The sequence below is a fragment of the Rhinolophus sinicus genome, linkage group LG02 (genome assembly GCF_036562045.2).
Source record: "Rhinolophus sinicus isolate RSC01 linkage group LG02, ASM3656204v1, whole genome shotgun sequence".
NCBI classification, from domain to species: Eukaryota; Metazoa; Chordata; class Mammalia; order Chiroptera; family Rhinolophidae; genus Rhinolophus; species Rhinolophus sinicus.
The window spans coordinates 149,107,783-149,338,813 of record NC_133752.1 but is presented as its reverse complement, the minus strand read 5'-3'; the positions used below and the strand labels follow the sequence as shown (position 1 = coordinate 149,338,813).

At 42.4% G+C, this 231,031-nt stretch overlaps 8 protein-coding genes, 3 long non-coding RNA genes and 3 pseudogenes across 43 annotated transcripts; 7 read left to right on the top strand and 7 right to left on the bottom strand.

Moving 5' to 3' along the window:
- Nucleotides 1-366: 366 nt before the first annotated feature.
- TMT1A (thiol methyltransferase 1A) lies at nucleotides 367-40,938 on the top strand. Of its 2 annotated transcripts, XM_019724568.2 has the most exons (4): nucleotides 696-1,232; nucleotides 26,259-26,360; nucleotides 31,127-31,261; nucleotides 40,859-40,938. In XM_019724568.2, exons 1-4 carry the CDS (start codon nucleotides 731-733, stop codon nucleotides 40,921-40,923), a joined length of 804 nt encoding a protein of 267 aa, XP_019580127.2. In that variant the 5' UTR covers nucleotides 696-730; the 3' UTR covers nucleotides 40,924-40,938. The 2 variants fall into 2 exon arrangements, with proteins under 2 accessions (XP_019580128.2, XP_019580127.2); XM_019724569.2 differs by lacking the exons at nucleotides 26,259-26,360; nucleotides 31,127-31,261; nucleotides 40,859-40,938 and adding an exon at nucleotides 3,963-5,910 and having other exon boundaries at nucleotides 367-1,228.
- Nucleotides 16,805-17,232, top strand: LOC109443699 (small ribosomal subunit protein eS27-like; annotated as a pseudogene). The gene has a single exon (XR_002136733.2). The product of XR_002136733.2 is annotated as a small ribosomal subunit protein eS27-like (transcript).
- Nucleotides 26,114-75,629, bottom strand: SLC11A2 (solute carrier family 11 member 2). Of its 11 annotated transcripts, none has more exons than XR_012493971.1 (19): nucleotides 75,252-75,629; nucleotides 63,938-63,991; nucleotides 62,347-62,495; nucleotides 61,669-61,794; nucleotides 61,112-61,231; nucleotides 59,582-59,688; nucleotides 58,966-59,036; nucleotides 58,790-58,857; nucleotides 57,417-57,572; nucleotides 56,597-56,755; nucleotides 55,732-55,818; nucleotides 54,903-55,022; nucleotides 54,602-54,751; nucleotides 53,988-54,061; nucleotides 53,230-53,383; nucleotides 51,535-51,588; nucleotides 45,812-45,976; nucleotides 26,930-27,031; nucleotides 26,114-26,372 (listed from the first exon to the last, which is right to left on the bottom strand). XR_012493971.1 is itself a non-coding variant. In XM_019724561.2 (17 exons), the coding sequence occupies exons 1-17, from the start codon at nucleotides 75,295-75,297 to the stop codon at nucleotides 45,899-45,901; spliced, it is 1,773 nt and encodes a 590-aa protein (XP_019580120.1). In that variant the 5' UTR covers nucleotides 75,298-75,629; the 3' UTR covers nucleotides 44,474-45,898. The 11 variants fall into 11 exon arrangements, 4 of the variants coding, with proteins under 4 accessions (XP_019580120.1, XP_074181787.1, XP_074181788.1 ...); XR_012493976.1 differs by lacking the exon at nucleotides 75,252-75,629 and adding exons at nucleotides 67,094-67,332; nucleotides 73,328-73,667 and having other exon boundaries at nucleotides 26,114-27,031; XR_012493970.1 differs by having other exon boundaries at nucleotides 26,114-27,031.
- On the top strand, nucleotides 74,113-77,110 carry LOC141570097 (uncharacterized). The gene is made up of 2 exons (XR_012493979.1): nucleotides 74,113-74,272; nucleotides 75,198-77,110. It is a non-coding gene; the product is annotated as an uncharacterized LOC141570097 (long non-coding RNA).
- Nucleotides 77,111-94,146: 17,036 nt separating this feature from the next.
- LETMD1 (LETM1 domain containing 1) lies at nucleotides 94,147-102,341 on the top strand. 6 transcript variants are annotated; one of them, XM_019724558.2, is made up of 9 exons: nucleotides 94,153-94,330; nucleotides 94,859-95,010; nucleotides 96,583-96,698; nucleotides 97,328-97,410; nucleotides 99,199-99,385; nucleotides 99,510-99,611; nucleotides 99,711-99,863; nucleotides 100,294-100,390; nucleotides 101,353-102,341. In XM_019724558.2, exons 1-9 carry the CDS (start codon nucleotides 94,212-94,214, stop codon nucleotides 101,421-101,423), a joined length of 1,080 nt encoding a protein of 359 aa, XP_019580117.2. In that variant the 5' UTR covers nucleotides 94,153-94,211; the 3' UTR covers nucleotides 101,424-102,341. The 6 variants fall into 6 exon arrangements, with proteins under 6 accessions (XP_074181798.1, XP_019580117.2, XP_019580118.2 ...); XM_019724559.2 differs by having other exon boundaries at nucleotides 94,160-94,330; nucleotides 94,840-95,010; XM_074325696.1 differs by lacking the exon at nucleotides 96,583-96,698 and having other exon boundaries at nucleotides 94,180-94,330; nucleotides 94,840-95,010.
- Nucleotides 102,342-103,018: 677 nt separating this feature from the next.
- On the bottom strand, nucleotides 103,019-118,181 carry CSRNP2 (cysteine and serine rich nuclear protein 2). Of its 5 annotated transcripts, none has more exons than XM_074325693.1 (6): nucleotides 117,817-118,162; nucleotides 113,032-113,267; nucleotides 111,681-111,940; nucleotides 108,422-108,718; nucleotides 106,871-106,927; nucleotides 103,019-106,439 (listed from the first exon to the last, which is right to left on the bottom strand). In XM_074325693.1, the coding sequence occupies exons 2-6, from the start codon at nucleotides 113,180-113,182 to the stop codon at nucleotides 105,516-105,518; spliced, it is 1,689 nt and encodes a 562-aa protein (XP_074181794.1). In that variant the 5' UTR covers nucleotides 113,183-113,267; nucleotides 117,817-118,162; the 3' UTR covers nucleotides 103,019-105,515. The 5 variants fall into 5 exon arrangements, with proteins under 5 accessions (XP_074181794.1, XP_074181791.1, XP_074181793.1 ...); XM_074325690.1 differs by having other exon boundaries at nucleotides 113,032-113,627; nucleotides 117,926-118,162; XM_074325692.1 differs by having other exon boundaries at nucleotides 117,926-118,162.
- Nucleotides 118,182-124,472: 6,291 nt separating this feature from the next.
- Nucleotides 124,473-163,285, bottom strand: TFCP2 (transcription factor CP2). Of its 3 annotated transcripts, none has more exons than XM_019724551.2 (15): nucleotides 162,498-163,285; nucleotides 142,426-142,577; nucleotides 140,606-140,682; nucleotides 139,618-139,723; nucleotides 136,341-136,447; nucleotides 135,198-135,350; nucleotides 134,320-134,430; nucleotides 133,895-133,983; nucleotides 132,210-132,258; nucleotides 131,707-131,800; nucleotides 130,481-130,571; nucleotides 128,487-128,611; nucleotides 127,919-128,061; nucleotides 126,358-126,409; nucleotides 124,473-125,958 (listed from the first exon to the last, which is right to left on the bottom strand). In XM_019724551.2, exons 1-15 carry the CDS (start codon nucleotides 162,617-162,619, stop codon nucleotides 125,921-125,923), a joined length of 1,509 nt encoding a protein of 502 aa, XP_019580110.1. In that variant the 5' UTR covers nucleotides 162,620-163,285; the 3' UTR covers nucleotides 124,473-125,920. The 3 variants fall into 3 exon arrangements, 2 of the variants coding, with proteins under 2 accessions (XP_019580110.1, XP_019580111.1); XM_019724552.2 differs by having other exon boundaries at nucleotides 124,473-125,955; XR_012493977.1 differs by lacking the exon at nucleotides 124,473-125,958 and having other exon boundaries at nucleotides 128,487-128,574.
- Nucleotides 163,286-167,977: 4,692 nt separating this feature from the next.
- Nucleotides 167,978-172,768, bottom strand: LOC109443671 (glutathione S-transferase P; annotated as a pseudogene).
- On the bottom strand, nucleotides 171,346-195,542 carry POU6F1 (POU class 6 homeobox 1). Of its 7 annotated transcripts, none has more exons than XM_074325675.1 (11): nucleotides 195,105-195,540; nucleotides 187,359-187,452; nucleotides 185,705-185,900; nucleotides 182,409-182,525; nucleotides 181,271-181,496; nucleotides 180,425-180,741; nucleotides 179,698-179,826; nucleotides 178,854-179,057; nucleotides 176,442-176,583; nucleotides 175,733-175,901; nucleotides 171,346-174,628 (listed from the first exon to the last, which is right to left on the bottom strand). In XM_074325675.1, exons 2-11 carry the CDS (start codon nucleotides 187,364-187,366, stop codon nucleotides 174,283-174,285), a joined length of 1,854 nt encoding a protein of 617 aa, XP_074181776.1. In that variant the 5' UTR covers nucleotides 187,367-187,452; nucleotides 195,105-195,540; the 3' UTR covers nucleotides 171,346-174,282. The 7 variants fall into 7 exon arrangements, with proteins under 7 accessions (XP_074181776.1, XP_074181773.1, XP_074181774.1 ...); XM_074325672.1 differs by having other exon boundaries at nucleotides 182,409-182,530; nucleotides 195,105-195,533; XM_074325673.1 differs by having other exon boundaries at nucleotides 180,425-180,738; nucleotides 182,409-182,530; nucleotides 195,105-195,533.
- LOC141570093 (uncharacterized) lies at nucleotides 174,708-176,519 on the top strand. Its single transcript, XR_012493966.1, has 3 exons — nucleotides 174,708-175,202; nucleotides 175,486-175,603; nucleotides 176,431-176,519. It is a non-coding gene; the product is annotated as an uncharacterized LOC141570093 (long non-coding RNA).
- On the top strand, nucleotides 188,849-189,577 carry LOC109443698 (swi5-dependent recombination DNA repair protein 1 homolog; annotated as a pseudogene).
- Nucleotides 195,543-206,327: 10,785 nt separating the features above from the next.
- Nucleotides 206,328-208,348, bottom strand: LOC141570094 (uncharacterized). Its single transcript, XR_012493967.1, has 2 exons — nucleotides 208,212-208,348; nucleotides 206,328-207,340 (listed from the first exon to the last, which is right to left on the bottom strand). It is a non-coding gene; the product is annotated as an uncharacterized LOC141570094 (long non-coding RNA).
- Nucleotides 208,349-208,366: 18 nt separating this feature from the next.
- On the top strand, nucleotides 208,367-212,644 carry DAZAP2 (DAZ associated protein 2). Of its 2 annotated transcripts, none has more exons than XM_074325682.1 (4): nucleotides 208,367-208,519; nucleotides 209,549-209,667; nucleotides 210,061-210,229; nucleotides 211,205-212,644. In XM_074325682.1, exons 1-4 carry the CDS (start codon nucleotides 208,507-208,509, stop codon nucleotides 211,525-211,527), a joined length of 624 nt encoding a protein of 207 aa, XP_074181783.1. In that variant the 5' UTR covers nucleotides 208,367-208,506; the 3' UTR covers nucleotides 211,528-212,644. The 2 variants fall into 2 exon arrangements, with proteins under 2 accessions (XP_074181783.1, XP_074181782.1); XM_074325681.1 differs by having other exon boundaries at nucleotides 210,061-210,306.
- A 952-nt stretch (nucleotides 212,645-213,596) lies between these two features.
- Nucleotides 213,597-229,760, bottom strand: SMAGP (small cell adhesion glycoprotein). 3 transcript variants are annotated; one of them, XM_074325683.1, is made up of 5 exons: nucleotides 229,210-229,760; nucleotides 229,001-229,137; nucleotides 228,152-228,223; nucleotides 215,043-215,120; nucleotides 213,597-214,343 (listed from the first exon to the last, which is right to left on the bottom strand). In XM_074325683.1, the coding sequence occupies exons 3-5, from the start codon at nucleotides 228,183-228,185 to the stop codon at nucleotides 214,165-214,167; spliced, it is 291 nt and encodes a 96-aa protein (XP_074181784.1). In that variant the 5' UTR covers nucleotides 228,186-228,223; nucleotides 229,001-229,137; nucleotides 229,210-229,760; the 3' UTR covers nucleotides 213,597-214,164. The 3 variants fall into 3 exon arrangements, with proteins under 3 accessions (XP_074181784.1, XP_019580108.1, XP_074181785.1); XM_019724549.2 differs by lacking the exon at nucleotides 229,001-229,137 and having other exon boundaries at nucleotides 229,210-229,759; XM_074325684.1 differs by lacking the exons at nucleotides 229,001-229,137; nucleotides 229,210-229,760 and adding an exon at nucleotides 217,053-217,154 and having other exon boundaries at nucleotides 228,152-228,169.
- Nucleotides 229,761-231,031: the final 1,271 nt, after the last annotated feature.

Sequence of the window (231,031 nt, the reverse complement as noted above, 5' to 3'; positions counted from 1 at the left end):
TATTCTATTTTTATCTAAATTAGCTGAATAAGGTAGTAATAGTTGTGCACAATTTTAAGTTGAAACTTGCCCTTTAAAAACGGACTGCCCAAAACAGTGACTTAAAAATAATTCTGCTGAGTAATGAAAGTTGAGCGTCTCAGCCCAGAATGCAAAAGGGGGTGGGGGGGATTATTAACTGTGGCAAAGTAGGCACATCCTTTCACTTTCCTTTTTAAAAAGTGGGGTGGGCGGGGGAGTGGGGGGACAAAAGGGGAATGGGAGGAGGGGACATTGTAATAAAGGGGACTTGGCAGCTCCTAGTCCGGTATAGTTTAACCACGCTCCACCCACGGATTGTTTTCTTTGTGGCGGTCATTGGAGGACCCCATACAGTGTAAGTGCTTGTAAAACTGCAGCTGGAAACTAGCAGTAGTCTCCAAACCCAGAGACAGAGGAGCAGAAATAGATTTAGAATAAAGGGATTGTAATCACCTTTCCTTCTAAGAAAAAGCTGGGAACCTTCTCATTTCGCTTCATGAAAACTAAACTATGAGTCAATGTTTGCCAAGTCTGTTAATGGGGTGAAACGGCCTTCTTGCTCAGGACTGAGCTCAGTGGCAGCTTTCTACTCCAGTACACCCAGTTCTGCGAAGCTGATTGGCCCTGGAGTGTGGCCAGAAGCCTGCCTCCTGCTTTTAAAGGAAGGAGTCAGGTCTCCAGACTGATCTGTTTTTTCGTTTTCTGGGTAATGGCGCTTACCATCTTTATCCTCCGGCTGGTGGTCTACATCCTGGCCTTTCCCATGTACCTGCTGAACTTTCTGGGTTTCTGGGGCTGGATATGTAAAAAATGTTTCCCCCACTTCTTGGTGAGATTCAGTGAGACGTACAATAAACAGATGGCAAGCCAGAAGCGGGAACTCTTCAGCAACCTGCAGGCGTTCCAGGGCCCCTCCGGAAAGCTCTCCCTGCTGGAGGTGGGCTGTGGCACCGGCACCAACTTCAAGTTCTATCCTCCTGGATGCAGGGTGACCTGTATTGACCCCAACCCCAACTTTGAGAAGTTCTTGATCAAGAGCCTTGCGGAGAACCGTCACCTGCAGTTTGAGCGCTTCTTGGTGGCTGCAGGGGAGAATATGCGCCCGGTGGCCAGTGGCTCCATGGATGTGGTGGTCTGTACCCTGGTGCTGTGCTCCGTGGAGAGTCAGGAGCAGATCCTGCGGGAGGTGTGCAGAGTGCTAAGGCCGGTGAGTGACGGGCATGAGGAGGACTGGTTAGTACGTAGCAACTACTATGACCAAGGGCAGTCCTCTCACTTTCAGGTGGATCAAACACTCTAACGTAAAAAGTAAAACTACTAGAGAAGACTTGAATTTTTAAAAATCTCAGAGTGGGAAAGAAGCTAGAAAGGGAAAAGTTGATAAATCTGAATTCATAAAATTTAAAAACTGCAGAGATATAAACGAAGTTCAAGTACAAGAACAAACTTGGAAAAAGTATTTGCCAGGGATGATAGACAAACGGTTAACTTCCTTCATATTAAAAAACATTACAAGTAAACAAAAATCTTATTGATTTTTTAAATCAATAAGAAAAACATGAGAAATATAGGCAAAGAGCAGGAACAGAAATGTAAATAAAAATAGCCAATTACCTGATAAAAATGCTCAGCCTTACAATTAAAGAACAAATTAAAGCAAGATACCATTTTTACCTATTATCAGACTTTTAAAGTCAATATGGTTTTGGGGTGGGTTTAGGAGACTGGATACCCTCAGACACACTGGAGGACGTGCCCTCTTTGGAGGGCAATTTCATAATATCAAAATTTAAGGTGCATGTATTCTTTCATCCAGTATGAATTTATTTGATAGCTGTACTGCACAAATGTGCAAAAAGGGTCGGCCTGGTGGCTCAGGCGGTTGGAGCTCTGTGCTCCTAACACCGAAGGCTACAGGTTCGATTCCCACATGGGCCAGTGCCAGATGGCTCAGTTGGTTAGAGCGCATCCTCTCAACCACAAGGTTGCTGGTTGACTACCCCAAGGGATGGTGGGCTGCACCCCCTGCAACTAACAACGGTGACTGGACCTGGAGCTGAGCTGCGCCCTCCACAACTAAGATTGAAAGGACAACAACTTGACTTGGAAAAAGTCCTGGAAGTACACACTGTTCCCCAATAAAGTCCTGTTGCCCTTCCCCAAATAAAAACAAACAAGCAAACAAAAACAACAAATGTGCAAAAAGTCGTCCATATGCAAGACACTCATTACAGTATTTGTAATGACACAAACTGGAAAAGTCCATCAACAGGAGGCCATTCAAGTAAATTGTTACAGAGTATAAAGGATTTCATATGGATTTCTGTTAATGGGAATAATAGACAAACTATTAGCAGTCGTTGCCTCTTGGGAATGTGACTGGATGTGGGGGAAGAATTACTTTTCATTTTATACCTTTCTGCATAGTTTGAAATTCTTAATACCTATATGTAATTTCACATATTATCTTTATTATTTTTTTAAAAACTAGTTTAAACTAACAATTGTCACCCCAATAAATTTAATAAAATAAAAAAAACTAGTTTAAAATAGTTTTGTTCTGGGGCCAGCCTGGTGGCTCAGGTGGTTAGAGCTCCGTGCTCCTAACTCTGAAGGCTGCCGGTTCGATTCCCACATGGGCCAGTGGGCTCTCAACCACAAGGTTGCCAGTTCAATTCCTCGACTCCCACAAGGGATGGTGGGCAGCGCCCCCTGCAACTAAAATTGAACACAGCACCTTGTGCTGAGCTGCCGCTGAGCTCCCGGATGGCTCAGTTGGTTGGAGCGCATCCTCTCAACCACAAGGTTGCCGGTTCAACTCCCGCAAGGGATGGTGGGCTGCGCCCCCTGCAACTAACAATGGCAACTGGACCCGGAGCTGAGCTGCGCCCTCCACAACAAAGACTGAAATGACAACAACTTAAAAGCTGAACAGAACCCTCCACAACTAAGATTGAAAGGACAACTTGACTTGGAGAAAAGTCCTGAAAGTGCACACTGTTCCCCAATAAAGTCCTGTTCCCCTTCCCCAATAAAATCTTTAAAAAACAACAACATAGTTTTGTTCTAAATATAGTTGAACATAAATAAAGCATGGGTACATTAACATTTGAATTTACGATTCAAGGAGAAAAGGATGTTCTGTAAATCCCCAGTTTTATTTTCTAATAGAGGAAGTTCCCCAGAAAGAAAAGGACGTGGAGTTAGGGTTTAGAGGCAATGATATAATTTTATCTTTGGCGCCAGGATAGGTCGACATTAAAGTCATAAATGAAAAAGGTCTGATTCTTATACCCAAATGCTGGCTTCCTGTGTCCTAAGCCTGGGCACTAACTAGACATGGTTAGTAGATGTTTTTGCTTATAGTGTTACTAAGCTCTTTTTACACTGTTCTGTATTTTCTAAATATTCTAAAATAAGCATATTGGTAAGGCAGTGTTGCCAGGCTCTGGAGCCTAACCACTGGGTTCAAGATCTGATTCTGACATTTACAAGCTGTGTAACCTTAGGCAAGTTGCTTATTTCTGTGTGTTTATTTTCATAGTTCCCTCATCGGTAAAAATAGCGATAATAATACCAAATCAAAGTATTGTGAGGATTAAGTGAGCTACCGTGTGATAGGCATTAAGGACATAGGATGCGGCACGCAGTAACTGCTTTAAGTTTTAACTATTAGCTATTCCTATGTATTCTTTTTATGATCAGAAAATAAAAGTGTTCATGATGGCTTTAGATTGGCAGCTCTGAATAAAAATTTGACAGACGATGAAACTATGGACCAAAACGATGTTTCAGTTAGTTTTAACTTATCCATGTCTTCTCATGAAGTTGGCCTCTGGGGCCACTGAACTCTGAAGCTTCAATCACTTTATAAATATGTTTTCCCAAAACTAAAATCCTTGAAATGTGGGTTTTTTGTGTGTGTTTTTTCTCTTTCTCAGGGAGGAGCTTTTTATTTCATGGAGCATGTCTCAGCTGAGCCTTCAACCTGGAATTACTTCTGGCAGCAGGTCCTGGATCCTATTTGGTACCTTCTGTTTGATGGGTGCAACCTGACCAGGGAGAGCTGGAAGCCGCTGGAGCGGGCCAGCTTCTCTCAGCTGAAACTAAAGCACCTACATGCTCCGCTGTCCTGGGCGCTCGTGCGGCCTCACATCTACGGATACGCTGTGAAATAGCGCGCGTGGGAAGTAGGGCTGAGTGAATGGCTCAGATAATTCAAGGCTTCAGCTGACACTTAAAATACTAATTGGGAGAAGAGAAACCCTTTTTTAGGTAAAGTGCAATTTTACCCCTAATAATGTACATTATACCCTATTTAACCATTTTCTACTGTCTCCCAGAGAATCAAAAACAAAACAAAACAGCTTTGAACTCTCCTTTAAAAGGAAATGGTGAGCTTTCATCATTGAAGTCTACCATTATTCCCAAATCTTAGTTTATTCAGTAACTTCAAAATGTTTCTGTCTTACTTAAATTGTTACCTAACAGATTTGAATTTCACCCCCTCTTTGAGGGCTTGGTGGAATAAGCAGTTAAATCACTCAAAAGAAGACTTTGAAAACGGAGAAGTGAAAAGATCTTAGTAATTCACAGACTGAATAAAGAAATACAACTAGCTGAAAATCCAAATTGCACAGATTTTTTTAAAAAAAGAAATCTGAATCTATTTGTTGTTCTTAGTGTCACTGGGCTGGCATTCAGAAGTAATATACCAGGATGCCACATCTGGTTCTGTCACCTGTCATGTCTTTTAATCCAGTATTCCACCAAAGCTTTTTTTCTGGGTCAGTCCAAAAGCAGCCCCAATATTTTATGTATATGAATTATTTTTTTCTTCAAAGTTTATTTTTCTGCATTCCAGTCTTCGTAAGATGAAGATTGTACTTGACAATTTAGTATATCCATGAAACTATCTGAGGCAGTTAAGGTTCTTGGGTTCATTTTCCCTATTATCAGCATATACTTTGCTGAATGCAGTAAATTGTAGGCAAGGAGAAGACCCCCTGTGATTAGAAAAACCTTATATAATTCGGTGCATTTTGTACGAGACTTTAGAAAAAAGGCAACCCAGTTTATACAATGGGAAGCCATTATTTTTCTAAAGGAACTCTTTGGAGACCCTTGAATAATATTTCTATATAGAAAATGACTGCTAGCACTATTTATATGTCACCAATTTGAGCTTCACATTCTTAATTCTAGTGACATTAATAGTTACCTTTCCACTTCAGCAAGTTGGGGATTGGGTTTACTATGTTCATTCAACAGGGAAAATTCTGAAACCAATGTGTAATTTTTCACTGAAAAGGTGAATCCAAATAAAATGAATAAAAATGACTAGCAGAAAGATTCCTACCCTGGAAAATTACTTTGACACAAGCCAAAATACAATCTATGTTCATAATTTCTAAAGAAAGTGGAGTTTGAAAATATCCTACTTTATTAAAAGTAATCTTTTCATATCCTTCATATTTTCATTGTATTGCACCGGCGACAACTATATCCTGGCTCCTTTTTGGACAAAACTCTTATAATTAATATTACTTTTTGTAATTGATATTATTAACAAGGCAACCTGTGAATCTATAAAGAAGGGGACAAGTATTTTCTTGGATTATTCTGATCAAATTTACACTCCCGTCCCAAGATGATTTCTTTTTTCCTTGTAACCATGTAAACTTCTATAAATCATCACAAATGCTTTGAAAACAAGTGTTGGGTTGATCAGTCAGAGGGTTTAAAAATAGGATTTTTCAGTAATAGTTTGCATGTGTTTTAATAAATTTAGTATATTTTCTGAGATGATTTTGTAAAGGGACTATTTTAAATATTAAATCAATCACATTCACACACATTCTAGAAACAAATAAATGATTTATATATTTACTGGCTTGGTTTCATTTTTCTTAATGTCTCAGAGGGCTTTCCTTAACTGTGGAAAGTTAAGGTTTTAGGTTGGTGCAAAAGTAATTGCATTTTTTGCAATTTTTTTAACCTTTTAAACAGCAATTACTTTTGCACCAACTTAATTGAACACACAGATTGTTCTTGCTACAGCCAGGTAACTATAAACACAGCTAGCAGGTTTTAGGAAAGGCAATTTTGGAAGCATCAGCCTGGGTTTTGAAAAGTTCAAGTCCAAAGACTGCATTTGTGAAATTCATAGAACAGAAGGAAAGAAAGCTATTCTAACTCTCCTGAACATAAGAATAGCTATTGTCACCCTGAGGTTAGGACACTTATCTAAGGCCTCATGAGCTATGGAACATGAATCTCCTCCCTCTGCAGTCTCTCCATAGGCACATTCTATCAATTCCCTCTTATCTAAGTGGTGTGGGAAATAGTCTCTTCACTTTCTATAGACAACACTGAGGTGTACAGAAATAAACTGAAGTTCTTACATTCCACAAGTTACGGAGTAAATTTTACAAGCCCTAATTCCCCAAACCACAAAACCTGGTTTGACCATAATTGCCTGATTATCTTCTCACCGCTTTCCTCCTCAGGCCCAGAAAACATACTTGTGATTGCTCCCAGAAGCCCAGGAAGTGACTCATGCCCCTGCAAAATGGAAAGAGAAAACAGGCAAAAACATGTCCAATGTCTTTTAGGTCCTGTGTTGGTTAAGATTCCTTTGATTGTAAGTGACAGAACTCCTAATCCATAAAAGACCAAAGCAGGAAAAGGACTTTACTGACTCCAATTAGTGAAAAGCACAGGGACAGAAAGCCTCAGGCAGAACTTGAGCAGGACTTAGTAACGTTATCAGGAGCCAGACAGTGCCTAGGGTTACGTCTGCCTTTCTCTGCCTTGTCAGGTGGTGAGGCTATGGACGTGGGGGCAGACTTCATGCTCCCAGGGCCCTACACAAATTGGAAAGATCAAGTTCACTTTTGCAAAAACTCCAACCACAGTTCTGAATTGCGTCTCACTTAGCTTTGATTGATGTGGCTGGATCACAAGCTCATCCCTGAAGCAATCATGTTTAGACAGGATGGATTATGCTGATTGGCTCATAGATTACAGTGTCCCCTCCCTGGGCCCAGCACACACAGATCAGTGCACTGATACAGACAGATGTAGATCAACCAGATGAAAACAGGAATGTGGGAATGATGCCAGGAAGTCATCCCACAAATGCCCAGTGTAAGTTCATCAGTGCTTTTTGATCAGACCTGTCTGCTCTGCTGTGGTAGATTACACAGCACCTTGCTTAGAACACGGGCTTTTCAGTAGGATTAACTACATGCAATGAGGGAATTAAAACACAAAAGGACACTGGCTTTGGCATTAAAGTGACCAGAGGTCCAAGTTCTCTGTCATTCATTGACTGTGTGACCCTGGGCAAGTGATTTCCCTAGTCTCGCTCATCTGTTAACAGGGATAATATCTACCTGAAGGGTTATTGTGAGGAGTTGAAGGGACGCACTTGGTGTTTAATAAATGTTGAACTTCATTCAACAAATATTTATTTTTTTATTTTTTACTGGGGAGCAGTGTGCTTCTCCAGGGCCCATCAGCTCCAAGTGTCAACAAATATTAGAGTCCTGAATAAGCTAGAGCTGGTCCCTGGTCTCACGGAGTTACCATCGTGATAAATGCTATCTAGGAGGGACAAGCGGGCACCAGGAGAATGGAATCTGACCTATCCAGAAGGAAGAGGATCAGGGGCTTCCTTGAGGAAATGACATCTGAGCTGAATTCCAGAAAGGGAATTTAGAGTATTTCAGCCTAATGGAACAGCTTGTGCCACAGACAAATGAAAGGAGGAAATACAGCATGTTCAAGGAACTGAAAGAAAGCAGGCAGGACTGGGCACCAAAGCCTGAAGGGAGGCTGCTATTGAGACAAGAGTTAGCATGTCCCTAGGTAGGCAGGGAGGTCCCTGATGGAATAAACAAAGACAGCCATATCCTAAAACTCCAGGTTTTGAAATCACTCCTTTGCTCCAGGACATAATGTAACAAGGCCTTGAGGTTAATCACAAAATTCCTTTTGGCCTGACAAATGGAGCAGATCTGGTAGATATGAGTGCAGTTACTTTGCTAAATTCTTTAGGATGGGCAAGCAGAACAAACCTGGTAGACTAATTTCATTAGAAGTCGCCAGTTCCCTTCTTCAAACAGCTCCCCTTCCCCAAGCAGGCAAGGGAAGGTATAAAAGTAAGAGCTTTTGCCTCAGTCACTGGCCACCCTCATTCGGGACCCCTCCTGCTCGGGAGCTCTGACTCTTTGCTTTCAATAAACCATCCTCTTTTTAAAACTCTTTGCCTCTCCTGGGTCCGTGTTTCCATTCTTTGGTCTCATGAGACACAATCCCGGCCCACACCCAGAAACTGCCGGCAGATCCAACATCATCTACATCATTTGGGGACTCACAGGAAAATATTCTTCCATCACTATCTCCCTCAGCTTCTTCCCAGTTTTGTTAAGATTCTAGGCCCATGAGCCCAACACGTTTTTTTTTAAATTTTTATTGGGGAATATTGGGGAACAGTGTGTTTTTCCAGGACTCATCAGCTCCATGTCAAGTTGCTGTTTTCTGTCTAATTGTGGAGGGCGCAGCTCATTGGTCCATGTGGGGATTGAACCTGCGACCTTGTGTTATGAGCACTGTGCTCTAACCATTGAGGAAACCGGTCCCCCACTTATTTTAATGACTAATTTTTTTTAAAAAATTAAAATTTCTTGTATTTGTATTATAAAACATTCTGTTTCTAAGTGTTCTATTTCTTCTGAATTCCTACATATTTCACACTTGAATAGAAACAAGCAAGCATTGCATAATAGTTCCTTTTATACTATCGAGCTTTTGGTCTTTCCCTTTGGTATTGCCTTGGAAAACACAGAACTAATAAACATAACTGAAATTCAATCCTTGTTTATCTGTTGAGACAACTGAGAGTGTTAATGAATCACGGTGGCAGACAATGTCAACAAAAGCAAAAAAGAAAACTGTTCAGTAAGTGTCACTTTATCTTAATATTGAAAACCAAAAACATTCAGGCCACATTACAGAAAAAGCAGAATTCCCTAAACCATGGACCCACCAGAGAATCGAGGGCAGAGGTCATGTTGACTGAGGACACAAGAAATGAACGTGGATTAAGGGAGGGAAGGCAGTCTTTGTGACAGGGAGTCCACTGTTTTCCCTTAATGCTGGCATTTTGGAATAAACCTGCTTTTCTTTTCGAAAAAGAAGGAAGGGAAAGAAAGGAGGGAGGGAGGGAGGGAGGGGGGAGGGAAGGAGGGGGGAGGGAGGGGGGAGGGAAGGAGGGAGGGAGAAAGAGAGAAAAAAAAGAGAAAGAGGACTGGCTAATATTCTCGATTTATAGTTAAAAACACAGCAATTTTTTTAATACCTTGCACATCAAGCAAGGTATTATTTTGTTTCTAAAGGAAACTATTTGGGAACCTATAGAGAATTACATGGAAACAAGGAAAATTACTGTTAAGACGGGATTGTAATGGTGGCTAAATCTTCTATTTTAAGATTTGGATTTCTGGTCTTTTCGAAAGCTTTCTTTTTCTTCGCTCCTTACTGACTGTGCTTCCTACACATTTACTATGCAGACCACTTTCAATGTTTCTATTTACTTTGGCCCAGTGTTGGCCCTGTGACTTGGGAGAGGTTTTGCATTTGTATGGGATCCACTCCTGACTCCAACTTAACTCTACATAACATAGGCAAAGGTTTCGAAAACCAGCTTAATTGCACCGTCCCCCACCCCAACCGATAAAGCTCAATAGAAAATTCCTCTACAGGCCGAAGAGATTAGAAAATACACCCTTAGGCCAGGAGCAGAAACCGCCTTAGGCCCAGAGAAACCACCCAAAAGTGCTGAATAGAAACCATCTTATCTTAGACGCCATCGTGCCCTGCTCACTGCTGGCTCCTGATGCATTGAACAGCCTGTTTACCTCCCCCTATAAAACTCCATACCCCTCTTACTCAGGGAGGTTATGGTCTTTTCTAACCTGATCTCCCACAGCTCAAACATGCCAAATAAATTCAAATAAACTACTTTTGGTCTTCCGCGACTCAGTCCTCTGGAAGTACCTAACAATTTGGTGGCCTGTACGGGGAGCCGCCTTGTCTACCCTTCTGTGGACGACTTAGGAAAGTCTTCCCTCTTTCACCCTCCAACTGGGTCAGATTTGCAGTCCAAGACTGAGCGCTAGGCCTGACCATGTCCCAGGGCCAGGCCCCTGGGTCAGCCATGGGCAAGGCAGGGACGCCTGCCCTGGTCTGCACCCTTCCCCTCCACTGAACCTGAGGAAACCAACAGCAGGATGCCCTGATGCTTTCGCTTGTTCTCCGGGTGATTAAGAGGGTCTAGACTTTACCTCCCTTATTCCCTCTATTCCTCTCCTTCATAACTATCGGCCCCCGCTCCTCCTCTTACCCCAGGGACTCCCATCTGGTGATTTTTTTTTGGAACCACAGTAACAGCGGACTTTACCCCGATTTAAAGGCTAAACGCCTTATTTCCTTTTCAGCTGTGGCCTGGCCACAATACAAGCTTGATAATGGCGAATCCTGGCCACTCACCAGAACTCTTGACCTTGATACTCTGCAGGATTTAGACAACCTCCTCTGCCAGCAGGGTAAATGGAGCGAGGTCCCCCACCTCCTGGCTTTCTATGAGCTGCGTGGGGACTTGTCCCTTTTCCCACCTAAGGGCGGACCATGCCGCTTGGGTTTAGCTTCAGACTCTTCTGTTCCCCCTGCTCTGGAGTCCTCACCCCCTAATTCGGATCCGGATCCTCTTGACCCCCCCTGATTTTTCTTGTCCTCCTCGACCTCCGTTAGTTCAAAACACCCACCCTATCAACCCGCTGCCTCCGAGTCTCCAGGGCTACTGCTTCCTCCTCAACATCCAATACTCCCTCTTCCTCCTCTGCTGCCCCACCTGCTCCCAACCTTTCTTCCCCTTCTCATACCCTATCTGGACAGCCTTACGTGCCCCCAGCCACCCAGATGCCTCTCAGGGAAGTGGCAGGCACTGAAGGTCCTGTTAGGGTCCATGTCCCTTTCTTGTTGACCGACCTGAGTCAGATTGAATCTAAACTAGGCTCCTTTTCTTCTGATCCCACTTGCTTTACTGAAGAATTTGAATACCTCACCCTTAGCTATGACCTTACTAGGCGGGACATCTATATTATTCTCTCTGCGTGTACTAACTCTGATGAAAAGGATCGTATCATTCAAAAAGTTAGGGAAATAGCAGACTCTATGCATCGGCAAAATAATAGCATCTATCCCCCTGGGGAGATGGCCGTTCCTACCCAGTATCCTAACTGGAATTACCAGATTCACTCCCAGCCCAATCCCAACCGCCTAAAGAGAGACCACATGGTTAATTGTCTCCTTCAGGGCATGAAGGCAGCCATTCAGAAAGCTGTGAATTATGAAAAAGTTAGGGAAATCTACCAGGACCACCATGAGAACCCAGTTGTTTTTCTCTCCTGCCTTTCAGAGGACCTACAAAGCTACACTAACATTAACCCTGAGTCCCCGGATGGCAGAGCCGTCTTACCCATGCATTTCATCTCCCAGTCGGCCCCTGATATTCGTAGGAAGCTTCAGAAACTAGAGAAAGGTCCTCACACCCCACAGGCAGATTTTTTAGAGCTGGCCTTTAAGGTCTTCAACAATAGAGACGAGGAGAGTAGACAGGCCCATACCCAGGCCTTACAGATGGTTGCCGCAGCAATTTCCCAGACTGTTAGGCCGGGCCAGCCCTAGAGGAAAGAACTGGGACCCCAGTCCTGTGCGCAGTCTAATCAACCAGGTGCCTGCTTTAAATGTGGCCTCCCGGGACACTGGAGCCGCTCTTGCCTTAACCCAAGGCCTCCTAATAAGCCTTGCCCCCTATGCGGCCGTGGTAGCCACTGGAAATCGGATTGTCCTCGAGCCCCTCAAGGCTCAGGAACATCTGCTTCCTGTCCCCAGCCAAACATCACGCCTGCCATGGTACCAGCAGATCAGAATAATCTTTCCCTCCTGGGGATCCTCAGCACCCATGGAGATGGAAGGGGCCTGGTCCCGTCACAGGCCTCCACCTCCACCATGTGCATGACGGAACCGCAGGTAACTCTCCTAGTTGCCGGTAAGGCCATCTCTTTCCTTCTGGACACGGGGGCCGCTTACTCGGCACTCCCTGAATCTCCAGGCAAGCTCTCTCCCTCTCTCGTCTCCATTGCGGGGTTCGATGGGATACCTTCTCACCCCATGGCTACCCACCCCTTATATGTTCCCTAGAGGCACATCCTTTTACTCGTTCCTTCCTCGTCCTCCCCCTCTACCCACTGCTATTTTAGGGAGGGACCTCCTCTCCAAATTTCATTCCATTGTTACTCTATATACCCCTTCTTTGGCTATCATTTTTCTTGGTTTACTAGTAGAATCACCCCCAGAGCCCACCCCTCCTTCCCCTTCTAACCCACCTGACACTGATCCCTCACTATGGGATACCTCTCAACCCATTACTGCCACTCACCACCCACCTCTTTTCTCACTCAGAGATCCCATACCACTCACTTTCCCCGCTAAAGCTCAATATCCTATTCCTGATAAAGCCTCCTTGGACTCAAATCTCTCATCTCTAAGTTCCTCCAGGTGAAGAGTCTCCATCCCACTTCTTCCCCTTACAATACTCCCATTCTCCCAGTCAAGAAGCTGGATGGGACACACTGCTTCGTTCAAGACCTTCGAATAATCAACAAGGCGGTTATTCCCCTCCACCCTGTAGTTCCCAATCCATATGCCCTCTTATCCCTCATACCTCCTGACACTCAATATTTTACTGTCCTTGCCTTTAATTAAGGAGGCTTTCTTTTCTATTCCTTTACACCCCAATTCCCAGGATCTATTTGCCTTTACCTGGACTGATCCTGATACCAACTTTTCTCAACAATTAACCTGGACAGTCCTCCCTCAGGCTTTAGGGACAGCCCTCATCTTTTTGGCCAGGACTTAGCTCAAGACCTAACCTCCCTTTCCCTTCCTCTACGATTCTCCAGTATGTTGATGATCTCCTCCTTTGTAGCCTTACATACTATCTCCACTTCCCATACCCACCTGCTCTTCGATTATCTAGATTCCCTAGGTTATTGTGCCTCCTGCCATAAGGCCCAACTCTCCACCCAGACGGTCACCTACCTAGGGTTCTGCCTTTCGCCAGGAAATCATTACACAACGCAAAAACCTTATTCGCTCTATCCCCTTCCCCTCCACTAAACAGCATCTTCTCTGTTTCCTTGGCTTGGTCGGATACTTTCGCATCCAGATCCCCAACTTTGGCCTCATTGCCAAACCCCTATATCAGGCCACCGCCGGCCCCCTCCAGGAACCTCTCCTATCTCTTTCAGAGATCACCTCTGCTTTCTCTCAACTCAGATAGCTCTCATTTCCGCCCCCGCCCTTGCTTTACCTGACCTAACTAAACCTTTCTTCCTATACACTCATGAATCTCGGGGGCTCGCTCTAGGCCTCTTGGGTCAGAAATCGGGCCCCAAACTCAAAGCCGTCACTTACCTATCCAAACAACTAGACCCCACTGCCCGGGGCTGGCCCCCTGGCTCCGTGCCCTCGCTGCCTCTGCCCTCCTCACTTAAAAGGCTTCCAAATTTACTCTCAACCTATCAATGTTTTCTCGCCCCATTCAGTCCTTAATCTTCTTAATAAGAACCCTTCCTTTCTTGGCTCTTCTTGCCTCACCCATTATCAACATCTTCTCATCTCTCCCCACATTACTCTTCTCCAGTCCCCTGCTTTCAATCCCTCCACACTTCTTCCTACTTCCACCTCTGTGTCTCATTCCTGCATTGAGGAACTCAAACCTTCCCGACTTCTTCACCCTGACCTTTCTGACACCTCCCTTCCTGATCCCGACTACACCTGGTTTGTTGACAGGTCCAGTTACATTTGTAACAGAGAGTGCTATTCAGGCTATGCTGTTACCTCTGCCCATGAACTCATAGAATCTTCCTCTCTCTTCCAGCACTTCTGCTCAGAAGGCCAAACTTATTGCCCTTACCCGTGCCCTAACCCTAGCCAAAGGATGCTCTGTCAACGTTTATACAGACTCTAAATATGCCTTTCATAGTATCCATTCCCTTGCTGCAATCTGGCCAGGACCCGGCTTCCTTACCTCCCAAGTTTCCCTGTAGCCCATGGCCCCTTAATCCTCAAGCTTATTGAGGCTCTCCAACTCCTACTCGTGTTTCCGTTATGCACTGCAGGGGCCACCAAAGGGTCTCTGGCCTTGTTGCCATTGGTAACAATCAGGCCGACAGAAGGCACGCCAGGCCGCCCTCCTCAGCTCTCGAGAGCCTGTTACCCATCTCCTTGCCATCCCTGAACTGCAGCCCACCTAGAGTCCCAATGAAATTACTTCCCTTACCAGTCAGGGAGCATTTGGGAGAGCCCCTGACTTAACCTCTACTGGCAAACTAATCCTGCCCAATGGCCAGGCTTTAGACATCCTTATGGCTTTCTACAACTCTCTTCACATTGGACATAGACCCCTACTCACTTTCTTACATCCCTTTATCACTCACCTGCATCTTTCTTCCCTTTTAGCCCACGTCACTCAGGCTTGCTCTATTTGCCACCTCTCCAACCCCAAGAGGGCCATTCGGCCTCCCCCATCCTTCCCAGTCCATCAGGCCGCAGCTATATCTCTGGCCAAGACTGGCAAATTGATTTCACTTATCTGCCTCGTATCCACTGACACTGCTATCTCCTCACCTTCCTGGTACTTTCCCCAGATGGCTAGAAGCTTTCCCCACATCTGAAAACTACTCCACGGTCGCTCATACTCTTCTCCACCACATTATTCCCCGTTTCGGCCTCTCTTCATCCATCCAGATCGACAATGGTTCTAGTTTTAGTTCCCAGATCACCCAACAAGTTGCCACCTCTTTTGGTATTCAATGGTGATTGCACATCCCGTATCATCCCCAATCTTCTGGAAAGGTAGAAAGGGCTCACCTTTCCCTCAAAACTCAGTTAACCAAGCTGTCCTTAGAACTCCATCGGGACTGGATTTCCCTCCTCCCTGTTGCCCTTTCCCACCTCCATGTTGCCCCCCACGCTCCAACTTTCCTCAGCCCATTTGAACTCATGTACGGTTGCCCTTTCCTCCTTCGCAACATACCCCCTTCTTCTTCACCTGTCCTGGGTGATTATCTCCCTACCCTTTCTCTCACCCGGCACCTTCTCCACTACCATGCTGATACCTTCCTCCCCAAACCTCAGGCTGGAATTGAAATTCCAGCAACTCCTCTAGAACAGGGAGATCGAGTCCTCTGGAAGGCTCTCCCAGACAAAGTCTACCCCCTCCATCCCAAATGGGAAGGAGCCTATCAGGTCATCCTAACAACCCCCACAGAAGGTAACTGTTAGGGATACCTTCTTGGATTTATCTATCCAGGCTCAAAAGGGTCCCGGAGCCAGCAACCCTGGACCTAGATCAACAGAAACAATGGGAGCTGGACCAGCCAGAGGGACCCCAGCCAAACACCCGGCCAGATATTTATACCTGCACTTGGACGGGGAATACAAAGGTGACAACACGTAAGCAACAGACCACATGAATGACAAGACCTCACAGGTACCGGCTGGGCAAGTCTATGATATCATCTGAGAGGATCTCAGAACTAGTCTGGGAACTGGCCTTTGACAAACTGACGGGGGGATTTTTTTGTCCTATACACCAACTGAGATTAAGAACTACTTGGAACTCCCTCCATAATCCACAAATCCTTTTATCCTGGCCTATCAAAATGCACCATTGCCCTCCCTTATCCTCTCCAGCTTTACTCCCCCTTTGTCTCCCCCTTTTCTATTGTCTCCCCACCCCCAGACACACTGGGAAGACAATGTTGTAATAATTGCGTCTCGTACTTTACCCACACGGGAAAATTTAACTAGACGCGGGATCTGTGCCATACCAAGCCCGAAACACCTTCTAGATACAATATCCATGTCAAGGTTTATACAATTACTAACCACTCTCTGATCCAAGCACTAAACTCCTCCCAGAATGAGAGGCTCCCCTCCTCCTTGAGAGTTCCATGGGAGCCTAACCCTCCCCTCTGTTTCCGACTAACTCCTTTACACATAGGACTTTTAACTTCTCCAAAACCTCTCTCACCTGCCCCTGGGGCCACCCACAGGACGTCAAGGTGTCCACCTCCAATGCGTGATAAATCCCCCATTCTGGTTCAAGCCGTTGTTTCTCAGTCTAGTTGTGTAGGACACAGCTCCCTGGCTCATGCTGGTGTTATGAGCCTTGGGCTCCGCTGGGCTGCTGGTCGTTTGTTGGTTGCTCACAGCAGCTCTCACTGGCTGCCAGCAGCCCAGCTCCAGGGAGAGCCGTTGTCCACCATCTTAGCTGTAAAGGTCACAGCTCGCTGGCCCATGTGGGAATCAAACCGGCGACCTCAGCATTAGGAGCATGGTGCTCCAACCACCTGAGCCACAGGGCCAGCCCAATAAATATATCTTATATTTTATTACAAAAGCCTGTGCTTTTGAAATTGCACAATATGTTCCTGGATTTGCTAGTGAAGTGCTAGTTGCTTTTGTTTGTCAGTAAAAATTAAGGTTCTGAAGGTTATGGCTTTTCTAACCTGACCTCCCGCCACTCAAACATGCTAAATAAATTCTAATTGACCAATTTTGGTCTCCCGCGACTCATTCCTCTGGCTGTGCCTAACAATCACCATTCACAATTTACCATTCGTGAAAGTAAAAATCTCGGAGATCTGTTCAGGCTGGGCTTGTAATAAGATCAACATGCCTTTGCCTAGAGCTTTACTACATCCATCCTTGGAAGAGGAAAAGAAGAAACATAAAAAGAAACGGCTAGTTCAAAGTCCAAATTCTTATTTTATGGATATGAAATGTCCAGGTTGCTACAAGATTACCACGGTTTTCAGCCATGCTGAGACAGTGGCTCTTTGTGTATGTTGTTCAACAGTGCTGTGCCAGCCGACAGGAGGCAAGGCCAGACTCACAGAAGGGTGTTCATTTAGAAGAAAGCAACACTAATGATGCATGCAACTTCCTGAATTTGTTATATCACAGAAAGCCTTATCGGGTCAGTAATTCTAGTTAATCTAACAAGATAATGTAATTACATTTAATTTTGTAAGTATACAACAGTGATCTCTCCTATTTTGTTGTCAGTTTTTCAATAAAGTTTTAGTTACGGGCAAAAAAAAAAAGTGAAAATCTCTCATGTTGAATAGTCCTAACTCACACTGCATCTTTTTCAGTCTTTAAAATGTATCTGACACTGATGTCAACCTTCTCATTGGAATGACCCTTTTATTCCATAACTCTAATAGCTAATAATAAAAATTTCCATTTTACTATATGCCTTCTTTATGCCAGGCACCAACTTTTTACACAATTATTTTATATAGTACTCATAATTCTACAAGGCAGGTATAATTATCTGCATCTGACAAAGGACAAAGCAGACCAGTGGATGTTCCGTGACTTGCTCAAGGCCACACAGTGGTCTTCCCATGTAGTTTACCTGCCTCGGAAGCCCAGGCCTCCCACAACACCAAACTGCTTCTCCAGTTCTTCAGCATCAAAGTCCCTGTAATTCGGTTCCCACCTTCCTCCACCATTTCACTGTGAATGACTCATTCGGTCTGTGTTCAAACCCTTCAGCCTTTCTAATACTTTTAGGCTGTGAATCGTCACCTGTGTGAAAAAGATTCCTAAACCTCACACTTTGGCCATTCCTGTGATATTTAGAATTTAACATGTCAAAAACAGAATTCACTGAGTCCTTCCCTAACTAAGCAACACTTTCCAACTTCCTCCATACCTATGATTATTTTCCAAGCACCATATAAAGTGATGCCCTTCTAGAGAGCATTCACTGGCTGTTTCAAGAAGCTTCCTCTTTGAGAAATCTCTTAGGACTCACTAAGGCCCACTGGTGTGATTTCACACCACCAATCTCTTCTTCCTTCCTTCTACATGCCAAACATGGCAGGTGCTCAAACAGTATTTACTGATTAATTCATCATCAAGCCCTGCCTCTGCTTCTACATAGCTCTCAGTTGGACACTTCTGCTGCATTTGCACGGCCACCGTCTTAGTCTGAGAACTAACACCTGGATGATCACATCTATAGATTAAATGGGGGTGGCTGCAATGACAAACCATTTATGTGGGAACTTGTCAGTGACTGCATGGCTCAAGGATATGACAGCAAAGTAGCTCTAAAGTGAGGGGGAGATAGTACATGTGAATATAATAATAGAAAACCACTCCTTTTGCAACTTAGTCTTTGTTCTTTCACTCAGTTCACCCCCACTAGCATAACATGAAAAAATAGACGCTCAGCAAACAACTCTCCTGGGGTACAAAAAAGTGGCTTCCTAGGCAGGCACCAGTATCTGATCCAAATCATAACTCTCATGCCAGAAAATGCTTCACAATGGCCTCCATCACCCCTGTCTTCGTGCTCATAATTTCCCCAACTATTTAATCTGGTCATTCCCCCAACCCAAAATCATGAAGGTATCTACTCAGTATAATATTGAATTTAAGTCACTCAACTCTGCATTTAGGGCCATCTGTCAACTGACCCATCAACACTTTTCCCAGTTTTGTGGTCCAGTGGGAAAAGCATGGGGTTTGCAGTCAGAATATTTGAATCCAAACCTCATCGTTGCATCTCACTGATATTTTATTCACTTAGTATACAAGGATAACACCACCGCCATCTCCTGGGATTCTTGTGAGGATGAAATGAGATAAATGCAAAAGGTGCTTTGTAAACTGTGTAATTGTTAGTGATAAGCCCTGGAGCTTCTTCCCACAGCCCCTCACGCTGGTCAGCGCTCCATCTCCGTAAGGGTGTGTGAGAAGAACAGAATGAAGTTTACTTTTCTATCAGAGAAGATATTTTACATCTATAAATGTGGTCCTGGAATTCCAATCAAATGGGTTGTTATACACTGTAGTGTTTTCTGGAGATTCAGTATATTTTTTAAAGAAATCTCCCATGAAAAAATTATTCAGCGAAGCTCTCATTTTTGAGGGGCGGCCGGGTAGCTCAGTTGGTTAGAGTGCGAGCTCTTAACAAGTTGCTGGTTTAATTCCCACATAGGATGGTGGGCTGCACCCCCTGCAACTAAAGATTGAAAATGGCAACTGGAGTTGGAGCTGAGCTGCACCCTCCACAACTAGGTTGTAGGACAATGACTTGACTTGGAGCTGATGGGCCCTGGAGAAACACACTGGTCTCCAATATTTCCCAATTTAAAAAAGAAAAGCTCTAATTTTTGCACCTAACAATAAAAAGTTTGGCCCGACATGAGATGCACCTGCTTCAGCTGCTGCAAATAACTTCTAAATGGAGTGCTGTGGGTGTAGACATACTTTTCTGAGTCCCTCAAATCCACACTATGCTATATACCTGAAACTAATATAAAATAACATTGAATGTCAACTTTAACAGAAAAACTTAAAAGGGGGAAAAGATCAATAATGTTGTGATAATGTGGTACAATGTCAGACGTTGTTGGACTTAGTATGGTGATCACTTCTTTAGCATAGGGAATATAATCAATAATGCAACATAAGACAGGGGAGTGTAATAGTGGCATAATACATTTTATTTTGAGATTTGGACCTCTGATATATTTCGATTTAACAAGCGTATTTTAGCTTGGCACTTTTTGAAAGTTTGTTTTCTTTTCCTTGCCTTCCTCCCCTCATGCCAAACCTTAATGACTCTACTAGACATTCGCTATGCAGACCAGTTTCAATGGCTCTGTTTACTTCGGCCCAGGGCTGGACCTATGACCTGGAATTGGTTTTGCATCTGTAGGGGATCCAGTCGGGCTCCAACTTAAATTCACATCCATACGCAAAGGTTGCATAACCAGTGGAACCATACCTGCCCCCATCCCGATGAACAAAGCAGAACTCAACAGAAGATTCATTACAGGCCAAAGCAATTTACATCCTGGTTAGAAAATACTATAAAACTTCAGATGAAACAAAGACTCGAGGCAGTACTTCCCAGCAGACTTCCCAGCTAAGCCTCCTTGCACTTTAATTAATCTTCCTTCTGTATTTCTGCCTCTCTCATGAATGCTTTCACAACCCACGAGCCAACAGCCACAAGAGTAATAACTGCATAGTGCTAGACGGTACTGTTGAATAACTATGACGTCCACCTGTACCTAATAAAATATATGTTATATATATATATATATATATATATATATATATATACATACATACATATATATATATATATATATATACATATATATATATATATTTTTTTATTTTAATGGGGAATATTGGAGAATAGTGTGTTTTTCCAGGATCCATCAGTTCCAAGTCAAGTAGTTTCAATCTAGTTGTGGAGGGTGCAGCTCACAGTGGCCCATGGGGGGATCGAACCAGCAACCTTGTTGTTAAGAGCACCGCGCTCTAACCAGCTGAGCTAACCGGCAGCCCCCTAATAAAAATCTTTAACAAAATAAAAATAAATCCTTCAAATCTTGGCTCCCCTTTTACCTGTCAAGCAGGTAGTATTAGGACTGTAATAGAAGCAGCACTCGGGTCATATTTATCTCACCTCTCAGGTTATGGGAACAGATTATTAACTCTGATGCCAGAGGAAGAGTTTTTTTCAATGTTATTGTCCAGCAAAGCTTAGGAACAAAGAAATCTAAAAACCTTTTTTAAAAAAGCAAAGGCTGCAATGTTAAAATATAGGAGGTCTGACAATTAAGTTTGTGAACTTGTTGCAACGATGTTGCTAACTTTTTTGATTACAGAGGGATTATTCGTTATGAATTTGCACCAAATAGACAAACAGTTAACCAAGTTTACTATTTGGAAGTGCTGAGAAGCCTGCTTGAAAAAGTTACGCGACCTGAACTTTTCACCAACAATTCATGGCTCTTGCATCATGACAATGCACCAGGTCACACGGCACTGTCTGTGAGCAAATTTTTAGCCAGTAAACAAATAACTATTGGAACACCCTCCCTACTCACCTGATCTGGCCCCCAATGACTTCTTTTTATACCCAAAGATAAAGGAAATATTGAAAGGAAAACATTTTGATGACATATTATATTATTATACCCGGTCTTATATTAAAATAAGACCAGGTCTTATATCAATTTTTGCTCCAAAAGACGCATTAGAGCTGATGGTCTGGCTAGGTCTTATTTTCGGGGAAACACAGTATGCCTTCCTTTTTCCTCCATTACTTCTGTATACAAACCTCCTTACTTGCATTAACTGTCCCCCATGGAGCCCCATTCCCTCCAATTCCCTCTATGCTGCTCCCAGAGCCTAAATGAAAAACCACTTACTGCCTGAAATCCTTTGGTGGCTTCTCATGGCTTTCAGATTAAAGTTCAAAATCCTTAGCTTAAAATACAAGGCTCTGGTCATCTGGCCCCGGTGGCCCGGCAGCTGGATCCTCTTCAAGCCACCCCCATTCTGGCTTCTCTACATTGTGCTGTTTGGGCCGTTGGCCTTTGTGCCTTTCCACAAGCTGTGCTCTCTGCCTGAAATACGCCTCTCTCTTCACCTAAAATTTACTAGTTCTCTAAAACATCCCATTCCTCCAAAAAGAACTTTAATTCTTCGGTTTGATTTGTAGGTCCTTAACCTATGCTCGTACAGGCCCATGCCTCTTCCTCCTACTTTCTCAATGTACATTCGTTGCTTTACTCATTTGTCTCCCCCTACTTGACTCAACGCTTCTTAAGGACAGGGTACATGTCCTAACTCATCTTTGTATCTGCAGCACTCAACCCTTGTTAAGTTACTAGCCATTTGCTTCCTCTGTCACCACCCTCAGGAGAAAGTGCAAAAGCCGTGAGACTTTCAGTGCTGCTCAGAAATCTTGTCATTTACCCTCAGCTGCCACAAAGGCCAAACCTTTACCAAACTCATTTTCATTCTCCTCCTCTCAGCAGGTGGTATCACTACTCGTTCCACACGGGAGAAAGAAAAAAACTTGACTGAGAGCCATTGACTGGGAACAGAAATTGAAGACCCTCACAGGTCCCCTCTCCTGACCTAAGGCTGAGGTCCCCTCCCAGGGTCTGCGAGGTGAGCCCTCTCTCAGGTCTTGCTCCTGCCGAGTCACACTCCTTTTGCACCTTCACTCTCCCCGTCCAGCAGTTCCTTCCCCCGTGTTCAAACACCCTCCCCCAGTAAAAACAAAACACCCAATAATCTTAGCTTTGCTTTCCCCTAAAATTATTACCTTCTTTTCCTCTCGCCATTGATCTGCTTCTTAAATATGAAGGCTTCCGCCTGCGTGGGAGCTGTGTGATGGCTACTTCTGGTCTTTCTTCTTGAGATCTTCTTCCACCTCCACGCCTTTTGGGCATCTTTTTCTCGTGAGTCTTCCTTTTAATTTTTTTAATTTTTCTTTTTTTAAAATATTTTGGGGACTGGATAGGGTTCCTAACTTATTTTTTTTATATCTTTTTTTTTTTTAATTTTTATTGGAGAACAGTGTGTTGGTTAGAAATTCTGAAATTACCTTTGTATATTCTACAGTTAAGCAAATATAGTCACGCACCGCTTAACAAAGGGGATATGTTCTGAGAAATGCCTCATTCGGTGATTTCATCATTGTACAAACATCGGAGTACACTTACACAAACCTAGATGGTAGAGCCTACTACACACCTAGGCTGTATGGTACAGCCTATTGCTCCTGGGCTCAAGCCTGTACAGTGTGTTACTGGACAAAACAACATGAGATTAAATCAAGCACAAGAGAAAACTATACAATGAAGAGACGCAAGGTAAACACAAGATGTATGAAGTTGGCTACCTATGTAATGCAGCATATTGTTTTACAGCAAACTTTTGTTTTAGAAGTAGAAAGAGTACACTCTAAAATAATAAAAAATATAGTACAGTATAGTGAATACATAAATCAGTAGCATAGTTGTTTATTTATCATTATCAAGTATTATATACTGAGCTATGCTTTTATACCACTGGCAGCGCAATAGGTTTTTTTACACCAGCGTCACCACAAACACGTGAGTAATCCATTGCACTAGGTTAGGACAGCTATGACATCATTAGGCAATAGGAATATTTCAGCTCCATTATAATCTTATGGGACCACCGTCATATACGAGTATGACATTCTGTCATTGGCCAAAACATCATTATGCAGCACATGACTAAATAAATATATTGAGGATAGTAGGAGTCAGGCCTCTCTCAATGAAAGGAATCACAAATATGCAAAGGGGAAGACTAGAATGAACCCTGTGGAGCTGGACTGAAATTGGAGATACTACTATGAACTGATGGTTCTAACATAGATATTTAGAAATAGAATTACAGGCATAGATATAAATCCTAACTCTGTCTGCTGAGAGGGCCTAGAAGTAATGATACTCCAGTAACAATAAGCATCTCCAGTGCCCAGAACTTGGTTTCTAAATACAATTCTCCAATAAAATGAATCAGGACTCCTGGAAGAAATGGCTGATTTCAGGGCTGCCGGAAAAAGAGAACAAGCTCAGCCTAGAACCGCACATTATGCCAGGGTATAAAGAACTGTTTGAAAATGATGGAGTCATGTCAACAGGACGTAAGAGCCAGCTCACAGGGTCCAAATCTGGGGCAATCCGACCATCAAAATAAATCATTACAGTAATGGATTATAAGCTACTGAATAAAATGTAAATTCATGAGTCCAAACTGATGCAAATGAATAATTAAATAGGAAAGAGAACAATTCCTTATAGTAGAATGCCAACTGAAAAATATAAAAGAAATGATGGGTTTAGAAAATTACCATTTGGCAAACACAATAGTAATTGATTCAGGCAACAATCATCATGGATGCTGAAGTTAATGGATAAAAGTCTAATAAATAACAGGATATTTGTATAACATTAAAGTTACACCTCAAAATACTAACTATAAAGGTAAAAATAGTAACTTTACTTAAAATTTGCAGACGTCACCTTAATCCAACGGACCAAAGCAGTGTTGTGCGAGACCTGACTCCCCAACTCAGAAGAGGCACATCTCTTCCCAATTTTGTGCTCACTGATGATATGACAGTAGCTTGAAATTGACCCTGGTGGGAGTATTTGCACCATTGAACCCAGCAAGTGTTACAAATCAAGGCTTTTTTCCCCCTGGAGACCAGTTTAGACATTTATCAGCATAATACCGGATCAAAGTTACTACCACCAGACAAGCTGACTCTATGTACCTACCTCCTGATATTACACAAAAAGAAGAACACAACTTCACTTTGATGGTATTCTGCCCAAAATGCATAACCTCTAACGGTGAGAAAGCATCAGAAAAAAAAACAAATTGAGAGACATTCTACAAAATAACTGGAAGGAAGGAAGGAATCATCGCTAGGGAAAAATGATAAAGCAAATGTGGCTAAATGTTAACAAGGCAGAATCTGGCTGCCAGACATCGTTCGTTGTACCATTCAAGAAACTTTTCTGTAAGGCTGAAATTATTTGAAAATGAACAGTTATAAGGAAAAAACCACGTACGCTACCTGGTCATCCGCCCTCATCCTGCGGTCTTTGCAGCTGCGATTGGAAGGAGGCAGAAGGCCAGGACTTTGAAGCCTCAGGGTGCTCGAAGGTGCCCAGTCACAACAGAAGCGAAGTTGCAACCACCAAACCACTGTCATGTAGGGTCTCTGGTCCCACTTCCCACATAAGAATGCAGGATATGGTGAGACCAAAAAGGAACACTCACGGAGCCATAGATAGGGGAGTCATACCACGAGAGTCTCACTGGCAGCACTATAGTCTCACTGGAGGCTGGATCCAAACGACCAGCAACCTGCTGTCCATTTCTCTGCCTGCCAACCAACCAACCAACCAACCAACGCAGCCGCGGCAGTTATATCAGCGGCCAACTGGCCAACTGGCTACAGCTGATGGCCAACCAGCCACAGCTGACAGCCATCTACTACCCAAGTCAGCACCCTTCCACGTGAGGCTGAGAGCCCGGAAATTGCTCTCTGGGACTCCGTCCCCACAGCAGGGAAATATTGGGGAACAGTGTGTTTTTCCAGGACCCATCAGCTCCAAGTCAAGTCATCCTTCAATCTAGTTGTGGAAGGCGCACTGGTCCATGTGGGAATCGAACCGGCAACCCTGTTGTTAAGCACTCCTGCTCTAAACAACTGAGCCATCTGGCCGCCCCCCTTTAATGTTGTCTTTAAAAGACTAATGTTTGTGGTCCAGGTGCTGCTGTTTCCAGCAGGGGCTGTGGAAACCTTGGCCAATACCAGCCGGCCACTCCTCCTGGAGGAGGGGTGTTTCCGGGCTCTCCCATTATCTATCAATTAGCTGGAAATTGAGTGTAAATGTGTCTCAGCTTTACAAAGCCTGTTCTGATCTACTGCTGCCTGCTCAAGGAACACCAGGAGACAGACATCAGGTGGTGGGGTACGCCAAAGGTACTGTGCTTCTGCCACTTACCGAGTTACATTTTCTGATGAAAGCTGATGCGTAGGATGCAGCCATTGTATTTGAATTTTGAGGTGAAAATAGTGAGTTGCACGGATAACAGACTGAGGTGCTGCTTAACATGTTGATGGTGATTATAGTTGCTCCTGCAAGTTTCCTCATTCATCCTGTGTAGACGAGGAAGATTATTTCCACTGTCTAGCATAGCACCTGGCGCATGGTAGGTGCTTGGTAAAGATCAATGACTTTACAATGCCCTGCACATTCTGCAGAAATGGAGTGATCGTTCTCCCATTACTTGTAAACCTGGATGTATTTTTGCCTATGTTGGCAGAGCCATTGTTCTTTAAAATGATATTCTGTGAAAGAAACTCTGTGTTCTTACTGTTTGTGGAAAAAATTCTGAAGTTCCCAGTGATCTCAAATGTTAAGCAGTGAAGAGATTGAAAAACACAATTATGATCTGTGTTTTCACTCTGTATTCACGGACTCTGATTATCATTACCTCTCTATGTTATTTTTCTTTTACCTCCCCTCACTCCTCCAAAAAAAAAATGAATGAAAAGATCCCATAAAGAAAAGGGTGAAGGAAAGATGACTTTTTATTTCAACTGAGCAGACACAGGTAAATGAAGACAGAAGAACACAAAATTAAGGGTACATTGGGAGAGGGTAAATGGATTCTTTTTAACAATTCACAGAAACCACATTATCCCCTACTGTTACCAGTGGAAAAAATGTCTTCAGATAACCAGTGGTCAGCAGATGAGGACGAAGGCCAACTATCCCGACTGATCAGGAAATCTAGAGACTCCCCCTTTGTTCCTGTAGGTGAGTACACGCCTTGACCGGATACAGGAAAACTGCTTGTAATAACACATTAACGTTTTCTTTACCCACTATCTTTGAGAGTTGAAACGTTTTATGTAATTTTTTTTCAGATAATTGAAGCTCACCCCCTCAAAGCATGAGTAACACTTTCAGAACAGTTTCTAGTATGTGGTAAATCCCCAGTAACTGTTAGCTATTCTTATTATGAAGCATGAGATTTTATGCTATTACACCCATCTTCATTTGAGATCTACCTAAGATTACTGGTTCCCAGTCCACCTAAATGGAATTGATTGAATGGACTTAACTTTTCTGTGATGACTCAGGACCAGCAGCAGCAGCCTGGAAGTCTATTAGGGACCATGGAGACATAGTTGTCTTTTTGTCCTCAGTAACTCCAACCGTTAAGTTCTTGTGTCTGAGATTTATAGATTTTTCTGTCTTCCATTATTGTCGGGTACCATCAAACACTTCTGTTTCTGATGTTCTCTGGCACTAGAAGCTAGATACCCAAGCTTAAAAAAACTGAGTCAATTCAGAGTAAGAAGCTCTGAATGACAGGGGCCTACCTGTACGCTTGAGAGCATGAACTTTGTGGCATTCATGTTCAGTGGCCCTTTTCCTGGCTTCCTGATGTGTTCCAGATGTTGAGGTTGATGGTTAAATAATCTCTAGATTAAAGAAGTGGTATTATAATTAGACCTGGAGTCTTAGTCTCTTTATTTTTTCCCAACACATATTTTCAACAAATGCTACATGTATGTGGGCTTTTTTAAAAACCCACAAAATCTGAGCACCAATATTAAGTTTTTAAAATCTAAGCTTTCTCTTTCTTCTCTGTTGGATGCTTCAGCTGCCCCAAGCATTATTGTTGTAGATTGCAGCCATGCCGCTTTCCCTGTGTTAATTTTGTCTGGAAACTTTTAAAATAACTTATTTAAATCAGACATATAAGTTTGTGATTAATTTTATAAAAACCTTGTAAATAAGTATAACTCATGTTTCCACTAAGAGTCACTGCAAATCTAGCAACTTCTAAGTGTCATTATTCACATATCAACAAGAATCAAAATTTTATTTTATAGTAATAGTCTGTTTGGAAGTTTCATTTAATTTGATTAAGACTTATAATGGCACCCACAAGAAATGAAAACATGTAATTTTAGAGAGATTTATTCACCTTCCTTAGCATTTTTAACTAGAAAAACAATTCAAGAACTCAATGCTGCCTGAAAAGATCACAATAATGAACAGAGATTAATCACTGTGCCTGTTGTAAATTACATTGTTTTTCCAGAGACATTTAGGGTGATTAAAGTAGAAAGATAAAAGTGTTTCCAGCTAAATTCAATTATATACAAACTACAGAGACACTATATGGAAAACAGTATAAAGCTTCTGACTTTAATCTCTAAAAAAAGCAAAACCAATTTAAGTAAGAACAGAACCTTGATTTGGTAAGGGAAGAGAGCCAGGTTTTTGCTAGAAAAATAATGATAAAAATTTGAGTATATATTATTGAACAGTTTGTTAGGCTATTGTTATTTTAATAATATCTGTATTTCCTGCTATAGTATGGAGTGTCCTGTGCAGATAATTTACAAGACATTTTTATTTGTTATCTTTAACAACTTCCATCATTATAATCTATTTATTTTAAAATCGTCTTATGCTCAGTTAAGGTCTGTGCATATATTATATGCATTTAAACTGTGTTGGTAGATTGTTTTTTCTTCTTTCATTTAACATTTCTTATGTACATTTCTGTGTATTAGTACTTCCTATAATTTTAATATTTAAAAAAATTTTTTTTTTTTTTTTAAATATTAAATGGCAGTTTTTCCTCTGTTTGGGCCATTTGGGTTGTTTTCAGTTTTTGTGTCAACTTCGTCACTTTTCTTTTGCTTATTTCCTTGGAGTATGTAGAATTTCCAGGTCAGGAAGCACATTCAGTTTAATATCACTTATTATAGATTTCTGGAGTTCTTTCCATAAAGATTTAACTAAACTTACAAAGCTTTCAGCATTGTACCTGTTTCTCAAATGTGCCTACCATCATCATTTGTTGTTTTTGCTGTTTTTATATATTTGTCAGTTTTATTTCCATTTCATTTATTGCTAATCAGCCTATAAACCATACATATGTATGTTATTATTTACTGATTCTTATTTCCACTTAGTACATGGAGCCTAAAAGAATAAATATAACCTCACTCACCTATAGAGACATACATGTGCCACATGGTTAATCAAAACTTGCTACCCTAGATAAATATAAATTGCATTTTTATATACTAGCAAACACATGGAAACTGAAATTAAAAACATAATACCATTTACAATCACTCCAAAGAAAAGTAAATGCTTAGGTATAAGCTTAAGAAAATATGGACAGAATCTGTATGTTGAAAATTATAACATGTTAATGAAAGAAATCAAAGACCTAAATAAATGTACAGATTGCGTGTTCACAGATTGGAAGACTCAGTACATAGTAAAGATGTCAATTCTCCCCTAATTGATCTATAGGTTTAGGGTAATTCCTATCAAAATCCCTGCAAGGATTTTTGTAGACACAGACAAGCTTATTCTAAAATTTATATGGAAAGGCACAACTCCTAGAATGTTAAAAAGATTTTTTTTAAAAGGGGGGGGGATAAAGTGGAGGAATCACCCTACCTGATATTAAGGCTTACGGTACAGCCACAGTAATCGAGACGGTGTGGGGAGGGAGAGAAGCATAGATCAATAGGATAAAGGAGAGAACCCAAAATACGACCTATACTTTTATTATGCAAAAGTTTTCTTTATTCCTATGTCAAAATATAGCATTTGTCCTTGTCATTTTAAGTCTACCCCACCCTTTTTTTAAAATAATTTATTTTTCAACTACAGTTGACATACAATATTGTATTAGTTTCAGTTGTACAACATAGTGCCTAGACATTTATATGATTTAGGAAGTGATCACCCCCATCTGACACCATAGGTAATTATTACATGATTGACTATATTCCCTACACTGTACTTTACATCCCTGTGACTATTTTGTAACTGCCAGTTTGTACTTCTTAATCCCTTCCCCTTTTTTACCCACACCCCTAACCCTCCTCACATCTGGCAACCATCAAAATGTTCTCTGCATCTATGAGTTTGTTTTGTTTGTTCATTTATTTTGTATTTTATTTGTCTTTGTCTGACCTACTCCACTTAGCACAATACCCTCTAGGTTCATCAATGCTGTTGCAGATGGCAAGATTTCATTCTCTTTTATGGCTGAGTAATATCCCATTGTATTATGCACTACCTTCTCTTTATCCATTCATCCACTGACGGACACTCAGGTTGCCTCCATATCTTGGCTACAGTAAATAATGTTGCAGTGAACATATGGATAAATATGTCTTTTTCAAATTAGTGTTTTGGGTTTCTTTGGATAAATACCCAGAAGTGGGATTACTGGGTCCTTCTTTGTCTCGTTATCGCCTTTGTTTTAAAGTCTATTTTGTCTGATGTAAATATTGCTACCCCAGCTTTTTTTTGTTTCCATTTTTATGAAATATATTTTTCCATCCCTTTACTTTCAGTCTGTGTGTCTTTTAATCTCAAGTGAGTCTCTTGTAGGCAGCGTATGTAAGGGTCTTGTTTTCTTATCCATCCAGCCACCCTATCTTTTGATTGGAGAACTTAATCCACTTACATTTAAAGTAATTGTTGATAGATATGTAGTTATTGCTACTTTATTATTCTTATTTTGTTTTCTTCTTCTTCTTCTCCTTCTTCAAGAAGTCCTTTTAACATTTCTTGTAATAATTGAGGTGATGAACTCCTTTAGTTTTTTCTTGTCTGGGATACCTTATCATCTTTTAGATGTTATAAATATGCTATTCTATTTTCTTCCAGTTTTTGTTGTTGATTTTTTTTTCACATTTAATTCTAACCCATCCAGAAGTTTTGTAGGGTCCGATGTTAGATACAAATCCACGTTAGTTCTCTATAACCAATAAATTGTACTAATGATATTTATTTAATAATTATTCCTTTATTTGTTATTTGGTTAGTTTGATTTGTCATGGATTGAATTCTCACAGTGTTTTAAATCTCTTTACAGAACCTTTCCTATTCAGTTGATCAGTTTTCTGTTTCAGAGCCAGTTGCATAGACTCTTGGTTGTCACAGCCATATATTCACCCTTAACATCTGTACAGAATAAATAAATATTTGTATGGGCTTCTGGAGTCTTCTAGAATCACAGTTCTTCCCGGAGTCACATACCTCTTGTGCAACTATTCACACCTTTTCATCTCTCATTAAAGTTTAATATCTCATGTTTTACAGAAGATTCAAGTTTTTATCACTTTACTGGATTTACTCCCTATTTGATAACAACTAGAGAGGAGTAAAGCCAAACACTCAAAAGTTATAGATGCTGGGCTGTTTGGTTGGTTCACTCACTAAGTGACTTGCCCCAAATAAAGCCCTGAAGCATGCACATTTGAAATTAGAAATGACTAGACAAATTACACTGTATGGTTCAGGTTTTTCTGGGAGTAGGCAAAACTGCAAATATTGAATCCATGAATAGTATGGGTCCATTTTTAAGTCCCGTGGATCAAATCTGGCATGGTTCTTTTTAAAGTATTCATTAGTATCTTGCCTGCTTATCTTCCAAGTACTGATGCTTTGGACAGTCTTTTATTCAACTCTCTAAGCTCATGGAAATTCTAGCCTGCTTCTTATGTAACCTCTCCTTTTTTGATTCACAGGGATAGCAGGCTTTATGACTGTGGTGTCCTATGGTCTTTACAAGTTAAAGTACAGAAGAGATCAGAAAATATCCATTCATCTTATTCATATGAGAGTTGCTGCCCAAGGATTTGTTGTGGGAGCTGTGACTCTAGGTAACCTGCTTAATTTGTATCTCGTGTTCAGCTGTCTTTGAGAGTATCTGTGTTTACTTTATCCATTCATATTAGAAGATGAATATTGGGTCAAGACGATACAGTGGAGGAAGAATGGTAAGAAAAGCAATGATCTTTAGGTTGCTGCCCAATTATAGGCTTACTTTCTTAATATTTTCAGCACTGAAAAAAACCCCAACAGATAAAAGGTACAAGCGTCCAGTTATAAAATAAATAAGTTATGGCATGTAATGTACAGCATGGTGATATAGTTAATAATACTGTATTGCATATTTGAAAATTGCTAAGAGAATAGATCTTAAGAACAGATCACAAGACAAAGAAATTCTGTAACTATGTATGGTGACAGATGTTAACTAGACTTATTGTGGTGATCATGTCACAATATATATAAATATCCAATCATTATGTACACCTGAAAGTAATATGATGTTATTTGTCAATTACACCTCAATTAAAAAAAAAACAAAAACCAGTAGAGAACTAAGTTATGGGTTCTGTTATCCTCAATAATAAAAGGAGGAATGAATAGTTCGTACCCTATATAACTCAGCTAAAAGCAGTAGCTATAGACCCCAGCCTTTATTGCTTAGCTAAGAGCAACACAGCTCCCAGCCTATTTGAACAGCCAATATCGTTAAAGTAGTTTAACTGGGAAGAAAACATTTTTAGAGCTCATATGTCTAATATCCTTGTTCTCCTTTTATTCCAAGTTTTAGCAACAGGCAAATTTTTATTTTTATTAGTCTATAAATTAAGCAATCTTTACATGTGACATGCGAGTCTAGAACAAAATACAAGAAACTTTACTACAAAGTTGCAGCCCTCACTTTCATCATTCAGCAACCATATATTGAGCACTTGCTACTTGCAAGGCACTGAGCTGGTCTAGACATGAGTCTTAGTCCCTACGCTCAAAGGGTTTAGTCTCCTTAGGAGAGAGACCAAGCACAGAAGACAATAGAAAGTCATAGGTACTATGACAGAGATAGCAAAGGTTGCTGCGTAAGGCCAGCACCAAGGAGGGGCATTTAACTAGGGCTGACAGTCCAGGGGAGGCTTCTCTAAAGATGGAAACTGTGGGCGGCCGATTGGCTCTGTTGGTTAGAGCACAGTGCTCATAACACCAAGGTCGCTGGTTCGATTCCCATGTGGGCCAGTGAGCTGCGCCCTCCACAACTAGATTGAAGGCCAATGACTTGACTTGGAGCTGATGGGTCCTGGAAAAACACACTGTCCCCCAATATTCCCCAGTTAAAAAAAAAAAAAGATATAACCTGTACTATGAGCAAAATATGTGGAGGAATTAAGTAGGCAGAGAAGAAGATCAGCATTCTAGGCAGAGGAAATTACAAAGGCACAGAAGCATGGCATATTAGTGGAACTCTACAGTTTGGTATAGTAGGTGAATCAATTTGCTGAGAGAAGCAGAACTACTATCGCTTTTCCCCGGATATAAAACCTAGTCAGACAATCAGCTCTAATGCATCTTTTGGAGCAAAAATTAATATGACCCGGTCTTATATAATAGTAAAAGAAGACCAGGTCTTATATTAAGTTTTGCTCCAAAAGACGCATTAGAGCTGATTGTCCGGCTAGGTCTTATTTTCGGGAAAACTCGGTAGTAGTAATATATAAGAGACTTAGCATAGGTATTTGGGCTTATGTAATTGGGAAGCTCTTGCTTATATTATCAGTAGCTGGGGCCTGAAGTGGGCAGGTCAAGTGGTTAGAAAGAAAATATAGCTGTAATGTGGCAGAAGCAAGAAAAATCTGAAACCTGCAAGGATGAGCTGGAACACAGGATGGACTGGAACCCTTAGGAATTTCTCATCATCTCTAAATTCCATGACGGGAGTGACAAAGAAAAAGCTGATGCCCTTTATCCTGGGACTAAAACATGGACCTGGCCAAGGAGTGAGAGGTGAAGGAGGAAATGCAGCAGGAGCCACAGTAGCTGCACTCCTGATTGCTGCCCATTCCAACAAGAAGGGTTAGCAGATAAGCAAAAATATGCTGCAACAGTGTCTTCCAAATATAAAAAGACTTTGACAGCCTCTTCACTTCTGCTTTCTGAATCTCATGTAAAATGTCTCTTGGGCAATAACTCGGGGAACAAAAGGAAAGGAATTCTAGAAAATGTAGTTCCAGTTTAGCTAAGTTGACACAATCCATATCCATCACTGTCCACCCCATGTCACCCTGGCATCCCTGTGTTTGTGCTGCGTGCCTCTGAGTGGGCTCGGACCTCGGAGACCCTATGAATGGGTGGTGTCCACAATGTCCTTTCCTCAACAGCCTGCTCAGCTCCTGGAGACTCATGCCTATGGCTTCTTTTATGGAGTTAATCCATCCCGTATTTGGTCTTCCTCTTTTCCTGCTGCCTTCTCTTATTCCCAGCATTATTGTCTTTTCCAAAGAACCTGGCCTTCTCATGATGTGTCGGAAATAGGAAAACTTCCATTTTGTCATGTTTGCCTCCAGTGATGTTTCAGGTTTAATTTGTTCGAGGACCCACTTGTTCATCTTTCTGAAGGTCCAGCGTATCTGTAGAGCTCTCCTCCAACACCATATTTCAGATGAGTCCCTTTTTTTCTTGTCCGCCTTCTTCACTGTCCCACTTTCACATCTGTACATAAGTAACTGGGAACACAAAGGTGTGGGTGCATCCATATACACCTCTTTTAATAGACAACTTTTATATAAAGAAATGGCAAAATCAACTCTCCCTTGTATAACAAAAGCATGCTAATTCTCTCCCATGAGAAGACAGAATATCCCTGTATTAGTCTTTGAGTGATGTTGATTTATCTCTGAGCTGAGTCACATTCCCCTTTAATATCCTGGGACCTAAATCCTGAGATAACATTAAATACTATTAACACTTGTTATATTGGATGGTAGGTAAATGGAAGAGGTAAATAGAAAAACAAATTGGTTAATGTATATACAAATGTATTCATATCAAAATAAGGAATAGTCATAACTATCAGTCTTTGTTTCTGCAACTGATCAGATGGTCATGGCTGGTATTATAACTGTATTTTTTCACTAGCCATTTCATACTCCTTTTGCCTTCAGCAAGCACCTTGGCTATTCATGATTGTTTGATGGGTGTGACCCAAACCTTCATTGCTAAATAGTTTGGGTCATTAGCCATCCTGCCTGTATTGGGTGTAGCTTCCCATTGTGTTTAATCTCAAGACGTGGGAGTACTAAGAAATGCCCAGAAGATATCATGCACGCCTCCTTACCTACCATTGCATAGCAGCAATCCAATTTCCTCTTGATAGTCAGGTCAGATCAATGTAATGGACTAATACGATGTCCTGTGGCATGGAGAGATGATTAAGATGTCTACAGACAAGATTATGGCATAGGGCTGGAGAGTTCACACTGAGACTGGACAGTGAAACTATACTGCTGGCCCTGCTGGGTGAAAGCAAACTGCTTCTGGTGATCTTTACTAAGAGGGATATAGAAAAAAGCAATAATCCAGATTAAGAGCTGCAAATCAAATAGCAAAGGTTGTGCTAATTTGCTCTAGTAATGAAAGCACATCTGGAAAGCAGCTGCAATTACAGTGATCGCCTGATCAAGTTTGTAGAAATCCACTGTCATGCTCCCAGATCCATCCGTCCTCTGGCCAGCTGAATGGGGATGAGGTAGGTATCACCCCCTTGCCATCTTTAAAGGCCTTGATGATGGCAATAATCTCTATAAGCCCCTGGGAAAGCAGTATTGCGTTTGTTTACTATTGTGGTAGGTAAAGGCCAATTAGAACGGCTTACACTTGGCTTTCCATACCATAATAGCCCTCACTCCACAGGTCAGGAAACCAATGTGAGGATTCTGACAGCTGCTGAGTATGTCTACTCCAACTACACATTCCAGAACTGAGGATACAACATACAGTGGGTTCAGGGACCACTAGACCAACTGCAAAATAGACCCACAGCAAAACTCCATTGACCACGTAACCTCCACAAACTCCTAGTTTGACTGGTAGGCCACACTAATTATCCAGGTATTCATATCAATTCAGAACCAATACTTAACAATCTCCCACAAATGTGATTATTTCCCTTCCTCGTGCACAGGCATCCTGGTGAATGGCCACAGGTCCCTCTGGGGAAGACCAGGAGGTGGATTCATAGTACTTAACATTCGGGGCTATGTCACAGGGTCTTTCCTTAAGGAGATCTGACTTCTCCTTTATTCAAGGGATTTTGGGTCTGTGAATTGACTAAAATCCAGGAATTAGTTGAGGGGCCATAACTCCCCATTGGGATGACTCCAGTTAAACTTGTTCACCAAACTAATAGCTTTTTTTTTTTTTTTTAATTGGGGAAGGGAAACAGGACTTTATTGGGGAACAGTGTGTACTTCCAGGACTTTTTTCCAGTCAAGTTGTCCTTTCAATCTTAGTTGTGGAGGGTGCCGTTCAGCTTCAAGTTGTTGTCCTTTCAGTCTTAGTCATGGAGGGCGCAGCTCAGCTCCAGGTCCAGTTGCCGTTGCTAGTTGCGGGGGGCGCAGCCCACCATCCCTTGCGGGAGTTGAACCGGCAACCTTGTGGTTGAGAGCCCACTGGCCCATGTGTGAATCAAACCGGCAGCCTTCGGAGTTAGGAGCACGGAGCTCCAACCACCTGAGCCACCGGGACAGCCCCCAATAGCTTTTCTGCTTATACGCTGCCCACCACTTTCAACGCTAGGGACACCACAATCAATTAGCCAATGCCAAGATCTTGGTGGCTTAGACTATTCTGATTACTGCTTTGACTGCTGCTCAGGACAGTAATCATGCTTTCCTTGTCCTTGTCAAGTAAATGCTGCTGCATGACCTCTGCCACCACAGGACCTCATCATCCCCACTGAATTCAGGGAGCCCAGCAGTTCCCATTGTCACTTCTGGCTTACAGAAAATAGTCACCATAAAACTCTGCAGGGACACCAGGGCTCCGTTCACAAATGTATTTATCAGCCTTGGTGAAGGGAGTAGAGCTATTTAGGGGATGAGTGAGCAGGATAAATCTACTCTAACATTCCAATCTCCCTAAGCCTATGGATACCTTTCCCTACAACAAGGTTTCTCAATCTCAGCACCATTGACATTTTAGACTGGATTATTCTTTGTTGTGGGGCTGTCCTTGCATTACAGGGTATTTAGCAGCATCCCTGTCCTCTACCCACTAGATGCCAACAGCCCCCACCCCTGCTGCCCCCAGTGTGACAGAAGTATACCAAGGAAGTTCTGGCGTTTCAACTCCGTTTAGTGGAGATTTCCTTTTGGTCCAAGTTTCAGTCATTCTCAGACACGGATGGAAGGACCGTTACTATTGGCAAAGGAGGCTCAGTAAAATACAGGGGTTCAAGGGCCCAGTGTCACTGAAATCTGCTCATATGTCCCCAACACTGTAGTCAGGGTCCCACTCCTTCCAAAGCAATGCCCTCATTTTAACATGAGAGACTTGGTGAGGTTGGGAGTTTGTGTTGTGATTAGCCACTCAGAAGATTAGTTCCTGTGTGTGTTTTTCAAACACAGCTGCCTCAGGAGTATAAGAGTTAAGACTTTGTTTTAATCATAAGCTTTCAGGTCCCTCAGAGGACCTGGAGCTAGGAATTAAAAGCCCTGAGCCTCTCGTTTTGTTTTCCCAAGTTCTCCTGCACACTTAGAAGTAACCCAGCTTATGATGCTCCTTATTTCCACTACATAGTCTATGGAAGTAAATAGTTGATCACCCAAAGCCTGGCTTTCTATAGGCACCCGATTAAAGGAATCTATAGGCGGTAATTTAAACAAATGTTTTGCTATTGCCTGCCATGGAATGCTAGTAACATCGTCACCACTGGGGGGAAATAGCCATTTTTAAAAATCTAATTAGACCCGAAAACCAATTCCAGATAATCCAGAACCAATTCAAAGGGCCTATCCTCATGGTTATGTTCCTCTAGAAGCTGCCAGTACCAAATGCTGTATCAGTCAGGGTTCAATCAGAGAAGCAAATCTACTCGAGATGATATATACAAAGGGACTTATTATAGAAATAGGATCTTAAGCAATTTGGGGAGCTGGTTAAACTGTCCATGTTAGGCCTGTTGCTTATGTTTCTCATGCTGGGGCCTGAAGTTAGCAAGGAAGCAGTTGGGAAGGAGAAATAAACTAGAATCTGCAAAGATGCACAGAAACCCACAAAGACAGACAGGACTTTGAGTCAGTCTCTTACTGACTCCAACTTTGATTATGCTGTGACCTGTAGAAGCCCTGGAGCTAATCCACACAGGGCCTAGGAGCCAGAGAAGATAAGGGAGGAGATGCAGAAGGAGCTGGAGCATCTGTGAACCTGAACGCTGCCCAGCAACAGTGAGATGTGCCCACAGATAAACAACCACATGAGCAGCTGGAGTAGTGCCGTGTGCCCTGCACCAAGCCTTCCACATGTAAAAAGGATACGGCAGCTGCTGCTTCCACATTCACCTTCGAGTCTCAAGCAAAGGGTCTCATGAGCCAAACTAACCCAGAACTACGCAGGGAAGGGAATGCTGGAAAACAGCTAAAGCGTAGCTAAACTAATATAAAACAAATCCCCAAATGATTTTCATGGTTGTGATCTGAGGAGTAACAAGTGGGCCAGCGAAGGGTTTAAAAGGAAGTAACATAGAAAGGCAGTTTAGAAAGATGCCTGCTTTATAGAAAGATCAGAAATAGGCAATGTCAAACTGTTTCGGGATGCTGAACAGACAGTCACTCTATAACGACGACGAAGAAAACTTATCAGAAAACTCAGAACAGTGGTTACCTATGGAAAAGAAGGGGATGTGGTCAGAAAGGAAACCGGGAGGCTTCTAGGATGCCTGCAATATTCTATTTCTTGAACCATTATTACAGGTGTTCACTCTACAACTACTTGTTAATCTGATCATTTAAGTTTTATGTACTATTTTCCAGGCATATTATATTTCACCATGGAAAAAACATTAAGAGGAAAAGGAAAATGATTAGAGATGATTTGCAAAGGAGGGGAGCAAAAAAGACAGAAAAGTTAGATGATGAACTGGATCTGAATTAAGGCAGTGGATATAGAGAGGAGGAGATGGATTCCAGAAATAATGAGGACTCGGCAACCAAGTGATTGGGAAAAGGAAGGAGGAATCAAGGTTGAGTCCTAGGTTTGTGGTTTGGGCAACCCGATGGAAAGGTCTGCCTTTCTCTAATATAAAGAACAGGTTTGGTAGGAGAAGCGCATATTGCACAAAACAGTAAGCGCTAACACTGAAGGAGTACTTACGGTGTGCAAGCCGCTCTAACTGCGGTTATGTATCGGCATCGCATTTAATCTTAACACCTATTTTGACACCACCTAGTGTACTCCCATATAATCCAACACTCATGCTAACCATCAGAAGCTCACATCAGATGCCACAGGTTTAAGAACACAGTTCCCGGAAAGACTGCCCTCACTTCAGACCCCAGCCTTTGGGAGTCCCCAGGCCACCTGCACTTCCGACCAACTGGCTACAAATTCAGGGGTTCCCAAGACTCCCTCAGGTTTATTTCATGTGAACGACTTATAGAACTCAGGAAAGCGGTATACTTACAATTACAGTTTTATTATAAAGGATACAAGGATACAAATCAGGACCAGCCAAATAAAAGAGACGCATAGGCTAAGGCCTAGGAGGGTCGCAAGCTCAAAGCTTCTATCTATGCCCTCTCCCTATGGGATCAGGGATGTCAGCCTCCCAGCATATCAATGTGTTTACCAACCAAGAAACTCCACTGAGCTTGTGTCCAGAGCATTTATTGGGGCTTCGTTATGTAGCCACGGTTGATTGAATCACTGGCCACGTGACTGAATTCCATTTCCAGTCCTACTCCCCTCCTGGGAGGTCTAAGAACCCTCTGGCCACATAGTTGGTCTTTCTGGCTGACTAGCCACATCTTGATGCTACCTAGGAGCACACCTAATGAGTCATCTGATTAGCATAAATTCAGGAGCCACAGGGCTCCTGAAGAAAGACACTCCTATTACTGGAAATTCCAAGCATTTTAGATCTATACCAGGAACTCAGAACAAAGACCAAAGTCTTTATTAAACAACAATATTCTGTGAGGTAGGTACTGTTATTGACTCATTTTACAGATAAGGAAACTGAGGCTCAGAGAGGATGAGTTAGTTGTTTGCAGTCACACAGACAATCCACTCCAGAGCCCGAACTCTTACATTATACTGACTGAGATGCCTATGGCAGATGTCTCCAAATCAGAGTACCCATACCCTAGGAGATGTATAGGAGATCCATGGGAATGTGGGAAGAAATATTTTTATCTTAACTACAAAAAAGCTTTACTAATATATAGACTGACCATGGTACATTTATACTGTTTATAAATAAATGCACATCTTGAGGGGCATGCTCAACATATTTACTTGTGCACCATTTAAAAGTTTGGAGGCCACCTCCCTATGGGATGTGGAAATATTACATATGGTACAATGAATATATAAGGGTCTCACACTCAGAAGAGAGATCTAACTTAGAGATCTAACTTGCTTATCAGTGAAGCAACAGGTGTGAATGAGGTGAGAAAAGAGTCGAGATCAGAACTCCAGAGAAGACCAACATTTAAGAGGTAGGCAAGAAGAATTATCTGTGCCTAAGAAGTACAGGGAAATGAGTCCTGTAATTCTCTCTGAATCTGAGAAGTTATTTCCACAAATACCACTATTATTCAAGTTTAAATTTTTTTTTGTCTTGCATTTTATGCATCTGTGATAGTTATCACATTATTTCTTCAGAAAATTTTGCAGACACCTGCCTCACTTTGCTATCACGTTGAGATGAGAACTTACTTTATCCTCCATGCACTTTGAAGATATTAACAAGCAGTGTCAGAAAGGGAGGGAAACTGAATAAAGGATTTAGTTTAGACAATCTACTAGATAGCTAATGCCTGATAACTGATATGGATGGGGGGGGATGAGTTGTAGTTTAATTCTGTGACTCCTTTGGGTGTAAATTCATTTGCTGACATCCCTGGAATTCACTGAAGCAGCCCCTCTGTTCCTCAGGCTACTTCCACCTTTCTGCATGGCCCTAGGAGACCTCACCTTGGGGAAGACATACATCTATTTGCCTAAACTCATAGCGATTTCACCCACTAGATTGTAAATTCCTAGAAGCAGGGACTGGATCCATTAGTTTCTGTTTTCCTCAGGATACTGAGTACAAATAGACACTGAACAGATAGATGTTTGCTAAATTGAGGTGCCTATTATTTTTATCTTAATCTCTAGCCATTTTCCTTTTTCACCAATATTTCAAAATTCAAACTTTAGGGTGGCATAATAACATCATGAGCTCAGATTTATACTGATCTTAAACGGCTCTTAGTTTAAAAAAATTTTTTTTTCTGAAACCATTTGTATGACCCAAGTCAAAAATTAATAAGATGGAAGGTATTTTGTTTGTTTTTAAATTGTGGGCTAGTTTTGGGGAAAGGAAATGCAAGTAGAAGAAATTCAGTGTTTGTTTCCCACGGACACTCTATTGATATAGATCTTTTTGTTTCTAGGTGTTCTCTATTCTATGTATAAGGATTACATCAGACCTCGATTCTTCAATGTGTCCAAAAAATGAAGCTACATACGAAACAGACAAGAAGCCTTCTGAAAACTATTATGAAGAATGAATTTTCAATATATAGCAAATTGTATTGCAGAAGTCTTAGACAGAATTCTCATAGCCTTGTATAGTAAGTTTTGATGTTTTAAGAAGTTGATTTCCAAACCGACAATCATAGTCAACTCAAAAATATCTTTGTTGATGTCTTTCACAACTTATGACATGATTTTTTAACTTTTAACATTTTTATTTTATAGTTAGTAGCAGAAAATAATCTATATTATGTCAAATCAATCTGAAAAGTAGAATTAGTTATATAGTGGCTACAGAAGAATTTTCTTTATCCATATTAAATACGACAGTCTATTTGTTGCTTGATTCCCTTCAAATAGGGCAAGGTAAGTAAGGCTCTCATAAACTCCTTTTTAGAATGGGCAATAATTACAGTAGGAGAATGGTCATGTTATTTAAATTTGGTTCACCACTGTGCACCTTACTATTATATAGAAACTTGACTACTTTACCACAAACATAAATGTTTAACATTTAAATATCTGTGTATTCATTTGTACATTTCTTGTAAGTACAAAGGTAAATTGCTTAAAAAAAATCCCTTTTCTCCCAGATGGCAATATTGTGGGGGTGAAAAGATTTACTCCAGATGTGCTATTGCTAATCTAGTATGCCACTGTAGAAAACACAAGAAACCAAAGTAGACATAAAATGTTAAGTGTGCCTGTGGCTTCAAATTCCTCTGTACCTGCCCTAGGGTTCTAAAAATATTAGACTTTGTTGAAGTCATAAATGTCCTGACTCAGATTTGATCCCTTAGCACCCAAGCCTAGGAAAGAAAAAGATTCACTAAAATAAAATTGAAAATGCACTGTATGATGACCTGTGGTACTGATTTCCTTTTCCTTAATGTTTACTTTAGTGAAGGGTTATTCTGACAGCAAGGTGAAGTCTAGTATTTGAGGAAAGGAAAGAGGTCGGAATATCTGAAAATATGTCTTTTTTTAAGATTTCATTGAGGAAGGGGAACAGGACTTTATTGGGGAACAGTGTGTACTTCCAGGACTTTTCCAAGTCAAGTTGTTGTCCTTTCAGTCTTAGTTGTGGAGGGCGCAGCTCAGCTCCAGGTCCAGTTGCCGTTGCTAGCTGCAGGGAGCACAGCCCACCATCCCTTGCGGGAGTCGAACCGGCAACCTTGTGGTTGAGAGGACGCACTCCAACCAACTGAGCCATCCCAGAGCTCAGCGGCAGCTCAGCTCAAGGTGCCGTGTTCAATCTTAGTTGCAGGGGGCGCTGCCCACCATCCCTTGCGGGAGTCAAGGAATTGAACTGGCAACCTTGCAGTTGAGAGCCCACTGGCCCATGTGGGAATCGAAATGGCAGCCTTCGGAGTTAGGAGCATGGAGCTCTAACCACCTGAGCCACCGGGCCGGCCCCTGCATTCTAGATCTTAACCCACTGTTCTGTGTATTATATATACTTTTCTCCACAGACACAGAATTATTTTAAAAGTTGTCATTTGTACCTATAATGAGGTTCTTCTGGTGCCACCAACAAGTACACATAGTTTGGTCAACACTCTCCTCTTTGGAAAATAGGCAAGAATCCAACTACTTCATCCCACTAAAGTATACATTCCAGCAGCTGGATCTAATATGCCCTATGAAGATCAGGAAAATCGACAACAGCTGGCATAGAATGTCATCTGACAGACACTCTGAAAAAGAAATGTCATCCTTCACGTTGATTATACAACAAAAATATTTCTAATCAGGCTACTACACTCTCTCATTACATACTCAGCATTAAAAATAGATTAACTGAAGTGTTTAATTAGACATGGCTTTTCTCACAAAACCCAATAGACTTCACAGAATTTTCTAACCTTACTCTGAGAGAACTAAAGTAATGTATTTATTGCTTGAAAAAAAGCAATGCAAAGTATTTATTAAGAGTAGCTACACATGAGAACTCACAAATTGTATTTAAATTGAAACGTAAAGTCAGATGGTTGCTGGACTTATGGTGATCACTTCTTTAGGTCTATAAATGTTGAATAACTATGGTGCACACCTGAAACTAATATAATATTGTATGTTAGCTATGTTTTAATAAAAATCTTAAAAACATAAAATGTAAAATCATATATAAGTTAAATAAGCAGGATGTTCATTCACTCGCATTAGCTTGGATAAAGAGGGAGGGTTGTTGCAGGAAGACCTGTGAATAGGTGACGTACAGAACCTGAACTGGCACGATACTTGCGGGGCAAAGCTTTGGTGGCTTAATTTCATAATGTTTAAAATTAAGAAGGCATTGGCTACTGCAACCCCTAATGCTTCACTTGCTAGTTAAACTATTTCTTGTGCCTGGATGTGCTCTGACTGCCTTTTATATTAGGTGATACACAGTTACGTCGCAGCAGCTGCTCAGTAACAATTATTTAATTGTATTTTTCTGACATTCTGGGTATACAATGTCACAGCATCCTTTTACAAATTGACCCCACAGTGTTAAACTCCAGGAACTGAGTGTAAGCATCTAGGTTACTCTTAAAATTGAATATATTAATATCTAGATAGGCACATGATATAAAAATCCAGATCTTTAAATTATAAATTAGAGAATGAGCAAATGTTCTTAACTTACCAAAAAAGTTTAGCCAAGACTTACTCTTTAGACATCGAACTCTTCTACTGATTTTAGTATAAATTAGTTTGCTTTGTTATCGAATTTTCTGATTATAGAAGTTGTATGACCTGAGGGGTTTACTTAAAAATTTTTGTAAACTCTCGTCTGTTCCTAATAACATACAGTTAAAAGTGGAGAAGAGCTACAGAAATCCCCTAAATATATAATCTCTTTTTAACCAACCACTTCATCTTTTTATGAGTGGCAAAACAATTTTTTTGTTTTTGCTTTTTTTCTTTTCCCAAACATTCTCTGGGAATGAATGAAATTGCCCAGGGAGGAAGGAAAATCCAACAAACTGATTCATCTACAGTTGCTATCTGTGTATAAAGAAACCGAAACACTGAAACTCATTTTCAAAGTCTTTTTCAAGTGAAAGCTGCTAGTTGATGTTAATTTAGTTTCATTTTTAAAGTCAGAAGGACTCTAACCTAGGTTACAAGGCCGCTGGTTTCGAGGGCCCCTGACGTAGTAATGAGGGAATTTTAAAGTACAGTCTTAGAAAAATCCCTGCCTCTTAGACGGCCAAGTTATTATAAGTGAAGATAGGAAATGTACGGATTCTTTTTTTTTAAGTCTTATTGAAAGGTACTAAGTTTTAAAATAAGGCAGAGAGGTCAGATATCTAACTTTCATGTGAAAAGAGGAAAATATGCTCAAAGTCACAAAAGGCTGCAGGATTTACAAACTCGATGCTTTTGGGGCTGGAATGAAATGAGTGAAGGAGTATATGCCCCCCTAGAGCATATCCTATTAAAAGTGGATAGCTGCCATTCAGTTCCAGCCAACTGCATTTCCATGCAGGAATGTGAAGCCAGTGTGGAAAATTTTCTGACTTTTCAATCAGATAATTATGCAAAAATTTTCTATTTTAAATATTAAATTTTTATTATAAAAATTTTAAGGAAAAACAATCCTGGTTTGAAAGAGGGGGTTAAAAAAAAAATCTGTAACCCACAAATAGGCAGGCAGTTTGTGTCATGTAATCTTCCAAGTCACAGTCTAGTTTAATCTCATACTACTACTTGGTATAAATACCTTAAAACATTATTTTTAATCTCCTTAGCATTCCCTAGGAGATTCAACATTAGAAATATAAGCTACTCCTGGAAATAAGCTTTGGACCTAGAAATGGTACTGGACTATTAGCAGGGAAAGTGGGAAGAAAAGACATGGTATGACTATACAAATATTAGGAAAAAAAACTAATACCTCCATTATGTTCTGTTAGAACTTACAAAGTTCAGTGTTAGAAGTTTCTCCTTTTTATACCTAAAACTTGAATGCTAGAATGGGCTGAGTTACAAGGCATCATGGAAAACTAATCATTGGTTAAAGTATGATTTCTGGATCTTGTCACTAGGTATTAAGCTCTTTGGAACATACCGTCGTTATCTCTGAAAAAATTTCAGGAAAAGCAACAAGACAGTAATAATTATAAAGCACACTGATATCCAGGATTAAATATGACTGCCAAATATAAGAAATGTTTTCTTTAGAAATGATGTGCTAGTATCAGTAGTTACTAAGGGTCTAATTGATTCAAATCGAAGTGAAATTTAATTGGCCATAGTCAAGCACCACTTTAAAAGGCAAGTCAATTTGACCAGTTCATTCTGAAAGAGCATTACTCCCTTTCTTTTCTCACTTGTGGTCCAGACAAAACAAATATCTGATTTATCTGAACAATGTTTTAAAAAAATACAAAAGATCAATTTTTATAACCTTAAAACTCTACCCAAACTGATATGTTCAGGTTTACATAAATATATACACACACCATGTTTCCCTGAAAATAAGACCTATCTAGACAATCACCTCTAATGCATCTTTTGGAGCAAAAATTAATGTAAGACCCGGTCTTATTTTACTTATTTTACCCTTATTTTGCATGAAGGGTGCACTTATATGATATAAAACCGGGTCATATTAATTTTTGCTCCAAAAGATGTATTATAGCTGATTGTTCAACTAGGCCTTATTTTCAGGGAAACAGAGTATATATTTTTAAAATTCCAGAAGTTAAGACACAAGCCCATAGGGGTGTGTGGCCATCTTAGGCCAATCAATTAACTCTGGCTGTTGTAGGACTATTGTAAGTTGGGTGGGTCTTTGACCTACACTTAAAGCTGTCAGCTTTTAACACCCTTCCCATGAGGAAATCTTTGCCTTTTGTTCAAAACATTTGAACAAAACTCACCTCTGAACTAACAGAGCTACGTGAACAGGACACTGGCACAAAAGGACTAAGACAAAGTGGTTCTTATACAGTCCGTCAGGCTGTCAGTCATCTAGACACAAGTGAATCAGCATCCATGGAGTTCAGAAGGTAGAGTTCAGGCTGAGCTGTCAATCCCAGATGGTACTAAGGACAAAAAGATGGAAAAGGGTTAGATTGATTTGCAAGTATTTAAATATTGAAATTGGCATTTAAGTACCTATGAATAGCATATTAATATAGGCCTTCTTTCAGTACTGCTACATTGATTTTGATGTCGGCAAAGAAATGGCTTACAGATACATGGTTCATGGTATATAAAATAATAGCTAGGAGCTGGAATAGTTAAGGATTTAGACAGGGCCAGATGCCTTCAGCCCAATCCGCACTTTGACACTTTGCCTCAGGGAAGATGCGTCTCATCAGGATATTACGGGCAGATGCACTGAGTCACTGAGCGCTTTTGTATTTTAGAACTGTGGTATGATAGAAATCACATTCCAGATGGTGTAAATCCTGAGCCTGTTACTCTTTGGCACCTGAGCCGTTTTTCATTAAAAAGAAACAAACAAAAAAAACTGGCATGTCCTCAGAGGGAGCTGACCTACGGGTCCCCAATGTTTGTCCGACTAAATCAGAATCACTTCAGCTGCTTTGAAAACACATTGCAAACCTTACTGCTGGAGATCTGAATCCAGATGGTTTGTGTTGGGACCTGTGAAGCTGTATTTAACTTTTTCTCTCCTCTGCATACTCTGTGGAACAATCACTGAGTCTCATTTTAGCCCAACTGTTATTACTTAGGGCTTTAGAAATATTACTGCTCATTGGCACAACAGCCTGTGAGCGAATGCAGAGCTATAAATCCACAGGAGAAAAATATTTCTATTATTGTATAGTGGAAAAGGCACCAGAGTTGGGTTCAAGCTCCATCTCTGCCATTTCCTGTGACCTTGAGCAAGTCATGTGTCCTTTTGAGCCTTATCCTACTTATTTGTAAATGGGTATAAATGCTATGTTTGCAAATTCCAAGTACAGTAATATACTATCTCATGTTAGTGTTCAATAAATGTATTACAAATTGCCCTCAATACCTTTCAGGCTTATGACTGTAAAGATGAGTTCAAATGGAGCCCAAGATAAGACTATTCTCAACTAATGGGCTAGGAAATGACTGAGTCACACTGGCCTTAGTGCAGAAAAACAGCTCTTCAAAGACTTCAGCTTCCTTATCCACTTTAGGGTTTTACATCTCAGGTTTAGTTATCAAGGGCAACTGTCAGATACACTGACAACTCAGTATAGACTTTTCTCTAGTGAGCTAAGGTGGTGGACTTCCTCATTATGTCATAACAAGCGTTGCATAATTAGTCCCAGATCCCCAGAGTATGTCACCTACAGAACTCCTTCATTGGAGAAGTTTGTCATATTACTGAGACTTTGAGAAATGAGGCTAAATGGTACAGGAATAGGCTAGAGGTAATGCAAATGAGTAAACTTAACTATTAGTTCCAAATTATTGCCGGGATAGGATCAGAGGGCCCTACCCATTTTCTACGCCTGCCAGAAAGCATTCAGTTTGTTTTTAATTTGGCACAGGCCACACAAAACTAGTCAACCAGTTGGCAACTTCCGAGCTAAAACATAGTCTAACACTAATCAGAGTATCAAGCAAATGCTTTGATGTGTTGTTGTGTCTGGTGCTGCTAAACACCAAAGCTTGGTCTTAAATTTGCACGAAGGGTGTACTATAGATTATATAGGACGGCTTGGTAACAATAATGTGGGCCCTGGAGTTAAGCTATTCGAGTTCAAATGCCAACTGCTAACAATGTGAAATTCAGCGAAGCTATTTATTTTTTTGGCCTGTCAGTTGTCTTAACTATAAAGGTTGATCTTGTTATAAGAATTAAGTGAGATCATGAGTGCTCAGATCAGAACTACACATAGTAGTGTTAGCCGTTTTAAAGCTAAGGTGTCAAGAGAAGCTGACACATTTCGATTCGTTGGTCCTAATGATGGGAGCAGAAAGTGTACCAGAGGGCAGAGCTAAAGGGAATGTTTCAAATCGGGGCCTTCACATTGTTATGCATTCTATTTTAGTTTTAAAACTAAGCCCAAATTAAAAAGGGAGAGCTGTATGAGGAAGGACAACATGGAGGACAAAATTGCCAGGTTATTTCCATGGTGTTACCTGAGTATTCAGCTTCTGTAAGACAGGAAAGCTTGCAATGAAGTTCTAGTGACAAATTAAGTGCTGACTTCGATTTTCCTGTCATGTGTCTAGTGACAGGGCTAGTTCACTGTGACTGAATTTTATTTTTATTAAATGGTGCCAATACTTTCATTTATATCAGGTCTGCCAAAATGCTCATTCATTTTCAAGCTAAACAATTTTGGTTTCTCTTTTCAAATACTCCTATTTTTTATTGGAAGTATATACAGAATATACGAGGTGTAATCAAACAATACGGTGAATGTTTAAATTTAAAAAAATTATTATAGTAAAAGACACACTGCCATTAATCTCCCTCAAAAAACTCCCCCTCACTTCAAACACATGTATCCCATTGTTCTTGCTACTTTCTGAAGAAATTCTGGAAGTCCTCTTTCGTGGGTGTCTTTAGTTGAGCTGTCATGGCTGCCTCGATGTCCTGAATCAATTCAAAACATTTACCTTTCATGGTCATTTTGACTTTGGGAACAAGTCAGAAGTCGCATGATGACAGATCTGGTGAATAAGGTGGACGAGGACACACCATAATGTTTTTATTTGACAGAAATTGCCGTACCAGAAGTGATGTGTGACACGGAGTGTTGTCATGATGGAGGACGAAGTACGACACTCACGAAACAGGACTTCCAGAACTGCTTCAGAAAGTGGCAAGAACGATGGGATAAATGTACTCGAAGCGAGGGGTAGTATTTTGAGGGGTATTAATGGCAATGTGTCTTTGACGGTAATACTTTTTTAATCTAAACATTCATCATATTTTGTGATCACACCTCCTAAAAGCCTATTTCAATGGTGAAACAAGACTACTGGTAGAAAAATGTTCAGTTTAGAGCAGAGAAAGGCAGAATTACAATTTTTATCAAGTTTAAATATGGCAATGATGTGACTTTGAGCAATAACAAAACTATATGACTAAGTGGGTAAATAGAAATTAATGTTTGGAGTCTACAATTCATCAAGTCTTCTAAGAACTAAACCTATTTATCTTGCTATCGGGGATACTAACAGTGTGGGCTTAATATGTCATTCCAGGTGGTAGTTGTGTTTCGGTATTTCAAAGATGTTGAGACTCCCATTAATAAAGTATTTTCAAGGTAAAAAAAATACCCAGGAAACCAAATTGGAAAAAGAAAAATGTTTTTAATTACAAACCAAGTTTACATATTGTTAAATGGTCACCAAAAGCTCAGTTGTAACCACTCCTAAAACCACTAGGAGGACCTCACAGGAGCCAAACTGCAGCTCTTCCCCATCCCTGTTAATTCCTCATATGCTGTAGCAGCACAATTATTTCATGTCATATTTATGGAGAACAAGCACCAATTTACAGCAAGTACAATTGTATATCCTTAGACATTCCACACAAGGATACTGCCAAAACACACTGCATTAGAAAACCTGGCACTGGAAAACTTAAACGTTCTAAACATTGTTGACTGCACCCAGAGTACAGACTGAAGTCCACTATCTGAGAGGACCAAATGGAAAACAGTATGGGAGTTTTTAGCACTGTGAAAAACTACACACATAGTGTTAGAAAATGCCTTTAATTGGGAAGAAATTTTCCATCACTGCAAGTCATAAATATAACTTCTAAAAGGAGACTAGCAGTTTTCACTTGGGCTTCTAAATATCTGTGATTCTGAGATTTGACTGGGTCCACTCAGACTCTGGGCAAAGGTAAATGTTACTATATTGTCTTTACAAAGAATTTTTTGGTCAACCTGGCCTTTACCTACTGTAGCCAGACCTACTGCAGCTTTAGATGTCAGTCCCCATATCTTCGCGGGGAATGATGGTAGGGGAAAGGGGCGCATATGAGGAAGACCAGTTAGGGACATTTGTCTTTCATGATCCTGTGCTCTATTACTTGAGGGGCTAAGATAAAGGTATGGTCAGTGAAACAGTAGTTTACCCCTAATGCTTTACAGAAGACAGTCTATCCAGTCTGCACTTTTAACTGCGTGCAAAATATCAGCCGTAATGCCTTTAGGTGCTCAGACGAACAGAGAACACCAATCCACCAGGACTCAGAAGGAAAGCCCCCAAAATGAGAAGTCCTTCAGTGCCATTGCCATTACTGTTCTCACCAAGTCAACAGCTATAAAAGACTTGATTATTTATCTCCACCAGATAAACGTGATTTGATTTGAGATAACCACATAGTCTCAGGTTCCACGTGTAAAAATGTCGCCAGTGGCTGAAGAGCAGCAGCTTCACGCTGAAGGGACCCATTTCCTCTGACTCCAGAGCTCCACCATCTGGTCTCCAAGTTTTTCCCTCTGAGGGAATGGCTGGAGAGAGGCAGCCCAGTGCAACCTTGCTGAGAGACAACTTTGCAAGCATAGTGGAACCTACTGGCTTGCTGAGAGAGCTTTGTATCGGTTAGGTCCACAGCTCCTGAGACTGCTTTGCAAGTCGTCTTGGGCATACTTCAGAAAAACATGATGCTTCTGGTAGGAGGTGGCTTTTAGGAATATAACAGATGGCTCTTCTTCTCTTTCAAGTCTTTTCCCTTCACCCAAAGTCCCATGAAAACATCAGTTTATAAATGCTACCAGCTTTTCTATCACCACCCTCCTGGAGGAGGAAGGTGAAGATTTTACAGCTCTATGTGCTTGACAGCAAATATGAGGAAAGCTCTGTGTATTAACATGAAAGTAACAAAAATCAGGACTCCCAAGAAAATCCTGGTAAACTTTCAATCTCTGAGGAAAATCTTCTAAGTGATTTTCGAGGTGATTAGTAATCACCACCCACAGGTTGATTTATGCTCTTTGTCCTTATCCATTTATCACCTTCTTTATGCTTTCTCACCCCTCTTAACTTTCACTAAGAAATTTAAAGTCAAAATAACTTTAAAAACCTGATAGAGGTAGATGTCTCATAATTTTATATTTAATCTGGTTGAGATTTTTTTAAATAATTAAAATAATTGAAAGGGTATGTGTAAGTATTTCAGCCTTTGAAAATCCATGCTCTTTTAATAAACAAATTTGCATACCCATTCTGTCCTTTTATTATGAAAATTTTATTGCATTTTCCAACTTTTTTTTTTTTTTTTTTTTTAACATCTAGCCTGGTGAAGAACGATGCACAGAGATTTCTCTCTCTAATGGCTAAAACAAGCTGGCCCTTGGGCAGCTCCTGAAGAGTGTAGTGTTTGTTGGAATAATAGCAGCAAACTGTCAGCTTTTCAAAGATCCTACCTAATCCAGTTCCCAGGTTAGGAGGTCAGGAAGAAAAAAAAAATTCCGTCTTTCAAACAGATATAAAACAAAGTATTCCCCACCCAACAGCTGAGTTCTACATGCAGTCTGTGCAACGGCACATACTTTGGGCTATGTTCACACAGTAAACCATAGAAACACACTGGCTCTGATGGCTACCTGGACCACACAGACTGATCCAATGTTTACTTAGCATAGTCACTGGTGGTTTCTTCGGTCAGGACTTTAGAGATTCTTACCGTGCGCCCACAGTCCAGGAAGGACATGCCCAATGCAATCAAACATTGCCAGATCTGAAAGACAAAAATGTAGTCATCCTTCAGCAACCTCTCTGAAGAGCCCTCTTGCTCAGCGTGACTGCTCACACCACACTGCTCAGATGCAAACCTCTCTTCCTTGAACGTCCAGCTTTGCCTATCTTCTGTCACGATCACAAGGTTGCACAAGTCATTCTCCCAGCCCACAACCCCTTCAAAACATCCTGGAATCTGCCTTCCTCGGTGAACTTTTTCCATACCAGCTTCAATACTAAGTTCCCTCTGCTCCTACCGCTTCGTGTTTGTAGCTTCTTTCTCTTACCGGACTGGGAGTTATCTGAAGACCACTTTTCTTCAGTCCTCCCCCATTCCTCATGATGAGTGGAATGACTGACAGACTGATACAACTGAACAGTCTCCTGAGCTGCTCTAGAAGTACATGTTTTGGAGCTAAACAGCAGTAACCCACTCTAGCATCAGCCCTCGGCCTTACAAATGGGTCTTCAGCAATCTCAATCGTCTCAGGCTGACTGAGGACAACTTGGCAGCTTCATAACCAATTTACATGAAGGAAAAATTCCCTTAACTTGTACAGTGAATTTTTAAAACAATTCCTGTCAAGGACATATTCAGTTACTTGGGTTTCCTTGGAGTAAGTCCCTAGATAATAGGGCCAGCAACAATCTTAGTATGCCCAAGGTTTACTGCCGAGGAAAAGAAAAGGGATGTTTCAATCCAGGACACAGTTTTTCAATATTCACTAATGTGATTTTCTCAGTCAAGTAGCTAAATGGTGGCACACACTGGTATGGGGACCAGGTAAGTATTATAAAGATCAGCAGTGGGTTTCCAGCCTCCATCCTTAACCATTCTTAGTAGCGACATGGTATAAATTCTGTCCCTAATCCTTAAATTAACCCTTGTGTTTTTCAGAGAAACCTGCATAGAACAGGGAGGTAGATTTGTTATTGTCACTATAGCCATTTTTTTATTAATATAAGTAATGTTACAGAAGATCTGGAAAATAGAGAAAAGAATATATCCATAATCCCACCATGCTAAGATAACTACTATTACCATTTTTACATAATTTATTCTAGACTTTTAACAAATTTTTGATTACCTGGGTATACATAATTCTACATTCCTTTTTTTGTAGTTAATGGTTTTGTGACTATAATTTTTTAACAACTCTAGCATAATGCAGTACAAGAACATCACTTTTTACTTATTTCCTTATTAGACAGCTATGAAGTGGCAGAGCTGAGCAGCACTGTGAACCCACATGTCCCAGCCCAAAGCTCCGAAATCACACGGCACAGTCCCCTGCTCCAGCCCCATCCTGTACCACTCTCTACTTTCCATCCTGATGCTCCTTTCAGTTCCTACACTCTCTTGTAAGGAATTAAGAATGGAAACTAGACATAACTGACAGAAACAGAAAAATGATAGCCCTTAGGAACCACATGTTATGGTTAAAAATATTGTTTAACCAAAAAAAAAAGAAAAGTATATACATTTTAACCATAGATGATTTTACAATTTCATGTAAATTACCTCAGTAACCTGGAGAGCATGCTGTGTGCTCTTGTGGTCACTTTCATTTCTGCATGTTAGGCAGCCCCACCTCTGCCATCCCTGATCCCGAGGCCCCTGCCCCCTCCCGACAGGACTTACCAAGTAGAACACAAAGCTCAGATAAGCCACACTGACCACAGCAGCCACCACGTACAATATCATGTGCCCTAGTTCCTGGACATAAACCACGACAAAGTACATGTTGATGGAGCAGATGATAAGGACCAAGATCCCGCCTGCGATCTTCCAGCCTCTGTAAAAGAATCAGCACAATCACTGGAGAACAGCCCACCTGCCCACAAACAGGAAAGGACACTGCGTCTTATGGGGTCGGCATCCTTAGAGCTGCACCAAGTCATTTCAAAAATCCCCACCTTCTTTAAAGATGTACATGAAATGTACTACCATGTTTCCCCGAAAATAACACTGAGTCTTATATTAATTTTTGTTCCAAAACACCCATTAGGGCTTATGTTCAGGGGATGTCATCCTGAAAAATCATGCTAGGGCTTATTTTCCGGTTAGGTCTTATTTTCGGGGAAACACGGTTGTGTGTGCCTTTATCATTCAGATCATTTAACACGGAATTAAAGTGCTTTAAACTTCAGTGGCTGAAGGCGAAGAGTTAAAGCCCTAAAAGCTGAAGTTTCTCCCCCACAAAAGAAAAATGTGCTTGCCCTCCTTGAATACATTCAGCCTCCATTTTCTAAGCCATAGATTGAGGGGGCAGCTCTAGCAACCACCTCTCAAACCCCTATGACTCACTTTCTGACTGGCCTGTTTGATGAAGGTACCCTCCCCCCATGCGCACACATACACACACACAAATCTTTGGGGAACTGAGAGGAATAACTCACATTCCATTGGCAAAATCACTCATTACTGGCCGCAAGCTGGTAAATGTGAGGATGGGTATGAGCGCAAAGGGCAGCTGGAAAAGAAAGAACTAAGATCAGATGGGGCAATGGGGGTGGGGTATCCTTGTATCACCCGAGAGCAGCACTGCCAGTGAAAGGGAAACAGACCCGACCTCATCTACTCCGTGAAAAATTATTCCTATCATCCCGAATGCTCAGGCGTTATGTTGACATCTGCAGAGCTGTCATTAACCCAGCATCAATTGTGATCATTAAGTGTCTACAAATATTTATACCTGCCTTCTTGTCTGCTTAATGTCCATAGGACCTAGAGCAGTGTCCTATATGTTATTCAGTATTTGCTTGGATTAATGAACGAAAATTTTGTGTTCTACATGTAATTATAGTTTATAATTCCCATTCAATAGGCTTTTAAAACAAGTCACTTCTGAAAGCCTTTTAGATGCCAGGGATTTCATATACATTTACTGCAGACCAAGACCACACCCCTTTCTTCCTCTAAATTTCCCCAGCACCCGGCACTAGGCTTAGTCCCTAAGGGTAATACATAAGACTACCTGACCAAATGCGATCTTTCCCAGCTCCCTCCTCACCTGTAAGCTCTGCAGAACATTGAGGAAGTCATTCATCCCTGTTAGATGCTCCACATCTTGGAAGACGGCAACAAGCAGGGTAGGGATGATGGCGATAGAGCGGGTCAGAATCACTCGGGCAAAGCGTGACCACCTCAGGTTCAGAAATCCCTGGAAGAAAACATGGAAGGAGGATGAATGTCTGGAACAGGAAACAGAGAAGGGTTTGGAGAGGTTCAGGAAAACCTTAGAAGCATGGGATTAAGAAGTAACAAAAGGGCGACTTCCTTCTCTTGTCTGTACCACTCCAAACAGCACATACCTCCATGACGAACTGGCCGGAATAGGTTCCTGTCATGGTGGAGCTCTGTCCTGCAGCCAGGATCCCCACTGCCCAGATGTAGAGTGTGGCAGGCCCGAAGTAACATCCGAGAACAACACCCTGGGAGAGGCAAGGGAGAAAGATACGCTGTGTTGGGGAACTGCTCAGACAGCATTTCTCTCTGTCTTCTCTGCTATGCACCCAGGCTACGCGGGCCATGTCCCAGAAGCTGGAGTCAGGCCCTCACCTCATTCTAAAAGCTTTTAACCTGAATTTTGCTGCACGGTCTTTTATTCCTCAGCCTAGTCCTTTCTCTTCTCTAAGCTCCTAAAGCCTTCACCCTCAATCTATAACTTAAGTATATTAAAAAAAAAAAAAAAGTCTACACTGTGTTTCCCAAATTATACTGCTTAACACACTATTCTGGAAGATAATAGGAGAGAAAAGAAAGGTTAAATAAATTTGGGGAATACTACATACATACCTATTTTGCTCTTGGAGGTTTACAATGTAACCAGCATAAAAGGAACGGAGGCCCCAGTAAAGAACACTTTTACTAGGGACACTCTTTAATCACCTCAATTAACATCCTAGAGAACAATATACTTTCAACAAACGTTTGGGAACTGCTGATACCATTCTTTTTTTTAAAGCTGATCCTCTGTTCCTTCCTACGTAGTCTGAAATGCTGTCTAGCCTCTGGACTTCTGAAATAAGTGACTCTCTAAAGAAGATATGCTTAGCTCTGAAGTGAACCCACACAAAAGAGCAGATACTATGTCAAGAACATTGAATCAGGGACAAAGAACACAAATCTGAATAGGTTTACCCCTTTGTAGATGTCCACAGCCAGTGTTGAGTTGTCATCAGGAAAAAGGCCAGTATGGGGACTGCTGCTATTTCTACAGACTTCAATCTGGAACACAAAGCAGTTTAGGAGCAACTTTTATTTCCAAGGCAAGGACCAGATAAGAAGAGCTCCCTACAGATCACACACAAGTCATCTGAGACTTAGCCTGGAGGTAAGACACTGGATACAGGTTGTGATAGGAGCAGAGACGGGCAGCTGATCACTCGTACTCTTCCTTCATAGTCTTTTTACACCCCCAGGACATCGAAAATATTTACTGAGTTAGACTGTACACTGTTGGATCATTTTGAATAATGACAGGAAGAGATGGCCCTTAAGAAGGCTTCAAAAATGAGGACACCCAGAATAGAGTCCTCAGTCAAAGCAGAGCCAGGAATTTGAGATCCTATGGATGGTGACCAGAACTAGACAGGCAATCAGGAATTGAGAAGACAGAGAATTCAAAATGACCTAACAGTCTCTCCTAGCAATAGTTTCTGTTCTGTTTGTTGACTCCTCCCAATCTGTCCTTATCACCAAACGGCTGAACTGGCAAACAGGCTGGCAGGTGATAAACAGAAAACAAAAGGGCCCCAAAGTGTAAAGCTACTAACAAAAGAGCATGAGGTCATCTTTAGTCTAAGGCAACCTCCCTTGTCAGCCACAAGCTGGGAAAAAAGGGTCTAGGCTTGGTCAGCCGCCAGACTGCACCCTGACTAGTGCAGTGATTTAGGGGGCAGCACTACGGCTAGAGATCTATTTCCCCTGAGCTCCAGGTCACTGTCACATCCAGCCTTCACTTTACCCTCACATTCACCACCACTCATGACGCTGGCTTACTTACCACCTGCTGGTTGGTTTTCCCAAAAAATGCTTCGGCAAAGACAGAGACGACAAAGACATTGATGATGAAGGAAACAAAGAGAGCAATGCAGGATTCAATGAAAAAGTACTTATTTGCTTCTCGAATTTCCTGCTTCTTGGCTCGGTTTACCTGCCTGGACTGGGGAGACAAAAGCAGCAGTCATTTTTTTGACTATTTGGAACAAGTTTCCTCGTAATATTTCAGAGGTCTGGAGACAGTTGGAAGATTTAGAGGGCAATCGGATGAAATGTGAGGGAACTCGCTTTCATCCTCATTCATTAAGTGAGTAAGGACTTCATGACTCTTTGACGACATTGCACAGTCCCCAAATAGGAAATAGTGACTAAGCGACTACTGAGTTCTCAGTTATTGTGGCTGGAAAAACTGCTGGCCTACAAAAACAACCTGACTTCAGTCCAAAGGGGCATATAGCCTTAATTACAAAGGTCTCTGAAATCGCCCAGCAAACTATCGTCAGACTGACTGGTAAAAGGTTGGTTGGGCTCTTCGCTCCCGATCTCCTCAAGGCCCCCCAGGGTCTTGAGATTAAAACACAAAAGACTTGACGCACTTTCAGACCTTTTATGAAGAACTTTAGTCCCAGTTTCTCTGTGGGGTCAGTTATCTCTGGTAATAAAACAGAGTCCAAGTGTGTGGAGTTTATAAACGTCCAACCATGCAAAGGTACCTTGCTCCTTCAGGGCTCTAACAGTTATAAACTAAGTATGTGCCCCTTGCAACTACAAGAAACGATCCCATGAGCTATCCAAGAGGCCACTGAGATAAGGGCCTTGCTCACCTTGACTAAGGCAGAATGCAGGTACATGTTGTGTGGCATGATGACAGCTCCCACGATGCCCACGGCCTGCTGGATCTGTGGGGTGCCACAGCCTGAACAGGATGGCAGGAACATGCCCTTGAGCACCTCGCTCTGGCTGGGTTTCACTGTGACATACTGCATACCAACATAACAACGATTAGCCTTTCCTGGAATCTGAGACCGAGGGAGTAATATAGTACTCGGAAACACTCATCCTTCACTCCCTTCCTTATGACTCCTTCAACAACTACCTAGGATAAAGAGGAACCATCAAAAACCAAGCAGCATCAGGGGCTTGCCTGCTGCCAGAGGTCGGAGAACTCAGGACTGGGGTATCTGGATATTTTATATCATGTTTCAGATACACAAAATAGATGTGTAGAAAGTTCTAAAGAAATGGCTGCTAAGGGCCTTATTGATATTAGTTTCAGAATAACTCCTATGAGACGGACCCAAGAATATAGAGTCAATTCTTAACTACCCACACTTATGCTTGTGTTCACCTAAGTTCATCTAAAAATTACTGTTTGGCACTAGCATAAGCTGACTCATTCATAGACACTTTTCATACGTAGTTTTTCCAGGTTCAGCATTTCCCTTGGAAGCCTTAGAGCAAGCTGCACAATCTACTCATAGATTAGATATGTTTTTAAAAGTCTAGCCAGGCCAATAAACAGAAATCAGTTTATAACAACTGGACCTGGAAAGGTGCTATTATTGCATATAAAGGTACTGATTTCTAGGAATGTCTGGGCTGAGGCACAAACCAGGAAACATCCACTATATTCCCCATAGTTCATTAACTATTGCAATACAGAGGAAGTTCAAGCTGCAGTTGGTATAAACCAGAATGAGCAAAAACAGAACCCCTCTAAGTTAATAGCCAAGAATCACCCGACAAACCCCCCAACCCTCTCCAAAGCTGTTCTGTTGTCAGGATGGCCAATTTGGAACCAGGGAGTCTAGTCCGGAAAGTTCTAGGAAGTCTAGTCATGTTTGACATGAGTCCCTGTAGGCCGTCTTGGAGATCAGTCTTTGCTATAATCTTCCTTCAGAATTGGCCCAGGCTTAACTGGCTTTTTCTTAACACATGCAATACAATTAAATCATCCCAGCATTATACTGTCTTTCATAATAAAAGGCCCAAAAAAATTGTCTTAAAAGCTCACGATACCCAAGGGTAGGAGGGGGGTGGCAGAAGAGGGAAAAGGGAGTCAAATACATGGTGATGAATTATAGAAAAGTACATTTGAAACCTGTGTAACTTTACTAACCAATGTCACCCCAATAAATTTAATGAATAAAAGAAATAAATTTTTTTTAAAAGCTCATTAACAGCCTGTAACACTTGCCTCGTATCCAAATGTGAGGGCCATAACAGTGATGAGAAAGCCAAAAAATGCCTCTAGCTTCCGCAAGCCTAAAGGGGAAAATGCAGCAGTGAGCTCACAGAAGGCAGACTTCTCTGTCAGACACATCATGGAAAGGTGCTTTCTTTGACTGACCCCTCCATTCTCACTCTACTTACCATATTTGTCCAAAAAGAGAAATACAAAGGTGTCTGCAATGGTGATGAGAACTCCAGCCCACAGAGGAACCCTAGGTCAGAGATAAGAAATGGAGATTAAAGGAAAGAAAGGAAACCCTGAGAAGCACTTTCTTCCCAACAGCTCCCCATATATACAACATCTAGAGAAGCAAGGACTTGGGGGACAGGGGACAGTGGCAGAAAGCCAGGCCTTGGGTAGTTTAAGATCAAAGCACCAACCGGATTACAGTCATTCAAACTTCTATTGTCTATGTCAGACCTTTCGGATACAAAGCTGAAAAGTATGGGTCTTACCCCTCACTGGGCTCACTGTCTAGTGAGATAAACTGACATACAAGTAATTGTAATATACAATAATTCACAAATAAAATACATACTGTATAACAGAGACATGTATAACCCAACATTAGAACATGGAAGATACAGAGCCTACATCTGCCAGGAGAGAAGAAGGTGGTTACAGAAAGGTTCCACAGAAAATATAATCAACTTGCATTGAATCTTGAAAACTGAAAATGAGTTAGGTTTTTGTTTTTACATTTGCTTTGAAATCTAGCAAAACACTGATTACTTTCTAGAGGAAAAACCCCCTCACCTTCCTACAGACAGGAGATTGATGGCAATGGCTGAGCCAATAACTTCCTGCATATCTGAGCCAATGATAGCCAGCTCCACCATCAGCCATAGGATAATTCGTGGGACCTAAACACCAAACAAAGAAACAGATGGTTTTAATTAATCATCTCTAAGAACTTCCCCCATAGTTTGGAATTTACATGTTGGAATTAACCCATAAACAGTCCTTTACAAGCCTTCGTCTAGAATGAAGTACCAGAACTTGCTTCCACTTGACCCATCATTGAACGGTGGCTTCTAGCCGAAAAAGCCAGGGTGCTTCTATGTGACAGAGCCTATGGGCCAAGTTCAGAGCTGATCCTAGTTTTTTCTCTTTCCCTTCCATTCAAGAGAGGAATGGAATTTGTACTTATTAATTTCCACTTAATTCCCAGCCTAAAAACAATCCTAAAAGTCTTAGAGGAAAATGAGGATGCTAATTTGGTCAAAAGGAAAGTCCAGGAAAGAAAATGACTGCAGAAGAAAATGTCTATCCTGACTATAGCTGAAGAGACAAACCACACGTGAAAAAACTGAGGTCATCCTTAATAATAGAGAAGCAAGTGAAAAAGGACAGATCTGCAAAGGGACTCAGGGCAAAGTGGTTGAAATTGGGTGGTGTATTATGATAGGACACTAATCTGGTCATGTAATGCAGGTGAAAGACAAATTTAGTTAATGATGGCTCACTGAGGCCAGAAAAAGAACACCTCTAACTACCCACTACCCAAAAATCTGTCACACAAAAAAACAACATACATAAAGAGAAGCTAAAAGAAATAAAAAAATAATAAATTACCAAGGCTTTTTTTGAGAAGCATTAAAAAAAAGGGTAAGGATACTTTCTCACAGCCAGGAAGGAGATTAAACATTTAGGACAAACCAGAAGTAGCTCAGCAATATCTTATCTAAAGATGAAGCTAGGTTAAAGCTGTCTTCCAGGCAGCCTCCATTCCTGTCTTAGTTGGCAGTAAGAAAGACCCAAAATGTTCAGAAGGAAGCTGTAGAGGACAGGGTAAGTTGAAAAATAATTATTAGCAAAATCCAAAGATCCTGCCACGTATAGTTTGTAGTAAATGGAAAAGGAAAAAAAAAAAACTTTTTCCAAATTGATGGCAAAATCAAACAAAAAAGGAACTATGTATAATGCAAAGTGATGGAGTAATACGGATGTATGAATGAAAGTGCTTAGAGAGCACCCTGTACCTATCCACGGGCTGGGCACTACTAGATGCCAGAAGGCACAGTGAATGGTAAACGTTTATTCAAACAGAATTTTGCGACGGAAACTTTCTGGGGAAAAGTGAATCTCAACTTTAATTTTGAAGGAGCGCAGAAACATGGCTTAGCAGCAAGAAGGGGCTAGAGAATTTCCCCTGGGACCCCCAGTCCTCAGGCCACTGACCCCAAGTCCTCCACTGTTCCAGTGCACAGCAGCAGGCCCAGCACACATGACCAGGCACATGGATTCCTCTGATTTGAGTGACAAACAGGACAGACCACTGCTCACCTTGGGATACTGACGGTGACATACTTCAGCAAGATGCAGCCCAGTGACCACTCCCAGTCTAGCTGCAAGGCGCTGGAGCAACAGCCCCACGATGGTGGCCAACAGAAGAACCCAGAGCAGCTAGAGAAGAACAAAATCCCACCATAACACTCATTAGACAACTGATTTTTTTGTTTTTGTTTGGTTGTTTGGCAGTGTGAATGGGAAACACTACAGTCAGGAAAGAGCCCACGTCAGGAATCAAATGACCTGAGTTCTGTGTCAGGTTCTGTACATAACCTGGTAGGTCTCCTTTACCCCTCTGAGCCTTAGTTTATCACATCTGCAGTTTCTCCTTTGTTCAAGGAAACTGTGTGGATGAAATAAAATAAAAAACCAACTATGTACATAAAATAAAATAAAAAACCAGATGGGAAAGTACTTTTCACCTAAGCGTCAATGTCAATGACATATCTGCACGTAGGCCAAGAGGCTGATCTCCAACAGGCAGAGAAGAAAAGGATATTGAGGGTGTGTTGTGTATATTTAAACGGGATGGGGTAGGATGAGACCTTTACCTTAAACCCAGCCACTGCTCCAGACTGCAAATCAGATTCGATGTTTCCTGGATCCAGGTAGGCAATGCTCATAAGAAAGCCTGGTCCCGTGAAAGCCCAGAGTTTCCGAAAGCTAAAACAAGAGTACTATACAAGAGGAAAAGAGATCAAACTGATTATCACCTCCAAACTACTGATCTAATTTATCTACTATTTTATCACATAGAAAGCAACAGTATCAGCTTCAGCAGAACAAAGGATTTAGGCTGTTGGATAGTGGGTGTGTCCCAGTTTTACCTCCATCTTACTCCCTTCTTATCAATAAGGTGGCCACTTCTTTGTCCAAATAAGAGCCCTTCCCTAACCTGCTCTTTTCCATCAGCCTCTCATTCTAAAACTGGAGTAACAGTATCAGTAGCACCTGTGCCCAACCGCTACACAAATGGGAAAAAAGCCATTGTAAAAAAGGGAACATAAAATTCCCACTTTCTTGATTGAAAACTGCTTACTAGTACAACTTGACAACTGTGCTGAAGGCCCATTTTCCTTAACAGCTTCTCTTTTCCTGATTACACAAATTCAGTCTTCAGAGACTGCTCGCCAAAAGATCTAAAGGCTGCTGATTGTGAGTTGCCCAGCAGACTTTTCACTAACACGTTTTCCCTACATAATGCTTTCCTCTGAGACCCTGTCACTAACCTCCTCCTCGGGAATGGCGATCTTCTCATCAAAGTAGGTGGTGAAGGGCTCGTCTGAGTGGCCGGAGGCCTGCGGAAGGGAGGTGTGACTGTAGGCGGGGTTGATGGCACCAAGACTGGCAAAGTCCCCATGGTCTTCAGAAGAATCATCTGAATGAACAGATTTGAGAAGAAATATTTTTTAAACAAACAAAACACACTAACAATTCATCCTTAGTAAGACTGAAATGAAATTTTTTTAATACCTTAATTGCACAAGACCAACCTGACTGTATCTCAATTTATTTCTAATACTTCACTTTTGTTTATGTTTTTAATAAATTAATTTTTGAATAGGCAATACATGCATGTGGTTGAAAACTCAAGAAATGCACAAAAGAGGGTTAAAAAGCTCCTTCTCACCCTCTTCCCCAATAACTCAGCTCTAGATCAATTTTAACACTAATCTCATAATGGTTTTCCTACTTTCATATTTCTATTCCCACCTGGCAATTATCAGAACCGTTTCATTTTCTTCTAAAAACACTGATGTCTAGAGTTCAAAATATAACATTCCCAGACTAGCCCCATTGATAACCTAAAATTCTAACTTTTAGAAAAAAGAAACTAAGTCTAGTGGGACACAAACCACCCCACCCCACACCACCCAGTATTTGGTAGGACTGACTCAAAGATTCATTCCTGGACATTATACTTCCGTCAGGCTTCTCAAAAAATGTGGAAGTTGCAAAATCCTGCCCCAGTCCAGGCTAAAGTCTGAAGCCGCAGGACAACCAACCACCAAGCCAGAACCCTTTGCCTTCTGACTAAGGCTTGTGGTGAAGAGCTCGTGACAGGAGAGCTCGTCTCAGAAGGATTGTATCAGTTTTTCCCTGAGTCTGGCATTCTGCAGTTAGTCTTCAATACGAGGGACAGAAGAAAAGGGTTAATCTACCCAAAAGATACAACACCCAGTTTGCTGCAGCCCTGAAATGGTTATTTTGAACCACAAAGCTCTAATCTCAGTGTTTCCAAGAAATTCTTACAGCCTCCAATTACAAAAACAAAAGCTTTCTTTCTACAGGGAGCTGACACACTTTGCCTTAAGTGGTCCTAAACTGATGAGAAATTTTATAAAAAGGGAATGGAAATTCTAAAGGGGAAATTTCAAGTTAGGAAAGATTAGTCAAAGTAGTCAAAAAGCTCTAATCAAATACACAGTCTAAGGTACTCATTCAGTATTTTACTGCTCTATACATATCTGAAATGCCATCGCAGCTAAAGCACCCTAGAGGTTTTTTATGACAGGTCAGGGAATAACACTGCCCTTGCAAGCATTACTTGTAGCTAATCTTGGCTCATCTCAGAACTGGAAACAAGATATGAGGCAGATCTCTGCAGTTATAAATCCATTTTCATTTACGGCCTAAGTCACCAGATGGTGACTTTTGAATGGAGCAGTTCTCCACGATGACACTGTTGGCTGGGGGAGAGGAGACGGGGACAATTTTTGTTGGCATCGACAACAAGAAGGAAAATGTGGTGAATTTCTGTTACTGACTTAAGCCTAATTCCAAATAAAAATTAGACAATCACAGAAAACTGCAAATTACCCTCTGGCATCTTCTGTTCAGGACCCAACACCATGGTGTTCTTTGAACAAGATTCTGGAAAATAGAAAAGGGAAGGAGAGGAATTAGCCAGAATAAACTAACAAGTTCAGAAGCAGCATTTTGTGCTCTGTATGACCAAACCCGTACTATATAAAAAGAATAGTTCTTCTACTGAATTAGATAACCTTGAAAAGAATTAGTTTTCAGAATATGATTAAGAGATATTTAATAAAAAATGTAAGTTCAGTCACGTTTTTGCTGGCAAGACTTTAAAACAAAATCGAAGCAAAAGATATCTCAGGGCAAATGCTTTTTAATAAGCATCCACAGACAGGCTGGTAGGCAATCACCCACTCTCCGCCTCTACCTGCAGGTTAACCCAAGTATTTAAAACCAGACTGATTTCTCCCCAGTTTTATGAGTTTTTAAGGACAGAGACCTTTAACTGTCTTTGACTTAACTAACAATTTAAGCTTGAGGAATAGAGTGAAGGAATAAAAAGAGTCACTGTGGTCAAGCTGCTAAATTATTAACTTAAAGTAGGCTGAATAATTGAAAACAATTATTCTTGTTTTAACTGACTCTGGGAACTTAAGCTTTTGAACTTTCCAGTCCTGTGTCAATACCTGGATGCGTATTAGCGTTTGTGCATTTAATGCCTGGACATACATGTAACCTCTAGTTACCCACTGGAATCACCCCAGAAAGAAAATGTTCCATTGTCTAAAACACTGGCCATCTTGGACCAACTGGAAGCTAAGAATCCAGGACTGATTCTTCTCAAGAATATACTTTTAACTATAAATCTCTCAGATTTTTCTTTCTCTTTGGGAACACTCTGGGTATCGCCTAGTAGTGTTTCTGGGTTGCAAATCCTAAGACCCTTGAATCAATCTGTCCTTTATTTCTAGTCAAAGCCTCCTGACTCTATGAGCTTGGTCAATAAGCTCATGCAAGGTTCAATTTTCTGGAAATGGGAGGGAGTGGGGAAACACCTCACCAGCATACTGGTAATGGAGCGCCACCATTTTCTCCTATTTCCCTGAGGAGAGACTTCAGTTGTAATGTTTCAGGTCTCTTTCCCCAACCCTTCAACTCTTCATCAGAAGAAATTAACGACCATAGACCTCCCCTCCTGGGCTGTCCCGGAGAGCTGAGGCACCAGGAAGACCGACTAGTCACGGTTTGCAGGATGCCAGCACTTCTCTTGGTCCTGCAATAAGCCACCTGCGGGGGCTGGGGGTGAGGGGTGTCTTGGATGTCAGCATTCTGTTAGATTAAGTCTAACTGACCACAGATCTATGGTGTATTCTCCAGCCAACCACACCAGTAACGCTGATTTTTAAAAATTTTGATCTATTGATTAAGGAATCTACTTCTCAGTCAATCCCAAATTTAGAAGGGAAAAGATGAGGTAATATTTATTGTTACCACCCCCACTTAAATCCCAATAATATCTATCCTATTGAAAAAGTTATGAAGCCTCCCCTTAGCTATCTTTTACTGTTTAAATAGTCTTTTCCTACTCTTGTCCCTTTGTTGCTCCTGTCTGAACAGTCCTCTACTTTCTTTAGAAAGGTTATCTACCAACATATTCTGTACCTATCTTATAGAATGATAGAATTCAGACCTAAAGGGGGTTTTAAGTATCTATCTATCTTCTGGGGTATAACACATACCACCACTTGCTAATTTGGAAAACACAATTTTTTATCTATAGTCATCAATATCAAGTATTTTGTTATAATGAACAACCAGCCATGTTTCTCCTATCAGGTTTTGAGCCTCCACATGGCTAAACACCAGCCAACAGATCCCAATAACACTAACTAAATCAGCCAGTTACAATAGCACCTCACCTAAGTGGGATTCACACATCTGACCACGCACAGTAGCAGTGGCCCTTGGATTCCAATCACAGCACAGCCCCTTGGCTCCACCCAGAGCCTTTTTACTTTTATTTTACATATAATTCTAAGAAGCCAGGTTATCAGGCTATCCTAACCCACAATAAATTAGAAACCACAAATCAGATCTCGGACTATGGCTCTTACAGGAAAAGGTCTTGGGCCACTTGCTAGGAAGCAAAGAGCCCTTCCTTATACTTCGATCAGCTCTAAGAACATTACTATTATATTATTAAGAATATTATTATTTTATTAGTTACATAATTAATATTATAATTAAGAATAACTCAAGTTTCTTAAGTGTGGCCTACTCAAGAACTGATTAAATCAGATCATTTTTATAGTGCTGAATGACATCCTATTTAAGACACAAAAGTGTTGAACAAATTTGAGGAAGACTCCTATCCAGAATAGGCTTCTTCAGTTGTATGTAAAAAGAAAACAATTGAGACAGTAGTGTGTTTTTCCCCACGCCTATAGTATGCAAAGGTGATATGATAGTTCAACAATAACTTTGGACAGAAATATGTATTTTATGATAAAATTTTAAAAAATTATTATATCCTAATTGATTATTCCCATACTAACTACATACAGAGCCAATAACATATGAGTCTGATCTTCTCACTGAAATCTCAAGTATGTATTATTCCCAGAGAGAAAATGGATTCTTGATTCCAACTTTCTTATCAAAACTCTTATCAACAAACTACAAGCTACATCGTTTGCAATATATACAGAACATAACTAGGGAACAGAAAGGGTTGGTTGTGGTTGGTATGCGCAAGTATTTAAGTCTCTGTGAAAACTTAAAACCCATATGGAAGTATTAAGTTAATATTAAGAGTTTTTCTCTCTAGGACCATACCATCAGCCCATTTCAAACATTTAATTACATTTAGGAAAAGATCAATTGAGATACAAGCAACCAGAATCAACTCAGCAATACTTGGACAATTATGATTAATACTGCTTTGCTATTCTAGCTCGCCCCCAACCATAACGTATCACCTTCTCTTATGGCCAGTAAGTCTCCTCCTATCAAACAGCAACCAACAACAGAAAAAATGGCACTCGTGATTAAATGTAATATAACTATTTTATCCCCTTCTTTATCAAAAGTCATAAGACTATTTTACAGGATAACAAAGCTAACAAAATTATATTTTCTGTCTAAGATGTCAAAAGTCTACATATCCTTTGACCCAGCAATTCCACTTCTAAGAATGCATCCTAAAGAAACACTCACATAAGGAAGTATGTGCAAGGATTTTCCAGGACGGCCAGATGGCTTAATTGGTTAGAGCGTGAGCTCTGAGCAAGAGTTGCCGGTTCAATTCCCACATGGGCCAGTGACTAGATTGAAGACAACAACTTGAGCTGAGCTGATGGAAGGGCGGCCAGATGGCTCAGTTGGTTAGAGCGTGAGCTCTCAACAAGGTTGCTGGTTCAATTCCTGCATGGGATGGTGGGCTGCGCCCTCTGCAACTAAGGTTGAAAACGGCTACTGGATTTGGAGCTGAGCTGCGCCCTCCACAACTAAGATTGACAGACAACGACTTGACTTGGAGCCGATGGGTTCTGGGAAAAACACACTGTTCTCCAATAAAGTCCTGGAAATACACACTGTTCCCCTTCCCCAATAAAATATTTAGGAAAAAAAAAAGGATATTTTCCAAAGCATTGTTTGTAGTATCAAAAACCCCAGACATTATAATAATAGGGGACTGGTTAATTAAATGACATACATCCATAGGATGGACTACCACGCAGCTATTATAAATAAGGCAGACCTATAGGTATTGATAGAAAACCATCTCCAAGATATGTTGTCAAGCAAAAAACCCAATTTATAGAACAGTGTGCTATCATTTATGTAGCAAGAACCAAAACAAAACCAAAAAACCACGCATGTACAGACCACAGGACAACACACCAAAAACGGGTAATGCTACCCCTAAAGCGAAGAAGTGGGGGAGCACAAACGACGTCAGGTAAAAGGAAGAGCTCTCACTGACTATGCATCCTATACCTTTTCGTACTTAAAAAATTTTTTACCATGTGCATATATTATTGATTTTTTTTAAACGTAAAGGCGATATAGGTTCATTCAGCTTCTCACCAACACGTCAGGGATGCCCAGCTGAACTCACTCTGATAGTTTCTGTAACGGATAACCAGAGATCTACAGTTGTCCACTCGGCAGGCATATATGCTTTAAGCTTAATTTACTACTTGGGTTTAGTGCCCAGAGTCATGCGCTGAAATTACGACTTGGGAGTTTCACCTGAATGCAAAGAATTAAAAGCCACCTCCTCAAGAAAGCATTTCCTGATTTCCCAATTCGGGTCAAATGGGGCTCCTCCATGTTCTCCCCAAGGCACCTGGGGCTTACCACTGTCCTTACTTGTATCACATTATCTTGAAATCATTTATTCCCTGATACTATTCCAGAAACTTTTCTATCAGATTGAAATTATATCAAAATAGTTACGCCCCAAAACACGTACTAGATATAATAAATACTGAACATCTACTTAACAACAGTTCTGTGTGTTTCTTAGCATTTCCAAGAACTCTGGAAGAAAATTTAAATAGGCCAAACCTGTTTTTAAAACTGCCCCAAGAAATGAGTCTTCAAATACATATAACTTAGACTTTTTTCCCCTATGGTTAAAAAAAAGCTTGAATAAGAAATATTTTTTTCTTGCAAGATTCCCCTGTAGAGAGCAAAGGCACTCAAAACTATTTCATTGATTTTAGAACTGTGTTCAATGTTGCAAAGTTCTCCCTAAAATGGTAAGGTTTAGAGAGGAATGTTTTTGAACAGCCCTCTATTTCTTCCCTTTTTCCCTCCCTTCCTCTATATAAATAAAGTCAAAGACAGCATTAAGTAGGAAAAGAACTTTCACAGAGGCAAACAGAAAAGTGTCTGCATGGAAGCAATTGATGACATACACGAACAGGAATGTTTAAAGTGGACTCCCTCCTGATGCTTCCCTCAGACAATGTTCAGTGCTAGCAACACACTGGTGACAAAGTGGAAACTGCCAGATGCACGGATCAAGGCTTTAACGAGTTGTGATTTTTTTAAAACTTGCATTTGTCCTGAAGAAAACGTTAAGATTTCCAGATCCTTCTCAAATCCCCTCTTCCCTAAAGGTCTACTTTAAGGCTAAAGTACCTGATATTCCTACTAAACCATTATTATTATTCTAACACCTATGATAGAACAATAATGAAGCTGAGCTCCTCCCCCTGGATGACTAGAAGTCAACAAAACCCTGAAATATTCAAGTGGTTCAAACAGAGCTCAGCGTTTTCTGAACCCTATGTATTTTCATAAGGAAAATTACTAGCCACTTTTTTAAAAAAATGAGCAATTACTACTTCCTCTATTTTTCCATTCCAGGTTCATGAAGAGGCACCATATTCTGAGTCTTCCCATCAAGGACATCCATCTAATTATAATTAGCTCCAAAACTCTATGTGTCCCCATTGAGGGTGAGGGGAAACAGCTTAGAAAAGCTAGGTGAATTTCTAAAATTATTCTTCAGGATGTGAAGTTTGGAATGATTTTCTAATTTGGGTAAGTGTATCCTATTTTTCTCTTATGAAAATGAATTTGATGTAAAATGATAAAATGGAAAAAAAGACAGGTTGAAGACAGATTATAATCTACTTCCTCACAGAAGAACAAAGAGAAAAGCCCCGCTGGTGTTAGTTAAAGAAAAAGGCTTTGAAACTCTATTCCTCTCTACCTACGTGGGTAATGTCAGAACGTCTTCAACCGAAAGCCACCCAAGCACGCCCAGTTCATAAAGTACGAACAGTGCTGCCATTGTACAAAGGGTTTCATATGAATCAAGTCCTCTGTGTGTCAGTCTCGTCCCCCCTTGGGCTCCCCCCCCCCCACAATGGCCACTGAAATACCTGCTTCGCTTGTCCTTCATTTTTCTGACTTTTTGTGCCATAGTATAATCTTGCTTAGTCTACCAGAGAACAATTTCAACTCAACCTGAAGTATGCTTTCTTACCTGAGTTGGACTTTTGAGAATCTGTTTTATAGTTGAAAGAACAACCTGACATTGAGAACATCTAATGATAAAGAAAGAAGACGACAAGAAAATTAAGCAGCAAGAAGAGGAGAGAGGGAGTTAAGATATGGGGAGAAAGAGTACAGTTGATAATGAAACCGGCTGCCTGGGTGTGAAAGACGATAAGTTAGGAGAAATGTGGGCAGACTGTCAAAAAAAGTCCTGATCTTTCAGACAAAAGTATCACTCATCAACCAGACTTCAGAATTAGAAGGGCCTGATGCTGGCGCTAAATAGAACTCTTCACTTTCTCTGCTCAGTGCTCAGGCTTAACCAGCTTTCAAACCTCCTTTACTGCTCACCTAAAGTCAGGGTACTAAAGTCCTTCTAGAGAATTAGCTTAGTCGCTTAGTCTTTGTTCCTCTCAACTCTCTCAGGAGGAGCTTCCTGATTTCCCTAAACAGAAGTTTATAGCAGTGTGTCTTCCTTTGGGGAACCAGCCTGGCCTCATGGCCTGACACATCCATCCTGGAACACAATTCCAAGCTCTGCCCACCATTTCAAAGACCCCTTTACACTAAAGTAAGAAAGTCTATTACATCAGTATATACCTACTTCTGGCCTCAGGAAAAAAAATGTTTTGCCTTCATACTTAGCTTAAGCAGTTTTTTTCCTCTGGCAAATGTAAAAAATGATTATTAGATTACTTTCACCTCATTTATTCCAAGGACAGATATTGGCTCCCCTAATGTAGTCTGGCCTTACTTTTAAGTACATATTTTCCTCGGCATTTCTTAAAGCAAAGAAAAATTATGTGTAAAGAGACAACACATACAAGATACTCCAGCTTCATACATGCCTCCTTCCGTTCTTTGGAAACTGTTAAAATTTTAACTTGTAATCTTCTCCTTTCATCACGTAGGAGTTTTAACACACTTGCTTATCAGCAATAAATGGGACCAAAAGAAAAAGAACACATGCATGATAACCTACTACCGTATTTCCCCCAAAATAAGACCTAGCCGGACAATCAGCTCTAATGCATTTTTTGGAGCAAAAATTAATATTATATTATACCCGGTCTTATATAAGATAATATAATAAATACTGGGTCTTATATTAATTTTTGCTCCAAAAGATGCATTAGAGCTGATTTTCTGGCTAGATCTTATTTCTGGGGAAACACGGTAGCAATAAGCACAAAGTCTGTGAACCCTAATTTCCCACTTTAAATCTTTACTGGAAACTTTGGTCCTTACACTAAAAGATGTAAGTTACTCTGAACTTAAATTAAAAGCAGAAATTAGACAAATATACTATTATCCTTCCTGGCCAACTCTTTCATATTCCACCCTGATTTTATTAAAATATAGCCATATATATATATATTGTTTTATCCATAATATTCCTGATAATACCTGCAGGGCTCTTCAGGGTCAATTGATGTTAACTGTTCAATATATGTGTTAAATTATCAAAAGAATAAATTGCATTTGGATGAGACAAGGATCTAGGTCTTCTAACTCCTTCTATTCTGCACATTCAAATGCTGCCTGACTTTTCCAAAATATTTTATTCAAACCAGACTCAGATGATAAGGATGACAGTCATATCAGGGCAAAAGGCTTCTCTTTCTGTCTCAACCACCCAACTCTTTAAAAGTGTCACTACATTTCCTCCTTATTCAACTACAAATAAAGGGGTTTCACAAAGACACTGTCCTTCACTCTCACCAAGCCAACATCCAACCCTCCGTGAGCACTATCTTATTCCAAAGCTAAATAACTAAACTTATACCATCTGTACTTCAGTCAAATTGGGCCAGCATACTGCTAGAACAAGCAATATTCTCTTTTGTAAATTAAGTTTCTCATTTTGTGATTAGTTCCCAATAAAACTACATGTATAAATAGCAGCTTCCTTGAAAGAGAATTGGAAGACTAGACAGTCTTCCATTAGAGCCTTCCAGATAGCACCCAGAGAACTTGAGAGGGCCTTTTAAGCTCAGAAAGGGCATACATCTGTCAACAGACATTTGTATGTATGTACATCATGAGGAAGCAGGAAATAAAGATGTCTTTGATTCCACAGCACCCACCCAAGCTCTGAGCATGAAAAGTCAAACAGAAAAGCTATTACTTTGTGAATACCATTCTCTAACCTCTAACCTTCACTTCAGAGTCAAAAACTGAACCAAGGCTGCTCAGTAGCTCTGTAGAGTAATCCAAAGGACACCGCGGATTTCCTAACAGTAGAATAAGATTAGATTCATACCAAGCTTCCCTATTCATTAACAAGAAGTGCTGCCAGGCTGCCTAGAAATTCCCCTTCCCGGTCCCAACTTGGCCATTCCGGAAACATGAGAAGTATGCTGCAATCATGGCCTTTTTGGTACTGGGTCCAAAACAAACTGCCTAGATCCCAAGACTGTAATTGCATAACTATTATCCAATGAAAAAGTAAACAACCAAAGAAGTTCTCAGGTTTCATTTACCCAACACAGCTATCACAAACAGACCTAGCATAGTGATAGTTTCCAACCTTATTTAATGAGAAACACCCAGCAGAAAACCTCTAGTCACGCCTAATTTATACTATTCACTCAAATCAACATTAATGACAGGGGTGGTAAACAATGAACCCAAGGGTTCATTGGCAATAAGCTCACAGGATTCTGACCATAGATAGGGTAAGGAATAAGATCAGAATTGTTTAGTTGTTTTTGTTCTGTTTTAAGGAGGGCACAGCTCATAGTGGCCCAGGTGGGGATCGAACTGGCAACCTTGGCGCTACCAGCACCATGAGCTAACCCGCCACCCCCCAGTTTGTAATTTTTAAGAGGGAAGTCATAACAAAATTCCCACATGTCAGGTACAGTTCTAAGCCCTTTGTGTGTATTAATTCATTTAATGCTCACCAACAACTCTATAAAATTGGTATTATTATCAATCTCCATTTTAAGTATGTGGAAACGAACAGAGAGGCTAAGCAACTGCTCAAAGGTTTACACAGCCAAACCGGTCAGGCTTCAGATTCCACAGGAGTCAAGGTAAACAGTGTCCCCTGGTTTCATCAATACTCACTAAAATTATGGTCAGCAAAAGTTTCTGGAAGCCTATCTCCCCTTGCCTCTCCTTGCATATAATTTTTGCTTTCGCTTTCCACTTTAAAGAGATGTCACATTCCTTTAACTTCATAACACTCCTTTGAAAGCAGTGGACAACCTAAGAATACCTTCATTTTACACACAGGAAACTCAAGCCCAGGTTTCTTAACTTGTCCCCTAGTGGTGCTCTTTGAAACAGTCTGATAATATGAGGTAGGGAATTTGGGAAAACCAAAAGTGGAAACGAATCCAAACGCAAAACAACAAACATAAGGGACAGCTTTAAAAGTAGGTACATGTGAAACCGAACAGTTGGAGAGCCTCCATCCCGCTTACATACCATTTGCAGCAGCGGTCCCTACAAAAGTGCCTGGATCCTGAAAGCTGCACAAACAGGCCTAAAACCAGTCTACACAAAAGTACGCAGCGGCCTGCCCAGACCCTTCACACAAAGACGCTCCACATTTGTCAGCTGCACAAAAATGAACTTTTTGCTGATGTGGGGAGCCCAGGAAGCGGAGAAGGCGGCCTCAAGGACCTTGCCCTGTGCCCGTCGGCCAGCTCAGCGCAGAAGCGGGTCAGCGCACCCGGGATCACGGGTAGCGGCGCGGCGCCAGGTCCAGCCAAGAACTCAGCCATTTCTCTTAGGCCTGGCGGGGAAGCGGCGAGGCCCCGCAAACTCTGGTGTTCGCACCCCGCCCACCACTCCCTTTTCCCGGCGCCTTCTTCTTCGAATAATGCGGCTCCATCAGCACACGGCGCCCAGCGCCTAAGGCCCTCCCTGCCCGCACCGCCCTCGCAACCCCGCACGGCGCCCCGCGTGCCCCTGACTGGCCCGATCGCCTTCTCCCAGGCCGTCTTCGACCCGCCCAGCGCCATCCCCGCCCGCGGGGGCGACGCGGAGCGCCCCCGTGACCCCTGACCTCGCCTACCTTTAGCCTCACCAGCGCCGCAGCCAGCTGACAAGCGGCCCCCGCGCTGCGGGATCCATATCCCGGGATCCTGCGCCAATCCGCCCAACCCCTACACGCCCCGCCATTGGCCGACAGGACCGCAGCTGCACATTCCTATTGGCTGGATTCTTCGTATTCCCCGTAGCGGCCCGCGCGCGTGGCAACCCGACTGAGAGTCCTCGGGACTCCGCCCACCCCAAGGTCATCATATGGGCGGGGCCACGGCGGCCCGGGCGGGGCTGCATCCCACGAAGCAGGTGCTTGCGCTGGTCCAACCCACAGCGTGTGGATTTGGAGGCTCCCACACCTCGGGGCTCCCACCCCGCCGGCAGGTAAGTTTCCTGCCATAGTTCGTGGCGGCCCCACGTTAGGGCAATCAAGCCCCTTTCTTTTGGAGACGGGGTTCTGAGATGTACAGTTCCACCCTATGAAGTAGAGCCTCCTGGCAGGACCATTTCCTTTCGCCCTCAGATATATCTGTGCCCCACCAAAAGCACCCCACACATGGGAGGAACCTCGAAACATCAGCTAGTACAGCCAGTTCGACCGCATCAGATGCTGTACTCCCAAACCTTGGTAATGAATTGCTTTCCTCTCCATCCTACTCAGGTGCCTCAGTTCTGCCCCTAAGCTTTATCTTCACCTACCCAAGAGGAATCCCACTCCACCCCAGCCTCAACCTCACACCCCAGAATCTTTCTCTGAAGATGCCTGTCAGATTGTCAGATGAAGTGGTTCTTTAGAGGGGAGAAAACAAATGGTCTGACAAACCACCCTAATATCCTACAATGTCACTTAGAGCTACTACAAACATTCTCAGACGTCTCCCCTCCGCTTACATGAAAGATAACCAAGCTTATCTAACCGAGTTGTAGGCCTAGAGAGGAAAAGCATAAACCCCTGCAACTTCTGTCCTCATGTAAAAACTGCTAGGAGAAAATTGTACTAGTTGGTAAGAGTCCAAGACAGAGAAAAGGAGAGTGAATTGCAAAAAGAAAAATCCAAATAAAGTACAAAGTAAAAACAAGCTCAGGGACCAAAAAAACAGTCGAGCATCGTCAGTTATCTGGCACAGGCTGGTTTGCATACAGAATTTCTCCTGGAGAGAAAAGAAAATGCACAAATTAGTTCTTAGAATCTCTCTATAACACATCTGGGGAGTTCCAGAAAGTCCCTCCAGATGAGAACCTTTCCTTTGAGAACCTCTGCTGCAATTAGAAAATAAAATGACTGGAGCCATTCTTGTCGCTCTTCCAGGTCTGCTCGGCTGGGCAACTTCCCTGGGCTGTTGCATACTTGCCAGTTACTTACTTAGCTCACACTGTGGTGCTGCCTCCATCTTACGCTGCTTCTTCATTGTGCAGAACGAGTTTGACTTCTCCCAGTGCTGGCTCCTGCCTCTCTGTAGGCAGACAAGTGCGCCTCCCTTGGTTAAATAGGGCCACTTTAGGCCGCTCTGAGCGGCAGGACACTGATAAAGATATGGCGGAGAATTTCAAGAAGCAAACCACACCCGTCAAGACTAATCATATTTCACCTTTGACCTGCCTTGAAAGGGAAGCATCATATACCTGCCACTCTTGGATATTAATGAACAATTAATTGAGTCTGAAAACTAGGGACCTAAGATTTCACCTTCTCCATTCGTCAGGAGCTGGAGACGGGCCTGTGAGTGCCAGTGTATAAAGGAGGTGGAGCAAAAGGAATTGCTTTCCTTCAGGACGTCACTCCTCTTGTAGTGAAGCTGGTTCGGGCACTTGTACCAGGGCTGTTTTAGGACTCTGCTCCCCTAAGATGTAAGCTGAAACCAATTAACCCCAAGCCTGGCAGTCCACAGGTATTTTCCACATAAGTACGTGAGCACTGATGCAATTATGAAGAGTCTCAGAGTGTAGGTGAAAATGCCACCCGGCCTATCCCTTGGGATCTTAAGGACATGCTGCCATTAACCTAGTCAATCAGTGATCCACAGGCGACAACAAAGCCACACAAACCCAGGGCTTGGAGCCCAATGAAAACAAAACAAAACAAAACAAAACAAAACCCTCTGAGACAAAAAAAAAAAAAAAAAAGTCTTGGGCAAGCCCAGAATTTCTCAGTCTGAGAGCAGAGGAACTGAAAGAATGAGGAAAATTTGCCTCAGGCAAATAAATAGCTTAATAGGCCAAATGGAAGCTGGAAGGAAGAGGCCTTGAGTGGGTGAGAATGGGGTGAGATATTAGAAGGAAGGAGTTGCTGCCTTCAGAAAGTTTTCTGGTAGCTTTAAAGAAAATCTGCTCAGGACCATAAGAATATATGCAAATAGATTTGATAGAAATAAATACCTTAGAATAGAAAAGCAAAGCAATGATTAATTTATATTAGTCAAGGTAGGTTTCCAGCAAGTGGCTCTGGTTCCTACACAAAACAACCAGAGAGTTGGTAGGAGGAACTAAGAATCTTCTCCCAGCCACCCAAATTAAGATCTCTTTACTCCAGGGGTCCCTCAAGCTATGAGTCCTAGCATTACAAGTTCCCTAAGGCAAAACTGGGTTGGCCCCCTTCACGGGGTAAGAAGTACATATGAAATCTTCCAACTAAAGTGTTGGAGGAAAGAGGAAAAAGCTTTATTTCAGTTTAGGAGTTCCAAAAATTGGAATGGATTTTACAATGAGACTCTACCGTAGCCCCACTGTTTCCTTTACTCAGCAGTTTCTCCCAACATTCACTCTCTACTCTTGCCTTTTAAGTCCCCAATTCTCATGTAGTAACAGACAATGTGAATTGAATTCTTATTATATGTTGAAGAGGAGCAGAGTTTGCCCCGAAATATGCCTTTTTGGGATATTGATAATTTTAGGCTGGTTAATTTAATTTAATTTGTTTAATTTTAGAGTTTATTAAACATTCAAATATGAACACTAGGCATTAATGGTGGTAGGGTTTCAGGTCATGTTTATCTTTGTTACAATGTTATATATAGTTCAAATTATTTATAAAGTAATATATAAGTAATCAGAATGAAAAACATGACAATGTCATTTGATCTTTGTATATTCAAAGGTACTTTGTCCTAGTTATGTACTAGTAGGTAGCAAATAAAAATTGACTTATTCACAACCTTGCCTGAAAAGAAAAATAAATTTGATCTATTTGCTCTTGTGTGATGAATAAACACAAATAAAATATGGTATTTTTTGCTTTAAAGGATAATTGATATAATGGCATATTGGTGTGGATGCTCAGTTGTTGCTTCTAATTATAAGTATTCATATTTCAGGTTATGGTTTTTGAATGTGTTGATTTGACATAAAAACAATTTGTGTTCATAAGGCCAAAATTCTAGACTGGTTAATTTTAAGAAACAGCAGACTTAGGAGCTCTGAAAACCTAGTAGAAGTTACTCTTTGTAAAAGGACATTTACATTTGTGGACGGCCAATGATGAGCTCTTAGCTAATGAGAAATGAGAAAGTCATTTCGAGAGTAGATCACAAAGGGTAGAAAAATAAATGAGTGTTAAGGAAGTACAGTGAACTGGAGAAGGGTAAGATTTGTGGACGGAAAAGGGGCCACATAATAAACCTGACAAGCTCAGGAGACTGAAAATAACCACACAAAATGGCATGAGCATGAAAAATTTCATAACTAAGTGGGCCATGGTGGGAAGTCACATCTTTAGCTTCCTTCATAAAGTTAATCTGTGCCTGTAAGTGGGCCTGTTGTCTTTTTGCACCTAAAATAACATCTTTGGAATGTCAGTAATCCTTTTTCTGGACCTGAGCTGGAAACTGCAAAATTCCTCATTGTTATGCTTGTCTCCTGATTCCATCTCTATGTGCTGTAAAAAGGGAACTGTTAACTATCCTGCCCTCACCTATGAAAAAGAAGTACCTGTCTCTCCAATTTACTTTTATCTAATCCTGGAGATTTCCCTCCCCACCACCGTTTGCTTTCTCCCACCCCCTTAATCTATCACCAGTGGATTTCATGTAACCTGCCTCTTTTGATTTTATGTATAAAATGAGCTGGAAACCACCATTTCGCAGAGCATTTTCTCAATCCATTGAGATTTTGCTTCCCAGCAGTTGTCAGTTTGGCTTAAATAAACTCTTATAAACTTTCTCTTAAGCTGGATGTTTTTCATAGACAGATTTAAATCCACATAACAATCTTACCCTTGTTTGCTCTTTTCCTGGTAATCTCCCATAACTGACTCGCCACCCACAACATCTTCTGTCTTTATCTGAAAGTGGTATCTAAGGTGATCCCTCCTCCCATCTGGGGGGAGTTACTCAGTGTTCCTGGGTCTCTCCCATGTCTACAAGAGGTACATATGTTATTAAACTTTAATTTGTCTTTCTCCTGCTAATCTGTCGCATGTTAATTTGATTATTAGTTCAGCCAGATAAACCTTGAAGAGTAAAGGATAATTTGCCCTTCCCGATAGTATTTAACGTGGTGCAAACATGAATTAATTCTCACAATAAATTTGTGAGGCAGGGACTATAATCTTCCTTTTGCAAATTAGAAACCTGAGTCTTAGGGAGGTTAAATAACGAAGCTAAGGACACACTGCTAGTTAGCGGTAGAGCCAGGCTTTCGTGGGGGAGGAAAAATCTTTCATCTACCGTTCAAGGTTCTTTTGGAGGGTCTAATAAACATGAGACAGATTAGCAAGAGAAAATACCAAATTTAATACGTACATATGTATGGGAACCCCGCACTACTGGCGAGAGTCAGAGATCCCATATGCATAAGAGGTTTAGAGACTGAAAGGGAAATTGAGGTATGTATGACCTTCTGAGCTAGGGATGAGGTCATGCACCTCGGGACTTCAGGTCATTGCAGGGAGAGCACATGTTCAATACTTGTTAGTTTGCCCTGCCATATCGGTAGGTCAAAATCATTTCTGGTTTCAACTCTTTATCATGGGCCAGGGTCCTAATTTAAATTGTAGATAGTTAAGGGGTGAGTGGGTAGAGTAGAAGCTTCTCTTGAGCCTTCAGGGTCTCGGTTGCCTTTAGCTCAAAATAATCGGTGTACCACTAACGCACACCTGAGGTGGCTTTGTCTGAACCCCTATACTTTGAACACAAATCTGTTAGACCCAGGAACCAGCATTCAACCTACCACATCATACTACCTACATCTTATACACCTATAACAATTCCCTTCCATTCAAATCGAGCTAAAAATTTCTCCCTTCATAAAATCCTATTAATGCAAATTCACTGAACATTCCTCATTATCACAATAACCAACTCATTTCTATATAGATGTTAATATATAGCTGCATCATGTGTGCCCTTTATTTAAATAGGAGACTTCTCCTACCATGTTTACCTTCCACCACTCTCCAAGTATTCTTTTTTTACTATTTATTTATTTTTTCCCCCTTCTTCCGCCTCCCACCCCCACTCCGGTTCAAGCCGTTGTTTCTCAGTCTAGTTGTGTAGGACACAGCTCCCTGGCCCCTGCTGGTGTTATGAGCCTTGCACTCCCCCCCATCGGCTGAGGCAGTCGGTTGCTGGTCGTGGGCCACTCTGACCTCCTCAGCATTAGGAACACAGCGCTCCAAACCACCTGAGCCACCAGGCCGGCCCCTCCAAGTATTCTTTTTCATGCTTCTGTTTTCCCTGAAACAACTGCTTGGAACTAACTCCTACCACCCCTCCCTTACCTGGACAACTCCTCTGTGATGCATGCTCTGACTCCTCCAGGCAGCATTGGCCCTACATTCTGTCTGCTACCCAACCACTTCTTACTCGACTCCAGCACTAACTCATTCTGTGTATATTTGAGAATCTACTAGGCACAGGCTGGGTGGTAGAGATACACAAATAAGATAAGCACAGCCCCTTATAGAGTCATCATTTTTCTGCCTTCTTCTCCCACTAAATTGTTAGCTTCTCTATAGAGGAGATTATCTTATCTTCAAACACTTGGTGCTAACAAAGACCAGGTGTATAGGAGGTGTTCCATAAGTATTATCCCATTTTTTAATTCGTTATGGCTGTCAGACTACACAGAATAATAATTAGAACACGTCTGTTTGTATTTATGTCTCTGTTTCCAAAATTGAGTCTTATCTATCCTAAAGACATTCCTCCTTTGACTCTGCTAGCCTTATAAGCTACTCCTATGATAAAGGCCTCAATGCACAGGCAGGATCCCCTTTGAGAATGAAGGACTAATCACCCCAGCCGTCTGGGGTGGGAAGGCTGCTCGCTGGCCGATGGCCTCAGCTGTCATGGCATGCCCCTTTCTCTGGCAGTCCACAGTGAATGACTGATCTATGTGGGAGTGGAAAGATTCATCCCTCTCGCCCCAACCAGGGGGCAGCTTGAAGGTTGGCTGAGCCTTTGTCCTGCATCACAGTTTAACTCCTGTGCAAACTTGCTTCCTTCCCTTCCTTTAGTGTTGATCCCAAGGTCACTTGTCCTGATAAACCTACTGTTTCCATCTCAGAGTCCACTCCCTTTTTACTTATTTCCATAACCCGAAATCAGTGTTTCTGAAAACGTGTTCTGCACTCACTCTACTTCCTGTAACACTCACTTATTTTTCTACGCTTTGTGATCCACCCTGGAAATCTCGTTAGCTAAATGATCATCATTCGCTATCTATAGTTAGAACCCGCTAACTCTTTGCCTTTCTCCATATTCGAAATATGTATTGTACCACTCCTCTTCCAACTGAGTTTCTTTGGCTTCCATCACACTGTGCTCTCTGGGCAGTTCTCCCAGTTCAATTGCTCTCTCTGCTTGCTTCAGTTGCTACTTTTCTTCCTCCTACCCCTTAAATGTAGACATTCTTTAGGTTCAATCCTTAGTCCTCTTCAAATTACATACGATCTCCCGGCAATTTCAATGTAATAATACTGGGGACCCACCCAGCAGTAGAGACATTCATGGGACAGGTTGGAGTAACAGAAAGAACAACCTCTTAAGGGTAAAACAGACCTGGATTCCAGGTCTATCCAGCTGGGAAACCATGGGGAACCTATTAAATCTTTGTGTTTCATTTTTTTATCTGAAGTAGGTATGATACCAACCTCATAAGGATGCTCCCTATATTTGTTCCCCAAATGCACCAATGTTCTCTCTTGCCTCTCTGAATTTTCACATGTTGTACCTATGCTGGAACATTCTTTCTCTGCCAAGTTTTCACCTAGCTAACTCCTACTCATCACTGATGTCTCACTTGAGATGTTCCATCCTCCAAAAAACTTTCTGTGATTCCAATGTCTGAATGACATATATATTCTATATCGTCCTGTGACATCCTATCCTATATTCTTGCCTTTTCCATAGCACTGTCCCATTCAATTGCTTTTGCTGTTTATTTGTATCCCTCCTTGAGGGCCAGGACTTTGTCCTGTTCACCCCTGTATCCTCAAGGAGGACTGAGGCTGGCAACATCCCTTCACAGCCATTGCACCTTCTTGACGATGACTCTCAAAGTCCACCCTCTGGAGCCTCTTGCCCTGAGCTCAAACTGCCTCTTGGACTTGCTCCCTGGGTGTCCAGCTAGGAAGTCAACATTACCACATCCCAAACTATCCTCCTCTCTACTCAAACCAGCTTTTTTTTGGTTTTGTTTTTACAATTTCCCTGTGTCCCCAGTTTCTGGAACTTAAAAAGTGAAACTCATCATGGATTCCTCGTCCTCCCTCATATCAAATAATGCCAATTACTAGAGCCTCCCTGCACAAGGTCCCCTTTTTTCTATTTCAGCTGCCATCTTCCTACTTAGGCCTCCACCACTCTAACAACCTCAACCTCCCCCTGATCAACCTGATCATTTATGTCTCTAGAAACTTCCACTGGCTCCCGATTGCCTGTAAAACAGAAGGGGAAGGGAGCTCACTTAACTGAGTGCCTACTTCATGCCGTGTGGAGGATGTTTTACATTACTACTTTTTTTTTTTAACATTATCACATTTAAATACAGAGTAGACTCTTCATCTGACATTCAAAGTTCCCCACACCATGGTTCTAGCTTTCTCCCACCTCTCCACCATGTAAACCCTTCATTCTGGTTGAATTTCGTATTTTCTCTTTCCTGAACACACCCTGTGCTGTGGCTCCTGCTGTAACCTCCGCCCACACTTCTAGTGTTGAAATCCTGTCCATTTTTTAAGACCGAATTCAAATGCCATCTGCTCCTTAAAGCCTTTCCTAATTCTCACAGGATGTGACCTCTCTGCTCCTGAATCTTAGTGCTTCTTTTGGGCTCAGATTTTTCCTTTCATTAATTATTTTATTCTCTCATTTCTGTCACTAGATTGTGGGCTTCATAAAGATAGCTATACAGTAGCGTGTTTCCCCTAAAATAACACCTAGTCGGACCATCAGCTCTAATGCGTCTTTTGGAGCAAAAGTAATATAAGAACCGGTCCTATATTATATTAAGACTGGGGCTTATATTAATTTTTGCTCCAAAAGATGCATTAGAGCTGATGGTCTGGCTAGGTCTTATTTTCGGGGAAACGGTATTTTTATATCATTCACTGCACCTGGCAATATACTTAGCACATCATTAGCACTCAATAAACATTTGTGATATTGAACTGTAGCTTGGATTTGACTTTACATATATGTGCCCTGTAACAGTGATTTTCAAACTGGGTCTCAACGCATCATTGGATTATAAAATCAATTTAGTGGGTCACAATCAGAATTTTTAAAATGGAATAGGAAATATCAGGGAATCTTACAAGTACTAAGGCAGGTATTATTTTGTGAAATTTTATTTTAATAGTGTGTGTGTGTGTGTTCTGGGTTGATGTAAAATAAATTTCTTACTGTAGCAGTCAAATGGGAAAAACACCACTGTAACATGTATTCATTATTTCAGTCAGCTGATTACAAGCCCCTTGATGAGAGAAAGTAGATTTGGCAAAACTCGAACCTTCAAAGCAGTGAGCGCCAGACCTCTACTCTGAGCCCCTCATTCCAGGCAGCTGCCCTGGGAATTAAAAGAGAGACTCAAGGCAAACAGCAAGGTCCTATCTTTAAATGAGCTTCTCTTCTATTAAGAGAGAAAAAAAGTAAATACATTCATGAAGAAACTCTACAATACTTAAGAAAGCAGCTGAGAGCCACAAAAGGCCTTGGATTTAGAATCAGAAGATTTACATTAGAGTTTTTCCTTTGCTATTTATTAGCTGTGTGATGTTGGATAAATTGCTTGATTTCTCTGAGCTTGTTTAACCAACTAAAAGAATAACATATACCCTACCTCACATAACTGTGTTAAAATTAAGTGATATATACAGGCAAGATTATTTCATAAATTATAAAAATGTTGAAAGTTTTAAGTAAAAACCTGCATGTGTCACTCTGTCAAAAAGTGAAAATTGAAGTAGTACAAATTATACAGCTAAATGTGCATTAGGCATGATTTTTTTTTTAAAGACATAGCAGGTGTTTTTCTGTTTTGTTTTGTTTTTAATTGGGGAAGGGGTACAGGACTTTATTGGGGAACAGTGTGTACTTCCAGGACTTTTTTCCAAGTCAAGTGGTTGTCCTTTCAATCTTAGTTGTGGAGGGTGCCGTTCAGCTTCAAGTTGTTGTCCTTTCAGTCTTAGTTTTGGAAGGCGCAGCTCAGCTCCAGGTCTAGTTGCCGTTTTCTAGTTGCAGGGGGCACAGCCCACCATCCCTTGCGGGAGTCGAACCGGCAACCTTGTGATTGAGAGGACGCGCTCCAACCAAATGAGCCATCCGGAGGCAGCTCAGCTCAAGGTGCCATGTTCAACCTTAGTTGCAGGGGGCGGAGCCCACCATCCCTTGCGGGAGTCGAGGAATTGAACCGGCAACCTTGTGGTTGAGAGCCCACTGGCCCATGTGGGAATTGAACCGGCAGCCTTCGGAGTTAGGAGCATGGAGCTCTAACCGCCTGAGCCACCGGGCCAGCCCCCTGTTTTGTTCTTTTTGATTGCCAGTGATAGAAATCCAATTCAGACTGATTATGCTCAAAGGGAAGCCAATCACTTACATACTGGGGAACCCAATGGTACAGGCAGCTTTGGGTAGGGCTGGATCTGGGGACTCAGGTAATATCACCAAGTCGCTGTCCACTTGTCTTTCTTTCTAACCGTCTCTCCCTCTGGGCTCTGCTTCAGTCCCAGTGTGGTTTTATCCTCAGACAGTTTCTTCCTGCGTGGTGGAATGGTGGCCACCATTCGCTCTGGACTGACGTGATCCGCACAGCTGGCAGCAGGTAGAGTATCTCTTTCCCTATAGTTCTAGCAAAAGTCGTAGGGAGGGCTCTGACTGATACCTAGCTTGGGTCATGAGCTAAGTCCCAAACCAGAAACAGTGGCCATGGGTGCTGAGGACACAAGGTGACCCTTGGAGCTAGGGGATTCGGTCAGCCCTACCTGAGTCACCTGGACTGAAAAAGAGGTTAGTGAGGAGTCTTCTCAAGGGTTGGGGTCATAGATTCAGAATAACCCTGGTTTCTAAAGCTGAATAGGATTAGTTTAGAAAGACATCTTGATCTCTTCTATTTAACTTCATCATACAACATTAGAGTAAGGACACACAAACACATGTTTATTCCATTTCATTTCATTCATTTAATATAGCATTGAGAATCTACTATGTGCCAGGTACTGTTCTAAGCACTGGGATATAGCAGTGATCAAAGCCATATAAAGTTCCTGCTTTCCTACATTCTGTGGGAGAGACAAATAATAAACAAGTCAATAAGTATGTCAGGAAGTGACAAAATTCTATTTAAAACATAAATTTAAAAAGCAAGGTAAGAGATACAAATAGATGGAAACACATACCATGTTCATGGATAGGAAGAATTAATATAGTTAAAATGTCAATACTACCTAAGGCAATATATAGATTCAATGCAATTCCTATCAAACAACCAATGACATTTTCTCAGAAAAGAACATATAATCCTAATATTTATATAGAACTATAAAAGACCCCAAATAGCCACAGCAATCTTGAGAAATAAGAAGAAAGTGGAAGGTGTCACACTACCCGTCATCAAATCATACTACAAGGCTATAGTAATCAAAACAGTATGGTACTGGCATAAAAACAGACACATAGATCAATGGAACAGAATAGAGAGCCAGAAATAAATCCATTTATATATGGTCATTTAATCTATGACAATGGAAACAAGAATTTACGGTGGGGTAAAGAAAGTCTATTTAATAAATGATGCTGGGAAAACTGGACTGACACATGCAAAAAAATGAAATTGGACCACCTCCTTACGCCATATATGAGAACAAATTCAAAATGGATTAAAGATTTAAATGTAAGACCCGAAAGCATAAAATTTGTAGAAGAAAACACAGGGAGTAAATTTGCAGACATTACTCTGAGTAATATTTTTACTGATATATCCCCTTGGACAAGGGAAGTAAAAGAAAAAATAAACATGGGATTACATCAAACTTAAAAGTTTTTTCACAGTAAAGGAAACCATCAATAAAACAAAAAGGCAGCCTATTGAATGTGAGAAGATAATTGTCAATGACACATCTGATAAGGGGTTAATATCCAAAATTTGTAAAACACTCATTCAGCTCAACACCAAAAACACAAACAACCCAATTAAAAAATGGGCAGAGGACATGAGACATTTCTCTAAGGAGGACATTCAGATGGCCAACAGGCCTATGAAAAAATGCTCAATCTTACTAATCGTTAGAGAAATGCAAATAAAAACCACAGTGAGATACCACTTCACCCCAGTCAAAATGGCTATCATCAATAAATCAACAAACAAGTGCTGGTGAGGATGTAGAGAAAAGGGAACCCTCATGCACTGTTGGTGGGATTGCAGGTTGGTGCAGCCACTATGGAAATTAGTATGGAGGTATCTCAAAAAACTGGAAATGGAACTACCTTATGACCAGCAGTTCTACTCTTAGGTATCTATCCAGAGAAATCCAAGGCACTAATTTGAAAAAATATATGCACCCCTCTGTTTATCACAGCACTATTCACAATAGCCAAGACATGGAAACAACTGAAATGCCCATCGGTAGACAACTGGATTAAGAAACTGTGGTACATTTATATAATGGAATATTACTCGGCCATAAAGAAGAATGAAATCTTACCATTTGCAACGATATGGATGGACCTAGAGAACATTATGCTAAGTGAAATAAGTCAGTCGGAGAAAGACAAATACCATATGATGTCACTTATATGTGGAATTTAAAGAACTGAATAAATGAGCAAAGGAAACAGAAATAGTCTCAGAGATACAGAGGAAAAACTGATGGTTGCTAGAAGGGAGAGGGGTGGGGATGAGGACGAAGGGGAAGGGATTAGCATAAATTGGTAACTACAATATTGCCACGGGGATATGAAAGACAGTTTGGGAAATATAATTAATAATGTTGTAAAGATTTTGTAGGGTGTCAGATGGGCACATGTCTTATTAGGGAGACCACTTCATGGGCAATAGATGCCTGACCACTGCACTGTACACCTGAAGCTGAAGTTGAATAATACTGTATGTCAACTATAAATTTATATATATATATATATATATATATATATATGGTCACGGAATATGGAGTACAGCATAGGGAATAGAGACAATGGAATTGTAATAGATATATATGATGTCAGAGGAGCAATAGATTGGGGGAGGGGTGAAATGTCTAACTATTGCATTGTTTTGTACACCTGAAACTGAAAAAAAAAAAAAAAAAGGAAAAGTAAGGAGTAGCAAGAGCCAGGGATGAGAGATAAAGACTATTTCAGGGGGGATCATTAGGGAAGACCTCTCTTGGTGACTCTGAAGCATAAATCTGACCGAAGTGAGAGAGCAAGTCACGTGAATAGTATTTGGGAAGAACTTACAGGCAGAGGGAACAGCAAGTGCAAAGACTCTGAGACAGGCCCAATAACATATATATTTGCATGTGTATGTGAACATATTAATCCTTTATTTTCCTACATTAAAACATGACAATGATATTACGACAGTAATAGCAAATTGCAAAATCCTTGAAGTCTTTCTAATATTGATTCAGCTAGGTAAGACATTTCTGAATCTTGCTGAATGTGCAAATGTGCCTAGAAGCTCAGTAAATGATGCCGGTTGAATCATGAGCCACGCACCAACCACAGTGAACATCAAGACTTATAGTAGAGATCCTGGGTGACCCTGCCAAAGCTGGGTGGGGAAACTCTCTCTCCAGGAGTTTCCTTACCTCTGTCCTTTTGCTCTAATTGCTGCGGACGTGCCAGGCAGCACAAAGCGGCTCCTTAGGGTGGTTCCTGCTGATGCTGGGTAAAGGTCCCCTTGTGCAGAGCCAAAGACTAACATAAATTAAAAACTCCTCTGATCTTAAGCCTTAGCAAGGGTTATGTTGCCTGGAAGAGGAAAGCTTGGGGTGTGGCATGTATATTGAGGGTGGAAAGGAGCGGGAAAATCAGAAGGCAGGAGACCCGCCCTCCCTAATTGATCCGTGCCATTTCCCTGAACTTGGAACCCCTATAACCAATCCCTGTTAGGCCCTGCTCTGCACCCAGTGATGTCCTTGTCTTTGAATTGCACTGACTTCTCATGTGTTTGATGTTAATTCTTTACCGTCCACAGTAGCTAGATTGGTCTACCTTTTTTTTTTTAAATTGTCATATAGATATGTGCTTTGCTTATCTGTTTATATTAATTTTCATAGAATGTTAATTCTTACATCATGTTCGTGAATAATACATTCTAAATTTAGTTCAGCGGCTACCTTGATTGCTCATTGCAGGCAGGCACTGATAAAAGCTTTTTGATGATGATTATGACTACATTAGAAATCAAATGATTAATTAGAAATCAAAAGCTATTTCTTGTCATTTGCAATACTGCTCCTTTGAAAATGCGAACCTCTTACAGGTCTCTCACAAATTGGTTTCATCTGGACTCATCTAAAACTTTCAGTTTGATGGTGAGGATGGGTTCTAGTCTTAGATTCACTAACAACTTCTGTATAACTCTACTATATGCCTCAATCTTCACAATCTTCTAGAAGTTTCACAGTCTTCTAGTGCAAGACAGAAAAAGCTCGCAGGGCTGACAGGCAGGGCAGAGAAGTAAAATAGGAAAGTAGATGTGGAAAGGCTTTAAAAAGAGGACATGAGGATGCTGTCCGAACTCTACACCTCCTTCTTTTCCGGGCCAGCCCTCTGAGACACTTTTTCTCCCCCATGGATAACTCTTCTTCCTCAGGTTCTGAGTGTGAAGGATGAGGGGGATGAAGAACCACCCTTGCATATCATCTTCTGCAGGGATTCCTCTTAATGACCCCCTTTACCTCCCTCATCTTTGCCACTTGTTTCTTCTTTACGGGCTTTCAAAGACCTACTTTTCTAAGCCTGGGCCTTATTTATATTCCCATTCTGTTATTTCTAAGACAAAGATCCAGCGGGAGGAGGTCAGATGCCTAGAATGCTCAAGATAATCACTAGAGGGAGAAATGTGGTGAAGACTCAAATGGTAAGTCCAGAAATTTAGAAGACAGAAAAGGAAGAGGCAAAAATAAACTCCAGCTGAATTAAAGACCTAAATTTATAAAACAAAACAAAAACTTCAAAATTATCTGAAAAAACATTATAGAATATCTTTATGATCTTAAGAATTTCTTAAATCAAATTATGCAAAAGCAGAAGTCATAATGAACAATTTTGATAAAATTGACTATAACAAATACTAAAAACCCCTACATAAATGACATAGTAAACAAGGTTAAAATACAGTGACAGACAGGTAAACAGGGAGTAGATACCTGCAAACATGCGTATCAGAAAAAAAATGGGTATCCAGCATCTGTAAAGGACTCCTACAAACCAATAATACTAAGATAAACAACCCAGTAGAAAATGGACAAAAGATATAAATAACCAGAAGAAATTCAAATAACCAATAGTACATATAAAAATTGACTCTCTCTAGTAATGAGAAAAATACAAGGTAAACTGACAATGAGATTCATTTCACATCTATTGGATTCGTTCCTAACTGGGCAGGTCTAAAGTCTGACCATTTTAAGTGTGGGGTATGTCGACACAAGATACCTCCAAACCTGAGTTTATTTGAGCCAAACTAACCACCGTTACCAGGAAGCAAAATCTCAAGTGCTCCAGAGAATGACAGTTGGCGGTTTCTTTTGTGCAGTTGGAATTAAGGAGGGACCTTAAGGAAGGTTACGTGGAGGTGAGAGACAGCCAGGTATAGGATAGTTCACAAGATTATGTGCTCTCTTGAGGGTGTTTATGTTTGGGAGGGCTCTTGAAAAGAGGATTACTTCTGGCATTTCAAAGGTGTGTTACCTTAGATGCACAAGAACAATGGATAAGGCTTAAAACCTTTTAATGAAATAGTAGAGCCTGGGGCATGACCAGGCACAACGACCTGCCCAGTTAGGAACGTGTGAGCTGATCACCCTGTCAGGTCACTGTCAGTTAGATTTATTACAGCGCCCCTTTTCTTCCACAGTGAGGATGTGCTAGGACTTTAATATCCTGTAAAATTGACACAATTGCTTTGGAGAGCAACCTGATGGTATTCACTCAAGTTGAAAAAAGCACATATCCTTTGATCCAGAAAGTCTACTGCCTTAGAGCAGTGTTTTTCAGTCAGTGGGTCATGTCCAGTATTTTACAAACATGAAATAGAATAAAAAATATATGAACTGGGTTTTGAAATAAAATGTATTTCTTACTATGAGTTATGGTTAAAAAAACAATCTGAAAACACTGCTTGTTTCATAAGAGAAACTTATAAATAAGAACAAGGAGACATCTTCGAGGATGTAGTGTTTGTATAATGAAACATTGAAAGCAATGTAAATGTCTATCGGTAGCAAATTAACAGACAAATTGGAGTGCATTCATGTGATGGAATCCCACCAAGCAGGTAAAATTAGTGAACTTGGTCTACATCATCACATGGATGAATTCTGCAAACAAGTTTGAGGGAAACAAAACAGAAAAGTGCCACATGAAACCAAACATTAATTTTTTAAATATTAAAGAATACCACACAGGGTGGCCAGTTTGCTCCGTGGTTAGAGCGCAGTGCTCATAACACCAAGGTCACCGGTTCAATTCCCACATGGGCCAGTGAGCTGTACCCCCCACAACTAGATTGAAGACAACGGCTTGACATGGAGCTGATGGGTCCTGGAAAAACACACTGTTCCCCAATATTCCCCAATTTTAAAAAAAATACACTATTTGTTTATTTACATAAATAGTTTTATATATAGTCAAAGTATTAAAAGTGGACAGCTATAAAGAAAGGAGTTACCCAAAGGAAAAAAGGGGAATGAGACTTGGGAGAAAATAGGTATGACATTATTTATTGATTTGGGATGGTAGATAGGTGAATGTTATAGTATTCTTTGTTCTTGTCATTTTAAAACATTTTTAACACATAAGGAAAAAGAAATGCAATTAAGAAGTTGTAATCTTGCTCAGAATTCTGAAAGAGTATCATAATACAAACCATTGGTTACTAAAATCTTTCATCCTGGATTTATTTTTCAGTGCCTTGGGAAGAATAACCTGCCCCAAACCAGTCTGTCAAACTCAATGAATTAAAATGTACTTAACGGTGGCAAATCACTGCAGTTATTATCTCTACTAGCAAGAGATTTATCTTTCTCTGAAGAGTGTAGTCTTTCTTATCTTTGTACATGCTGTTCCTTTTTCCCAGAAGCCATTCCTTGCAGTACTTGTCTGCCAGTCAGTCTCCAATTTATCCTCCGTGATCTAGTTCAAACCTGATTTCTCTTCATCTGGATGTACCACCACCAGAATTTATCAATTTACTACTCCTTCCATTAGCTCTCACTGTACTTTGGACATTTTTCTGTTACAACACCTATCACACGATAGTACAACTATTATTATTAAAGTTTATTGTTATCTAAGTGATTCATGATGATATTTTTTAAAAAATATTTTATTGGGGTTGGGGAACAGGACTCCACTGGGGAACACTTAGCACAATTATTTTTGAATGTCAATTTTCTCTACTACACCTCTGAGCTTTTTGAGGGAAAGGCCTGACCCTTATTTGCCTTTATTTTCCTGGAACCCAGCAGAATGGCTACAGAGCAGGCCCTCAAATGTTTGCCAAATGAACAGTAAATGCTGATGACAAGCTAAATTTTGGGGAGCTCAAATCTGGTTCCCATTTATTGCACCACAAATCTGGGACCACTTAAAGATGGCCATCATTTGGGGGAAGTCTGGTGGTTCCTCACTATCTCTTGTCCAGGTCCTTATAAAATAACCTTATTGATGTCCTTAACCTCCAGTCTCTTTCCACTGGAATCCATCCTAACTCCAGACTGATTTTTACAAAACACCAACTTGTCATTCCCTTGGGCAAAATGCATTATTATTTCTTACTACCTTTCAAATCAAATCCAAAGCTCTAATCTTCACACTTGAAGCCCCCAAGCAAATCTAATCTCCACATGAGACCCCCAACAGTCCTGCCTCACTTTAGTATTCCAAACAATCTCTCAATCATTTTATAATGTAACTATACTAGACAGGGATGGAATCTTTATCTGTCTAACCTCTGATTTACCCCAAGCAACGAGAACAAAGCCTGGTCTGGGGGAGAGGTCCAATAACTGTGGAATTAGTGAATAAAAGAACACAAAATATAAAGCAACTTCCTTTCTGAGAAATTACTTTAAGAGGAAAAATATTATCTTATATTCAACTATATAAGATATTTATTCGACTCCCGCAAGGGATGGTGGGCTGCGCTCCCTGCAACTAACAACAGCAACTGGACCTGGAGCTGAGCTGCGCCCTCCACAACTAAGATTGAAAGGACAACAACTCGACTTGGAAAAAAGTCCTGGAAGTACACACTGTTCCCCAATAAAGTCCTGTTCCCCTTCCCCCAATAAAAAAAATCTTAAAAAAAAAAAAAAAGATACTTATTCATTTAATACGTAATAGGTACCTCTTGTGCCTGGGGCCGTGCTAGGGATTAGAAATACAGTGAGCTTAGACTCAAATGGGGAAGAGAGTCATTAAAGGTATAATGCCACAGTTAATTAATGATCATTTAAAGTACTATGAGGGCTAAGTACAGCAGCTGCAAGATGAGTGACAGAGGAACCTAATGAAGTTAAGGGAGGATTAAATGACTTGCTACACATAAAACACTAAAAACAATGATGGCACATAGTACCTGTTCAATAAATGTTAGCTATTATTACCATTTCAGCTAGACCCTGAAAGACAAGCTAGGAGGAAGGGAAAGAGTTCGGAAGAAACTCCAAGCAAAGAGCAATATGTGCAACAACCCAGGGACAGAAAGTTGCTTGGCCTATACGTAGAATTGAAAGACCAATATTTCTTAGCATAGAAAACTAAGGGGAAAGACACCATGAGACATGAGATGAGTCTGGGAAGGTAGGCCAAGTAAAGGAGTCTGAACTTTATCCTAGGAGTCAGAGAAAAGTTGAAAGCTTTTATAAAGGGGAGTGACAAGCTTAGATTTGCAATTTTAAAAGCTTTCTCTGGCTACAGCATGGAGAACTGGTTGGAGTAAGGCCAAAACAGATGTCAGGGAATACAGTCAGAAAGCTGCTCCAGTAGTTTAGATCAGAGGCTTGTAGCTTAGACGAGGGTAATGGCACAGAAGAGAGAAGGAAACTGGATGATTGAAGAAATAGAAGGCAAAACCAACAAGACTTTTGTTTCTATCGGGGCAAGGGGCACTAAATAATTAATAAATATTGAATTCCTGTGTTCCTGCCATATTGTTTCACTGCATGAAATGTCTCTCCTCCACTTCATCCTTCCAGGCACAGTTCCTTCTCTCCTCCGCAAAACTCGGATTGACCTTGTCCCTTCTTTCCCAATGTTCTAGAATTTTAGAACTGAACATTCTTGAGAAATATACAGTAGTTGAAATTGCCTTAGAACTTGCCTGAAGACAGAGATCATTGTTTAGTTAACTTTGTATCCCAGCCACCCCATCTACCTAACACTCATGGAGAGCCACCCACTTACAGAACTTTTCCTGACTACATGAGTGGTACAATTATAAACAGCCTATGCTAATACAAACCGCTGTGACCCCTAAAGTGTTACAGCGATGGGAGAGATTTCACAACCATCTTCTTGGAGCTTCACAAAACTCTTATAAAATCGGTACTATTATAAAGGAAATAAAGCTCAAGAGCTGAAGTGACATGTCCAAAATCACACATACATTAAAGGAAGTGGCAGGGCTAAGATCTCCTAGCTCCAAACGAGGTGCTCTCTCTACTACCCTCCATGGAAGGTAAATATTCTTATGTACTCAAGAAGACTTAAGTCTTGGAGTAAGCTAAATGCCACTTCTGGGAATCCTTCCCAATTTGCTACTAATTAATTTGTTCAAAACGTTTTTTGGGCACCTACTACGTCCCAGGCATGGCACCTAGTGTTGGGAGTAGGGTACCGCAGTGAACAAGGCAAGACGCTTGCCCTCAGTCTAGCTCATGCAACCGGCCAGACAAGAAAACAAATGTATAAACGATATAAGTTTTAAGTGCTCTAAAAAAAAATACACAGGGTGATAGGAGAAAATGGGTGTCCTTCGGTCAGAGAAAGTCTCTCAGAAAACTGACAACAGAGACCCGAGCTTGGTCTTGAGGAGGCGCTTAACGAAAGAGATTTTCCCACAAACCTAATCTGGGAAACGCCGACAAAAGTAAAAAGCGGACTTAGTTCGCACAGGGGCCGCTCCTAACCCGCCAACTTTCGCCGCCCGACGCTGACCGGCAATGGACAGTTCCCGGCCTAGTCAGGCCGTCACCACTAGAGGGCGCCGCGGGTCTTCCCAGGCCCCAGTAGGAGGAGCCGCGGCCCCAACCAAGCGCTGCCAAATGTGCGTCTGGCACCTACCGCGTCAAGGCCCCGAAGCCCCGGGTATGGACAGAGGGCAAGGGCGCCTCGAGGGAATCGCGAGGGGTCACTAGGCCCTCGAAAAGAGGACGTCCTCAATATCACAAACCATACCACTGGCACAAGCCCTCGCTCCCTCGGGGACAGCCCACTTCCGGCACTTTTACACCAGGAAGTACTGACTGCGTCCAATCGTAGTCCTTCTTCCGCACTTAGTCTTCAGCGCTCGTTCCGCGCGGGGTTAGCGCGGGGCTGGCTGTCTATGGTTACCAATCAGCTCTCAGGGAAGGCGCATGCGTCGTCGAAAGAACGCGACTACGGGGAATGTTGACCTGAAAAGGAACCCTTCTTTTTTCCCCTCCCTCGCTGAGAAGATGGCGCTCTCCAGGGTGTGCTGGGCTCGGACTGCTCTGTGGGGCTCGGCGGCCCCTGGACCTTATGTCACCCGAAGGCTGCAGCTTGTTCGTTCTGGACTCGACTGGGGGGGCCCTCGGTGAGGGACCTGGAGAGAGAAAAGCATTTTTGACGTTCAGGCCCTTCCAGTATTTCATCCTTGTTTGCGTGCTCTCTCTTGTCAGGGTTCCACGCTTTGGCCTTGGGATTTTAATTTTTCTGCTCAGAAGTCGCACCCCGATCCCCGCTAGTGATCTGGCTTCCTCTGAGTGCTCCATATAGTCTGAATTCCCCTCGTGTCCTGAGTTCATCTTTCAGCCTCCTTTTTTTCGTCTCAGGTTTTACCTCTACTTACCTCGATCCCACCTGTAGCTTTATCCGGCCGCTCTAGCCTCAGGCTCCAGACTCCATACCGCTCCTCGTCATCCCTGCCTGCCTGGCCTCTCATCTGTCTGATTTGTTTTTCTCTGATGCTTATCTCTTCTTGATCCCAAGATCTTCCTTGGATTTCCAAGGTTTCAGATCTTAGCATACATTCTCTGAAGCCTGTCTGTGTTTACATTAGGGACACCAGATGTGAAGGGGCTTCTAGGACTGATTCCCAGATAGTCTCTGATCTTCCTTGTAGGTCTTCAAAGCTTCACCTTTCTCCAAAGGCAGATGTGAAGAGCTTAATCTCTTACGTGGTGACCAAGGCAAAAGTGATTAATGGGAAATATCATCGTTTTTTGGGTCGTAATTTCCCCCGCTTCTATATCCTGTACACAACCTTCATGAAAGGTAAAAACAACTGAAATTGAAATCACTAGAATCAGCTCTTGGGCAATGTCAGAGAGTTAGAATAAGTGAGATAATTTGCAGGTTTTGCTATGGGAGTGTGAGCTGGGATGTCTTATGTTTCACAAATGCTTGAGCATTAAACTAATTCTTATAATTTAGCATTTCTTGAGGGTATTCCTAGAAAGGTATGAGAAACAACTCATAACACCCAGTGTGAATATAGGCACTTTTGCAATTTTCTGAACAATCCACCTGACTAAAGTAGAAATTTTTGGTGGTGCACACACCTGCCCTGTGATTTATCAGTTGCCTTAGCCCATAAGAAAATGTTTAATGCTTGACACAAATCCTAGGTAGCATGTTGTAGAAATAGTACTACAATACTTGGTTTCTGATTGTTTCAGTTCAAATCAGACCTCCGCTAGTTAGTAGGGGATGATACAGTGTATGGTATAGTGTCAAGTGACCACTCTGGAGCCAGACTGTTTGGGTTTAAATCCCAGCTTCTCATTGGCTGTGTGATTAGACTATTTAACCTCTCTGTCCCTTGGTTTTCTTATCTGTAAATTGGGGATAATGATGGAACCTACCTGTTCACCACATGGTTGTGAAGATTAAATAAATCAATACATTTAAAGTATTTAAGGCCTGATTTGTCATAAGTGCTCAGTAAATGTAGCTATAACTATTATACTCTATGTTTTTATCATAACACCAGTTACAATAAACTAGCACATTGTCAGCTTTGAATATTATTGTAATTATTACTAGCTTCGTGGACTTGCAAAATTGCTTATCCTTATCTGTAAAGTGGATATAAGAATGCCAGCTTTGTCTACTCCCAGGTTTATAACTAGGATCAGATGAGAAAAGGGTTTGCAAGCATTTTGGTTGGTTTGTTTTTAAACCTTTTATTATGGAAAAATGTAAAGCTATACAAAACTAGAGAAAATAATACAATGAACTTCCATGTACTTAACCTCACTTCAGCATTTAACTCATGGCCTTCAATCTCATTTCATTTATATAAATGCCTTCTGCATTATTTTGAAGCCAACATAGACATATCATTTCATTCATAATTAGGAAAGCATTTTTAGAAGCTAAAGTTCTACATAAATGTAAGAATTATCATAGAATGAAGAGAAAAATGCAATCATAGAAATATGTTGAATTACCGTAATTATAAAAGTGTTCTAGAAAGGAGGTAAGTTGCTATCTGGCTGGAGAATACATAGAGTTAATTGAACAAGACTTCCCGAGGTTAGGGATCTTTGTATTTTTATTTTAAAAAGGGAATGAGTAATGGACCAGAAGAGGGAGACTACTTCACAGTAGATCACAGAAGGCCCACTTGGCTAGAAGAAAAGTGATGTGCTGGGGGAAAAAAAGATGAGAAAAGAGATACAGGTTGGCCTCACAAGGGTTTCAAATGACCTAGTTTGAAGCTTTGATTTAGAGTGGTGTCGGGAGGGACAAGTATATGTGTTGTGGATGAACATGGAGTAGGAAGCTGTGGTAAGATTCAAACTGGGGTAACATCACACTCTGTCCTCTACTTTAATGAGGCAGGATTGCAGATGTTATGGGCTGATGCCAAAAAGGCTAGAAGAATAAAGGCAAATATGTGGAATCACAATATAAAGTTTCATCAACTTTCATACCGGGAGATGGAGCATTTGAGACAGGTATGGGCCGGGGGCAGATATCCAGAAGTTCATGGTGAGGTGATTAATGTTAACCAGAATCTCAACTTTTTTTCTTTCCTATGTTGTTCACCACCAATCAAGCTTTTGCCCTTTGCCGTGAGATCAAACTGTTGAACTAACTGAGAGCATCAGATTATTGATCAGAATTGGGTTCTGTCAGAGTTGTAGCCCTCCATAACAGAATTCCATAGAGTTTGTGGCACACTTTCTGAATAAAATTTGTAAACACTAAAATCTAATTTGTTTCTGGACATAAGAAAACCTGCAAGTATCCAAAAGGCAGCAGGAAAGCAGTATTTGGTGGTGACTTGACAGATAGTTTTGAAACAGTAAGAATCTAGGGCCCACTCTACAGATCAGGAAGAGTTCACCGAGGGATTTAGTATAATGTCAGGCCCTGTACTAGACATTATTTGGTTTACAAAAGTGAACAAATCAGGGCTTCAGGCCTCAAGGAACTTACCAACTAGAGGTAGATAGAAATAACCTTGATCCTTTGCTGGGCTATAATAGAAGTTCACTGTACAGTGGGGTGGAGGGATTGTCCATTGTATTAAGAACTTGAATTAAAACTGCATCTGTGTTTTTTTGTTTTTTTTTTTGCTTAGTTCCGTCGAGACATCACCAAGTGTTTTTTCCTAGGTATTGTTTCCATTCCACCCTTTGCCAACTACCTGGTCTTCTTGCTAATGTGAGTATAGACTTCTGTCTTCCCAGCATATTGAAGATATATAGAGGTGTTTTTTTCAATTACAGATTATTTTAAGAAGAATTTTGTATTTCAGAAGCTAGGCAGATGTTACCAAATCTCCTCTTCCAATTTTTTCATTAGCCCAAGGTTCACAAAAGCCACTCAGTAACACCCCTGAGTTACTGGGACAGCTGTGGGTATAGGTGACCTAGAATCTCCCTGTCTCTGAGCTGCCCCTTCATGATGTGAAATGAGATAATGAACTTTTCCATCATCCCTGGAGGCAGCAATCCACTCCCTGAGAGTCAGCAATTTGGGACAAATATTTTTCTTCAGGAGAGAAACGCATTTTATTTTCTGATAACGTAAATCTTTATTACTTTATTTCCAAAATGACACTTTTAAACTATGACCTTGTGTGTTCTTGTTATCTGTTGCTGTATAACAAACTTATAGCTTAAAACAAGCATCATTTTCATGATTTGTGGGTCAGGAATTTGGGCAGGCCACAGTGGGTGATGGATGCTTCTTCTCCATGTGGTGTTGACAGAGATCCCTCGGTGATACTGTGTTTCCCCAAAAATAAGACCTAGCTGGACAATAAGCTCAAATGCGTCTTTTGGAGCAAAAATAAATACAATACCCGGTATTATAATATATCATATCATATCATAGCATATCGGATCATAGACCCGGTCTTATAAGACCAGGTCTTATTTTGTTCCAAAAGACGCATTAGAGCTGATTGTCCAGTTAGGTCATATTTTTGGGGAAACACAGTAGTTAGCTGGTGAATGGACTAGTCTGGATGGTTTGAGGTCACTCTTATGTCTGGTGCCTTAGCAGGGATGGCTGCAAGATTGGGACTGTCAGCCAGAGTGCCCACATGTGGCCTCTTTAATATGGTGGCCTCAGGCTAGTGGGACTTGTCACATGGCAGCTCAGGGCTCCAAGAGTGAGTGTGTCAGCAAGTAAGAATCTGCATGACCTTTCGTAAGCTAGCTTTAGAGGTCACAAAGACTCACTTTGGCTCTTTTCTATTGATTGAGTCAATCACCCAGATTTTCTTTTCTTTTTTTAAAAGTTTTTATTGGGGAGCAATATGTTTTTCCAGGACCCATCAGCTCTAAGTCAAGTCAGTGTGTTTTTTTTTCAATCTAGTTGTGGAGTTGTTTTCAATCTAGTTGTGGAGGGCGCAGTTCACTGGCCCATGTGGGAATCGAACCGGTGACCTGTGTGTTATGAGCACTGCGCTCTAACCAACTGAGCCAACCGGCCGCCTTCCCTACCCCCCACCCCCAATTTTAAAAAGGTACATAGACCTCAGTTCTCAATAAGAGGAGTGCCAGAGAATTTGGAGCTGTGTTTTCAAACCATCACACATGTGAAAAAATGAATTAAAAGCAAATTTGCCTTTTCCATTTTTTATACACGTAAGGACTGTGCTAATGTTTGAGGTTGTCAACATCACATGCAGTGTGAGCTGTAACTCTGTCCAAAATATGTTCTTAACGTGCTTTAGTTCCATGGGAGTCTTTTTATCCAATTGCTGCGTGCGAGGCTCTTCCACTGCTGCTTTCTGTCTCATACCTCAGTAATGTTGCTTAAAATTGTGCTTCAGTGTATCTTTAAATGTTGGTCTGAGATTCATTTGCAAAAACAGGACAGTGAGGTAGGGAAACAGTGTCTCCAACTGTTTCTAGTATTCATGTTTGCCAAATGATTTCTTCGCTCACTTTGAAAGATGCCAGTTTCAGCAAGTGACTTTGTGATTCCTTTTCCTCTCAGGTACCTGTTTCCTAGGCAACTACTGGTCAAACATTTCTGGACCCCAAAGCAACAAACTGATTTCTTAGATATCTACCATGCTCTCCGGAAGCAGTCCCACCCAGAAATCCTTTGTTACTTAGAAAGAATTATCCCTCGCATTTCTGATGTAGGACTCCAGTGGCATATGACAGAGCTGTGCACCAAGGTATTCCTACAAATTCACCCTTCCTACAAACTAGGAATCATGTTAGATCCAATTTACAGTAAAACTAGGTAAGAGGTCTCGTCAGGACCTTGCTAACCTCTACCGATCTCTTAACCTCTCCCAGATGCAGCGTGGTACCCACCCAGCAATACATGACATCCTGGCTCTGCGAGAGTGTTTCTCTAACCATCCTCTGGGCATGAACCAACTCCCTGGTTTTCAAATGGTGAGCGCTTTGAGGCTTTCCTTTTTCCATAGCCTTACCTTGCTTCCGGTCTCGGCTTTCGGTAATACTGTGTTGACTTTCTGTTTTGTTGTGCCACAGAAAGCCTTGAGTCGAGCCATGCTTCTCACACCTTACCTGCCTTCTCTCTTGTTGAGACACCGTTTAAAGGCTCATACCACCGTAATTCACCAGCTGGACAAGGCTTTAGCAAAGCTAGGGATTGCCCAGCTGACTGCTCAGGAAGTGAAATCGGTAAGAGCTTGATTGCAATATCAACCCTCAATCCTTGGTGGGCTTTTGAGTTCACAGAGCTGGGAGCTTACAGAGAGCTCCTTGTCGTGCTTGTTATAGCAAAACCCAAGTTCTTTATTCTCTCACCTCGTTTCTAGGTCTTTGTTCCTTAGTGAACTTAAGTAGTGGGGAAGAATTGTTCACAGTAATTTTGATTTATGTTTCTGATAGCCCTTCAAACATCAAGGACATTACGCTTTGGACCTACGTTCTAGATTATGTAGAACTTTTTGCTTGTCGTCATGTACATCATAGCTCAAATTGCCATGATGAAGATTTCTTGGGATGCCGTTGTAACTTATTTAAAGGAGCTTTGGATTATCTGTGGGTTTACACTTCCTTGTCCTACTGGTTGTGTAATCAAGGACCATTTCTCTTCTGTGTGTTGCAGGCTTGTTATCTTCGTGGCCTGAATTCAACCCATATTGCTGAAGAGAGGTGTCGAACTTGGCTGGGAGAATGGCTGCAGATTTCCTGCAGCCTGAAAGGTAAGACAGATCCCTATGGTCATGCCACAAAAATCCAAGTCATTTTTGTATTTTATTCTAAGATTATTTTGGAGTTAATTATCAAGTACTGTGAGACCCTTGTCTAACATATATGTCTAAGTGAAAGGGCAGAGTCGCGTGCCTACAGAGGCTAAGCAGGTCACGAGGTGGACTGCAACACAAGAGGGTGCAGTGGGGACCGCGGGGGCACAAGAGTGAGTGCATGCTTGTCCGAAGCCGTTTCTTCACCTCAGCACTAGTGATGTTCTGTTGAGAGGACTGCCCTGTGCCTGACAGTGTGTTTAGTGATGTCCCTGGCCTCTGCCCACTAGGTACCAGTCGTATCCCCCCATCCCAGTGTTGACAGCCAAGAATGTTTCCAAGTATCACCCCATATCCAGGTGGGAGGGGAGAGCAAAACTGTCCCAGTTGAGGAGGACTGGATAAAAGGCATTCAAATGCCAAACAAAAACATTCAATTGGCTAAATAAAAAGTCTCTAAGGGCGGGTATTAGGCCTGTGGGTCTCCTGTTTGGAACCTTTGACCAGACTTTGATGTTTCCTAAGTCTGTGAATATCATCAGGGTAGGCCCACTAGTCTCCTGGGAGCTGAGAAATGTCCCCAGAGTACCAGCTCCTACCAGAGGAATCTCGAGGGTGACAGTGGTGTTTAGTACTATCACTGTCTGAATTTTCTACTGCTGTCCCACAAGAGCCAAGAAATGAGGATTGTATGGTAGATAATCATATAATCTACCAGGAGTAGATAGGACTATATGGTGGAAGGGAAGGACATTATACATGGGGCTGGAACAGAGCAGGGGAACTTGAGAACAATAATCTTTTAAAGTCACACCTCCCTGCCCTTGGTTTCCCACTTCTGGTTTCAAGTGCTGGACACCAAGGCAGTTAGAAGGCAAAGTGTTCCCTGGCCAAACCATTAACATTGATGGTGTTTTCAGAAGCTGAGCTGTCCCTCTTGCTACACAACGTGGTCCTGCTTTCCACCAACTACATTGGGACAAGGCGCTGAGTGAACATGGAGCGGATGGCATTGTCCTGAAGTCACACAGTGCAGCAGAATGGGACCAAACAGCACTTGTCAGCAGCCTGTGTGCACTGTTAGATGTGAGAGCAGAGGAGCAGGAGCCCCAGGCTTCAGTGTGGTACCCGTGTGGAAGCTGCAACTGAAACAAACCCCCTTACCACAGGTGGCCTGTGGGACGTGTCATCCTTGGAATTAACTGGAGCTGCCAGAAGCCGGTGTTCTGGGCTTGTACCGTGATACGTTAGGTTCAGATCCCAGGAAGTGAGCTTTTGCCCCAGGTAGGAATCCTCATTTGGCCTAGGACTTACCCACTGCTGTACTTTTTCAGCTGTGTTTTTGTTAAAGGCAGTTTCTGGCCGGTCAGGGGAGCAGCACTACTTAAATTGGAGCATTACATGCATGTACACCTGTGCTCCCCTCAACCCTTCCTGAGATGACCAAAATGGGGAGTTTTTTCTGGTCCCCATCACTGAGCTAACCACTCCATTTCCTTTTCAAATCCTTTGACTATTTTTATTTTTTAGTGAATGACTTATGGGAACATTCTAATGGAAAAGATAAAAGGAAACTCAAGTGCTTGTTGGCCCCTTCCCCAAGGTTTTACAGCCTTCACACCCCCTTGTCTTAATTTCTGGGCTGTGCTACAACCCCTGTGAGTCTTAAACTCTTTGCTACCTCCACTGTGGGGCAGCCATCTGACTGTAACTAACAATGGCTGCCTTCTCGGCCACGGATTAAACCTGTCAGGCACTCATTGCTGCCCCACCGGGGTAACCAGGGGAGCCCTGCATCACGATAGAGATTAGGCTTAGCTTCTCTGTATGTACATGCGTGACCTGTAGTTAACTATGTAAATGCATGAAGCACTGTTTTTAAACCCAAGTAAAGACCGCCTGAAGTCAATCGCTGGAAATTACTTACACATCCTCTAATCATTTTGCTAAGGCTCCTTCACAAGACTGATATAACCTAACTAATGGGGAGAGCATTGGTGGGAGTACAACTTTCTGATGGAATGCAAGTTACGAATTGATTTGAAGTTGATCCTCTTGATGGATTTTAAATGGTAACTAGGAATGGAGAATTTCATACATAATGTTTGTGTGTATACATGTGTATATACACACAGAGGGTGCCAAAACAATGTATACACATTTTAAGAAAGGAAAAAACTGTATTAAAATTCTAATACTCTATACCAATAACAAAAGATGAACACAAGTCATGTGTATACATTTTTTTTAGGACCCCTGGATGTGTGTGTGTTTATGTATGTATGTGTGTGTGTGTGTGTGTGTGTGTGTGTATAGTATGGAATTAGAAAATAGGCCCCAAGAGAAGGGACTGCACAGGGAAAAGCTCCGTCAGGGCAGGATCAGGGCAGCAGCTGAAAGGGGCATGAGGGCAGATGATGCAAGTCAAGCTCTTGATGCTCCAGAGGTTCTTTTTCCACCATGAAACATTTCTATTGTTAACATTAATCCCTTAACTGACCTAGTTTTATATACAATGTTGGAGAAGCATCCTTTTTCAAACAAGTAACTGAATTATGACCTGCCAAGATAAAGAATAACACATAATTCTTTTGAATATTTCTTTAATATTACATTTAAATATTCTCTTTAAATACAGCATTATCACAATGTAAAGGCCCTAAAAGGCAAAAAAAAAAAAAAAAGTTTTCAGAGGACCAGACAAGCTTTGGATTCACATTGAAAATACCACCTGTGTACAGTATATGAGAAAAGAAATTGGAAAAGAATAAGAGTTGCAGTAAGAAGTCATTTATTTTATCTACGACTGGACTGAACCATATTGAAACTATCTGCTTCTGGAATCAGAGGCCTAGCTTTTCTAGCAACCATGAGCTATAATTCTGCCCAACTCAGGTAGCACCAGAAATGAAATGGACTAGGTTGTAGAAAAGGCCCTTTACTTGACAAGACAGTTAATGCCAAATGTTAATATTTAGCATTTAAAAGCTTGGGATCAGTGTGAGTCAGAATTGTACTTAATGAAGGAATGGACTTCGATTAAGAAGCTAGTTTCTTCAGAAAAATCATTATCTTGGGGGTTGGCAATGAGTTTAATAATTAGATTCAAATTCTTGGTTTGATCCCAAAGGCTAATGTGTTTCTTACTGAGCGGCTGGAATCCACTTCCAGATTAGGAATCCTTCCTAAGGAGGCAATGTAGAGAGCTCACCCTCCCCTTCCAACATAGACTTTCAGATTCTTCTCCATAGAGTCAAATTCCCAATTAAGCTTCAATCTAAGATGGAGGAGTGCAGCTCAGATTGGGATAGCATCCAGATCTCAGGTACTTAAGACTTTCAACTCTGTTTTGTGAGGCTAGAGGACAGAGAATAAAGACCTATGTACTTAATTAAGGATTCCTCCAAATGTAAAAATCAGCAAAACAGGAATGAACAGGAGAGGCAGAATGGGTTAAAAGATGTATCTGTTAAGTACACGGACTTTCAGGCTCAGTTTAGAGATTTCATAGGTGAAATGCTGCTGTGACATACATGAAGTTTGCTTTAAGACACCAGGGCCTTAGTATCTTCATGTGCAAGGTAAGTAGGAACAGTTGTGATCCCACCAGAAGTTTTTCATTTTGTTCTTTCCTGGTTCATAAATCATACCAGAAGCGAAGCATGGCATAAAGGATGCTAGAGGAGACTACTTTGTTCCCTACTGCCTCCATTTGAAAACAGAGGCAAAGATAACTTTGCTAATAAAAAAAATTCAGTGGTGTTCAGTGGAGCACATCCAGGAACATAAGCTGGACATAAAAGGAACAGGAACCGTATCCTCCCGATGGAGGTAAGAACTAATTTTGGGTCCCACTCTACAGACCTCAAAGGTTACCATCAGAACTGGAATTCTTTGGAACATGGAAGTTGTATGTAGTATTTAAGAACTGGTTTGGCTTCCAATTTTTATCAACATGGAGGGGTCCAATAAATATGTGCAATTCTTGGGGGTGAACTGGAATAGTTTAAGAACTTTCTAACCCTGTATATCCAAGAAGGACCACAAGAGTAGACATAGGAAAAACAAAAACTAGTTGGTGACCTTAGATTGCCACATCCTATATTCCTTTTAAAGCTCAAATCTCCCAAAATGGGAAAAAACCTGGGTGAAAGCAAGCATGGCACAAATTAAATCATCTTCTTTCCAGACAGCAGCCTGTTCCTGCTGCCTCCTTTGGACACAGTTAACGCTCCATATATGCCTTCCATGGGCCAGGTGCGCCCAGCCGAGAGCTGCCTGACAGAGCTAGTTAGACCCACACAGAAGACTCAGGCTCTTTATATCGCATCCCCAGCCAATCTAGTTCTTCTTCTTTAAAGGAAAAAGGGCGGAAAGGAAGAAAAAAAGACAAATAGACAAATTAAACTCTAGTACCAAAGAACATGAGAAAGAAACAATTCAAGTTATAGACCAGGAATCCCCACTGTGGGGAACAGGTCAGAGAACACCAAACATGTCAAATATTAACTTATTTTCCAAATAGGGGTCCGGGAAAGCAGGTTGAATGTTTGTAAGTCCTGGAGGTTTTGTACAGAAGCAGAGACCCTTCTACCCACTCCTCTCTAGAGGGGGACAACCAGGTGACATTTACAACTGTATTACTATGACACACCAAAACAGGGTATCAGTAACCCAGGAAAAGGAGCTTGTACCTCACCTGGAGTCAAAGAGAGGAGAAGGGGCTTTCCCATGCTGTTCAAATTGTGTGTTCTGGTCCCTACATAAAAAATAGCTGCGTGAATCACCTGGTTCCTCCTGTGAGATCCTAGTTCTCTGTTCCGATGGCCCAGAAAGCTCAGTACTCGGCTCTACACAGCCTCTGCCCAAGACTGTCCCCAGATCAACCTGGGGCTGGTCTCCTTGGTTCTGTTTACCCTTTAAAAATACTTGTACAGACAATCCTTTCCCACCCGTTCCCCAGAGACCCCAATAAAATAACATGGGAGCAGCAGCTGCTTCTACAGTTTTGTTTTGAAATGGTGTTAGATAAAATAAGGGAATAAATAGAGAATGGGTAAGAGGCAGAATCTCCGTCTCCGTGTCACACTGCCAACGGGAGTTCTAGCGAGGAATCTTCAGAGCGCCGGTCCTCGCTCTGCTGGGAGGTCTTCTCCACCGCACAGCCCTCGTCACTGTCCGTGCGGAAGGGGAGGTTTGAGGGAGACCAAGAGGGGCGGAAGTCTTCATTCTCCAGCTCCTCAGGGTTACAATCTTCGGGCACTAGCGCTTCTAGCGTGGATGTTTTCCCCATCTCTGGTTTACAGAGGGCGGCTGGGTCTGTGGGGCTACAAGCCACCAGTGAGGTAACAGGGAGAGAGAAGACATTCAGATCCTTCTCCTTGGGGAAAGAGGATGAGACTTCTCCTGTACTGGGCTCTCCTTTCACCCCCAGGACTGGCCTCTGCTCCACCTGATAATAGACCAGGGGCCCACTGTTCAAGTAAGACGGGTTGTTCACTGCTGAAGCAGTTGGGTGGTCCGAGTTCTCGGCAAAACACAGAACAGAGGAGCCTGGAGTCAGCTGAGCCTGGATGAGAATGGGGGCTGTCAGGCCTGGGCACAGCTCTTCGGGAACAGCTAGGGGCTCCTCCAGGATGCACACGCCCAGGCTCTCGATGCTGGAGTCCAGGCTGGCACTGGAGCCGCTGGAGTCTTCCTCCGCCTTGAGCCGCTCCAGCTCCTCGGCGCTCTGCAGGTGCATCACTGCTGTCTCATTCTCAGCAATGAACTCCTGGAAGTCCTGGGTCTCGGAGCTCTGCGCTCCTGTCGGGCTGCAGCTGGCAGTGGGGGAGGGCTCCTCGTCTGGGGCTGGCAGGCGGCTCACCTGCCGCTTGCTCTCCAGCTCCAGCTTCATGATGGTGTGGAGGTAATGAGTCCGGACCCGGATTGGATTGAATTCAATGCGCCCCGCCATGTTCCCACAGCCATCCCGGGAGCAGCCACATGGAAAGGACATGCGATCCACCTGAGGAGAGGACAAGGAAGTTGAGGCAAGATGAGACCAATAGACGTAACAGTGGGGCTAGGTGACATGAGCTGGCAAAAACAGGTAGTTGGCATTTGAGATCTTGCAAGAGAAACAACCAATTCAAAGCATAACATGCTAAGTGAAATAAATCAGAGAAAGACAAATAGCATATGATTTTACTTATATGTGGAATCTAAAAACCAAAATAATTGAACACATAAAACAGAAGAAACAAACTCACAGATACAGAGAACAAACTGATGGTTACCAGAGGGGAAGGGGGTTGGAGGGCTGGGTGAAAAAGGGGAAGGGATTAAGAAGTTCAAACTGGCAGTTACAAAATAGTCACAGGGATGTCAAGTACAGTGTAGGGAATACAGTCAATACTGTTGTAAATATTTGTGGTGTCAGGGGAGCACTAGACTTACCGGAGGATCACCCTGTAAGTTATATAAATGTCTAACCACTATGCTGTGCACCTGAAACTAAAAAAATATCGAATGTCAACTGGAATTGAAAAGTAAAAAAAAGGTAATAAAAATAAATTTAAAAAATTTAAAATGAAATAAAACAAACAAAAAATATAACATGCAGTGTGAGCTGATAGGGCACTAGGTGTTCCGATAATTATATATCAGTTTTAATTCCGGTGTAGCTTTACTTGTCTCTCTAGGGCTTTTTTTCCCTCTTCTGAAAAAAAGGAGGCAAAGATCATATCAAAGAGCCAGTTAAAAAGATAGAGAGATGCCGCTCAGTTCTCAGAGTAGAAGAAATTTATGTGCCTCAGAGACTTTCCCAGAACTTACATGGTTTACTGAGAAAACAAACGGCTGGGGCCTAAGCCTCCTGCCTCCGCGATGGCAGGCATGGGAAGGGAGAAGACAACCTAGCTCATCCAGAGCCATCCATTCTGGGGAACTAAGCAAAACTGCCTTGGTTTGCTAAGATGCTATAATGAGGGTTCAAACAAAATTACAGCCAGCTTTTCACTATCTGCTTCACTTTCCACCAGGTTGACCACCTGAAGCAGTTACCAAGATAATTAACTTAGACCAGGGATATCTGAAAAGATGTTTTCTACCTCATCTCACTTTTGTGTCCCCAAAAGGGAAAAAAAAGCAGCCCATACACCAAAAAAACAATTAAAAATATGAGAAAGCAAGTAAATGTATACAAATATACAATGTCTTCTATGACGTCAACTTAAAGAACTCTCCATTTCAGCTCTTAGGAACAGTTTAATTATCAGGACCGTTCTCAGGTCTGTGTATAACAGACTGGTTCATTATGGGAGGTCAGTCTGGAAAGCAGGATTTGGGCAGATCCACTACAGCTATGATACCTACCTAAGAAAGAAAAGTTTGGTTAAGGTGAGCTCAACTGGACTCAGCATGCAATTCTCAGTATACGAGTTCCAGACAAACTTCATTCTTTGGGATGATACTGCTGTTTTCAATTGAAATGTGTCTTCCAAACTGTCCCTTATCAGAGGGCCAGCGAGGGGATGAGGCTTTCTCTGTTTTAGGACACTATGAATTTAAGCTCTGAATTCAGGCCAAGTGTGATCCTGAATGACAGGATCCAGGAACCATTTTGATTTTTACAAAACTGGAGTAGAGGTACTGTGAATAAGTGTAAGATAAAACCTTACTTTTCTGCCTCTTTTTATCTCAAAGAATCAGTCAATATTTAGGGGACAGAAGCTAAATGTTACACTTACTAACCTGTTCCTCCATTTGCTGACAGCTGCTTTTCATCACCCCAAGGTGTAAAACCCAGACAGGATCACCAGTATCTCCACAGCCTACGAATCCTGTCATGCTGGTTTTCTTAGTTGGTGGAGGAGGGTTGTGAACTGGGGAGTGTTCCCAGTTATGGGGAAGCCACCCCTGGATGGGAAGCCTCCCATGTTCACGGGCGCCCACGCCCCACCTCCCTGACTGGTGCAGATGTACCACCTCAGGTCAACTTAGACTGACCTGGCATTTAATCCCAGCTTGACTACAGGCACACGCTTCTGGGTCACAATACAGCCGACAGTCACAACCACACTCTTCCCGTGACAGGCGGATGGCTCGAAGTTCTTGCTTCTCCTCAGCATCAATGCGGTGGACCCCGGAAGCCCTCAGCAGGGCCCGTCGCCGTTTGGTGGGTAGAGGTTGCAGGAAGAAGTAATCATCCACCTCCACGTTTTCCACATCAATGTCTTCATCAGAAACATCATCCAGTGTCAGGCCGTCGGCCTCCACTGATTCCACTGTCCCATTCTTGGTCAGCTGCCAAGAGACAGGAAGGAAAGGTTAGTCTCCAGAGTATTATCAGCACGAGCCTCCGACAGGGAGCATGAGTAGCATGGCCCAACTGAACTTCCTGCAATGACAGAAACAGCCATGCTGTCTTATACAGCAGCCCGGCACGTAGCTGCGGGGCGCTGGAATGTAGCTCGTGCAACTGAATTATTTCATTTTAATTTATTATAAATAGGCACATGTGACTACCACATTGGATAATGTAGGTCAACAGAATAAACCCAGAGCAGGAAGACAGGAAGCCTTATGCAGTTCTACCACCACCACGTCAACACAAGGGCCATCACCTTTCTGGATCCACTTTTCTCAAAACCTCTGCCTCATCTTCCTTCCTAGAACATAATCTATTCCCACAAATATACCCTCCATTCCCAGACGTGTGTCGCTTAATTTCAGCTAACCGCCTTCTAACACGGAGAAGATCTGTCAGTGGCTGGATGTTCCTTGGGTATATAGATCACCTTGCAAAACACCTTTCAATTTGCACCCCAAAGGACTCAAAACCACATTTTGGGAAGAAGGGCATATTAAAGTGTAGTACAAGGCTACCAGGTCTTTGTCAATGAACCTGAATCCCCACAGTGAGAACACATCTGCACACACAGAAGAGCTTCATTTTACTGGAAGGAGAAAAAATGAGTAATTAACAGTTATCAAAGAAAGCCCTTGCTTCCAACCCATGGCCTAAGGAAATATATTCTTTCTCCTTTAGAATCCATTTTTATTTGATTTCAAAGAAAATCAGTGTGAGGTAGGGTGGCATATGTAATACTGGATGTACGATCTACAGGCAGAAATCTGGGCTGTCTGGGCCAAAAGGGATAGAGAGCCAGGAAAGGGAATGTTAGTAGGACAGGCTGAAGAGGATCCGTGGTTCAATGCATTTTGAAAACTCACTAGAGAGTTCAGGGAAAGAAAATGAGGCCTCAGAATCCTCAGGGCTCTGGAAGTTGCTAGCAGGATGAAAGCCCTGGCACTGGAGGCTTTGGCTTATTTCATCAGACAGTCATAGTAGTGCTGGTAGAGGAACAACTCTTCGGAGAGATGTGATGCAACAGACCTGGGTAATAAGCTACACACCTGTTTTGTCTGTCTGGGGGGAGGTGGTAGGAAAAGGAGAGAAATAAAATGGTACTTCTGGGGATTCCCTCATCTGGCATTTCTGTACCAGGCAGGCCAACTGCCTTACGGGGCCTTCCACAGACCTTAGGATTGCTCCTGTGTATTTCACCAGGGTTGGCCTCCTTTTAATCACCCTCCCTCCTGCTATCAAAGGGAAGAGATTAGAGATGTTATAGAAGGAATCCCAGGTAGATATGAAAGTTTAATGTTATGATAGAGGTGGGTATCAGTGAGAAAAAGTCTTCTAATCATCAAACGGTATTGGGACAATTGGATAGTCTTTTGGAAAAAATAAGGTTAGAGTCCCAATTCATATTATGCATAATAATGAATTCCATATGGATAAAAGGCAAAGGAGTAAAAGTATTAGAAAAATTATTGCTAACTAAAGCTGCAGAGTACCAGCTGCTTTTTTTCCCTTTTTTTCAGTGGCAGTCCAAAAGGAAAACAAGTATTAGACAGCATATGGAAGATGCAGAATATATATTTTTGACACCAACTGCCTCTCCCATAGAGTGCTCAAGATAGGAGAATTTTCTAAGAAAAGAGTAAACTGGACCTGGGGAGGTCCAAGTAAAGGTTTTCTTTTGACATGGAAAGATGTATTAGATGCCACCACTGCTGGAGCTCCCTGAATCTGCCAGTAAGTAGGAATCCTGTACCTCACGCTTGAGTTTGCCTGGCTTTGTCTCTAGACCTCCTACAAGGCAAGCCACAGAACAGGATGGTATCCTCATTTGACAGGTCATTCCTTTACCAGATTTAGGAGAACGGTTTCTTCTTAGGGAAAGGGAAGAAAGCCTTCACTGCAAATGATGAGAACAGTGTATATTTGTCCAGCTGTTCCTATAGCAGCAGGAAGGTAATGGGGTCAGTGGTGGAATTCCTCAGACAGAAGAAAGGGAAGCTTGAATGTCATTCTCGTTAAAAAAACAGGTGTAAGGCTTTAGGAGTGGGCTGACGAAAGTAGACATAAAGCTCTCAAAGGGAGAAAGGAATGAGATCCAGTTAACCTATATCCTCTGCCACCAGTTCTCCAACCCTACCACATTCTGGTGTCTCATTAGGATTTCACCCACAACCCTGGAAATAATGCAGCCACCTGTTCTAAGGCCCACAAGAAACCTGGCCAGGCCTAAAGCAGTGGTCTCCAAATTTGGAACTAGAAGCTCTGGGGGAAATTTTGCAGTCTGGTGGAAACTGTGGCTGTAGAGTGCCAAGCAGTGCTGAGAAAGCAAACGGGTAGCTATAAAGAGCCATCTGAGTTGGGTTTCTCCCCGCCCTGCTCTCCTCCTCCACTTGCAGAGGTGGTGTGGCATCAGATGGCAGGCACAATACTATACAAATCAAAATAACCATTTGGTATGCTGTTGTTTACACCTAAAAGACTATCACCTAGAGGTGATGGAGTTACAGAAACAGCAGGATCCTTTCAGACAATGTAAAATCTCCAAAACCTGTTCTGTGTAAGAGACAATCATCTGACAAGAAACCGAAACACTGTACCTCCTCAGGTTCTAAGGGTGGCAAACTTGAATGTCTTCAGGTATTCACATTTTAAACTTTTAAAAAATTGGTTGAGGCGTAAGAGTAAGGAATTCTAGAGAAGCCATGAGACACAAAAAGAAGGGTGTCTTAGAGATTTGATTCCAAATCTCAGACTTCTCGTTAGAAAGATCTGGAAATCTACATGCCAAGGGCAACAGTCAAATAAAAAAACCCATAATAATAAAAAGTCCATAGACCTAGATGTTTTCCCACTTTATTTTGGCACATGGGAAGTACCAGCCCCCAGCCCCCTAGGCACCTTCATCTTCTTGGCATGGAGTTTCTCCTCCTTCAGGTGCTCACGAAGAATCTCCCGATGGTTCACCTCCTGCTCTTGAGCAAACTCACAGAGTGTGTAGCTGCGTACAGAGTTATGGCGCTGAGCCATGCCCAGAGAGCTACCACCCTGGCTGGGCACACTGGTGAAACCCTGGCGCCGGGCAAAGTAGTATACAGTCACCTGGTCAAAGCGAACATTCTTCCTCCGCAGCTGCTTCTGCCGCTTCAGGATGGATGTAGCTGAGAAGGGAGCACAGAACAGTTTTATTAACCCAGAGATGGCCTGTTTGGGGACCTCATTCTTTTTCATACATCTAGGCTCTCAACTCTTCTCCAAAGGTGCTCCCTGTATACCTAGAGACATTTCTAATTTTCAAATCATAAATGCATAGTTGGAAGGGACCTTGAATAGCAGCTGGTTCACACACTGCCTCTAGACTGATTTCACACAAACAGACCACAAAATCTATTTTCAGACATCAGTTGGGAAGAGGTAATCTTTTTAAGATATAACAATCTATATAGCTTTACTGTCCAACACAGCAGCTACTAGCCACACGTGGCAATTTAAATTTAAGTTAATTAAAATGAAATAAAATTTAAAACTCAGCTCAATTACACTAATCTCCTTTCAAGTGCTCAAAAGCCACATATGGCTAATGGCTAATAGTGGACAATGCAGATATAGAAATTTTTGATCATAGAAAATTCTATTAGACAGTGTTATATAACAGGATAGCCAATTTCTTCTGTAAAGGACCAGGTAATAAGTATTTTAGGCTTTGCAGGCCGTGACGGCTCTGTTCCAATTACTCAATTCTGCCACAGTAGCATGAAAGCTATCATAGACAATGGATGAGGCTGTGTTCCAATAAAACTTTATTTACAAAAACAGTCAGTGAGCCCAATTTGGCCCACAGGCAACCCCTGATCTATAGTATTAGAAGTTCTTTCCAAGAAACTAATTGAGCCAAAATTAAATCTGGAGTTGCCCCAGGTGTCCAGGCAATAAGCATTTGTGTCTTTCTAGAGCTACCATTTCCCGGAACTCTATGGGACTCTGGTGGGAAAGGGTAGAATCCTGGACTCCTCCTCCTCCAATTTAATTCATCTCATTGTGGGGACCCACAAACCAAGCAAAAGTAAAATCAGCTAGAATAAATCAAAACTTAAGTCTATGATATTAAAACAATGAGGTTCTCCAAAGAGCAAGGTTGAGCTAAGAGTGGGAAAGATTATTAAGGGCATATTCCCAGACTTGGTAATAAAGAGCTGCAGTGGACTCTGACACTTGGGGACGTGGCTACACAGGGCTGGTGCGGCTCACTCACGTGTGAAGCTGGCAGTTGTAGGCGGATTGAGGCTGTCGCAGCTGTCGGCACTGTCACTGCTCGAGATCTCATCATCGGAATTGGAAACTGATGAGCCCACATCCACATCATCAAACTTCCTCTTGAGACCCGAGCCCGTGAATGCATCCATTGGTTTCAAAGGGGTTCCTTGGGGAGCCCACCACGTTGGCCCCAAAGCCCCTGCTCACCACCAGCTAGCCAGGTGCATTAGGATTCTGGCCAGGGGAAAAGAGGAATAAACATTCCTGTCCTAAGACAGACCCCTCCCAAGTCTATCAACATAGCTCTCCAACTGAAGACAGAAGCACCTGAGCTAGCGCTGACGTCTCGTCTCTTGAGATGAGGTCATTTCTCTACCGATTCCAGCCAACATTCTCCTACTTTTGTCTCCCCTCAGCCCCATCCAGTCTGTCACTCTTCGAATAATGAGATGAATAACAGCAGCACCTTTCCCAGCGGAGAGAAGGCCCTTGGTTCCAAACCAGCTGGGCTCTAGGATTCATTAGCCGGGAGGGATAACAGTAGCTGCTCCTCTAATCACACAGGAGAGCTCGCCAAGGGGCCAGTAGCAGGGACTGGGGATCAAAGGCAGAATTAGGCTGCGCCTAAACCTAGACTAGATCCAATTATTTTTCCTAGTGAAGATACAGCCTGGCATTTCCCAAAGTGTGTATATGAAATAAACGAATTCCATGGACATTACTAGCTTTTACAGGGAAATAGGACCTCTGTGTTAAAATAGTTTAGAAAACTGCTTATGGGAGGAACTCTTAGAGGCTTTTAATATGCTAATGAGCATGGTGAAGGGTAGGAGAAAACAGTTGCAGTGTTTCACACACCTGATTATGGAACCCTTTGTTTTCCAGAGTATTTTAGGAGGCAAACAATCCTTGGAACTCACTGGGAAATACTGCTCTAGGCTCTCAATTTCAAAGTACATAGGCAGCCAGGGAAATGCTTTACCCAGATCTTCACAAGTGTAAAGTGTCTCACCAGGCTCCTAAAAAGGTCAAATTTGGTTCTAAAGAATGGACTGAAGATTAGAATCTGCACTGGCTTCAAAACCCAGAATCTTTCCCAACCTCATACTGCTCCATAAAATAGGGCTCCGCTGGTCTACCACCTTCCTCTGTGCAAGGAAACTTCACTTTCCCACCATTGCTCTCCATAAAGAAACCAGCAGGGGGGAAACAAGTAGCAAAAGTGACAATTTACTGTTTACATCAATATGGCAGGTAGTCTTCAACACTGTCACACAATCAGGGAGTCTGGGATACAAGTCTTTCTCCTTCTCCGTCTCTGGACTTAAGTTCCCAAGGATACGAATCTGCTCGACAGAAATGCTGTCAGAGCCACAGCTACATGTGATGATACGAAGCCTCCCTGCTTTGCCTCAGTAATGCCAGCATCTCCCCAGACTATGATCTCACTAGCTGCTAATTATGCAGCAGGAATAACACTGCCCAGAAAGACAGCGCTGCATTACTGCAGAGCGGTCACCCAGAATATACTGTGGTGTCGAGATGCCTGCTACAGAGCTGTTTTCCTGGACTGTACCTTGGAAGGAATTTGCCTGCTCTCGGATAAGCTCTACCTAGCCAACCAGACCTATAAGTACTTTAGAGGTGATATTTCCACATCTATCCATCCAGATCTCATCAAAATTCTGCCTTTAAGTCACAAGATGTAACTATGAAACCTCAGCCATATAGGTCTCAGAAAAGGGAATTCCTGAAATAAATTTGCCAGGGAGGAAAATAATAATCAAGTACTTAGTAAGAATTGTAATTAAATTAAAAAATGAGCCCGAAGTATCAATTCTGTTCTTCAGGTTACTGATCTTGCCATCAGAGGTCACATTCCTAGGACATGGTAAGAATGCACAGAGCCAAGGACTTTTTATGGGTTAAGATTGCAGATGGGTTTAAAGGTATCTATTAACTAACAGTTTTTATTCCATTCTGTTATGGGGACAGGGAGGGGGAGCTTTGCAACTGAGTACTTATGTGGGTGGGATAAGAAGAGAGAATAATGTTGACCACTAAATTTAATTTTCCTCCCCACTTAAATTCTTTATCAACCACATGAAAACAGACTGAGCCGAAAATCTGCTTTCTCAGAAAGGGCTTAAGTCCAGCTTCAGTTTTAATTGAAATCCAGCTGGTGTTGCTACGAGGAAAGCTGCCTTTTCCTCAGCCTAGAAGCCCTCAGAGATTTATGACTGGAAGCGAATGTGCACTTCTGGTTCTTTCCTGGGTCTCCCTCTGCTTCCGGTAGTGTGGGTTCCCTTTGAATATTTCTCTTTAAGCCCTACATGAGATTGGGTCTGGTCCAAAACCATCTTTATTATCAAACTTCTCCAATGTCTTCACTCAGTTGCCCTCAGGGTTATCACTTCTCTTAGGTTAATTTTTGTGCACGCTGGTGCAGCCAGGATTGCTGGCTGCTTGCTCCATTCTCCTTCGCCCTTTGATCTATGTCTTCCCTCCTTTCACTTCTGGAATAGTGTTTTCTGGGCAATGATAGGAAGTAGGTAAGGAAGAAAACGAAAAAAAGATGTGAAACTTAGGAGAAAACTATTTTCCTTAAAACACCTGAGAATAATCTATGGCTGTATGTGTAAATAATGTCCACATTGACTTAGCTCTCTTCACTCTACCCAGGATCTGTTGGCATCACTTTCTATGACATTAACCCGTTAAAAAAAAAATCCATCGATTTTTGTCCTGACAACCAATGTAAGTTCAAATTTCAACCCAGCTCTCTGGTGTGAACCTGACTTGTTAGATAAAGATGTTCACTGGGCACCAAGAACAGACCTTCCAGCCCTTCCACAGTGGCCTGAAGAGATCTTCTTTTGCAACACCCACAACTAGAATAGGTTCCACACTTTCCAATGTATCACATCAACCTCCTTTCAAACCATAGTTAGAAACCAGTCATTCCTACCTCTCTCAACTCTTCATTCATTGGCAAAGGATCAATGTGTGTGTTTACGAGAAACACTTATACTCCCAGTACTTAAACCCATGCAGAAATAATCAGGTGCGACTGGCAATGCAGGTCATAACTGACAGTTAACTGTCAAAGGGAGTACCTCAAACAACAAATGCTTTTGAAGAAAATAATGCAAACCTCTATGAAAGCTTTTAAATGCCAGTAAGATGAAAGTTCAGCTGCCACTTTCTGGATACATGCCTATGGTCTTTTCTCAAGTGTGTCTAGTGACCATTTCCCAAAGGTATGTGAAATAATTCAGATCCACAGTTTATAAAGATAGTAGGCTAGCATCAAATAAAATAGACCTACAGCGTATTTGTATTTTAGTACTAGATCTAAGTCTTTTCAGGCCTGTGAGGATTCCATTAACAATCTCCCCAAACCAACATGAGACTTGCAAAAGAGGGACCCCACCCACACACAAAATTTTGTGGATGCAGAATATATTTGCAAAGTTTAGGTAATAAAAGCCCTCTCTCTTAAATGAGTCCGAAATAATAAGAAAACATACATCTCACAGGAGAAAGCGACTCCACTTAACAGGAACCCAATCTTCTCCTAAAGGTCAAAGGACCAAAATCTCTAGTAAGTGTCTCAGGGCTACCATCTGTAGCTGGGTTAGAGGAAGGAAGGCTTGCTGCTAAGTGTGACCTGTCTTGCTTCTCCTTTTACGCTATATTGTGGTAGATTCTCAAATATGACTTTTGTGGATCTATGTGTCCCTGTGATTACCAGGATCATGAACCTTTAAAGCACTCAAGTAAAAACATCCTGATTAAACTAGGTATTACCAGGAAGTCCCCCTCTAACCCTCGTTCCCTGGTTTTTAGCCATTCACTGGCACAAGGTTAGAATTTGGCTTTCCCTGTCTACACTACCAGCATATGGAGGACACGAGATCTTTGTGGGAGAACTGGAACATGATGCTGCAGGGACCATTAACTCTCAAGGATATCCAGTCATTTATAACACTGGCACCCACCAACGTCCTCCTGGCTTTGGAGATCAGCAAGATGTTAAGTCGGTAAAGAAAAGGAAAATCGGAATCAACTCTGGATTTACCTTGAACTGAAAACTGTAGGACAAGGGGACACTGTGTCTCCTGGGGATAACTTCTAACATTTCATGTTGAAGAACGATTTGTGTGTCACAATGCCACTCTAAACCCCTTTAAAAAGAGGAATCAAGACCATGGCACTAAAAGGCATGGATGGCAGTCAGCTGCGTGTTTGGGCCTGTGAGAAAGATCAAGCTAGCAACCAGGGCAAGTGATGCTTTCGTTTTCAGACACAACACCAGAAAAATGGGGGACATCAGGAACCTGAGCAGAAATGACATGTCAAGTTACCAGTTCCCCTTAATGGACACCCCCGTTGAATCCTTCAGCTCCTGGCCCATTTCTGATTCCTGCAAACCTTCCCGCTCATTCCAATCGTCTGCAGCCCCTACCCAGCCTTCCCATCCCTTCCTGCCTGCTACTCACAAATTCCCAACCACTCCTCCCACATTTTCCTCTATTCCTCCTCCCCTTCCTTCACTTCCCTCCATCCTACAGCATCTCCACTCCATTCCGAACTCAACCCTCATCCGCAATCCTGCCGGCTTCCAAGGCGCCCATCAGTCTCCCACGAGCTGCCCCCGCAGTCCGGGCCCGCGTCCTCCGAGCCGCTCGCTCCCACGCCTCTCCCTACTCTTTCCCTTCCCGGCGGCGCCCTAGCTCCCCGCCCCCCGACCGCTCCCGACCAAGCCTCCCTCATTTCTGACCCCTCCATCCGCGCGGTTCTGGGTTGACCACTCCTCCACAGCCGCCCGAGGGCCGATCCCGAGAAAGGACGAGGCGGCACCCTCCGCCCCGCACCCCCAGGCCCATTACCGGCCCCGCCGCTGCTGCCTCCTCCCGTGATGGTCTCTGCCGCCCCCGCTGCTGCCGCCGCCGCCCTAGCCCGGTGGGAAGGAGGGAGGAGAGCGCGAGTCCCGGGACCGCGGCGACGGTCGGGGAGTTCCCAGGGCGGCAGGACGCGGAGGGAGGGTGGGTGGGCAGGTCGGCCGGCAGGCGGCGGAGGGCAGACGGCTCCGGCAACTCAGGCGCTCCCGGCAGCATCCGCCCAGAACCGCCCCGGCTCCGGCTAACAATAGGCTCTGGCCGCAGCGCTCTGGCTCTTATAGGCGCCTGCACGTCCAGACCGACCCCCGGGGCAGGCTGGGAAATGGAGTCTACGTGCCGGCCCCACGCCCACCAGCATGACGGGAGTTGGAGGCGGCGATCGGCGCAAAACCGAAACTTGCCAAGCAAACAGGTTCAGGAGGCTGTCTCTGCTGCAGGGGACCCTGGGAAAGCGAGTTTAGCGCCGCTGCAGCCTTTTGAAGAAGAGAGACCCTCAGTCACAGATCTTCAGTGACTAAACGAATTCTCCTCTAAAGCTACCCTTTTCCTTTCGCCAGGACCACACTCCCATGCCTAAAGAACATAATCCCCCTATCCTCACTCTTAAAGAGCATGACGTGATGCAGTCTACCCAAGGTATAGACAATACAAGCAATGTATTGAGTTATCTCAATATGTATTGATGGTTTAAGTGTTTTCTTTCAAAGACAATTTTACATCATCTCGGATATTCACAACTTTGCAACCCATTTTTATGACGGGAAAAACGAAGTCTCAGAAGTCATATGTCATTCGCCAAAGACACCCAGCCTTGGTTTCCTATCTCTGAAAAGAGTGCATGTTTCTTCCTTGACCTATAAGGCCTAACAAGATATAGGTGCATCCTCTCGCCTTACCACCCCCAATCCTAGGTCATCTTGTTTCCTCCCCTCCCTTACTCTGCTGTAACACTGGCCTCCCTGCAGTTTCTTCAACAGGACAATCACGCTCTCATCGCAGGGCCTTTTGCCTAGAATTCTTTCACCAGCTAGCTATCATTCTTACTCCCTCACTTACCATTTGCTCAAATGTCCCCTTATCAGAGATATTCCCTAATCAGATTTCTAAAATGGTGCTTCTCTTTAGTCTCTATCCCCTTGCCTTATATTTCTTCTTAGCATTTACCACCTGACATATTTTTCAGTCTTCTCTCACTTGACTAAATTCCATGAGAGCAAGGAATTTTGTTTACTGTATCGTCAGCACCCAGTACAAAGCCTGGTATTTGACATTTAGGAGTTCAGTAGATATTTACTGGATATTATTGGATTGATGGATGGCAGGAATTTAAACTCAGGTTAGGCTGGTCCCAAAGCCCAGTGCACTTTTCATTGCAACCAAGAACTATGGAGCCAGGTCTACTGGCTACCAAGCCATCTTGGTTTTAGAATTGAGAGATTGGGCAGCTTGGAAAAAAAGCCAAGAATTACAGTCCTCTCCTCTCGGTGACATCAAAAACTCTAAGAGGCTGGGAAACAACACTGTAAAATGAAAAAGTGGCAGATCACACAAAAAAAAGCAGTCTTTAGGGTGCCATATACTGATCATCTCCCTATCTGCTGAAATCTAGGTGTGATATGTGATCAAGAGCATGGATCCCGGGGGCAGTGGGATGGCTCAGTTGCTTAGAGCGCGAGCGCTGAACAACAGGGTTGCCGGTTCGATTCCCACATGGGATGGTGGGCTGTGCCCTCTGCAACTAAACATTGAAAACTTGACTTGGAGCTGAGCTGCGCCCTCCACAACTAGATTGAAGGACAACGACTTGGAGCTGATGGGCCCTGGAGAAACACATTGTTCCCCAATAATCCCCAATAAAAAAAAAAGAAAAAAAGAACAGCCACAAAATAAAGTCTCTGCACAGTTAAAATAGACTCCATTTAAAAAAAAAAATCATGGCTCCGGGAGCCGGAAGGCTTCAATATAAACTCCAACTGTTCCACTTGCTAGTGGTGCAACCCTTGACAAGGTATGTAACTTTCCTGTGCCTTAGCTTCCTTATTTGCAAAATGGAGACACTATGTATCCACTATGTATCTCATAGGGTTTTGTGAAGATTAAATAGTTAATATAGTATAAAATGTTTACAACAGTGTAATGTAAATGTTCATGATTCTATTTTTCCTTGACACACAGAAGACAAAAAGGAAGAGAAGGCCCTAGACCACTCTGTAGAATCAGTGAGCTGAGTAACAAGAACCAACCTAAAGGTCCTGGGGGTAGGCTAAAAGAGTCTCATATGCCTACACATCCAGAGTTTGAGTAGTCATGGAAATTTATCAGGGTACCATCAGTCTCCGTGCACAAGCTTTGTTGGTTAATGATACCAAACTAGATGACAGCCAAAGAAAGTTAGAACATTCTTTAAGATATCAGAATCCAATTTGGCAATAAGCTCTAGATCAGTTGAAATATCATCTGGACCTCTAACAAACATCACAACTACTTACCATAGTTACTTATTCACCATATTTCATTGTCTTGATAGAATCACTAGGTAAGTTACCTCGGTGGTACCAGTTGACTCATAATAACTGCAATTCTGCCTCCAGACTAAGCAGGGCCTATGGAGGTCAAATGACCAGGAAGCTCAAGTATAGAATAGAAACTACAAAGAAAAGTAAAAAGAAATGCTAATATTAATATGTAAATAATAACATTGGACATTCAATTCTAAATGTTGCTGCTTTGTTCCAGACCATGCTGCTACATATTTATGGACCAACTCAAATGCAATCACTGATGGGTGGTTTGTTTTAGGGACAAAAAAGTCAAAGCAGAATAGAAAGAAAAGACATAAGATCAAGAACAGTAGCTGCAGATTAAAACCAAAGGTCAGATTTCCTGTCCTGGGCAGTGTTTATACGTCTGTCTTACAGTTATGTTTACATGTAAAGGCGATCTTTACATGTAGTCAATAGTATTCAAAATCTACTGAGCAACTGAGTAAGTGTATTAAGTACAAAATAAATCTTTTATACTCATTATCCTTTTCAATCTCCCCAACAACCCTATGAATTAAGTATTACCTCCTTTTTAAGATGAGAAAGTTGAAGTTTAAGAGAATATTTTGTTCAAGGTCACATCCAGGAAAAACAAGATCTGGGATTTGAACAGATGCTTATCTGAGACCAAAGTATATACGTATGGACTACTCTTTACCACCAAAAGACAAACAAGAATACATTCTCCAGAGGATGGGGTGGGGATTGAAAATGAATAGGTCAGAGGATACTTCGTGCTGAGCTTCACAGACAGACTTAAGATACAAATCTAAGGCTTTGTATTAGTTTTTAGGATAGGAAACTTGTAGATTTAACCCCGAAGTTGTATGTTACTTTCTAATACACACTTAATTATAATCCAGATTTAGAGACAGTCACCTCTTTGTGACTAATTCCATCCCTATTAACCAAAAGAGATCAGTATGTCCAAATCTGAGGAAAAAGGCCACAGCAATTTAAAAACACAATGAAAAAGCTGTTTTATCAAAGATTTCAAAAAGGACATACAGATTGATCTACACATACATATAACACACGCTGAGAGGCTCAGTCCTGACACACACTCTGCCTATTAAAAAGGGAAAGAAACAACCAGGTTTGAGGGGGTGGAAGGCAGGGGTGAGTTTAGAGAGTGCAAGCTTAATAAGCCTAAAGGAGGTGAATGAAAGTCTAACGCAAAGTTATAAAGATGTTTAGAGAAAGATACTATCTATATAAGTTACAAAGATGTCTAGAGAAAAATACTACCTAAATCCTTAAATGAAAAATCAGACATTAGAATTCAGAAAAACAGGTTTTTGCAGTGACTGAGGAATGTGTATCTCATTTTATGCAAATATGAAAACACAGATTCACATAATAAACTAGTTCCTAAAAGATTCCATAGAGTACACAATAGAACAATAATGCACTAGTATTCTTAAATAGCAAGTTCCCTTATAATTGACATTAATCCAATTGAAAACTTAATTCATATGTAACTTTTAAATCTCTGAATTTGAGAATACAAATGTTAGACTTAGTTCCAATTTCCAAGATAACTTGTTCAAGAGGCCTATGCTCCTAAGGAACAACAGAGAGGAGATCTGGAAGTGAAAAGATGCAAGAACAAGGAGGAAGTGGAAATAGATGGAAGTTGAAAGTCAAAGGTAAAATACAAGATCATTAAAAAGTGAAAAAAAAGGGGGGGATAAAATATTAATTATACAAAAAAATAGGTGCTGATGGCATTAATCTCACACCACATAGAGCATCTTTTCCAGCTCATTCCATTTTGCAGTGGTAATAAATTCTTCCTCATTTAAGTCTTGGAGCTCATATAAGGAAACAAAAACTTAATCACAAATTAAAAATAAGTGTTCTAGAAGAAAAGCGTTAGCCCACAACTAAGAAAATAGAGCATTTTTAGGAGCAGCAGCAGAACGATGCAGGATTACACTATGAGTTAGTATATAAATTATGCAGCTAGGTGGGGCATTTGTGCCGTTCCTGTTGAGACTGGAGTTCTTCTAACAAACCAGTAGAGGCAATAACAGATCAAATTCCTAGAGAGGAACCATCCATGGCCAAGGAAGCCAACTAACAATTCAGAAAAATGATTCAGTGGCTCAACGTTAGCTCTCTAGTCATAAGCTATCTGGCATTGTTAGGTACTGGCCAGTTTTGAAAAAGCTACAGTGAAGAGGCTTAGTCCTGACTTCAAATATTTGCACCCCAAACTTGTGTTACTTTCAAAACTGAATGCAGAAGTTTCATTCAATCCTTCATGGTCGTTTGCAACTTTCTGCAGCAACCCTATGCAAAAGGCTTTCTCAGAATACGTGGGGATACAAATGGTTTTCTTCAGAATACTCCTTCATAAGGCATAAATTAGAAATGGCTATAGTTCCATATGCCAACCCTCCCCATGCTCCTCCAAATCAGTGGGGAGCTCATGATATACCCTCACAATACACCCAGGGCCTGACAGTGCCTGACTTCCAGGAATTAGAACATCTGCCCCCTCATGTGGACCTCACTTTCTCGGGTCTTTCAGTCTCTAGTGGCCTTGTATTCGTTGTACTGTAATCTCTTTCCGGACAAGATCACCATTCCCATTTCCCCTCCCTTTAAACGGCTTCTTAAAGAAATCACTTATGTGGGCAAACATTCTTATTGGGCCATAGTATTGGACAATCTTATTACTTAATAGCCATATTTTGTGTAGTAACTAGTACTCAATCCTCAGAGTCCTGCAATGAACTCCTCCTTTTCATTTCCCAATCACTCCCTTTTAACTATCCAGTCTTTGTACAGCAGATTGTTCTAGATGGACCCTATTATACTTTAAGGGAACAGTACAGATAATGCTAAGTCAAACAGGCTGCTACTCACTCTACCTCTCAGGAGGGCCTAAAATCTAACCATTCTCCTCATATACCCTCACTCTAACAGACACAGTAAACCATCTACTTTATTTTAAATACCAACTGTCACATTGCTAAAAAGGTAAAATCTAGCAGATTTTACTTCTAGGAATATATCTTAGAGATACGTGCAAAAAATTATGAAGATATAGGTTCAAATGAAGACCTAGATGGCATCACAGGGAATGACCATTTTTAAAAAATGATGTAGAACTATAAATTCTAATATAGACAGTCGATATGTTAAACACAAAAAGCAAGTGTGTGTGCATGTGTCAGAGAGTGAATAAGCGAGAGACAGACAGACAGACAGACAGACAGATATGGGGAGAGAAAATCTTTTTGCAATGATTACCTCTGTAGAGTTGGACTAGGAGGTAAGTAGATATAGTAATACCCTTCTTTATTGTTTGAATTTGTCACTTCGTATATTACTTTCATAATGAAAAACCTAGTTTTAAACTTTCGTGTAATTGAAAGGATCAGTAGTGAACAGATCCAATTTTTAAAGCAAGCTGAATAATCACAATGTTCTATCACTATACCCATTCTTACCAATTATATAGCAGTGGCACTATAAGTATTTTTTAGAGCTAAAAAAAGCCTAAGAGATTTTCTGATTAATTTAAAGATCTGTGATTACAAGCTTGTATAAATTCATTTCTATAAATTTGAAGACTCTAAAAGAAATCCCTAACTCCAAACCAAAATTACTAAGTGTAAATATATTAATAGAATTCTATGTATCATTTGCAATAAACAAGAATCACAGATTCAGATTCAGAAGGGACCTTAAAAGTCATGTAGTCCAACCCTCCCTGCCTAACATTCAGACAGAAAAGGGAAAAAAACAAAATTAACAGGAGCCTGCTGAGGAGAGAGCTGGACTTCCCTGAAGACGAGAACCAGTCCTAGGAATATAGCTAGAAACATCCCCCTAAAACGGGACACCTGGTAATCATTGACTAAAAACATATTTTGGCCTAATATGTCAAGATGCCCAGGTTAGTTTTAAACAAGTTATTTGACTTAATTTTCAGTTTCAAAGTCTTCAATTTGTTTCCAACCAAAAGAAATCAGACCATATTGCAGGTTGATTTTAATGAACAAAAAATCTCTGTATAAAAACATTAAACTTTATCAAATGCTTTAAAAACACACACACAGAGATCCAAATCCAATACATAATCTTTGAACATATCTTTTTTCACCTCAATATAACGTGTAAAGGGATTTCTGGGTAAAACTTTACATGTGAAAAAAAAGACCCAGTCTTACACATGTACGTACATACACATACGTACGTACACACACACACACGCGCGCGCACACACACACACACTCATTAAGGAAGAACAAAAATATATAGTAAGAATGTGAACGGAATTGGAATGAATTTCTTGTAAAGCTTAAATAAAAGAACACTCCATGAGTAAGAGAATTTTCTATACCATGAGCAGATGCAGAGGGGAAAGAGAAAGCAGGGGTTAGCCTATCTCATTAATAAATAGTTTGAGTAGGTCATTCAAGAACAGTGGACATTGGAAATTACAGAAAATCCCTAGTTTTCACCTCCTCAAATTCTGTGATCTGAGAACTCATGATGCTTACAAAGCATCTGTCTTGTGGGCCTTGATTTGTTCATCATTATTTAGATGTGGTTTGTCCTTTTCAGTGGTTGATTCCTCAGTTCTCATTCACTGTTATGTCCTATTCACCAGAGGAGTCACAGTAAGAGAAGATGGCACTTAAGAGTGGCAGTAATGGATGGCGATTAATAAGAGCCAGCCTGCCTGTGTTGGGTTTCAGCATCACTACCTGCTAGCTGCTTGTTACTTAGCAAGCTACTTTACTACAGGTCTCCATTTCCTCTTCAATTAGGGATCATTGTCACCTACTTCATACAAGATTATAAAGAGGATTTAAACAAGATAATCCATTTAAAGAATTTATCGCACTGCCTGGGGCAAATAAATGCTCCATAAATGTTAGCTAAAATTACTATTAGTTAGAGAATTACAGGGGAACCAAAAGAAAAATTATATTCTATCTCTGTATTTCTCCTCTTTGATGAGGTTTTCAGAGGCCAATTGTAGTGAAAAGCCAATATGTTTGATGCAAAAGAGATAGAGGATCTAGTTTTATGAATATAGATGTTCACTTTTATATTAGAAAAAAATTACACGGCTCCATATCATAAAATTTAACATCTTTCCATTAAACATCACACAATTCTCATCATCATCATACCCTACATACACCCCAAATGATGTGGAGTTTCTATTGATATTCAACAACAACAGGGTCCAGAAATTTTAACTAAGAGATAGCTGCAGAAATGCATGTTGGGCAGTAATCTGCGGGTGCCACAAGAGCTTGGGCCAAGACAGATGGCTGGGATTCTGCCTCCATGGCCTGGTCTTCCCTGGGTAGGGTTCCTGCAGACCTTCAAATCTCCATTTGCAACCCCTTCAAGTGGGGAGTTTCCAAGAAGTGATGGAAGCAGCAGCCACTGACAATGGAATGCCTCACACCTACTTCAGTATAATATGATAGCTATCACTGGTTTCTGCTGTAAAAAAAAAAAAGACAGAGCGAGAATAATCTTTAGTCACCTCTGAAACACAGTAATGGGAAAAAATATATTAAAGTTCTTTCTAGAAAGAAAAAAAACAAAGCAGAGCAAATGGCAGCATACTTAATATCACAGAATACTCATAATAAATATGCATTATAAAAACAACATGCCTCAATTTCCTCATTTGTCCACGGAAGGTGGAATAGAATGGCAGTCATCAGTTACACTTTGTCTATTCTGATAACGGCAAGAAGCCAATTCACACAAAGGAACCTCTAATAATGTCACTTTCTCCCCCTCAAATATAGTGGTTGAAACTTTCTCTTTTCAAAGAAGTATGAGAAAAGCTCTTAAACTCCTCAGAGAAAGGTACTTGTGGTACTATTTTATTACCTTTCATTGTGTCCAGAATAAAACAGGCTTCTTCCTGAAAGTTCTGTATCATCTGGAAAAAAGCAAGAAAATTCGTGGATTTTTAAAACTGGTTTGTTGTATTTCTTTTCCCTACGTGGCTTTTTAGTACATTAGATTTACATGAAAAGGAATCCTTTGTTTTCTCCCATTTCCTTTTTATTTAAAGGCTAAGTATGTAAATCTGAGATCTTAAAATTGGAGTATGCATTTTCCTCTGTTAACCCCAAGACTTGCCAAGGGGTACACAGACAATGACAGGCCCATATGGGAGAAGTGACTTCTAGTTCTCCAACTTCCGTGTCTACTCTTTCCTAAAATTGCCTGAGAACCAGTTTCAGATTTCCTTTCTCACTTCCTCTTGTCAAACTCCCTTTTCCCATTTTATAAAATAAAGGCATAAGTCTCACCCTCCTGGAATCCTACCAAGATGCATTGCCTTGGGGCATAAAAGCCTCTAGGATGCTCAAGTGTAACTGCAAATGTGAATTCCAATGACTGGGTAACAAACTCTTTGTGGCGGTCACATGTTTTCTAAGTCTTTCACCAGAATTGAAGGGTGTCCTAATCACAAACTGTCAAATGACTGATGATTCAAAATAATTTTTGACACCACCATATAAGTTTTGGCACATAACTCAGAAGTTCAAAAAAAAAATCCAGCAATGGTGTTACAGCAAAACTGCATCCATTCCTGTCTATCAATGAATGAATGTGAATCAGGTTCCACAGCACTTATTATCTAGGAGAAAAAACAGGATGGAACTAATGCTGAAATCTATTTCATTCTAGCAATTAACAGGCAATACTGATGAATTAATTGTGTGTGGGGGAGGGTATAGGGAATGGAACAATCCCATCCATCTCATTAAAGAAGTACTTCTAATAAGTTTTTCTCTTAATGTTTACTAGTCATTTATCAAAACATATAATACATTTATGCTGTTTTAATCAACTGTATAATTACGGTGATAATTCTATTCCAAAGAAAGAATTTTTCAATTTTTACTGAAACATTTTTTTGCTGAAACAAATTTTTGTTTCAGAGAAATATGGTAAGATAAGCAATAAAAAATGTTCAAGCATAAAAATAGAGGTTATGGTAAGATAAAATTCAACGGGGGAAGTGAATGGAAATATGAATTCAAGGAAACAAAGAAATGATATAAAAATCCTGTTAAAAAAGTATATTCATGTATTTTTATAAAACATGGTGGTATAAAATCACTCTGGTATTTAGGTTACACGGAATACAGTTAGAATAGTGATACAACCATTTCATTTTTATGTGACATATAATATGCCCAGAAATGACATCTTTTGCAACTATTTAAACTCAAAACAAAAAAGTTTATGTCAACCTAAAACTGTGCCAGGAGATACATGGTTTTTAAAAATTCTTTTAGGAGGTAAGCAAGCAAAACTGTTTGAAAACCTCTGGTCTAGAAAGCAGAGCACTGTGCCCCACAGACCTGTTCTTGCCCCTGTCCCATGCCCAACAAATTAACTGGCATCTGGTGGTTCTGCTGTCCTGAGAATCTACCTCATCGCTAATGAGCACATGGATGCCCGTTGGCCCCTGCTTGTAGATCTGGCTGATCTGGCAAGGGGAAATGCTGAAAAGCTGAGCAATTTTCTCTGTCAGTTCAACAGCTGTCAGTTCTTCTAGGTAGATGGCGTGGTACACTGCAAGAGGGAGAGAGCAACAGCAGTCAGTACAAAGTTCCCCTGCACTTAAAGGTGATCTCTAGGAATGCCCACTTTTCTGAAGGACCCAAGAGTCAAATCCCGAGTTCAAATCCTGACTCCAACACTTGCCAGTGTGTGACCTGGGGCAAGTGACTTCACATCCCCCCTAAGGCTCATGTTCCTCATCGAAATGTTGGAGATAACAATAAAATCTACTGCAAAGGAGATAATAGGTGTAAAAATTAAAATATGTGAAAGTACTGAGAATAGTGCCTGGCACGTATTAGGAACGCAATAAACGTTAGGTATTACTATTCCAGCAAATGCTGACAAATGCTGTTCGATAAGTTCCCACCACACTGCTCGTAAGTCATCTCTTCACCTTTCTTCGTATCTGTGTGGGCCTGTCCAGCATGACCTACCGAAGAAAGTACCATTGGAGTCTCCATCCTCATGCTTCTGCTGCTGCTGCTGCTGCTGTTGCTGCTGCTCCCGCAACTGCAAGGATTCCTGACAAACATAAATGGTTAGCCTTGGGCGCACCATCCTAAGGAGAAAGAAACAGCTGTTAATCATACGTTTTTCATGGGAAGCACACTTTAAGGGAGAACTTGTGTATTTACATTAATACTATAGAGCAGGGGTTGAAAACTGGCAGCCTATGGGCCAATGCAGCTCATTTGCTGTTTTATTAGCTCTGCACTGGGGCGTGCGCGCGCGCGTGTGTGTGTGTGTGTGTGTGTGTGTGTGTGTGTGTGTGTGTGAGAGACATAAGGCATCATACAAACCTCTGAATTTTTGGCTTTTCTTGAAAAATCAGATCTGGCCTCAACAAATGGAAAGCCTCATTTGTTTTCCACAAGAAAACAAATCAGCTGCTCACCTTGCATGGTGCACCCCAGATTTGACTCATTCATTTACATGTGGCCTCTATAGTCATTAATGTATGTAACCTTTGATGTAAAGTTTACAAATACAGATGTTCCTTAATTTCGGTGGGGTTACACCCCGATAAAGTTGAACACACCATAAATTAAAAATGCATTTCCTACACCTAACCTACGGAACATCACAGCTTAGCCTTGCCTACCTTGAACATGCTCAGAACATTACATCAGCCCACAGGTGGGCAAAATCAGCTCAGGAGAGAGCACCGTACTGCTTATCGCTAGAGCCCCAGGAAAATACCAACATTTAAAATTCAAAGTACAGTTTCTACCGGATGCGTATCACTTTCACACACTCATAAAGTAGAAAAATCTTAAGTCAAGTCATCAAAAGTCAGAAACCATCTATATTCAAAATGTATGAACCACTGTTTTATGGGTCAGGTTCAAGATATACCTTTTATTTAAAAGTGCCAATATAGTAACCTGGAGAATCTCATTTCCCTCATTATCTTCTCCTAAGTAGCCTAAGCCTTCTTTCTGTTTATTTCTTAGATAACCACATTCAATTATCCCTTGATTTGATCATCTTATTCCTTCCCATTTCTAAATGCTCTTTAGATAACATTTAAAAAGAAAAGATTCACTCTTTTCCCTCGAGTCATCAACATCTGAATTTCACCTCTTTCCTTAAAATTTTCCAAGATTACAGCTAACCTGAGTTAATATCCCTTGTGATGTACAAAACAAAAGTACTTCACAATCGATTTCATTCTTTAGTCACTGATTTGGTTCTAAGGCATTGACCTGTTTCTTTTTTCCATCAATATTATTAGTACCTATTGGAAATTGGAAATCACAAATTGGGACTACAAATTACTCTGTATTATAGGTAACATTTGTAAGCAGCCACTTACACAATTCCTACCCAGACTTAAGAATGATCTCTTTTCTAGCTAAAGGTGATGTCAGGGCCTTTAAAACTGTTGTCCCTTCCCTCATAAGACCCCAGAGCTTCCATCCTTCTAATAGCTCAGTTTAAATATCCCCTCCTCAGAGAGATCTTTCCAGACCAAATTCTGGGTACTCTACAGGTCACAACATTGTTTTTGTTTGTTTTCCTTCAAAGCATTTATCTCTAGCTGAAATACTTACTATTTATATCTTTATCTCTCCCCACTAGAAAGTAAACTCCATGATAATAGGTTCCCTGTTTTGCTTACTAAATGTATCCCCAGAGCCTAATGGCTCCTAATAGGAACAACGAATATTTTTGAATGAAAAAACTACCTGGGGAAAAGAAAAAAGAAAAAAACTACCTGAAAATGAAAAATGGGGTATCATGAGGAATTCCTTCAATCGAGTGTGGGAAAGGATATTTTTCATCTTTGTTTATTTGAAACATAACTGGCATGCAAAAAGAATGTTTTGACAAGATGTATTTAGCTCTAGAGAGCACTGTGAAGAGTCCCTGAATCCAAATCCATTTGAAATCCAACCTCACTGATATTTTAACACTAATTACATACCGTCCTTTTAATGCATTAAAAAGTCTGATTCCATCTGCAGGGCCACAGATTTGGATCACATCATCTCTAGTTAGTTTCAATAAATCTGCCCCTGAAATAAATATAAGAAAATGGTGATAGAGGAAAAGATTCTTTGTTAGTGACTATTAAAATGGGCTCTCTTGCAAGGACACCTCATTACTAACTAGTATGTTACAATCCATAACCTTTTACGTGGTATATAAGGCCCTCCATGACCTGGCCCCTGCTTCCTGTCCCACCTCAATTCCCACCCAATTATCTTCTCTACTTAACCCTATGCTTTCATTATACTGATGACGGCTAAGGAGCAAGTTGTTCCTCCTGCCTGAAATACCCTTCCACCGTCTGCCCAACAGACTCCTCCTCATCCCTCATGCATCACGCGTTCCCTAACCCCAGGCCCTCCCCCAAATGCCTTACTTTCTACCTACTTAATCACAACTACTTGTTCATCTATTTTTTAGGGCTTTTTTAAAAAAACTTTTATTTATTTTAAGTGTGTTTTTCCAGGACCCATCAGCTCCAAGTCAAGTAGTTGTTTCAATCTAGTTGTGGAGGGCGCAGCTCACAGTGGCCCTTGTGGGGATCGAACCAGCAACCTTGTTGTTAAGAGCATCACGCTCTAACCAATTGAGCTAACAGGCCTCCCGGTCTAGGGGTTTTCCTTTTTCTTTTTTTCTTTTTTTTTTAAGGAGGGCTGAGCTAACCCGGTCACCCTATTGATTTGGTTTTTTTGATACTAGATGATAAATAATCAGGAAGTAGGCCTTATCCTTTTGTGTATTCCTACCATACCTGGTATACCAAAGGTGTTAAATAAAAGTGAAATGTGCAAGTAAAATCCAATATAGTGAAACAAAGGGGAAAATTTCAGACTACCTGCAAATGCTTCTTGATAAAAGACTGTATGGAATATACATTTTAAAAGTGTTGTAAAGAATATGTTAAAATTAAAGTGAATTTAAGAGGTCTTTCTTTTTAAGTATTTCACAGCACAACTGTAGCTGGTGAGGAAGTCTGAAGGGTTCTATGAAATTCATTTAATTAGAAAAATTAAGATAGTCTCTAAGATAGCACTAAAATAGTCTCTCTCTCTCTCTCTCTCCCCACACACACACACACAAAACCTCACATGGATACCAGGAGACCCTAGAATATAAAAGAATATCCCATGCTGGGGTAAACAAAAGACAAGTAAATTTAACCTGAGAAGTTTGTAAAAAGCCTTGTGAATGTAGAAAAACGGTTTCGATGCAACCACTGCTGAGCTTCCTGAGGTGTGGTTGTTGGCAAGAGGTTCTGAAAAAGAGAAAGCATTTTGTTGGTAACTAAACAGATTCAACTTAAAACAGGTAAATGTTAACATCATTAGGTAACACATAGCCAAACACACCCACACTCAGACAGGCCTAGTTTGCTTAGAAGTTGTTCAGACATCAGTCTTCTTTCTCTAACCATGCAAGGTGCCCATGGAATGCCATCCTTAGCTTCCCCACCAGACTGTGAGTTCCTTAAATACAAGGGTCCTGCGTTACTTGTTTCATATCTTCGGTCCCTAGCATAGTAACTGGTCACAGTCAAAATTCAATAAATGTTTGTTTAATGATTAAATGAATACTCCTTAAAAGTTGTGTATTTCTACTGAATTGCACAGTCATCAAAGTATTATTAGACATTGTAAATAACTGACATTTAACTTTAGACTTACATCTGTTACTGGAGGGGGCGGCTCTGGCTGGTGGTTTGGTGAACCATTTCTAAAGAAACATTTATAATGAAAGGATGAGTCCATGACACAGACTAGGGTTCATCATCTCATTCTTCATCCTCATAAAAAGCCCTAAGCTAGAAATTTAAAGGAATCCCTGCTTTCTCATAAAACATTCTTACTCTTGGACCCAATACTTCTACTGTCTGTTAATTTAATGTAAAGGCTTTTTTTTTTGGGGGGGGGGGGGTTAGTGAGAGAAACCGTCATTTACAACATTTTTTATTATTGGAGAAATTGAAAAAAAAAATCAAAATTCCAATAAGTTGGGACTGATTAAATATATTATGGCATAAAGACTATATAACATAAATTTATTAGAATGTAAACAAAATATCAGAATATAAAAGTAATATATTATTATTGCATTAAATATATAAATGTACAAACATATACAGGAAAAAATTAGAATAAAATTTATGTAATGCAATGTGATCACACCCTTTTTATAATATAAACACAATTAATTATTTTTAAAGCAACTTCAAAAATCAGTGCTACCTAATCTGTAACCCAAGGGTTAGCTCCACATCCTTGGCCTTTCTCCGTACTTCCTTTTGCTTTATAGATTCTCCCTCTTCCCTAATGCTCATTTCTTTTATGGGAGAAAACTTGAGCCTAATAATGAAGCACATCACAAAGACAAGAAGGGGCAGGGGAATAAACTTTTAAATCCTATATAATATTTAAAATTGCCTAAGTAGTCTAAATAATCCATTTGGGTGGTAAGAGAGTTTTCGTTCAAAAAAGATCTTTTTCTTCTTTTCTTTTGGCCTTAGCTGCAAAATTCAAATTCAGTATTCAAATTGAGTGATTAACTTATCTCAGGGCCCTAGTTATCTATTCTTTCTACAATTTCTACCTATTTTTATTGTTAATTGTTACATTTTGAATATTTAAGCTACCTTAATTAAATACTTTCAGAAGTAGGTTGACTATAAAGCCTAACTTAATTCAAAAATAAGCATTACAACCAAACAATATTCTCACACATTTCATAGCCTATTTGAAATTTCAATATGACCTATGTAGAATATGTGCTAAATGCTAGGATTATAAGACTCTTTTTTAACTGGAATAGGTGTCTGTACCAACTTTCAATTATCTCTGATGGTAAAAGACAATAAGGCAGGATTAAATGTAGCCCAAAGATAGTATCAAAAATTTCAGCTATAATTTTCAACCTTATTCTCCCAATTAGCAAAGATTCGTGACAACTAGGTTTTAGGATCCTTCTTAATAAGTAGCAAAACAGGTATTAGTGTTTGTACAACTGTGTTTCAATTCCCAATGACCATGCTCTGGTCAAAGCATGACCAGGAAATGAAACAACCACAAGCAAGCAGTAATAGGGAGAAGTGAAAGGCCCAGAAAATCAGTCCCCAAATCACTAAAAACTGACCATAAATGTGATTTTCTAATGGGAGGAAAAAAGAAAAGAAAGGGCTATATAAAACTCTTTCAGTCTGTTTTGAAGGTATTCCAAACCTCAGTTACTACATAAATCCATCAAAGACTCAGCAAACAGAAGTATGTATTGATTTGGAAAGATCTTGTTTATAGAAAGACAATGAAAAAATACACATTTAGGACAAACACAAGCCCATTTCATTTCGCAGACTTACCCTTCCCCAAGAGAAAAACTGCTGTGGGAACTGTTGAAGCCAGGTGATGGGGAATTATTGACATAAGTGATTTCGGGCCATGGAGAACACTAAAAAGAAAGGACAAGTTAGGTCCTAAAAAGTACATTTGACCTTAGTGTTCCACCAAAACACTGTGACTTGAATAGCACATCTTGTTTAATAAAAGTAAATCTTAATTCCTCAGAAGTCCCCATAACTAAGAGGACAAGTAAGTTCTGACCAGGAGGGAAGTGATTTATTTATAATTGAGATATAGACATATAACATTGTATTAGTTTTAGGTAAATTACAACATAATGATTTGATGTATGTATATACTACAAAATGATTGGATTTTTCTTGAGTAAAAAGTACTCAAGAAATTGAGTACTTTTTGAAATTGTCACCAAAAGAAATCCCTTTACCTCTGTGAGTATAGTTGTCTCATAGGACGGTTGATATTTCTCCTTTTCATGAGGTGTTCGTTTTTCCATTTTCTCCCTATCTGTTTTTTGCTTTCTGTCTGCACCTTTGGGCTGAAATGAGAAATACTTTGTAAAGACAAGATGCATCTTTGCATCTAAGTCTGAAAATAGGAAATTTAAATGTTTGATGGAATTGAAAAAGAATAAGAGGTCTCTAGCTATGGACATGGAAAGATCTCTAAAGCACATAGTTAATTGAAAGAAGCAAGCCTCATAAAACAGTTCATACAGTATAATCCCATTCATGTTTGAAAGAAAATATATGTATACCTATGTACATGTGTATATTAAAACACAGAAGGGCCTATGTGGAGGATACATACTAAATTCTAATAGTGGTTACCTCCGGGGAGAGATTGGGGAGTCAGGGTAAGAGTGGCAAAGGGGGACTTCAGTGTCATTCTTGGAATACTTCCGTATTAATGAATCTTTTGCAATGAGAACCTGTTTATCCATGTGATAAAAATAAAGACCAAAATAAGGAAAGAAGATCATGTACGAATACAACCAAAACTGTCAACTTTTCATAATTTTTGTGAGCTTTTGTAAAAGCTTGTAACTTCAATAGGCTTTAAGAATAGTCAAAGAAAATTCATGTTTTTGCTTCCAGCTCTGTTTTCCAAGTTCCGCTTCTCCCCCACCCATCCCTATTTAACTTTCTTTCCCAGGTATCTCAGTAACTATTTCAATGATTCTAGCTTAGACTGAGTTTTCATCGTTTTTGAAAAAAGACAAGTTGGCTTTCTGACTTGGTGACTAACGTTACCACTGAAAGATGAGGAGGAGAGCTGCGAGGACCAGCATCGTGCCGGGAGTACCTTGAAGACTTTGATCTGGCAGCTGGCTGAGTGTAAGTGCTCAGTATATTCCCCGTTCTCGTTCTCCTTGAAGGTATCGATTTGTACTCGGAAGGGCACTCCCTTTTCTCCGCCGTGTTTCCTCATGGTGAACTCGGTGCTAATGCAATGCACCTGAAGAGAATACAACGTCTAGCTTTCAGTACCGCTAGCTAGCCAAACCAGTCAACGACATTTGTTGAGCAACTAACAGCAAAACTTTTAAAAAGCATTATGAACACCTACAAAAAAACTCTGGACTCTCTTTTTGATCTTGAAGAATTCATACTCTGATGGAGGAAATGAGGAAAAGTTAAATGATTTACAAATGCAGACCAAAGCTACTGTAAATTCATTAACTGCTTCAGAGAATATAGAGTTAACATGAAAGAGAAATGATTTCTATTAGTAAGTTTCCTGGACTTTTAGGTAGATTTAGAAAGCAGAGACACAGTGCATGCTGGGAAAATAGTAACTATGAAAGCTCACAGGCAATAGAGGAAAAAAGGTTTGCTTGGCTACTGAATAAAATCTAAGACTTTCCTGAATCGAATGATAGTGACCCAATACTAGCCTGGGTAAGTTATTAACTTCTCTAAGCCTCAAGGACCACTCCTACTCCACAGGATTATGGTTGAAGATCTTAAATAAAATCATGTAAGTGTTTATTTAACATAGTGACTATCTCATGGGACGTACACAATAAACTCTTAGCTATCATTATGACAAATAAAAATATTCAAGGAATCTACCCAAAGGACACAATCAGATACGCGAATCAAATTTTAAGTATAAAGATGTTCAAATTAACTTTATAGATAATAGTGAAAAATTCAGACAATCGCAGTGCTAAATAACTGTTAGGAAAGTTATGTTACAGCCAGAATAAAATATTATGCAGCCATTAGCAAGCATTTCAGGGGGAGAAACAAGTAAATAAACTGGGGAAATTAGAAGAAGGAATTCAGAAACTCCTCATTGCTCAGGCAAATGTTGAAGAGTCTGCACTGGATAGTTAGGCTGTAACCCCGTAAAGATTTCCAATTCAACACATTTTATCCATTAAGAAACAAACAGTAGTAAGAGACGCTCTTCGTAACTAGAATCCCATCTGCAATGCCTTACCTGAATAAACACAGATGTCCTCTTTGCAGGGTCCCACAGGAACTCCACTGTATTTAGCTGGTTTGGATTAGCCCTAGGATCGATTATACCCACAGACATTGGGATATCTGAGAAACAAACGGTAATCATTGAACAATTCTGAGTGCTACTGGGTTTAAATAAGAAAGCACTGATTCTTATACAGGTATTATGGTCCCTAGCTATCAGTATTTTTATGTAAACCTCTTTTTGCCAATGAAAAGGCTTTGAATGGAGCTAAAACTGACCTAAGTACTTTGATTCTGAGGTATCTTTTTTCCACTTTAACAACTTTCAAAAGACAATTTAAAAGCAGTTTGCTTTTAATTTGCCAAAATTCTATGTAAAGATAGATTCAGTCTACACACTACTTCTAGTGTCATGAAAATTGTAACTTATAATCTGCTTCATTTATAATTTTAAGATTGGTGTTATTACTAGAAGTACACTAGGAGCATTGCTGCAGAAAGATAAAGCAGAGTGTCTGAATAAAGGCCAAAAGCATTGCAGCACCGATAGAAGTGGGAAAAATTTAACATAAAGATTGATTTGGACTTATGAAGTCATCAAATAATTCTGTAATAGTGACATATCTTATACTCAAGAGGTAAGCAAAAATGAATGGGCTGTAGAACTTTGCTTTCCATTCCATATAGCATACATGCAAATATCATTCCCTGGCTTCTCCTATTACTATTCCAAGTAGGAGATAGGGCCAGGCGGATATTTATTGTCATAGCTGTGTTATAACTATACTACTGTTTTAGTATCAATGATTCAAACAAGAAAGCGTCAAGTGGGTCCCACTCCAGTGTTAGTTGTGTAGGATTCATCCTAACCAGTTTATCCAATGGATAGATATCAGGGCATCTGTATGAGAACCAGTGTTTTCGCAGGTAAAACTAGTAGTACTTAGATTTGTTTAACTATGTTTACCGATAGGAGATAATAACCAATAAGAGACAAAGACACAGATGCTGGGATTGAAAGTACGTTGATGAAGAGACTGTATGTGTGTTTGTAAAGATCCTACCTTTATGTCCCACGATATAAAAAAAAAATAAATATTCTACTCTGTTTAGCAAAGTCGGAAAACCTGAACTGCAAACCAAGAGACATAGATTCTAATCCCAGGTCTCCTCCTTGAGGTAAAACAAATCACTAACCTAGCTCTCAGGGATTAATAAAATAAAAGAATTTGCAGCATTTAGGGGGAAAACCTGGCCCCCTTTACATACTACTCCAAACAAAATATCAGATCCTGAATAGCCACAACAAACTTGAAAAATAATAAAGCTGGAGGTCTCATACTTCCTGATTTCAAAGCTTATTACCAAGTTAGTTATCAAAACACTGAGGTACGGCATAAAGAGGGACAAAGCCCAGAACCCACACACAAATGGTAAAATGATTTTAGACAAGGGTTCCGAGATTATTCACCAAGTCTCTTCAACACATGGTGTTGGGATAATTAGATATCCACATGCAAGGAATGAAGTTGGACCCTTACTTCATACCATATACAAAAATTAACTAAACACTTAAGACCTAAAACTATAAAATTCTTAGAAAACATACCAGAAAAAGCCTAATAACATTGGATTTTGCAATGATTTCTTAGATATGAAAACAAAGCACAGGAAATTTAAAAAACAAATATACTGGACTACATCAAAATTTAAAACTTTTGTGCATCAAATGACACTATACTATCAACACAATGAAAATACAACCCACACAGAAGGGGAGAAAATATTGCAAATCATGTATCTGATATGGGGTTAACATCCAGAATACATAAAAAACGTCTACAACTCAACAACAAAACAACCAGATTCAAAAATGGGCAAAGCACTTGAACACACATTTCTCCAAAGATATACAAACAGTGAATATGAAGGGATGCCTGACATCACTAATCATTAGAGAAATGGAAATCAAAACCACAGTGAGATACCACTTCACACCCATTAGGATGGAGACTATGAGACAGAGAGACGGAGAGATGGAGAGATGGAGAGAGGGAGAGAGGGAGAGAGAGAGAGAGAGAGAGAGGAAGAAGAGGAAGAAGGAAGGAAGGGAGGGAGGGAGGGAGGGAGGGAGGGAGGAAGGAAGGAAGGAAGGAAGGAAGGAAGGAAGGAAGGACAAGTATTGGCAAAGAGATAGAGTAATTAGAGCCCTGTGCAATTCTAATGAGAACGTAAAATGTGCAGCTGCTGTATAAAACAGTATGGTGGTTCCTCAAAAAATTAAAAACAGGATTATCATATAATCCGGCAATTCCATTTCTGGTTATGTACCCAAAAGAATTCAAAGCAGAGACTGAAATAAGTATTTGTATACCCACAGTCATACTAGCATTATTCACAATAGCCAAAAGGTAGAATCAACCCAATTGTCTACTGAGGGATGAATAGATAAATAACATGTGGCATCTATACACATGGAATATTATTCAGCCATAAAAGAAAGGAAATTCAGGGCGGCCGGATGGCTCAGCTGGTTAGAGTGAGAGCCCTGAACAACAGGGTTGCTGGTTCAATTCCCACATGGGCCAGTGAGCTGCACCCTCCACAACTAGATTGAAGACAATGAACTGCCGCTGAGCTTCCAAAGAGGCCTCCGGATAGCTCAGTTGGTTAGAGTGCGGGCTCTCAACAACAAGGTTGCCAGTTCAATTCCTGCATGGGATGGTGGGCTGCGCCCCCTGCAACTAAAGATTGGAAACAGCGACTGGGCTTGGAGCTGAGCTGCGCCCTCCACAACTAGATTGAAGGACAATGACTTGGAGCTGATGGGCCCTGGAGAAACACACTGTCCCCCAATATTCCCCAATAAAATTTATTTAAAAAAAAAAAAAGGAAATTATGACACTACATGGATGAAACTTGAGGATTATGCTAAGAGAAATAAGCCAATCACAAAAAGGCAAATACTAGATAACTTCACTTATTAAAAATGGTTAAAATGACAAACTTTATGTTATGCGTATTTTACTACAACTAAATTAAAAAAATAAAACACAAAACCACCCTGAAGTAATGGATGCAACTGTTATGGAACTGAACTATCTACACTTCCAAATTTAATTTTGGTATCATCACACAGTAATTTTTTAGGCTAAGTCAATAACCATGTCCAAGTTCATGCTAATTGAGCCCATGAAGTATTCTGAATCACAGTAAACATCAAGTACAGAAAACCAGTTCTCAGACCATAGTTATATGCTTTTCCTGGGCAACAGAGTCTCTTAACTCACCTATGTCAAGAATTCTATCTCCAGGTCGGTTCCACCTCCAGCCCTCCAGCTGCTGGTGTTCAGTGTATTGTAGTCGCCTGTCGTGGAACACTACACGGAATATACTCTAAAAGGAAGCAACAAAATCAAATGAAAATACGGTCCCTTAAAAATCCCACAAAGAAAAATTTGCAGGAGTCACCTGCAATTTCTAGACACAACCTAAAATTATTTTTAAGACCTGTTTTACTCTAAAACTCATACCATACCAAACTATTTCACATTTAAGTTTATAATTGCTCACGTATAATCTTTATAGTTAACTGGTACCATATTTAAAACTTGGTTTAAACATCAGTCCTGATGGTAATTAGGTATAAAGCACCCCTATGGGAAGCATTTCTGTGTGACTCTATTGTTACCAGGTAATATTCAGCTTGGCTCTTCAGACGCATATGAAAAACTCATCAAGTCCCCTGCTTGCTAACCCACCATACACACTGTAAACACTGAGGGGAGGTAGGGGCTGTTTGCATCAATTTTCCTTTTGTTACTCTTACTTTGTTGAGGTGCCTATTAATATCCTTCTTACCACCTTTTATAGCTGCTGGGCAAACTCCTCTGTCCCAAATGTCAGCCTAGACTAAAGGAACCACTATTTTTCAATAGTAGCTTCTGTTTTCCTTGCTACCAGACCAAGTATCCAAAGAGACACAGGAGCTTCTCTAAAGATCTCAAGGAGGGTACTGGATTCCACTCAAAAAGAACTTCACGGAGCCAGGAGACTCCCCTGGGCTGCAGTGGTAAGCCTTCTGTTTCTGCAACTCTGAAAAATCCATGTGAGTAGGGGGACTCCCTCTGACCCCAAAGAATTCACACCACAGTTCACCACTCTGCTAGCAAATTGTAGCAGAGAAGAGATAGCACCAAGCCCTTATGGAAGCAAAACAATATGACAAAGGGTCAGTAAAAGGATGTGCAGAGGAATCATTTACTCATTTTCTTTTACCTTCACCAACTTGCCATTAATTTCTGGAAGTTCTCCAAGCTTCCTATTGTCTAGCATTCGAATTTCATAAGACTGTCCTAGAAGACAAAGTAACTACGTATTACAGTCATCATAAATTAACTTTGCAAAATTCAGAAAGAATAAAATTCCACTGGGAGGTGAGTTTCGCGTGGTTCGTTGTGGTGGCAGTGAGTTGAATTTTAGGAGAGCGGTGTTCTCTGATGACAGTAAGTATGGGGCCACCTCACTTTGTCGGATAAGCTGAGGGGCATGAGGGCTGAAGGGTGTGAGTCCCAGGGGTTGGAGGAAAGAACTGTCAGGCACCAGTCCAGACTCTCCAGCTGGTGGATCTGGGCTGCAAGAAGGGGCGGGTATGCAGTGGACCCAGGGCACACGGGAGGGAGCTGGTGCCTGTGTGCTGTAAAGACGAACAAGAACCGCCTCAGTCCCATGACACCGCAGGGTGTGGCGTGCTTCCCTCTCCCCTAATGGTTTACCTGCAGGCAGACTAAGGGACCCAGGGGTGGACCCACGTGTTTAGAATCAGCTCGGCGTTGGGGCATCTAGAAAATGGTCCAGGCACAGATGTGGTACACCAATGCCCTTGAAATACCATGAGGAATATCCCTCTTTTGGACAGAATTGGAATTACTGAATGATTCAAGATTCCTCTTTCTCCACACTCCCCTACCCTCCCCCAAAATGGCATTTTAGCAACCTTTCTGGAGCTTTGCATGAAAAGCGATGTTAGATTTTATGCAGGATGTTAGATTTTGTGCTGGTCCCTTTTCTCAGGAGTTCAATGTAGCTGGAAGCCAAACTACTCCCTGAGTTCAAAACCTGCTTCTTCCATTGTGTGACCTTTGCAAGTTTCTTAATCTTTGCCTCAGTCACCTCATCTATAAAATGGGAATAATATTTAGTAATCCATCTCATAGAGTTGTTGATAGGATTAAATGCCTTAATACATATAAAGCTCATAAAACAATGCCTGGCACTTAATGTATGTTAGCTGTCATCGTCATTACTGCTATATTGCCAGCAGAACTAGAGGTGACAGATTGTAGAAAAAGGTTTTCAAATCACTTAAGGCTAGAGTAAAACTCTGTAAAAACCCCGTTCATCTTAGAAGAGTAGAGATAGAATCTTATGCAAGTTTGTAGCCCCCACAATATGTTGGTTAGGGGTGTATGGCAGATAGTTGTTAAATGCAGGAGCTTTCTTAGAGGCAGGAAAAAATAAAACAAAATTCAGTTGGTTGACTAGACAATAGTACAATGTTATCAGTATTTGTAACAACAACTATAATCCTTTACTATATGCTCGGCATAGTGCTAAGTGTTTTCATAAATTATATCATGTAATGTATGATATTATACATTATACAATGATATTATACATTATATTGTACATTATATCATACATTGTATCATGTATCATGTAATTGATACAACTCTCTAAGGTATTACCAATCCCATTTTTACAGATAAGAAAATTGAAATGTAAAGAGTTTAAGCAACTTGTCCAAGGCTATACAACTGGTAAATGGTAATGCTGGGTAGGGTAATACTTCTCAGACAGTAACCAATGGGGAACATGGATTAGAAAAAAGAGGGAGATGGGAACTAAAAATGGGCAGGTAGACAAAAGAAGTCAGTAACATATATCAAATATGACATTAAAACTCAAATCTCTGACGTAAGCCTTTAACTTTGAGAGGTCACACTAGAAAGAAGTATTTTTTACATAAAGTGTACCTAATTAAATACCATGAATCCAGCAAGTCTGTAACAATACTAACTAATAAGGACGCATCTAACCTTGATTGAGATATGTCAGGGTTTCATCGTGGAGTTTCACTGCTGGAGAAGTGGCAGCGCAAAGCACATATTGAAAAGGTAGGATTTTATTCTCATTATCAGGAGGCAAACTTGACTCTTCTTGCTTAAAAATGGGTAATGCGAGGACATCACTGAAAGAAAAAACAAAACACTTTTGTCAACATATGACAATGATATGAAAGTAGCTGTATTGTAAAAGGCGAAAGATTTATACGATCTGAAGAGAAACCAGAGTATAAAGTATCTTTATTGTTGAGACAATTTAATTGCCATTTGCTTTGGAAAACCATACATGTTTACTGACTTTGGTGGAGTTTCTTTCCAACCATTCAGTTGCGATCACTTGCTGCGACAGCTCCCTGACCACAACAATGTGACCAATGACAGGTTTTCACTGCTAAGACCACCTAAATGTCAGAAGAGAGCAGTTCTAGGAAACACAGACCGGTGTTCCTAAAAGGGCTCTGAAAATCGTACGTGGCATTCCAAAAATCTCCCTTTAGGACACTCTGTAATGTGTCTGTTCTCAGTAAGGCACCAACTGCAGCGTTTCTGTAATGCGTCTGTTCTCAGTAAGGCACCAACTGCAGCGTGTGCGCAGAGCAGGCCTCCCTCGTCCACGGTTCTGACATGGTTTCAATAACCCACAATCTAAAAATATTACATGTAAAATTCCAGAAATAAACAACTCGCAAGTTTTAAGTTGCACACCATTCTGGGTGATGAAATCTCGAGCTGTCCTGCTGTGTCCCATCCAGGACATGAATCGTCCCTTTGTCCAGCGTCTCCATGCTGTAGATGCTACCCACCCATTAGTCACTTAGCAGCCACCTCAATTATCAGACATTTTGAGTGAGTGACAGTGAGAGAAGGGGGGGGGAGGAGGAGGGAGCACTCCAGGGCATTCACATAACTTTTATGACAGTGTCATAAAAGATGTCAAATCTTTGGGAGACTTTGTTGCCATACCCTTCTTAAGTACATCACATCTGATGATTCCTTGAAAGATTAGTGAAGATTACCAGGAATCAAGGCAAACAGGCTTTTGCAACATAGCAACAGCTCAACCTTTAGGAATGCACGGTGTTTTTTTCCTTCTCAAATGTCAGTGCCTAGCAAGGTTAATATATAGCAACAGTTCCTAGTCGTCTCAATGTAAGGTGGCATTACACCTTACCAATCATGACTATGCAAGACTGTCATTTCAGGCTGGAGTTCAAAAATTGACTCTGAAGTTACCCCTAAAATTTACTCAAAATAGTACAGCCAAACCAAATACACAAGACTGTATTTTCTCGTCAGAGATTTTAAGATCTAAAAACCTCAAATATATCTGAATTACTCATGTTCCTGGGTCACTGCATTTTCTTTACTCTGTTGTGGGAATAAAAATACCATTCAGTTTCACATTCCTAGAGGTGAAGGTTAAAGGTCACTGGTAACTACAGTTTCAAGCCTCTGCTTTTACCAAAACAATAACAAATTCAGCAAGAAACAATTTTGGAAATACAGAAGTCTGCTCCTTTTCCGAGGTAAGCTGAGCGCAGATCAGGAAAACCCACTTTGGTAGATTCTAAGTAGTTGCTACCAATCCATAATTTGGCATTTTATATTCTCTGATTGCTTCATGCGTTTAATTCATTCCAATGAAACATAAGCTATTGAAGGAATAACTTCTCTTGTACGTGCTTAGTAAATATGTGTTGGTATGATTTACATTGTTGTTTATTTGTTTGCATTCTCCCAAATACTCAGCCCTAATACCTTGCGGTCATTTTGGAATTTGCAACATCTCACAGTATCTCTGATCAAATATAAGGATACAGAAATCTTACCTGTTAAAAAAATAAGCTGAGCGTACGTTAAAAATATGCATCGCTAAGTAGAAATCCACACCTGAGAGTAGAGGCACAGCAGAGAGCATTTGAGTGGAAGTAACAGAGGAACAGAAGCAATATCAGGAGAGATCTTTCCTGTATGTAACTGAGATTCCCTGAAGAGCTGCTTCGTGGTCCTGTCCTGAGGTATAAATTACCCTTTTGAGATAAGGCAGCCTCTGAATGGTCTACTAATTTACAACTATAGTTTAACCTTCTCCCTCAGGCCTACCAGCTGTTGAATGCCCTCTTCTAGAAAGAGCCTAGAGCATAGAAAGAGAGAGGTTTGATGAGTTCTATCTTGAGTAAGAGAGGCAATTAAACAGGTGTCCATAGCATGAAAGGAAATTAGAAACTCGCTAACTTGGGACGGTAAGATGTCATGAACTCCTAAGTCCCTATATATAACCCTAATTTAGACTCCAGCATGATGACAATAAAACATTTAAAAAACATGCCAAGGGCCGGCCCGGTGGTTCAGGCGGTTAGAGCTCCGTGCTCCTAACTCCGAAGGCTGCTGGTTCGATTCCCACATGGGCCAGTGGGCTCTCAACCACAAGGTTGCCAGTTCGATTCCTCGAGTCCCGCAAGGGATGGTGGGCTCTGCCCCCTGCAACTAGAAAACGGCAACTAGAAAACGGCAACTGGACCTGGAGCTGAGCTGCGCCCTCCACAACTAAGACTGAAAGGACAACAACTTGAAGATGAACAGCACCCTCCACAACTAAGATTGAAAGGATAACAACTTGACTTGGAAAAAATTAGTCCTGGAAGTACACACTGTTCCCCAGTAAAGTCCTGTTCCCCTTCCCCAATAAAATCTTTAAAAAAAAATAAAACAGAAAAAACATGCCAATATCCCTATGTTGGTTACAGCATAAAAGAGCAAGCACTGAAAAGATTACACCCTACTCTGATGTCAGCTTCAAAGGAAAAAATATCCAGTAAATAACTGATTCGCTTGGATTTGTGGACCTGGGAGGACACCTGGTAAGGAGAGAGAGAACCCTGTGAGTTTTGAAATGAAGCCAGTGAGATGTCCCGATTACCGAGCAATGGTGAAATTATCTTACTTTCTTGGTAGGGGCCCTCTGTCACAAAGTGATAAAAGATTCCTGCACCTTGAACATCTAGTGAAAAATCTCATTCAACTGAAAAACAGCATATATAATAAAAATGTTGCCTTGCTAATTATTCTATCACCCAGAAGGCAGAAGAAATGAGCAGAATTATATTCAGAACCTAATTTGACCAGGAAGAAGAAACTGATCAGACAGGAGGAAGTGGTGGGAGCCTCAAAAGAAAGCACCCAAGCCCGACAGGCAGGAAGACGGACAAGGAACACAGAGGTGTGATTCCTAGACTCTCACACAATCTCTTTATGCAGAAAAGGCCACAACCAGAAATAAGAAAATACAAGAAAGAAAACAAAATCTCACTGATAAAGGCAAATATACAATAATCACAGTGAATCAACCACTTAAAAAATATAAAGGTTAAAAGACAACAGTAGCAAAATTAACTATAACTACAATAAATGATCAAGGGACACACAAAACAAAAACATAAAATATGACATCAAAAACAAAGAGTGGCGGGAGAGTAAAAAAAAAAGAATAGTTTACGAGTATTTAGGCAGGACTTCAGAAGTCACTAAGAGCCATAATCAAACTAACTCGTTTTCCTTTTTTCACATGATTTGACCAGTGAATGATGTAAGCATAAATATTTCTAGATTTCAGTAACGCACAAAATAAAGTTTCTCTTGACATCCTTGTTCAAGGTGAAATACATGAATTTTACAATAGTGAAGTGGCTTTACAGATAACTAGACAACTGTACATAGAGAACAGATAAGTTTAGAAGGTTTAGTGGTATGCAACAGGATCCCAGAGAAACTCATCGTCCGCAACATATTTTTATAAATAAACAATTCAGATGAGGGCACTGAAGAGGAGGATGATCAAATATGCCAATAACAGGAATCTGGGATGGGAAAGCAAATATCCTATAGGATAGAATCAACTTTTAAAGTAATTCTAACTGGCTAGAACAGGAAGCTAAATCTAACAGGATAAGACCTAATAAGGATATATGTAAAGTCATGCACTTAAGAACTAAAAACAACAAAACGGCTCACTATATGTGAGAAAGACTACGGATTTAAAAAAATCTATTTCAATGAGATAAACTGCGATGTGTCTGCCAAAACCGCTGATATAAGGTTTCATTAAAAACAAAGCGAAGGAAATGACATTCTTGTCTATGCAAATCAGACTTACACTTGAATTTTGTGCTTAGTTTTCTGAATGTGGAACTTTAGAAAGAGGACTTTAAAAATCTAAGGAAAGAGATGAGAATAAGTGAGGCGACCCAATGTCATGTCATTTGAAGAGTAAGTGAAGGAAATGAGGCTGTCTGTCTGAAGCAAAGGCTTGTTAGGTCTACTCTACAGATTCAACTACAGGTTCAGGGTTGAAAGAGTTGGCCTCTTCAAAATATCCTCCAAATCGATTCTATGATATTATTATTATAAAAGGACCTAAATGTTTTGAGTCTGTTAAAGTTTTACAAGCTGCACTGGGATAGGCCTAAGGGATCTGATGTATTATTAGAAAATACTATTTGGTATATAGTACCCTCCAGCAGACAGGAAATATCACTAGTTCACCGCTATTTTAGTCCAAAGTATGTACTATAGCATCTGCTATAGAAAGCAGCAGCCAAATGATAGCTATAAAAGCCTATATACTGGGGTTAGACCAACTGGCTTATAAATCTGTCTCTCTACATACGCTTTTTAAATTTCATTTCTACCTTTGTGTATTTGCCACGACAAATATAAGACAAATCATAATAAAGGCACAGATAACATCTAGGCATGCTAAACCTTCTATATACCAAGTCCAAAAGACTCATCAGTGTAGCATTTTCTAACACAGACAATTCCTAAAATGATATTCTTTTTTTCACTTTCAATCAGAATTTTTTTTTACTATGTACTGAAAATAACATTTTAATAGTATACTGTAGTCCTCCAATTACAGTGAATTTGGCACCTTGAAAAGATGTTACACATTTTTTTCTGTGTCTTTGCCATTTGGAACTGCTATTTTTATTATCCTGGTGAAAAAAGTTCTGCAGAAATTCATGGAAACAGACATAGGGAACCTGTGGCAATATTATAAATTTCTAAGGAAACAACTGCAGTATTAATATGAAATTCAAAATAAAAATGATATTCTTGATTAAAGCCAAGACATAAAAATGTTTTTAATTTTTAGAGAATGTACATCTTATCCAGTTGGGCAAGGTGATTCTAATGAACTGTGTTCTCAGAATACACTCTTCTAAACTATGTATGAACTACCGTGCTTCCCCGAAAATAAGACCAGCTCTTATATTAATTTTTGCTCCCAAAGACGCATTAGGGTTTATGTTCAGGGGATATCACCCTGAAGAATCATGCTAGGGCTTATTGTCCAGTTAAGTCTTATTTTCAGGGAAACAATGGTAGCTACCGTGTTTCCCCAAAAATAAGACGGAGCTGGACCATCAGCTCTAACGCATCTTTTGGAGCAAAAATTAATATAAGACCCGGTCTTATTTTAACATATATAATATCAGACCAGGTCTTATATTAATTTTTGCCCCAAAAGACACATTAGAGCTGATGGTCCAGCTACATCTTATTTTCGGGGAAACGCGGTAGTAGTAAGTGGAATACAAGTTTAGTGTGGTATTGATAACTCCCTTTTTAAAACGAACACTTCAATCATTCATTCAAATATTCACTGAGTACCTATTAGTGCCAGACACTCTTATACTAAGTACTAAAAACCACATACCAATTTTTAAAAATAAAATAATTTTATTTTCCGTCTTTCCTTTTTTTTTCTTTTCCTTGGTCTTCCAGGTTTCAGTAGTAGTCAATAAATAGTACATCTCTGTAGTTCTTACTAATTTTTTAACACAAACTTTATGACATCCTCTATTCCCCATTCTATATTAACTTCTCCCTAACCAATTTGTAATTTACTGAGTTCTTTTTCATTTATGCTTAACTTACAGTTAAATAGTTGCTAGACAGTTCCTATCTAACTGTAATAGGACAAATGCTGAAACACAGCTTGGGAAGAAATGAAAAGAAATCAAATCTAGAGAATCCAAATGTAGCCTTACGTTTTCTATACCAGAAACATTGCATGCGATTCCATAACCAGGCTGCTAAATGTCTCTCTGGTAGCTCATCTCCAGGGACGGCCCCTGACGGTCAGCATCTCCTGTATTCACCCCCGTATGCGGCCCTCCTTCCACCTCGCATCTGGTGAACATGGTTTGGTAAATTGCTTTGCCAAAGACAGTGTGGAGGAAGTAGCAATGTGCCAGTTCTGGCCTAGGGACTAAGCTTTAAGGATTGTCAGCTTTCACTTTTGTGTGTTGGGGAACCCTGACCTGCCAGGCAAGAAGTCTGGCTACCCTTCTGGAGAGAATGTATGGAGTGGCAGCATGGAGAGGGAGGGTCTCTGAGGCTACATGGAAAGAGAAAGAGAGACAGAGACAGATATCAATCCAGCCACCCCAGTGTCGGAGAGCCCAACACTGGCACGTGAGTGAGCCATCCTGAGTATTCCAGCCAGGTGTCCAGGTGGCTGCGGCCTCAGCTGACACCACATCAGGCAGATCTGCACAATCAATGCATGGGCTCCTGAGAAGTGAAGAGCCGTTGTTGTCTGAAGCCACGACATGTTAGGGGTGGTTTATTAAGTAAAAGATAAAGAAATAGGCCCCTGTTCCAATGTTTCTAAATAATTCTTTACAACAAAACTTAATAGTAGGGGTGAATATGTAAAGGAAGATATTAAATCATCCTTACTTAGAATAGCTCTACCAAAAAAGAGAGAAACCAACCTCACACAGAGAAAAAATAAAAGGATGCATTCCAAAAGCCACTGTGTGGTATTTAAGGATAAACAACAGAGCTCGTATAACCATCTCAGAATGTAGTATGACAATTATGCTGTACTTACACTACCTTTTAAAAGAGCAAGTCGATGCCATAAAAACTACATTGCCAATAAAACATACATATTTTCACTCTTCAGGTAAAGACACAGTAGGAAAGAATTTGAACAATATGGCCAGATCCAAAGAATAAGCAACCAGGTATAAGACAAACAAAAAAGTATGTGACAGGGACCGGACGGCTCAGTTGGTTAGAGCGCGAGCTCTCAACAAGGTTGCCAGTTCGATTCCCACATGGGATGGTGGGCTGCTCCCCCTGCAACTAAAGATTGAAAATGGCAACTGGACTTGGAGCTGAGCTGCACCCTCCGCAACTAGATTGAAGGACAACGACTTGGAGCTGATGGGCCCTGGAGAAACACACTGTTCCCCAATATTCCCCAATAAAATTTTTTTAAAAGTCTGTGAGAGAAGGAGAGAAAATAAGTGTGCATGATGGTCAGTCTGGCCCATTAAGGGAATGATAAGACAAACAACCACCTCTTTTCCTCCACCTTCTCACATTCTCCAGTCCTGTGGCTTTCAAACTTCTTTGAATACCACTAACATTAAGTCATTTTTATATTAAGGCCCAGTACACACATATGTGTGTGTGTCTACAGAACTGACACAAGTTTCAAAAACAATCCTTAAACTCACGCAATAAAAGACAAGTCTTCCACATCAGACTGTGATACAGCTACTTGAGAACAGGGATATTACCGACTTCAATAGATAATTAAATACTCACAGAGACTCGCACAGAGCGTGTATACAGCCGGTAGTAAATAGAAAAGGGACGCTTCCTCCAACTCATCCTTATTGGGTCCCTTTTGGTTCTCTCATTTTTAAACTCATATAGTACATCACTCTCCATTGCAAAGCAGCAAACAATGCTGCTAAATCTAATAGCCAACATATTCGTACTGAAGACTGTCTTAAATGTTGCAATCCAAATCCTGCCTTTTAAGACAGAAAATATTTGGAAATAAAATAGTTTAAGCCACCTTCTGCCACACTTGTAGACTGCATTACTAAATTAAAGGAGTCAGGTCTGTATGGAAGGCCCGTAAATACCAGTGGTTCTCAACAGTGGCTGCATGTTAAGAATCACCTGGGGAGCTTTAAAAAATCCCTTCCAGGCCATATCCCATGCCAATTAAATCAGAACGGGGAGGGAAAGGTTGGTGAGCTTAATTAGTTAGCGTTGTGTCTTAATAAGCCAAGGTAATGGGTTTGCTTTCTCTATGTCATCTGCGGTGACCCCCTTTCTATACCAAGACCTGATTTTACAGAGGTGAGCCATCCTGACACAACACCAACGGTAAGGGAGTTAGTTCAGCAGTTATAGATAAAACCCCTTTACAGAGCACGGCACCACTGTCATCTAAGTTTTTATCTTTGTACAGCAACAAATCATACAAAATTATTCTACAAACACTTGTTTTCCTACATTCCCCTTCACTGTCCTTAAGTATTACTAACACTCAAGGAAGCCTCAGTGAGTTATTTAAAAATATATAGCAAAAATGATGTGATTCAAAGAGGCCTAGTATGTTTCTAGTAGGTGTTTCATACAACTCGGCTCTGAGTAGCTTAACTCTACCCCCCTCCAACTTCAAACCTGGATAAAAACACCGTATCTAGGTTTTATGCTGACGGTGCTCCTGGTAGAGATACTGGTCATCTGACAGTTTCTTTAGGAATACTGTTTTCGGAACTTTTTTCCAGATCTCAATATGGGCTTAATGTTCTTGAAGCACTTTAAGAGGTGTTTCTAGGTATAAACCATGCTTCAGCACAGTTATGAGAGTCCAGAAGTTTGAATAGTTGTCATTAGGTACGTCTCCAAGTTTATCAAAAAATGAAGCTATTAATAATTTCTTTCCCCCTCAAGTCCTTGAATCTCCCTCATTTCTACTCGGCTGAATTATTTGCCAATTCACGTATTTACTTCTATAAGCAATGTGTTTTTCACTTTCCTTAAGCTTAGAAAGTCACTAAAAACTTCTCATTTCAAATTTGTCTCCAAGCCTTACTTACTCGTATTTTGGAAGCGGAAAAGTATTTGACCAACGTCAGATACTTGCAGAGAGTTTGTGAGGTATTAAAAGTTTAATCAAAGAAATCTGAATCAGCACAGCCCTGCCTCAGGATATTGGCCGGATATAGGCCGGCTTTTCAGTTTTTTTCCTTCATTACAGGATTAGCTCTCACCAGCCTGCAAATCTAATTAAAACACTGCTAATGGAAAACATCACCTGTGGCATCATTAGTACCAGGCTCTTTTATGAAACTTCTGAAATCACTGACCTTTGCAATTTATGGCAAGGTGATGAATGGCAACCTGCAATGATATTCACGGGTTACATATTATAGTCCAGGCGCTCGGACAATTTTGATATAGAAAGTAGAACACCCATTTCAGTATTCAAAGATCTGGTATCTACCATCATAGTATGATCTAACTGGGAAAACAACAAGTTCTGTTTTTGTTTTCCTGTGACTAAGGGAAACCACACTTAGTCCTGCCCGTACTATGCTGAGCCTCAAAGCTGCTTTCCAGGTCCAAAATGTCTGCCAGTGCATTTCTCTTCTTTTTTTTTTTCTGCTTTTTTTTTTTTTTTGTTTTGTCTGCTTTTTGTCTTTCTTTCTTTTTTTTTTTTTTGCAGGTAAGCTGCTTTCCATCTTCACTGGCAAGAAGTATCACTCACCAACTTTGGGGTTCTTCTGCCTGGCCCATTGCATCCCCGCTACCAAACCTAGCTTCAAAGCCATACAGTCTCCATCGTTCCAATTCCTCCCTGTGGTAAAAGACAGTCACGGGCATTTTTCTGTTTGTTTTTTTTTAAGGCTTCAACTGATAATGACTTTTGGGAAAATCCTAAAAGTACCAGAACACTAGTCCTATGAAATGGTAAAAAGGCTTTAGTTAAATCTTTCCCCTGTATGCTCACAGGGGGAGGGCTTATAAAAATTCTGCTCCTTCAGAACACACCTCTGATGAAAGCCCTTTCTTGCAAAATGGCCAACATAGTCCACGGAGATGTCCCCAACTAGGCGTGACGATACAATCAAAGCAGAACTATTATTTACTCCCTTTCTTTTATAAGTAGGCAGATAGATAATTTACATTTCTAGAATGTGCAGAGCAGAAGATACCCAGTTCACTGAGCTTCAACCCTTCCCAGGAATGGTAACTAGTTTTTTATCAATATCCTCTAACTGGCAGCCAGAATAACTTTTTTTGATTGTTTTGTTTTCTTATTTATTTTTTATTATTAGTTTCAGGTGTACAAAACAACACGGTGATTAGAAATGTACACACCTCATGAAGATAACCCCACCAAGTCTACTACCCATCTGACACTGTACATGGTTATTATAATACTATTCACTATACTCCCTATGCTGTACTTTACATTTTGTGACTACATATACTTTTAATCATAGTAGACATTCAATATTATTTCATATCAGTTTCAGGTGTACAGCGTAGTGGTTAGGCATTTATATAATTTATGAAGTGAGCCCCCCAATAAGTCTAGTAACCACTTGGCACTATACATAGTTTCCACAATATGGTTAACTATATTTCCCTTACTGTATTTCACATCTCCATGACTATTTTGTTACTACCAATTTGTACTTCCTAATCCCTTCACTTTTCTCACCCAGCCCCCCAATGCCCCTCCCCTCTAGCAACCATCAGTTTGTTCTCTGTATCTCCAGAGTAACCTTTAAAAATGTAAATTTAGGGCCAGCCCGGTGGCTCAGGCGGTTAGAGCTCCGTGCTCCTAACTCCAAAGGCTGCCGGTTCGATTCCCACATGGCCCAGTGGGCTCTGCAAGGGATGGTGGGTTCCGCCCCCTGCAACTAAGATTGAACATGGCACCTTGAGCTGAGCTGCCTCTGAGCTGCCGCTGAGCTTCCGGATGGCTCAGTTGATTGGAGTGCATCCTGTCAACCACAGGGTTGCCAGTTCAACTCCCACAGGGGATGGTGGGCTGTGCCCTCTGCAACTAGAAACAGCAACTAGACCTGGAGCTGAACGGCACCCTCCACAACTAAGACTGAAAGGACAACAACTTGACTTGAAAAAAAGGCCTGGAAGTACACACTGTTCCCCAATAAAGTCCTGTTCCCCTTCCCCAATAAAAAATCTTAAAAAAAAAAAAAAAAAAAGTAAATTTAAAATGTCACTACTCTGTTTGCAATGCTTCAAGGGCTTCCCAATGAAATCTAGATAAACTCCACCGGGCTCCCAAGACCCTTCCAAACTGGACCAGGTTTAGCTTTTCAGTCTCCACTCTTATTATACTTCCTATTTCTCTTTTCCCTTTTTAAAAGTTCCAGATGACAAACTGTAGTTCCTTCTCCTTGCTCTCCTCTCCTCCACTCCAAATCAACTACTACCACTGATTTTTTTTTTTACACATAAATTCACATTTAATCCACACAATCATGCTGTGGGGTAGGAGGAATTATCTCCCCCCCTTCATCTGCCAGTTGAAGAAATTGAGGCTCAAGTAATTTGAGCTGTTGAATAACTTGCCCAAGGTTACACAGCTAGTAAACAGCAGATATAAATCCAGGTTGTCTTCCATTCATTCAATAAACACTTATGAGCACTTATGTGCCTGGCACAATTTTAGGCATTGGAGAAACAGTAAACAAATCAATTTTATCCAAGTTTTATCCTTCTTTATTATCACTCAATGCCTGGCCTAAAGCATCACATGTTCAAAACAGTCCTAAGGGGGGGAAAGTAATCAAAAGTTCCCATTCAAGGCTCCAAACATATTTCTAAAGATGGTGCACACCAACATTTGCATGTGTCTATATGTGCAATTCACACTAATAGAATGATAGTATCCATTAACTGATTTCAATAAAGGGACTCAAAGCTTTTGCAATGGTTGATTCCCCTCCCCAGAAGCTAAATTTCCAGATTTCTGCCTGGCTGATTCTTTTTCATCATTCAGGTCTCTGCTAAATTCTCCTATCTACAGACACATTCACGGTCACTCTACCTAAAGCAGATCCTACATATATTCATCATGAACTTCTTTCTGAAATTTCCTTGTCTGTCTGTCTGTCTACTCCTCCCCTGAGAATGCAAACTCCAACAGTGCAAGGACCTCATTTGTCACCCTCATACCAACAAGGCTTAGCCATAGTAGGTATTCAATAAACATTATTTAAATAAATGATTAAAATAATAATATGCCCATTAGAAACTCTGAAGCTTTATAATGAGGCTACTCAGCAAATATGAGTGGGTTATACTTGTGGATGAATAGTCCAAAAAATGCGGCTATAATTTATTATCAAATCTGTATGGAGCACCTGGCTATCACAACCCCTGTGAAGAACTCCTGAGTGTTTCTGTGTTACTTGCAATTGCCTCTTCACATACAATTTAACTAATTAAACCTCTCATACAACATTTTTAAACATCTTTCAAACCTACATACCATTGAAACCATCTTATCTTTTGCTCTCGACACAAAGAAGGCAAACTTCCTCCTCCTAGGAAAGCTGAGCCTTACCCAGACTTGGACTCCATCTATTCTGTATCCCCTCGTCTCAATGCAGGTACTAACAAGCTCCTCTATTGGATTCTACCCATTACCATATAATCAATCATCTTTGAGTAGCTCCCATCATTTTTTTTTTAATCTTCCCATAACGCCCCCCTTCAACTACTGCTGCATTTCTCTGTACCTTCACTAGAAATCTCTATATAAACAGAGTCTACGTTTCCTCATCTCGGATTCATGCCTCAAACCATGAGAGGCTTTCACACCACCACTCCATGAAAAGTACTTGCCATGATCACCAATGTCTTCCATGTAGGCAAACTCAATGGTCACTTCTCAGGGATCATCTTACTTCCACTCTCAGCCACATTCAACAAGCTGAAACTCCTGCATTTGCCACTCTCGCCTCTGGCCTCCTGAATATCCTTTCCTGCTTTTCTTCTTACCTTACCAGCAGCATCTTCTCAAGTCCCTTGTGGCAACCCCTCTTCCTCTATAAAACGTCAGGACTTGACTTTGGCTCTTCTCTTTCTACACTCCCAGATGATCTCATTAATTCCCATACATTTAAATATCACCTTATTCTGATGACTCCCCAACATATCTACTAGATCCAGCCTTCTGCTTTGAACTCCCGATTTGCATATTTAAATAGCTACCTAACATTGCCTCTTTGATGTCTCAGGGATATCACATGGACCAGGCAGGTCCAAAGGGGAACTCTCCATCCTCCTCTAAATCTGCCCAGCCTAGCTCCCCCACCCCCACCTCTTGTATTGGATGGCAACTCGATCCATTAAAATGCTCAATCTAGTACCCTTAGCAATATCCTACACTGATACTTTTCCCTTACCCTCATGTCTATTAACAAGTCCTGTGAATTTTTATCTCCACAATATATCTTGAGTTCATCTGTATTTCAATAAAGCGCTGGAATTAAAGGGGCAAGTTCTGGAGTTAGACTACTAGAATTCAAATCGTAGCAATAATAATAGCTAGTATTTATTGAGCATTTACAGTTTGCCTGATACTGTCCTAATTATTTTGCATATGTTAACTCATTTAAACTTCATAATAATCTCATGAGGTAATGTTGGGAAAATTGGATATCTATATGAAAAAAATGGAATTGGATGCTTACCAACAAAAATCAATTTTTTAAAAAAATTCATTCTCAGTGGATAAAGACTTAAGTATAAAAAAAAACTATAACTTTTAGAAGACAATATAGGAGAATAACTCTATGGCTTTAGAGTAGGGAAGAATTTTTAGACAAGACATAAATATCATATACCATAAAGAAAAGAAAAAAGAAATACACTAAATTAAGAATTTTGGAACTAAAGACACATAAAGGGAATTGATGAGCCAACAAACTGGGAGATGATACCAGTTACACATATAACTGACAAAAGATGAGTATACAAAATACATTTAAAATTCCCATAAATTAATATGAAGAAAAAAAAACACACTTGGATACTTACTTCTCAGGATAAACACGAATGGCTAATAAACATGTGAAGGTGCTCAGACCCGTAAGAAATCAGGATAATGAAAATTAAAACCACAATAAAATCCACGCCCAACAGACTGACACAAATTAAAACACTGACTAAATAAAGTATTGGCCAGGATGCAGAACTACCAAAACACTTAAACTCCAAGTATATCAGGAAAAACAAGAAGCATTATCTTGTATGAAGATGAACAAACTCCATAATCTAGCAATGCCATTATTCTACATTCCTTCTGCCTGGAATATCTTCTTTCTCCATCTTTGCAGAGCCAAATCTTACTCTTCTTTCAGATACCACCTTCAGGACGTAGAAGTAGCATTTCTACGTTCTGAACTCCTATAGCACTTTTATAAGTGTTTTTGGCATATCAGTTTCTAGCCTAGATCATATCTATTTATAGAGTCTCTCTTCTCTACCAAATGGTAAGCAAGTAAAAGACAAGAACCTGTTTTTCTTTCAATTGTTGCAGCACTAGACGTAGCACCTGCGTATGTGAGAGTACGGTAGACGCAAAGCTACAGAACCAAGCTGTACAAAACCTAGCATGTAGTAGACTCTCAAATATTTGTTGAATGAATAAATAAAAATCTGCTTAGTGACAATGAATCAACCAAGACTTGCTATACATATAACACATGAACTAGTAGTGAAAGGAGAAATCAGAACACCAATCCGTGTATCCAAAGGACCAAATTAATTTTTCTCCCAGATTCTAGCCTGATGACACCTAGTGAGTGAGTCAACTACCAGCTACAAACAACTGCAAACAAAGCAGATAAAGAATGAGGGCAGGATAGAAGGAGGCAGAACACAGAAGGAGACCAAAGCAAAGTAGGAGAAAGAATGGCAACATTGCTGGATTGGAGGTCATCTTCCATAATTATAAGACGGCAAGTAAACTATAAGAAAGTAAGGAAAAAAATCTATGGATCTTCAGTAAAGAGACAACAAATGCTAGGACACCTTAAAAAGATGAAGAAAGCTAACCAGCAACAGATTATGCAGTAGACACTTTATTCCTTAAATTTATTATGCAGTATTTTAGACACATAAAAAGGTAAAAAAAAAAAAAAAAAAGTATAACGAATGTGTACCTGTGTGCACTCCACTCAAGAAATAGAGCACTAAAAGTTGAAGCCCCCTGTATCCTTCCTCAAATTATATCCCCCTCTATCTCCCAGAGACAAGAGCATCCTAAATTTGGAGTTAAACATTCTTACACATTTATTTTTATTTTTACAGCAGTGCCATCTTTTAAAACATAGTGGACAGACTTTGCAGCACAGAGAAGCTGGTCTAAAGATACTGTCCATCATAAGAGACTCAGAATGAAAGGGAAATTAAAGGACAGTCAGTAACAACTGACCAACTCCAAGACAAAGAAAAATTTGAAGATTTGCAAGATGGATAGGTGATAAAGGGGAAAAAAGGAAAACAGTAGAAAAAGAACAGTAGATACAGACAAGATGGTCAGAGAGGCACTCCATGTGGAGCAATGCCAGAACTGAGGCTTTTATTCAAAGTGAAATGCAAAATCATTGCAAGTTTTCAGGAGAAAAGTAACATGATCTAATCCACATTTTAAATAAAGTGATCATATAATTTATCATTCAAACAGGGACCCTTTGGTGAGTAAAGGAGGACGCAAGTAATTGTTACCTCAGGTAACTAACATCAACAAGACCTTAATTTTAAAAGGTTGCTGCATGGAGTCTGCTTGAAGGGGTTTTTCTGGCCACATGTGGAATAATATGATCAAAATATACAGTGGCAGTAAGAGATGATAACCTATTGCATAAAGTAAGAATCTGTGAAGATACAGTGATAAAAATAAATAATAAGAAGGGAGGCTCTTGAAAGCCACTTAATAAATGTAGAAGGAAAGACATAATTAGAAAATCAACGTTTAGCAACCATCATAAAGACAATCAAATAGGGCAAGAATCATCAATAAATGCTAAAATTGGTCGGTGAAAGTTTGGAAATTGGAAATAGGATATGTACGTAGTCTCAGAGTATCTCCCCACAAAACACTTACTAATTACAAAAGGCAAAATAGTAAATTTACAATGGAGAAAACTGGCGTACACCACGTTAACGAAATGGTCAAAGTTAACATTGCCAGCAATGGGACCAATGAACAGCCTGTGCTCCTACTACGACACACAGAGAACTCAGCACCACTTCTTAGGTATCGCTACCCAAAGTGCATAACCTGAATCTAATCAGGAGGCAACAACAGACAAACCCAAATGCAGCGACACTCTACAAAATAACTGGCCTGTCTTCATCCAATTGTCAAGGTCATAAAAATACAAAGAAAGACTTAGGAATGCTTCAAGATGAAAGGAGACAAAAGAGATGACAACTGAAACAATACATGATCTTGGATATTCTTCTGCTATGAAGTACATTAAGACACTTGGCAAAATCAGAGTAAGACACAGAAAAGGCACTGGACAAAATACAGCAACACCCTTTGATGGTAAAACCACTCAGCTAAACCTTGAAGACATTATGCTAAGTGAAATCAGGCGGTCACAAAAGGACAAACGTGTATGATTCCACATATATGAGATTCCTAGAGTAGTAAAATTCAGAGATAGAAAGAATGATGGTTGCCAAGGGCTGGGGACATAAGTGATTCATGGGTACAGAGTTTCAGTTTGGGGTGATGAAAAAGTTCTGACGATGAACTGCGCTGATGGCTGCACAACAATATCAATGTACTTAATGCCCCTGAACTGTGCACTTGAAAAATAGCTAAAATGAGAAATTTTTTGTTATATTTTAGCACAATAAATCTATCCCTCCTCCCCTCCCTCTCGGCAAACCAGGACTAGAAGGAAACTTCCTTAACATTAAAAAGGAATTTATGAGACGTCCACATCTCAACGGTGACAGACTGAACGCATTGCGGCTAAGATCAGGAACGAGACCGGGAAGCACCACTGCTATTCCACACCGTCCTGGAAGTCCCAGCCAGAACAATTAGGCAAGAAAAAGAAATAAAAGGCATACAAATTGGAAAAGAAGAAGCAAAACTATCTCTACTTGCAGATGACATGATTATAGAGAAAAATCCCATAGGATCCACAAAAAACTACTAGAGCTAATAAATGAATTCAGCAAAATTGCAGGATTGGAGATGAACACAAAAAGGCCGTTGTTTCTATGCCCAAACGTCCATCAGTGGATGAATGGATAAACAATTATGATATATACATACGATGGCATATTCCTCAGACATAAAAAAAAAGAATGACGTACTGAAGTATTAATACATGCTGCAATGTGGACGAACCCTGAAAACTTATGCTGAGTGAAAGAAGCTAGACACAAAAAGTCACACGTTATATGATTCCATTATATGAAATATTTAGACTAGGTAAATCCATAGAGACATGATGCATATTAGTGGTTACAAGGGAGAGAAGGGAAATGGGGAGCAAGTGTTTCATAGGTACAGGGTTTTGTTTTGGGGTGCTGAAAAATGGTTTGGAACTCGATAGAGGTGGTGGTCGTACAACACTGTGAACACCCCAAATGCCACTGAACTGTTCACTTTAAAACGGTTAATTTCATGTCATGTGAATTCCACCTCAATTTAAAAAAAAAAAGAAAGGGTAAAGAATTTTTAAAAACACAAAATTTAATCTTTACTTTTTTAATAACAGTTCTATTGAAATACAATTCATTATATCACATAATTCACCCATTTAAAGTATACAATTGTCTTTAGTGTAGTCACAGAGTTGTGCAACCATCACAAGTTTAGAACATTTTTATCACACACCTACCGCCCCCCCAAAAAATGGTACCCATCAGCAGTCTTTCTCCATTCCCTCCTCTCCCATAGCTCTGGTTAACGCTAATCTACTTTCTGTCTCTGGAGATTTGCCTGTATATTTCATAGAAATGGAATCATGTCTTTTTGTGACTGGCTTCTTTCATTCAGCATGTTTCCAGGGAATCTCCTGTTTTTAACGATAAAGTATCTACTATGTATTAAAATGTAAGGAGAAATGTGAGATTAAAGAACCACTTATGAAAAGAACATACTGAATACAATGGCAGATCAATAATCAAAAACAGAAATCTAGTTAAGATGAATCTCTATAAACCATTAAAATAAGCAAAATAGAATAAAACAAATATATTACAAAAAAAATTTTATAAAACAAATTGCTTGTCAAAGAAAACGTGTTCAGGCGTTGGAAAAACAATCACAAGGTCTAATTAAAAGGAGAAACAGGAAGAACAAAAAACCATTGCCTTTGTCTATCAAAACCTCTCTAGTCAGTGTTTCTCAAAATGTGGTCCCTGGGCTACCTGCATCAAAATCATCTAAGAACTTGTTTTAAAACATTGGATTTCTGGTCTGTGCCCAATCACCAAAGATGGAACCCTGGAAACTATTTTTAATAAGTATTCTAGGTGAGTCTTATGAATACTAAAGTTTGAGAACTAATATCTTATTAACACAAATTAATACAAATGAGTAAATGTATGCAAGATCTAAGATAACAGTGACAAGAGCAAAACACATGAAAAAAGAAGGTGAAAAAAATAAAATTTTGGCACATTGTGCTCTTAAGAAAACATTATGTTTGATGTTTGAAAATGATGTTTTGAAAACTCCTCTGGATTTGATGATGGCAAAAAATTCTAAATGTGTAAATATGCCAGCCATTCTTACTGATACCTGTGAAACCACTCAGACACAGAAAGCATTCACTAGTATTAAGGTCGCATGGTAGAGTGCTTAGTAGATAAACAAATGTCTGTTGACAATGTTAACTACTTTTATAACAAGTACAGTTATGTTTCATTATCTCTATCCTAAACTCTGAAAACCTAGACAAAAACTGAGCATTTTGCTGTGGTAATCTTTACATGAACAATAGCATAAATTGTCAAACATTATATCAGATTATGGCATGCAAGCTCAGGGTCCAGACATGTACTTTCAGACCAAGTTAATCTATGTTTATGGTCAGACTCATGTAAACAAGAACAGGCAAAACTAGAGTTAAATGTCTCAAGACTAAAAGCAGTGTGTGATAGAACTCAAATTTCCCTGAAAATCGCTAAAATATGCATACACGGAAAGCCTTTATTATTCTAACTGTAAGCAAAGATTCCTGAAGATGCAGTATTAAGTTCTAACTCATAATTTTATTTCACGAGGAAAGTCTACTTTGGTTTAACAGGGATAAAGAAAGGACGTTTACATTATGTAATTCTCAAAGGATCTTACTATCAGAATACAAAATTTGTCCACTTTCTCCAAAAAGCATCTTTCCCAATTAAAGTGTGATGTTCTACAGTCTCTTTTGACTCCCTTATTTAGCTTACCCAAATATTTAGATGCAGATGTTTCAACATTTCCAGACATAATTCTTACACAGCTTACAAACGAAACAAACTATACTGGGGGAATGAAGTAGCTAATGCATGCAAATTCACTACATGGGAAAGTTATGTTGCTTTCAAAGAATATTTTTATTTACTATCACCATTTGACTTGAAGGTCTAGAAGCATCTAAAAGCTCTCTTTGATAGTTTTTCATTTTACAGGCCTTGTGCAGGCTATGATACAGATGTGCGGACTTCTTCACCAAGGTCTCACATTTCCTTCCAACAAGCACTCAACCAATATTCATCATAACCACCAGTTCCCAACTCCTCAGCTCCCTAGACGTCCCTCCCATGTTCAATGTGGCCTCTTTTTCACGTAAGTCCAGTCCAGCCTACACACACACACACACACACACACACACACACACACACACACCATCAGTCTCCAAGATTCCCACATTGGCACAACAGCCTCTCAACATTCATCTGGTTGCTAATCGAGGGCCATTCCTCCTTCTTCCTCTGACTCCGCGGACATGACACTGCCTAAAATCTCTTGCTCCATGTCTTCCACAATAATCACTACTTAAAGCGACGAAAAGAAACAAGTCCCTTTTCCCTAACCGCAGACAGCTTCTTTAACTCGATACACTCCCGCCAACTACCCCCGGCCCCCATCCCTATTCTCTATCCTTTCTTTGCCTTTGTTATTCAGAAGGTGCAGGGTCTGGGAAAATCTCACTCACCTCATGCTATAGGCACCAGCACCCAGCTCCTGGCCGATCCCCGACAGACTAGCATCAAAGTCCTGCACCAGCCCGGATTCAATCACTTCATCCGCCAGAGGCAGCTTCAGAGCCCAGGCCATCCTGGCTCCTTCCTTGCCCCAGGAGACACCGTTTCTTGCACAAAGGTGAGTACTGTGATTCTACCCAACGGGGGCAAGAAGGCAGAAAACTCCCAACCAAGATCTCCCACTCAGTACCCACCAGCCACCCCCCAAGCCCGACCCGCAATGTCCGCACACCTAACCTCCCGTACCCTTGGCTCCTCGTCCTGGGCTGTCCAGACTTCCAAAATCCCTCCCACCCAGCTCCCTGGAGCCGTGCGAGGGTCCTACCGCCTAATTATCCCAGACTGCCCGGAGGCAGCCCTGGACTCCCACTCCCTAGGCTGTCCCCGTTTGGTCGTGGTGGTCACTCGCTGCTTCCCAGAGGAGCAGCAGCCACCCGCCGCCTACCCAGCGCTCCCACGCCGCTTTCGCACCTTCTCCTCCCGCCCCCTTCTGCTGGGAGCCCCCTCCCTCCCGGGGACCCAGTCTCCCCTTCCCCTCCAGGCCTCGCTTCCGGTCAGCCCCAAGATCACTTCCGGTCACCCCCACGGTTCTTAGAACTACATCCAGGTTCCTGCCCGGCCGAATCCCTGTCCCCTGCGGCCCCGCAAGCCTCGAAACATGGAAGGAGAAAGTCCAGCACGGACTTGAAACCCAGCCTCGCCAAGCGCCTCCGCCGCCCGCCCTCCCGGCGCCAACCAATCATGGCGCCCCCTTCCTTTGCCGGTCCGGCGAACGTGACGTGACCCTGTCGATCACCAATGAAAAAGAGACTTCGTCGGCCTCGGCAGTGATGATAGGTTAGTTAACCGATGGCTCCCCGCCCCGAAGATGGGCTGGGCGATCTGGGAGAGGACCTGGCGTGCGTCAGGTGTCTCAGTTTAAACGTCCTTCCCTGTGGCGACCCTGGGTCCGGCACCCGCTGGATACTGAGTCCGCACCCTAAGGCGTGGGTGGAGCCTTTGCTCTGGTTTTCCGAACCCACACCCAGCCCTGGCGGACCCCACCGTTTCCGAGATGCTCCCTAAGGGCGCTCTTTTGCTCCTGGAATACTCTCCTTAAACTCACCTCCCTGGAGGTCACGACTCTGCTTAAGTCCCCCTTCCCTCTATCGTCATCCTATCTTCTTCATTCTTCTTAATGTATTGGAGCAACAAGACATGAGAAAGGTGTAAATGTGGTTTTTAAAAGGTGGTGGTCTGAGGATCAGCATTTGGGCTGGCGTCTTCACTTCCTAGTTTGGGAACTTCAGAATAATTGCTTAATCTCAGTGAAATTAAGCTTCCTCATTGGAAATGTAGGGATAACCATGCTTGTTCCGCCTTCCTACTTTGAGGACTAAATAATAACGTCTATTGTTTATTGAGCGTCATCTATATACAAGGAACTTAATTACATTATCAGTAATCCCCAAGACAGTCATGTAACTAGAATTATAATTCTAAAGGTAAGTATTTTACCAACAAGCAGAGAGAGGAGGCTAAGCACTTAAATTGGCCAGAGCTAAATTGATGTGCCAACTTCAGAGCCTGACATTTTTCACAGGACATTGCCTATATATGAAAGTATTGGTTCATTGTTGTATTCCATTGTTGAATTTTTTACAATCTGCCTTGAATTGAAATATTGCCTATATCTGCCTTTTCCACTAGACCATGATCTATAGAGAATAAGTCTTTCTCAGGCTTGTGTTCTAAATATCTCCCAGATAGTTCCTGCATTCGCTGGACTTTTTAAAATGTAAAAATACTTACTGAATTAAAAAAAGAAAGAGGTTGACAGTATTTCCCCTGTTTCAGCCACAGGCTTCTCTTTTTGAGGGCTCTAGGCTTACCCATTTTCTTACCTTAATAAGCATCCACTGGCATCCAAGTCTTGGTTCATTCTTGTGATGTGCAGTATCTCTTCAAGCCATATTTTCTTACCTTGAGGCAGTTTTATCTCAAAACATGCCTATGGGTTAAACAAAAAAAAAAAAAAAAAAATGGGTCCTGGGCTCAGAGACCAAAAGAGAGATGTTATAATCAAAATTCTTTGTATTCAAGCATTATATCCTGGGTATTTAAAACATCTATTAGGTAGAAAACCATGCCTCGATGGACCAACAGCTCCATGACTAGATGCTTAATCTTGGGCAAGTAACTTTACATCTCTGAGCCTCAGTATTTTAATCTATAAATTAGTGAAAGATGGTATTAACCTTCTCCCAAAATTATTGTGAGGATTAAATAAAGTGCCAAGATGCCACATAAATAATAATTATTCAATAAATGTTAACTCCAGTTTCCCACTAGCCCCTTTCTGCTTCTCTTAAGATTAGGTTGGTATTATTATCCTATTTTTAAAAATTAACTTACATTGTATGGTATGTTATGGTTTTAGTAGTACTTGAACATATGTTGTCTTATTTAATCCTCAGAAGTTTTTGTTTCTTTTTTTAATGTGGAGAAACTGAGACTAAGAGAGGGCAGAGTGATCAAGCTCTATATATAACTTCTTTAGAAATTATCCTGAAAATTACTCTTTGATTCAGCAATTTCACACTACCCTAGAGAACTCTTGCACATACACAGCAGGAGACTTGTATGAGAATGTTCATGGCAGCATTATTTATAGCAGCAAAACAAATGTCCACCAATAAGAAAAAGGATAAACTAGACTGTAGGAGAATATTAGACAGCAGTGAAAATGAATACAGCTACTCTCAAACACATGAATAAATCAATCTTAGAATTTGGGTGGGAAATGCAGAAGTCTGTACAATGTGACATCACTTTATAAAGATCAAACCCCAGAAATTAAGCAATATACCATTTAGGGAAATATACATACATTCCTTTACAAAGGAATGAAAGGATTAACACAACTCTAGATGGTCACATTAAGGAAAGGCAGGGGAATGGGCTAGGGAAGGAACTCAAAAGTAGCTTCAAGAATGGTAATGGTCTATTTAAGGTGAATGGTAGGTCCATGGCTGACTGTTTCATCATTATGCTTCATAACTTACAAAATATATTCTTGAATTTGTAACAAATATTACATAAATTAGCAACTGAGCCAGGAACTACAGTCCAGGTCCCTGATTCCCTTAGCGGGGCTTTGTCTACAGTGATACCTCTCTGCTGGTGGTACAAGTTCCTAGGAATCGCACAGATACAGGGCAAATAGTAGCTAATAAGGACAGTCTCATGTTTACTGAGCCCTTCCTAAGTGCCAAGCCCTGACTAGGTGTTTTATGTATATATTCTTATTTCATCTTCACATCACCCCTGTAAGGAAGATACCATTACTAGATGAATTTCTAGATAAGGAAACTGAGGCTTAGAAAAATTAATTGGCTTGTCTAGGGTCACTCAGCTTGAGAGTGGTAAAGTCTGACTGACTGCCCTCCTAGTCTGGGCATCTAACCATCATGCCACCCTGTCCCTGGGGATGGTTATAACCTTAAGAAGATCTGCCTCCTTCCTTTTCTTTTCAGAGGTGAATTTGAAGCTTGTGGAAATGAGAATATTGAATTTTCAGAAAATTGTGCCCATGAGGAATACTGGAGGAAGGATGTTTTCTCATATACAGAAAAATAGCTCAAAGGGAATGGATTTAAAATAAAACAAGGAGTATTCAGATTAGATGTTTGGAAGAGATAACTGTGCCATATCCAGGAATCTCAATGGAACCTTGTTCTCTGGGAAATATTTAGAAAAAGAAAAACATGTGTTTCTTGGAAATGTTTGAGCCTATGTTTAAATTCTGAACCAAAATAGAGACTTCACAAAGGTTTTCCTTACCTTAATTCTGATTAATTCTAAAATAAACAGGTGAAATGAAAGGTGATTCCTAAGCCTTGGACTGTCCCAATTGGAATGCAGATCAGCCTTGAGATTTATGTCCTTGAGCCTAGTTCCCTGAGGGGAGAAGATCCTTGGAATTCTATGACTGGGAGGAGTGGACTTTTTCCTCCTCCGCTTTCCTCAAAATAACTAAGAGTGAAATTAGAGTGCCAGGGCTGGAAACCCAGGGATTCCAGGGGCAGTCCTAGGGGCTCTGCCTCCAAGAAAAGATCACCAGTGTTTTCCTGGGAATCCAGCAACACTTACCAATAAACCAAATTTTTGCAGTTATAAATCCATCCCACAACAAAAATCATGGCTCTTGTTAGATATAATAAATATCACTAATTAACCGGAGAACGTGTGGCACAGAGTTCCAAATTCAGTATTCTAGACCATTGGGTAAAGTTAAGGCTCATTGTGAAGGGTTCTTGTCCCTAGAATAGGTCCTGAAATTAGGCTGTTTAGATGGAACACAGCAAGGTTTACCCTGGTGGGTGGAAACGTGGAAATCCTACCGGAAGAGATCAGGAAAGACAGCAATCCCCAGGTCCCACCCAGTAAGTAAGGGGTTAGGTTAAGCACCCAGGCTTTAGAGACAGCCCACCTGTGTTCAAGACCTGATTCAGCTGCTCACAAGCAAAGCAACCTTTAGTAGATTCCTTGTCTTTTCTATACCTCAATTCCTCATCGGTAAAATGGGTATAATAATAGTTCTTACTTTATAAAAAATTATGGTGAGGATTAACTGAAATAATCCATGTTGAGTGCTTAGAAGAGAGCCTAACACAGTCAGTGATCAGTGAGGGTTAACTGTTATGATTGACAGTTATGGGGACCCTAGCACCTGTCCTAGCTACCTCTTAAGACAAAACAATTCTCTCAGAAGCTTGAGGGCTCAAGCTTCCTGGACCAGTACCCATCCATCCCCTAAGCTTCCCTGCTCATTCATTTACTCAAGTCAGTCATTGTTGCCAGGAATCCATCACTGCGCTTTTTCCTCTAGGTACAGGTAGAAATAATTACACAGGCAGACGTTTTCGAGGGGCTGACCATTTAGCTTTAACTCTACATTTTCCTACATCCCACAGAGACAGCCCATGAGGCCCAGTCTGGCTTCTTTGAAGGACCCTGCAGTTGAGAGAAAAAGAAATCAAAAAATTTCACACCCACGCAAGTTGCAAGGAAGCTCAAGTTCCCCGCAACTCTCATCTTGAGTCCAGAAACCAGCCCACATCTTCTCTAGTTCATAAAATGCCAGTTCTCCCTTCACAGCTGTCCACAGCACATGGAATATCTGAGATATTGTGACTTATAAGAAATACATATGTTAAAGAGAAAACCCACAGGCCCAAAATGGCGTAATTTGTGCTAAAAGCCCATGATAGCAATTCTAGATTTAGTAACTGATCTCATTGCAGTTTTAACCTCTCCTAGAAATGGAATCATGTTTTTTGCTGTCTCTCTTGAAAATTGTATTGGTCCTGGGGACAGGAGGCAGGCAGCCCCGCCTCCTGCTGAGGGTGCCCCAGGCTCTCCTGTTTCCTGTCACCATTAAGGGGGCGGTTCACGGTTCACCGTGCTCAGGGGGCCCAGAAGACCTTGGGCTTGGGCGGAGCACTAGGCCTAGAGCTGGGGAAGGAGGGGCCAGGGCCTGGTGATTCAGCAGCAAGTCCAGCAGGTTGTGGTCTGCGAAGGAGACCTGGTCGCCTATGATGAAGGCCTGGTTCTGGGACAGCAGGGTCTCAAAAGGCTTCAGGCGCCCGGGCAGAGCCTCGTAGTCGGTGGCGATGAGGGCGCCGTATTTGCAGTGCACGTTCTCCACGCCGTCGTTCACCATGTCGACCAGGGCTGCCTCCCGCTGCTCCTTCCCGTACAGCCCGAGGGAGCACAGGATGGCACAGGTGGCACAGGATGGCATGGGACGGGTAGAGGGTGAAGTCTCTGTCCTGGAACTTGGGGAGCTGCCCGTACAGACAGGAGGCCGTGGGAGGGCCCTGTAGCCAGGTCTCCTTGGTCACCACTTCTTCCAGCTTGGGCGCTGCTCAGCCAGCCTGGCCTCACAGCGCCCTCAAACACGGAAGTCGACAATGGTATAGGGTGGCGTGGTTGCTGTGTAGACAAAAGTGGCCTAGAAATGTGATCTTAATTAACCTTAACCAACCTGGAATTTTCATCAAGCACCAATATGATAATGTCATGTAGGTCCTCTCCATCCCCCTTAGAAGAGGCAAGACAATAAGAACCCTCCCCCTTTTCTTCCCCTAAAGAAAACATGTCCTGGTGCAAAAATAATGAATCCTTTCTTTTCCTTCCCCATAGATCCCTTGCCCCACCCTTCTTCCTATAAAATCCCTGCATGTTGTACTACCCTTCGAAGCGCCCTTCTGGTTGCTGGTTGGGAGGCTGCCCGATTCCTGAATCTCTGAATAAAGCCAATCAGATCTTCAAATTTACTCTCTTGAATTTTTGTTTTTTAACGTATGTATTTGGTCATTTGGATGACCAAAATATATTTTTCATATACACTTGGTCTTCTTCCACAGTTCCTGGCTCACAGCTCCCCAGGCCCATGGAATTTCCTAATCTGTTAAGAGCCCTGGGAGTCTCTTTAGTTATACCATTTGGTCTCTGGTCCTCAGTTCTTCAAAACCTTCAGAGCCATAAAGGTGAAATGGGTATTTTATTTTCATAATAAGGCTCTTTCCACCCCAACTGGGTTTATGTGAATAAAGGTGACTTTTGGAAAGCACCTAAGGGTGGGGGCCGGTTGCCAGGGGAACCAACCTTGAATAGAGGGTTGGAGCTTTTAGTCCCACCCCCTGATTTCCAGGGCAGGGAGAGGGGCTAGAGGTTGAGTCAATCACCAATGGCCAATGAGTTTTATGGAAGCCTCCATAAAAACCCAAAAGGAAGGGGTTGGAGGGGTTCTGGGTTGGGGAAACCAGAACACTTCCTAGTGCCTCTGTGCTGGGCCCCAAGCTCCACAAGGACAGAAGCCCCTTTGTTCAGGTCCTCGTCCTATGTATATCTAATCTGGCTGTTGATTTGTATCCTTAATAGCCTTTGTAATCTACTGAGTAAATAGTTTTCCTGAGTTCCGTGAGCCATTCTAGCAAATTCATCAAGCCCAAGAAGGGGGTTGTGGGAACCTCTGATTTATATCCAGTCCATCAGCAGCTCAGGGAACAATCTGAACTTGCAATTAGTTTCCCGGAGCCTCCAATATGCAGTTGATTGGTCAGAAGCACAGGAAATAACCTGGACTCCTGAATGGTGTCTGAAGTGGAAGACGGTCTGGTGGGACTGAGACTTTTATCAGTGGAACCGATGCTATCTCCAGGTAGATAGTGTCAGGACTGGGTTGAATTCTTGGACACCCTGCTGGTTTCTGAGAATGGCTTGTTGGCTTAGGGAAGCCCACCCACCCCCCAAACACCCCCCACCACACACATACACACATGGGAATTGGGTCCAGGAACCCAAAAGAACATCCTACACTTGGAAACAGAAACTGCAGTTTCTCCACAAACCCACCTCTCTTCCTGTTAAACCTTCCTGGGCCGACTGCCAGAAACCACACTCAGTTGGTCTGAGCCACTGACTTCTGGTGGGAGCCGACTCGCCTGTCAGGCCCAGGTGCTACCCAGATTCCACTCATTCCCACGTGTCAGTCTGCGTCCTGCCTAGCTAAGCAGAATCCTCTATCCCTGCTTTCTCCCAGTAGCCTGAAATCAGGGTCTCAGCAATTTTTATTTCCTTGAAGGAGAGGATAAGAAATACATTCAATCATCTAGCTGACATTTACCAAACACCTCGTTGTGTGCCCCTGGCCTGGGTACTGAGGAATCTCAGCTTAGGGTTACCTATGCAGAGGTAAGTGTTGGCTTCCATTTAATGTTTTGCACCATGATTTCAGAGTGCTGTAAAGCACCTCTGATCTTGAAGCCTTACGTCAGAATCTTAGATGTCTATTGTCCTTTGGGTAGAGGTAGGACGAGCTGGCACTCAGCACAGTGCCTGACTCAGAATGCTGGTTGGGTGGAATCCAAGGTGATGCCTTGTTCTCACCAGTTCAGATTATGTAGCCCGGATGTCATCAATACCAGGTAGGTGGAAGGGGGAAGAGGGAGGGCTGCAGGGGAGCATGGCATGAATCTATTCCCAGGAGGCAGACAAGCAGAGAGAGACTCTTATTACAGCCATGCTCTGTTAGCTCTAAGCTCAAGTATCAGGCCTGTCCCTAACATTTGCAGGCCTGGAGAAGAGCACAAAGACGCACTTACCATGTATCTAAATTTTATGAAGTATAAACCAAGCGAATTGTGAATGATCCAGCCGCCTGTGATGATAAGTGTGTCTTCATAACGGCCTGCAAGGCCAGGTTTGAATTTAAACTCTCAAGATTCTTTTAAGTTCTCTGCTAGAATATTCCCCAGACCTGGCCCCTGGCCTATAGCCTGCCTTCTCTTCCCTCTTGCAGTCCCACCTTACACTGCAGAGGGCTCTGTGTGTATGTATAGACACTCCAGCCAGCATATCCAGGTTCTGTCCACCCAGCTCTCTGACAAACAGCTGCCCATCGGTCACCTCTTGGGTGGGCCTAGGAGTGTGAACACCAACAGTACACCTGTTTTGGGGACTCAGAGAAGAGGGTCAAGAAAGCGAGGATTCTCGGTATTAGGAGAGTGGTCTAGAACGACAAAGGGCACATCCGTTTGACCCTGCACCCCATGGAGAGAGTCATGGCTGGAGGGCTGGGGGCAGGGCCTCCTGAGCTGGGAGTCTGGGGCACTGACATTCGCCCTCTTGCCATGGGATTTTCCAGGCTACAAGCTCTCACAGCAAACGCAGCTCACTGACACTTCCCTGGCCTCTCACACGCGTTCCCTTAAAGTCCCACTCTGAGAGGTGAAGGAGAAACAAGTAGACCAGTACAAAAGAAAAATACTGTTTATTCCACACAACTACATCAAGTGCTTCTCCCCTCCCCACCCCTCACTCCAACCCTCAGCAGGTTTTGCCCCATGTCTAGAGGACAGTCAGAACTTCAGTGTCGGAGCCTGGCCTATGACACAGGAAGGGAATCTAGGCATAGGAAGGTGATTGGATTTCCAACGGCACAAAAATGTCTTTCATTCTAAATTCAAGTGTGTTCCTCAATCCATTTGGCCGAATTCTTTCCCTGGACTCCACCTCGATAAAATACCATGTGTAGTGCAGGGTCAAAGGCCCCAACTAATTCGCCAGGCCATAGGAAGTTTTGGTCTTTCTTTCATTTAAAACAAACAAAACCACACGTAAACTGCGAAACCAGTTCTGCCTTTTCTCCTGCCTTTCCACGGCAAAGGAGCCAAGGAGCCCTGGCTTTAAGTTCAGAAAGGTGCTTTCAAACCAAAATTTATATCAACTCTCTTGAGAGCCTGATGCTACCAAAAACAAAACAGAAAACCCACCTCAGGGCCACAGCTGCTTCCCAGGAGCCCCGCGGTGGGGAAGCAGGCTGGTGAGCTCTGCTTTGGGCACACTTCAGGGACCTCCTATCACCCCCTGCCTGGGGAATTTGGCCTGCAAATATTCTGCCCTTGGTATCATTCCACTGAAAGATTTACCCATCTGTCCTGCAGAGGAGAAAATGGTTTAGTTCTAGCCCAGCCTTGAGAAGACAGATTTAGACGAGGGAGGAGCTGAGACAGCATGGCCAGGCCTAATTTAGACCAGCAGTGCATTATCTTTTTCCTGCCCTGACACAGGGCAGATGGTCCTGCATAGCCACTGCCATGGACACACCCTGGATTATATGCTACACCCAGAGTACCAGCCGCGACCCAACTGTCTCCCCAAAACAAAAAAGAAAGCATATCTGAATCCAAGTGTTGGAGGGTAAAAACCTGAATCTCTCTAATTTATTGAAGTGTAAATCACCAAATCCTTAATAAACTCTGGTACTTCATTACTGAAAATTTGTTTACGATGCCTCTCCCTAGTGAGCATGTCGTCTCATTGAGACAGGCTGATAACCCTACACTTGAGTGTGGAACCTCCCCCTTGGAGACATTCTCTCCCAGGGGCAGGCAAGATGCCCGCCTGCTTCCTCACTCCCACCACACTCTGGCAGGTTTGGTCACGGTGCAGTGGGGCGGGAGAATGTGTGTGTGGCAATCTAACACACAACTGTCCTCTATCTGGCAGCGCTACCCAGAGGGTGGGCACGCTGGCCCTGTAGGGCCTGGGAGGGACCAGTTGTAGGCAGGAAAAGAAACAGCATGCCAGAGGAAGCATGGCTAGGAGGTGGCTGCACCAGGGGCGAGCGGAGGCAGATGTGCCCTCGCCTGGCAGTCACCTCCTCAGAGTACATCACGTGAGGCGCAGCGGAGGGCAGCTGCTAGAGACCTGGCTCTGGAAAGGCAAGAGTATTAAAGAGAGGAGGCGGCTGGCTGCTGTGACTTGTGGCCCTTTAGGGATGCTCTACACAGCAAGGCTGGGCTCACCTAAGCAAACCTCTCAGAGCTCTCCTGCCTTCATGGAGTCACATGCTGAGTTTCCGGGGTTGTCCAGCCACAGCGAGGCTGGGAAACTCACTTAGCAGCTTGGATGAGATGCCAACCTCCAATGTGCCATAGTTACCCTCTCTAGAGGCCAAAATCATCCTACTCTAGGAGTATTCTTGCATCAGCAGAGCATTGGCTGGGGCGGGGGGGTGCTTACACAAACACAGCGTCTGAGACTCTGGACAAAATAAGATTTCTCCTCCAGTATCCAAGGCTCAAAGTTACAGCGAAAATTAGAGTTAAGTCATCGTCTGCAAGAGACCTTCCTGGGCTGCCATCAGCTCTTTTGGGATGGTGGCCTTTTCCCCAGGGCCTTGCTGTCTGGTTTATTGTTTAATTTGCCCCTTCTGAGAAAGCCCCAGTCCAGGGTTGGGGGAAAGTGTGATGACAAGAGACTCAAGAGTCCTTTCCTCGTTTTTCTCCAAAGTGCCTGCTTACTTGGGCAGTGGGATTTTTCAGGCTGCAAGTTCTCTTAACCCACACTGTTTTGGGAGAAAACAGTCATGGACAGAGATTAAACTGAAATCTTGGAGAGAACGGCCTTATTTACTAAGTTCCCAACCTGCCATAGACCCAAGGTCAACTCCAGGACAGCTAGAGTTCACTGTTGCTTCCTTCCAACATGGATTACAAAAGAAAAGGTTCTGCTTTAGTGCAATTTTCCCCCAAAGGAACCAGGGAGAGGTGGCAGAGGAGGTGACATGTTCTGGCCCCAGGGCTGTGGAACCTTCTGACCTTGAGGTCAAGGCAGACACTGAGTCTGGCCTTCTAAGCAGCACATCACACTTCTCAGAATTGTGTCTCTTGGGCCCTTTCAGGGGACAATGTGCCTGTAGGCAAAATGGGGTGAGGCTGTGGTTCTACTGGACAAGCTGCCATAGCTGCCGCACTCACACAGAAGAGCAAAAGGGAGTAGAAGGTGGAGAGAGAATGCCATTGCAAACAAGAGGTAATGGCCAGTCCTTAGGGGCTGCTGCAGCCCTGCCCCAAAGATGGGGAGTTTCTGGTTCCCAACCAGAATTCACCCTTCAAAAACCATGTTAGCAAAGTGCTTCTTTAAGTGACACCACAAATCCCCTCCCTTGGCGTGACCTGCCCCAAGCCTGGCACTCTCAGGGGGCCCCTCTGCCCTCCCCATCATGTGCAATACGTGGGGGGAGAGGAGGGAGGCAGCTGACGCACATGCGCACAGCAGAGCCTCAAGACCCAGGACAAGCACAGCTGCAGGTGGCAGAATGACAGGTGCTGTCACGGCCTCGGGTGCAGACGGGTGTCAAGGGACAAGTACAAAGTGCTGGAACACAGGGCTGGGGGCCGAGCCCTAAGGGATCTGGAAGACGTTCAGCTTGCTGGTGTTCTTGAGCGTCTGGCGCCGATTGCAGAACCAGACCCGCACCACCTCCCGGTCATAGTTGAGCTCCTTAGCAATCTCGGTGATTTCCTGGCCGGTGGGCAGTGGGTTCTTCTCGAAGTAGGCATTGAGAGCCTCTATGGCCTGGGGGGTGAAGGAGGTGCGGCGTTTGCGTTTCTTAGAGGGCTCACCTCCCACAAACTCCATCAGGTTCTGCTGGCCTTCCTGGTTCCGGAGTTCAGCTTCATTCAGCCACTTCTCCAGCACCGGCTTCAGCTTTTGGGCACTCTTGGGTGTGATGTCCAGCTTCTCAAACCTATAGGTGACCCAACCCAGGAAGGGACAGTGAGGGTTTCTTACTGCCCACACCCAAGTGTGAGGGCTCTCCTCAAGGGGCTGCCCCTCAGGCTGGTCCCTATACCACCCCCACCTAGACCCCCTGGCTTGGTTGAACCCAGCCTCCTCAGACTGTCTTGTATCCCAGGTCATAACAGAGGGGCTATTTCCATGGCCTCAGTTCAGTAGTGCAATAACTACAACCACTTTATGAACAACCATTCCAGAACTTTCACACCCAACTGAGTGAGGAGGTCCTTTGAGAGTCATCTTGAGAGGCCTCCAGAGATGACAAATGGATGTCATGAGTGCTGTCCTCCTCCAACTGCACTTTTTTTTTCATTTTTTTATTGGGGAATATTGGGAAACAGTCATCGCTGGCCCGTGTGGGAATCGAACCGGCAACCCTGTTGTTCAGAGCTCGTGCATTAACCAACTGAGCCATCCGGCCGCCCTCCAACTGCACTCTTATACCAGCATCACTGTCAGACTACTCTTTCTGGCTGAGCCCAGACGTGACTACAGAATTCCCAACATGGCACTGAGTCTACCAGGTACTCTAGTCTCTCTAAGGAATTGGAAGGCAGATGAAACCTTTCAGCCATCCCTGAGCAATGCACTCATTCTTGTTTGAAACCCTCTGCTACCCCTCCCATGATACTGGCACCAGAACCAGTCTGTACGCTGCACACAGAAAAACCAGCTACGTCACTTTAGAGTCACACCTTACAAGATGGGGAGATGGGAGCATGACAGGCATGATGCTGGAGTACAGCTGAGAGCCAAGCCAGAACTGAAGTTCCCACTTCTTCATAAGCTGTTCTCCTTTCCCTTTAGAATTCCTGAATGGATTAGGCTCTTGAGTTCCCCCCAAGAGACCATAGAAATGCTCGGGATTGGAGGATAAACGTCAGAGGGCCCGCAGAAGGACTGGATCAGTCTTTGGCTACTCCAGGTATTCTTATCTACCCTTCGAAGAAGGCAGGAGCAAGGGAGCACAAAGGGGTCGGCTCCCCAGGTCCCTGTGAATGCCTCGTGGCCCAGGTGCCCGAGCAGGCCCTGACTGCCAGGCCGTCTTACTTACCGGCAGATGGCTGACTGGCTGTAGGCCGGGCCTTCTGTTGCGGTCAGAGCCTGACCCACCTGGGTCTGTGTGAGGCCCAGAGATAGCCGCCGGATCTTAAAGTTCTTGGCAAACTCCCGGATCTCTTCTAAGTTGATCCCGTCCTCATCCAGACTTGGGGTATGTGGCTCTAGGCCAGAGGGAGGGACCAGGGTGAGTGTAGGACAGACAATCATCACTGCTTATCTAGCCCATTGGCCTGGCCTGGTGCAGGGGGATGAGCACATTTAGCAAACAGCCTCCACACCCTTAATTCCCTCATTAATCCCCAAGACAAGCAAGATGGGGGGAAAGGGGCCTGGCCCAACCTATCTGGAGGTATGGATCTGTTTTCAAGTTCTTCCAGCTCTAACTGCTTACTCACCCCACCGTCCCTTCTTCTGGCCCCCAAGCACACCTGTTGCCCATCCATACTCCTTAATTATCACGTAAGAGACTACAGGAGAGACAGCGAATGGCGTGGCTTCTCAGAGAAGCAGCCTCCACTATCTTCATGCCTAGAATCTAGCTCAACAAGAATGGGAATAAGAAAGCCAGTCCCTGGCATTGGGCGCCTGCCCTTCCCCTTTGGACTCCAGGAAGTTTAATAAGGAGAGCAGCATCTAAAGAGGTTTGGTGTCTGAATAAATGTCTCTCCCCTTCTCCACAACTTCCTCCAGGAGCCACTTACTGGACACCAGCTGGCTGACAGTGGGCGTCTCCGAGCAGGTAATTGGGATGGGAGCAGAGGCAGATGGCTTGGCTGCTGGGGCTGGGCTGGTGATGACCACAGCAGGCGGGGGCACGACCGGCGTAGGCTGGATGGGCTGCACCTGTGAGAAGAGAGCCAACAAGCCCCAATTGCCCACCTGTTCAGCTCAAGGGGTTAGAGTCCCTGTATGGGCCAGAGGCGGGGCAAAAATGGACATGAAATCGCCACTCATCCAACACACTCCTACCTGTGTTCCATCAAAAAGCAAGACTAGAAACTACTTTTTAGCACCCACCCAACGATAATGACCTCCAAAATAAGCACAGCAACATGCTCCACCAAACTGGAGCCTCAGAGCCACCTGTGTGTGACACAGGCAGGTCAGAGGCTCAGAAAGTTTCAGTACACTTTGTCAAAGCCCCAACAAGTGTCCACCCTTGATATAACTGCTCTCAAACCTCTGCCCTCAAAGGAGAAACCTAAACTTGATTCTAGAGCCTCCCAGGCCCCAAATGCCCATTAACAGGGGCCCGGAAAATGACATCTGGGACCTCCCTGCAGTGAGATAGTGTGCAGCCACTAGAGAGAGAGAGAGAGAGAGAGAGATCTCTTAACTACCAACATAGAAAGAGCTCTGAGTCATAATGCTAAGTGAAAAATAATCAGGTGAAACGCAGTTTTTGTAAACTAATTTCTTTAAAAAACTACATACAAATTTCCAGGGAAAAAAATATTGAGGCATATAAAGCAAGCTGTCAACAGAAGTCATCTCTGGATATGGAAGTAGAAGGGATTTTTACTTTTTTACATTACACATAATCTTGGAATTTTTAAGAAAAATCATGTATCATTTATAATCAGAAGAAACTATAAAAATATGAAATTAGTATTTTTGTTTTGTTTTGTGTTTTAAAGAGCTTCCTGCAAAGTTATAATTTCTCTCGGATGGGTCCTGTTCCCCCGATTCTACATCCTGGCAGCTCTCAAGTCCACTCCCTTTCCCTTCCCAGGGACGTAGCCTTCGTTCAGAGCTCCTTGTGTCTTGCTTGAACTGTTTAAACTGCCTCCTAACGGGTCACAAGGGCTCAAGTCTCACCATACTCCAGGTTTTGGCTCAACCTGGATAACAGGGTTTTTGTTTGTTTGTTTGTTTGTTTGTTTGTTTTTTAAGGAGGGCACAGCTCACGGTGGCCCATGTGGGGCTCGAACTGGCAGCCTTGGTGTTATTAGCACCATGCTCTAACCAACTGAGCCAACCGGCCACCCCCAACAGAAAATTTTTTGAATGCACATCCACTCAGCCATTTCTCTGCTAAAAACCCTCCCACGACCCCTTGCTAGTAATAGTGATAACAACAAAAACACCATTTCTCCAGTGCTTTCCGTGTACCAGTGTTAATGGCCTATGTGTACTCTATCCTTTAACACTCACAACCTTCTGCAGCTGGTCCTCCTGTAATCTCCGTTCTACACATGAGGCTAAGAGGCTGTTCTCCAAGCTGGGAAGCAGGACACCACATTTGGGAACCATGGGGCTCAACATCAACTGGGAACTTGTCAGGAAGGGGAATTCTTGGGCCCCACTCCAGACCTACCTAATAAGAATCTCTGGAGTGGGGCTTGGGAATCTGCATTCTAACAAGCCCTCCGGGTGGTTCTGACCCATGCTCAGGTTTGAGAACCCCTGCTCTGGAACACTATACTTCGTGCAATTTCCTAAAGGTTCAATATTCTCTCATCCAACTCATCTTTTCAGATTAGTTCAATGTCCCTTCTCTACGAAGCCTTCTCTATGAAGTCTGTCAAGAGCTCCCTTCTCTGGGCTCCCTCCTCATAGTGTTTGCCAGGCTCCCTTGTAATTGCTCCAATGCCGGGCTACCTAAGGCTAGGAAGGGTGTCTTATTCATCTCTATATCTTCAGCACCTGGAATAGAGTAGGCACTCAAAAACTGCTCCTAGAATGAACAAATAAATGAATAATCAAAGCCACAGTGCAGAGTGGAGGAGTGGAGGGATGAAGGGGGAAGAGAGAAGGGATGCAAAACTAACCTCCCCTGACTTTTCCGGCAGTTTGTGCACCCTGGAGCTGATCAAGGCCCGGTTTACTTTGACCACCTGCTCCCTGGCCTTCTCAGAGTGGCACTGGCCTCTGAGGGCAATAGACATGTTTTTGGTGTGTGTGTAGGTGGGGGGTGAGGCCGATGCTGTTTCCATGGGCAGAACATGTGTGACTCACATGGGCTTTCTACCCTGGGACCTCCCCTCACTTTGGGGAGGTGCCCTGCATTCCCAGGGGCTTCAGAAAATAATCTTGTCCTGCCTGCAGTCTGAGAGAGGCAGCCCATGCCAGACAGCACTGCCTGCCCCCACCCCCCACCCCAGCCCTGGTACCTCACTCTTAGCAGGGGACTCAGGCGTGCTTGGCTTCCGGACAGCCACTGGTGGAGGCAGGGGGCTGCTGGCTAGGGTCGCGATCACCTGGCCTTGGGCGTTCAGCAGCAGCTGGGGGGTCACAGCCTGGACCTGCAGGCTTTGGGCTGGTGCTGGGGCTGCCACACTAGCCGAGTTCACTACCCACGGAAGTGTTCCAATAACCTGGGAGGAAACAAGGCACGCACCCTAAGTGTGAGCGCAGTGTCCAGCTCCACCCTCAACCCCATTCCCCATACTTGCAGAGAAAGGGACTTATCTAAGGATGAATCACTTAACCTCTCTAAGCCTCAGTTTCTTCCTCAATAAAGTGAAGAATTCACACTTTAGGGGCTGCTTCCTTTATTCTATCTCCAGAACCGTGGGTGAGCACGAAAAGGTCTGCACGTGGAGTCACACAGACCTGGGTGTGACTCCCTGCTCTCCCCGTTAAGCTGTGTGACTTAATGTCTCTGAACCTCGGCCTTCTCCCCTATCAAATGGGAACAGAAGTCTCCACCTAATAGACCTGTACTCAAAAAGAAGTGAGATAACGTATGAGGGAGCACCTAGCACAGAGCCTGGCCACAAAGTGGGTGCTCCATCAATGAAGTGGGTGCTCGCCCCAACTAGAGTGGGTGCCTCTAGGGCAGGGTGGTGGCTATGCCCCTGCCTGGCCTCAGCACCAGCAGGAAGCTGCCACATGGGTGATACGAAGAGCAGCCTGACACCCTGTTTGAGTTTCTGTGACCCTCAGCCCAAGTCCCAGAGCCCCAGCTGGCTTTGCCACAGCCCTCAGCCTTCAGCCCTGACTTTGACCACTTGCCTGTCCCTGAGCGTTGGTGAGGATCTGACTGCCGATCCCCGGCATGCTGGGAATGGCGTTGGCAATGACCGGAGTTGTAGTGAGGGAGCCCAGGATCTGGGTCTGTCCCCCGAGGGAAGCAGCACTGATCTGTGGGTGGAGGAAGAGCCTTGCTCAGAGGCTGAGGGGCAAGAAAGAGCCCAAGGTAGAGGAAAGGGGGCTCAGGGCATTGGGGTGGGGAGGTGGGGATGCAGGGCAGACTTAGGGCAGATTTGAATGTGGGTGGCAGGCCCATGTCCACCAGCTGAATAGTATCCAGGGCTAAGGGAGGCAGGGGATTCGCTGGGAAGGGTGGGGCCACAGCCGTGGAAGAGTAACTGGTGAATTGTTCAGGCCAGGCCTGGAACGGTAGAAGGGCCAGACTGGAATGGCTGATGTGATTCTAGTCACATCTAACAGCTCCACTGCCAAGCCAGGAGCCACCCTGGATGGACATTAGCACGGGGCTGTGAGCCTCTAGCTCTACCTTAGTAACAACTCACAAGTTTGTAATCCCCAGACATCATCCCACCCGCCAAGGCTGGTCCAGTGGTTCAAGTTCTGGAGACTTTGCCCAGCCCTCTTGGCAGAGGTTGCCTGCTCTTGTCTGGGAAGGGCAGACTGGCAGCTGCAAAGAGAAGGCTTCAGAGCGAGCCCATCTCTGCTGATGTGTTGGAAAAGAGCCATATTCAGGGGGCTGATCCTCTACCTCCTTCCTCCCCTGGCAGTTCCACCCTTGGCCCAAGATTAGGTCCATCCCTGGGCAGCTTACGATTCCCGGGCTAAATGCGAAGCCTGCAGGCTGGACGGTGATCTGTGGGGGGGTGTCCACTGGCTTGGGGGTGGGGGCAGTAGCGGTGGCAGCAGTGGGCTGTGGTAGAATGGCAGGTGTGGTCTGTAGCAGCGGTGGGGTCTGGAACAGCGTCTGGGGCTGAGCTGGTGGCCGGGGCTGGGCGGGCGAGGAGGCCTGTGCCGGTGGGGTGGCTTGTACAGGTGCCGGAAGAGCGGTGTTCAGCACGGCAGCTGCTATGAAGCAAGGCAGAGACAGAGGTGCTCAAATGCCTAGCAGCAGCCCAGAGCAGCTCCAATCCCAAGGGATCTGGCACAAGAATGAGAGGGGGGTGGGGCACTGGGGCAGGGGGAACAGGCCGCTGTGATTCCCTTGATCTTTGCAGGGGGCAGCACATGCCAATATCTCTCATCCCCCCCTCCCTTGGGTCTGCAGATGTGCAGGTTCAAAACCAGACGTTGCGTCTTCTTGCAGTCCTTCTCAGGAGGCTGGTCATGGGGTGCCTTCTGGCGTGGGGGGAGAGGGGCAGTCTCAGACAGTTGGCTGAAGTAAGAGGCCTGCTGGGCCAGCATGGTGTCATGGCCTAGAGTCCCGAGGTGGTGCAGTATCTCTGTGGCTGGGTGCCTGGGACACCGGATCCAGACTCCAGGGCTCTCGCCCTGGGCGAGCTGCGGGTTCTGAGTCCAACATGGCAAGCCCGTGTGCAGGAATGGTAGTGTAAGGTGTTGGGGGGCCTGGTGCAGTCCTGGGGAGAGCTGCCGTTACCTTGGAGACCGGCTAAAGGTGGTTTGAAAATTCCCCCCGTAGGAGAAGCAGAGGTCAGTCCTGGGAGGGCAGCCACGGTTGCTGTAGGAATTGTCCACACGGCCAGCCCCTGCTGACCAGCCACTTGACCTGCAATACTGATGGGGATAAGAAGAGGTTGAGTAACTGCCCCTGCTGGAACCATAACTCCTGTCAGAACTGTGGCTAAGTTTTCCTGAGTCAAGACCTGCAAAAGCAAACAAGATTTCAAAAAAGAAAAGAAAAAATAAAAAATCAACATTGACAGCGCAAACACTGGGTCTCTCAGACCCAGTTGAGCACAAACAAAGCATTCTGAGGGCAGTGGGGAAAAGGCCACATGAAGGGGGGGAAGAGATAAGCCCTAGCCGGAGGCCCAACCCTGGGGGATCGTGTGCCTGGACTGGACGATCCTGCCTTCAGAGAAGCCGCCCAAAGCGAGGACAGGGCCTGGCCCTGCTCACAGAACAGCGAAGGGTGCAGAGGCCTCTTCTACTACAGTTTGCTGCCTCCCAGGCCTTCCTCAGCCCCTGCCCACAGGACCAGCACTTGGTGGCCAGAAAGCAGGGGGCAGGGGCTGGTGGAACCAAGTGGTCAAGGGTCCACAGACGCGTCTGGAAGCTCTGAGGGAGGCTACCCTTGATGGATGCCTTGGAGACCTGTGCATATAGCACAAGGTCACAGGGAGCTCAGCTCGTCTGGAGGATCCTGGAGGCAGCTGCTTCTCACTGTGCTCGGGCTGCCCCTCTGGCTCTAAATGAGGACTCTGAACAATGCATTAACTCTTCAGGCATCCACTGGAGGGGCCGACAAGGTATTCACTCATTTAGTCATTAGAGAAACAGAAAGGCCTGTGATATGAAAGAGTTAATGTAATCTCTACCATCTTTGCTGCACCCAAGGTTACGGGGCAAGCAAAGACGTACTTTTCCCAGTGGGCCCTGATCTGAGACAGGGGAGAGGCCGGGGGTGCCTAGCAGGGGATTCCCTCCCCCAAGCCACAGCCCCTCCCCCGTCCTGCCTTGTGAAGTTCCCAGAACCCATGACCACCCCATCTTGGTGGTCCCATGCCTTGCTCCTGCCCACTGCTCTCTGTCCAGCTCCCCGGCGTGGCTCTTACCTGGGGGGCAGCTTGTACAGCCAGTGGTGTTAGGGTCTGCGATGTCTGAGGCTGGCTTGGGGCTTGGTTGAAGGTGGCGAGAGCAGGGGCAGGGCTTGAAGGGATGCCCGGGAGTGACTTCACTTCACATGGCATTGAGAGAAGGAAGGACAAAGAGTGAGCCTGATGTGAGTGGCAGAGTCACCGGACTAGAACGTCTTGTCTGCAGTGACAACTCTCAGCCCCACACTGTATTTCTGCATAACCCGAGACCAATCAATGGCTTTCCCTGACCCAAGAGGCAGCTTCCCAGATGCTACTGGTAGTGAGAATAAGAGGCTGGAGAGCCCTGTGCCAGACTTAGAAGGTAGGACCCCTCTTCTCACATTTAGATTTTTAAAATGTAGGAATGTAGGCCTATGCATAGTTGGCTATCAGTCTCTGATTTCCTGGCTCTACAGGACACTGTGACCTATCACATAATCAGTAAAGGGGCCTGAAGTGAACATATGTCAGGGAGGGAAGGAGATAGAATCAACAGGAACAGCTTCCCTTGGTTCGTCCAGCAACTGGATCATTGCTCACCGCCACCTTCAGGCGACTTTCTGGATTCAGGTGCTGCTTGGGGAAGGGGCAAGGATTCTGCAGGGGCAATTCCTTGAAATGACAGTCCTCGAAAATTGGACATGTCTTTGCCACACTCAGGGTTACAACGGCTCTCCAGGCCAAGCAGCTCTTCTCTGCTAGTCTCGAGGATGTGAAGTCTGGATAAGCAGCTTCAATGAACTTCTAAAGGAACTTCCTGGGAACCAGGGCTTTTCACCCAGGTTGTAGCTTCCTCTTGTTGCCTTGATTTAATCAAGTGCTGGGGGCCCCCACCAGGAAGCCACACGCCAGTGAGGAGAGGACTTATTATTTAATATATGGTGATGCATTAAAAGGAGTCTATTGGGTGATGGGTATTAGATCAGTGGCCTCTTTATATTGGCTGGGCGTAGATTTCCAGGCTCTCATCAAAGCTTACTGAATCAGAACGTCTGGGAGTAGAAGCCAGTAACCTTTCCTCTCTCTTTTTTCTTTTTAAAAATTTTTAAAATTTTATTTTTGAATTTTTCAGTTATAGTCAACCTACACTATTATATTTATTTCAGGGTACAACATACTGATTAATATTTACATAACTTACAAAACGATCACTGATAAGTGTAGGACCCATCTGACATCATACATGATTATTACAATATTATTGACTATATTCCCTATGCTGTACCTTATATTCTGTGACTGTTTTTATAACTAGCAATTTGTCCTGCTTACTACTTTTTTTCCTTTTAAGCTCCCTTGTGATACAGCACACGGCCGCACTGAAAAAGCTAACCTTCTAACCCTGCATTCCCAGCCCATGTTTTAATCCAACCTAACTCAGGACTATACTATTTACAATGCATAACAAAAAAATTCAGACTGTTCAAGGAATTAAAGAGACAAGCAAGCAACAACAAAAGCCTTATAAAATACTAAGAGAAAACAAAATGACATTTATCTCCACCACAGAGGGGAGATATATTTCCAACTGTTGAAAAAAAAACAGAGATTAGGATAATCTGAACCTCGGAAATGTTTTAAAAATGTTTTGCTTGACAAAATGTAATGAACTATATAAAAAGGAAAATGGAAAACGGGAATGTATGATAAAAGCTTATGATCTAAAGAAATGAAACATTCATTTTATTAGAATACATTTCCAAAGTAGGACCAAGGAGTCCAAGAGTGCATACGTTTAGGGCTTTTGTCACTTCTTGCTAGTTGCTCTTCAGAAAGATTTAAACCAATTCATAGAACCATGTACCTATTTCTCCACAGCCCCACCCAATTTAGCTTTTATCACTATTTGTTTTTCTGGCTTAACAGGCATGTAATACCTTATGACAAGTTACTTTTGTTTTCTTTCTCATTGACAGCAAGTTTTTGTATTTTTCCATGTGCTGACTTCTTCCTATGTAAACAACTGATTTCTCTTCAAAAGGATTTGAGTGGACTATATCTCAAAAGAAAAGAATTTTTCAAAGGACCCATACAAAGACATTCAAAGCAGCATTGGTTATGACAATGAAAAACCAGGCAATCAACAATAGCCCAAACCAGAACAGAAATGTGAATCTAGGTTGATAAAAGAAAAGGGTATCCGAAATAACATGGTGGTAAGTGTCACCCTACATAGTCTACCCTCAGCTGTAAAAATATGTGTATGTGACAGAACTGGGCAGTCATTCAGAGTGCCATAAATCAATAGATTTTTTTTTTCATCCTGAAAAAATTTCCTATTACTTAGTTTTGTTTTAAGAGGAAATGCTTCTTAATATTGCATGTCTAGAAATGTCCCATCAAGGCCACAATCTAAGCTGGTAGCTTCTTAGGAGGTACCATCAAAATACCTCCCTTATCTGCTTGACAATGATTTAAGATTCCTTTCCAGAGAAGACTTTTGTGAAAGACTTAAATATAGCAACCTCTAGAAGAAGACGCAAACTACCATAAACATGCTCAATGTAAATAATTGATTTAGGATCTATTTCCGAGGGCAGGTTTGGAGAAGGAGCAGAACTAAGGAATGAGATATAGAATATAGATAAAAGGGTAAAAAGGGAAGTGGAGGCACTGTGGATAAACCTGGGAAACCTCCCAAATTTTCTGAAAAGGGGTTCCATCCCCTCAATGGAAAGCAGTGGAAAGGGCACCGGCCTGTGGGAGCAGGTAATGCCCCTTCCGGCCTGAACATGGAAGCAGCAGGTTTCCAGGCTGGGGGGAAATGGTCATGCCTCATGTCATACCTTTTTTCAAAGGGGGAAGAAATAACCCAGGTTACTAGGGTCCCAAATGAATCTGCACACTGATTTCCAGGTAGAATAAGGGATGGGAGGTCTTGTAGTTTCCTTATTAAGGAGTTGCTGATTCCCAGAAGCCTGTCTGTTCTCATTTGCGGTCTTCTTGGCCCACCCCCACCCGCCCAGATCTCCAATCTAGGGAAGGGAAGGTAAGCAGAAGGCAAGGGGAGATGGATGAATCCCAGTGTTCTGGGGGAACTGGCAAGGGAGGCCCCAGGCTTCCTACAAAAAGGGATGTCTGTTCTGCAAGGTGTTAATGAAGAAAGTCAATGAAAGGGTGCCCTGTGGCCAGAGAGAAGCCTGGCACAAGCTCCAGCCTCTAGAACAGCCGTACTGCAGGGTGATAAGGGGAGACAGTGTGGCTGGCTCCCTGGGGAACCACAGGAAGGGTCTTGGGTAAAGCAATGCCTGGTTGGGGTAATGACCTCATACCAGTTGCCTCTGCAGTGGTGTCTGGGTTTTCTGGCCCAGCTTCACCGGCATGTTCACTGGCTTCAGCAGGAACTCCACTCTGGGAGCCCTTGGTGGCCGCACTCTCCAGTCCTTTGCCTTCTTCCTCAGCAGGGATCTGGGCATCCACGCCGACTTCCAGCACACGGATGGTCTCATGGCCGGACATGACGATGACCTGCAAACAGGACAGCGAACAGTCCTGGGGGTGGGGCTGATATCAGAGCCCCTTGGGGGCCAAAGCTCTGGGTGTGACTAGGGGAACCAGGAAAGGGCACCTCAGCATGCAGACCTCCTGTCCCAAGGACTGCGTGCTCTGTGAGAATTCCAGAGCCTGGGGCAGCCTGCAGCTCCCTAATTCTAGAGAAGGAGCTGCTAGGAGAAAGTAGGCCCGGGTGACAGGGGAAGGGCCTGACATAAGGTGGAAAAAGTCCCACAGAGCGAAACTACTTGGGGATATTTCTATTTGCTCCCTTTCTTGGACTCAGCTCAGGGAGTGGTAAATGGCCTATCCCACAACCTTGTAAGGACGTCCTCTTGGCTGCTAGGATATTGGTGTGTGGCTGTGCGGGCCCCTAAGACAGATAGTATCCACAGCTTCAGTTCAGCCAACAAGCCAATCCCACTTTATGTCCCTTGAAACCTTACAGAAGTTCCCTCAAAGATAATGGGGTGGAAAACAAATGCTCTACAATGTTGAGTAATATTTTTAAATCATGATTTCTTGATTTCCAAAACTCTGGGGTAAAGGCCAAGATTTCCTTGCAAGCTGACTTCCTGAAACAAGGGTCAGGAATCCTGAAACATAGCCTCTCGCCCCACCCCCTGGACTGGAGCTTGCGTTCTGTGAGCCTGTGGCTCCAGTTGAGCCATCTGCTGTGACCTTGCTCTGACCTTGAAGGGAGCCTCCATGCCCCAGCTATGCAGGCAGCCCCTGGGCCTCCTCAAGACACTTGAGCTTCTTCCGATGCTCAAACAGCCAGCATGCAGCTCTACCTCTGGCACTGAAATGCTTCCAACTGGGCCATTCAAGAATCAGGGACACTGTACACTAAAGAGGTCTGCGTCCAGCATCCCCTACGCTTGGGCTGTGCCTGAAGCCACACCCACAACACACTCCTTAAGCCAGAGAGTTGGATCCAGCCAGTGATTCTGCTGGAAAAAGCGATAATGTGACCCATCAAAGGAGCTGGAGTGAACTAAAACGCCACAAGCAGTTGCTTTTCTAGGTCAAACTTGACCTATGGAGGGACTTCATTTCAATTACATTTTAGGAGATGTTAATCTTTTTTTTCCTCATTTAAAAAATTACTTAAGTAATAAATGGTTGTTGCAGAAAAATTAGAAAATATATGTAAGCAAGAAGAAAAAATTAAGAGCAAATTACCTGATGTCCAAATCTTTCCATATGTAAGTTTATATATATTTGTACGTTTTATTTTCACTTTTTAGTCATAGCTTAAATCCCCAAACTAAACCCCTGAGAAATCCTAGCTGGCAATTACATCTGGACAGGTGAAGTGACCATGAACTTTGGTAAGAAACAGATAATGAGGGGCTCTGTGCGGTCTTCCTACTTGCCCACCCCTTGATCCCTCACCCTCCATCTCCCAGCTCTTCCTGCCTCAGAAGATACCTGCTCATTGACAGTCAGAGAAGACTCTGGGCCAGCTCCTGGGTCCATGGTCACTTGTCAGGGTGGGGTGGAGGCCGCCCACACCTAGCACATCCTGTGGGGTGAGATGGGACGGGAAAAACAAAAGCTGATGTGACACAGTAATACAATTTCCTCAACATCTCAAAACATCTCAAAAAGTCAGAAGTAGAGTGGTAGGAAGAGAGAGAAGCTAAGTTCTCCCAAGTACAATTTGTAGAAGTAAACGAAACAGGATTCTAAGGACTTGACAGTGTTTCGCTTCCTACAGCATCTTAGGAGAACTTAACTCAGGACGAACCAGGGTGACAAGATGAAAGAGAGGGCGAAGCATCTGTCCCTGGGACTTTCCCAGTCCACTGGGACAGAGAAGACTCAGCAGAACCCAAGGTGACTTCTGATCCAGACACTCAGGACCTCAGACAGGGACAAGGAGCCTGCTGGGTGCCTGAGTGCTTCTCAGGGGAGGAGTCTGAGCAGACCTCCTGGAAGAGATCTTAAAGACAGGAATACATTTTAAAAACGGTCTCAAACTGTAATGTGCACGATCATGGCCTGGAGCATTTATTTAAAAAGACAGAGCTCCAGCTGTCCCCGGAGTGCACATGTCCAGAGTCTGATTCGGCAGGTGGGTCCTACAAGAATCAGCTCTTAGGAGATTCTATGGCAGTGGCTTTTCACACTATAGGCAGGACAATGTCCCCGATGGTAGAACAGCCTGCCAAATGCAGTAAGGAGTGGGAGAAGCCCTTGTAAGAACAGGTTGTCTAGCTGGAGCCACAAACCATACACTTACAAGAAATAAAGGTAATAACAGGACAAATAGGGTTGACACACAGAAAAGAAGGCAATTATTTATTTTGAGTGCTCGCTGTGCTTAGCATTTTATGTAACACTAATTCATGTATTACTCATGCCAGCTGGGGAATGGGGGCATTATTATCACCACAATGGATGAGGAAACTAAGCTCAGAGAAGTGTTCTAGATTCTTCATCTTTCCTTTCCTCCTCCTCTTCCATGCCTGGGTCATTTGTTCGCACTCCCTCCAGACCCCCCCCTTTTTTTTTTTTTGGTATTTTTATTAAATAAGATAAAATCCATGTAACATAAAATATACCATTTTAAGCATTTTAAAATGTACACGCCAGTGGAATTTAGTACATTCATAATGTTGTGCAACCATCACCACTGTTTAGTTCAGAGTATTTTCATTATCCCTAAAGGAAATCCCATACCCTGTCCTGGCCACCGCCAGCCCCTGGCAACCACCATATGCTTTTTCTCTATGGATTTGTCTATTTTCGGTATTTCATATAAATGGCATCCTACAATATGCAGCCTTTTGTGTCTGGCTTCTTTTACTTAGCAGAATGTTTTCAAGGTTCATCCATGTTGTAGCATGTACCAGCACTTCATTCCTTCTTATAGCTGGTTAATATTCCATTGTATGGGCTTTCTGTATCCTCTAGGGATGTCTCAGGGACAGGGAAACGAAGATTTGATTTCCAAGATGGAAAGTCCATCAGACTCAACTGTGACTTTACCCAGCATTCCACAGGCCTGTGCCAATCTCCCACCTCCCCATACAAGTGGTTCAAGAACACAACCTATGCGTACAACAGCAGAGAACAATTAAGGAAAATAAGAACTTCATTTAATCTCCGTGACAGAGTGGTGAAACAAACGTCTCAGAAAATGAAGGAAACGATCAGAACTTTTCAGAGAAACCAGCATCTTCATCAGGAGAAAACTGGAATTTCAAGAAAATTTTAAACACATAGACAATGAATTTGAAAAAAACACGAGTTGAAAAATACCTTCAAGAATATGAATGCAAGCGAATCTAAATCGCTTGATACTGGGCCATGCAGTAGTCTCCAAAATGATTTTGTGAGTCAGAGTCTTTCCAAACAAGAATTAAATGAAGAAAAGGCAAAATTGGTGAAGCAGGTTCAAGAGAACAAAGACCTTTTTGGGAGGCTAACACTACAGTAGTCAAAATGTATAGATCAAAGAACGACCAATCTCAGTAACAGTTGTTACTAAAGACGTGGAGAATCTGTAGCCAGCTGTTGCTTTATGAGTTGCAGTCTGCAATGTCTGAGGAGAACAAGAAACTCAGTTTTACTCAGACCACAATGGGTTAGATGATAAATTGCTACACTAAAACAGAAATGAGGAAGAATTTATAGATGTTTAATTCATTATTTTTCTCTTGAATATCTTTGAGAATCACAATGTAATCAAAAACATACTTATACATTTTAAAGAGAAGGTAAGAACCACTAAGGCCTAGAGAAAGGTATCCTGTGAACACCAAATTCGGGCACTCTGTTTTATAAATATAAACCAAGTTCTAAAATGAAAATTTAGTATTTGAATACATTTGCCAAAGAAAACATTTAAAGAAATATAAAAATTTTCAAATAATGGTAAAAAAAAAATAATTTGGACAATTCTGGTTAAAGCTGAGAGGGGAGCCAGAGCCCACCAGAGCCTCCTCCTTTGCCTTCTTTGAGTTGAGTTTGGAAAACATCTGCAGCAACCCTGGCAAGGCACCTTGCTCAGCTAACAGATGGCTCACTGATCCCTGGGTTTCCTGTGCTAATGAATGAACTAAGGGCGCTGAGACATTTTGCCCACAACCTGAAAATGCAGGGGTCCAGGACCATCCAGGACTTTCAGTAGAGGGGACTGAGGTGAGTTAGAGGACCTGGTTTCATTTATCATTCTCCTTTGGGAACTGCTTTAGGCTTAGGGCAACATTCCAAGACATCTAGGAGGAGCAGTGGGAAATCGCAAACAAATCAGAACCCCCTAGAATATCCTGAGATCCTATTATGAAAAATCCTGAAATGCTTCATCCTTCATTTCTTCGACAAATATTTCAGTGTCTACTATGTGCTGGGTGTTGGGGATACAATGAAGGGAAAAACACATCCCCTAGCTTTGTCAAGGAGTCCACAGTCTAATATGGGAGTCAAGGAAATAAAAAGGTAACTACAATACAGTGATGACGTGTCATGGTGGATGAACAGAGAGTGGGAGAGGATCCACAGAAGAGATACCCAATGAAGTGCGTGTGTGGTCCTTTCCCCCTTGTTTCAGAGTGGCATGTGTTTTAGACATGAAATTATATGTACAAAGACTCTTGTGCCATGTAGAGGAAAATGTAACGTACATGGGATTCAGACTTTTAATTCAGACTCATTTCTGTGGTTTTAATCACTCCCTTAACACTTAATTGTGGTTGAGGTTTTCGAGGTGTAAAATACCTTCCCATTATACAGTCATTTTTTGGGGTGGAGGGTACTCAGCGTGAGGTTAGTTGACTCTAAGGAATGGCTGGTTGAGCTGAAATTAGTTTTACGGGTACTCAATTGAAAGAAAGTCACATTTGTTATGGGAAATTTACCTTTCAAATTTTTGACAGTCTAATTCTCTCAGACCAGGCTGTTTGGAGACATCAGCATCTCCAGCTCTATGTCACTTTTATATTTAAACTGTGCGCCCACTTACCTCCTGCAGAGCTGCCATTCAAATAGGCCACAAAGACCGGAAGCAGGAGATTGGTATAAAGTGGTAGCTGGGGCTGAGCTGAATGGGGCAGACAGTCCCTAGTGGTCTCCCCGTCTGACAACCACCAAATCTAGACCTCCAGCTGGGACCTCACCTGGGAACTTCAGACTCATACATCCAACAGCCTGTGGGTTGCTCATATGATCTCATACTCAACACGTTTGAAACCAAACTCGTGATTTCCACCCCAAGTCTGCTCTACCTGCATGCAGCTTTCCCCACCTCAGCAGATGACAGCTTTATCCTTCTACGGATGCTTAGGCCAAAAACCTTGCCATCATCCTTGCCTTCTCTCTTATATCTCACGTTTACTCCTTCAGCAAATCCTGTTGGCTCTCCCTTCCAATATGCCCAGATTCCCCCCACTTCGTATCATTACTACCCTGGTCCACACAGCGTTAGTACTTGGTGTGAAGGAACACCACATCCCCTCTTGCACTCAAGTATTACCTGCCCCGTTCTTAAATTGCCAGACTCTGGGCAGCCTGCCACCTCTTTCAAGATGGCTTTTCTGCATGTCCTCCCACCCGTCTCCATTTCTGGCCCCAGGACACAGATTTCCCTTCCTACCTGCTGAAGAATAATAATCACTGACAGTTTATTGGGACGCAGGCCCTTTACACATAGTATTATAGTGAGCGCCCTCTTGAACTTTCTTTCACAATCTCAGCTTTGATATTTACTAGCTGTGGGACTCAGGATGTATGATGTAATCTCTGTGCCTCAGTTTCCTCATCTGTAAAAATGAGAGTAATAGCACCTACTTCACAGCGCTATTGTGAGGACTGAATAAACTAATGCATGTAAAACATTTATATCGATGCCTCGCACATATGTGCTTAGAAAATGGTAGCTGTTATAAAAATATACACACATTATCTCGTTCCAATTTGGTGTATCATTTAAAAACCTAGGTTCATCTCTCAGCTTCACCATTTCTTAGCTGTGGGACCTTGGGCAAGGACCTAACCTCTCTATGCCTCAGTTGCCATATTTGAAATGGGTATAGTGTTGTAGTAAATTGTATACGGGCTCAATAAGTGTGGACTATTCGTATTCAATTCTGACACCAGCCGCTTGAGACCCTGGAACAAACAGATATGAGTCCTAAAGCTTGATCAATTGTGTGACTGTTCACAGGCGGGCGGGTTACTTCTCTGTTTTCTCAGGGATAAATAATAAAAGAGCTTACCTTAGAATACTGCACAGAACACTAGAGACAATTAGCTATTATTATCCCCATTTTTATAGATGAGAAAGTTGAGGGTCCAAGAGAGGTAAGGGTATAGGCTTTGGAGGAAATCTAGATCAAAATCCCAGATCAGCCATGAAATAGCTGTGTGATTTTGGGCAACTGATCCAACCTATCTGAAGTGTAATTTCCTTATTTTTAAAATGGTGATTAAACGGGCAAGCCTTATGTGGTTGTTATAACGACGATATGAGACTGCGTAAGTAACATGCTTAGCACGGTGCTTGTAGTGCTTGTATTACGATCCCCATTTTTTTATCTACAGGGAAATGGAGATTGAGAGAGGTCAGGTGACTTGCCCAAGGGCACAGTTAAGTCAGTGGCTGATTTAAATTTCAAGGTGTGTCCACCTGCCCCAGACCCCTATCCTCCTGACACCACACCAGGACTCCTTCAGGAAATGGGAGGAAGGCTGATGGGGACTGTTCTGGCCCCCAACGATCAGGACACACTGGGAAATGGTAGCTGTCAGTTCTGCTGCAGACCCTCCCCCTCAGACGTGAATCCATGAGCAGAAATTACGGCTTGCCAAGCTATTGACAGACCAGGTAGGCACACACATGGGCCAGAGAAAGGGAATGTGAAAAAGATAGGAAAGCAGTGAACAACTTAATTTCCCTTTCCAACCTACCATTTGTAAATTGGACACATATAGTCAAACAGTAAAGACTAGCTTAATAAGGACAAATTTCCACTTAGTTTCTCCTCCTGCCCCCTTTGACTTGTGCCCACACTTGATTCATCCCAGGCAGGGTGAAGGGAGAGAACAAATGAAATGTGAAAAATGAAAAGTAGGTGTGTTCCCCCACCAGACTGTAAACTCCAAAAAGGCATGTCCGCTTATCATCATAACAAAGGGTTAATGAATAGGAACTGAAAACAAATGAAATCAGATCACTTAGCTTCCTCATATTTCCTCCCTTCTCCCTCAAAACACATACCCTATTTCAATTTATTTATTTTTTTTGCCCCCATTCCCAGTACTAAGGCAGCTTAAAAATGATTCAAAGAAGCAGTGCTGAGTTCTGCGGAACCCTGATCACACTTACCCCTTCCTGATGTGCCTGTCCAGCTCCCCATTCCCAAGCCTTCCCTCCCTTGGCCAGTTTCTCCCAGGTCTCATTCTCTCTCCTGGCCTCACTGACCCTCACTGACCCTCATTTCGACACAGAAAGAGCTTAGGCCTTAAAGGCAGAAGACCCAGATTGAGTACTGCTTCTGCCTTAGGTAACCCCTCTAAGCCTCAGTTTCCTTAACTGTAAAGTGGGGCTAAATTATAGCACCCACCTCCTGGATTACTGTGAGGAGCAAATTGGTAACATTTACTTAAGTCACTTAGAACAGGGCCTGGCACACAGCAAACACTGTGTAATTGTTACTGTTGTTGCTATTAGTTTTATTTGAAGTAAAGCATGCATATAAAAATGTTTTTAATTGTAAAGTGTTATTAAAAATGTGAAAGATCACTATTATGTCTTTATAGTGAATAAATCTTGGGGAAGGGGATATGATCTTATCCCATGTTCCTTCATAATGCAGAGAACCCTTGGAGAAGCAAATTTCTTCTGACTCACTCTTAATTGCCAGGTAGTACCTCCAGGAGAATAATAGCTCATCGCCACCCCCCCACACACACACACACCACATCACATCACATCAAATGATATTATCTTGTTTGTTTTCATGTTTATCATCTGTCTGTCCCGCCAGACTAGAATGAAAACTCCATGACAGGAGAACTTCTATCTGCATTGCTCAGAGTGTGGCACATAGTGGGTATTTTTGTTGGACCAGTGAACAAATGAATGAAGTTCTACCTCAGACATGCAAAGAAGTAGAAAGTCACAGAACTACCACCCTGAACACCGGGACTTCAATCAAAATGGAGTATGTGGAATTAGCCCTCAGAAGGCCCTGCTTGTCCATGTTGGCTGCCTTAGACTTCCAAGACAAGGGAGCAGAGATAAATGTCTGTGACCAGCCCTCTACTACTGGAACATGGACTCCCAAAGAGCAGAGGAGGCTAAAATCTCTGCAAAGAGCTGTTTTCATTTGCCCAGAAGGCTTCCTAACCGCCTTAGATTTCCCCCGGCCCCGCAGCAGGAAATATTTTGTGCAGGTTTTAGGCTTCCAATCACAGCTGAGTGCCGCATCTTAACGCTCAAGTGGAGGCTGCAGGGCACCCTGGGGCTCCCTTGGCCTTGCCAGCTGAGAATGCTCAGGGAGCACATATCGGACCCATTCTTATGACGATATATTAATAATAATGTTATTACATATTTATGAAGTGCTCATGCTGTGCTCGAGGGTGACTCCCACCACCCCACCACCCTTCCAGCGACGCCTGGGTCCCTAACCCTGGGTCCCACCAGTCCTCCCGGTGTACTGTGGTCAAAGTGAATGTGACAGGTCGCCCTGGCCGCCTCAGCTGACCGTAACCGCCTGGAACATACGCGTCCGCTTTCTCCCGTAGGGCGAGAATTCGCTGCTGGTCGCTACGGGGTCAGTGTAAAGAACGTCCCCTGTAGTTGGTATCCCACCTGGGCTCCCGGGGCAGAAACGGGGAGGGGCCAGGTGCAAGCTCTCTACGGGGTCCACCTGGCGGCCGCCCCCTTCCCTTCCCCGGTCCCGGCCGGCCCGCGGGCGGGCGGGCGAGGGCGCGGCCCCAGGTTCCCCGGCCCCAGGCAGGCGGCCGCGCGCTGTCCCACTCCCAGAGCTCCCCGCCGCCCGGCCCAGCATCCTGGCGACCCGGCCCCGCGGCATATTTTCTCTTTATCATAAATATATAAATTATGCTAATTACGGGCATTGCATATTAACCAAACCCGAAACCTCCCCTGCCCGGCCCCCTCCCCTTCCGTGCAAACCCCTCCCCGCCCGGGACCCCGCTACTTACCGGAGCCTGAGCCCCAGCCGCCTTCGCCCTGGGTGCCCGGCGGCCACCGATTAGAGATTCATCTCACAGTCCGGGCCGGGGGGCCGGGGGCCGGGGGCCGGGGCCGGGGTGGCCGCCGCCCGCAGACAAAGAAGCCAGTGCGGCTTGGCTGGGCTCGGCTCGGCCCGGGAACCGGTCGGGACCCGCCGCCGCCCCCGGGCCCCCAGCCCGGGCTGGGCAGAACCGAGGGGACTTCGTGGGCTGCGCTGGGCGGTGGGGGGACGGCCGGGAGCGGGAAGGGGAAGCTGGCGGGGGCGGGGGGCGGTCAGGTATATATATATTTCTTCTTTCCTCCTTTTACGGCCCCCCCTTTTTTCTCCCCCCCTTTTTCCCTCCTTCTGCTACTTGGATTTTTTTAGCTGCTGCGTCATGAGCATAATTTATGCAAAGAGCTTTGCCGCATGCTGCACCGCGCTCGCCAGCCGCCGGGGGCGGGCGGGAAGGAACGGGATCGGGAGCCGGGAACCAGGGATGGGGGCGGGGAGGGGATCCTCAGCCACTACCCACGCTGGGAGGCCCCAGAGGCTCGCTCCCGGGAAAGGAGTGGAGGGTCGGTGGGGCGGGTCACGCAGCCCCCTTCGAGGTGTCGCTTGCGGTCGTTTCATTTTGTAAGGTGCGAGAGTGGGAGCAGGAGCATGGAGTCCGGTCTGGGGACCCTATGCCACATTCCCTTCAGCCTAGGGTTGGGGCGGTAACGGCGGTGAGTCCCGGCTGCCGCCCTTCCCACTCTAGGTTAGTCATCTGCCCTTCTAAACGTTGAAAGTCAAATTCTTGTACATTCCCAAGCCGCAGGCCAGGACCCCATTGCGAGATACGGAGGAATAGGAACTCCGACACCGCTCGGCCAGCGTCGAATCTCTGGAGCATATGTGCCCTATCTCCATTTCAAGGAGGGGACCCAGGCCCCGAATGCTTCCCTCCATCCCAGTAGCGGTTGTGGGCTGTGTTTTCTAAAGACAGCTTGCCTGCGTTCTTGTCCAAGTAGACAAAGAAATGCAAAAAATAGACAAAGTTCTGTGGAATGGAGAAAAAACAACGTCTGGTTTGGTGGTGGTGATGGTGGGGAGGGTTTGATTTATCTAGAGGCTCTGGAAGGTAGGGATGGGGGAAGGGATATGAAGAGGCAGAGTTTGGGGCTGAGGGAAAGCCGACTGGAGAAGTAGTTGACAAATGGAAGAGTAAGGAGTTCGGAGAACAAAGGGGAAGAAAAGGAATGAGGGGAGAATTGGGGAGGAGAATCTGGAGAAGGTGGATCCCAACATTGGTCTCCCTAGGCTGTTCCACCCCCAACCCCCATTTGGTGGTCTTATGATGTAAGCAGAAGTGAGAGGTAGTGTGTGAAGAATGGAAGTGGACTCCTCAGCCCTCCCTAGGCTGTTTCTTGGTAGAAGGACGCTCGCTGCAGGGATGTGGAGGAGAGGGGAGCAGCGCCAGGTGGCTCCAGACCATCACTACACACTTTCCCAGAAAGTTACCTGCTGCTTGCTCACGCCCAGAGGCCCTGCTCACAGACGCTTCCCTCTAGAGGCCCAGCATCATCATCATTTGCTTGGCCAGCAGAGCTCAGGTTCTATCAGCTTGATGTTTCCATCTGGGGGTGAGGAGATACCACAGGTGGAAGATTTATGAGTAACAAATGGGTTAGGAGTCAGAATGTTTAGGTTTTAGTCCCAGGTTTTCCACTGGCAGGCCAAGCAAGTAATTTAACTTCTTCATTACTCACAAAACGAGTGAGTAATAATCACTACTTCACAGGGTGGAAACATCTTAGTTTAATTGTAAGACTGTATGTGAAAAAACTTTGAAAACCGTGAGCTCTGTACAACTGTAAGGTATTACCTGTACAATAGTTGGCATCCATTTTGATGGCCCTCTGAAACTCTAATGTAGGTCATGGTTTTACCTCCATTGAGGGGTTGTTTGGTCTGTAGTCCTTCTGGTCCTTCCCCTCAGACTATAAATTCCTTGACAGCACAGGTGTGACTTCACTCATTTTTGTATTTCCTACCACTCTTTATGTGAAGAGGCGCAAACTTGCTACTGAATGTCCTCACAGAAAGGCAGACACTCTTAGGCCATGTGACTTGGTTTGGTGCTCAAATGCCTCGGATGATGGGGATTAGCAGCAACTGTGTGAAGAAGGAAATGGACATGATCTAAGCAGTTCAAGGAGACATACATCAAAATGTGAACTGTGGTTTTCTTTGGGAAAAGGCAACCTTTAAGTTATATTTTATACCCTTCTGCATTGCTTGAATATTACTTTTTGTTTTAATTTTTTATTGGGGTGTAAAATGCACCAACCCTAAAGGTACACCTGGATGAATTTTTACATGTATATACCAGGGGTGCCAAAAAAAAGTATACACATGACTTGTATTCATCTTTTGTTACCGGTATGTATTAAGTATTACAATTTTAATACATTTCTTTCCTTTCTTAAAATGTGTATACATTTTTTGGACACCCTCTGTGTATGTACTTACACCCACAACAAGATACAAAGCATGTCCAACACCCGAGAAGTTTCCCTTCCGCTCCTTGAGAGCCGACAAACTTCCCAGTTACCACTATTCTGATTTTTATCACCAGAAATTAGTTTTGCTGGTTCTTGAACTTCATATAAGTGGAATCAGATAGTATGTACTCTTTTGTATCTCGCTTCTGTCCCTCAACATCTGTTTTTCAGGTTCATCCATGCTATGGGATCTAGCAGCATTATTTGTTCTTTTTATTGTTGTATATATTCCATTGCATAATTATATTACAATTTATCCATTCTATTACTGATGGTCATTTGGGTTGTTCCTGTTTTCGTCTTTTATGATACAGCTGCTATGAACCTTCTTGCACAAGTCTTTTGGTGAATATATGCACTTATTTCTCCTGGGTATATACTGAGGAATGGAATTGCTAGGTTTGAGGTATAGGTTTAACTTTTGTAGATACTGCTAAATAGTTTTCCAAAATGTTTGAGCCAATTTATATTCTTACTAGTAACGCACGAGAGTTCTAGTTGTTCCACAGCCTCACCAATACTTGTGGTATAGTCTTTTTCTGGCAATAGTGCAGTATCATCTTTTTGGAAGAAGTATACGTATATTTTATAATCAGAAAAAAGTCAACAATATAAATATTTCCATGGGTAGGTAGGGAGAAGATGTCATCAGTGGCTTCCCTCTGCTTCTCATGCCAAATGAAAGTCTTCCACAGTATCCTCAGCCCAGCACATTTTCTTTTTCTCCTTCACTCCCACTTTCCATGCCTTTTGAGCCTACATTTATTCACTAAATATTTATTATCTATCAAGTGCCAGACCCTGGGCTGGCTGCTAAGTGTTCAGTGGAGAACAAAACAGACTGCTCTCTTGGAATTTTTAGTCTACTGGGGAAAAAGACATTAAACAAGAAAGAAACACATAAATATATCATTACACGTGATGACTAAGAAAACAAGAAGGTGATATGAGAGATTCACACTAGGAGCAGGGAAGACCTGAAGAAGTCAGACATAGCTTAAAAGATGGAATAAGCAGGATGCAGAAGGAATAGTAGGGGCAGAGGCAATGAGGCAAGAAAGAACTTGGTGTTCAAGAAACCGAAAGAGGCTGGAGCAATGTGGTTGGAACACAGCAAGTCACAGGGAGATGTGCAGAAAATGAGGTTGGAAAGATAGACAGGGTCCAGACCGGGAAGGCCTGGCCATATATTCCTCTAATCTATTTAATTGGGCCCCTTCTTGCTTTGCAAATTCTATCAAGATTTACCTCCTCCAAGAAGCCTTCTTGAATAATACCAGATTGTTCTAATTAATATTATTTTAATTACATCATTGTTCCACTGACTTCATTACATAATTTACCATCTATAGGTCATTCATTCTGTTTCCTGGGAATACTATATTGGTTTACCCCACAGATGTATGACAGGACCTTCTGTTTCCTCTTTTGCTTGATCTCCAAGCACCCAGTTTATCAGGGATGCTCTGTCGACGGTAAGTCTCCCTTGGCACATACTTTATTCCTAGAAAACTCTTGGAATCTAAGTAGATCATCTCTGGGGTCCTATCTTCACTGGCTGGAGAACTGACTCAGTTCCAAGTCTTCTAAACTTGTCATGGAGCAACCAAATTTCTCCGAGATCCATGCATGTTTTTCCAAACACCTTCCCTGTATTTCCATAACTCTAATCACCAGATTAAAGGCATCATTGCTGTTGCCAAGGGACTGAATGAGGCTTATGCAGGTGGGAGTGAGTTGAAGGATGAAACAGCAGGGAGTCAGGTTGGTCAGCAGGAAAAAAACCTCTCAGCTATGAGGAGAGGAAATACAGCAATGCATTTCCAAGTGCTTCTCGGCCAGTTTTTCCCCCCATGTGTTACCTGCTTGTTCTCCCAGAAAGCTTTTGGGATTGTTTTTAAAATCTCTGGTGTCTTAAATTTTACGGTGTTATAGCATATTATAGTTGGCCAGTTTTCATAAAACAAGGAAGCTGTTGTCCGTCTTGACTGGTCATATTAAAGTCCTTGGGAGGAGAATGGACCGTGACGGAGAAGGTCTCCGAGTGCTGGTAACAATCCAGGGGTATTTTACGATGAGAAGCCAGTTTTTGAAAACTTGCATGTGACAAGGAGTGTGGCTGTACATGCTCCATTTTTTACAGACCTCCCACCCTGAAGTGCATATATTTTATTGTATTTAATTTAATTTTAGCAATGATGTAAAATTGGATTGCTGGGCTGCTGTCACTCTGACAGATCACCCTACCAGCTCAAAGGGTAAATATGTTTTTGTGTGTTTTTTTAAATAATTTTTGTACAGTAACAAGGTGAGGAACATTTCAGCTCATAAATTATTTACCAAACCTCACAGGCATAATAGGCTGTGTGCATATTCATCAGACTATCATCCATTATTCATAAGAAGTTCACTTCAACTGTTAGAAGAAAATGAGGTTGTTGACTGAAATGCTGAAGAAATGTGGGCTTTTGTCCTCCCCCCTCCTTTCTCCCTTCTGGGTAAGTCTGGAAGTTTCCATCAAAAAATTATATTTTAGAGGAAAAATAAAATCTATTCCTGACACGCAGATGTGTAGATAAGAGGGAAAGAAAGCTTGGAGAAGGAAATAAACTGGCAGAATCAACCACCATCTATTTAACTTGGCTAAAGGCCTCTGACTCCTGCTTCCACAGGGATTGTGCCCAGGAAGTGGCCAAAAGGGTTTCCCTTTCTTGCAACAAAAGGGCAGCTTCAGCAAATATGATAGAGTTAATGCTTATGTAGATTAAGATACAGGTTGCATTCTGTTTATCATTTCTCTTCTTATTTGGCCTTCACACCAAGCCTGTGAGGTAGGAGTAATTTTCAAGGTGAGAAAACTGAGGGTCAGTCAGGTTAAGTGACTTGTCTAAGGCCAAATAGCTGGTAAGGAGCAGACCAGGACTAGACCCTACATTTTCTTCCACATTCCATGTTCTTTATAGTCTGTCTTCCCAAGTCCTCTGGATGATAAAACCCACTGTTCCCAAGAGAGAAGCATTTCACAATGCTTTCCATGAACCATTGATTTTATTGTTTTCCCTTTTTTTATATCTTTATTATTTCTGTGACTACAGAAGCAATATAGGCTTGAAAAGCATCAAATAATACAAAGTTTTATAGAACAGAGAATAACAAATGTCCCTGGTGTGTGGACAGGTTGTTAACTGCCAATCTCCATTGCCACAGGAACAAGTAGGAGACATTACAATCCAATCAGATCTTCAGATGTGGCCATGGTCACTTACTAGCTGTGTAACCTTGGGCAAGTTAGCCTCTCGAAGCCACAGTTTCCCATTTGTAAAATGGGATAACACTTCATGGGTTTTGTAAGTGCTGAATAAGATAATGTATGTGAAACTCACGTGTCAAGAGTTTTCTTCATTGTAAGGATTCCCTCTCTCTAGTATATTCCGGGAAATGGAATGAGAAGCAAAGTTGGTCTCAGGCCTGTCCCTCAGTCTTCTGCTTGACCCTCTGTGTCCTGGGTCACTTATTTGGTTGCTGGCCACAGCCTAGAACTCCTGGTGTGGTTCTTCTTCTGGATGAAATGCAACTGTATTCCCAGAGGGGCACAGCTGCGAATTCTCCCTAACAAGGTTGTTCTTGACTGAAGAGTTGGGGGAAAACTAAAGAGAATTCCAATGAATAAGGGAAAGCATTAAAACTTTGGTTTTAACTTTCCTTATAATCCAAGTGAAAAACAGCTAAGAACTTGAATCTTTATTAAGGGTTCAGATCCTTTTATGGATGGATCCCAGACCCTAACCTGGCTCCCTATACTCAGGTCTGCTTCCTTCCCTAGAAACTCCTCCTTCAAACCTCCACTCCTTCCTGGGAAGCCCCAGGCCCTTCCTTCCTCTGGTTCCTCAGCTATGCCCGGAAGTGCATGGGCCCAAATCGGACATCCTCAGTCTGGAAGAGGTTCGTGTGTGAGGTGGGGTGGGGAGGTGGAGGGAAGAACAGGGAACAGGCGCCAAGTGCATGTGGCCCAGGGCACACAGTCCATCCAGCAGAATCGTCTGGGGAGGCTGGAACTTCAAATCCAGACCCCTTTCAGCCTCCTGGACAGACTGAGATGCCCTTTGAAAAGTAAGTGATCTTTGGAAAACACACACACACACACACACACACACACACATACACACACACCTTGAAGAATAAGATGAAATCTCAACCCCCAAACCAGTGAATGTTGGTGTGTGAGTATCACCCTATTACGTTGCATTTTTAATAAGTACTAAATGATTCTGATGCAGTGATGCAGGTGGTTTGGGATTTCACATTGAGAAAAAATGATTAAAACCCCAAAAGAAGAGCCGCTGCACTAGGATCTAATAGGCTGCCCAGCTACAGCAGTCCTTTGCGTTATTCTGCAGCGCTGTGTCAGTGCCTGCCCTACAAAGGCGTGCCAGAAATAAGAAAGGAGGGTCCATTTCTGAGTCATAGATCTTATAATCCTTGTTCCCTTAGTTACACAAAGACCAGCCAAAGCTTTACCTCTATCCTCCCTCTTTGGACTGGGAAATAGGAAGTGGTTTTATTTTGCCAGTCAAATAAGCGAAGAGCACAACACGTAGTAGATGCTCAATAAAGGTACATAACAAAGCTCTAGTCAGTCTAATTAACTGGGAGCAGGGGGCACGGCAGGAAGAGGCACCGTTGTTCTCTGAGCCCTCAGAGCACAGCTTATCCATCTCTCCTGTAGCCCTTACCGAGTTCTGCTGTGATGTTCCTTTCAGCATCTGTCTTGCCCAGCACATTAAAAGAGTTTGTTAGTCACCATCCTTGGCTTTTCCCTCTTCTTCATCCCAACATTATTATTTTTAAATGCCTCTATTGAGGTATAACAGACATACGATAAACTGCACGTTTAAAATGTACAGTTTGGTAAGTTTTGACATAGGTACACACCCATGAAACCATCACTATCAAGATAATGAACATATCCGTCATCCCAAAGTTTCCAGAATCCCTCTCTCCCTCCTCCTCCCTTTACACAGGCAACTACTGATCTGTTCTTTATCATTACAGTTTGTAGTTTCCAAAATGTTATATAACTAAAATGCTACCGTATGCGCTCGTTTTTAAAAATCTGGTTTCTTTCACTCAGCATAATTGAGGTTATCCATGTAGTTGTGTGGATCCATACACTTCATTCCTTTTTGTTGTATGACAATGCAATGCTTTATCCATTGGCCTGTTGATGGACACGCACGTTGTTTCCAGTGTGGGGCTATTACAAATAAAGCTGTTGTAAATATCCATGTATAAGTATTTGGGTGCCCACATGCCTCTTGGGTAAACAGGAGTGGTGTGTGTATGTTTAACTTTTGAAGAGCCTGTCATACTGGTTTCAAAGTGGTTGTATCATTTTACACTTTTACCAACAGTGTAGGAGAGTTCTAGTAGCTCTGCATCCTCTCCGACACTTGAAATGTTCAGTCTTTTTCATATTGGCCATTTTAGTAGGTGTGCCGACATTGTTTTAACTTTTTGAATTGGTAAGCATTCACATGGTTCAAAAATTTAAAAAAAATTTAACGGTATATGGTGAAGTCTCACTCTACCTCTGTCTCCCCACCCGACCTAGTAACCACTTTTATAGGCACCTTGTGTATTCTTCCAGAATAGCTTTACTCAAATAGTAATGAATATTCTTGGTTTTCCTGCTCTTTTACATAAAAAGTATCATGCTAAGCACACTGTTCTGACCTTCCCGTTTTTTTCCCCTTAAAAAATATTTTGGAGAGCTTTCTCATTCTTTGTTACAGCCACACAGCGTTTAATTGTATAGATGCACAACTTGTATTATTATTTTACCAGTTCCCTATTGATGGACATATGGTTGTTTCTAATCTTTTCCTATGACAAACAATACTGCAGTGAACAGCCTTACACGCAGTGTTTCTCATTAGTGCAAATGTATCTGTACGAATCATTCCTAGAAGTGGAAATGGTAATTTGTAATTTTGATAGATATTGCCAAAGTAACCCTATAGGAGTTGACCAATTTATACTCCCACCATCAATAAATTGGAGTGCCTGTTTATCCACAGCCCTGCAAATAAAGTTAGCAATGCTTGGATTTTTGCCAATCTGCTAATGGTATTTGTGTGGTTTTAATTTGCCTTCTTCTTATTAAGAGTGAAGCTGAACATGTTTTCATGTTTAGAAGCCATTTGTATTTTCTTTTCTGTGAGCTGCCTATAAATGTCATTTGCTACTTTTTCTAATGGTTGGTCATATACTTACTGATTTCTAGGAGTTTTTTATTTTTAATTAGTTTCAGGTGTACAAAACAATGTAATAGACATTGACACTCCACATAAAGTGAAAAACCCCCTCCCCCATTTCTAGGAGTTCTTTATATGCAGGGAGATTAGCCTTTTGTGATATGAATTGCAAATATATTTTTCCAATTGTCATTTGTCTTGATTTTATGTAGGTGTTATCCCTGACATTAATCGTGTTAATTAATTCTGAACATTAATCCCAGTATCAGTCCAGTTGTTTCTGCCTCCTAAATATTTCTGGGATTTCCAACCCCCCCACTCCCCTTTGCCTTCTTTTTATGCCACCTCCCTAGGCCAATGTGCCATCATCACTCACCTAACTCACTACATTGGTATTCTAAATGGACTCACAGACGCACTTCCATTCCTGCTCCTTCTTTAATCTATTTTACATACCGTAGCCAGAAAGATTTTTCTAAAATAAAAACATGATCATGTGACTCTTCTGCTTAAAACTCTTTGGTGGCTAACCAGTGCCCAAAGGATAGAATCCAATGTCTTAAGACAGGATCCTCCATGGGCTCTAATGTCCCCCGCACAGTCTGTCTCCTGTTTCTCTTCAGCTTCCTCTCTTCCCAGGTCTCACCTCCAAGTCCATGCTCCAGCCACACTGAACTAGTTTCATGTCCTCCCTCTCCATAAGCTCTCTCACCTCTAGGCCTTTGCAGAAGCTATTCTCTCTTTGAGGAACCCTCCACTTATTTACCTTCCACTTACCTTTCGGATTTCATCTCAGACATCACTGCCAGCAGGAAGCCTTCCTTGACTGCAGTAAAGTACTTCACCTATGTGTTCTCATAACACCCCACACTGTGCTAGTGTCAGCACTAATCAGTCTAGTCTGATTATCTGTTTTCTGTCTCTCCCATTAGGTAGACTAGGCTCCAGAGGGTGGGGACTAAGCCTGCTTCTTCACTATTGTTTCCCTAATGCCTATCACAGAGCCTGGCACATAATAGATGCTCAATAAATAGTTGTTAAATTAACTCAAGAAAGGATGTTTGATAAATGATTAAATGAATATCTTCATCTCACTAGGGGTCCTAGGAGAATGAAGAAGACAGAGGCTCTTAACTCTTGTCCAAGAAAGGAGCCTGTTGCTCCTTAATCCCACCTAGCAGAGAAGGCAATGGCTTCCAACCCTTTCATTTCTGTTGGTAACGTTATTTGGCTCTGTCCTGGCTTTTCCTATGCCCAGGTCCCAGGCTGAAAAGGAAAATATCTAACATTCTGCACTGACCAATCTGAGGGCAACTTGCCTCAGCTGGACCTAGGTCCTGGGGGCTTCCTGGGTGTCAAAAGTTAACCTTTTAGTTACCGGACCAAGGAGAGGTCCTGAGTAGAGGGGTCCAGTGAAGAACTAGAGTAGACGGTGGGTACTTGGGGGGAGGGCTTCGGGCAATGGCTGTTTACCATCCGGTAGAAGTATTTGCATTTTTAACACGTGGTAGGGCCTGACTAGAATTTACAACTTGATTATCAACTCTGCCCACTTCCCCTCTGTCTTCTCAGGCTTCCTTTTGCTCTTTTCCTTCCCTAAAACAGAGTCTAGATTTAGAGCTGGAGGTGACACAAAGATTGTGGGATTTTGGGGGCAGATGATAAAACTGAGACCCTTGGGAGGCAACAGATTAAAAACAATGTGAACACATGAAAAACAAGGCTTGTAAAGTCAAGCAAACCTGATTTGGAATACTGGCTGCGCAGCTCTGCAACTTATAGTTCAGCTACTTAACGTGTCCGGAACACAGTTCCCTTATGGGCCCCTTTCCTCAGAGGCTGCTATGGACATTAAATGGGTAATAGCTGTAAGGTCACTGGCATAGTGTTGGCGTCATGCAGACGTAGTAGGGGTAAGTGGGAGCTGAACAGATGAGAACCAGAATCAGCTGGTGACAGAGTGAGGACCAGAACTAGTTTTGTTTGTTTTTTTCTTAAAGATTTTGTTGGGGAAGGGGAACAGGACTTTACCGGGGAACAGTGTGTACTTCCAGGACTTTTTTCCAAGTCAAGTTGTTGTCCTTTCAATTTTAGCTGTGGAGGGTGCAGCTCAGCTCCAGGTCCAGTTGCCTTGCTAGTTGCAGGGGGCGCTGCCCACCATCCCTTGCGGGAGTCAAGGAACTGAACCGGCATCCTTGTGGTTGAGAGCCCACTGGCCCATGTGGGAATTGAACCGGCATCCTTCAGAGTTAGGAGCACAGAGCTCTAACCGCCTGAGCCACAGGGCCAGCCCCCCAGAACTAGTGTCTTGATTTATTGTCCACCTCCTACACTCTCACTGACATGGGGTGCTATCATTAACACAGTTCTGGGGTTCCTGAGGGCTCAGAAAGAGAAATAAGGGAAGTTTCCTTTCTTAGTTTCACTCATTTATTTTCTGAGGCCCTGAGTACAGGGTAAGGGTAGGGACAGAGTCCTGACCACTCCAGTTTCAGGCTTTGTGGTAAAATCAGTTTAAGATCTGAGTTGGAAAAGTTAGGATACAGGGAAAAATATTTGCCTGACCTGACCTCCAAGGATTTATTTCTTTACTCACCAAGTACTGATTGCAAAGGCCCTAGGGATAATAGTCCACTGAAAAACAGTGTTTTTCAAACTGTGGGTCCTGACTTCTTAGTGGGATATGAAATCACAACCAGAACTGAAAAAAATAGGAGGGAATAGAAATACCATAGTGTATTTATACACAGAAGGATAAGTCCTAGGTCATAAAATTTTGTTTCAGTTATATATGTTTTTATTTCAGTTATGTATGTTTATAAATGTGTGTGTGCTGGGTTATGATTTGGATTTTGGTCAAAAAATATTACAAGTGTCTGCACTAGAAAGTAAGCTTCAGGAGAGCAAGGCCTTTATTTTAGAACAGTGCCTGGTATTGGTAAGTGCTTTACAAGTAGGTGTTGAATGACTGAATATCTAACAATGTACCTGCCTTCAAGAAGAACAGAGTTAGAAATATAGGAAAAAGTAAATATCAGAGACTTTATAATACTAATATCAGTCTGAATCAAATTAATGTGAATATACTGAAAAGGGTAAAAATCTAAAAGAAGTTCCAAAACAAAAAGTCTTGGAAATAGGACTTTTAGAATATTTTAGTCATGATAAGCAGTGTGAAGTGATAAGAAACAAAATAATAAATAAACCAGAACAAAACAAAAACACAGACTTGAGAACCTGGGAGCCAGGACACAAGATCTGATTCTGTAACCTGTTTACTACGTGACTTAGGGCAAGTCTCTTTAATCATTTCTCCCATTCGGAAAGCAGGAATGCTCCAACGAGCCTTGCCTGCCACACAGGCCTCTTGTGAAGATCCAAGAAATCATGGAGTTTAAGGGCGCTCTGCAAACTGTAATACAATTCTGGAGACAGAAGCAAGGGATTACTGAATTGAAGTGAGTAGAGGTCTTTTCGGTGGTTGAATTAATTAATCAGCAAATATTTATCAGGCTTCTAATGTTTATTGAGGGATTTCCTTTCCAAAGTTTTTCCTTTTCAGATGCTTTTCTAATACTATTCTTATTACAATATAGAATGTAAACTCCATGAGAAAATAATGTTGGGCTGTTAGGGTTAGGTTCATTTCTGTAGTTGCACATAGCAAGCGCTCAGCAGATACTTTAAAACAAAGGATGGAAGGAAAAACTTAACTGCTGCCCCGGAGGATGGCATCTTTGCCCTTAAAAACAGTTCAGAGGCGAAGCCATAAACAAAGAAAATAAACACAAGGCACATGGCACAGGTCACCTATAACAGGTGCCATAGGAAGGGCAGGGCCACAGGCACTCCTTGGGTATTCTGAATATGCCAGTTCTAGTGCCAGGTGTTGTGGAGGGCACAGCACAGGGTGCCCTTCCTTTTGGTGAGAAAGGCAGTTACACATAAGCAAATATCGACAGCCTGTCAGTGGAACAGATAGGCAGCGAAGATTCGAGGGACGGTCCAATTCAGAAAAAGACAGATGTGAGTTGGACCCACAAAATAAATCTTTACGGAGCTGAGGCTTAAGTCGGCCTTGGTAGGAGAGAAACGCGTGATATAGATCAAGGTTCGGGGAGCGCATTTCAGGCAGTTAGAGAAGTTTGTAGAAATCTATGCTCCTTGTGGAAAGGATGTCAAGGTGAGGTGACCTTGAGCTGATGCGTGTAGGTGGAAAAAGTTTCCTGGAAATAGTTTAATGCTTCTACCTCCGACCGCCCAAGAGATAGAAAAGATACTGTTACGAGACAATACCTGTACACGTTCTTATTTGGTTTTCCTCCAGCCGACCGACAGCGATGGGGGGGGAAGAGGTTGAAGGATAAGACCGAGTGGGCGGGGCCAACGCGAGTGGGCGGGATCACGCGGGTCCTCTCTGTAGCTACTGGAGGCCGGGCACAGGGGCTGGGTTTCCGGCGGCGGCGGGACTCGGGCGTCGGGTGACGCTAGGAGGACGAGTCATCACGTGACACGGAAGTGACTACGAACAGGAAGAGGACGAAAAAAATAACCGTCCGCGACGCCAAGCCGAACCGGACCCGCAGCCACCATGAACAGCAAAGGCAAGGACAGGGGACGGCTGAAGCCGTCGGGGGGAGTAGTGCTGGCTCGGAGCGAGCGGGCCTGGAGTCCGGGGTCACCCAACGCCAAGCTTGGGGCGAGCTGCTCCGCGCTCCTCGGCCGGCTGCAGTCCCGGGGGCTGCGCCAGACGCCTTCGCCATCCCCGAGCTACGGCTGCTGGCTACCTCCCGGCCCTTTTCCCCTTAAACCCTGTGGCGCAGTTTGGAGCCGCGGACTCGGGGGTGGGGGAGGGAGGCTTGTCACGATGGGCATCTCCAGGAGCAAATGGGGAGCTAGAGCAGGGATTTGGGTAGGCCAATGGAGAGCCGGCGGGGGCGGGGCGCCGCGCTCCGGAACCACAGGCAAGCCCACGGGCTTAACTAGTGAGGTGCGGGCGCTGGTGGGCGGGACAGGGCCTGAAGGGTCGCTTTCCCCTTCCCTCGCTGGTGGCTAGAACTTCTCCCGGATCCTGTGATGGTACCAGTGTGCCTGGCAAAACACGATCCTCATCTCCTCAAGTCAGAATTTTCCCCTTCACCCTCTGTCCGGTCTCAAGGTTGACTTCCACCCTTCACGCTTTCTTTTAATTTGAAATTGACCTTGAGTAGGCATCTGTGAGGTAGATGATCATAACCACCGGTGCTCACAGTCTTGGCTAGTTCCAGCCAGGCTTGTGGAGACTACCCAGGGCAGAGGCAGGATGCACCCTTGAAACGGGCAAGCACGGGTGCTTCCCATGTTTCAGACCTGTCCTGCATTCTGGAAGGAACTTGGGCCCAGCTGGACTGTCCCCTTACACCAGTATACTAGTGGAAAGAGTGCGTTTCCTGTCCAGTTAGAATCTAGCATCTTCAGTGATAAGGATGCAAAGAGAATGCTTCTTTTCTTGGCTCCAGGAATCAGGCCCTCCAGGGCAGCCTGTTTACAAATGCCCTCCTGCTTGCTCCCACTAGGTTAGCTACCCCATATGCCTTCCCCATTTTAGTGGCTCTGTATGGTAGGCAACATGCATTTTTTTCCTTCTCTTCCAGGTCAATATCCAACGCAGCCAACCTACCCTGTGCAACCTCCTGGGAATCCTGTGTACCCTCAGACTTTGCATCTCCCTCAGGCTCCACCCTATACTGATGCTCCACCTGCCTACTCAGAGGTGCTTCCACTTTCCTAGACTTGAGCTGGTTGAGCGTACTTTTGCATATCACATTTCAGTCCTTAGCTAAGTCTGACTCCACATATTTACTCCTCACAAACGAGAGTACCCACACGAATAGTGTAAAGTTCAATTTCTGTTGGGTTCAGAATGCATTATCTGAGTATTTTATGTTATTTAGCACAGGTTGAGGTTGAGATTAGTTTGCTTTCGTTGAGCCTAACATTAGCTATAGCAGAATAGTGAGGGGTAGTGGAAAGGTAACTTGTATGACTCAGATTGTAATCTGCACAAAGAGGATTAAGGACTGAGTCATGAAAGAGGAAACAGGAATGAAATCTGAAATAGGAATGCTATCAAGTAACATTTTGCCATCTCTTCTGCCTCTTATAGCTCTATCGTCCGAGCTTTGTGCACCCAGGGGCTGCCACCGTCCCCACCATGTCAGCTGCATTTCCTGGCGCCTCCCTGTATCTGCCCATGGCCCAATCTGTGGCTGTGGGACCTTTAGGTTCCACAGTCCCCATGGCTTATTATCCAGTTGGCCCCATCTATCCACCTGGTTCCACAGTGCTGGTGGAAGGAGGGTATGATGCAGGCGCCAGATTTGGAGCTGGGGCTACTGCTGGCAACATTCCTGTGAGTATGACCTTAGCAGAAAAAGCTCAGCTCTTGTGTATTTTAACTTTCTGAAATGACTACATAGCCATACTTTCACCATCCCTGGATAATAATTGCTGATATTAGTGCAACCAGTAACATCCACGAGTCAGGCAGAAAGCCATTGATAGGGCAGAACTGTGGCAGGTTAGTAGCATCTGGTACTGGGTCTGAGTTCACCAGAGTCCTGCCTGCTGCTTTTTCAGTTCACTTTGGTACAGTGAACTGGCCTAGTGACATCCCTTATTCATTCTATAGCATGGACTTAGTATTTGCCATCAGCATGACATTGTATTAAGAACTATGATGACTAAAAAAGTAGAATGCATAACCCCTGTTAAGTAGCATTTAGAAAGATAATTGGGATTTTAGTTATGCCACCTGCTTAGTTCCCGTGTGCATGGGAATTAGAGCCCAAATGGTCCTTGCTAGGCCTTGAGGCCTGTCTGCTCGCCATATGTTAGAGATGAGGCGGGAATGGTGTTATTAGGTGGAGCTTTTTTATTATCTCGTGGTCACTTGAACACAATTGAGGGACCCTGGGGTATAGGGCCATGGACCTGGCACCCCATCCCCGTTTTTGGAATATGGATATAAACTCACTGAAAATGCCCTTTGGTCTGGACTCCCTGTATTTAGAAGATATCCATAGGCTTTACCTTGGAGCTGGAACCCTCTGAATAAGTGGTAGGCTCTCTTTCCTGTTTGTATCTTTGGGTTCACAGACCTGCTCGAGCCCAGATTGTTGGCAGAACCAGCTCCTTGAAATGCTGTTGGTCAGCACATTACCGTCTTCCTAATAGGTCCTGTTACACCCGTGTCCACTTCCCTTGTATCACCTGCCTTGTGCCTACTCAATCTTGTCTTTTCCTTTCAGCCACCACCCCCTGGATGCCCTCCCAATGCTGCTCAGCTTGCAGTCATGCAGGGAGCCAATGTCCTCGTAACTCAGCGGAAGGGAAACTACTTCATGGGCGGCACAGATGGTGGCTACACCATCTGGTGAAGAACCAAGGCCACCTCTGTGCCGAGAAAGACATCACATACCTTCAGCACTTCTCACAATGTAACTGCTTTAGTCATATTAACCTGAAGTTGCAGTTTAGACACATGTTGTTGAGGTGTCTTTCTGGTGCCCAAACTTTCAGGCACTTTTCAAACTTAATAAGGAACCATGTAATGGTAGCAGTACCTCCCTAAAGCATTTTGAGGTAAGGGAGGTATCCATTCATAAAATGAATGTGGGTAAAGCAGCCCTAAGGATCTTCCTTTAATTCCTCTGGAGTAATACTGTACCATACTGGTCTTTGCTTTTAGTAATAAAACATCAAATTAGGTTTGGAGGGAACTTTGATCTTCCTAAGAATTAAAGTTGCCAAATTATTCTGATTGGTCTTTAATCTCCTTTAAGTCTTTGATTTATATTACTTGTTATAAATGAAACGCATTAGTGGCCTGCCTTTTCCTTTCCATCCTTGGTCCCACATCCCACCCTCAACCCTAGTCTTCCATTCCCTCCCGCCAATCTCCATTGAATCAATGGTGCAGGACAGAAAGCCAGTCAGACTAATTTCCTTCTCTCCTTGCACTTCTCCCCACTTGTCATCTTTTAACTAGTCTTTCACAAGGATCCTCTGAACCCCCTCTGGGCCCCAATCAGACCCATTACTTCTGCTTTTGCATCTCAGGCAAAAGTGGAGGGTGCCTTTCGGACCCTCCTCCTAGGTTGTCTTTTCATACATGAATCAAACCCAAATTTGCTTTGGTGCCAGAAAAACTCAGCTTGTTTGAACAAAGGATAGCAAATCAAACTGTACTATAAACAATAGTTTGTTTAGAATGGGGAAGGGGAGGGCAAGGAGGAGGACGCATTTCAGAAGCCTGATGACTTCAGAGCCAAATTAAGGGGAATTTTCAGACAAAAAAAATTGGTTACCTTTTACTGTCCGAGCGTCTCATGCAGCCCCTCATGGTTCCCCAGAATTCCTAAGCTAGGTCAATGGGGTGATATTGTGAATGCCTCCCTACAAAATGACTTGAGCCCAGTGAAATCTCATTAGGGTTAAGAATATTTCAGGGATCCTTAATATTTTGATTTTTGTTTTCAGCAATTGGATTTTATTTTATAATTTCAGTTCATCTAAATTTTATGTTCTGTACATGTGATGTTTGACTGTACCATTGACTGTTATGGAAGTTCAGCGTTGTATGTCTCTCTCTACACTGTGGTGCACTTAACTTGTGGATTTTTTTATACTAAAAATGTAGAATAAAGACTATTTTGAAGATTTGAATAAAGTGATGAAGTTGCATTACACCTCACTTCAAGGATTCTTTACTCGGCTTGTTTTTAGATTTCTTCTGTTTATATCTTATATCCCACCTAGCATTCGGGTAGGTGCTCCTGCCATTCTGTTTTGTTTTTGTTTTGTTTTTAAATGAAGTCTTTGAAAATAAATGCAGGAGGACAAGGCGAAGCCCGAACCGTTTTCAAGAGTTTCATTCTACATGTTTAACTTCATTTTACTTCCTAAGTTCTTTCAGATTCTTAAAAGTCTATTATGCCAGAGGAATTCAGAAAATAAACAGAAATAAAGGAATGACTGATTCTCCTATTTTGCCCTCAAGTTTGACTTGAGGAAGATGTTTTAGTGTAACAATTTGTGTAAGTTTAGGGTGATCTTCAATTTCTCCAAAGTTGTGTGTGGCGAAATACTGAAAACTCCTGGAATCCAGGTTACCAAGATTGATTCCTCAGCTCTTGGGTCTTACCTTAAGTGGACTTGAGCTTGGACAATGGAAGCAATACATTAAGACCTCCAAGGACAGCGAGCTTAATTCCCAAGTAAACAATATTTGGGGAGCTAACGATCTCCACCAAAACAATTGTGCCATTTAAACATACCTCATTTTGAGACTAAGATCCAAGAAGCTTCTCTGGGCTTGATTCAAAGGACACTGGTGGGAAAGTGGCAGCTAGACTCTTCCTGGTTCCTCCGTGTATACAGAGAATGGGTTCTGGGAAAGGGGTCCTTGCCAAGATGGAGGATAATCCATCTCCCAGGGTATGTTTCTGACACTCCTCTGGGACAAGCTTCCCAGGACCATCTTTGTTTCAACCCGAGATTGTTCAAGGAACTTCCAAAACTTCCCCTGGGGTTCTTTTGGCTTGGGAGAGAACATACGCAAAGGAGTTAAGCAAAAGAAAACATCAAAAAAGTTTAAGCAGGGATAAGTCAATAAAGGTAGTTATTTCTTGCACACGATAATCTGATTTCTGGATCAATGAAAAATTTTAATTCTGATAAAAATAGCATTAAGTACGAGGTTCTTGGGGAATACGGAAAGGAAGGGCTCAGATTAAGGGATGTTGCTCGTTCAGCAGGAGGTAAGGTCTCTAGTCTACCACTCCTGGCCTTTTACTGTGGTATCCAGCCTCCGGGAAGAACTTCTGTGGATACCGTCTCCGCTGTGGCTATCATTAGGTGACCAGGTAGGGGACAGGAGCAGCCAGGGACCCTAACTCGTCTTCCCTTTGACCTGTGAAAAAACTGAAGATGACTGGGCACATACTCCAATGTCGCCTGGTGTAGCTCCACGTCATCGGTCAGTCACAAACTGGTGTGTTACAAAGGCCTGGCTACAGATACCATAAGCAGCTTTCTCCGTGTCCCTGGTTCCGGGGGTCAGTGATGCTGGATTTGGGCCTGTGTCCTGAAAGGAGCTCAGGTTTGCCCACATCAATCAATGCTTCTCACGGTTTCGGATAAAACTTTCATCTAATAAATAGTGTGTTAGCACTGGAGCCTGGATAAGCTCCTGGGGGCCCGGGAATCACTAGATGAAATATTCGTCCTTCTCCCTGCCCTTGGCTGAGTCACTCTCCATCTGAAGGATGGTGCTGGGCTCGCCTTCTGCAGATTCATAGGTGACGTAGCTGCCTTTGTTCTTGTACAGGTAAAAGAAGATCAAGATGACGACTGAGAGCAGGGTGAGGAAGACCACGGTGATGACAACTTGGAAAGGAGGGAAAATGTAGAGATGTTTCAGGATTGAGGACGTCCCAGTCATTCATGGGGTCTCCTGAATTAGACAATTCCCTCCCTTTTCATAAGGATCCTCCTGTGCTATCAACTAGTGTCCACTTCCAAATCCATATTCTCCCAGCAAGCCCAACTTCCATGGGACATGGTATCTAGTCTCTTGGTGCTCAAGCTAAGGACACAAGGCTTTTGATTTCTGGCAAAACTGGATTCCCTCTCCACCAGTTCCTGATGATTATGATAAAAACAGGAAGGAGGCAAACAGGAAATAGCTTACTCCAACAGGAAGGGCTTTTTAAATCCATAGACGCCCATAGGGGGTTCTCTGCTCCTTCCCATCCTCGTGCTCCCCATTCGACAAACCACACGTGTCCTCATCCCTACCCACGTACTGGAGTGTAGTGCCCATACGTACCTATATCTATTTGTGCCCAACTCCCAACCTATCATTTATTAACAGTGCCTCTAACAGAAGCTTCGAAGAGTCTTTCAGAGCCTTGTGAGTGTGTGTAAGATAACCTGCATGCCAAAATGAGCCCATTCATGGATTTTGCGGTGCTTTCCTGTTTAGGGAAAATCCTAGTTTATCACACTGAGTTCCTGGCTGTCTGTGGAGCAAGATGGCCCCTGAACTGAGAAGGTCCCTTGGTTTTGGCTCAGAGCCTTTGTTACCTGCAATGAGTGCTGTGCTGGCTTCAGCTTCTGGGGACAGGGGCACAGTGGCCTGCAGAATTGGGGTGGTCATCAGTCCTGGTAAATTTAGAAAAGTAGAAAAGGAAGTGGGGTGAATTCTTTTGTTCTAAAGCATGCGTTTATCCTTCTAATTTCACTACTCCACCTTCTCTCCTATTCAAAAATGTATCATTTAACTCCTGTAGTAAATCCATATAGAAAACCTGGAGAACAGAGGAGAAAATAAACCACCCCCAAAGACTGAACATTTTGATGGATTTCTCTCTGCCTAATATAGTAGTTAAGAGTACGGGCCCTAGAGCCTGACTGACAAGATTCATAATTGAGCTCTGTCTTTTACTAGCTGTGGGTAAATTATGAATTTTGCTGTGTATAATGTGCACTTTTTTGCCCAAATTTGTGAGGGAAACACAAGGATGCCCATTATATATGGGTAGTACTAATTTTGTATCCATATAAATGTTTTTAATTCTTTTATTTATGCTTATGGGTTAAAAGCGTAGCTCTAGAAATCAATGACGATATCCATATGCAAATAGCCTGGAATACAGTCATCGGTTTTGTTGAACTTATCACGAACTTGCAACAATGAAGAGTTCTCAGCCTTCTATGATGCATAAGTATCGTAAATGTGTTACCAGTACATAAAAGTTCTTGTACCTTGCATCTGTTCTTGTGTTTTGTAATTATTTGTTACATAAGATTTCTTGTACCATAATATGTTAAAAAATAAATGCTAAAATTCCTTTATGATACAAAAAAACAAGTACCTAAATGTAAACAAATAAAAATTTGAATTAAAAATTTTAATTTGGCCCCAAAAGTCTGGGCCAAAAACATGGGTGTGCAATATACACGGGCGTGCATTATACATGGCAAAATATGGCATCTAACCTCTCTGTGACCAGCTTCCTCATCTTCAAAATGGAAGTAATAGTACTTACTTTACAGGGTTTTTATGACATGTAGTAACTCAATAAGGGTAAGCTATTATTAGAAATGCATATTTTTGCGTAAGTGAAATCAAAACATGAGTGTATATACATGTACAGATATTTATATTATATGGCACGTGTTTCTTCAGTGTTCTTACAAATTCTTTGTAAACATAATTTTTAAATAATATAAGGCTCCTCCCTTATTAAAACCTTTTCTACACTTCCAGAGTAGGCCCTGCAATTTGAAAGGTTCTGAAACAAAGCCTCTTCTACCCTAAACTGTATCCCACACCACCTCCTGCTATCGGTCGATCTCTCCTTCAGAGCCTGAACATCCCACCCCTAAAGTCATTGCCCTGGGTGGGTGGGAACACCACAGGACGAGTGGTCTCTGGAAGGCCCTTGGAAATGTTTACAAGGGAAGTCAGGAAGCCCTTCAGTTCTCCCAAAGGTTAGCATTTTGGTACACAAGTTTGAAAAGGTAACAATTAAGTCAAGGTTACTCCAGGACAGAGGTACCCTGGGAGAAAGCAGGCTGGCCCATTCTGGAATCACCCACAGGAGGCATCTCAATATTTATTCAAGAGATAATAAGAGCAGCACTCATTAACTGCCTCCTCTTTGCTGGGTACTGTGCTAGGCACGCTGGGATGTAACGGGGAGCCAAACAGACACGGCCTGCCTTCACGGAGCTCACCCTCCACCACACCAGAGTTCAGTTATGAACTACGATAACTGAAAACGGTGACAAAGGAAACATTCGGGTGCTTAGGGAGAGCACGTGGCAGAGGGGCCTGATCTAGTCTTCCAGCAGGAACACCCTGCCCAGCAAGTAAGATTTGTGCCGAGCCCTGAAGCAGGGGTAGGAGTTTACAGGGTAAACGTTCTATGCAGGAAGTGGAACACGTTCTATGCAGAGAAGAGGCTGAGTCAAAGCTCTGAGACTAGAGGACTCTAAAGGCCAGTGTGGCTGGAGCATAGACATGAGCAGGATTCTTATCCAGTCCTGACACGGTCAGGTTTCCAGCCAGGGCGACTGAAATAAAGTCACCAGCGGTGGTCTGGTGAGCCTGGGAGCAGTCCTAAGAGGGCCAATGGTGGCGAGGGGTTTTGTCACATGGGCCAAGGGGAGGCCTGATGAACCATCCCAGTCCTGCAACAGAGAAAGGAGAGGTGGCTGCCTCGAGCACCTCCCCTCCCAAGGCCAGACCAAACCCTTCTCCACTATTCTCTGCTTTAGGATTAGGGACACTCTCAGCTACTTTGTGGCCTTGGGCAAATGGTTACAACCATGAGCATTCATGGATTCTCATGTGTTCCAGATGGGGACCATAGTAACCAACTTTGCGGGGCCATTGTAAAGATTCAATGACAAAACATAAGCATCATATAGTAACTACTGAAAATATTAACGTGACTTTGTTTATCGGCTGAGTGATTAAAAGGGAAAGCTGTTCTGTGTTTGGCTCCTACACTAGCATTTAACTAGGTGACCCTGAGGAAGTAGCTAAACCTCTCTGAGCTTCAGTTTCTTGGTTTGTAAAATGGGAGTGTGGCGGGCAGCATCGATGATGGCTGCCAATAATCCCAGCTTCCTGGAATTTACAGCCTTGTGTAAGCCCCTCTCTCTGTGTGCTGGATGGACCGAGAGACCTGCTTCTAACAAACAATACAACAAAAGTGATGGGGTGTCATTTCTGAGATTATACTGTGACTTCCATCAAAGAAAAGCCCTCAAAAAAAAGAAAGCCCTGAAATGTATCGACCTGATCATTGCCTCAGACTAATGCCATTCACCACACACACTTTCCTCCCCCAACTTTCCCAGGGCTGCTCACACTTCATCTTCCCACCATTGACCCAGAGTTCCTGTAGAGTTGCTCCGAGTTTGGCCTTCTTTAAACATTTGAGAACTTAAGATAAACAAAGCTCCGAGAAGAATAATGCATGTACAGAAGCTTAAATATAAAGACGAGTAAGATTCAGTTCAATCATTCAACAATTTATTTTGCACCTACTATGTGCCAGAGGCACTGTCACAGATGCTAGGAAGCCAGTGATGAGGGCAACCGGGGACCCGACCATGGAGCTGAATTTTAGTGAGAGTTCAGAGAACAGATACAGATGAGTCCCTGGAAAGAGAATCTGGGAGGGAAGTGATTCCTGGTTGGGGAAATTCTGCAAATGATCCCAATTTTAACAGCGGACATTTACCAAGTCCTTGCTTTGTGCTAGGTGCCTTATAGACATAATTATTAATTCACAGAAAACCAATCACTTCAAAGTAGGTATTTTTATTTGCTGATGTGGGCCTTGAGGCCCCAGGGGAGGGGAGTTAAGTGACCTGCCTCACATTACACATGAAGGAACAGGATGGAGCCAAGATCTGAATCCAGGTCTACCTGCTCCAAAGCCCAAGCAAGGTATTTATCCTACATCTTCCTATCACCGGCCTTTTTTTCCTAATAGGGAAAAAGAGGAAGAAGTAATGAACAATAACTAGGAGGCAGCTTTCCAAAAAGTTCAAGGGTTTAAAAGCTATGCATAAAGGTGGAAGAAAAACCAGATAGCTACAAACACAGACTACTGTGCTTCAAAGAATGCTCCTTTAGTGGGAATGTGCTCATAGGTGATTGGTAAATAGGGAACGATGACAGTGTAATGAGGAAGTGATGTTGGTTCATAAGCAGCTTTCCCAGCTTTCATGTTTGATGCGATCAAGTCAAGCTTTCTACAACTAAAAAGAACGTTTCAGTAGTATTGAAAGACCGTAAGAAACATAAAATTCAATAGAAGTGCCTTCCTTGGATGAAGTCATTGGTTGGTTTCCACTTATATTAAGCCATCTGGTGAAGCAATAAGAACAAATGAGGGAGGTACAAAGACATTTACTTCTATATGAAAACCGTGGGTTAATGAAAAAGGCCGATCCCACATCAGATTTTTATTTTCGATGAACATGGTCTCTTTTGGAAGCAAAGGCTCTCTGGAACCTACTTTAAAAGGTGGTAGCACACACCCAAGGACAGAGGGGGCAAAGGATAAGAAGTTCAAATGCTGGTGGACATTTAACTGCTAATATTTTAATTGAGACTGGTATATTTTTAGGGTTCTCATTACAAAGTTGCATAACTATTGAGTGGTCTGCCCCAATCCTGTTTTTGCTATAAGTCTGTTTTCAGTATTGTAATTTTAGAATGTGGGTCTTTAAAAAATGCACATAAAGTTTTATAGCAGAAATGCCTATATTAGAGGCTGTCAGAGACTTAGAAGAATAGTGTCAGGAAGCTCTACATAGTCAAGTTGGCAAACAAATTTAAAAAGCTAAGGGAGCTAAGGGTAAAGCTTGCTGTTTGAGCCTGAAGATAGAAGGTTGGAGGAACAGAGAAAGCAGAATTCCCCCCAGCCCTTTTTGTCTCTATCTCCTATCAGGGAGAATGATTTTTGCACAAAGGAGCAGAAGGAGCTTGGTGACACGGGGAAGTGAGCTCAAGAGAAGGGATGCAATCCAGAAAGTACCACCCGCCTAATCTAAAAGGGATCCAGATAAATGACAGCCAAGAGCAGTGAAAGAACGCGTAATGGGATCACTATTGGTGATGTAGGAACTTCTGAGAAAAAAAGAGGGGCCAGGAGCCTGAAAAGCCATAGAAAGAAGGTGGATTCTATAAGCAGCTGGTGATCTTGATGTGGTTTCCCAGCAAAATTCTAGAATAAATTGTTAGGGCCTGCTTTGAGGGCCTTGATCTGACAACAGCAAGCATTAGGAGCTAAGCGGCTCAGACAAGCTACACAGCCTTCTTAGACTGAATGTCCAGGACCGTAGACAGAGAAACTAAAAAGTTAATTCAGTAAGTATTTAGTGAGTGTGTACTCTGTGCCAGGCTCTGTCTTAGACTCTGGGCATAGATAAGTGAACACAACAAACAATAACTATCCTGTGCTGGGGCGGCCGGTTGGCTCAGTTGGTTAGAGCGCAGCGCTCGCTCATAACACCAAGGTCGCCGGTTTGATCCCCATATGGACCAGTGAGCTGCGCCCTCCACACTAGATTGAAAACAACGACTTGACTTGGAGCTGAGTTGCACCCCCCATAACTAGATTGAAAACAACGACTTCACTTAGAGTTAATGGGTCCTGGAAAAACATACTGTTCCCCAATACTCCCCAATAAAAAAAAAATAGCCCATGCCTTCACAGTTCCTTAAAAAATTAAACAGAATTACCATATGATCCAGCAATTCCACTTTTGGGTATATATCCAAAAGAAATGAAAGCAGGAACTCAAACAGATATTTGTACACCAGTCAGTGTTCACAGCAGCATTGTTCACATAACTGAAAAGTGAAACAACTCAAATATCCATAAAAAGATGACTGGATAAACACAACGTGGCATATACATACAACGGAATGTTATTCAGTCTTAAAAAGGAAGGAAATTCTGTCCCGTGCTACAACATGGATGAACCTTAAAGACATTACGATAAGTGAAATAAGCGGTCACAAAAGGATGAATCCAATTATGACATCTAGAGTAGTCAAATTCATATAGACAGAAAGCAGAACAGTGGTTATCAGGAGGCAGAAACGGGAGAATAGGGAGTTAGTTAGTATTTAACGGGCACAGTTTTAGTTTGGGAAGATGAAAAAGTTCTGGAGATGGATGGGCGATGGTTGCATAACAATGTGAATGTACTTAATGCCACAGAGCTATATACTTAAAACTGTAAACTTTATGTGATGCATAATTTTACCACAATTGAAAAACACTTTTTTCATACAATTTACATTCGGAGGGAAGATGGACCATACACAAAATAAATAAGTAAAAAATATAGTGTATTATACGTGGATTAGTGGTATGTAAAAAAAAAAAAACAAGCAGGAAGGGGGATGGGGGAGTTGGGCTGTGGACAGGGGTGGTTGGGAGTGTCCCTGATGAGGTGGCCTGAGTAAAGACCTATAGAAGGGGAGGCAGGCGTGCAGAAACCTGGGGGAGGAACAGTCCAGGTAGATGGGTAACAGCAAGTTCAAGGTAGGGCTAGCCATAATATTGAAAAGCTGTAAAGGTGAGCAGAGAAATGGGTGGTAGCTAGAGTGGGGAAGGAGTTCAAGTTTTTTGTTTGTTTTTGCTTTTTTTAGGATGGGAGAAATGACAGTATGTTTATGTACAGATAGGAATGACTCAGGTGAGAGGGAATGATTGATGATGCATGAGAGAGAGGAGTAGCTGGAACCATGGCTTTGAAGGGATGCAATCTAGTGCACACACAGAGGAGTTGGCCGCAGACAGAGCAGGGATCATTCATTATTAAAGTGTTTAATGTATACACAGCACAGAGGCAGGTAGTAGGCAGATGGAGGTGGGAGTGGGAGCCGTTAGCAGTTCTCTTCAGAGAACTTTATTACAATTATTATTTGATCATTTCTATCTTGTCAGTTCTACCATGCTTTTGCCTTTTTTTTTTTATATGGGAATATTGGGGAACAGTGTGTTTCTCCAGGGCCCATCAGCTCCAAGTTGTTGTCCTTCAATCTAGTTGTGGAGGGCGCAGCTCAGCTCCAAGTCCAGTCGCCGTTTTTTTCAATCTTTAGTTGCAGGGGGCACAGCCCACCAGTGAATTGAACCGGCAACCTTGTTGCTGAGAGCTCGCACTCTAACCAACTGAGCCATCCGGCCGCCCCTCCGGAAGCTCAGCGGGAGCTTGTTGTCTGAATCTAGTTGCGAAGGGTGCAGCTCACTGGCCCCTGTGGGAATTGAACTGGCGACCCTGTTGTTCAGAGCTCCTGCTCTAACCAACTGAGCCATCCGGCCGCCCAGAGAGAGAACTTTCATTTGCTCCAGAAAATAGAATGCAAGGCCATTAATTGAGACTGAGGATGTGGAGGGGGTTTAAGAAGAATTGAAGGTGCTGATGAGTAGAGAGCAGCTCATCACAGAACATAGGATAAGACTGTTTATAATCCTTGTGAAGTGATACAGCTTGGCTATAAGGACTAATGGGGTAGTAATTGTCAAAGAATGGAGTGAGTGATACCAATGTAAGCAGAGGTTTTCCCACTGGGATTTGACCTTAGTTCTTTTTGAATTGATATTATGTCAAATCATTCCAGGGCTCACTTAAGGCCTTTAAGTAATTCAAAAGAAAAGTATTAAATCATAAGACAGGAAGAAGAAAGTCCAGTAATATAATTTGTCCCTTGTGATAATGACTCTGGCTTTTTGGTTTGTTTTTAAATATATTGAATATTAAATTATTTGCAAGTTTGTTAGTTTGTTTTAGTGTTCCACTGTACTGGTGCCTTCCACATGGGCTTAGTGTCCTTGGGTAAATGTAGACCCCTGCAGACTCAGGGAAGGATTGACATATCTGTGAGAGACTCCAAGCTAGAGGGGCAATTAGGAAGCTGATAAACAGAGATTTCAAATGACTGGAGAAATGGGCTAAATGGAACAAGATGATTACTTACCAGATTCCTTGCTCTTATGTCTAGGAAACCAATTACTCACAGGAAAAATGGGGACTGGGGTAAGAATGGGAAAGCACTGGCCTAATGGCAGCATATATCAAAGATTACCGTGGGGTCACTCTAAAGCAACTGACACTGGAAGGATATACCCCAAAATAGTAGCAAGAGTGATAGCTGGGTTGTAGAGTTTGGAATGCTTTTTATTTTTCTCTACTACATGTTTTACTTTATCTTCCAAATTTCTTATGATAATAATTACTTTTCTAATCATAAGAATTTAAAACTTGATGTTCCATTAGGCACCATTAATATAAATATGATCTCTAATAGTAGAGGCAAGAGTGTAGTCCTTTGTGCCACTCCTAGACTGCTGAGTTGCATCTGGGTGTCACAATTTTGGGGTGAGCAGTCAACACAGTGCATGATTTGGAAACTGTATCAGATAAGGAAAGCTTGCAAGAGAAAGCGCAGACAGAAAACTTAGGGAGAGTCTAGAGCTTGAATGCTGTCTTCAGATGCGCCAACAGATGATCTGTACAAAACTGGCAGAAACTAACGGGAGACAGATGTCTCCCGCACAGAAGGAAGAGTAAAACTGGACAAAAGCTTCAGGTAATGCAGAGAATTCTAGCACAGAATGGGTAGTTGAACTAGCTGACCCTCAGGACCTTTCTCAGCCTTCATTTTGAAATTTTTACAAATTGAAAGTGTTCTGTCAGCATTCACTTCAAAATCACATTTTCGAACTGGTGAAATCTCAGTGAAGTCTGCAGTTGAGTTAATTAACAGTATTGTACCAATGTTCACTTCTTGGTTTTTCACAAAGGTACTATGGCCATGTAGGATACTGACATTAGAGGAAACTGGCTGAAGGAGATATGGGAACTCTCTGTACTATTTTTGCAACTTTTCTATAAATCTAAAATTATTCCAAAATAAAATGTTTATTTAAAAAAATAATGAAATGTGTGAACTCCATACAAAAGAGCTTTTCTCAGACTAAAGGTCACAGAGTGTCCTGAAAGCTGATGATTAAGTATCAGAACTGTAATCTGTGTTTATGATTTCTGGTTTATAAAACATACATTATCTTCTGCTCACCCCAAGAATGTGATGCAAGCAGGGTTGGTGTTATCATTACGTACAAGCCAGGAAACTGAGGCAGCTCAGCAAGCCCAGGGTCACTCAGCGGTTGGCTGAGCTGGGTTTCAAATCTATCTCTTCATCCCAGGGTTCTTTCAACAACATACAACCAACTCTCCAAGTTCTGGAAACGTCCTGCTCTGCCCCAGTGAAACTTTTTGTTTACGTGTCCACTGGGTTTGGTTCTTGGAATTTTATTGCAGATGGAAAGGGTGTTCACTGGAGCAGTATTTGCAGGAGTGACACATATCTGAATGTCCATTGGCAGAAGAGTGATTACATAAATTACAGGCCATTCATCCCGGAAACTCTATACAGTTGTTAAGAAGAATGTGGTACATCTGCAATTACTGGGACAGGACATATGGTTAGATGAAAAAAGCAAATTGCTGGGGCAGTATGTATAGTATGATTATGTGTTTGTAAAAAAAGTAAATTAAAACTATAAATATATACAAATATAAACTTTTCCGTAAGGGTTTTTCCTGAGGGGCATGGAATAGCTTTTTAATGAAAAACAAACAAATAATAACAACATTAAAGTAAACTAAATTCAGGAAGCCTGGACTAAAAGGGGGGGAATGGCTTACACCTTTTCCCCCGTTACCTCTGGTTTCTACCCCACTTCTCTTCTGTCTCCCAGTCTAACAAAGGAATAATAATGATACTTTCTTCCTTCCCTTCTCAGGCTTGGAAAGAATATAGGACAGGTTTTTCTTTCAGGTGGGAGGCCTGGGACACAGGACCACAATAAAGTTTTAGGCTCCACCCATATCCTAGCCAACAGTGAATGAATTTCAAGGTCTATTTTGTTCTCATCTTTTTGTTGTTGTTGTTAACCTAGATACCGGTTGGTTTCTTTGTGGCCCTTGTTTCCCTAAATCTGTTATCACGGAGGCATCAGATCCTTTGCCACCTGAGTCTGCCAACCTACTTATTTGCTCTAGACCGGCCCAACACAGGGCGGCTCGCCCAATTCTCCTTCCCATGGGAACCTGCCCTGGAATTCTGCTCCCTTTCTCCTTCCTTCTCTTTCATGTGCCCTGGCCAGTGGGGCGGAGTGAGACTTTGAGAGCAGTATACCATGACAGAAAGAACACAGGCTCTGGAGTAAATCAGACTTGGCACACAATCCTGCCTCTCCAATTATTAGCCACATGACCTTGGGAGAATTTCTTAACTTCTGACAATTTCTTAACTTCCCAAACCTCAGTTTTTGCTTCTGTAAAATGAGAATAAAACCTGCTCTCAGGGTTGAGGTGAGGCATAAGCGAGATGAAAAATGCTGAGTGTGTAATCCAGAGTGAGGAAAACCTAGGAGGCCGCTAGTGTGATTAGGGGGCAAGGGATGGGTTTTACTTGTGGGCTGGTGGAGCTCACAATGCTGGGTTCCACTCCACCCTGCTTCCAACAGGGTGATTTATGCACTAGGAACAGCAGGCCCAACGCTGAGGGTCCACAGTACCAGGGGCCCATGAAAATGGTTTTTAATGATTTTAATTTTTTTTTAAATCACAAGAAAAAATCAAATGTTCGAGTTAAGGAAATTGTAATACTGTTATATCAATGATTAATTACAAATACAAGAGTTAATGATTTTATTATATTAATATTATAGTTTTCCTCATACCAACACAGTTGTAAAATACAATTTTTAATATATGTCATTTTTAATGGAGGAATGGGCCTACAAAAGCACAAGTGCCAAGGGCCCATGAAAGTCATAATGCGATCTTCACTTTCAACACTCCAAGAAATCGATACTCCTTTAGGAGATCTTTATAGATTGACTGGGGAAAAGTGGGTGAGAGGGCAGAGGTGGCAGGTGGGGAAGAGATGTGAAAGACTCGCAATGATCCCATCCTTCAAAGTACAAGCCCACACCCTATTTGTGATTTCTCCCTTCCTGTCTCTGAATTTATGTTTGCTTAGACCCAGTGGATAGGGGACTGTATAATAGGTCCTAAAATACCTCTCTATTCATTGGGTCAAGCATGTAAATATACAACTTAACAACCACCACCACCACCACCAAATAAGCTAATTAAAAAATAGACAAGGACTTGAATAAGCATTTTCCAAAGAAAATGGCTTTTAGGCACATGAAAAGATGCTCAACATCACTAAGCATTAGGGAACTGCAAATCGAAACCACAATGAGATACCACTTCACACCCATTAGAATAGCTACTATAAAAAAACCAACAACACAGAAAACAAGGAGACTGCGGAGAAACTGGAACCCTTGTGCACTGCTGGTGGGAAAGTAAAATGGTGCAGTCTCTGTAGAAAACAGTATGGTGGCTCCTCAAAAAATTAAACATAGAATTACCATATGACCCAACAATTCCACTTCTGGGCATATATGCAAAAGAATGAAAAGCAGGGACTCGAAGAGGTATTTGTTTGCCCATGTTTATACGTAGAAGCATTATTCACAATAGCCAAAAGGTGGAAACAACCCAAGTATCTATCAATGGATGAATGGATAAACACAATGATATAATAATATATACTATATAAAAGTTATACATATTACATATACACAAAATCATATATATATATATATATATATATATATATATATATATATATATGTTTCAGCCTTAAAAAGGAAAGAATTCTGACACATGCTACCACATGGATGAACCCTGGAAATGTTATGCTAAGTGAAATAAGCCAGACATAAAAGGACAAATATTGTATGATTCCACTTATATGAGACACCTAGTGAAATTTATACAGATAGAAAGTATAATGGTGGTTGTCAAGGACTGAGGGGAAACAGGGAGTTACTGTTTAATGAACAGAGTTTCAGTTTAGGAAGAGAAAAAGTTAAGGAAATTGTAATACTGTTATATCATGGATGGTATTGATGGTTGCACAGCAATGTGAATGTTAATAAATACTTAATACCACTAAACTGTACACTAAAAAATGGTTAAAATGGAAACATTTATATTATGTATATTTCACCACAAATTTTTAAAAAATGTAAGCAGTTCACCTTTTGCCCAAGTCCTAATTCCTCAGCTACCTGCCCAAGCATCACCTGTGTTCCCTATGGGCAGGTTTATTCTGGAGGTCCTCTGCCCTCTCCTCCAGGACCCCCCTGCCCCCCCAAGGTAAACCCAGTCTCTGTAATTTCACACATGGCACTGCCTTTATCTAGAATAGCCACTGCACCTGCTTTGCCTGTACACACCTCATCCATCTTTCAAGGGTAAGGGCCCCACTCATGAAGCCTTTGCTGACCAATCTAAACTGCTACACATCTCTCCCTTTTATTATCTCTTACCAGACAACAAAGGGTTTGAACTGTGTGCATCACTAGTTACAGAGGACACTGTTTTAGATTTCCTTGGGGTTGCCACTCACCTGTTTCCACATCAGTAAAACAGAGAATGACAAATGAATCTGCGTATATGAAAACAAAGGTGTAGAGAACCACCAAGGTTTTGCTCATCCCTTACCCTCACTAGCACATAATGGAAACAATGAATACCTGATGTTTATCTAGCTCAGCTTGGTTATAAAATGAAGGGAATCCATCTCAACATGATGAGAGATGGATCCCTGCCTGAGCATGTTAAGGGTTTTTGATGCTGGAGTGTATCTTCAGAAGAGTGGAATTAGAAAGCAGTCAGGAATTCCTTTCCAGAAAGAGGTGGGTTTCTAACAAGCACCCAGTAATAATAATAACCAATGTTATTGAGTGTTTACTAGGTATGAAAAACTACGCTATTATATAGGTTATCTCATTTAACCCTCACAGATAACCTCATAAGATAGGTACTATTTCCCCCCATTTTATAAATGAGGAAACTGGAGCTTAGCGGTTAGATAACTTGCTCAAGGTCACAAAACTTTAACTGGTAGTGCCAGGAACATGAGACTTTAGATTTACACTGCACTATGCGACAACATAGATGGACCTAGAGGGCATTATGCTAAGTGAAATATGTCTGACTGAGAAAGACAAATACTTAAATGTGGACTCTAAAGAACAAAATAAACAAACAAACAAAACAGAAACAGACTCATAGATACAGAGAACAAATTGATGGTTGCCAGAGGAGAGGAAAGTTGGGGAGCTGGGTGAAAAAGGTGGAGGGATTAAGAAATACAAATTGGTATTTTTAAAAAAGTACAGCATAGAGACTATCATCAATAATGTTACAACAACTACGTATAGTGCTAGGTGGGCACTAATCAGGGGGATCAATGTATAAATTATATAACTGTCTAACCACTATGCTATAAACCTGAAACTAATATAAAATAATAGTGAATGTCAACTGTAACTGAAAAAAATAATTTAAAAAAATTAAAAAATAAACTGCACTAAAGTGCACATTCTAGTTGCCTTAGGCTTCCTCCCAGTACCTTGTTTTTTTTTTGGGGGGGGGGGTAAGAGGGGAGTCAGGCAGAGTTAGGTGGGAGGGTCTTCCTGAGGCCTCAGGCCATTCCAGGATTGAACTGGGGGGTGGGGATGTTGAATAAGTCTCTGCCATTCCTACAGGGAAAGACCTACCTCCTGGAGAAGGCGTGGCTGGGAGGCTAGTCATTGCAGCAAGTGGATGGGCACCCTGAGGAAGGAGCAGATCTGTAGGAAGACGGACAAAGACAGGAATGAGGTGGGTGGGCCCCTGTCTGGGGCTGGAGACAACTGGAAATCCCAGGAAAGCCTTTGGTGCAAGATCTCCCTGAGTCCCTTCCCCATTTCCTCTTTTCCCTGTGAAGCTAGTATGAACCCTTCTCTTTGGGTTTCCCTGAGTATCTCCTCAGGCTGCAGGTACTGAGGGAGGATCTGTGAGACCTCTTGTACTTGGGGTGCATTACCTTTGTACGTTTTACCCAGCGATCCTTTCACTGGGTCACCACATTTAATTAAGAGATTTCTCAAGGCCAGAGAAAGTTACGCAAAGGTATGCAAATTAGCAGCGTCCCCAGTTTCATCAAACCGTGGTAACAGGTACCCAGTTCTTTCACTGTTGGGAGCTTGGGCGGAGCCATCCGCTAAGTGGAGGGCTGGGGAACGCTCGACCTGCGCCCAGGCTTGGGGGCCGGCGTAGGGGGCTGGGGTGTACCCTGGGCGTGGGGTGAGCCAGACAAAGGAAACTAGAGGTGAGGGTCCTCAGTTGCCTTTTGTCCTGAGACAACCTGTGGACAGGGCTCGGCCCGCTCCACTCAGTCCTCCTTTCATTGTCCACTGCGCCGTCCGCGCGGTCTACCCAACCCCACGAGCCGGCCACTAGGGCCGAGCTCCACTTGGCCCAGCCCAAGCCTCAGGAGCCCTGGGGACCCTCGGCACCTCTGCAGACATCGGGGTTCGCCCCGCGGCCCCGCCCCCTGATCCCTGGCCCCGGCCCTCCTGTTTTACCGGCACCAGGCGGGCTCGCTGCGCTCCGAGGGTGGCCGGTCCCGGGCACCCGGTTCCCAGCAGCCACGACGGGAGGCTCCAGCCCAGGGCCGAGCTCCGTCGGCTCTCGGTTTCAGTTCCTGCCGCGGCCGACGTGCCTGCAGTGTGAGTGTGAGCGCCCGTCTCGCCTCGCCCTCCGCCCTCCCAGGTCCCCTCCTCCGCGTGCTCACCTTACCAGTCGGACGGGCTGCCGGGGAAGGGCCGGCGCCTCCCCGCGCGTCCTTTTGAACTCGACGGGGGCGGGAACCGCATAGACTCGTGCAGCCCCACGGAGGGACCCGCCGCAGGAAGCCGCGGAGAGACGCGCGGTTTGCTGCCGAGGCCGGCCACGAGTGGGGGTGGGGGGCCGGCCGACTGGGTGGGACAGGAAAAGGGAGAAACCGCCCTCTGCAGGTTCCCTCTGCCCGCCGGGCCGCCTCTGCTCCCCCGGGAGGAAAGGCTGCTTTTCCTTCTCCGATTGTCACTTTACTCTCCATCCGGAGCCTCTTCCTCCCTCGCCCTGAGGTTCCGGAGGGCATGGGATCTGACCCTCGGGCTAAATGGGATCCGTCCGCTTGCCTCGCCATCCACGTTATTTGAAATTTCAACAAGTGTGGAAAGTTATATTTACTTGCGTTTGCATAGCATTTACGTAAATAGGTCTGTGTCCAGAAACTTGGAGCATAAGGTAACTTAGCAGGCACCGCAGGTCGGGAAACGGAGGTGTGAAGTGGGGAGAGGAACGGCGCCCCAACCGGATCTTCCTTGCCCCACATTCCTCTGAGGTAGTGGAGCCGCGTGGACTTTGGATTCAAACAGTCCCAGCTCCGCAGCTTGTTAGCTGTGTGGGCCAATTAACATCTGTAAAATGTGTTCCCTCATCCCTGAAATGGGCGACTGGAAGTGATAATGCCTGTGAAGCCGTTTCATACCCACGGTTCTAGCACATGATAAGCACCTCGGTTTAACTATTAATCACTGCCATATTTTAGCCACCTCTTGAATCACTTCTTCGTAGGAGGAAATGTTCCCAAATTAATGACGAACTCTGACTAAGGATGTGATCGTATAAACACAGGCTCTGGATCCGTTGTGCTGTGTGATCTTGGGCAACTCAACTTCTGTTTCATTTCTCTTTATGGGGCAATAGTTGTCTCACAGAGTTACTGTGGGGATGGAATGAGTTAATTCTTCTACAGCATTAGAACGTTACTTGGCACATAGTAAGTGCTCAATAAACACTAGCTCAATAAATGCAAACTAGCAGCAGTCCCACTGGGTCCCAGTTTCATCAACAGACACCTGCAGCCTGGTAACCCTAAGGCTTCCTACTTAGGGTTAGAACTCTTGTGGTTATTCTGCCTTCCATCCCAGTAATAATGGACTTCTGTGCTTACTTTGTTTTTAAAAACTTTTATTTAAGTGTTTTTTTCCAGGGCTCATCAGCTCCAAGTCAAGTAGTAGTTTTAACCTAGTTGTGGAGGGCGCAGCTCACAGTGGCCCATGTGGGGATCAAACCAGCAACCTCCTTGTTAAGAGCACCACGCTCTGACCACCTCAGCTAACCGGCTGCCCGTGTGCTTACTTCTTATTCCTGTGAAGAGTTCTCTTGATTTGGGAAATCGGTATTTATACAGATCAATAGACAGAGACTGTGAATGTTCATTTGGAGAACAAAGACTGGAATAGACTCAGAGAGTAGAGGCATAGTGTGAGGAAAAAAAGCAAAGTCATAAAATAAGCAAGAGTAGTTGCTTTCATTCCTAAAGATATTACGTATTTGATTGGTAAAAAACAGAGGAAAAAACAGAATAAGTTGATGAAATTAATTTTATGTAAGTATTATTTTAAAGGCATAGCAGTGATCAGTGAAGAAGAAAGCCACGTTCAGAAAAACCACCACGCCAACCAAGAAAGGCAAAGAAAGTAACACATAGACAAGACATATATAAGTTAATAAAAAGGTCAGCCTGGTCAGTCCTCAGACAAAAGAATAATCAAGAGAAAAGGAAA

Coding starts and splice junctions, on each gene's coding strand:
- TMT1A (XM_019724568.2), top strand. CDS start 731: ATGGCGCTTACCATCTTTATCCTCCGGCTGGTGGTCTACATCCTGGCC. Junction 26,361..31,126: donor CTCCCCCTTTGTTCCTGTAG/GTGAGTACACGC, acceptor TTTGATTCACAG/GGATAGCAGGCTTTATGACT. Junction 31,262..40,858: donor TGTGGGAGCTGTGACTCTAG/GTAACCTGCTTA, acceptor TTTTGTTTCTAG/GTGTTCTCTATTCTATGTAT.
- SLC11A2 (XM_019724561.2), bottom strand. CDS start 75,297: ATGAAGAAGCAGCGTAAGATGGAGGCAGCACCACAGTGTGAGCTAA. Junction 56,756..57,416: donor TGCATTCTGCCTTAGTCAAG/GTGAGCAAGGCC, acceptor TTGTCTCCCCAG/TCCAGGCAGGTAAACCGAGC. Junction 54,062..54,601: donor ATGTTCTGCAGAGCTTACAG/GTGAGGAGGGAG, acceptor TTTCTTTTCCAG/CTGCCCTTTGCGCTCATACC.
- LETMD1 (XM_019724558.2), top strand. CDS start 94,212: ATGGCGCTCTCCAGGGTGTGCTGGGCTCGGACTGCTCTGTGGGGCTCG. Junction 99,612..99,710: donor AACTCCCTGGTTTTCAAATG/GTGAGCGCTTTG, acceptor GTTGTGCCACAG/AAAGCCTTGAGTCGAGCCAT. Junction 99,864..100,293: donor CTGCTCAGGAAGTGAAATCG/GTAAGAGCTTGA, acceptor TGTGTGTTGCAG/GCTTGTTATCTTCGTGGCCT.
- CSRNP2 (XM_074325693.1), bottom strand. CDS start 113,182: ATGGATGCATTCACGGGCTCGGGTCTCAAGAGGAAGTTTGATGATGTG. Junction 111,941..113,031: donor TACAACTGCCAGCTTCACAC/GTGAGTGAGCCG, acceptor CTCCCTTCTCAG/CTACATCCATCCTGAAGCGG. Junction 108,719..111,680: donor TCCATGCCAAGAAGATGAAG/GTGCCTAGGGGG, acceptor GTCTCTTGGCAG/CTGACCAAGAATGGGACAGT.
- TFCP2 (XM_019724551.2), bottom strand. CDS start 162,619: ATGGCCTGGGCTCTGAAGCTGCCTCTGGCGGATGAAGTGATTGAATCC. Junction 140,683..142,425: donor CCTGACATATCTCAATCAAG/GTTAGATGCGTC, acceptor TTTGTCTTCTAG/GACAGTCTTATGAAATTCGA. Junction 130,572..131,706: donor GCTTTTTACAAACTTCTCAG/GTTAAATTTACT, acceptor TATTTATTTCAG/GGGCAGATTTATTGAAACTA.
- POU6F1 (XM_074325672.1), bottom strand. CDS start 187,406: ATGGACCCAGGAGCTGGCCCAGAGTCTTCTCTGACTGTCAATGAGCAG. Junction 179,058..179,697: donor TCACCAACGCTCAGGGACAG/GCAAGTGGTCAA, acceptor GTTTCCTCCCAG/GTTATTGGAACACTTCCGTG. Junction 176,584..178,853: donor AGTCCCCTGCTAAGAGTGAG/GTACCAGGGCTG, acceptor CTCTTCTCACAG/GTGCAGCCCATCCAGCCTAC.
- DAZAP2 (XM_074325682.1), top strand. Junction 209,668..210,060: donor CTCCACCTGCCTACTCAGAG/GTGCTTCCACTT, acceptor TGCCTCTTATAG/CTCTATCGTCCGAGCTTTGT. Junction 210,230..211,204: donor TGGCCCCATCTATCCACCTG/GTTCCACAGTGC, acceptor TTTTCCTTTCAG/CCACCACCCCCTGGATGCCC.
- SMAGP (XM_074325683.1), bottom strand. CDS start 228,185: ATGACTAGCCTCCCAGCCACGCCTTCTCCAGGAG. Junction 215,121..228,151: donor AGCCACGCCTTCTCCAGGAG/GTAGGTCTTTCC, acceptor TAAATTTACCAG/GACTGATGACCACCCCAATT. Junction 214,344..215,042: donor CAGCACAGCACTCATTGCAG/GTAACAAAGGCT, acceptor CTCCTTTCCAAG/TTGTCATCACCGTGGTCTTC.